The 288,358-nt window shown below is 46.6% G+C and overlaps 1 protein-coding gene across 5 annotated transcripts; it reads left to right on the top strand.

Annotated features, from left to right (window-relative positions):
- The first annotated feature begins 80,577 nt into the window (after positions 1–80,577).
- On the top strand, positions 80,578–216,036 carry LOC147709713 (ribonuclease inhibitor-like). 5 transcript variants are annotated; one of them, XM_086928209.1, is made up of 14 exons: positions 80,578–80,713; positions 100,608–100,685; positions 101,415–101,579; positions 118,078–118,248; positions 125,966–126,136; positions 135,538–135,708; positions 136,822–136,992; positions 138,923–139,093; positions 158,775–158,945; positions 160,177–160,347; positions 165,127–165,297; positions 181,468–181,638; positions 209,507–209,677; positions 213,199–216,036. In XM_086928209.1, exons 3-14 carry the CDS (start codon positions 101,416–101,418, stop codon positions 213,308–213,310), a joined length of 1,986 nt encoding a protein of 661 aa, XP_086784335.1. In that variant the 5' UTR covers positions 80,578–80,713; positions 100,608–100,685; position 101,415; the 3' UTR covers positions 213,311–216,036. The 5 variants fall into 5 exon arrangements, with proteins under 5 accessions (XP_086784335.1, XP_086784338.1, XP_086784339.1 ...); XM_086928212.1 differs by lacking the exon at positions 118,078–118,248; XM_086928213.1 differs by lacking the exons at positions 209,507–209,677; positions 213,199–216,036 and adding an exon at positions 206,128–206,376.
- Positions 216,037–288,358: the final 72,322 nt, after the last annotated feature.

The following is a 288,358-nucleotide window of genomic DNA, read 5'->3' as shown; positions in this document are numbered from 1 at the left end:
AGGGCTGGCGTGCTTTGATGTCCGGATCCTCGCACTTGGAGGTCGGGAGGTCCGGGATGAGGGAGTCCAGACACCCAGCAGGGGGGGTGGAGCCAGTGCCCGGGGGGGCGATGGGCGAGCGGCACTTGGCGGGGGAGAGCCATCGGCACCTCTTTCTCCCATTGACTTGCCAAGTAGCCCGCTCACCTCCTGGGTGGAGGGTGGTGCCGGAATGTCTGAGGCCGGCCAGGCCCAGGGTTGAGGTCGATCAGGGGCCAGGCGGCCTCGTGGTGAAGTGTCCAAGATGGCGGCCCAGGCTGGGCGCGTGGGCCGGCAGTGGATCGGCCCCACGAGGTTAACGTGCTCGAGGGCAGGGGCCCTGAGGGGACAGAAGACGTGCAATGGTGGTGTGTGGTACTTGCGTGACGGTACTCAGGTCTGGTTGGGCCAGGGGAGAGCGGCTCTTCATGTGGCCTGTCCAACATGCGTCCCCCCCAGCTGAAGGCGGGGAGAGTTACCCATCCTCTTGGGGACTCTCCTCGTCGAGGCGGAAAAACCGGGACAGGCCATCCGCGTTGGCGTGATCTGGCCCAGGCCGGTGTTCGACGGTGAAGTCCATACCTTGCAAGGAGATGGACCAGCGTAGCAACTTTGGGTTTTCCCCCCGCATATGCATCAGCCACTGCAGGGGTCGGTGGTCGGTCTGCACCCGAAAGTGGGTGCCAAAAAGGTAGGGCCGGAGCTTCTTGAGGGCCCATACCACCGCGAAGGCTTCCCTCTCTATGGTGCTCCAGCGTTGCTCCCGTGGTAGGAGCCTCCGGCTGATGAAAGCCACCGGTTGATCAAGGCCTTCGGTGTTCATTTGAGACAGGACCGCCCCAATGCCCTGGTCGGAGGCGTCCGTCTGGACGACGAACTCCCGGCTGTAGTCTGGGGCCTGGAGCACAGGAGCGGAACACATGGCGGCCTTCAATTGTTCGAATGCAGTTTGACACTCTGGGGTCCAGTTGACCTTCTTGGGCTGATTCTTTGACGTGAGTTCTGTGAGGGGCCCCACTATGGTACCATAGTCTTTCACGAACCTTCGGTAATAGCCCGTGAGGCCCAGGAAGGCTCGTACCTCGGTTTGGGTGATGGGGGGCTGCCAGTCCTGGATGGCGGCAATTTTCAGCTGTAGAGGGGCCACTAGGCCGCTTCCCACCTGGTGTCCGAGGTAGGTTACAGACCCTTGTCCAATTTGACACTTGCTGGCCTTGATCGTGAGGCCAGCTCGCTGAAGGGCTTGCAGCACTGCTCGGAGGTGGTGGAGGGGCTCGGTCCACTGGTTGCTGTACACAGCGATGTCGTCGAGGTAGGCGGCGCTGAACCCTTCGAGCCCCGCCAGGACCTGATTGACGAGCCGTTGGAAAGTCGCTGGGGCATTTTTCATGCCGAAGGGCAGGACCGTAAAATGGTAGTGCCCATCGGGGGTGGAGAAGGCAGAACGTTCTTGTGCTCGGGGTGTGAGGCCGATCTGCCAATAACCTGCGGTCAGGTCGAAGATGCTGAGGTAGCGGGCAGCTCCCATTCGGTCGACCAGTTCATCTGCCCGGGGGATGGGATGTGCGTCTGTTTTGGTGACTTCATTCAGGCCCCGGTAGTCGACGCAGAACCGGAGTTCTGGTGTGGCTCCGGGGGCGGCTGCTTTGGGGACCAGTACGACCGGGCTGGCCCATGGACTGTCTGAGGGCTCGATGACCCCGAGCGTGAGCATCTTGGCCACTTCCGCCTGGATGCAGGCCCGTACCCGATCAGGTACGCGGTAGGCCCGGTGGCGGACAGGAGGGCTGTCTCCGGTGTCCACATCGTGCACACACCAGGAAGTGACCCCTGGGGTGAGGGAGAACAGACTGGCGAACTGTGACAGGAGGGCTTGGCACTCTTGGCGTTGTTCTCTGGTGAGGGTCTCCGAGAGTCGGACCCCATCCACGGAGCCGTCCTGCTCCTGGGTCCGCAGGAGGTCAGGGAGAGGCTCGGAGTCGTCTTCAACCCCATTGTCTGTGGCCATCAGTAGGCTGAGTTCTGTTCGTGCAAAGTGGGGTTTCAGTCTGTTGGTGTGGAGGACTCGGAGTGGGTTCCGGGAGGACTCCATATCGATCAGGTAGGTGGCAGGACCCTTGCGCTCGATTACCTTGAAGGGCCCCGTCCATTTGTCTTGGAGAGCGCAGGGCTCCGTGGGGGACATTACCCATACCTGTTGTCCCGGTTCGAATTCAATGGATGAGGCGTTCTGGTCATACCATTTTTTCATGTCCTCTTGACTGGCCTCTAGATTGGCTTTTGCTAGGTCTCGGAACCGCCGGGACTGGTTGCGGAGGGTGAGGAGGTACCGGAAGACATCTGGAGGGTTCTTGGCCGGAGGCATCTCCCAGCCTTCCTTGATCAAGCTGAGCGGCCCCCGCACTGGGTGCCCGTATAGCAGTTCAAATGGGCTGAAGCCTAGGGATTTCTGTGGGACCTCTCGGTAGGCGAAGAGGAGGCACGGCAGCAGCACATCCCACTGGCGACGGAGGGGCTCTTCCAATCCCCCGATCATCCCTTTTAGCGTGCGGTTGAACCGCTCAACAAGTCCGTTCCCTTGGGGGTGATAGGGGGTCGTGAATCGATAGGTGACCCCACACTGTTGCCAGAGGGATTTCATGTATTTAGAGATAAAGTTCGTGCCTCTGTCGCTGACGACTTCTCGGGGGAACCCTACACGGGAGAAGATCCCCATCAGGGCCCGGCCGACCACTGGGGCTGTCACGGTCCGGAGAGGAACAGCCTCAGGGTAGCGGGTGGCGTGGTCCACTATCACCAGAATGAAGCGATGGCCTTGTTTTGTACGCGGGTCCAAGGGTCCCACAATGTCTATTCCGACCCTCTCAAATGGGGTCGTGACTACTGGAAAAGGTTGCAAGGGGGCCTTTAGTTTACGGCCGCTCTTCCCACTGGCTTGGCACGTGGGGCAAGATCGGCAATGCTGGTGCACATCGTTTCTCATTTTGGGCCAGAAGAAGTGGGTCACTAGGCGACTGTAGGTCTTATCTTGTCCCAGGTGCCCTGCCAGGGGGACATCGTGGGCCAGGTTTAGCAGAAAGTCTCTAAAGCGGAGGGGCACTACTAGTACTCGGTTGGCCCCCAGCTCGGCGATTCTTTGCTCGCTGTACAACAGATCACTGTCCCAGTAGACCCAATGAGTTCCGGAGGTATCCCCTGCGCTTTGGGCGAGCGCTTGTTGGCGAAGTCCCTCTAGGGAGGGACAGGTCTTCTGTTCCTGGCGAAATTGTTCTCGTGTGGGCCCCCCCTCTTGGGCCCACTGGTCAAGGTTAGCGAGGTCGGAAGGTTGAGCAGGTTCGAGGGGGGTGTCATGGTCGGTGGGCTCGGCTGGGGCGACCGGAGGCGGTGGCGCCGGCCATTCTGGTTCTTCCGGGTGGTGGCTGGCGCGGGCGGCCATGGACCGGGTGGTGACGCACGCCCAGTCCGGGACGCCTAACATCCCTAAGTGTTCTTTTCGCTCCACGGCTGCCCACGGGGAGCTCTCCAGGTCATTTCCGAGGAGGCAGTCCACGGGGGCGTCGTCTCGGACCGTCACCTTCAACATGCCGGAGACCCCTCCCCACTCAAAGGGGACGCAGGCCATCCGACACAGACTTTCCGAGTTGTCGGCTGATCGCACAGGGCAGAGAATGTTCGGTAGATATTGTTCTGGGGTCACCAGGTGACAGCGGACGGCTGTCACACTGGCCCCGGTGTCCCGAAGGGCTTCGGCCCGTCGTCCATTGATGCTCACCCATTGGCTGTACTTCTGGGTGTTAGCGGGTAGGGGGACCCGCGGGACCATGTCTCTTCCCCCTAAGCATGCGAGAGTCATGGCGGCTGGCTCCCACTCCTGATACTCTTGCTCGCCTGTTTCTTGTTCCTCGGAGATCTGTTCTTCCCCTAGTGCCGCGGCGGCCACTTGGCGGGGTTTTGGACTCTGATACTGCGGGCAGCTTGGGTCGTTTGCATAGTGGCCGACTCGTTGGCATCGGTGGCACGTGACATTGGCTCTGTACCCCGGTCGCGCCGGGGTGCTGCCCCGGTTGGCCGGGGGGGTGGTGCTGGTAGCGGGGGCGGCCGGAGTGTTGTCTCTTCCTCGTCCTTGGCCCCCTCCTCCTCCTCTGGGTCGGTGGTGACCATTGTTGTTTCTGCTCTGCTCGTAGGACCCATTCCGGCCCACTCTGGTGATCTCCCACCGGTCAGCTTCGGCTGCGAGCTGCCGGGGATCGGTTAACTTGCTGTCGAGGAGGTGTTGGCGTAGTTCAATGAAGCAATTGTTGGACAGATGCTCCCATACCATCAGATTGAACAGCTGCTCGTAGGTCGTGACGTTGTTTCCTTTGATCCAGCCTTCGAAAGCTCGGCTAAAGTACGTTACATAGTCCACCCAAGTTGTACCCGGGATGCGCGTGCAGTCTCGGAACCTCTGACGGTACATCTCGGGCGTGAGGCCATAGCGGGTGAGGAGGGCCGCTTTCATATGGTCGTAGGAGGTCATCTGGTGGTCGGGGAGCTGTAACAGGGTATCGCGGCCCTCATTGAGGAATCTGCCCCATAGGCCGGCCCCCCAATCGTTTCTATCGATCCGGTGCGCAGTCATAGCGATTTCATAGGCCTTAAACCATTGCTGGATGTCGTCCTCTCGGAAATATTCTCGGACCACATCCTTGGGGATGTGTACCTTTTTCTCCGTGGTCCCTGGGGTGTGTGGTCTCTCGGGCACCCCTAACTCTTTATTCTGCTTGCGCAGGTTGATCTCGGCTAGGTTCCGTTCGTGCTCGTACGCCAGTTTCTTTTCCTCGAGCTCCCTTTGTCTCTGTTTCTCCTCTCTTTCTTCTCGGAGACGTAGGTGCTCTAAGTTGATTTTTTGCTCGGCCAACTTGAGTTCCACGTCCATCTTGAGTCGGGCCATTTCTAGCTCGTGTAGTCTGGTTTTTTCTCTTTCTTGGATCTCGTCTTGCGAGAGACCGGTTCTTTGCCCTTCAGGGGCCGTGTTGGTTTTTTTCGCGGTGCTTTGCTCAGGGGCCTCGGCATCCCCGGTCTCTGCCCATGATTCTAGGGCCTGCTTAAAATCGTCCTTGGTGCTTAGTCCGGTGGTAGCGATACCTAGTTCGATGCAGAACTGCTTTAGTTCACGATGACTGTACTCCTCTAGTTTTTCCATTTGGAACTTCTCAGTTGATCCGCTTTCTTTAGTTGTCATTGTGGTTCGTTGTGGGGTGAGCTACTCTCTGTACGTTATGCGGTGATTCGGATCGCGCCGCTGGCCACCAATGTTAGACGGACCGGGAGGGTCGGCCGAGATTACGGGGAGAGGTCTCCGGGGAGAGCCGTCTCCAACGACTGTACAGACAAGTAACTTCCCCCCCACAGACGGACACCACACAAGACTGAAGGTTAACGAGACTTTATATGCAATTCTTAGGTTACGATGGTATGATACAAGGAGGTCTGGACTCAGGGGTCCCCTCGATTCAAGTCTTTGGCTGAGGAAAGGGGTAGCGGGACAGTCTTAGTTACCAATGAGTACAAAAATAGCTCTCAATCCTCGAGCTCGGCGTTCGATGATCGGGCCGTGGTGGAGCCAAGCAGGTCCCGAGATGGATGAAGGAAAGATGACGGTCCGCGGCGGAGCCTGCAGGTCCCGGTGAAAGATGACGGTTACAACGGTCCGCGGCCACGCCAGCAGGTCCCGACGACGATGAAGACTGTAGGTTACGACGGCTGTGGCAGCGCCAACAGGCAGGATGATGGTGCACAGGACAGAGCTACGGCAGCGCCAGTAGTCCGTCCAGGATGAGTTCCTCTTTACGTCTCTCGACTCCAAGATACAACTGCCTTCCTGCTCTGGAGCTGCCCCAGTTATAGGGCTGGCGTGCTTTGATGTCCGGATCCTCGCACTTGGAGGTCGGGAGGTCCGGGATGAGGGAGTCCAGACACCCAGCAGGGGGGTGGAGCCAGTGCCCGGGGGGGCGATGGGCGAGCGGCACTTGGCGGGGGAGAGCCATCGGCACCTCTTTCTCCCATTGACTTGCCAAGTAGCCCGCTCACCTCCTGGGTGGAGGGTGGTGCCGGAATGTCTGAGGCCGGCCAGGCCCAGGGTTGAGGTCGATCAGGGGCCAGGCGGCCTCGTGGTGAAGTGTCCAAGATGGCGGCCCAGGCTGGGCGCGTGGGCCGGCAGTGGATCGGCCCCACGAGGTTAACGTGCTCGAGGGCAGGGGCCCTGAGGGGACAGAAGACGTGCAATGGTGGTGTGTGGTACTTGCGTGACGGTACTCAGGTCTGGTTGGGCCGGGGGAGAGCGGCTCTTCATGTGGCCTGTCCAACATCTATCTTCTTTGAATAACTGCTGCTCATAAAAGATATGAAAACAACATACAGCAAACCTAGTACAAACTTCTACACAAATAACAAAAACGTCTTTCTTTCCTTTAGTCTTTTCCTCTTGAAACTTCAGAAGAAGTAGGTTTCCAAAAATTGTTCTTGATCTCAAATCGAGTGGCTAGCGTTGGGCGCCTTTCAAATAAAAAGTAAATACTTAGCTTTCGTCATTCCAATGCTGCCTTGTCCTGAATTCCCTTTTCGCCAAAGCTGTGACCTCTGAAGGGACCTCGAGAGTCTTCAAGGGATGCGCGATGTCTTCATGATGAAGGCTGGAAGGCTAAGCGCTTTCTGGAAGGTCGGGTGTGGTTTTTATACCTGAACCACACCCGAACGTCAAGACGCTAACGTGAACTCTGCCGCTTGCTTCCATTCAAGCGTCAGAGAAAAGATAAACAAAAACGCGTCTGTTCCAACTTCTGCCCGAAGCGAGAACACAAGTTTGCGAGTTACCAAACAGGAGTTTACTTTTGGATACGATATTCTTTAAACCCCGCCAAGAGTCACTTTCAAGTAATAAAGCACCCCGCCAAGAGTCACAAAAAATAACAGATCGTAAAACATGATACATTAAGCAATAGTACATGCAAACACTCTAAACCACTTGTATGCTCACTCACACTGTGAGTGTGGTATAAGGTGTTCCATTGGCTTATGTCGCGGATATACACTTTTCTGCCGGCTATCTGCAGACTACGATTTCTTTTGTTCTTCCATGTATCTACCAAGAACTGCATTTCATTCCAGTGGCGGCTGGTGAAGTTTGTTAGTGGTGAGGCTGGATTTGGCCCACGGAGGAGGAGTCGCAGGGGGTATATACGTAAGAGGTTCACAGTGTTTTTTGGAAGTTTAGTCGCCATTTTCTGTGGAAGTCTTGTCTAACAAAAATCGGATACAATTATTTATCAGCCCAATTTTATATAAGAAAAAGCTTTCATAGGCTTTTCGATGAGAATTCTCAAAATATTTTGGAAACTTCCTGCCTGCAAGCCTGACTTACTTCTTTAGCAATATATGCAGCAGTCAAGAAGTTTTGGGGTTGGAATCTCCCTCACAACATGCTTGTAAAATTAGTTCTCGTATCTCCATGCAAATACATGACATACTGATATATTGAAGATAATAGGATATGTAGGTGCTAATAATCAGATTTTTAATGATTTTGCATAAATAGGGTAGAGCTGTCTACTGAGCCAGTGCATGCGAGGGATAAAATGGCTTTCAGTTTGGTCCTACAGAGCCATGGCCTGCCTATTCTACCGAACAATGTATTGGTTGTTTTTCACATTTTCAAACTCAAGATAATTCACAAAGGAAACTTGCAACAACTAAAACACATAGAAACGTACAGAGATAAAATATGTGCATGCAACACATACAGTGTTTTCCCTACCTTTAGTGCATGTCTGTTTCTTGAATCATCTGATCAAAGCCAAGTGCACAGGGGGTTAAAGACACATTTAGTGATATCATTGGCTACATATAGAAGAATTATGCATTTGAAGACAAAAAGAATCATCTTCTAGAAAGTCAACCAAACATTAAGCTGGGTAGGTTTAGAGTTGAAAAAGAAAAAGTAAACATGCATCACCTCAAAGCCATTTGGCCATCAAGTAATGTAGAATACTTAATATATATTTACAATTAAACAACCAAGTGTGGTTAAATGTTTTAAAAATTCATTTTTTGAGAAAGATGACCAAAATCTTTGTGTAGAGAAGATTTAATAGATCAATAAATAGATTTGTACACTTTGCATTACATACTTTGTACATATCTGATAAGGATCTAGGTTAACCAGTACTTTTGAGAGTCTATTTAAATAATGAATTTAAATACGTATTAGTGCGAAGAAGAAAAATGCTGTCACAAAGTTGTATGAGCTTACACATTTATATTATCAAAATGTTACTAACAAAGCAAACACAAGGAGATGATGGACGGAGGTTGAATCCATTATCGTTCTTGAGTTCACTTCGCCACCCCAGTTCAGACACAGCCATATGCAAATCAGTCTTGATCCTGTTTCTCATGGGAACAGTCCAGCCTGAAAGGGGCGCAAGCACAGAGACCTGCGTGAGGCCGTTGTCAGTCGTGATCTTCCTTGAGATGGTTGGAGGTGTTAACTTGACTCTAACCCAGGTGGAGGTATATACAGATGAAACTGCTAAAAGTAAGGTGTTCAGGATGCCCTATCCTTGTAGCTTTTTCCATAATTAATGATGTATTAGTTCCTTTTCCATTGACAGCATGGCCAATGCATTTAGTCAGGCTTGGGTATGTGCCTTTCCTAAAAATGTTGTTATCCTCTTCAGTGCAGAAAAAACATCTTTCTGCTCCAGATGGGTGTTGTAATGACAATTCTCAATAACTTCAGAGTCTCATAAAAAGATTTCAGTGAGTTGTTTTGACATAAACGTTTTTATAAAGCGATGGCACAGCTTGTAGTCTGGTGAAAGTCCTGTCTTCCTTACAGGAAAGAAAGTTCAGTGCACAATCGTGACTTGTTTAGCATTGGATATGCTACCACAGTTTCATTGAGAGCTGCGGTAGGAAAAGAAATTGCCATGTTTATGAAACAGGTCACTATGCAGTAATGTTGCACTGGCGAGGTGCCTTGTAAATGCAAAGCCCTCCCTGGCTTGCTCCATAATAATGTCACACACTTGTTTTACCTCCTGCATCAAGGTACTTATCTACAGTTTGGGTTTTGTAAATTGAGTACCATGTGACAATTTAGAGTCCAAATTGTCAATGGATTTCAGTGCCTTTTTATGCTCATCACAAAGTCTGCAGTGGCTTTTTGCACAAATACAGTATCAATGTCTCCCCTTTGCAACTGATTGTACAAAATATTGACATGGGGCATTATGATGTGGAACAAAAAAATCAAAAAAATCCCAGTCTTCTAGAGTTCTGGGAAAGCCCTTTGCTTCACATACACACTTGGAATCAAATGTACTGTTTTGTGCAGGAATTTAATGCATTCTATAAGGTAATCTGTGTTTGTGAATTATATTGATAGCTTGGATTTTGAAGTCCTAGCGAGTTGCAGACCCTTTCAGTATTCTTCTTGATACTATCTGTTCAAATACTTCAATCCATTTTGGAGAACGGGTAAAAAAAGCAGAAATGCCACCAAACTCTTTAAAGAAGGTTCAGACTCAGGATATTTTTATGCAGCCTGTTCTGTGATTAGATTTATTTAGTGGGTGTGGGAGGGTAGTTTGGATATACAGACGCGGAGGCTGAATATATTTTCCAAAGGATCGTGTTTTATTATCAGGGGGCACGTTCTTAGGTTTTACTACAGGGGTTTGGTCTTCCTCCTCTTCCTGCTCTGCCTTTGTCCTGTGCTGGGGGTTGGGGAGTGCTTGGTCCGCTCCTTCCTCCTCAGCGCTGGTGCTGAGTGGTGCTCGCTTCGGCTTGTCCGTCGTGCTGGTTTCCTCCCGGAGGCTCATAGAGGGAGAAGAAAAATGAATGCCGTCAGTGACACTGTTTATTTGGGAGGGGAATGAGTAACACTACCCGTCACCTGCACCAAAAACCGGTGATGCCTAGTGGTTGCAAGCTGCTCACCATATTTATTGGTGGTTGATAGGCAACCTAAGCTGAATACAGTCAAGGGCGTCTTGCTACACAACAAAGACCAATAGGAGTCAAGGTGGGGTTGGTGAGAAAACAAATGTCAAGGAGGTGCGATTCTTAAAAATTAAAGGAAGGTTTGTGCCTGAAATGCTAGCAGGGGTTCCATTCCCCCATCCTGTGCCCGCTGTCTACCTTCCTCCCTCATATCCACTCCCACCTTCCCTGGACCTACCGTCACTCACCGGCTCCGCCGCAACTCTCCTGAGTTGCCGCCGCACTCCAGCCTCCTCCGGTGGACACCACCACTCTTCACTCCAGCGATCACCGGTCTCTTCCTCTTCGGCACCACTCCAGTCTCCGTCTTCTCTTCCCGCACTCCGCTCCGCAGGCACCTTGTCTCCTCCGCTGGTCAACGATGCTCCTTCCTGGGCTTGGTCCTTTTTCAGTGGTAGCTCCTCCCCTTTCCACCTCCTCGCCTCGCTGTACGGAAACACGAGTTGGTGTGGCTATCCTCCTGGACTTGGCTTCCCTCATTCCGACCCTCTTAGTCCGCTCCCCGCTCAGGAAGGAGTCCGGTCGCTGTCGTTCTCTAACAGCAGATAAGAAATGCACCCAGAGTCCACCCCCTCACAGTGGGCAAATCAGCATACATAGTGTGCATTTAGATAGATTTCTCTTAACCCCACCAGACGCACCATGAATGACACTGGTACCATTATAGCTCTGAGCAATTAACGACTCTTTACCACTCTGCTCTGGAAAAAAAAGGTTATGTTCATTAAGAATAGCTGCTGCAATTGTGTCTGCAGATGAATCTTTAGGATATGAAAAGCAATAAAATCGTTCCACTACCTTGGAATTGCCATCAATGAAGCACAAACCTTGCACTGACTGCATCTTGGTCGAGAAATCGGTTATATCATCGGCCTAGATAGCTAGGTAATCAGTGCCTCTTAATTGCTATACAATAGTTTCTCTTGTTACCTCTAGCATACAGTCAACTCATTCTGGATTGCTGAAGACTTTTATTGTTTGATTATTTCAAATCATTACAATTAGAGAAACTGTATAATGGTTGTATAAAAAGTGAAATAAAAGAGTGAACCATTGATTTAAAAGTAAAAATACTGTGATATTTTAAAGTTTCATTGGGGCATGAATTTGCTAGTTAAGTTTACGTGATTTTCCGCCAACCTGGTTTGTCACTTGAACTGCGCCAATTTGGTCGGTGGTGCAGGAAAGCCCTGTTTTCTGAGTGCCACCAGTTGTGCACTGTCTGAGTAAAAAGTCCAGATGTAGACTTTTTTTATGCATATTTGTTCAGCCTGCTGGCATGGGCTGGATCCTCATTTATGGTATTCATCAAGCATTTGCAGTGATTGATCTAGATGGTGTTGATGTTTTTAACCCACTTGGGTTCACAATATTTCTTGCCATAGCCTAGCCTCCAAACTCTCCACAGTGGTCCGAGAGGCCAAACTCAAGTCTTATTTGGGCTGGGGGCGTGGCCAAGCCGCCGACCAAGATGGCCGTGCTGCATTGAAGCTCCGCCAGCCGTGTAAGCTATGTTGCCTCATCCCACCTAATCCCGGCAGCCGACTTTCCAGTATCGGCGCAGCAATAAGGGCGGAGACACTGCAGTTCACAAATAGCCATCTGCTGATCGGATTGCAGCCCTGGTGACGGCGAAATGGCGCTGGCCGGGCTCGGAGGGGTGCGGCCTGTGTCGGAGGTTTGAACCTTTTTGAGATCTGCAGCGAAGGAGCAGCAACGAGCAGCGGCAGCACCTGGTGAGTGGCAGGGACCCCCATCCTTGATGAGGCAGCCGGGTGCGCGTTTGGGCCATTACCTAGCTTCCCCCATTTTTACTCTGCGTTTAGGTCTGGGCGTGTTGCGGCCTCGCTTGGCCATCCCCAGGGCACTGCGCACTCTCCTGCTCTTCCCTTAGGCCCCGTGGGACAGGGCCCACGGGCGAGCCTGGGAAGCAACCACTCGGTTGAGGCAGGGTGCGAGATCGGCGAGGGGCTTGGGGAGACCTAATTTCCCCTGCGCTTGGATCGCCCCCGATGTGTTCCCGCCGCAACGCAGCCTTCCATAGTGCCTCCGACAGCTGCCTGACCCACAGTTCCGCCCCCTCCTGCTCCGGGGCACCGACCACGGCACATCCACTGGCCCCATTCCCAGGGCATATATCCATCGTCAAGTGCCCGGAAACAATGCTCTGCTGCCGGCGCCCTGACTACCCTATGCCATAGTAACAAAAATGTTTTCCTTTGGAGAGAAGTCTAAGGCTAATATTGCTCACTATATGTCCTGCTAGACACCAAGCTCACACACATTCAAACTAACATTGCTCATGGAGAGAACAGTATAACTACATGCCCAAAACCATCACTTGCAAGTCACCAAAAATTATCTCGGACATAGAGGACAGCACTGCGCAGTCGATTAGGCGGCTGGAGCGGGTGGAGCGCATACTCAAGGAGGTGGCCATCAAAAATGAGGACCTGGAAGCGCGCAGCCAGCGCAGCACCATATACGCATCCTAGGAGTGCCGGAGATTACCGCTACGGGTCGGCTCGACCTCTCTGTTGAAACCCTACTCTCTGAACTGTCTGGGAAGGAGTCCTTTACGCCAGGGTTCATAATAAAACGCGCTCATCGGTCCCTGGGGCCTCAACCCAATCCTGGCTGCCCACCTCGCCCTATCATAGCACGTGTCATTAACTTTAGGGATCGGGACAGGGCGTTGCACCTCGCCAGGGAATGCAGTGACACTATGTGGCAGTGCTGAATACCTGCTTTCTTCCCAGACTTCACCATCATGGTGCAGGAGGCCCGCCGAAAATACAATGGGGTCAAGGCTACCTTGCGAAACTTGGGTTTGAAATACGGAATGCTATATCCCGCCATACTGAGAGTTGACATCGGAGGCCGAGCAAGAATCTTTGCGAACCCTACAGACGTGCAGGACGTTTGCCACTCAACATCAAACAGCCGGCGTCCACTGGAAGTAAGCCCTCTCCCCCGCATAGCGGCTCTGAAGCCGGTATGGAAATATTCTCCGGCTCTGGAATGGGTTGACTCTGCTCAGTGATGCCTTTTCATTACTGCAATGTTGTCCTGGGATGATGTCCATCTTTCTTGATTTATTACCATTAGCTGCTAGGCTGTTGTGACATTGCCACCCCCCATGGTGTACACCTTGGCTTTGTTTTTGTTCTGAATGAGGTTCTGTTTCAGGGCTCCTCCTTTCCAATGTTAAGTTGATTGGTACTTCCTACTCTACTATTTGTTTGGGTATTGCCTCGCCTTTTTTGTAGTGAGGTTGGGTGAGGGGTTCACTATTATGCCATAGCAAGCGGTGTTTATTGTCCACTTTATACACAGTATTATTTCAACATTATTGGTTGATGTTAGCAACGCTCATATGTACCATGTCCCCTAGATGGCACAGCTAGGTAGTATTGATAGCCCCGTAAGAGGCGACAGGTTATTCACTATTTGCTCAGACACAAGGTTGATATTGCTTTTTTGCAAGAGACGCATTTTCCCAAGTCCAATTCCCTCCGCTTTGCCATGGGATGGGGTGCATACTGATACTTTGCTAACTTTAGCAATTACGCCAAGGGCACACAAATTACGCCAAGGGCACACCCATTCTTATCCATGAGAGAATTCCCTTCAGTTGCCACTCCATAGTGAACGGCAACGAAGGTAGATACACAATTGTGAGGGTGACACTAACGGGTTATGGCGTTCCGTTGATTTTTATATTATTATTATTAATAAGAGAAATTTATAAAGCGTCTGGTTACGCATGGATGGCGTGTCCCCGCGCTGTGGCGAGTGGAGTCAGCAGAGTCGTGCCGCAGGGTCTGCTCGGCTTACTGTGTGTAAAGGTGGGTTTTTAACTTCTTCCTGAAGCCAAGTTTAGATGGCTCCAGGCGAAGGTCCAGGGGCAAGGCATTCCAGCTTTTTGCAGCCAGGTATCTAAAAGATCTACCTCCCATGTGTGCCTTTTTTATCCTGGGGACCTTTAGTAGCCCTCCATAGGAGGAACGCAGAGCGCGCGTAGGCGCGTACCGGGTGATCAAACTCTGAAGCGGAGCTGGCGCCTTACCACCCAGGATGCCGTGGCATGTGCAAAGGGCCTTAAACTCGACTCTGCTCCTTACTGGGAGCCAATGAAGGGCTGCCTTGGATGCTGACCTCTTGGGAAATTTCAGAATCAGGCGAGCTGCTGCATTCTGCAGCACCTGGAGGCGGTTAATCGCCTTACTGGTGGCTCCCAGATACAGCAAATTGCCGTAGTCCAGGCGCGCAGTGTCCTGCGGGCTGACGTAGGAAGGAGATCTAATACCTTCCGCAGGCTTTTTAGGGTGCTGAATCAGACCCCCACCACACAGCCTATCTGAGGCCAAAAGACAGGTCCGCGTCAAGCCACACTCCGAGGTTCCTGGCTTCTTGACAGGGTATTGGGACCTCCCCTAAGCATGATGGCCACCATGCCGATGACCAGACAGATGGGCTCCCCCCCACCACGAGCACCTCGGTCTTGCTGCCATTTAACTTAAGACAGTTGGTGGACATCCAGGTAGCCAGTTCCTGCATGCAGGCCCTGAATCTGTCCACCGCAAGACCGGGCGCGAGCGAAAGGGAGATGACCAACTGCGCATCATCGGCATAGGACACGATAGGCGCCACCGGGGAGACATAGAGATTAAATAGGGTTGGGCTCAGGGACGAGCCCTGAGGCATGCCCTGGCCCAAGCCGATCTCCCTAGAATAACAGTCTCCCTGGCGAGCCTGGAAGCCTCTCCCTGTCAGGAAGGACTGGATCCATTCAAGTGCAGCTCCTGATATCCCACCACCATTCAGACACTGTAGCAAGGTGTAGCAAGGTGATATGAGCTACAGTGTCGAAACTGCACTCAGGTCCAGTAGGATGAGAGCCATGGTCTGGCCCTCATCCACCCCCTGACGTAAGGTCTCCACAGCCATCAGAAGTGCTGATTCAGTTGAGTGGCGGGGACGAAAACCAAACTGGGTCTTGTGTATATGCCCCAAACACTGATTTCCCAGAATGTTTTCATGCGTTACACACCCAGCTGTCAAAGCTAGATCCTGATCTAATTCTGATGGGCGGTGACTTCAATCTGCTCCTGGACCCAGTCCTGGATAGTACCGCTACAACACATGATACTAAGCCCCGAGCTAGACGACCTCTCCTAGACCTGTGTATCCAATTCTCTCTCATTGACATCTGGCGCAGACGTAATCCCTCCCATACTGACTACACGCATTACACGGGCCACCATAACACCACGAGCACCTCGGTCTTGCTGCCATTTAACTTAAGACAGTTGGTGGACATCCAGGTAGCCAGTTCCTGCATGCAGGCCCTGAATCTGTCCACCGCAAGACCGGGCGCGAGCGAAAGGGAGATGACCAACTGCGTGTCATCGGCATAGGACACGATAGGCGCCACCGGGGAGACATAGAGATTAAATAGGGTTGGGCTCAGGGACGAGCCCTGAGGCATGCCCTGGCCCAAGCCGATCTCCCTAGAATAACAGTCTCCCTGGCGAACCTGGAAGCCTCTCCCTGTCAGGAAGGACTGGATCCATTCAAGTGCAGCTCCTGATATCCCACCACCATGCAGACACTGTAGCAAGGTGTAGCAAGGTGATATGAGCTACAGTGTTGAAACTGCACTCAGGTCCAGTAGGATGAGAGCCATGGTCTGGCCCTCATCCACCCCCTGACGTAAGGTCTCCACAGCCATCAGAAGTGCTGATTCAGTTGAGTGGCGGGGACGAAAACCAAACTGGGTCTTGTGTATATGCCCCAAACACTGATTTCCCAGAATGTTTTCATGCGTTACACACCCAGCTGTCAAAGCTAGATCCTGATCTAATTCTGATGGGCGGTGACTTCAATCTGCTCCTGGACCCAGTCCTGGATAGTACCGCTACAACACATGATACTAAGCCCCGAGCTAGACGACCTCTCCTAGACCTGTGTATCCAATTCTCTCTCATTGACATCTGGCGCAGACGTAATCCCTCCCATACTGACTACACGCATTACACGGGCCACCATAACACTTGGACTACAATTGATTATTGTCTCATTTCCCCTCCGGTTGGGTCCATTTCCTTGTGACACTCCCGAGGACGTATTCTGATCACTCCCCGGTGCAACTTCTACTTCGGATTTCAGGACCTGACAGATATGGGAGACAATGGAGTTTCCTGGGGTGCGCACTTGGCGACGAGCTATTGCACGCTGAAAAACGTGAGGCCATTGAGGATTATTTTTCTCTTAATGCAGGATCTTTGGACAATTGGGCGGTCCTATGGGAGGGAGTCAAGGCGTACATAAGGAGTGTCTGCATAGATAAGCATTTAGGAGTACTTAAATCTCTTCACTCTACGATAGCACTTCTGAAGGGAGATCTCATAGACTTTGACAAGGCGGTGCTGCAGTCTTCGGACGGAAACACAACTGGGAAGAGACTGGCCTTGCTTACAGAACATAGGGACACTGCGGATCGTGAGATCCTCTTTCTGGGGAAATACCAAACGGCGCGCCGCTACGGAGAAGGAGAACGTCCCAGTTGGTTACTAGCGCAGCTCCTTCGGCACCCATACAGTAAAGCCTACATCACTGTGCTCCGTTCCTCCACTGATGTGTTACTACATAGCACAGCAGAAATACGTGAAGAATCCCTTGCATATTTCACATCTTTATACTCCTCTAAGCCAAGACCCTACAGCGCAGGAAGATTATTTATTGGAGATTGCAATGGTATACCTCGAAAAGGGTATGCAGGATTTCCTGGCCGATCTGATTTCCGAGACTGATGTGCTTGCTTCCCACCGCGGTTCTTCTGCCGCCAGGTTAGACAGCTTTTCCGGTGACTTTTACAAAACCTATAAAGACTTGTTGGTGCCGCGACTAATCGAGGTATACGTGGAAGCTCTCGATTTTCAGACCCTCCTACCTACACTACGTGAAGCAGTTATCATACTTCTACCCAAGCCCAGCAAGGACCCGTCACTCTGCGAGACCTATAGACCCTGGTCACTCCTCAACTTGGATTACAAAATCCTTGCTAAAATTGTTGCCAAAGGCCTCCCTCAATTGATGGAGTATGTTATTTTGCCTGCTTAATCCGGCTTTGCTCCACATGGGTCGAGGTCCCTGAATCTCAGAACGCTGTTCTCGGTCCGCCATAGAATAAATCCTGAGGTCCCTGCCGCTGCAATCCTCTTAGATACTGGAAAGGCCTTTGATACCTTGGAATGGCCCTTTTTTATGTCAATCATGCGCAGCATGGGTATGCCGGTTGGACTCATAGCCACTGTTGCATTACTATACAACCGCCCCACTGCGAGACAGCGCCTCAATGGCACGCTCTCTCGTCCCTTCCCATTATCCCGTGGCACAAGGCAGGGGTGCCCCTTGTCACCTTTATTATTTATCCTTGCAAGGGACCCCCTGATTCCGCCATTTCCAAGAGAGGCATCTGCAGAGAGGCCAAAAATTCAATACCGGCCCGCTCCTAGTCTCGCTTTATGCAGACAATATCATACTATGCGTAGGGAACCCTGGATGAATCTAGAGCCGCTCATTGGAGAAATCCTTTGGTTTGGACTACACTCTGGCCTAGGCATTAACTGGCGTAAGTCAGTTACTTTTCCGCTAACTTCTAGCACATATAAATGGGAATGTGAGTCCCCTCTTGAGTGGAGTTAACACTCGGTTAAGTACCTTGGTATAAACGTCCACCTGGACACTGAACAAATTATTCGGCTTAACTATGGACAGGCAGTGGTAAATCTTGAGATCCAGGTGGAGCGTTGGCTGCGGTTGCCCTTGTCCCTCGCTGGCAGAGTAGTCATCATTAAAATGGTAGTCTTACCTACATTTTTATATCTTTTTAACAACATTCCCATTCCCCTCCCAAATAGTTTTTTTTCCAAGATTCGTACACATCTCTTGCATTTGGTCTGGGGGGAATACAGCCACGGGTCCGCTGGCAGGTACTCACACTACTAAATGAGAGAGGGGTGCACGGAGTGGCGAACTTCCAACTGTACTTCCTATTGGCACAGTGCAGCTTCACCTTCGCGTGGTACCATCCTGACACCAGGATCCCTTTATTTCGCCTGGAAGCAGATTTTGTTCTTCCTGAACAGTTGTCCACGGTCCTACCGAAGGGCATCCCCAGAGACTCTCACAACATCCAGACTGTCTCCACTACCAGCTAGGCATGGAGCAAACATACACGTCTCATGGATGTTCCGATACTATACTCCTCGGCACACCCTGTTCCCATTGCTCGCTGGCTTCCCATAACTGGTGAGAAACAGGTACAGCGTTCTTTAACCAAATTTGACATCACAAAACTAGGTGTCCTGTATCGCGCTGGACATATTTTTCCCCCACATACGACAGGCGCTTCAACAATGCTACGTTCATGGCCTTCTTTGTGTTGAGTCGGATCAGTTCCGCTCTCCGTGCTGCAATCCCTTGGTTCCCCATTGAGCCAGACTCGTTCCCCCCCTCTTACACCCATCATTAAGAAAGAAAGTGGGGTACGCCTTATCTCTAAACTTTACAAGATATGCTCTGGGATGCTCCCCGTTTGCGATTATAAGGTTCAGAAAGACTGGGAGGAAGATTTGGGCCGCCCCTTAACTGACGAACAATGGGCCAAATGTTGCACTGTCACAGAAGACATTTCACTGAACAGTAGGCATAAATTATTGTATTTTAAATTCCTTCGTAGACTATACATCACACCTGCAAAGACACGCAGGATAGCCCCCACTAGGCCTCATACCTGCCGCAAATGTGTGCCCCACATGCAGAATTTGCACACCTCACCTGGACCTGCCCTGTTATCCAATCGTACTGGGAAAAGACACATCAAATTTTGGGGGACATGACGGCACTGTCCCTGCTTCCCATTCCCAAGGTGGCTCTAATGGGATATGTGGTGAACTTCCCCAAAAAAGTTAGGAAACTCGCTGCCCTCAGTCTATTGCTGGCCAAATGAGAATTAGCGATGCACTGGGGCTGCAGGACAGCTCCCTCAGTGCAGAGCTGGTTGAATAGTGTAGCATATTGCAACGTCAACTGCGAGGTGTATTCTAATACCCTGCCTAGCTCTTCTCTCCCCAAAGACATCTGGGGTCCCTATAGGACAAACGTGGAGTCTATGCACCAGACCTCTGACACCTTAGTGGAACAGGGCATCTGTTCTGACCGATTTTTTCGGCCCTCCTTTGAGGGAAGATGACTGGAGGTGACTCCAGTCTATTATCATTCTAGTGCAAGGATTAGAACCATATACAGGGCTTATTCACAAGGCATAGTAATATATTTCCGTACCCTTTTCCTTAGATCAGGGCTTATAAACTTATGTTAGGGGATAGATTCATTACTATTAGTGATTATCCGTCCTTTTGCAAGAGTGTTAGTATACCTTCTATGGAGTTATGCTTATTTCGGGCCTTGTAGGCCTCAAACGGGAGAGACTCCATCTTTCTTTCTGCCCCGGCAGCTTGAGATGCTTTTAGGTCAAATGTAATGTTTTAGTTACGAGGTGTTGTTCGCTTGGAGAGAACCGGCTCAGGCTGGCCCTTATCGAAAGACTGCATTTTTCTCCACTCCGAAGACACAACATCAGGCCGGCCGGCTGGGAACGTGTCCTTGGTACGGGGAGGTACAAGAATTTGGTGGGCTGCAGGTTACTGGCCGTAATTTTCCATGAAGGAACAAGCTTCCATATCAGTGAAAGCATGAGGCAGTGAATCAGTCAGTCTGTAGGCGGCAGCTAGCCGTTAGCATCAATGCCATTAATTATTTCCAGGCAGACAGTCGCCATTTTGAAGTCCGAGAAAGACCAAGAAGCTGATACTCTCTTAGACAGATTGAAGTTATTTTAGTTGGAGCAGCTGGAGAGCTTTGACCTATAAGATCAGAGCATTCCGAGTAAAGCAGTTAGTCAAGAGAACGAATACCAGAGTGGCTGAAACTGAGTTATGAGATCGAAGCTGAGAAGTGAAGATGGTCCGTGATTGAGAGGAGAGAGGAGTAGCGCAGAACAGTCAGAGAGAGAAAGCAGCTAATGAAAGGAAGGTTCCAGTGACTTGGAGGGAAGCAGAGAAGACAGAGCATAGCGGTGCAGACGTGTACCCGTGACTGCAGAAGTGTGACTTTAAGACGAGCCAAGGCACAGACGAGAAGGGAACCTAGATGACTGCTGAATCCAGACTTGACATTAATCAGGTGACGTCGGTCTTTTTCTTATAGTGTGCACATTCTAACCTTTCACTTTCCTTTGCAGGATATATGTTATAGTATAGTATTGTGTTATTATGATTATTGTAATAAGGTACCCCAGTTCTTAGTGAACCAGCATGTGCCTTGTATTCTTGTTCAATCAGGGTAACCTGTTCTTCTAGTCAGACATTGTTTCATGAACGGATGTAATTCCCGGTCAGGTAAGGAGTGACTGAGCAATGAGGGAGAGAGGGGCCCCTGAGGTGGAGAATAGGTTGTACATCATCTAATTCGGCAAACCGTTGTGTGATCTATAATATTGTAGTATTATATTCCTAGTAGCCAATGAGAGATTCCTTCTAATGGTATTCATAGGAAAGTGATCGTCGTTGGTAAGCGGCGTTAATGAGAACACCAGGCGGGAAACTGGTGCCGATACCCGCAGGATTGCGGCTTGGGATGTAAGTAGGAGAACACCAGGGAGGAGACTGGTGTCTATACCCGCAGGATTGCGGCTTGGGATGTAGGTAAGAGAACACCAGGGAGGAGACTGGTGTCTATACCCGCAGGATTGCGGCTTGTTATACCCACAGGATCGTGGCTTGGGTGGGCACTGACTGTGATCAGTGTGTAATGGTAGCTAATCAGAACTGCCCTAGGGTAGACTAGTCTGGGCCTAAGCTGCCGCAAGACTAACTGGTGTGAGTGTGATATTGTAGAAAACCTATGCATGTATATTGCTAATTTCCCCATCCTTAGGTATAAGGCATAGATACCTGGTGTGAATAAGTCTTGAGGAGGGAGGTGATTACGTTCCGGCTGGGTTGGTGATGCTCAGAGGAGCTGATTCTATCTGGTCTGAGAATCCGGCCGTTACATCTGGCGTCACAAACTGTTTACGAAGCCTGTGTGCGCTGTATTGTTTTTATCTTGTTGGTTTGGGCTCGGCTCGTACGTAGTTTCTTTTGTATATTATTTATAAATTGTTCTATATATCTTTTTGGTGTGTCAAAATGTTTTCGCGAAAATCGAAGTTTACTTTTATATTACCTGTTGAAATTCCCGGCTGGGAATCGACGCCTTACGAGGTCTTGGCCCGTGAGTCGGCCGATTCTACTGGTTTGAGTGAGAATTGGACTTCTTGTTTGGAGCTGGCGGAGCCGGCTGATGTGATTTCTTGCTTACAGAAGGCACCAGTAGTGAAGGGTGAGGAGCTTCCTGTTTTAGGACGCAGAGGTTGGATTATTTTGACTGCGTACAGGATTGTACATGAGAAATTTGTGAAATTACAGCAACGATTTGTGGATATGGAGGAAAAGTTTGTTGAAGTGCAAAATGCGCATACTCTTTTGCGATGTCAAAATAAATTGCTTGCCGACAAACTTGAAACTTATCAGACCATTGCCGAAAGGGCTGCTGTTCGCATTGCGAAATACAAATATAGGCATCGTCGCGGTCGTGTTTGTAAACGGAAAGTGCGTCTGGTCATGGCGAAAGCCGGACTGGATTGGAACCCCGACGACTGGGATGGTAATATCTGGGACTCGAATTATTCTGGTTCCTCGGCTGAGGAGTCTGACAGGCGCGAGTCTTCTCGCTCCGGACGTGACTGTAAATCTACTTCTTGTGACAAACATGATGGTTCTGGCGACGGTGGTCGCTCTTCCCGTTCTCATGACATTTCTCCTCCTGATTGTTCTTCTAAATCTATGGATCGGGCTTCTTCGGATGCTCGTCCGGAGGTTTCTGCGCATCCGTTTTTTCGCCGTAAACTACAACAAGCTCCTGGTAATCCGAATGGTGTTGCTTTAGATAGTTTGGAAGACTTTACTCAACAGGAAGTTAGTGACATTTTGCAACTATTTCGACAACGGCCTGGTGAGGCTTTGCTTACGTGGATGGTGCACCTTTATGAATTGGGCGCTGCAGGTATCATGTTAGATGCAGGAGATGCCTTGAAATTTTGCTCTTTGAGTTCCGATTCTACTGTACAAGATCATTTTCGAAATTTTAATGGTGCTGGCCAGATTAGTCTACTCCATTTAGCGACTGATGGCTGTAACCATAAATATCCTACTGAATCTGACTGGCCTGTGAATGACAAGCCGTGGTATACTTTGCGCGATGCGGCGCAGCGATTGAAAGAGGAGGTGATGAAAACTGCGATTTTTCTCAGTACTGCTGACAGGTTGTTGGATGGTTTATTGACATCTTCTGTGCGGAATCGCATTATCCGTTCTTCCCCTGTTGCTTATAAGCAGGTTATGATGACTTTGTTAATCAATCAAACTGGCAATGCTTTATCTATGGTGCTTGAATCTGTCCGTCAGCTTGGTGAATTGGGTGACTGGTTTAAACCTGAGAGACAATCTCGACCGGAGGGTCGTACTGCTGGAGATTATAAATTCTCTAGACGTGATATGTTTCTTGCGCAGGCTCTGCAATGTCAGACCTTAGATACATTTTACAAGGCTGCTTCTGTGGGTGGCACAACCAGTGCTGCAGGCCCACTAGCAGCATTTGGTTTTACACGCCCTGGGGACACTTAGTGCACTAGACTAGGGTCTGACAAGTAAACCAAATAGCCAAACATGGAAGCACTGATTAATACATCAATTTACAATAGGGAGCACTTGCATTGTGGCATTAACTTGCAGTGGCACAGTGCCCAAAGCATCTAACACCAGCAAAAATACATGAGGCAACAGCAAAAAATGGAAGGGAGACCCACCCCAATGGTGCCAGGTCTAACAGCAATTAATTTAAATATTGTATTACACACAGTATAAAATAGACTGCACGCAGCATAAGATAAGATAGTTTGTCGCCTGGAGGAGGCCAGTGACATGATTGTTTGCAACACTCATGTGATTCACATTAATTAACACACTTGCACAAAACACTGTTGCTGCATAATGTGTGTGTAATGTAAAGTCATCTGGTGAAAACACAGAGATTCGTCGGGACGTTAATGGTTAACCGTCACAAATGTAATTCGAAAATTAATTACAATAGAGTAAGCAAACAATGCAATAGAATGTGGAAAGATGCTACCTGAGTATCAAGCCCTGGGGATTTATGGGTGATAGGTGGTAAAGCATGTTCTACCACAGTGATGTGGTCCAAGAACGGTCAATGTTTCGAAATAAAGAAATGTGCAGGGCAAATAAATAGATACAAGACAAAGACGACATGAAGCACGTTCAGTGTGATTGTCAGCTGCTAAAATACAAGTGAAATACATCTAGATTAAAGGAAGTAGATGTACATAGGTGAGTCTTGAGCAAACCAGGTAGCCTGTATTATGCTAAATTTACATGAGATGCTGTTGGGTGTGTCTATTTAAATATATTGCCAAAATAATACCACACATTTTGACTAAATTAAAGAAGACAATAACAATCAAACTGAAAATGAAGGGTTGTAAGGCCAGGGAATCGAACCCTGGATGTACATGAGATAATCATGGAGATTATGGGATGGGCTGTATTGTGCTATACTACTGTGACCCCCTGTTAGATGTGCCCATTAAAATATATTACCAACATAAGTTGAAATAATTTGAGTAAGCTACCTCTGAATTATACATTAGAGAAGAAAATTGTGCAATCTACAGGACTTATATGAGGGTACTGCCAAAGAGATTCAACCCTTGATGTGCATGGACAAATCACATATGATACACAGTAAGAAGCGTTCTACTGTACATTGATATTTTGAGTAGTTCCAACGTCAGTTGGTAAAGAGCAGCCTCAAAGCGCATGTAGGAGAGTAGGGTCTGCAATCCTATGATCACCCAGATTTTTTGCTTTTGTTTCACTGGTTTACGACTTTCTCTGGCTGTGGGCCTGCTAATCAGACCCACAGCCTGGCTGTTCTCTTTCTAAATTACGATATGTACCCTAGGTGCATTTACCAATTGGTACTGGGCCTCCTTATCAGACCCCGTAACGCAGGGCATAGGTGTACCCAGGGCCGCCAGGGGCTGCAGCATGTATTATGCCACCCCTGGCTGGCCTCTTAAATTTGACACAACTGGCTGCACGACAGCTGGGGCGAAGACGTGTAACCACCCTTCGCTTTAGGTATAGTAGCCCTATATCTAACCATACAATGGACACCCGAGTCCCTATCAGTCACTCCTATGGCAGGCCTTATCAATCCTGAAGGCAGAGTGCGTGGGCTCGTGTGAGCTAGGTTCAGGCCCGAGCCGAGCCCGGCTGCAGCTTGCGGAATCAAGCCCCAATAGCTGTTCCATGATAACGCGTACCATATCGGTAACTCCGGTATCGCGTTATCAAAACATGTCGAGTAAGGTGTCATACGAATCGGGGTGCTGCCCTCTCACCAATTCTGGCGATGAGGTTAGTATCCCACCCTTCTAGTGGGACACGACATGTACGTAACTGTGAACCCCGGTTAAAGTTAACTGAAGCCTCAGCTCCACAAAATGGATGCTGCCACCACAGACACAAGTCTGACCTCCTGCTGCTGGGAGTCCTTCCAGCGAGGAGCACTTGGACAAAGGGTTTCCTGTCGAGGGCGCTGTTCGCACCGTCCCAGACAGGGTTTGTGTATTCTGGGTAGGTAGGGCTTTGGCGAGAAGGTGACTGCGGAGTGGCACCCCGGTGCTCACTACGCATCTGCCGGTTAGAACCAGTTCCAGGGGCGACAGCCCTGGCCTGGGGAAAGCCCGGCAGGGGAGAGGGGCGTAACTACCCCCCTTCCTGGCCCCACCCTTAGGGCAGGACCTAGTCATGTACCCACCCCTTTCTTTAGGATAAAGACCGGAGCGGGGACCCTTCCAAATTAGATCATCTTTGAATCAAGAACTACTTTCTACGAAAGGACACTCAAGACTCTTCTCAAGATTTCTCCCTTGTGGCTAAGGAGTAGTCACCCTGCATCAGCGGGCACCAACTAAGAACTCTGCGGTTTGCTGCAAGTCCTTCCTCAAGGATCCGACGGCCCAGCTCGACGAGAACCGGCTTCCCTGGCACCTCTGACCTCTACCCACGTCATCAGCTCAGCTGTGATCTGTGGGTGCGACGAGACCTCGAGGGACCGGCCATCATCAGAACCTGCACGCTCTTAAAAACCAGCACGACCATCGAGGTAACTCTCTGGTGAGTGCTCTGGGGTCCGAGAAGCCCCGACCCTGAGCCGCTCTAGCACCGAAGTGCAGTCTCCCAGCATCTCCACGATCTGCGTGGGGCCCTTCTGCTCGCTGCTCAGCACGTTGTCTGGTCACTCGCCGCTGGCTTGTGCCCTTCTGTGACGACATCCGAGAATCATCACTGCTGGTCTGGTTGCTCCAGACTGGCCCTTGCTTCCATCTTTCCGAGAAGCACCCCGGACCCTCCTGGTCCACTCAAGACGCCATCTTAGGCCCACCCCGTGGCCCTGAGATCTGCCAAGGCTTGTTGCCCCATCCTGGGCCCAGCGACGCCGACAGCATCATCCTTCGTGGGACAGCTCGCACCTCCACCGTGGTCGCCGACAACGCCTCCTGGTCCGTGAGACTGCAGAACCTAGCGTCGCCCACTCACCTAGTCGAGGTGACGGCCAACCGGTGCCTTCCTGGTACCCTCTGACTACTGGCTAGTAGTACGAACTTGGTCCCCTCTGCTTTCAGGTTTCATCAATCTTCGATCCAGGCTTGGATCTCTACGAACTATTCAGCACTGGTCGCCGGCCAGCAACTTCTTTCTTCCGGCTCCTGGCTCGTCAGCGAAGACCCCGACGCCTGTAAGACTTGTGCAGCCGCAGCCCTCGTGGCTAGGTAACTCGGCATTTCGGTGCCTGCATAGCCTCCTTACTCTAGGGTCCCGAGTCCCTCGCTTCCGACTTGCCTTATCGGGTCCGCCCGAGACCTTAACCTTTCCGTGTCCTCGGACACTTGTTTTAATTGTGCACTTGAAGTATTTGCTAAAGAGATTTGGTTTGTGCTTAGTACCCTGTCCTCATAAAGAGTACAGGGCTGTTGTGATTCTTAATAAATATCCTGTTTATTTTCATAACACTTGTGTGGTGTCCTTTCACTGGGTGTTCAAGGGGTACATGTGTGGTAAACAGCTGGCTTAACACGCCCTCCCGAGTCTTTAGCCTTAGACTGCTCGTATCCACGCTACTAGGATAGCTGGTCTATAGGTTGACTTACAACCAAACACCATAAGGGTCGTTGGAACGATACATAGCGGTCGCTAGAATAGCGAACGTTGCATATCGGGCCAACTTCTCACATTGGTGAGCAGCGGTTGGGATTTGAGCTTGCTGTTGTTTTACCACACGTATCCTAAGAATATCTTGTTGAAAGATCGCACAAGTACTGTTAATACATATAACTAAAAGCTTAGAATACTCTGAGTTCTACTGAACCAGCTGTTGTAGCTCCTCAAGGCTTAGCACACCTTGGCTACAACTCTTAGCAAGGGAACAGTAGGTAAACACATAGTGTAGGTAGGTGCATCACTTACACCACACTAGAAACAGTATGTCGGACAAAGGAGGAAACTCTGGGTCTCCCCTTATGTCAGTTGACCCTCCACAGGTCATCCCTTCAGGATATACTGTGCTGAGCTTCAAGGAGTTGAGACGGTTGTGTCACTCCAGGAAGATTCAGCAGGGGTCTAACCCCACAACATCCTTTCTGATTGGTCTCTTGGAGACTTATGATGCCAGAAGAGCTGAGAAACTTCGTAGCTCTTCTAATCCAGAAGGAGACATGCCTCCCCTCGAGGGAACCCGAGACGATCCTGACCTCATTCACCTCGCAACCGAGAACGAGGATGTGGAGGAGGATGAGGATGAGGATCTCTCCGGGGATGAGGCAGATAAGGGACAGGTAGAAGTCGTCAGACTTAGCAGGTCCAACTTAAGCAAACATGATAGCGGTACTGGGAGACCCCTGGGGCCACTATCAGGTCAGCTTAACATTGGGAACGGACGAGCCAGATCTCTGTCAAGAGGCTCTGGCAGATCCCTTCAAACCAATGGCTCTCACAACTCGTCTCAGAGAGGGATGACGTCCCCCCAGAGGAGAGTGTACGAAGCTAAGGAAAGGGCAGCTAATCTAAGGATTGAAAGGGAAGAACTTGCCCTGGCCAAGGAGAGGCTTGCCTTTGCAAGAGAGCAACAGTTAAGTGGGGTAGTCCCCACTGGTGGCAGCAATGTACCTAGTAATAGGGAAAAGAGTTTCGATACGAAACACCTCGGTAAGATAGTGCCCCCCTTTAAACAAGGGGACGACATCCACAAATGGATTACTGCTTTGGAGAGGGCCTGCACTGTGCAGGGCGTTCCCCAGAGTCAGTGGGCAGCTATCTTGTGGCTCTCCTTTGAAGGAAAAGGAAGAGACAAGCTCCTCACCACAAGGGTAGAGGATGCTAACAATTACCAAATCTTGAAAAATACACTCGTTGAAGGGTTCGGCCTAACCACTGAGCAGTACAGGGTGCTGTTCAGGGATACCCAGAAAACGCAGTCTCAAGATTGGTCTGATTTTGTCGATTGTGCCACTAAGGCTTTTGAGGGCTGGTTGCTGGGCAGTAAGGTTACTGATTACGAAGGATTGTATAATTTGATGATGAGAGAGCAAATTTTAAACAATTGTCAGAACCAGTTGTTGCATCAGCATCTTGTCGACTCGGATCTGACCTCTCCCCAAGAATTGGGAAAGAAGGCAGACAGATGGGTTTGAACAAGAGTTAAACAGAACCAGGGCCAGAATCAAGGTGGTCAGAAGAAAGCAGACCAGAAGGGTAAAGATTCTAAAGGGGAACAAAATGACCAGAAGTCTTCGACAGGTCCCCCAACAACCCAAAGAGGGTGGGGGTCAGGCTCCCCAAAAGAAGAAAGAAGGCCAATCCAAAAGGTGGTGCCAGTACTGTAAAAGTAAATCTCACTGGTTTAGTGAGTGCACCAAGAAAGCAGGAGGGCAGACTCCTGCCACTGCAGCCCCTAAGGCACCTGTGCCCCCTAGTACAGTCAGCAGTGGTAGTGCGCCTCCCAAGGGTTTAGTAGGGTTAACCCTGGGTTCTGAGGGGCGTGACAACTTAGTTGGCACACTCACTCAGGCTGTCCTTGTCAGTACAGGGGACGTGGACGTGTCCCCTGACATAAGCCACAATTCTTTGGACAAATACCGACAGACGCCTTTCATAAATGGAAAGATGGCTCAGGCCTATAGGGACACTTGTGCCAGCGTCACCATGGTGACGCCTAACTTTGTGGACCCTGGACAGATCATGCCAGGTACAGAATTCCTGGTGACCAATGCAAGCAATGTCACTACCAATCACAGTATGGCAATTGTAGCTTTCTCCTGAGGAGGGGTAACTGGCCAAAAGAAGGTTGTAGTTAGTCCAGACCTCCCAGTGGATTGTTTGTTGGGCAATGATTTGGAGTCGTCACAATGGTCAGAAGTGGAGCACCGGACTCACATGGAAATGTTAGGTTTGCCAGCACATGTGTTCGCTGTGACTAGGTCACAGGTCAGGAAGTGCCCCACTGAACAGGTGCTGGATCCTGGAACAACGGACCAGACACCTCCCAAGAAAAAGAGCAGTAGGGTTAAGGCTGCGCCTTCCCCCTTGCCCCAGGTCGAGGATCAAGTCTCAGAGGAGGCTGACCTACAGGAATTGCGGGAAACTGAGCCTAGGGAATTCGAACTTGATCAAGTTGAATTCTTGGGTTCAGGGGGACCCTCAAGGGAAGACCTGGGGAAGGACCAGTTAGACTGCCCTTCTCTTGAACCCCTCAGACAGCAGGCTGCTGCTGAGGCTGCTGGGAACGCCACAGGTACCCACAAGGTATACTGGGAAGATGGACTCCTGTACACTGAGTCAAGAGACCCCAAGCCTGGCATGACCAGGAGGCTGGTTGTACCCTTGTCTCAGCGTGGTTTCCTACTTACCTTGGCCCACGAGATTCCCTTAGCAGGTCACTTGGGCCAGACGAAAACGTGGGACAGGCTTGTCTCACACTTTCACTGGCCACACATGAACGAAGATACCAAGTAGTTTTGCCGCTCCTGTGTCACTTGCCAAGCCAGTGGTAAGTCAGGTGGCACGACAAAGGCCCCCCTTATACCACTGCCTGTGGTGGGGGTACCCTTTGAACGGGTGGGGATCGACATCGTCGGTCCCATGGAACCACCTACAGCATCAGGGCACAAGTTTATACTGGTGGTAGTGGATCATGCCACCAGGTATCCTGAAGCTATTCCCCTTAGGACCACTACAGCACCTGTTGTGGCAAGAGCCCTAGTTGGAGTGTTCTCCAGAGTGGGCTTCCCTAAGGAGGTCGTCTCCGACAGAGGTGCAAACTTTATGTCGAGCTACTTAACTGCTATGTGGAAGGAATGTGGTGTCAACTACAAGTTCACTACACCCTATCATCCACAATGCAATGGGCTTGTTGAGAGATTCAATAGGACCCTAAAAGGGATGATTCATGGACTACCGGAAAAGCTTCGGCGTAGATGGGACGTCCTGATCCCCTGCCTCTTGTTCGCCTACAGAGAAGTCCCACAGAAGGGGGTTGGCTACAGCCCTTTTGAACTTTTGTACGGGCATCCTGTAAGAGGACCCCTGTGTTTGGTGAAGGAAGGATGGGAGAGACCTCTCAAAAAGCCTGCAACCAACATAGTGGACTATGTGCTTGGCCTCCGCTCGCGGATGGCTGAATACATGGAAAAGGCATCTGAAAACCTTAAGGCCAGCCAAGAACTCCAAAAAGCTTGGCATGACCAAAAGGCTGTCTTGACTGTTTACCAGCCCGGACAGAAGGTGTGGGTGTTGGAGCCAGTGGCCCCAGCAGCACTCAAGGACAAGTGGTCCGGGCCCTACACCATCCTGGAGAAAAAGGGAGAGGTCACCTACCTGGTCGACCTGGGAACTCCCCGGAGCCCCCACAGGGTGCTCCATGTCAACAGGCTAAAAGCATATGTCGACAGGAAGGACATGAGTTTGCTCATGGCCCTAGATGAGGGACAGGAGGAGGAGAGTGACCCTCTCCCCGACCTGCTCACTCAGAATCCTGACGATGGATCGGTAGATGGTGTTGTCTTTTGTGGCAGCCTCTCCGAACATCAACAGAGCGACTGTAAACAGGTTCTTCAGTCGTTCAGACATATGTTTTCTCTAACACCCAGTCAGACCGATTGGTGCACCCATGAGGTTGACACTGGTGACAGCTTGCCCGTCAAGAGTAAAATCTACAGGCAGCCTGATCACGTTAGAGACTGAATCAAGAATGAAGTGCAGAAAATGTTGGAGCTGGGAGTCATTGAACCCTCGGATAGCCCTTGGGCTAGTCCCGTAGTTCTAGTGCCGAAACCTCACACCCAGGGTGGTAAGAGAGAGATGAGGTTTTGCGTAGACTACCGGGGTCTCAATGCAGTCACTAAGACTGACGCCCACCCAATACCAAGGGCAGACGAGCTTATCGATAGATTGGCTTCGGCCAACTACTTAAGTACGTTTGACCTGACCGCTGGGTATTGGCAAATCAGGTTAGCTGAGGACGCCAAGCCTAAAACCGCATTTTCAACCCCTGGTGGGCATTATCAGTTCGTGGTGATGCCCTTTGGTCTGAAAAATGCACCTGCCACCTTCCAACGGTTGGTGAATCAAGTCCTTACTGGGCTGGATGACTTCTGCGCGGCGTATCTTGACGATATCGCTGTCTTTAGCTCCACCTGGGAGGATCACCTGGTCCACCTGCGGAAGACGTTAGAGGCACTGCGAGCAGCAGGTCTCACTATCAAGGCCACCAAGTGCCAGATAGGGCAGACACAGGTTGTATACCTGGGCCACCTTGTAGGTGGAGGCCAGGTTCAGCCACTGGAGAGCAAGATACAGTCAATCAGGGACTGGGCTCCTCCAACCACCCAGACTCAGGTTCGAGCTTTCTTGGGCCTGACTGGTTACTATAGGAAGTTTGTCAGGAACTATGGTTCCATCGTGACACCATTAAACGAACTGACAAGTAAGAAAATGCCAAAAAAGGTTCAGTGGACAGCGAGCTGTCAAAAAGCATTCGATGACCTAAAGCAGGCCATGTGCACGGCGCCTATCCTCAAGAGTCCGGACTACTCCAAACCATTCATTGTCCAAACAGATGCTTCTGAGTTGGATGTGGGAGCTGTTCTTTCTCAACTGAATTTTGATGGTCAAGACCAGCCCATTGCTTTTATAAGCAGAAGGCTGACCCCTAGAGAGAAGAATTGGTCAGCTATTGAGAGGGAGGCCTTTGCTGTGGTTTGGGCCCTGAAGAAGCTGAGGCCATACTTGTTTGGCACTCACTTCAAGATTCAGACCGACCATAAGCCCCTCTTGTGGCTAAATCAGATGAAGGGTGAAAACCCCAAACTGCTTAGGTGGTCCATTTCCCTACAGGGGATGGACTTTACAGTGGAACACAGACCTGGTACTGATCATGGCAATGCCGATGGGCTCTCCAGATATTTCCACTTAGAACAAGAAGACTCACCTGGTCAAGGTTAGCTTAGTGTTCCGACGTTTGGGGGGGGGTCATGTAGGAGAGTAGGGTCTGCAATCCTATGATCACCCAGATTTTTTGCTTTTGTTTCACTGGTTTACGACTTTCTCTGGCTGTGGGCCTGCTAATCAGACCCACAGCCTGGCTGTTCTCTTTCTAAATTACGATATGTACCCTAGGTGCATTTACCAATTGGTACTGGGCCACCTTATCAGACCCCGTAACGCAGGGCATAGGTGTACCCAGGGCCGCCAGGGGCTGCAGCATGTATTATGCCACCCCTGGCTGGCCTCTTAAATTTGACACAACTGGCTGCACGACAGCTGGGGCGAAGACGTGTAACCACCCTTCGCTTTAGGTATAGTAGCCCTATATCTAACCATACAATGGACACCCGAGTCCCTATCAGTCACTCCTATGGCAGGCCTTATCAATCCTGAAGGCAGAGTGCGTGGGCTCGTGTGAGCTAGGTTCAGGCCCGAGCCGAGCCCGGCTGCAGCTTGCGGAATCAAGCCCCAATAGCTGTTCCATGATAACGCGTACCATATCGGTAACTCCGGTATCGCGTTATCAAAACATGTCGAGTAAGGTGTCATACGAATCGGGGTGCTGCCCTCTCACCAATTCTGGCGATGAGGTTAGTATCCCACCCTTCTAGAGGGACACGACATGTACGTAACTGTGAACCCCGGTTAAAGTTAACTGAAGCCTCAGCTCCACAAAATGGATGCTGCCACCACAGACACAAGTCTGACCTCCTGCTGCTGGGAGTCCTTCCAGCGAGGAGCACTTGGACAAAGGGTTTCCTGTCGAGGGCGCTGTTCGCACCGTCCCAGACAGGGTTTGTGTATTCTGGGTAGGTAGGGCTTTGGCGAGAAGGTGACTGCGGAGTGGCACCCCGGTGCTCACTACGCATCTGCCGGTTAGAACCAGTTCCAGGGGCGACAGCCCTGGCCTGGGGAAAGCCCGGCAGGGGAGAGGGGCGTAACTACCCCCCTTCCTGGCCCCACCCTTAGGGCAGGACCTAGTCATGTACCCACCCCTTTCTTTAGGATAAAGACCGGAGCGGGTACCCTTCCAAATTAGATCATATTTGAATCAAGAACTACTTTCTACGAAAGGACACTCAAGACTCTTCTCAAGATTTCTCCCTTGTGGCTAAGGAGTAGTCACCCTGCATCAGCGGGCACCAACTAAGAACTCTGCGGTTTGCTGCAAGTCCTTCCTCAAGGATCCGACGGCCCAGCTCGACGAGAACCGGCTTCCCTGGCACCTCTGACCTCTACCCACGTCATCAGCTCAGCTGTGATCTGTGGGTGCGACGAGACCTCGAGGGACCGGCCATCATCAGAACCTGCACGCTCTTAAAAACCAGCACGACCATCGAGGTAACTCTCTGGTGAGTGCTCTGGGGTCCGAGAAGCCCCGACCCTGAGCCGCTCTAGCACCGAAGTGCAGTATCCCAGCATCTCCACGATCTGCGTGGGGCCCTTCTGCTCGCTGCTCAGCACGTTGTCTGGTCACTCGCCGCTGGCTTGTGCCCTTCTGTGACGACATCCGAGAATCATCACTGCTGGTCTGGTTGCTCCAGACTGGCCCTTGCTTCCATCTTTCCGAGAAGCACCCCGGACCCTCCTGGTCCACTCAAGACGCCATCTTAGGCCCACCCCGTGGCCCTGAGATCTGCCAAGGCTTGTTGCCCCATCCTGGGCCCAGCGACGCCGACAGCATCATCCTTCGTGGGACAGCTCGCACCTCCACCGTGGTCGCCGACAACGCCTCCTGGTCCGTGAGACTGCAGAGCCTAGCGTCGCCCACTCACCTAGTCGAGGTGACGGCCAACCGGTGCCTTCCTGGTACCCTCTGACTACTGGCTAGTAGTACGAACTTGGTCCCCTCTGCTTTCAGGTTTCATCAATCTTCGATCCAGGCTTGGATCTCTACGAACTATTCAGCACTGGTCGCCGGCCAGCAACTTCTTTCTTCCGGCTCCTGGCTCGTCAGCGAAGACCCCGACGCCTGTAAGACTTGTGCAGCCGCAGCCCTCGTGGCTAGGTAACTCGGCATTTCGGTGCCTGCATAGCCTCCTTACTCTAGGGTCCCGAGTCCCTCGCTTCCGACTTGCCTTATCGGGTCCGCCCGAGACCTTAACCTTTCCGTGTCCTCGGACACTTGTTTTAATTGTGCACTTGAAGTATTTGCTAAAGAGATTTGGTTTGTGCTTAGTACCCTGTCCTCATAAAGAGTACAGGGCTGTTGTGATTCTTAATAAATATCCTGTTTATTTTCATAACACTTGTGTGGTGTCCTTTCACTGGGTGTTCAAGGGGTACATGTGTGGTAAACAGCTGGCTTAACACGCCCTCCCGAGTCTTTAGCCTTAGACTGCTCGTATCCACGCTACTAGGATAGCTGGTCTATAGGTTGACTTACAACCAAACACCATAAGGGTCGTTGGAACGATACATAGCGGTCGCTAGAATAGCGAACGTTGCATATCGGACCAACTTCTCACAGCGCATAGCTGCCAAGCTTTCAGATTGCTATGTGTGATATTTTCATAATTTTATTGTAATTATGAGTCAGGCGCTGCAGACATTTGCACCAGTTTTATTCTTCTTAGAGTTTCTCATTGCTCAAATGGGTGTAATTATTGATATATATATATATATATATATATATATATATATATATATATATATATATATATATATATATATATATATATATATATGTATATATATATATATATATATATATATATATATATATATATATATATATATATATATATATATGTTTCCCTCATCTTTCCTAATTGCTTGAATTTTGCTCGTAAAAAAATGTCACTCTTAATCATTGAAATGTCACTCATAATTACAATTTAATTATTTGAAACCTTGGCAGCTATGCTCATAGTCATTGAAATGTCAAGCATAATTACACTGAAGTTATGAGAACATGTCACACATCTGAAACCTTGGCAGCTACGCTGCCACTCTGCCACTCACTAAATATTCCCTCTGAAAACGTTTAGCTCTTACCTCACTCAGCCTCCAGCAGCACTCTACAGTGGTGGCGGCCAGAGCCAGGGTCTCTATGGCAGGGGTTGGTTCACGTCTTCTGCTGCAGCAGCCAAAAAATCGCCCAGCACTGCTACTGCAAGGGAAGAGAGGTGGGGACGGAGGACACAAAAGAACCTGGGAGGGCAATGCACAGCAAGACACACTCCTGACAGGGAGGGGACCTCATGGAAGAGGACGCGATGCAGGAAGAAAAGAGAACGTGCAATAACATGGACAGGCTTGTGTCAGAGAGCAGCGGGAGGTAATGAAGGAGTAGAGGCAGGCAAATTGGAAGAGGGACTGTGGATGCACATACTTAGGGGGGCGACCAACAGGCGAGAGAGGAAGAGAATGAGGAGGGCCAGTGTGAGGGAGAGAGGCCAGGGAGTGATGAAGAGTATGAGGAGGGTATGAGGGAGAGAGGCCAGGGAGTGATGAAGAGTATGAGGTGGGTGTGAGTGAGAGAGGCCAGGGAGTGATGAAGAGTATGAGGAGGGTGTGAGTGAGAGAGGCCAGGGAGTGATGTCGAGAATAAGGAGGGCCGGTGTGAGGGAGAGAGGCCAGGGAGTGATGAAGAGTATGAGGAGGGTATGAGGGAGAGAGGCCAGGGAGTGATGAAGAGTATGAGGAGGGTATGAGGGAGAGAGGCCAGGGAGTGATGAAGAGTATGAGGAGGGTATGAGGGAGAGAGGCCAGGGAGTGATGAAGAGTATGAGGAGGGTATGAGGGAGAGAGGCCAGGGAGTGATGAAGAGTATGAGGAGGGTATGAGGGAGAGAGGCCAGGGAGTGATGAAGAGTATGAGGAGGGTGTGAGTGAGAGAGGCCAGGGAGTGATGAAGAGTATGAGGAGGGTATGAGGGAGAGAGGCCAGGGAGTGATGAAGAGTATGAGGAGGGTGTGAGTGAGAGAGGCCAGGGAGTGATGTCGAGAATAAGGAGGGCCGGTGTGAGGGAGAGAGGCCAGGGAGTGATGAAGAGTATGAGGAGGGTGTGAGGGAGAGAGGCCAGGGAGTGATGTCGAGAATAAGGAGGGCCGGTGTGAGGGAGAGAGGCCAGGGAGTGATGAAGAGTATGAGGAGGGTATGAGGGAGAGAGGCCAGGGAGTGATGAAGAGTATGAGGAGGGTATGAGGGAGAGAGGCCAGGGAGTGATGAAGAGTATGAGGAGGGTATGAGGGAGAGAGGCCAGGGAGTGATGAAGAGTATGAGGAGGGTGTGAGTGAGAGAGGCCAGGGAGTGATGAAGAGTATGAGGAGGGTATGAGGGAGAGAGGCCAGGGAGTGATGAAGAGTATGAGGAGGGTATGAGGGAGAGAGGCCAGGGAGTGATGAAGAGTATGAGGAGGGTGTGAGTGAGAGAGGCCAGGGAGTGATGTCGAGAATAAGGAGGACAGGTGTGAGGGAGAGAGGCCAGGGAGTGATGAAGAGTATGAGGAGGGTGTGAGGGAGAGAGGCCAGGGAGTGATGTCGAGAATAAGGAGGGCCGGTGTGAGGGAGAGAGGCCAGGGAGTGATGAAGAGTATGAGGAGGGTATGAGGGAGAGAGGCCAGGGAGCGATGAAGAGTATGAGGAGGGTATGAGGGAGAGAGGCCAGGGAGTGATGAAGAGTATGAGGAGGGTATGAGGGAGAGAGGCCAGGGAGTGATGAAGAGTATGAGGAGGGTGTGAGTGAGAGAGGCCAGGGAGTGATGAAGAGTATGAGGAGGGTATGAGGGAGAGAGGCCAGGGAGTGATGAAGAGTATGAGGAGGGTATGAGGGAGAGAGGCCAGGGAGTGATGAAGAGTATGAGGAGGGTATGAGGGAGAGAGGCCAGGGAGTGATGAAGAGTATGAGGAGGGTGTGAGTGAGAGAGGCCAGGGAGTGATGTCGAGAATAAGGAGGGCCGGTGTGAGGGAGAGAGGCCAGGGAGTGATGAAGAGTATGAGGAGGGTGTGAGTGAGAGAGGCCAGGGAGTGATGTCAAGAATAAGGAGGGCAGGTGTGAGGGAGAGAGGCCAGGGAGTGATGAAGAGTATGAGGAGGGTGTGAGGGAGAGAGGCCAGGGAGTGATGTCAAGAATAAGGAGGGCAGGTGTGAGGGAGAGAGGCCAGGGAGTGATGAAGAGTATGAGGAGGGTGTGAGGGAGAGAGGCCATGGAGTGATGAAGAGGATGAGGAGGGTCAGTATCAGGGAGAGAAGCCAGGGAGTGATGAAGAGTATGAGGAGTGTGAGAGGGAGAGAGGCCAGGGAGTGATGAAGAGGATGAGGAGGGTCAGTATCAGGGAGAGAAGCCAGGGGGTGATGAAGAGAATGAGGAGTGTGAGAGGGAGAGAGGCCAGGGAGTGATGAAGAGGATGAGGAGGGTCAGTATCAGGGAGAGAAGCCAGGGAGTGATGAAGAGTATGAGGAGGGTGTGAGAGGGAGAGGCCAGGGAGTGATGTCAAGAATAAGGAGGGCAGGTGTGAGGGAGAGAGGCCAGGGAGTGATGAAGAGTATGAGGAGGGTGTGAGGGAGAGAGGCCATGGAGTGATGAAGAGAATGAGGAGGGTCAGTATCAGGGAGAGAAGCCAGGGGGTGATGAAGAGTATGAGGAGGGTATGAGGGAGAGAGGCCAGGGAGTGATGAAGAGTATGAGGAGGGTGTGAGAGGGAGAGGCCAGGGAGTGATGTCAAGAATAAGGAGGGCAGGTGTGAGGGAGAGAGGCCAGGGAGTGATGAAGAGTATGAGGAGGGTGTGAGGGAGAGAGGCCATGGAGTGATGAAGAGAATGAGGAGGGTCAGTATCAGGGAGAGAAGCCAGGGGGTGATGAAGAGAATGAGGAGCGTGAGAGGGAGAGAGGCCAGGGAGTGATTAAAAGAATGAGGAGTTTGTGAGGAAGAGAGGCCAGGGAGTAAGGAAGAGGATGATGAGTGGCAGCGGTGAGCATGACATGTTTACAAAGGAAAAACAATTTAGTGCCATGAGGCGACTCATTTCTTGGTTGTGAGCACTAAAGCTTTTCTAACAAAACACAAGGTAGCATATGACACTGTAAGCGTGCCTCCTGCCGCAGCAGCCACCGTGCGCGCTCCCGCGGCAATACTCCATGGGAGTAAACTTCTGAAAAAAGGTGGGACATGAACTCACAATTAGCCATTTCCAAGTGTCGATTTTTTAATGACGCACAGAAAAGCCAATCAAAAGCGTGGGAGGTGTCAGACCCCACAAAGCACTTACAACAGCGCTGTTTAGGCTCGACCTAAAATAATAATGAGACTGCTCTTTGGTATTTGCCTAAAGTCTGTCCTGAGCTTGAAGTTAGCAGCTTCCATTGACAGGATTATTTATTCAGATGGATTGTTTGCATTAAAAGGTGAAACGACTGTCAGAGATGAAGACCAAACAGATTCCCCACGCTGCAGAGGTTTTCAGGGGATTAAACTGTGTACCTTTTTGTCTGATGAAAAGAAACTGAGTTAATCTGCCCAAAAGATGCCTTAGGCTGAATTCTGGGACAAAATGTGCAACTCCATGAGCCAATAAAGCAAATGAAAGACAGTATTTTCAACAGCCGTGGTCCGTGCAGGTAACAGCGGTGGGGCAGTGAGGCCGCGTCAGGGGGGATTTTGAGGGACGACGACGAGGGGAAATTAGGAATTTTTTTAATTTTCCCTCTGCATCGTCCCTCGAAATCCCCCCCAACACACCCCCACCTCTGTTACCTGCACGGACCGTGGCTGATTTACAAGTGCGATTTTTGTTGTTGAAAGCAGTGGGGCACAGTTTACCTCCACAATTTCACTCTTGTTCCACTCTCTTGAAGGCATGTTCATGTTAAACTATTTGCACGGTCCTCTTCTGTTGAAGGTGAAAATAAAGAAACAGTATAACAACTAAAAGCGGGATCTGTCCTCCCAGGAGCAGAGCGCAAAGAAGGAAGGCTCGGGGCTGGCAGGGACGGCGTTAAGAAGGCAGTGAGTGTTTACCAGTGCGGGCAGTGTTAATTAAGGCATCCCCCATGACGACAGTCAAGAAAGGGTCAGCGAGAAAAGGCAGGAGGCCGAACAGGGCGCGCGGGAAACACCCGAGTACATGTGAAAGGAAAAACTGAGAAGAAAGCGGCAGACAATAATGATGAAAGCGGGCGCCATGCTAAACTATAAAGCGCTGCACCTGATATGTGCATGGTGGCCCATGAAGCAGGCGCCATGATGATAGATAAAAAAAAAGAAACATGAAACCGGGTACCACACTTGGCACCACAATGATAAAATATCCTTAGCACAATTCAAAATAAGTAGTCCCTAAACGAAAGAGCTAAACGTTTGGTCGTATATCTTTATTTCGGCAAATTTTGCCACAAAAGATCTGGACACAATTATAAAAACAATCTACAAAGTACCGAGATGAGTAGTAATTCCAATTCAGCACAGACAAATCGCCATTAACTACATAATTCAGATTAATCATTATAAAATCCATTATAACACATGAAAAAATTGTTTGCAGAGTGCATGTGCGGAAATTTAAAATTTGACATTATTTACTAAAACCCTACGTTTGTACCATATTGCTGCCAAAAATTTTGCTAGAGCAAAAACAATCGGACTGGATAGATCTGTTTTTAAAATTCTATAAGTTTGCATACAATGAGTGAAACCCAAATTTCTGCACAACAGCAGAAGCCAGTACCTTCTTGACTTTTTATAGGCAGGACAAAAAAACATAATATGCAAGTCATTTTCCAGATCACATTTGCAACCAGGGCAGCTTTTTATGGACGGATGGCACCATTTACTAGTAAAATCTCTGATTGGTAAGGTGCCATATCTCCATTGTAGGTACAACTTTCTAGTTAAAATAGGAAAGATATCATCCAGGATACACTCAAAACAATAAAAATGTGTGTTCATTAAAAAAGAGTCGGTTAGGGTTCCACTTTGCACATTGTGTATAAAAGCGCTTAATTTGCTATCATAATAAAGTTTTACTAAGTGCTTTCGTGAGACCCTACTACAGGCTCCCTTCGGGTCAGTCCACAATTGCAAGAGCCCAAGCTTTTCCAATTCCTTTTTTATGTAACTAAGCCAAGGAATTTTCCCCGCATATGGTAGGCTTAAGATTTCTAAGAGTTCCTGTCTATAAATGTGGAGCTCAGGCGTAATCCAGAGCCTTCTACAGAATGTTAGTGGTTTGAGTCCCAAGACCTTGTCTATTGGTCTGAGACCCATATCGAGCCTCAGTGGCAATAAGGGAGTACTAGAGGGCAGGGTTAGTACTTGTCTAAGAAATTTATTTTCTGTAATAATAATCTCCGGTCTACACCCATGGCCCCATAATTCGGCGCCGTGAGTGACTGCCCCCCTTGCCTGTGTTTTGTAAATCTCAATGAGTGGACCAATAGGTTTTATTGTAGAAGTGTTGGAAAGCTTAAAGATACCCCCTATTGATTGCGCCAGTTTGAGTTGAGATTTGATTTGATGGGGGGCTCAGGTCATGCTTTCATTTATAGTCACCCCCAAATAATCAAAAATCTGGACCGTTTCCAGCCTGATGGTACCTATGCTCGGGTTTGGGCGCGTCGTTAGAGGGGAATTAAAAATCATGAACTTTGTTTTAAGAGCATTCATTTCTAACCCCCTCGCCACACAAACAGCCTCAAACCCATCCAACACATGTTGGATCCCCATTGGAGATTTCGACAGCAGCAGGGTGTCATCTGCGAACATAATCGCAGGCAGCAGGCTGCCGGCGAGCTTGGAGGCATCAGTGTTTGATGTCCCATTTAAATGGGCAATTAACCCGTTGATATAGAGGCAAAACAGGGTAGGTGCTAAGACGCATCCCTGTCTTACCCCCTGCCAACGGGGAATTTGGAGGACAACAAACCATTCCTCCTGCACCTTACACATGCGAAGTTCTCCTCATGAAGCCATATTAAGATGTTCAAGAGGTGGGGTGGGATACACCTCTCACTGAGAACAGACCAAAGCTTGCCTCCTGGGACCAAATCGAAGGCCGCGCGTAAGTAGACGGGGTGGGAGCATTCGTTAGAGGGGGGTGGGAGCGTTCGTTAGACGGGGATGGGAGCATTCGTTAGATGGGGTGGGAGCATTCTTTAGACGGGGTGGGAGCATTCGTTAGATGGGGTGGGAGCATTCTTTAGACGGGGTGGGAGCATTCTTTAGACGGGGTGGGAGCATTCGTTAGATGGGGTGGGAGCATTCGTTAGATGGGGTGGGAGCATTCATTAGACGAGGTGGGAGCATTCATTAGACGGGCCGAGCTGGCATTTTTTTACCTCACCTCGACATATGTATATGCTGTCCCCAGCCTCCAATTTTAACTTCCTGCTGCCTGCAATAAATGATTCTGCTTTCTGGAGCAACTCAGGCCACTTATCCATCTAAGCAAAGCAATTTAGTTATGTCCTCAGTCTCGGGCTTACTGACTTTATAATTGTTGTTACAACGTAGAACTTGTCAAAACACGAAACCCTAAATCGAAAGTCCAATAAAAAAATAGCTGCTGTCTTTCAAAACCCTTCAAACAACACGAAGGATATTCTTAATTAACAATGAATCAGTTTCAAGTGAACAAAACAGGAATCCATGAATTAACTGGCCCAATTGCAACTTACCAAATGGGACTGGCCCCATTGCCTTTTTTTTTACCTCACCCATTGAACTGGAGGGAAGCTGCCTTCGAGCCAGGTGAGGCAACGCCGACTCCTTTAGAGACACACGAGCGACACATACCCAGCGGCATGAGTGCAGCTGTCAGTAAATCATGTGTCTGAACAGCAAACAGTGTAGCTAAAATGGTGTCCAGCATTTACTCTTGCGTGGGAAGAAGACACCTCAAGTTGAGTCTGCATATTGTGTCTTAAAAATCTGATGAGAAACTGTTCAGACTCAATTTCTTGACCGCGTCTGCAGAGTCTAACGCATCCTGTGACGAGTTGGGAAAGGGTGGAGGTGACAATGCTCGCCACTCCCTGATTGATGTGGAGGCTTAGCACTGCTGGGCTTGAGTCTGAAACACCCAAGGCTAACTTTACCTCATGTCATCAGGGGGTGGAGACAGGTCCTTGATGCTAGGTGTTGGAACTGGGGTCACCAATTCCACCACAGTAGCTTGGCACGAGGCAAGAAGGCACCCGAAGGCAAGGTGTAAAGCAGAAGTGCAGCACACTCACACTGAGGCAGGGAGGCACACACAATAAAAGGACACCACACCAGATAGTTGTTTAAAACAAGACTCTTTTATCTAGACTTCTTTCTGTGCAGGTAAGTAGCTTTTCCTATCTACTAGGCATTAATTCAGGTACTCAACAGTTGTCATTCATCAGGCAAATGGGGGCAACATCTTCAAAGACTACTTCAAGGTAACCACATTTCCCCTAATCAGATTAATTAAATGCAACATCCCATAGGTTGGGGTTCAACCTTAACACATCTCCAGTGCAAGGGGCTCAGTGAGTTACTTCAACATATGCATCCATGGCACATCAGCATTATTTACAGCCTTTAGCTAAATGAGGGCTCTCTAGAAGGGTCAGTTTCCGAAAAAGTGGTTAACCTAGGCAGAACACAACAAGGTATGGGCAGCATTAAAAGTTCCTGGGCAGGGACACTCTCAAAAGGACTTTCTCCTATAAAGGGGTCTCTTTAAGCACAACACTTTGCTCCAAAGCAGTCTTGGGCCCAGTTTAGAAGGCCCCAGGGTCCACAAGGTCTTTGTAGAGCTAATTAGGGCCAACAGGGCCCAACGGCAATCTCAGGCAGGAGGGGGGGCAGTCACGGGGCTGCCTCTCCAGTCTCCCGAGGCTCCTCCGCAGCCCCGCTGTCCCGGTATACCTCCGCCCTCCCCCAGGGGTTTTTACCTCTGGTTACGGCCTCTTTCGCAATGTGGGAGCCCGGGCAGGCTAAGCTGGCTCCCCGCAGCTCCTCAATGGTTTCCTGTGGCTCGTGGCAGGTCCGGGGCCGTTTGGGGGCTCTCCCTCTCCTGGGAGCCCCCTAGCCGATGGTGAACACTGGTCCCGGACCTTCCCTTGCCTTCTCGGGCCCGGGAACCAATCAGGAGAGGGGATTGCAGAGGCACGCCCGCAGCCGCCAATAGCAGCGCGGCTTGCAGAGGCGTGGCAGCCTTGCCCAATGGCTGCGCAGCGTTGGCGGGGGCGTGGCCTAGGACGCGGGCAATGCCCCTGTCACGTGCCGGTGGTGACGGCTTCAGAGATCCAGCGCGGCCTGCAAGAATACTGCAATGCCCCCCCCCCCCCCCCCTGGCTTCGGGGCCCGCAGCGGTGAGGGTGCAAGTGGCAGCAACTGCGTTCACGAGGCGCCGGGCCGTGGTGGTGATGACGGGCCCCAGGCGCAATCCAGAGCAGCCCCCAGCAGCGGCGCAGACCAGTCCGGGACTGCGGCAGTGATCGACGCAAGGCAGAGTCTCTTCACGCCACAGCGCCTCCCAGGTCACAGCGCTCAGTCCCAGCGCCCAGTTACAGGTACCGGGCAGCGGCAGTGATGTACAAACAGCGCTTTTCACAGTATCATGATGTCCCAGCCTGCTCCTGACTACTAGTGTGTGTCTAAAAGGCCACTCCACAGTAGCAGGGGCCTGTGGCAGCCATGTTGTTGGGAGACAGCACCTGCACCTCAGCACTGTTTGGCAGTGGGAAGGCGCCCAGAGACCTAGGTCCAACAAAAAAATGTTGGAAAAAACAAGGCGAAAGGGCAAAAAAAACGGGGGAGGACCACCCTAGGGCTGACAGGTCTAACATGCGTCCCCCCAGCCGAAAGTGGGGAGAGCTACCCAACCTCTAGGGAGTTCTCATCACTAAGGCGGAAAAACCGAGAGAGACCGTCAGCGTTGGCGTGGTCTACTCCGGGCCGATGTTCCACCCGAAAGTCCATACCCTGGAGGAAGATGGACCACCTTAGCAATTTGGTGTTTTCGCCTCTCATTTGCATGAGCCAGCGAAGGGGTCGGTGGTCGGTCTGAATGAGGAAGTGAGAGCCAAAGAGGTATGGCCTCAAATTCTTCAGGGCCTAAACCACGGCAAAGGCTTCACTCTCTATCATACTCCACCGTTGTTCCCTAGGGAGTAGCCTACGGGAGATAAAGGCCACAGGCTGGTCTTGGCCTTCTTTGTTTAGCTGATAGAGCACAGCTCCTATGCCATGCTCAGAGGCGTCTCTCTGCACAATAAATTCCTTGGTGAAATCTGGAGGTACAAGCACCAGAGCGTTGCACATTGCGTGCACATTGTGTGCTTCAGGGTGTCAAATGCCTCTTGACAGGCAGCCGTCCAGATGACTTTTGTGGCTGCTTCTTGGACGTCAATTCAGTCAGGGGGGCTACGATGGTTCCATACCCCTTGACAAACCGGCGGTAATAACCAGTGAGGCTGAGGAAAGCTCAACCTCTGTTTGGGTTTTGGGGGGGTTCAATTTTGCCTGGAGGGGCAGCACCTTACCCCCGCCACCAAGTGTCCCAGGTAGACGACAGATCCCTGTCCAATCTGGCACTTGCTAGCGGTGATGGTTAGGCCAGCCCGCTGTAGAGCCTGTAACACCTCCTGGAGATGCTTCAGATGGTCCTCCCAGCTGCTGCTGAAGACAGCTATGTTATCCAGGTAGGCACCTGAGAAGGCCTCTAGGCTAGAAAGTACCTGGTTAACCAACCGCTGGAAAGTGGCCGGAGCATTCTTGAGCCTGAAGGGCATCACCTGGAATTGAAAGTGGCCCTCAGGGGTGAAGAACGCAGTCTTCTCCTTTGCTCCGTCCGCCATGGCAATCTGCCAGTATCCTGACATCAGGTCGATGGTACTTAGATACCGAGCTGCTCCCAGTCGGTCAATCAGCTTATCCGCCCGAGGGATCGGGTGAGCATCCGTCTTGGTCACGGAGTTCAGACCACGGTAGTCCACACAGGACCAAAGCTCTGGTGTGGTGCCCGGTGGAGCTGCTTTCGGCACCAACACCACCGTGCTAGCCCAAGGGCTGCTGGGAGGCTCAATCACCCCCAGCTCCAACATCTTGGCCACCTCACTCTGGATGCTGGTCTTAATCTTGTCGGACAGCCGGTAAGACTTGGTTTTCATGGATGGGATGTCCCCTGTGTCCACGTCATGGGTACAGTGATTCCAGGAGTGAGGGAGAACAACGAGGCGTACTGCTCCAATACCTGGCCGCAGTCCCTCTGTTGTTCAGGGGTCAAGGATGGTGAGAGGACCACTCCCTCCACCGATCCATCCTTCTCTTGGGCCCCCAGAAGGTCTGGAAGAGGCTCGCTCTCTTCCTCTTCGCTCCCATCTGTCACCATAAGGAGAGCAATCTCAGTTCGCTCATGGTGCGGTTTCAGGCAGTTGATGTGGAACACCCTATGAGGCTGTCGGGGGGTCTTTAGGTCGACAACGTAAGTCGCCTGGCCTAGTTTCTCCACGATCTTGTATGGTCCAGTCCACCGGTCCTGGAGGGCGCTAAGCTCTCCGGGCTCCATGACCCACACCTTCTGTCCAGCATCCAACACCACCGTCCGAGCGTTGCCGTCGTACCACTCCTTCATGACGTCTTGACTAGCCTCCAGGTTGTCTGAGGCTTTCTTCCACAGCTTGGCCATCTGGCTGCGGAATGCCAGCATGTAGCTGACCACGTCACGGGAAAGCTTCTTCAAAGTCTTCTCCCACCCCTCCTACACCAGGCTGAGGGGCCCCCTAATGGGGTGGCCATAGAGCAGCTCAAAGGGGCTGAACCCGACTTCCTTCTGCTGCACCTCTCGGTACGAAAATAGCAGACAGGGTAAGAGGACATCCCACTTCCGGCTAAATTCCGCTGGCAGGCTCCGGATCATCCCCTTCAGGGTCTTATTGAAGTGCTCTATGAGCCCGTTAGTCTGGGACTGGTAAGGAGTGGAGAACTGGTAGGTCACTCCGCACTCTTTCCACATGGCCTGCATGTAGGCCGACAGGAAGTTCGTGCCCCTATCAGACACCACCACCTTGGGGAATCCCACACCGGTCAAGTCAAAGAAACTTTATTTCGGTTTTTGTTCACAACCATAAATGTACATATACAGTAATGCTAGCAATTCATAATAATTTTTGTTAAAAACACATATTATAATAAAGTGCAAAGGTGCTAGGATATAATTTCATAATTACAAGAAAACCAGGAGATTGAAAAAAAATTCATTGCATAAGGCCCGTTACAGATCCATACATTTTCTATAATTAACAGTTAATTTTAAAAATTCAGTAACTTGGAGAATACTATCATTGTGCAAAAGTTGTAAATACATCAGGGCCGGTCTGATCTGAGTAAAATTAAGATTTCTTAAAAGACTCACCAGATAGCGCTTACGGGGGTATTCATAAAAACTACATAAAAATATAAAATGCAGCATATCCTGCGGAGACTTTCCGTCGCAGCCGCAGGGAGCTGCAGTCTTGTTAAAATGAGCAGTTCTTGGCCTAATAATCAGATGATGAAAAAGATTCAGCTTGAACCTAGTTAATAAAAAATTTTCATGAGAGGTCAGGGAACCCAATAAATACGGCTCAGTAGTTATAGACGTTTTCAACATAACATATTTTCTGACTCTCTGCTTCTGGAGCTCTATGCCTTCCCGCAGGGTCTTCCTATCCATTAGGAAGGCCCGTTTTGTTACCTCCAGGTCCCCCTTGACAATATGACTGGGATTTACAAACAAATCAGGACGTCCCAGTCTAGAGAAACTGGATTTCAGATATTTTATCCATGGGATAGCCAGTGCCTTGTCCTGAGACAAACAGTCCATCACAATCAGGTGTGTCAATGGGATGTCAGGATTCAGCCAAAGTTTTATCCAACAGGTCAGTGGGCGTAGGGAGAAGATATCACTTATATATTGTGTCCCCAGTTCTTCATGAACTGCAAGATTGGACGTACCTGAGGGGACACACAGGAGACGCTTCATAAAAGAATTTTCAGCAATTTGTAGCTGCTCACCACCAACATACCCTCATATTTCGCTACCATATGTAGCCGTGGCCACTGATTTGGCATTGTAGAGTTGCAGCATAGCACCAGTAGGTTTTTTCCCCAATTTCGAGGCAAAATTAAAAATAGAGGTGTTCACCCTGACCAGTTCACCTTTCTCTTTTAGTAGATGCGGGCCCCAGTTTAACTTAGTATCAAAAAGGACCCCAAGGTAGGAGAACGTTTTTGATATCGGGATTACTGCTTTGTCTATTTTAAATAGAACATTTCTTCTGGGTTATTGACCTACTTGCATGACAAATGATTTAGAGTTATTAATCATTAGATTTCCATCTGTCATGAGGGACTTAAAAGCATTTAAAAGAGCTTGAAGGCCCCTTCCAGTCCTCGATATTAATACTGCATCATCTGCATATAAAAGAACTGGAAAGCCCGCTGACCGACTCTGGGGCAGTCAGCCAGCACCTCCTGTAAAAAGCTATCCAGATCATTAATAAAAAAATTAAAAAGGAAAGGAGCCAGGATGCATCCTTGGTGGACTCCCTTTTTGATATCAAAATTGTTTGTCACGCTCAGATCTTGAGAGTATCTAACATTGGCTCTGGTATTGCTGTTGAGATCTATAAGAAAATCAACAATACCACTGTCCATCCCCTTCGCCCTCATAGGTTGCCACAGCTTCCGCCTGTTCACACAGTCGAAAGCTGAGGACAAGTCCATGAAGGCGAGGTGGATGGTGCCCCTCTGAGCCACTGTGCACTTACTTAAAATTAAGAACAGGTTGAGGCATTGAGTTATTGTTGAACGACCACTGCAGAATCCATACTGGGAGATGGACATGATGTTATTTTCCACCACCCAACCTACGGCCCAAAATCTAGGGCTACTCTTTAGAGTTATGGGGTCCAGTATCTCATTCCAGGCCTCTTCCCTTAAGGATTCCTTCAGTTTGGCTATAATTGATTTATATTCTTTCTGGCAAAGTTGTACAGTCGCCTTTTCTCTTGGTTTAGCTACTAAAGCCAGCCTAAGATTACTTGCTGCTTTAGTGCAGTCATGATTGAACCACTTTGGGCCCACATTGGCTTGATTTTTAGCTGGTGCCGACAACAGTTTCGAGACCTTATCTGAGAGTGACTGAAACGCCCCGAGCACCTTTCTAGGCTGTTTGCCTTCTTGGGTACAGATGGTAATTTCATCTTCACATATGACTTTAATGTCTTTATACAGCAGATCTGGCGTAATCTTGGACCATCTCAGTCTGCGTCTCCCATCAGTTATGCTCAGTCTTCCCTGACTGGGGTTCCGCCCTTCCTTAGCTATCCAGGGTCCCAACAAACGTACAGTGAGAGGGTTATGGTCGCTAAATTCACTCTCTTCAATAATAAAAGAATCCACAAAAGACTGCATAGATAATGAGATTAGCACATAGTCAATGAAAGTTCCCCTCCCATGACCCTTAAAAGTAGGTGTCTCAAATCTTTTAGCGGGATCCATCAAGGCCATGGTTGGTGTCACATCCAGACCATTCAATAAGTCATTGAAAAGCTCCCCCTCAATTGAATGCTCTAGGTGTAAACCATTAGACCGTGCACAATTTAGATCTAGGATACATTTGAATAAGGGGTCACCACAAGGATGAACATTAAAGTCACCCATGATCATAAGATTATGCAGGCTCTGTTTCATTGACAAACTAATGAATACATTTAAAGCAGATAAGTGACTAAAATCTGAGCATGAGTTGACAGAATTATAAAAATTTACCGGACCAGCTAGACAGTTTTCTCAATTTAAAATTAAACCAAGAATACCAGGGTTAGCAGTTGGTACTCTACGTACTTTACAAGTCAGTGCAACAGCGATATATGCAACCAGCCCCCCCTTAGGTCTTTCCCTGTTGGTTGCAATGGCTGGAACATAATATGCCTTATACCCTTCTAAAAAGTGATTACATTCAATAGACCAGCTCTCCTGTAAACAAATTATGAGATACTATTTAATGTAAGTATTCCAATTACAATTCTGCATCTTGGCACTTAAGCCGGCAATGTTCCAAGAGATTACATTGTTAGAGCTCCTCTTGCCCAAGGTAGATTCTGTGATTCCTTGGTCAATCAAACACTCCCTTCCCTGTTCTCCCGGGCCCTCAAGTCAGTCACAGGCTTCTAGGCCTTATAAAAGTTCAAATCTGTTTTCGGGTTAGGACACCAAACCCGTTCCTACAGTGGTTGCCAGGATTGTTAAATTGTAACCCGGGTGGCGGATAGCTGGTGTGGGGTCTTACCCTTAAATTATCTCTTATGCGCCAATTACCTCCCTGGATAGGTCGTGTCAAGCTCTCCTAGAAACGGGCCTATAGAAAAAGCCTGGAGGGAGTAATTCAATTGCGGTACCAGTCATCCGCTGGTGACATTGTCCATCGAGTAGTAATTGGCCAGCAGTGGAGGGATTATCAAAATGAACAATGATACAGTCCCCACTCCCATTTTTGTTTGTACTACCAATTCAGCTGACCCTACGTATCATTAATATGTTATTTGCGACATTCATCCTCCCTAGGGTGTTTTGATTAAGTCAGTAGGTTGTTTTGTTCCATAGTTGCACGTAGCTCTCTGACTCCCCATATGGTAGAGCAGGAGCATTCCCGAATATGATCACATAAGGAGTGACCTCTGGGGGTAAATCAATGACTATGGGACGGCGAATGTCACTGACTCTTTCGTTCAGTGTCGGCTAGAGGTCGGGTAAGGGCGTATCCCTCCCGGTACTTGACTGTTGTGAGGTAGAAACGGTCGCATCAGCAGGACCTGGAGGGCTTAAGTTATTAATTGCTGGGGCAGTCGGATTGGTACTACTACTGGGTGTCTTGGATTTCCTGCTAGTGGAAGAGGGGTGATTTGCTATATTAGTAGTGGGGGCTGTAACCGCTGTTTGCTTTCCATTCCCCATGGCAGTTTCCAGGAGCAGAAGCCTGGCTTCTATCCCAGTGAGCTTCAGCATGATTGGTGCCAACAGCGTTTGCATAATACCTTCTAGTTTCTCCCAGAACTCTCCCCCAGCCAAGTTACAAATCTGTGGTGTTCCGTCGCATTGTGCATTTCGGGTGACACCACTGTCGGCTTTTCCCCAGGTGACATGAATATCTGCTACCGTTATAACCTCACTACCTGTGGCTACACAGCTCAGTTTGGGCACCCTGGTATTTTTTAGGGAAGTGGGTTTTTTCGAACAGTTCAAGACTGGCTTTTCTGTTTTACCCCTGGCCCTTAGTCTAGATTTTACCAGGCTCAGGGCCTGTTCAGGTGTCCCATTAATCAGGCTGTCATGTATTGAGGAAGTGTCACTATCTGGCTGCATCACCGTTAGTTGGCCAGGTGGGGGAGTTGTTAGTGACTCATTACTCAATAGAACAGGGGAGGCTGTTGCTCTTCCAAATAGCGGATCCATAAAAAGCCTACGTTCCGTCAAGGAGATTTCTTTGTTAACACCTGACTCGACTCCAGTCAAGTAGGCATCTATGGTCCCAATCATCCCGGTTGTACCTGTGTCTTTCTCTTTGCGTGGTGCCATATTGGACTCCTCAACCAGAGGAGCAGATAATTTACCGTTTAAATGGGCTTAAACCACACGAGAAAATAAATGTAGAACCAAATACAATAGTATTTACACCGTCTGAATTAAGACCAACCAACTATAGATTAATTATAGTTCCTGTTATCCTCTATAATACGATGTTGTTTCCATAAATTCTTTGTGCCTTTAGAAACCTAACCGGTGGGAAAAACACTCAATGTCAATGTAAGTCAGGTTTTAGCACTAATAGGAAAAACATCCAATCGATCCCACTTAGCAAAGTGTCACTCAAGCAAGTTGCAGATATGTCTACCTACAGCGTTTCTTACAGTCAATTTTAGGGGGGTGGCCCAGCCCAGCCTCTTCTGGCCCCAGATGGTCACAGATGGTCCCCCCCCCTTGTCCTGGGCTTCTCCCGGCGTGCTCCCGCGCGACAAGGTTCCAGGCATGCTTTTATGCACCTTCTGGCATGTGGTGGTGAGGTGAGCTGCGGAAGATGGGAGACATAGTCCAGCAGAGCAGAGCAACGCCCAGGACAGGCAGGCACAAGCAGACCCCCACAGCGCCTCAGCGGAGCAAAGCCTGGCCGGCGATGGAAAGAGTGGAGGTAAGCCCCCGCAGCGTTTCCAGCGGAGCGGAGCCCAGCCACAAACACGCGACCCCAGAGTTAGCTGCCACAAGGTCCTCAGTCCCAGGCGTGCCTTTATGCGCCTCCTGGCGCGTGGTGATGAGGGGAGCTGGGGAAGATGGGAGACGTAGTCCAGCAAAGCAGAGCAACGCACAGACCAGGCAGGCACAAGCAGACCCCCACAGCGCCTCAGCGGAGCAAAGCCCGGCCTGCGATGAAGAGAGTGGCGGTATGCCCCGCACCTTTTCCCGCGGAGCAGAGCCCGGCCACAAACACGCGACCCCAGAGTTAGCTGCCAATCAGGAGTCCTGAATATACTTCACATCAAAGCTCTAATAATTGACACCACTCCACAGCTCTCACCTCCTGAGTGAAATTTTATGCAGCCACCAGTTGTCAGCAGACTCCCCCGTTGTATTCACTTTTCAGGCTGTTACAGAATTCACTTTAAATTTTAAACTTAGTGAACTTCTCATGTAGCATTTTTCCATAGCTCTCACAGCCCAGCCTTCAGTTTAAACTGCACTTCTCTTGTTAGTCTGCCTGCAAGCAGAAACACTGACTTTGCAGCTGTCCACAAACTGAAAAAGAGGCGGAGAAAACCTCGCTTCTCGTCGTGAAATTAAAAAGCAGAGCCAGAGCTGACCTCCGCGCCGCACACCATCACCACCTCTGCAGTCAGAGTCACACCAAAATAGCTGCGGAAGTGCACATGGGTAGAAATCCCCATTAAGGCCCGCGCCACCACAGGTGCAGTGATGGTCCTCAGAGGGATGGCCTCTGGGTACCGGGTGGCGTGGTCCACCAACACCAAGATGAACCGGTGTTAGAAGAAGTCGGCAGGTCCATTGGCCCGACAATATCAATGCCAACCCGCTCAAAAGGGGTACCGACAACCGGGAGCAGTTACAAAATGACCTTCAACTTAGTCCCAGTCTTGCCACTCGCTTGACAAGTCTTACAGGTCTTGCAAAAGGTGTCAGAGGCAACTTGCATTCTGGGCCAGTAAAAATGTGGGCGCAACCGTGCAAATGTTTTCTCCTGACCCAGGTGTCCAGCTAGAGGTATCTCGTGTGGCAATTCTAGCAGGAAGGCTCGGTAGCATTGGGGGACCATTAAGGCCCTTGATGATCCATGCACCGGAGTCTTAGGCTCACTGTAGAGGAGGCCATCCTCCCAGTAAATGTTGTAATAGCCAGTCTCTTGGTTGGTCGCTTGGGCTTCAGCCTGCCGCCGCATGCCTTCAAGCATGGGGCACTCTATCTGCGCCCAACAGAATTCCTCCTAGGTAGGCCCTCCCTCCACCTGCCACTCTGCAGGGGTCGGCAAGTCCACAACGGGAACAACATCCACCTCCGCGGACTCCGGGGTTACCTCCGCGGGCTCCCCATCCATCTCACGGGGCGTGTCTTCCACAACATAATTGGGCTGGGCCATTGTTCCAGGCTCCAACCCGGGATGAGTTCCTTGCCGGGCAGCCATGGACCTCGCGACCACGCAAGTCCATCCTAGTAACCCCAGCATTTCTGTGTGGGCTTGGAACTCCACCTCCTTCCAGGCGGTATACTCCAGATAGTTTCCGAGCAGACACTCAACAGGCAAGACTGGACTTACAGCAACACTCAACTGAACCGAGACCCCTCCACACTCAAAGGGGACCTGAGCCACAGTGTAGTGACCCACACGCCCGTCAGCCAAAACGGCCGGATGTAGTACGTTTGGGATCACTTGCTCCGGGGACACCAGCCGTCTCAATACTATCGTCATGCTGGCACCCATGTTCCTCAGAGCCTCCACCTCCTGCCCATTAACCGGCACCATCTGCCGGTACTTGGCAGTGTTCGAGGGTAACTGTGTCTCTGGGACCATCTCTCTATCCCTGAGTGAGACCAGAGTCAAGCCTGTCCACTCACCCCCCTCATCTAGGGACAACTCCTCCCCCAGCGCTACACTAGCCACCCCGGGGCTCTTACCTCCTGTGGGGGCTGGGGATCTCTTATGATACTGGGGATCCCCCTTGTAGTGTCCAACCTCCCCACACTCGTAGCACAGGACAGTTCTGAGCTGCTGACTCTTGTCAGGGTAAGTGGGTTTCTGGAATCCAGATTGGGGTGGTGAACCTACCCCTTTCCCATGCAGTCTATTTTGTGGGCCTCTATAGAACTCCTTCCTTTTATCTCCCCCTCTGTCCTCTGGGGAAAACCATGTCCACCATCCAGGGCGTCTCCCCCGGGTCCCTTGTGGGACACCCGAGTGCTAACCCAGGTATCCGCCTCCTCTGCAAGTTACTGAGGGTCGTCAACTTGTGGTCCACCAGGTGTTGGCACAGCTCCGGAAAACATTTATCTAGAAGGTGCTCCCTTAAAAACAAATTATAGCCCTTCATAGTCGCTCACTTCGCTGCCATGCACCCGACCATCTAAGGCCTTCTGGGCATAGTCAAAGAAATCCACCCAGTTTTGTGTATGAAGCTTATGGCTGTTGCGGAACCTCTGGCGATACTTCTCTGGGGTGAGGCCAAACTTCCTAAGCAGAGCCTCCTTCATGACAGGGTAGTTGGTTCGATCCGCTTTCTCTAAAGTCAGGAGTGTGTCCCTTACCACTGGAGGTATGTACTGATACAGGCCACCCCCCAGTAACTCTCGGGCACCCCATGGGCTACCAAGGACACCTCAGACGCCGCCAACCACTTGTCAATGTCATTCCCAACACTGAAACTGGCTATCACCTCCTTTGGTAGATAGAACTTAGGCTCTGGTGCCACCATTCATATTGCCTTGCACCCCTATCGTCATTGTTCACAGCTCCAATTCTTTAAGGCTAAGCTCGTGCGCAAGCTTCCTCTCCTGCATGGCTAGCCTCTTTCCTCTCTCTCCTCAATTCTAGCAAGCTCCAATCTCAATTGCCTCTCCTCCCTCCTGTACTCATACTTGATGCACTCCTCCTTGACACCATACTGCCTACCCCGGAACATCTTCCTGATAACACATTCTCACTAATGTCAATGTGCAGTAGGTGTAACTCTCCTGGAGCGCCGGCCTCCCCTTGTGAACCCAGCTTCTCCTGCCCCTCATCCACTCTCCCCTACAGGTGAGCCATTACCCATGCCCTCAAGGCTTTCCGAAGCTCCTCTCTCTTGGCGGCTCGCCCGACGGACACCCTCATCCCCTGACAGAAGTCCCTCAGCTGTGCCACCGTATACACTTCTAGGTTGGCCAACTCAAACTCCATCCTGACAGGTGGGGACCCAGACAATTTGAGGGAAAGAAACACTAGGACGTAGGTAACAGGTCTAAAACAGGAATCTGTGCAATCAATTAGACAGTGGAGGTCAATATGTTAGGCTTGCATACAACAGGTGTCAATTGCGGCGCACACTGAATCACTGGAGGGTGCTGCACAACCACAGGTCCTTATCCCACCGCTGCCATCAATGTTAAAACTGGGGTCACCAATTTCACCAGTAGCTTGGTGCGAGGCAGGAAGGCACCCGAAGGCAAGGTGTAAAGCAGAAGTGCAGCACACACTCACACTGAGGCAGGGAGGCACACACAATAAAAGGACACCACACCAGATAGTTGGTTAAAACAAGACTCTTATATAGACTTCTTTCTGTGCAGGTAAGTAGATTTTCCTATCTACTAGGCAATAATTCAGGTACTCAACAGTTGTCATTCATCAGGCAAATGGGGGCAACATTCTCAAAGACTACTTCAAGGCAACCACATTTCCCCTAAGCAGATTAATTAAATGCAACATCTCATAGGTTGAGGTTCAACCTTAACACATCTCCAGTGCAAGGGTCTCAGTGAGTTACTTCAACATATGCATCCATGGCACAACAGCATTATGTACAGCATTTCCCTAAATGAGGGCTCTCTAGAAGGGTCAGTTCCTGCAAAAGGGGTTAACCTAGGCAGAACACAACAAGGTATGAGCAGCATTAACAGTTCCTGGGCAGGGCCGCTCTCAAAAGGAATTTATCCTATAAAGGGGTGTCTTTAAGCACAACACTTTGCTCCAAAACAGTCTTGGGCCCACTTTGAAGGCCCCAGGGTCCACAAGGTCTTTGTAGAGCTAATTAGGGCCAACAGGGCCCAACGGCAGTCTCAGGCAGGGGGGGCGGAGGGGGAGGGCGGTTACGGGGCTGCTTCTCTAGTCTCCCAAGGCTCCTCTGCAGCCCCGTTTTCCCGGTATACCTCCGCCCTCCCCCGGGGGGTTTTACCTCTGGTTACTGCCTCTTTTGCAATGCGGGAGCCCGCGCAGGCTAAGCGGGCTCCACGCAGCTCCTCGATGGTTTCCTGTGGCTCCTGGCAGGTCTGGAGCCGATCGGGGGCTCTCCCTTTCCTATGAGCCCCATCGCCGATGGTGAACACTGGTCCCGGACCTTCCTATGCCTTCTAGGGCCCGGGAACCAATCAGGAGAGGGGATTGCAGAGGCGTGCCCACAGCCGCCAATAGCAGCGCGGCTTGCCCAATGGCTGCGCGGCGTTGGTAGGGTCGTGGTCTAGGACGCGGGCAATGCCTCTGTCACGTGACAGTGTTGACGGCTTCAGAGGCCCAGCGCGGCCTGCATGAATCCTGCGGTGGCCCTGCCCTGGCTTTGGAGGCTGCTGCGCTGAGGGTGCAAGCAGCAGCAACTTTGCTCACGAGGCGCAGGGACGTGGTGGTGATGACGGGCCCCGGGTGCAATCCAGAGCAGCACCCAGTAGCGGCGCAGACCAGTCCGGGACTGCGGCGGTGATCGACGCAAGGCAGCGCCCCTTCACGCTACAGCGCCTCCCAGGTCATGGCGCTCAGTCCCAGCGCCCAGTTACAGGTACCGGGCGGCGGCGGTGATGGGCAAACCGCGCTTTTCAGGGCAGAGCGCTTTTCACAGGGGCAGGTCTGTTTCCACCATCAAGCGCCCAGTAGGCACAGCGCTAGGGTCCGGAAGCAGTCTCTGGCAGTCCAGCGCTTGGGGGAAGCACAGCTCAGGGGGGGGCAGTCTGTCAGCAATTCAGCACTGTGGGGACATATCACAGGGGGGTTACAGCACCAGCAGCACAGTTCTGTCAGGGGAGCGCTTAGATGGTGCAGCGCTGTTACCTGGTTGATCCCCCAGCAGTCCTCCCAGCAGGCGGTCCCCTTCTTCTTAACAGCGCTTGAAGGATGAATGGCAGGTCTCAGTGTAGGTTCTCAGGTAAGGAGGGGGGTTGAGTTGGTGGGCTCAGAGACAGGATGCTTCCCTCTAGCACACTGGAGGTGGTTCTCTGGGCTCCCCCTCACTGGGCTAGATCAGTAGGCTGGCAGAGCCTCTCATCTAACTTGGAAAAGTAGTGCCTAGGCCCAGTCAGACCCAGTAGTGTAGGTTCCTCCTCTAGGCCCAACCGCCTAAACTCCTGTTTAGGTTCTCCGAGGTCCAGTGGTGCTCCAACTGACAGGCAGGTTTTCCTCCTTGACTCTTATACCCCTAGGTCAGGTGACCCTCCACTAAAAGTGGCAAAGCGTAACCCTTCCCATGGCTAGAAGGTTCCAGGAGCTTCTATATTCTAGGCTATGGACTAAAAAGGCGGGATGGCAGTTATACTGTATCATGATGTCCCAGTCTGCTCCTGACAACTAGTGCATGTCTAAAAGGCCACTCCACAGTAGCAGGTGCCTGTGGCAGCCATGTTGTTGGGAGAGAGCACCTGCACCTTAGCACTGTTTGGCAGTGGTAAGGTGCCCAGAGACCTAGGTCCAACAAAAAGATGGTGGAAAAAACAAGGCGAAAGGGCAAATAAAACGAGGTAAGACCAGCCTAGGGATGACAGGTCTAACATGCGCCCCCCCCAGCCGAAAGTGGGGAGAATTACCCAACCTCTAGGGAGTTCTCATCACTAAGGCGGAAAAACCAAGAGAGACTGTCAGCATTTGCGTGGTCTACTCTGGGCCGATGTTACACCCGAAAGTCCATACCTTGGAGGGAGATGGACCACCTTAGCAATTTGGGGTTTTCGCCTCTCATTTGCATGAGCCAGCGAAGGGGTCGGTGGTCGGTCTGAATGAGGAAGTGAGAGCCAAAGAGGTATGGCCTCAAGTTCTTCAGGGCCCAAACCACGGCGAAGGCTTCATGCTCTATCGTACTCCACCGTTGTTCCCTGGAAAGTAGCCTTCGGGAGATAAAGGCCTCAGGCTGGTCTTGGCCTTCTTCGTTTAGCTGATAGAGCACAGCTTCTATGCCATGCTTCGAGGCGTCTGTCTGCACGATAAATTCCTTTGTGCAATCTGGAGTTGCAAGCACCGGAGCGGTGCACATCGCGTGCTTCAGGGTGTCAAATGCCTCTTGACAGGCAGCCATCCAGATGATTTTACGTGGCTGCTTCTTGGATGTCAATTCAGTCAGGGGGCTACAATGAATCCATACCCCTTGACAAACTGGCGGTAATAACCAGTGAGGCAGAGAAAAGCTCAGGCCTCTGTTTGGGTTTTGGTGGGGTTCAATTTTTGCCTGGAGGGGCTGAACCTTACCCTCTCCCACCAGGTGTCCCAGGTAGATGACAGATCCCTGTCCAATCTGGCACTTGCTAGCCTTGATGGTTAGGCCAGTCCACTGTAGAGCCTGTAACACCTCCCTGAGATGCTTCAGATGGTCCTCCCAGCTGCTGCTGAAGACAGCTATTTCGTCCAGGTAATGAATAATGATGAAGAAAATATGAATCCAAAGACAGTGATTGGCGCCACTAATGGTTCTACACAATTTCGCCCTTTAGATCCTTCGAAATCGCATCCACACCGGACCATTTAATTTTGTGATCCCCGAATGGTGAACGCCTGGTTAACGCAGTTATTTGGTGAGTCTCCTTTCTGCCAATTGCACTTTAGCCTGACCGTGCCACCAGTAAGCATTTATGTAGTCACTCCCGCATTGCCCACATCTAATGGTCCCCCTGATTACACCCGATAGATTCTTCATAATCGTCAGTCCGCCGGACCACGAACAGCCTTTGATCCCTGAATGGTGAACGCGCTTTCAGCGCAACTAATTGGTAAGTCAATGTCCCTCTAATCCTGCCTGATTATGCCCCCAGTAACCATCTAGGCCTGCATTACACACTGTCTCGACGGGTTACCGCATGACCCGGTGTCTGCACTCCGGTCCAGACAGATCGGGTTTTCAGGTCTTTACTATGCCTCATTGTGGCAATTATCTACAATCTTTTAATGATCTTTGAGATTTCCATGTTGGAATTCCTGGCCATATCTACCCCTGCAGGGCTGGTTTACGGCTCCAATGGCTCTTTATATACTGAACCGTCCATGTACTTTTATATGATCTCCTCATTAACAAACTGTACCCCAATTGTATGATTAAGTCTCTATTAACAAACATGGTACTAATCCCTTGATATCGCTCAATTTCTTAATTATGTTGATCACAAATCTTGCTTTTCGACCCTCTACCAACCCGTCATGGGATCAGTGTGCTATTTTGTGTCGAAACACTAAGGGACATCCCTTCCATGTCTAATTCAAATATTTACATATTAAATAGGTTGCCTGACCCGCTTTCCTGTCCTGATGAAGACCCCACTGCAAGGATAGCACTAGTACCTGCGTATTTATGAGGGTCGAAACGTCGACAACCGCCTGTTTTTGAACGTCAACTTCACGCCCTAATGTTTCATTAATTGAACAATGTGGAGTATGCTCTGTTTTGACATTTCAATTGAACTTATGGTCTTGTGTTTTGTACATAATATGTAACTTTGCCAACCAAATGGTCTCTATTGGTTGATTGTACTGTCACTTAAATATTATCTTTCTCCTCCATCACTATATTCTCACACGATCACGCAACCCCCCACTTCCCCTCCCTCTTTGGGGCACTGTTCAACCACTTATTTATTGTTCTAATATTCAGTATATTCAATATACGTTCCCATTGTGAATAAAACAGTGTGGATGGATTCACTGTCTTTGTGATTCATATTTTCTTCAGTGACTATAGTTGGGTAAACCCCCTATTAATATACCATTTCGTCCAGGTAGGCAGCTGAGAAGCCCTCTAGGCCAGAAAGCACGTGGTTAACCAACCGCTGGAAAGTGGTCGGAGCATTCTTGAGCCCAAAGGGCATGACCCGGAATTAAAAGTGGCCCTCGGGGGTGAAGAATGCAGTCTTCTCCTTTGCTCCGTCCGCCATGGCAATCTGCCAGTATCCTGACGTCAGGTTGATGGTACTTAGATACCGAGCTGCTCCCAGTCGGTCAATCAGCTCATCCGCCCGAGTGATCTGGTGAGCATCCGTCTTGGACACGGAGTTCATACCATGGTAGTCCACACAGAACCGAAGCTCGGGTGTGGTGCCCGGTGGGGCCGCTTTCGGCACCAACACCACTGGACTAGCCCAAGGGCTGCTGGAAGGCTCAATCACCTCCAGCTCCAACATCTTGGCCACCTCACTATGTGTGCTGGTCTTAATCTTGTCAGACAGCCGGTAAGATTTGTTTTTCATGGATGGGCTGTCTCCTGTGTCCATGTCATGGGTACACAGATGCGTGATTCCAGGAGTGAGGGAGAACAACGAGGCGTACTGCTCCAATACCTGGCTGCAGTCCCTCTGTTGTTCAGGGGTCAAGAATGAGGAGAGGACCACTCCCTCCGCCAATCCATCCTTCTTCTGGGCTCTCAGAAGGTCTGGAAGAGGCTCGCTCTCTTCCTCTTCGCTCCCATCTGTCACCATAAGGAGAGCAAGCTCAGATCGCTCATGGTGCGGTTTCAGGCGATTGATGTAAAACACCCTATGGGACTATAACATAGCTGCCCCAAATGCAATACAAGCACTACGACTGTCACTTCGCGCCAAAGACCCAAACGAGGACATCATTCTAATAAATATCTACCTGCACTCCAGGGAGAAAAAGAAGGGAGCACAGCAACTGAAGGAAGAACTCATGAAACCAGTGAAAATTGAGTCTACAAATAATTTAATCATCACAGGGGACTTTAACCTAAATATGCTCAACCACACGGACACGGATACTAATTACGACGAGGATCCATTTGCCTGGGAATTCAATCACCAAGACCGCACTTCTGGAAGCAGAAGCACAAAAACCACAAGACCCTGTTGGCCAAATTAGAGGAGTTAGGCCTCAGGGCACTCAACGGAAGATTCTCAGGAGACCGACCATATTCTGCAACATTTCACAGCACTCAGGCAAGCTCCACGATTGACTTTACTTTTGTCTCTCGCAGTCTTTTCTACAGAGTCAAAGACTTCCGTATCGGCTCAATGGATTACAGCGACCACCTGCCCCAGGAAACAACGATGAACATCTCGGCAACACCAAACCCACCTAGATGCGACAACTTAATAATGGACTTCACATAAAACAAAAGAAGGGTAAAATGTAAAGTCTCCAACCCACAAAACCTACTAGAGCTAGCGAAACGCTCTCTTACTGAAGCGCAATCTATGACACAAAATCCTATAATAAGTTGGGAAGCGTTCACAAAATAAATGAGAGACTCAGCCGAAAGAATAGAGCACGTAACACGATCTAGGAAAAACTGCAACACGACACAGAGGAGACACCACAACTTCTGTAATAACAGCAGGCTAAAAACATTGAAGACGCTGATTAGCCAGACCCTACGAAGAGTAAAAATAGATCCCTCTTCCTACCAAGTTCTCAGACAACTAAAAGGCGAACATAGGAAATTAATATGGCAGCTAAAAAAGGTCGCCGAAGAGGCATTTTGGGCAAAACTCCTATACTACGCCAAAACAAACCACAGCGCACAGTTCTGGCAAAAGATCAATGGCATGAACAATGATCAAAACAAAGGGATTGAATCACACGTGACAGAAGAGGACTGGATAACCCACTTTAGCACTCACTTCAGTGCCCCCAACGAAACACGGAAAGAAACAGGCAAAGCTAATGCAAAGATCAAGGAATACCCGTCCCCACATCAAGAACTTTCGACCGCGAATGAAGCAGCACTAATTACGACCGCACAAATAATCAACAGGATCACAAAAGGGAGAATAGATGGAGCACCTGGTCCAAACAGAATACCTCCAATAATATTCAAACAGGAGCCAAAATACTGGGCGACCACTCTTAAACCTATTTTTGAAAAAAGTTGCCAAACTTTGACAATCCCACAGTCATGGAGGGGGGCAATAATATCACCAATATACAAAAAAGGCGATAAAAAAGACCCAAGAAGCTATCGGCTAATAGCCCTACTAGACAACGAGGCAAAGTACTTTGCGGGCCTCCTACTTCAGGAACTGACACTGAGGGCAGAAGAAACTTCAGTAATCCCGTTTAATCAAACTGGCTTCAGAAAAAATATGGGGACATCCACCAACATCCTAGCCGAGTCACTACTGATCGACTCAGTGCTAGAGGGAAATTATCCCTTGTATATGGGTTTCATAGTCTATAGCGCCGCATTCGACCGTGTAAATAGAAAACTGCTGTGGCAAAAACTGAAGAGAATGAAAATTCCAGCAGCCCTATTGAATCAACTTATCCTCCTGCATACCGACACGTGGGTCCAGGTCAAATTAGGTTCTGGAGATTCCCTAACCAGGAAAATTCCGACCAGCACAGGAGTAAAACAAGGGTACATGTTAGCACCAACTTTATTCAATCCTTTTTATGGCCGAACTATCAACTACATTAAACGACAATAACTCACATGCTCCAAAACTAGGGGGCACACAGCTGTCCAACCTATTTTACGCCGATGACCTGGTGCTAATCAGTCGGACTCAGATCGGCCTACAGCGGCTTCTCGACATCACCGCGGACTACTCCAAAGCAAACAAACTGAGCATCAATTACAGCAAAACAAAAGTTATGCGTCTCAATTATCGCAAGAAGAATCCATCATTCAGTTGGTACTTGGACACAAACAAACTGGAAATCACAAATAAATACTGTTACTTGGGAGTGATTATTGACGATAGGGGCAGCTTCAAACCACAAGCGGAGGAAATAAAGAGGAGAGGCCTAAAGATAGCAGTATCTCTAAGGAACCTTAAAAATAAGATCACCGGCCCAAACTTCATCCCACTCCTCCAAGTGATCCAGGCAAAACTGATTCCATCTATCACTTACGGAAGTGAAGCAATGAGAGGCAGGGACATTGGAACCCTGAACCCTGAACGGAGTAGTCACAAGAGCAATGCGGATATTATTCGGTCTTCCGAAATACACTTCTCTGGCGCAGATCCGACTTGAACTTGGCTTGGTTAAGGAAGAGCTTGCTCGCAAGGGAACATACCTCAAGACCTGGTACAAAATGAAGTTCCAAAAATACTTCATCACTTCTCAGGGGTCTTACCAATAAGTAGTCCATTCAAAAACAGCAAAGAAATCAACAGAGAATCTGAAATATGAAAAGACATCTTTCTTACAATTAATTGTGAGGCTACGTCGCCCAGTCACACCTAAAGCAACTGAATGAGGTAGTCTGCCTTTATGGACTCCGCACAGTCCTTTTATACCATTTTTTATGCCCTAGGCAAACATTCCTTATTTTACAGTGTATCCTACAAATATTTTTACTACAAAGAAAAAGCAGAGTCATGATGACAGCCCACATTTCAGTTTGTCCAGTTCATGATAGATTACCCAGCCAGGACCAGAACTTCCATCAGATATCGATGAACCCCTAATAAAAACGGGAACCTCCTCCTTGTAAAACTAGCCATAAAGAAGAAACAGAGACATGTGTGTGTATGATAAAGCGTGGTTTGTATGCGGTGAATGGTTTATGACATGTTGTGCCTTGATGCTAATCTCGCTCGGCCAGTGGGTTGGGGGCTGCCCGAACAGGTTTGGCTGGAGGCAGTGGAGGCAGCTCGCCCAGGTCAGAGAGGAGTCAGTAAAGGTGGACGTGTCCTTTCAGCTCAAATTCAGCCTTGGTCAATTGACTATGTAAGGGCAAACCACAAGAAGGATGCCGCTCACAAAATGGAATCCGAGGGTTCGATACAGAAAGTACTGTTTTAAGGTGATTGCATTGCTCGATCATGACGCAAATGCACAGGTGAAATGTAGTAATCATTACCGGTCTGCCGATACCAAATTCGTCGTGATATGATGATATTTTCTGACACGAGTGTTGGGCTTTGGTACCACATTATAGCAGGGTCCATAATTTTCAGAACCACAAAAATAAGCAGAGTAGCGGCAAATACTCTTAATGCACTCCTCTGGAAAGATCTACAAAATAAAAACGTCAGTCCAGCAAGACTCTTTAAGGAGGACGCCATCTACCAACTGGGGGCAAGGCAGCTATGGGAACTGCAAGGGAATCTGGCAGGTTTTAAAAGAACTGTAAACAAAATCGTTAAGAAAGAATCCCTTCTTCAAGACAAAGCTTCATTAGCTAAGCGAGCACATGGCTGGCTTACCGTACAAACTTATAACAAACTTACTCCACAGGCGTATTTGTCAACCAGTTTTTCCAAAACAACAAAAGAATAATTTCTAAAACTACGACTGGGAGTACTACCATGAGCGGACCACTTGGCTCCGTGGCTGCGTCCCCCAAAATCAGCCATATTCCGTCTGTGCGGCACGCAGGAGGAAAACATTACACACCTCATTACCATCTGCAAAGAGCTGCTGCAAGTCCGGCTGAACTTACTGAGACCCCTATTTATAAAAAATGGAAACAGGACCTGCAGAGAAGCAACACTGGCCTGCTTTATAGGTGATGACGTGCAAATGGCATGCCGATTGGTAAAATATCTCGGAGTGGTAGAATCCAGGCTCAAAACATCGAAAGAACAAGCACATACCTACACCACTCCCTTAACACTGTTAGCCTCCAATCATCAGGATGGCCTAGAGACTTAAACTAATCCGGAACACTGAAGCACCACCGCAATGAGGTACGATTACTTAGGGAGAGGGCCACCCCGTCCCCTACAGGAAAAAAATAGGGGAAAGGAGCAGATAGAACGTATCGTCCGTTGGGAATAAGATCTAGGATAGACAAACAAAATCCTCTTTGAAGAAACACACTAAATGTATCTAGTGGTGGACGGACACTCCTTCAATTACTTTTATATTTGATTTTTTTTACTAATTGTTTTTAACTGTCTTTTATAATCTGCTTTCTTTTATTGCCGATGGCTATTTGTAATGGTTTTTATTAACTGCACAATAAAGCACTACTACTACTACTACTACTACTACTACTACTATGGGGCTGTCGGGGGTCTTTAGGTCGACAACGTAAGTGGTCTGGCCTAGTTTCTCCACGATCTCGTATGGTCCAGTCCACCGGTCCTGGAGGGCACTAGGCTCTCCGGGCTCCATGACCCACACCTTCTGTCCAGCATCCAACTCCACTGTCCGAGCGTTGCGGTCGTACCACACCTTCATGACGTCTTGACTAGCCTCCAGATTGTCTGAGGCTTCCTTCCACAGCTTTCCCATCTGGCTGCAGAATGCCAGCATGTAGCTGGCCACGTCACAGGGAAGCTTCTTCGAAGTCTTCTCCCACCCCTCCTTCACAAGGTTGAGGGGCCCCCTAATGGGGTGGCCATAGAGCAGCTCAAAGGGGCTGAACCCGACTTCCTTCTGCTGCACCTCTCGGTAAGAAAATAGCAGACAGGGTAAGAGGACGTCCCACTTCCGGCTCAAGTCTGCTGGCAGGCTCCGGATCATCCCCTTCAGGGTCTCATTGAAGCGCTCTACGAGCCTGTTAGTCTGGGGGTGGTAAGGAGTGGAGAACTGCTAGGTCACTCCACACTCCTTCTACATGGCCGATATGAAGTTCGTGCCACTATCCGACACCACGACCTTGGGGAATCCCACACGGGTAAAAATCCGCATTAAGGCCCGCGCCACCACAGGTACAGTGATGGTCCTTAGAGGGATGGCCTCTGGGTACCGGGTGGGATGGTCCACCAACACCAGGATGAACCGGTGTCCCGAAGAAGTCGGCGGGTCCATTGGCCCGACAATATCAATGCAAACCCGCTCAAAAGGGGTACCGACAACCGGGAGCGGTTCCAAAGGAACCTTCCACTTAGTCCCAGTCTTGCCACTCGCTTGACAAGTCTTACAGGTCTTGCAAAAAGTGTCATAGGCAACTCGCATTCTGGGCCAGTAAAAATGTGGGAGCAACCGTGCAAATGTTTTCTCATGACCCAGGTGTCCAGCTAGTGGTATCTCGTGTGGCAATTCTAGCAGGAAGGCTCGGTAGCATTGGGGAACCACTAAGGCCCTTGATGATCCATGCACCGGTGCCTTAGGCTCACTGTAGAGGAGGCCATCCTCCCAGTAAATGTTGTAATTGCCAGTCTCTTGGTTGGTCGCTTGGGCTTAGGCATGCCGCTGCATGCCTTCAAGCGTGGGGCACTCTCTGTGTGCCTGACAGAATTCCTCCTAGGTAGGCCCTCCTTCCACCTGCCACTCTGCAGGGGTCAGCAAGTCCCCCCACGGAAACAACATCCACCTCCGCGGACTCCGGGGTTACCTCCGTGGGCTCCCCATCCATCTCACGGGGAATGTCCTCCACAACATCATTGGGCTGGGCCATTGTTCCAGGCTCCAACCCGGGTTGAGTTCCTTGCCGGGCAGCCATCGACCTCGTGACCAAACAAGTCCATCCTGGTAACCCCAGCATTTCTGTGTGGGCTTGGAACTCCACCTCCTTCCAGGCGGTATACTCCAGATCGTTTCCGAGCAGACACTCAACTGGCAAGACTGGACTTACAGCAACACTCAACTGGCCCGAGACCCCTCCCCACTCAAAGGGAACCTTAGCCACAGGGTAGTGACCCACACTGCAGTCAGCCAACACAGCCGGATGAAGTACGTTTGGGATCACTTGCTCCGGGGACACCAGCTGTCTCAGTACTATCGTCATGCTGGCACCCGTGTCCCTCAGAGCCTCGACCTCCTGCCCGGTAACCCGCACCCTCTGCCGGTACTTGGCAGTATTCAAGGGTAACTGTGTCTCTTGGACCATCTCTCTATCTCCGAGTGAGACCAGAGTGAAGCCTGTCCACTCACCCCCCTCATCTAGGGACAACTCCTCCCCCGGCGCTATACTAGCCATGCCGGGGCTCTTACCTCCTGTGGGGGCTGGGGACCTCTTACGATACTGGGGATCCCTCTTGTAGTGTCCTGCCTCCCCACACTCGTAGCACTGGACAGTTCTGGGTTGCTGACTCTTGTCAAGGTAGGTGGGTTTCTGGAATCCAGATTGGGGTGGTGAACCTACCCTTTTCCCAGGCAGTCTATTTAGTGGACCTCTAAAGAACTCCTTCCGTTTATCTCTCCCCTTTCGGTGCGTCTCCCCCTGGTCCCTTGTGGGACACCCGAGTGCTAACCCAGGTATCCGCCTCCTCCGGAAGTTCCCAAGGGTCGGTCACCTTGCGGTCCACCAGGTGTTGGAGCAGCTCCGGAAAACATTTATCCAGAAGGTGCTCCCTTAAAAACAAATTGTATAGCCCTTCATAGTCGCTCACTTCGCTGCCACGTTCCCAACCATCTAAGGCCTTCCGGGCATAGTCAAAGAATTCCACCCAGTTTTGTGTATGAAGATTATGGCTGTTGCTGAACCTCTGGTGATACTTCTCTGGGGTGAGGCCAAACTTCCTAAGCAGAGCCTCCTTCATGACAGGGTAGTTGGTTCGGTCCGCTTTCTCTTAAGTCAGGAGTGTGTCCCTTACCACTGGAGGTATGTACCGATACAGGCCACCCCCCAGTAACTCTCGGGCACCCCATGGGCTACCAAGGACACCTCATACGCCGTCAACAACTTGTCAATGTCATCCCCCACACTGAAACTGGCTATCACCTCCTTTGGTAGATAGAACTTAGGCTCTCTTGGCCACCATTCATATTGCCTTGCGCCTCTATTGGCATTGATCGCAGCTCCAATTCTTTTAGGCTAAGCTCTTGCGCAAGCTTCCTCTCCTCCATGGATAGCCTCTTTTCCTCTCTCTCCTTCTCCATTCTAGCAAGCTCCAATCTCAATTGGCTCTCCTCCCTCCTGTCCTCATACACCTCTGGCGATGCACTCCTCCTTGACACCATACTGCCTACCCCGGAACGTCTTCCTGGCAACACATTCTCACTAAAGTCAATGTCCAGTAGGTGTAACTCTCCTGGAGCGCCAGCCTCCCCTTTTTGCCCAGCTCCTCCTGCCCCTCATCCACTCTCCCCTCTGGGTGAGCCATTACCCATGCCCTCAAGGCTTTCCGAAGCTCCTCTCTCTTGGCGCCTCGCCAGACGGACACCCCCACCCCCTGACAGAAGTCCCTCAGCTGTGCCACCGTATACACTTCTAGGTTGGCCAGTTCAAACTCCAGCCTGACAGGTGGGGACCCAAACAATTTAAGGGAAAGAGACACTAGGACGTAGGTAACAGGTCTAAAACAGGAGTCTGCGCAATCAATTAGACAGTGGAGGTCAATTTGTTTGGCTTGCATACAACAGGTGTCCAATTGTGGCGCCCACTGAATCACTGGAGGGTGCTGCGCAACCACAGCAGGTCCTTATCCCACCGCTGCCACCAATGTTAGAACTGGGGTCACCAATTCCACCACGGTAGCTTGGCGCGAGGCAGGAAGGCACCCGAAGGCAAGGTGTAAAGCAGAAGTGCAGCACACACTCACACTGAGGCAGGGAGTCACACACAAAAGAAGGACACCGCACCAGATAGTTGGTTAAAACAAGAGTCTATTATCTGGACTTCTTTCTGTGCATGTAAGTAACGTTTCCTATCTACTATGCATTAATTCAGGTACTCGACAGTTGTCATTCATCAGGCAAATGGGGGCAACATCATCAAAGACTACTTCAAGGCAACCACATTTCCCCATAGCAGATTATTTAAATGCAACATCTCATAGGTTGGGGTTCAACCTTAACACATCTCCAGTGGAAGGGGCTCAGTGAGTTACTTCAACATATGCATCCATGGCACAACAGCATTATTAACAGCATTTCCCTAAATGAGGGCTCTCTAGAAGGGTCAGTTCCTGAAAAAGGGGTTAACCTAGGCCGAACACAACAAGGTATGAGCAGCATTAACAGTTCCCGGGCAGGGCCTTTCTCAAAAGGACTTTCTCCTATAAAGGGGTGTCTTTAAGCACAACACTTTGCTCCACAGCAGTCTTGTAGTAGCAAGCCTCACCCATGCCTACCAATCCAAGGGATTCACCCTTTTCTGCTCAGAGTCCTTAGACCAATAAAAAGAAGTTGGCACAAAAACTGGAATAGAAAAGACAGAGTTTATTAAACCTCATGAGGTGGAACTATCAATCAATCAATCATGATATTTGTATAGCGTGCTACTCACCCGGAAGGGTCTCAAATCGCTGGGGGAGAGGGGTCCGTTACTGCTCGAAGAGCCAGGTCTTGAGTTGCTTACTGAAGGAGAGATGGTCCTGGGTTAGCCGAAGGTGGATGGGGAGGGAGTTCCATGTCTTGGCTGCCATGTAGGAGAAGGATCTTCCTCTGGCGGTGGCTCTGGGGATGCGTGGAACGGAGGCGAGGGTGAGGCTGGTCGATCGTAGCTGGCGGGTGGGCGTGTAGAAGGTCAGGCGGTTGTTGAGGTACTTGGGGCCCAGGTCGTGGAGGGCCTTGTGTGTGTGGGTGAGGAGTCTGAACGTGATCCTCTTGCTGACAGGGAGCCAGTGCAGGTCTCTCAGGTGGCCGGATATGTGGCTGTGTAGGGGGATGTCCAGGATGAGTCGTGCGGAGGCGTTCTGGATGCGTTGGAGTCTTTTCTGAAGTTTGGCTGTGGTCTCGGCGTAGAGGGTGTTTCAGTAGTCCAGACGGCTGGTGACGAGTGCCTGGGTGACCGTCTTCCTGGTTTCGGTGGGGATCCATCGGAAGATCTTTTGGAGCATGCGCAGGGTGTTGAAGCACTATGATGAGACGGCTTTGACTTGTCTGGTCATCGAGAGGGAGGAGTCCAGGATGAAGCCCAGGTTGCGTGCGTGGTCCGTTGGCTTGGGAGTGGTGCCCAGGGCGGGGGGCCACCAGGAGTCGTCCCAGGCGGAGGGCGATGATCCCAGGATGAGGACTTCCGTCTTGTCTGAGTTCAGTTTCAGTCGGCTGTTCTTCATCCACTCAGCGACTTCTTTCATCCCTTCGTGTAAGCTGGTTCTGGCGGCGGCAGGGTCGTTGGTGAGGGAGAGGATCAGCTGGGTGTCGTCGGCGTAGGAGATGATGTTGAGGTTGTGTTGGCGTGCCATGGCTGCGAGGGGGCTCATGTAGACGTTGAAGAGGATGGGGCTGAGTGATGATCCCTCTGGTACGCCACAGATGACTTCACTCACAACTGAACTGAACTACATTCACACAACACCCTTTGGTAGTGTATGAGGTAGCACACTGACTGGAAGGAGCTTGGTCCTTTTATACCCATACAGGGGCTCAAAAGAAGGCGGTACAAGGTACAGAATGCTAGTTTCAAATACATATAAGGTCATGCAGAGAATGGGCTAGCAACAAGTGGGAAGGGCTGACAGTAAGCTAATTCTGGTGGACACATCTTGACAGTTACAAGTTGGAGACAGCTGTAAGCTGAACTGGGCATGTGCAAAGCAGAAAAGGATAAATATATCTTGTCTCTAGGCAGATTTCAAGAGCAGTTAACAGGAAGGTAGGACAGAGCACATGGCAAACAAATTTGCTGACAGAAATACAAAATGGATTCCGTAAAACGGACAAGATACTCTCTAAATACAAGATGTCTTCTGCTAATGCTTAACCTAATCATTGCTAAATTACAATAGACGTGGGCCCTGTTTAGAAGGCCCCAGGGTCCACAAGGCCTTTGCAGAGCTAATTAGGGCCAAAAGGGCCCACCGGCAGCCTCAGGCAGGGGGGGGCGCGGTCATGGGGCTGCCTCTAAGGTCTCCCGAGGCTCCTCCGCAGCCCCGCTGTTCCGGTATACCTCCGCCCTCCCCCGTGGGTTTTTACCTTTGGATACCGCCTCTTTCGCAATGCTGGAGCCCGCGCAGGCTAAGCGGGCTCCTTGATGGTTTCCTGTGGCTCCTGGCAGGTCTGAGGCCGATCGGGGGCTCTGCCTCTCCTGGGAGCCCCCTCGCCGATGGTGAACGCTGGTCCCGGGCCTTCCCTTGCCTTCTCGGGCCCGGGAACCAATCAGGAGAAGGGCTGCGCGGCATGACGGGGCCTGGCCTAGGATGCAGCCGACGCCCCCGTCACGTGACGATGGTGATGGCTTCAGAGGCCCAGCGCGGCCTGCAAGAATACCGCGGCGGCCCTCCCCTGGCTTCTGGGTCGCAGCGGTGAGGGTGCAAGCTGCAGCAACTTCGCTCATGAGGCGCCGGGCCGTGGCGGTGATGACGGGCCCCAGGCGCAATACAGACCAGCGCCCAGCAGCAGCGCAGACCAGTCCGGGACTGCGGTGGTGATCGACGCGAGGAAGCGCCCCTTCCCACCATAGCGCCTCCCAGGTCACGGTGCTCAGTCCCAGCGCCCAGTTACAGGTACCCGCGGCGGCGGTGATGGGCAAACAGCGCTTTCCAGGGCACATCGCTTTTCAGAGGGGCAGGTCAGTTTCCACCATCAAGCGCCCAGTAGGCACAGCGCTAGGGCCCGGAAGCAGTCTCTGGCAGTCCAGCGCTTGGGGGTAGCACAGCACAGGGGGTGCAGTCTGTCAGCAGTTCAGCGCTGTGGGGGCACAGCGCGGGGGGGTTACAGCGCCACCAGCACAGTTCTGTCAGGGGAGCGCTTAGATGGTGCAGCGCTGTTACCTGGTTGATCCCCCAGCAGTCCTCCCAGCAGGCGGTCCCCTTCTTCTTAACAGCGCTTGAAGGATGAATGGCAGGTCTCAGTGTAGGTTCTCAGGTACAGAGGGGGGGGTTGAGTTGGTGGGCTCAGAGACAGGATGGTTCCCTCTAGCACACTGGAGATGGTTCCCTGGGTTCCCCCTTGCTGGGCTGGATCAGTAGGCTGGCAGAGTCCCTCATCTATCTTGGAAAAGCAGTGCCTAGGCCCAGTCAGTCCCAGTAGTGTAGGTTCCTCCCCTAGGCCCACTGCCTAAACTCCTGCAGAGGTTCCCCCAGGTCCAGTGGTGCCCCAACTGACAGACAGGTTTCCCTCCTAGGTAGGTGACCCTCCTCTAAAAGTGGCAAAGCATAACCCCTCCCATGGCTAGAAGGTTCCAGGAGCTTCTACATTCTAGTCTATGGAATAAAAAGGCGGGATGGCAGTGATACTGTATCATGATGTCCCAGTCTGCTCCTGACTACTAGAGCGTGTCTAAAAGGCCACTGCGCAGTAGCAGGGGCCTGTGGCAGCCATGTTGTTGGGAGAGAGCACCTGCACCTCAGCACTGTTTGGCAGTGGTAAGGCGCCCTGAGACCTAGGTCCAACAAAAAGATGATAAAAAAACAAGGTGAAAGGGCAAAAAAACGGGGTAAGATCACCCAAGGGCTGACAGGTCTAACACTAGATCTTCGTGGATCTGATGACCTCACAGGCTTCAGGGCTGAGAGATTGTCAGCCCGGCAAATACTCCAGACTTTGGACGCGTCCTGGAGAGCAAGATAAGGGAGAGCCGTGTGATACACCTGCATTGCCACTGCAACAACAATATATTTGTGAGTGGTAGACAGTGTTGTACAGCAGCCCCCAGTTCCCAAGCAATTGTGTATACAGGGCGGAGGCCAATGCCTTCGCACAGACACCGCTGCTGTTTCATTCACTAGATTTGTTTCAAGGTTGTTTTTCTTTCCACAGCCTTCTTTCAAATATATTTCCCAATTTGATTAAGAATATGAAATGTGAGCCATACATAAATATTGTAAAGCACACGGTTACCCAGAGAGCTCCTGGCGCAGGCTCCCATGACATGTCCGGGGTACGGATGAGAAAAAAAAGGGGGCCTAAAAGATTGGCTGCTCTTTCCTGAAACTGTGCACGTTGGGGGCAGAGCATATTAAGCTTGTTCCAACCCATGACCGTACAAATGATAAAGCTTCTTTCACCCCAGTCAGATCTCTTAAATATGAGGACAACCAGGGTTTTGGAACGCATGGAACAAAGTATTCTATTGGGTAAATTCCAGATAAACTTTTATCTAAGGCGGGAAGGACCAGTCGTGTGTAGTGCCTTGAAGGCAGTGCGCAGAGCCTTGAATTTGATCCAATCCCTGACAAGGAGGCAATTATGTTTTTGCATTACCGTTCTGACTGGACTAAATTTAGGATGACCGGACAGAAGTCTAGCAGGGGCTTTTTGAAGCACTTGCAACTTATTGAGCTGTTGCTGCTGCATGTTAAGAACTAGTCCATTACAGTAATCCAGCATTGACAACACAAGAGAGGTCACAACAGTTTTGTTAGATTTAAATAGATTAAAACGCTGAATATTTTTAATCATCCTCAAAATGAAAACGGTGGAGGCCATGACTGATTGATAAGTGGTAGAAGAACAAGTTACTTACCCACAGTAGATTAATTCCATCATAGCCTTTCCAAACCCCACAAGGCAAAGAGTGTAGAGCAGCTGTTCTTAACTTGTGACTTCTGTGGACCCCTACTGAGTCAATACTGGAGACCAGAGTCCCCACTCTAAGCAGCACCAAATATTTGGAACCTCACAACAATACACAACAAGGCAGAAATAAGTACCTAACAAACAAATACAAACAATATGGCATATTTTATTTAATTCATAACGTAAATATTAAATAAATGTAATGGAAGGTTGGAGTTTTTCAAATTTTGGTTTCATTTCTAAAAGATGAAGCAATATGCTGGACTTTAGTGTTTCACTTTGCCTTTTTTGCTCCCAGTGCATGCTCCCTTCTTGTTTTTAAATGACAAAAGGGATGGGTCTTTGTAAATCAGAAATGGGGCAGGACCACAAGTAAACAAGGAACATGTATGCCCCTTCTGCAAAATGTAAAGTTATCACCATACAAAAAACGCATTCGAATATTTTGTTATATGGCATGTCAAAAATCACAGTATTATTTTGTAAGTATTCACATTTCATCAGCTCAGGGAGTACATATAAACAAAGTATAAGACAGCGTACGCATTTGTATATTCTTCGTTAAAAGCAGACAGTAGAGGAAGGCTCCAACAACGATTATGAAGTGAGTAAAGAGTTGTCGGTAAATACACAATTTTCCTTTGTACGATGCAAGAATCGTTTTTATCTGTCAATTCCTATTTGGTCTGCTGAATATTAAATGCAGAAGTCCAATTTTTGAGAATGCAAAAGTGGGAATATAGTGTCGATATTTTCATCAGAAAATCTCTATTTCCAACTACAAATATTCAGTGTCAAGGGTCTGGACAATATGTAATGATTCCGGATTATATCTGTATTTTTCTGTTTGGTTGAGAGGCCACAATAATCAGGTGTCTAGGTAATTTTGGGATCCATTTTACCTGGCAGAAATGTTGACACATTCCGTCCCTGGTCGATTCCAGAGTCTCTTCGGGACCAGGACCTGGTGCGATGACTCTCAAGAAGAAAGGAAGGGGGGAATGTAAGTTAAGAAAGAGTCCTGTAGGAGATTCTGAATAGGGGGCGCCAAACGTCAACACTGGATTCTGTTTGCTGTATGTGCACTGGTTCCACCAATCAAGCTTAGAGTGCATCTTATCACATTTACGGAGTATTTAAAAATGATCAATTTTACATTTTTTATTTGTATATATGTAATTATTCTGTTAATATTATTACATTTTCTAAAAATATATGGATCCCTAGGCAGGCATCTGAACCCATAGGGGTTCACAGCCTTCATCTTGAGAACAATATTCTAAACAGTTGCAGTCAGCCAAAGCGGTCCAGAAACCTAAGGTTAAGAAATACTGATGTAGAAGAAAGAGAAAAAAAAAGAAAACAATTATGAAGTGTTAGCCCATCTAAAATACCATTATGGAGGGTAACTGGTAGAAATTGGGTTCTGGTTCACTGGGGGTGAGGCCTGGTCAAGCAGCAACCACAATCCTAGTCAGGGTAAGGCACAGGCAAACCTCTGACTAGGATTGCGGTTGCTGCTTTACCAGGACTCACCCCAGTCAACGGGTAACCCAATTTCTAACAGTAGTGATCAGCAGCGAGGATCAGGACTTGTGTTTATACAGAGTGCATACAGTGATTCAGTGTACACTACCTTCCTATATCCAAGACCAATTTGAGTTTTAAATTCTCCCTAATTGAACTTTTCGCTTTTTCTATATTTATTCTTACTCTATCTGACTGATTGTGTCTGTGGCCCCATCTGCAAATATGGAGTTTAGGCTTGCTAACTTTGGTTTAGATCAAGAAATTTTGCCTGGAGAGGGATACTCTGCAAGTGGGGTACCAAGAAGATCGAGCTCCAAAAGGCTTTGAGGGCATGGCCAGAGGCCCACCACTTGCCAGTCACAACAGATGACCAGGAGGAAGAGGAGAATGAGGAATGATCAAAGTAGGACCCGCAGGAGGGTCTTGGGCTGCAGTCGGTTGAAGGGGGTAACCTACTCGCAAGATTGAAACTCCCCCCCCCCGTACAGGGAGCAGTCTCTCTTCTCACAGCATGTCCCCAGGGGAGCTGGCGCAAAGGAAGGCGAAGAGAAAGTTAAACTACAAGTGGCCCAGTTCAAAACGAAAGAGAGGAACCTGGTCATGGAACAGAGGAAACTGGCTATGGAGGAGAAAATGACCTTGGAGCTGGACATCAAGGTCAGATACGCAGACTCCAGCAGACGTATAGGAACAGCAAAGCTGGGTGGATTGCATGGATTCCATTTACAAGGCACTGGATGATTGGGTGAAGGGCAGTAAATTAAAAGATTATCCGGGGCTGTAAAATGTGAATGCAAAGGAGCACATGTTCACACTTTCTTTTGCAGATCTGTTCCAACACTTGGTTGATAGTAAGCTCACTGACCCCCAGGAGCTTGCTAAGGAGTCGAACCGCTGGGTCAGCGCCAGGGTCCACCAGAAGGTATCGGGCAGGGGTTCATCACAAGGGTGGCAGGGTCCCCATCAGAAGAAGGAGATAGAAGACAAGCATAAAAACAAGGAGTTCTCTAAAGGGCTCCAAACTACTTTCTCGGGTCTGGACTCCAATCCCCCAACTGAGAAAAAGAAGAGATGGTTACGTGACAGTAAGTCTTCTGGGAAGGTACTCCCCAAGGCTCTGAATGCCAACAGGAAGGGCACTTCAGAGAGGATGCCAAGAGTCCCTTGTGGGCATAGCCACCCACCAGTGGGCAGTCCCTGGGGCTGGCTAGTGTAGTGCGTGGGGAGGAGATTGTCCCAGATAATGTGAGGGACAGTGTAGAGGTTACCCTAGTGTCCCTGGGTGACAGAGAACTCACATGCCTAGAGGAAGTACAGGCAGTGGGTAATCATAAATGGGCACAGGGTGGATGCTCTGAGAGACACTGGAGTCAGCATGCCAACCATAAGATGTTATCTGCTGACCTCAGACCAGGTAGTACCTAATACATTCCACCAAGTTGTTGCACTTGACAACCATGAGAGTCATTATCCAGTGGCTGTGTTTCCCTGTGAGTGGGGTGGAGCTCAGGTACCCTGAGGGTAACTGAGAGTAGCCGTGCCTGTGGATTTTCATCTTGGCAATGAACTGGAGGCCACCAGCCTGAAGGAGGTAGAGCTCAGGTACCACTTGGAGACGTTAGAGTTGCCTGACTTGGTGTGCCTGACCACAGGTCCACGGCTGCCCGAGATGAAAGTTAGGAGGACCTGGAGCCTGGAAGATTGGCTCAAGTGCCTGCCATAAAGAGAGAGGGCAAGGAGCACAGGAAACAATTTCCTGAAACTCCCATGGTCCGGGGGGAGGATGACCCTGAGAGGGACAACCAGAGCCTACAGGGTAGAATGTTGTCACACTGGGAAACTAGCCAGAGCTGTCCAACTGGCACTAGGAAGTGGGACCCACCAGGGGGCTCTGCTGGCTTACTGGTAGCATTTAATTTAGAGACCCTGGTATATTGTATATGACTCTACAAGGGACTTGAAAGTAAATTAAAGATGGCCATCAGGTGTAAGCCAATCAGATTAGGGGAGGGAACACATGCTCTTTAGCACTGGTTAGTAGTGGTAAAGTGAACAGAAACCGAAGGCCACCGAAAATGAAGTCAGCAAAAACAAGGGTACTGAAGGTAAAGAGTCAGGGGAAAACCATGCCAAGGATACGTGATCTAATACTTGACCCCCCAACTGAAAAAAGGGAGAACTACCCAATCTTTACGAGTTCTCTTCACTAAGGTGTAAGAACCTGGAGATACCAGAAGCATTGAAGTGTTCTCTGTTCCAGGACAGTATTTCACCATAAAGTCCATTCCCTGTAGAGAGATGGACCCCTTTAAAAGTTTGGGATTTTCACCCCTAGTCTTCATTAACCATCTGAGGGATCTGTGGCCTGTCTGAACACGGAAGTGGGAACTATTCTCTTACTGATTATGGCTATAGTTTGATCCAAGCCACCTTCATTTAGCTGAGAGCATAGCCCCTAAGCCATGCTCTCAGGTGTCTGTCTGCACAATTAATTTCTGGGAGAAGTCAGGGGCCGTGAGCATGGGTGCTGTGCTCATGACCTCCTTCAGGGAATCAAACGCTTTCTTGCACTCCTGTCCAGATCACCTGACGTGGCTGCTTCTTGGAAGTCAGCTCTGTCAAGGGTGCAGCATAGGTGTCATACTCCTTGACAAATATCCTATATTAGCCAGTGAGGTATAAGAAGGCTCTTACCTATGTCTGGGTCTTGGATTCATCCTAAAGCTAGAATGGTTTCATTCTTGGCTGGAGAAGCTGAACCTTGCCTCCTCCTAATTGGTGACCCAAGTAGACCACTGAACCCTGCCCTATCTGCCACTTACTGGCCTTGATAGTCAGTCTTACCATCTGCAGAGCCTGAAGCACTTCTCTGAGGTGGTACAGGTGGTGCCTCCAGCCTGAAATGAAGACTTCAATGGCATCAAGATAGGCAGCACCTACGTTTTTTGACCCAGCCAGGACGTGGCTGGACAACCTCTGGAAGGTAGCAGGGGGGTTCTTCAACCTGAAGAGCATTACTCAAAACTGGAGGTCCCCTTTTGGTGTGGACAATGCAGACCTCCCTTTGGCTCCCTCGTTCAAGGCAATCTGCTAATACCCAGACGTTAAATCAATAATTCTGAGGAACGTGGCAGCTCCTAGCCGATCTATGACCGGTTTCAGGGTAACACCCCTCATGAGATGCAGAGTCAAGACTGATTTGCCTATAGCTGGGTCTGAACTGAGTTGGTGAAGTGAGCTGAAGAAGGAAGATGGATTTAATCCAGATCTGTGACTGGGGTTGAATGTCTGAAAAGTTTCAGTGCTTCATCCATCATCTCCATGTGTTTGCCTTGTTCGCCCTAAGTTGGCAGGGTAGCCCTGACGTCGGTCCCTTGCTCACTATTCCACTGGATTCAAGCTACCCTGACTGATGAGGGGTGTTACCCTGAAACCGGTCCCAGAAGGCTTGTTTCCGGTCCAGGGAAGACCTGGCTTGGCAGTTCTGCTGGACTGTTCCCATGAAGCACAGGGTCAAGACTGATTTGCATATAGCTGTGTCTGAACTGAGTTAGCGAAGTGAGCTAAAGAACGGTGATGGAGTCAACCCAGATCTGTGAGTGGGGGTAAGTGTCTGAAAAGTTTCAGAGCTCCGTCCATCATCGCCTTGTGTTTGCTTTGTATGCTTAAGTTGGCAGGGTATGGCCAGACATGGGTCCCTTGCTCACTATGCCACTGGATTCAAGCTAGCCTGGCTGACGAGTGGTGTTACCCTGAATCAATCAATCAATCAATCAATAACATTTATAGAGCGCCCTACTCACCCGTGAGGGTCTCAAGGCGCTGGAGGGGGGGGGTGCTGCTACTGCTCGAAAAGCCAGGTCTTGAGGTGTTTCCTGAAGGTGAGTTGGTCCTGGGTCATTCATAGGTGTGCGGGGAGGGAATTCCATGTTTTGGCTGCCTGGTAGGAGAATGATCTTCCTCCGGCGGTGGTTCTGCGAATCCGTGGGACGGTGGCGAGGGCGAGGCTGGCGGATCGGAGCTGGCGGGTGGGAGTGTCGAACAAAAGGCGGTTGTTGAGGTATTCAGGGCCCATGCCGTGGAGTCCTTTGTGTGCGTGGGTGAGGAGCCTGAATGTGATCCTCTTGTTGACGGGGAGCCAGTGCAGGTTTCTCAGGTGGGCGGATATGTGGCTATGGCAAGGGATGTCGAGGATTAGTCGAGCGGAGGCGTTTTGTATGCGTTGTAGTCGTTTCTGAAGTTTGGCAGTGGTCCCTGCGTATAGGGCGTTTCCGTAGTCCAGTCGGCTGGTGACGAGGGCCTGGGTGACCGGCTTTCTGGTTTTGGTGGGGATCCATCGGAAGATCTTTCGGAGCATGCGCAGGGTGTTGAAGCATGATGACGAGACGGCGTTGACTTATTTAGTCATCGTGAGGGAGGAGTCCAGGATGAATCCCAGGTTGTGTGAGTGGTCCGATGGTGTCGGCGTGGAGCCCAGTGCTGAGGGCCACCATGGGACGTCCCAGATGGATGGAGATTGTCCGAGGAAGAGGACCTCTGTCTTCTCTGAGTTCAGCTTCAGGCGGCTGAGCTTCAACCATTCTTCGACGTCTTTCATTCCCTTCTGTAGGTTGGTTTTGGCAGTGGCTGGGTCTTTGGTGAGGGAGAGTATCAGTTGGGTGTCGTCGGCGTAGGATATGATGTTGATGCTGTGTTTGCGTGTGATGGCGGCAAGGGGGCTCATGTAGATGTTGAAGAGGGTTGGGCTGAGCGAGGAGCCTTGGGGTACGCCGCAGATGATCTTGGTGGCTTCTGAGCGGAAGGGAGGGAGACGGACTCTCTGGGTTCTGTCGGAGAGGAACAAGGTGATCCAGTCCAGGGCCTTTCCTTGGATCCCAAAGGCGGGGTATTAGGGTGCGATGGCATACGGTATCGAAGGCTGCTGAGAGGTCCAGGAGGATGAGGGCGGTTGTTTCTCAGTTGTTCATCAGGATCCTGTTGTTGTCGGTGGCTGCGATGAGGGCAGTCTCGGTGCTGTGGTTGGCTCGAAATCCAGACTGGGATGAAACAGGTCCTAGGATGCTTGTTTCTGGTTCAGGGAAGACCTGGCTTGGCAGTTCGGGCTGGACTGTTCCCATGAGGCACTTGATTGAATATAGCTGGTTCTGAACCAAGGTGGTGAATTGAGTTGAAGAACGAAGATGGATTCAACGCAGATCTGTGACTGGAAGTGAGTGTCTGAAATGTTTCAGTGCTCCACCCATCATCTCCTTGTGTTTGCTTTATACGCCCTAAGTTGGCAGGGTATGCCCAGACGTGGGTCCCTTGCTCACTATGCCACTGGATTCAAGCTAGCCTAAATGATGAGTGGTGTTACCTTGACACCGGTCCCATAAAGGACTGAAAGCGTGAAACTTGCTCATCGGTTTTTGAGGGTTAAATGTGGTGAGCTCCAAAATGTGGAACATTTGGCTTTCCACAGTGCCTACCTTCAGGCAGTGGAACAGGAGCCATGACTTCAGGGTAAATATGCAGAATATTTCTTGTTGCAAGAGGACCCAGAGGAAGGGGCCTGAACCCTTGGCCCTTGCAACACTATACCAAAGCTGCGAGGCCCAGAGCAGTGCCCACTCCCCTATATCTCTGTTGGAGTGTCTACAGATTCCCATGGTAAGGCTATATACACCAACACCAAGATTTAGGTGAGATGTTTCGTAATTTTTCAGCAAAAAAATGCATAATTTTAGATTTGTGTTGTTAAAAACCTCCAGGGTAGTTTACTGGGGTATCCATTCTCGCCCTAGTATAACCTCTCATCACCACTCATACAAAAATACGTGTGTGGCTAAATCCATTTACAAGTAGAAAAGCACGTTTTCTGAATTAGAAACGGTTTCCATTAGTAAATAAGATCAATTGATTGTGTTTTTAGCTTTTAAAATCCATGATCTGCTTGACTAAGAGTGCATGAAAAAGTATCTGTATTTAGTTTTCAAAGGGTAATGCTGCCTCTGTTTACTGACATTGTCAGCCATGAATCACCTAGTCAGATAATCCGTAAGTGATGTATTTCTTGCATGTGCTATTTTAAGTATATAGCAAAAGGAGGGAGGAAATATAGGTTTTCACTAATAGTCCTTTGTTTTGTTTTTACCAGACTTGACATGGAACTACAGGTCATGCCGTTAAAATACTGAGCAGGTGGTAACCCTATTGTTTCCTTTTAACATATAAACCTACATCAAACACAAATTATTTCAACCATTTTATAGTGCTGGGCAAACAGTTGGTAAGTGTTTATTAAAGCAAATACCATACTAATGAATAATGCAGATTTTTTTCTACACGAACCATAGCTAGCTCCTCTAGATTCTTAAAACAGAAACACATAAAGGAATTTCAATGAGCAATGCGTGCCGCTTCTCCCAGTCCCTGCGGTACGCAAACAGTGCCCCTGGGGTAACCTCTATCACCGGTACCCCGAGGGTTCTGACACGGGTACCTCGAGGGTTCTGCCGAGAGCTGATTTCCGGGCGCTGCCCTAGACCAGGAAGTGGTGATGCTGAAGCATTAAAGTTCCAAGTTCCCGTGTGTGCAGCACGGAGGCCGCACAGAGAGCACACGGGCAGGGGGCACGGACCACAGCGTGTCTGTAGATGTGCACGTGGAAGGGGAGGCTGCAAGGAGGGGGCAAAACAAGGTACATCCTCAGTCACTGCCGAAATCTGTTCTGCAAACAGCAATAACCTCCATTTAATGACGCAATTCAAAGTGATCCAGTACACCTTTGCTTCGTAGCTGCTAAGATGCCGATGTTTGTGCACAACTAGCGGCTGCCGTCCAGGTTTTGATTTGCTTTCTGGGACCTGTAGTCCTTGTTTTGTAATTGTCTAAACAAAAGAGCGAGTCCAGAGTGGAGAGAGAGCACTGGGCTGGAGGCAGAGAGGTGTGCCTGCTCCTGGGCTGGAGCAGAGATGTGTGCCTGCTCCTGGGCTGGAGCAGAGGTGTGCCTGCACCTGGGCTGGAGAAGAGATGTGTGCCTGCTCCTGGGCTGGAGCAGAGGTGTGCCTGCACCTGGGCTGGAGAAGAGATGTGTGCCTGCTCCTGGGCTGGAGCAGAGGTGTGCCTGCTCCTGGGCTGGAGCAGAGATGTAGGCCTGCTCCTGGGCTGGAGCAGAGAGGTGTGCCTGCTCCTGGGCTGGAGCAGAGGTGTGCCTGCACCTGGGCTGGAGCAGAGGTGTGCCTGCACCTGGGCTGGAGCAGAGAGGTGTGCCTGCTCCTGGGCTGGAGCAGAGGTGTGCCTGCACCTGGGCTGGAGAAGAGATGTGTGCCTGCTCCTGGGCTGGAGCAGAGGTGTGCCTGCACCTGGGCTGGAGAAGAGATGTGTGCCTGCTCCTGGGCTGGAGCAGAGAGGTGTGCCTGCTCCTGGGCTGGAGCAGAGGTGTGCCTGCTCCTGGGCTGGAGCAGAGAGGTGTGGCTGGAGCAGTGCGGTGTGCCTGCTCCTGGAGCAGAGAGGTGTGCCTGCTCCTGGGCTGGAGCAGAGAGGTGTGCCTGCTCCTGGGCTGGAGCAGAGAGGTGTGCCTGCTCCTGGGCTGGAGCAGAGAGGTGTGCCTGCTCCTGGGCTGGAGCAGAGGTGTGCCTGCACCTGGGCTGGAGCAGAGAGGTGTGCCTGCTCCTGGGCTGGAGCAGAGGTGTGCCTGCACCTGGGCTGGAGAAGAGATGTGTGCCTGCTCCTGGGCTGGAGCAGAGGTGTGCCTGCACCTGGGCTGGAGAAGAGATGTGTGCCTGCTCCTGGGCTGGAGCAGAGAGGTGTGCCTGCTCCTGGGCTGGAGCAGAGGTGTGCCTGCTCCTGGGCTGGAGCAGAGAGGTGTGGCTGGAGCAGTGCGGTGTGCCTGCTCCTGGAGCAGAGAGGTGTGCCTGCTCCTGGGCTGGAGCAGAGAGGTGTGCCTGCTCCTGGGCTGGAGCAGAGAGGTGTGCCTGCTCCTGGGCTGGAGCAGAGAGGTGTGCCTGCACCTGGGCTGGAGCAGAGGTGTGCCTGCACCTCGCTGGGCTGGAGCAGAGAGGTGTGCCTGCACCTCGGAGGGCTGGAGCAGAGAGGTGTGCCTGCTCCTGGACTGGAGCAGAGGTGTGCCTGCACCTGGGCTGGAGCAGAGAGGTGTGCCTGCACCTGGGCTGGAGCAGAGAGGTGTGCCTGCACCTGGGCTGGAGCAGAGGTGTGCCTGCACCTGGGCTGGAGCAGAGAGTTGTGCCTGCTCCTGAGCTGGAGCAGAGATGTGTGCCTGCACCTGGGCTGGAGCAGAGAGGTGTGCCTGCTCCTGGGCTGGAGCAGTGCCTGCACCTGGGCTGGAGCAGAGAGGTGTGCCTGCTCCTGGGCTGGAGCAGAGAGGTGTGCCTGCTCCTGGGCTGGAGCAGAGAGGTGTGCCTGCTCCTGGGCTGGAGCAGAGAGGTGTGCCTGCTCCTGGGCTGGAGCAGAGAGGTGTGCCTGCACCTGGGCTGGAGCAGAGGTGTGCCTGCTCCTGGGCTGGAGCAGAGGTGTGCCTGCTCCTGGGCTGGAGCAGAGGTGTGCCTGCACCTCGCTGGGCTGGAGCAGAGGTGTGCCTGCACCTCGCTGGGCTGGAGCAGAGGTGTGCCTGCTCCTGGGCTGGAGCAGAGAGGTGTGCCTGCTCCTGGGCTGGAGCAGAGAGGTGTGCCTGCTCCTGGGCTGGAGCAGAGAGGTGTGCCTGCTCCTGGGCTGGAGCAGAGAGGTGTGCCTGCTCCTGGGCTGGAGCAGAGAGGTGTGCCTGCTCCTGGGCTGGAGCAGAGAGGTGTGCCTGCTCCTGGGCTGGAGCAGAGAGGTGTGCCTGCTCCTGGGCTGGAGCAGAGGTGTGCCTGCACCTGGGCTGGAGCAAAGAGGTGTGCCTGCTCCTGGGTTGGAGCAGAGAGGTGTGCCTGCTCCTGGGCTGGAGCAGAGGTGTGCCTGCTTCTGGGCTGGAGCAGAGAGGTGTGCCTGCTCCTGGGCTGGAGCAGAGAGGTGTGCCTGCTCCTGGGCTGGAGCAGAGAGGTGTGCCTGCTCCTGGGCTGGAGCAGAGAGGTGTGCCTGCTCCTGGGCTGGAGCAGAGAGGTGTGCCCGCACCTGGACTGGAGCAGAGGTGTGCCTGCACCTGGGCTGGAGCAGAGAGGTGTGCCTGCTCCTGGGCTGGAGCAGAGATGTGTGCCTGCTCCTGGGCTGGAGCAGAGATGTGTGCCTGCTCCTGGGCTGGAGCAGAGTGGTGTGCCTGCTCCTGGGCTGGAGCAGAGAGGTGTGCCTGCTCCTGGGCTGGAGCAGAGAGGTGTGCCTGCTCCTGGGCTGGAGCAGAGAGGTGTGCCTGCTCCTGGGCTGGAGCAGAGAGGTGTGCCTGTGTAGAAAAAGGTAGGGCTAGGACCTTTCTCAAGATTTGCCCGGCGCTAACCGCCCTTGTACCATTCGAGTTTACCAAGCAATGAGGCAGGCGCCGAAGACCAGAAGGCAGGAAACAGAAGTTTATTCCGACGGAGCAGAACACATCAGATCAGACAACAAGGTATCATGTCGAGGTGCTCTAACAGCCTCTCGGAGGCCTGGCCTCTTATACACTGGTCTATGGCATGTGACCTTCTTTTAATACAATCAGATCTTTGTGAGGCAAGAGAAGACATCCCCGTAATCCTAGTGTCAATCCCACCCCCATATACCTTCACAATAGAGGTTCTCAACCTGCTGATAAGAGGAGGGGACCATCACGCAGCTGAGTGTTCCGTCGAGTCTTAGGATGTGTGCGCCTGATCATATCACAGGGGGTGGGGAGGCCTGGATCAATAGAGGGCCCTTTGAAGGAGAGCGACCTCATACAATAAAGGGCAGTAAATGATATCTCCCGGCTTAGGCAATGGCCTCGGACCTGTGTGGACAGTCGGACACGGGGTGAGGGGCTATCAATGGAGTGGTATTCATGCCGCGTGGACAATCCAGCGCAGGAGGGAGGTTTGTCAACAGAGGGGCATTCATGGGAGGAGAGGAGGTGTTGGTCAGGCGCTAGCGTGACTCCCAAGGACAGGGTCATGCAGAAGGGTCCTGCTCGTAAGGAGGAGGAGGGAGGGGGAGCCAGGGTGCGCGGAGGATGCTTGCTGGGTCAGAGGGACGTGCTGGCGATCGATCGTGGACAGGGAGACCATGATACCTAAAATGGCTGCCATGCACGTAATACATAGGTGACCTAGAATAGCTGCCGTGCATGTAGTACATAGGTGACAAGCTGGCGCAGATGATGTTCAGATCGCAAATCAAAATTCCACAGTCCTCCCTTTTAACATATCTCGCCAACTTGTCAGTTTGAATTTATCCCCATAAGGCCACGTATTTCTACTTCATAGAGGGGACTCATGTGCTCGTTTCGGAAGTCCAAAGTCTTTGGGCACATACAGTTAGAAACAAGGCCGCACAAAGGTGGCAGACATTGGATACCTAAACAACACCCACATAAGATCACAACAGGTATCAACACAAAGGAAAACAACTTCCAACCCCAATTCTTCAAAGTGTCCTAAAACCAGTTCCCAAGCGACCATCCTTCTTGTTCTTGGTGAACCTCTGAGGAAAGTCTGTGGAGGTGTTCAATGGCTTTGTAGACTGAAGGCGAGTTGTCAGGCACGTATGTGCAGCAGCTGGATCCGATGATGCAGCATGCTCCTCCTCGGTCGGCTAGGACCACGTCTAGGACAAGCCTATTTTGGAGGGTCACGAGACGGACCGCCTGAAGTTCCGCAGTGTTGTTGGCGAGGATACCGGCAGTGATGTTGATCGTTGTTTCTACTGCCTGGGTCAGGTGCCGGATAGCACGGCTGTTTGCCATTGGGCCCCACAGAGGAACAAGTCCCTTTGCTGCATCTAGGAACTGTGCTCCGGTGGAGTCGGCTTGTCCAAGGTCGTCTGCACGCCTCTGCCGGTGATGGTTGGCAGGGGCTACATATGTGGGTGGGAGAACGAAGGCAATGTAACAGGTACCCTTCCAACCTCTCGGGAGCCAGGTGTAAGCTTTGGTGCCACACACAAAGTACATGTTTGGAGAAGCAACAAAGGAAGGGGGGTCAGCTGTGTCCAATGTTCTGGTGATTCGGCAGGCGCTGTGACCCACCGGTTGCGTTCCCTGGCCTTCTAGGCACACAAGGCCGGTGACATTAATAACAGACAGAGCCACAGTCAGTGTGGCGGTAGTTTGTTTTTGCAGATGAGAGAAGGTGGTTCTGGCTGGATTGTGGAGCACCTGTACTTCGACTCGTTCTTTGGCTGGAATGTCTTTGATGAAGGTGGCGCCTGCGAGCGCAGGGCACAAAGCAGCAGGAGTCTTTCCGGTTCTGTTCAGCCAGAACCCAGAGTAGAAGTGTGACACTGTCCGGCCAGAGGTGGCGTTATCCTTGTGGCTCTCTTGCATGAGGATCAGCCAGGCGAGGCAAGAGCCGTGAACTGAGAAGGGTGAAGGGATGAAGGGAATAGAGTGTCCGGTGGCATGCGGGAGCAACCCGCAGATCCAACAGTTCGTAGCATTGGCAGCAATGTTGTGTTGGTGCAACAGTTGCACAAAGGAATTGTTCCAGAATTCCCTGCGCCTTTCTCGGAGCTGAGGCGACAGAGAGATTAGGTGATGCTCTTTCAGGGGGGTCGGCTGCACAGTAGGTAGCAATGCCTCATGAGCCGGTGTGCTTTCCTCCAGAATCCAGAAGGAGGTCATGAGGAGGAGGCAGAAGAGGAAGACAATGAAGAGTGCGATTGTCTTTGATTTGTGCAAGTTGTCAGTCTTTGGATTTCTATACTGGGTATTTCCTGTTGCTTCCATCATCTTCTTATCTGGCGCTTCCATCATCTTCTTATCTGGCGCTTCCATCACCTTCAAGGGAGCTCGGTAGCGGGCAGAACCACAGACTTCGTTTAGCTTCTCTCCCGGCAACCTTTGATTGTGTTTAGGTCACCGTTCTGAGATTTAACTTAGTCCGTGGCCTACTTAGCCGAAACTCCCCCCTTTCGACGCAGGAAATACCCTTCTCTGGACGGCACAGTGGGATCGGAGAATTTTGCAAGTTCGAGTGCCCCAGTATCGGGATAACAGTCCAATATCGGTCGGTCTTTGCTCAGGAGCTCTTCTTGGGTGCTGACGTTTTCTGTCGTGGCCAGGTTTGCAGAGACTTTTCGGCAATGATGCGCGTGCAGCCAGTGCCTCTTCCCCTCCACTCGGAGTGCCGTTCGGGTGGTGATCAGCACTTGCCAGGGGCCCGTCCACCGAGGTTCCAGACTCTTGGTTCGCTGGAAATTTCGTATCAGCACGAAATCTCCCGGTTGGATGTCATGGCCGGGGCCCCTGGAGGCATCGGGGATAGCCTGCTGCACCTGTTGATGGATGACAGACAACGTTTTAGTTAACTTGCACAAATAATCAGATAGTAGGACGTCCGGGACGTCATGAATGGAGGTCGGTTTGGGAGCAGTCCAGAGATTCATCGGACGCCCAAACACGACCTCGTAGGGGGTCAAATGGTGCTTGGTGGGAGTGGAGCGCATCGATAACAAGGCCAGTGGGAGGGCATCTGGCCAGTTAAGTCCAGTGGTGGCCACTATTTTTGCCAGTTTCAGCTTCAGGGTGGCATTATGGCGTTCCACTAGACCAGCGGATTGGGGGTGGAAGACCGCATGAAATCGTTGCTTCACCCCCAACCCTTTTAGGATTAATTGGATAACCTCAGCTATGAAATGGGGGCCATTGTCGCTCCATAAAATCCGACAAAGGCCATAGCGAGGGAAGAATTCCTTCAGTAGTACTTTGGCAGTAGTCATGGCAGTGTTGTCACGGGTTGGATAGGCTTCCACCCATTTGCTGAAGGCACACACAATGACTAGTACATACTTCAGGTTTTGGCATCTCTCTAGTTGGATGTAATCCATCTGAAGGACCTCAAAGGGGTGATTGGGGGTCCCGAACCCTCCCCGGGGTACTACAGTCCCTTTCCCGGGGTTGTGTTGCAGACAGATGAGGCACTGCTGAACTAGGCGTCTGGCTGAGTCGGGGATTTTGTCGTTATGCCAGACTTTGGAAATGAGTTCGATCATGGGTGCAGATCCTATGTGTGCGGGGGAGTGAGCCATTGTCAGTGTGGGAATCAGATATGAGTCGGGCAGCAACCATTTGTTTGCATCTTTTGTTCGCCAGCAACCCTCTTCGTCCTTCAAACCCACCCTTGCCCATTTAGTCAATTCATGAGGGGTGCTGGCCGACTGTATGTCTCTGATCATTTCCCTTGTGTCACTCCATTTTTCTGCTTGCGACCTAGTCACATATATGCGTGTCACTGTCCTATTTTCAGCTGTGGTTCGTGCAGTGATGTCGGCTAATGCATTCCCTTGTCCGACTAAGTCTGTCACTCTTTTGTGTGCCTGACATTTGATCACCGCTAATCGTTTGGGGAGGAGAACTGCCTCAATCAGAGCGGACACTAAATCTCCGTGGAGGATTGGGGTACCGTGGGACGTCAGGAATCCCCTCTCCCTCCACAGGAGCCCAAAATGGTGGACCACTCCGAAGGCATACTGGCTGTCCGTATATACGTTTGCGGTGGTCCCTGCGGCTATGATGCATGCTCGGGTGAGGGCTATCAGCTCTGCTGCCTGGGCAGATCGTTGTGTGATGCAGGCTGTCTCAACTACTGTTTGGGCTGTCGTTACTGCATAGGCAGCTGAAGTGGTGCCATCTGGGAGTTTGATGCATGAGCCGTCTACCCATAGCTCTCCATCGGAGTCAGGAAAAGCAGTGTCTCGGAGGTCAACCCTACTCCTAGTCTGTTCGTCTGTGAGGGTCACACAATCGTGTATGGGAGGAACGTCGGGGTCGTTTTCAGGCAGGGGTAACAATGTGGCAGGATTCAAAGTCGTGCATCTCTTAAGTGTGATGTGGGGCGCAAGCAGAGTCAACTCGTACCCTGTCAGTCGTGCGCTAGTCAGGTGTTGGGTCTTTGTTTGGTTCAAAAGGGTGTCTACTGCATGGGGCACTAATACAGTGAGGGAGTTGGAAAGTACAATTCCCTCGCTCTGACGGATGGAGACAGCAGCGGCAGCTACCGCTCGGAGGCAGGCAGGTAAGGCTCTGGCTACAGGATCAAGAGTGGCGGAGAAGTAGGCACAAGGGCGCTGCTTAGGGCCAATTGATTGAGTCAGGACAGACAATGCGCATCCCTCCCTTTCGTGGGTGAAGAGGGAGAAGGGTTTGGAGTAATCCGGCGTTCCGAGGACGGGTGCTGAGCAGAGTGCATCCCGTAATTCCTTAAAGGAGGCTTGACACTCAGTGGTCCAAGGAAGCGGGGAGGGGACATCTTTGGTCAGCAGGGCAAGTAATGGTTTCACAATGAGGCTGTAATTAGGCAACCACTGTCTGCAAAAAGAGGTTAGGCCAACCAAAGAGCGGACCTGCTTTTGCGTTTTTGGGATGGGGGTGTCTAGGATAGTTTGGATTCGGTCAGGGGTAAGTTTCCTCCCTTCCTTGGACAGAAGATGGCCTAGGTAAGTTACTTGTGGCTGGCAGAACTGTAGTTTCTTTTTGGAGACTTTATGTCCATTTTCTGCAAGGAAGTGTAGGAGTTGGACGGTGGCTGTCGTTGCAAGCGGGGTGGTGTCGGCCGCCAAAAGGATATCATCGACATATTGGATCAACACCACTCCCTCTGGTAGCTGGAAGGCATCCAGCTGTCTTTTGAGAGCCTGGCTGTAAATGCTGGGACTTTCAGTGTACCCCTGGGGAGCTCTACAAAATCGGTACGAGCGAGATTTTAAAGTGAAGCCGAAAAGATAACGGCTGTCTGGATGGATGGGGATAGAGAAAAATGCGTTTTTAAGGTCGACAACAGAGAAGGTGGTGGCAGTGGACGGGATGAGGGTCAGAATGGTGGTGATATCAGAGACCACAGGATATTGGGGTACAACCACTTTGTTAATCTCTCGTAAGTCGATGATGAAGCGGTACGCTTTCTCATCTCCTTCACCTTGTTTCTTAACAATAGGTAGGATTGGGCTGTTGCAGACGTTGCTAACCACTTCTTCAACCACTCCTGCATCTACCAGAGACTGAATGATCGCTACCAGTGCCTTCTCACCCTCTGGGGATATCCGATATTGCGGGAGTTTCGGGAGCATAGCGTCCTGTCGTACAGTTATGTGAATAGGGTCAATCATCATTCGCCCCACATCAGAGTCATTTTTGGCCCACAAGTACGGAGGCAGGGTGTCAAGCAGGGACAGGTCAGCGTTAGTTATGCAGCACATGTGTCGTGGGGGACGGGATCTGGGCATGTCTGGGTTGTCGTACAGAATGACTCGTATTCCATCTGGGGAACACCTAATGGTAGCTCGAAAATGTTTCAGTAAGTCAATGCCCATAATGGCGTCAGGGGAGTTGGAGGAGAGTAGAAATGTCGCGTCAGCAGTGTTGCTTTCTAGGTCAAAGGTAATAGGTACGGACAGGGGGTTAGTGGAGGGCGTCCCATCGAAACCTATCGACGTTATGTGTGAGCCAGACAAGGGTGCCCTTGGAATCAGTCGTTTTGATAACACACTACGTGTCGCCCCAGTGTCTACCAAGAATGGAGACTCTGTACCCAAGACCTTAGCGGTGACATAAGGACCTTGCTGGTCAACACAGAGCTCGACTGGATCCCTCCCTTGCCCCTGGCAGTCCTATGCAAAATCGGGGGCATTTTCACCTTCGGATAGCTGATATTGATTCTGTCGGGGACGGTCAAATGTATTCAGTCTTCCTGATCTGTCATTGTTAGTGTCGTTGGAGTTCCCTCGTCCCTGTACTCTATTCCTCGGACCACCTGCCACATCCCTGGAATCCCTATTTCTATTCATCTCTAGCAAAACCGGACACTGGGTTTTCCAATGGCCGAACCCTTTGCAGAAGGCGCATTGGTCATTGCTAATATCTCTCCGTCCAGTGTGAGATGTCGGGGTGTGATCCTTAGGAGGTAGATCTCTGGGGGCGTTTGATTGGTAGTTCCCCCTTTGATGTTCCCGTCCTAGCGCTATACCCTGTATCTGGGCTATCATTACCCTTTCCTTCAAATCTTTCTTCTTTTTCTCGGACGCCCTATCATTCTCATTCTTTTGGTGCTCGTAATACTGAGCCATCTGAAGGATAGCTGCGGGTTTGGAGGCCCCCCAACTACTCTCACTTGTCTGTAGTTTTTGGGAGACTTCTTGAGTTAGTCCTTTTACATAATTTTGCACAAACAGGTGCTGTCCGGTTGCGGTGGTCATGTCCTGGCCACTGTAGTCGGAGAACACTGTCTCAAATCGGGAGAAGTATTCTGACACATCTTCCTGGGGTTTCTGTCGACAGGCCGTGACTATCGACCAGTCTACTTTTCTTTCCGGGACCAGTGTTTTTAATTTCTGAACTATTTTATCTGGGAGTTCCAGTATTTCCTTCACTGGTTTACTCCCTGGCTCTCGCTGTCTGTCTAGTTTACCGAGTTGGTCCCAGGTATGTCCAAACAGATCCGTGTGGTCAGCCTTCCGGATTTGCTTCCACACGTCAGCTGGCAGACATAGCCCAAAGAACAAGTCAATATCTGCTATAGTCATTATTGTCGAACCCAAGGCTGTACCCAATTCGGTATAAAATGCTGTCGGGTTCTTTCTTAAGTCGGGCAGGGTTTGCTTGAAGGTTAGGATATCTTGTCGGTCCCATGGTTGGTAAACCCAATTGTACACAACCCTTCCTTTTGCATTTTCATTATTAATATCATCGCTCGTTCCCTGGCCCCGTGGCGGGATCCAGTAAGGAGCCGCTTCTCTAATAGGCATCATAGTATTGGCTACTTCTGCCGAGGTTGTTTCAGGGACCGTAACCTTGGCTTCTGGTTTCTGTTCTGTGAGGTGGCGGAAGACCTCAAGCATTTGCATGAAGAGCTCCGTCGCCTCACGTTCAGTCCCATCTCCAACATCAATTTTCCTATACAGCGTTGTTAATTTAGCGGGACCCTTGCTCTGATACCTATCTTCATACGCGTTCAGGGTGTGGTAGCTGAATCGCAAAATAAAATGCCGTCTGTGGCTTTCGGCATGTGAATTATATATGTTCATTGTGTACTCTTCCCTCTCCCTTCGTTCTACCAAGGTCTTTGCTATTTTGTCGATCCCGTCCCGCTCATCTTTGCTTAATCTATTTAATCTGGCCGATGATTGTTTGCTAGACTCGGGGTCGTCTGATGAGGTTGTTAATGTGGCTGGTGCAAAGGCCGTGAGGGCTGGTGCACTAGCGCTGAGATCGCTTTCGCTCACACTCGGAGCGTGGAAGCTTTGTCGGCAGGGGGCATATGGAGGGGGCATGTAGATGGTTGGGGGACCTAGTAGTAGCTCGTCGTTCGCTCGTTGTTTGGAGGGCAATTCAGGGTAGAGCGCAGAGGGGGTCCTAACAGGACATTGGCCTGTCGACCCTGATTCTTGGTTTTGCATAGTTTCCTTTCTTTCTTTTATTTCTTCTTCTAGTTGCTTTGCGGCTAGGTGGGCTGCCTTTCGTAATTCTTTCCCTATTTTTGCTTCTTCTCTTTTCTTTCGTTGTTCCGTTTCTTTGCGCCACATGCCGATACTGTCGAGCATAGTGGGCGTGGTCTTATTCTTCTGGAGCGCTATTTCTAATGTTTTTATTTTATTTTCGTCAAAGGAACCTATCAGTGGCCACTGACTTTCAAGGTTCTTTTTCGTATATTTATGCCATAGTTTAGTGTAAGCTATAGCGACTAGTCCATACTTAGTGAACATGTCCTTATTAGGGGTGCCCTCCAGTGGAGCTGGATGGTTCATCTCTAATAAGCGGTCCGGGCTAAACAGGCTACCAACCAGTGGGGAGAAGACAGGCATGACGGATTACAACGGGGACAAAAGTCTGCACTACCTATCTTATCACGGCGGAAAAAGACTAGACAGAATATTTCTATTCTACGTTGTTTGGAGGCCGTGAATACCTCAAAAGAACCAATACCGAATAATCGGCCAATCAAACAATCCAGTGGGGAGAATAAGTGGGCACGAAAAATTATCGTTACCCACTCTTTCTCTACCTGCAAAGAGAGGCCTTGTTCTTCCCTGTTTGCAGACAAAGAATCTCCAGACAATAATCCACGAACGATAGTTCGGGAAACAGTGGGGGAGGAAGATAGGTACGACGGATTTCAATGGGGACAAAAGTCTGCGTTACCTATCCTTCACTGCTTGCAAAGAGAGAGCCTGTTTGTTTTTCCCCGTTTGCAGACAGTGAATCTCCAGAGGGTTTCAACAAAGCGTAATACTAGTATTATCCAAACAAAAACAATTTCCTCAATTCGTCGTGTTTACACGACCTTACCCGGACCGCATGGACGGTTTCCTGTCCTCTGGATCCAGCGCCCGATCGTCCTCTCTCCTTCGTGTTGTTCGCGGCACTCCTGATGGTTCCCAGTCAGGACCGTAGATCACTCGAGAGAGGTCTGTTCAGAACTAGTGAAGGTCGGATGATCGGCTGTCAGACGAGGGTCTATCGGACACGAGCTCTTCCCGATCGTTGCAGTCGTTCACTCTGTCATCGGGACCTCTCCCACTGGATCCACGTGTCGCTGATGGGCCCCACGTTGGGCGCCAATTTGTAGAAAAAGGTAGGGCTAGGACCTTTCTCAAGATTTGCCCGGCGCTAACCGCCCTTGTACCATTCGAGTTTACCAAGCAATGAGGCAGGCGCCGAAGACCAGAAGGCAGGAAACAGAAGTTTATTCCGACGGAGCAGAACACATCAGATCAGACAACAAGGTATCATGTCGAGGTGCTCTAACAGCCTCTCGGAGGCCTGGCCTCTTATACACTGGTCTATGGCATGTGACCTTCTTTTAATACAATCAGATCTTTGTGAGGCAAGAGAAGACATCCCCGTAATCCTAGTGTCAATCCCACCCCCATATACCTTCACAATAGAGGTTCTCAACCTGCTGATAAGAGGAGGGGACCATCACGCAGCTGAGTGTTCCGTCGAGTCTTAGGATGTGTGCGCCTGATCATATCACAGGGGGTGGGGAGGCCTGGATCAATAGAGGGCCCTTTGAAGGAGAGCGACCTCATACAATAAAGGGCAGTAAATGATATCTCCCGGCTTAGGCAATGGCCTCGGACCTGTGTGGACAGTCGGACACGGGGTGAGGGGCTATCAATGGAGTGGTATTCATGCCGCGTGGACAATCCAGCGCAGGAGGGAGGTTTGTCAACAGAGGGGCATTCATGGGAGGAGAGGAGGTGTTGGTCAGGCGCTAGCGTGACTCCCAAGGACAGGGTCATGCAGAAGGGTCCTGCTCGTAAGGAGGAGGAGGGAGGGGGAGCCAGGGTGCGCGGAGGATGCTTGCTGGGTCAGAGGGACGTGCTGGCGATCGATCGTGGACAGGGAGACCATGATACCTAAAATGGCTGCCATGCACGTAATACATAGGTGACCTAGAATAGCTGCCGTGCATGTAGTACATAGGTGACAAGCTGGCGCAGATGATGTTCAGATCGCAAATCAAAATTCCACACCTGCACCTCGCTGGGCTGGAGCAAAGAGGTGTGCCTGCACCTCGCTGGGCTGGAGCAGAGATGTGTGCCTGCTCCTGGGCTGGAGCAGAGATGTGTGCCTGCACCTGGGCTGGAGCAGAGAGCTGTGCCTGCTCTTGGGCTGGAGCAGAGGTGTGCCTGCTCCTGGGCTGGAGCAGAGAGGTATGCCTGCTCCTGGGCTGGAGCCGAGAGGTGTGCCTGCTCCTGGGTTGGAGCAGAGAGGTGTGCCTGCTCCTGGGCTGGAGCAGAGGTGTGCCTGCTCCTGGGCTGGAGCAGAGAGGTGTGCCTGCTCCTGGGCTGGAGCAGAGAGGTGTGCCTGCTCCTGGGCTGGAGCAGAGGTGTGCCTGCTCCTGGGCTGGAGCAGAGAGGGGTGCCTGCTCCTGGGGTGGAGTAGAGAGGTGTGTCTGCCCCTGGGCTGGAGCAGAGAGGTGTGCCTGCACCTCGGAGGGCGGGAGCAGAGGTGTGCCTGCACCTCGGAGGGCGGGAGCAGAGGTGTGCCTGCACCTTGGAGGCTTGGCAGGGTGGGACCCTGGGCTCGCATTGCTGTGCTGAAAGAGTTTCTTCTGTAATGGTGGGCGAAGTTATGGGGCGGTAAATCAGGAAGGGATGCCTGCAAATGATCTACAATTAATGCCTTTGTAACTGAAAGTTTGTTAAGGTGGTCATTTGCAGTGCTGTCTTTTGTGTAATGACCTAAACGTGCCCATCAAATCTGTAAGTAAAATGAAATATAAGAATGCCATTACTGGAAAAGTTTTGTACATGTGCTGCATTTCTAATTAGCATAAACATCCCAGCACCCAATGTGGCTTCTAAGCGCGTGTGGCCTCATCCTAGTTCCATCAGCCCCTCTCCACCTTCCTGGACCATACTCTCCGCGTCTGCATTGTCCGTTGACCGCTCCTGTTGAACGTCACCAGCACTTTTCACCCCTCGATGCAAACATTATTCTCCTTCCACAGTACATACATGCCAATAGACCCAATCCAAGCTGAAAGCTCCCAGTTTTTAAGCAAAATGGCTTTATTTCATCTGCATCCCACCGAAAAATGTCTCTGATGCAATATAAGGCTATGGGGAAAATACTTTTGTTATGTGATTTTATGTTGTGTTGATTTGTATAGCACACTCACCTGTGAGGGGATCCAGGTGCTTGAGCAGGTGTATAGGTTAGTGGCCCACACAGAGTTATTGGAAGAGCCAGGTCATCAGCTGCTTGCAAGACTCAAGATGTGCGGAGGAGGCTCTGATAAGGTAAAGGAGGCAGTTCCATGTTTCTGAAGCGATGTATGAGAACACGCAGCCTCTTCAAGTTTTGTGAATGGGGGGATGTGTGAGAGTGAGGCTGAGCGTAGGTATCTGGCAGGCTGGTGAAGGTGTATGCAATTGTTAAAGTATGCTGGACCAGTGTTGTGCAAGGTTTTGTATGTGTGCGTGAGAAGTTTGAATTGGCTGTGTTTGTGACTGGGGAGCCAGTGGAGCTCTCTGCGGTGGGATGAGAGGTGGGTGCGGTGTGGGAGATATAGCACGAGTCTTGCAGCAGCGTTCTAGATGGTCTGCAGTCTTTCTAAGAGCTGCTTGGGGATTCTGACATAGAGTGTGTTGCCATAGTCGAACCTGCTTTTGACAAGTGCTGTCTTGATGGTACGTCTTGTGTTCTGTGGCAGCAACTTGAAGATTTTGGGTAGCATACATAGTGTGTGGAAGTAGGCAGTGCTCACTGTGTGTATTTGTGATGTCATGTTCCAGGATGATTCCTATATTCTTGGATTGGCCATTGGGTGTTCATGTTGGTCCTAGCTCATTCAGCCAGAAGGAGGCAGGGGGGGATTTGTTTCTGAAGACCAGAACTTCCATCTTGTCGGAGTTGAGCTAGAAGCATTTGTTACTCATTCTGCTTCATTGGTCCTGCTGTGAAGCTGGCTATTGTGGTGGTTGTCTTGTTGGATAGGGTGAAGATGTGTTGTGTGTAGTTGGTGTAGGAGAGGAAGTCTACTGATGACGGTTAATAAACCAGCAGCACGTGTCTAGAGATCAGCACTATCTGCGCCAACCTTGGCGAAATACTGGAAAATATCGGAGCGAGCTACAAGAGACTGCATTTCCCAGAATGCCAGGGGCGAACCTTACCTGAGAGGTCAGCGGTGTGCTCCCACATCCTATTGTCTATTTAAAGTACTCCCGTAAATTATTGAGCTGACGAGCTCGTGGATGAAGCACCTGCGCGCCAGTGAGAGGTACCAGACCTGATATAATGTTTGGCAGCCTACTCAGCAAACCCCAAAATACAAGACTGTATTCTCTACTGATGACGGTTAATAAACCAGAAACACATGTCTAGAGATCAGCACTATCTGCTCCAACCTTGGCGAAATACTCAAAAATATCGGGGCGAGCTACAAAAGACTGTATTTCCCAGAATGCCAGGGGCGAACATTGCCTGAGAGGTCAGCTGTGTGCTGCCACATCCTGTTGTCTATTTAAAGTACTACTGTGAGTCATTGAGCTGACGAGCTCGTGGATGAAGCACCTGCGTGCCAGTGAAAGGTACAAGACCTGATATAATGTTTGGCAGCCTACTCAGGAAACCCCAAAATACAAGACTGTACGCTCTACTGATGACGGTTAATAAACCAGAAACACGTGTCTAGAGATCAGCACTATCTGCGCCAACCTTGGCGAAATACTAAAAAATATCGGGGCGAGCTACAAGAGACTGCATTTCCCAGAATGCCAGGGGCAAACCTTGCCTGAGAGGTCAGCGGTGTGCTTCCACATCCTGTTGTCCCTTCAGATGATGTTGGCAAGATGCGTCATATAGACATTGAACAATGTAGCTGTGTGATGATCCCTGGGGAACTCCACAAATCAGGTTCTTGGTCTCTGATGTAAGAGATGGCAGTCTGATTCTATGGGTTCTTCCAGTGAGGAAGGAGCACGTCCAGTTGAGTGCGGATCCTTGGATGCCTCCCTCGGAGAGTCTTATGATGAGTGTGATGTGGAAGAAAGTGATGAATGCTGCAGAGAGGTCGAGCACTCTTTCTCACCTTCCTATCAAAATGAGAAACTGAAAATCTCTAGAGCAAATACGATTTCCAGAAATGTCCTGCTCCTGGAACCCCCACCTTCAGTTGAGAACAATACACAAACCAGTCTTTCCTTGGTAGCGCCATTAGAATCTGGAACTCTCTGTCTCCCTCACTCCATCATACCCCCTGCCATGTAACCACCAAAAAGGACCTCAAGCTCCTCCTATTTGACAGTCATTTTGGTTAATTCACAATTGACCAGACTTGAGTACTTTCTCTACTGTACCCTGATCCGCCCTCATTCAACTGTGTATGTCCTCTGCCCAATTGTTGTAACTGTCTCTTGTGATAACTCCTGTACACATCCACTGATGTAAACATCCGAGTTTAATGACTATTAAAGTAACCCGCAGTAACCCAGTATTCTGTGTGTTGTAAAGTGCTCTCATGCCTTCAGGCCATGTCCATGCTATATAAAACTGCAATCATAAATAAATAATATTCAACTTACCCACGTGTGTTTCATCCTGGAGTTGTCTAGTGTCGGTACCAATAGGATTGGGACCTTCCCTTCCAAATAAGGGAACTTTAAAAGACATTCTACCCTTGACCGAAGAGGTGGCTCTGAAAGGTAACTCCTTGCAGCTGCCACCTTATTCTGCTGCTACAGGCCAAAGTTTCAAATCCTGGCATGGCCGACTCCGTCTTTCATCCTGCTGATGTCATCAAATTAAATATCACTGAACTGCATATAAATAACACTAGTTGTTTAAGGCACTGTGACATAGTATACCTGTGGTAGTCATATATGCAAGTTAATAATATTGTAATTTCTGCTAGCTGGTGTGTCCCCAGTTCATGCCAGGGACACTGACGGGGCTAGCACTCCTTGCAGTTGTGATGGTCTGTGCTCAGATAACGTTCTCACAGACACAAGCACTGGGAACCTTGCCCAGCAAGGCTGCTTTTTCACTTGCAAGAGGAACGCCCTCACCTGAAACCCAAACACAGCCCCTGTGAGAGGTGAGGGAGTTACTCCCGGCCAGGTCAGGTTCCCAGGCAGGTAAGGCTCCCAGGCAGGTAAGGTTCCCATGCAGGTAAGGATTGCTTGTAGGTAAGACTCTCAGGCAGACAAGGTCACCAGGCAGGTATCTTTCCCAGGCAGGTACGTTTCCCAGGCATGTAAGGCTCCCAGGCAGGAAAGGTTCCGATGCAGGTAAGGATTGCTTGCAGGTAAGACTCTCAGGCAGACAAGGTCCCCAGGCTGGTACGGCTCTCAGGCAGGTACGGCTCTCAGGCAGGTACGGTCCTCAGGCATGGTAGTTCTCACGTGGTAGTATGTGAGGTCTCATGTGGTAGTCGAGAAGGTCTCATGTGATGGAATAGAAGGTCTCATGTGGTAGTATGGAAGGTCTTGTGGTAGTATGGAAGGTCTCATGTGGTAGTATGGAAGGTCTTGTGGTAGTATGGAAGGTCTCATGTGGTAGTATGGAAGGTCTTGTGGTAGAATGGAAGGTCTCATGTGGTAGTATGGAAGATCTCAAGTGGTAGAATGGCAGTTCTTGTGGTAGAATGGCAGTTCTTGTGGTAGAATGGCAGTTCTTGTGGTAGAATGGCAGGGCTCGTGGTAGAATGGAAGGTCTCAAGTGGTAGAATGGAAGGTCTCAAGTGGTAGAATGGAAGGTCTTGTGGTAGTATGGAAGGCCTCAAGTGGTATAACGGAAGGTCTCATGGTAGTATGGAAGGTCTCATGGTAGTATGGAAGGTCTCAAGTGGTAGTATGGAAAGTCTCAAGTGGTAGAATGGAAGGCCTCGTGATAGTATGGAAGGTCTCAAGTGGTAGAATGGACGGTCTTGTGGTAGTATGGAAGGTCTCAACTGGTAGAATGGAAGGTCGTGTGGTAGTATGGAAGGTCTCAAATGGTAGAACGGAAGGTCTTGTGGTAGTTTGGAAGATCTTTTGTGGTAGTATGGAAGGTCTTGTGGTAGTATGGAAGGCCTCAATATCTGTCTGTCCTGCTACTGAGAACACTAAGCAATGTAGCACTAGTTGCACACAGGTTCGCCAAGGGGTACAAACAGGTACACAGGTTCTTCTAGCAGCAGATCTGGTAATGCTGACACAGTGGTGTAACAATGTGTAGCAGTGTCTAAGGTATGTGACCCCTTACTGGAGATAGTTGTTACATTTTGCGTAAAAAACATGATTCCTTCTCGACCGCTCGTAGCGGAGGCATTGTCTCTGGTACTGCAGATAACCAGGGTGTGATTGCCTCCTTGCAGATTGATGTTCCTTTCAATGTCCCACAAGTCATACAAGAAACAGAGAACACACATTATTACTAGTATATGTCCACACAACTATACTGGTGTTAGTTTTAAATATATCAATTAATCATAGGGGGAAGGATCACTTGTCCTGCACAACCAGGGTATGTAGGAGGTATGTGGGGTGTCTCAGGTAAAAAACCCTCATGCACGTGATGGGAAGATCGTGGTAGCGGTATATGTTGATTCTCCGCTCTTCATTCATGTGTGTGCATAATCATCGGGTCAGTATGGTTATGCAGCCTCCACCTGGAGGTTCTTACCCATGGCTAAAACAGTAGTGATCAAGTGATGTGGACAGTGCTCAAATTCGTTAAAATACCCGGACAGCCAGATGCTTCGCTTTATTGGGTCTGGATTCGGGTAGCCCGTCAAAGGGTATTGAAAATCGTGCGTTCGCGAATGTATTAGGGATTCTCACGCACTCAAAGTTAGTGATTAAAAATGGCTGACATGTTTCAGCCCAAATTGCCTAGATAGGCCTTCTGGGCTTTCTTCAGGACCGAGTGAAAGGTGAAAACGTGGATGTTTATAACAAAAAAATGCCTTATTATAAACAGTGTAAGAAACTCTGGTTAGCGGGCGAAGTGTCAGCACAAGCAGCGCACGAGGTTCAGAGCCACAGTAAGGCATCCTTACCTCCTGCCATAACCCGAGGGAGTGTGACAATTTCACACTTGAGGTACACTGTGACCTCCCGTATTGCAAAGAAACAGGTTACATTATTCCTTTTCTTAAACTGTTTATAATAAGGACAAGTGATCCTTCCCTCATGATTAATTGAGATTAAAGTAAAGGAAACTGAATGGATCAGAACTTCCTTCTCCCTCATATGATTGATTGAGTTTTAAATATATAACATAATTCCCGTTCTAGAGTATGGTTTTTGACCTGGATTAGTTCACTGGTGACACTCACACTCCTACACCTGGTTTCTTCAGAGTTGACCTCCAGTGGCACTCTCACACCTGGTTATCTCCAGAGTTGACCTCCAGTGGCACTCTCACACTCCTACACCTGGTATCCCCAGAGTTGACCTCCAGTGGCACTCTCACACCTGGTTATCTCCAGAGTTGACCTCCAGTGGCACTCTCACACTCCTACGCCTGGTATTTTCAGAGTTGACCTCCAGTGGCACTCTCACACCTGGTTATCTCCAGAGTTGACCTCCAGTGGCACTCTCAGACTCCTACACCTGGTATCTCCAGAGTTGACTCCCAGTGGCACTCCCACACCAGGTTATCTCCAGAGTTGACTTCCAGTGGCACTCTCACACTCCCACACCTGGTATCTCTAGAGTTGACCTCTAGTGGCACTCTCATACCTGGTTATCTCCAGAGTTGACCTTCTATGTATTAGTTACTCTCTTAGTGTATATATCTTGGTCTCAGTGTTTCCTCACACTGATTGCAACTTTAGGTACTGCTTTAGGGTGTTTTCCAAACTGATATATTTGTATGTTGTGAACATCCATGTGTCCAAAGATTTGGTTTCTGGGTATCATAGGGAATCCTTTAAATGACTGGGATAAATTCCAAACCAAGGCAGTTGCAAAAAGTAGGGATCAATCCAGCTCTGTCAAAAGACATAGTTATGTATGGTTGAGATGTGCAGCAGTTTACTGCTCACCTTCTTTATGTTCCTTTCCAGGGTTTTCTGTGACTGAGGTTCTAATGCTGGAATTTGGGGTATGATGCTGTGCTGAGCACTGGTCCATAAGTGTTGAAGGTAAGTTCCATGACCAGAGGACAACCAAAGTGGTGTTTGCACAAGGCTCAGTCTCTAATGCAACTTCCACAAGAGGTGGAGGTTTGGTGGGAAATTCAAAAGAAGAAGTTCTGATGAGGCTGGCATTGTCCATGGCTTCTGAGGGATACCAGAGATGGGTTTTCAGTCTTGGGAGGGAATTTTGTGGCAGTGTTGTGAACCTTGGTGGCCTCAGGTGCCACTGGATGGGTGTTCTGTGGCCAATGAAGAATAGATGTTGCAGGCTTGAAGTGCTTGCTGAGTTGCTAGGAATGCTGAGTGCAGGTGGAGGAGCATTCTTAACTGGTCCTCTACAAGACACTCTGAAGCATGATGGTGAGAGCCGGAGAGCAGCATGAAGCACAGACCCTGACAAAAATATTACCTGTCATGAAGCTTTTGAAATTTGAGTTGTTACTCCTTGAACTAAATTATAGTAGGTCTTTTTTTACTCTGGGTCTCACTGCATGAGATAGACATTATTTTTCATGATTTTGTAGCTAATGTCTAGTGTGATCATGATTATAAAACCTTTCTTCAGGAATGTTTATCCCTAGCCAAACCCTTAAGGGAAAGGTTGCATGAATAGTTAAATGAAGCAGGGTATGTGCAACCAACATGATTTCATTAAAAATACTCCAAAACAAAGGTCTACCTAGATGATGATATCATGACCCATTTCAACTTTTGTTTGTTCTCATTCTTCTGCAGGATGGACAGCGACATTGAGTCCTGCTGCGCTGATCTAGAATCATTCCTCTGTGTAAACCAATCACTCACTGAGCTGGACCTGAGTGGGAATACATTTGGCAGATCTGGAATGAGGCTACTGTGTGAAGGATTGAAAGATCCACGCTGCAACATTCAGAAGCTGGAGTGAGTAACATCCGCCTCTCCCTATGGCAGTGCATCAGTGTTTTTCATTTACTGAGCTATGTTTAATGTGCACTCCACTAACTAAATTAGCTCTATATATTTCCATATCTCGGGGTCATTACGTGGTTGTTCATATTATATTTTGGAGGCTGGTTTTGAGGACAAGAAGGCTCTTAGACCTTGCAGGTGTTTGAAGTGGGTTTCAAAGAGTTAGCTCTGCCTCATTAAAACTATAATCATAGTTCATTATTCTCGGGCAGACCTATCCATTCATCGTCTTTGCTATCCTGACTGATTCTTACTTCTCTCATACTTAAAAACTCTTCTATTCAATTAACACTGTAAATCTGTTATCAACAATCTCCATTACTGTGTCTGACAATCAGCACTCCATTTACATTTTTCACCACTCCCGCATCTCACTCACAACTTCTGTGTCTAACTTTTGACAATAGTTTTATCTGTCAAAGGAGTTGTGGTCTTTGGAGGAGCAGTGCAAAGGGGGAGATGCATATGGTGGATGGAGTTAGGAACTATGTTAGAAGCTGTGGTTTATTAGAGATTGTTAGAAATTGTTTTTCTGGTTGACTAGGGTGTGAGCACTGGTCAAGTAGCAAACACAATCCTAGTCAGGGTAAAGCACAAGCAAACTCCAAATTAACCTATACGCAATCCCCTGGTAGCTTGGCACAGAGCAGTCAGGCTTAACTTAGAGGCACCTGGACACCTAGCCTGCCACTTGCCTGTGGCCTCCAGTTCCTGTTTGTTCCAGATTAATGCAGTGACACCGCTGCTGCCCGGGATTTTCCACTTGTTGTTCTTCCCACCAACAGAAGCCCCGCCCACCCAAGGACCTACTTAATGCAGGGTGCCCAACCTCACCTGGCCCATGACCCCTGGCCCTCCCACTCTCTAGAAGACACACCGTAGCTGAGCTCTACACTCTCAACCCCAGACAACGCAACAAACACTGCTACAGCACCGTCCCATGCTTCACAGTAGGACCTTTTTCCTGCATCCACTGTTACAGCACAAACACCAGCCCACCGACCAGCCCTAGCCCAAATACACCACAGACACTACCTGAAAAAAACACCAGCCCACATGCTCCCTTCTCAACACACGCTCACTATGCAAGCATTCTACCGAATTATGGGACCTCATTGCCACCCTTGCACCCAACATGATCTTCATCACCGAGACCTGGCTCAAGCCCTTATCCACCCCAGACATTGTCACAGCAATCTCGATGCATATAAAGTCACTCCCAAGGACCATACCTACAAGCCTAGAGGAACCACCATCTTTCACTAAAAGACCATACTGTGCACCACCACCCCCATGGAACATCTCTACTTCAAGCTCTTCACGGTTGACAAGACAACATCCTTGCATACCGACCCCTAGGCCTGCACTCCAGCTTCGGCAACTCCATCGCAAACTTAATTGTGCCCCTAGCCACAGACTCCAAGGACTACATCTTCCTCTGCAACCTAAATTACCATATCAACCCCAGCGACAAAAGCAGCACACACCTCCTCGACATTATGAGAAGCCTTGTATTAACCCAAATCATCCATGACCCTTCACAAAACGCTGGACCAGAAGTGGAACAAAATAATAGAGACGGGCTGGAGGGATGCCTTTCAACACCTCCAACCCCGCTGCTGCCAACAACCTCAAGTAGGGAGCGAAGAACATCAACACCTGAATTACCATCTGCGGCAACAGCATCTTCCTCATCAAGAGCAACATCCAGGGAAAATCCTCCAAAAAGGTCAGCTGGAACACCCACGAACTCAGAACAGCAAAACGAGGCAGCATACCTCTGGATAGGAGATGGCACGCCAGCAAGGACATCTTCAACCTCTATCACTGCCTGGTAGAGGTGGTAATTACTTCACTACTGCAACCAACGCAAACCACAGACTAACTTCATGGAACATTCTCTCCACCCAGGACACTACCTCCATCATGAAATCCATCCACTCAGGAGCTTCCACAGACCTATGCTCACACCACATCTTTAACCTCAGGAACCAGAGGATCAGCCAATAAATCACCTTCCTGTTCAACACCTCTTATCAATAAACAACAAGGCCCACCTCTAGAAAATATTCTGTGAGCCAGAGTATATCAGGCATACACAGTATTTGTTAAAATACCCCTCACACACCAAAAGGGCCCTTGGTGTCATGCTTCATCATCGACTAGCGACTACGCTGGAGCACTTAGAAAATGTAAGTGCTATGTGAAATGTATTGAGTGAGAGTAAGTAGGGTCAGGAGTGATATAGAAAAGTGAGATTTAAAAGAGTACCTGGCCTTATGAGAGCAAAAAAATTCTTTATTAGTCATAGGCTGGTACCGTTAAAAATGGTGTGGCGGAGACAATCTAGCTTAACAATGGGCTAGTTCTCCTGGTGTTGTCAACATGTTTCGAGGCTGACTGCCTCTTTGTCAGGACGGGGTCAGATCCCTCTGTCACTCACTAAGGTTGGCAACAATGTGTGCTATGTATATATATACAGGTGAATGGAAAATAGATTACAATACAACTGCAAAATGGCATTCAGTATTGAACCATTATAGCCCTGTCAGTATTTCTGAGTCATGGGCTGGAATAAATAGGAGTCAGTGCCCCATGAGCCGGACTGTAAGAGGGGTACATGGAACTTCCATTAGTTCAAGAGCAGTCCTCGCATCCTCCCTCATCCGCGGCTTCTGTGGTGTGAGAAACCGACTGCACACAAGACGGAAGTTCTGATCTTCGGCAACAGCAGCAACACATGGAAGGACTCCTGATGGCCATCAGACCTAGGACCTGCACCCTTCAACCATGCCAGAGACCTCGGAATCTTCATTCACAACAAGCTCACCATGAAATCACAGATCAACGATGACTCCTCCGACTACTTTTTCACTCACGCATGCTACTAAAATCTTCAAGTGGCTACACCTACACACGAGATGCACCTTGGCAGAGGGTCTGATCACCAGCTGACTGGTCTACAACAACGCATTCTACGTAGCAATCACTGCACACCACCTATAGAGACTTTAGACCATACAGAATGCTGCAGCCACACTCATCTGCAGCCTGCCCCGATGAACACACATCACACCCCACCTCAGGCAAAACCACTGGCGTCTTGCACAGAAGAGATGACAGTTCAAGCTGGTGACGAACGCAAGGCTCTACACAACCAAAGACCCCCCTTCATTAACCACCAGCTGAACTTCTATCAACTATCGAGAAGTCTATGCTCCACCTCCCTCGCCCATACTCCCATTACCTACCAAAGCAAAAGTGAAGGACACTCCTTCTTCCACATCACTGCAAAGACCTGCAGCAGCCTCCCCACACAACTCTGGGCCATTTGGCTGGCTCCTCATCCTACCTTTTGATGGCCGTCATGTGTTGGATAGTGGTAAATGAATGCGTAAGTAAGGAGTCATACAACTTTTCCAGTTTTAACCTTTATGCGGAAGAGGGGTGGTGAGAAAGGAAAGGAAGTCAGGTGATAGACTGTCAAAGAGTACTGTTACAGGCTTGCAATAAATGGAGTAGCACTTGAAGCATAAAGGTTGAAGCAGGGGAAGTTGTGTGACTCCTGCATTCCTTCACTGCAGTCTGACGCAAAAGGCCACAAAAGGTAGGTTGCAGAACCAGCGGCTCTTAGCCAACAATAATAATGCTCTTGCAGGGCAAATAGTCCCCAGCTAATCAGATGAATTTGTTTACCCCCTTCCAGACTGCAGCCACTCAGCAGCTGAGATTATTACTCTAAGTTGAAACACATCTCACTAGAGAAAAGACTGAAAACTGACACCATAATACCTACATTGTGACACCCCACCACTTGACGACTGGTATCTAAATTCCTTGTTTTTTAAGGCTCCTTTACTCTATTACTTGTCTTTGAATATTGAGGTTTTTCCTTAGTTATGTGACATATAGTTTTCACTTTTATCTTACACATCTGTTCCTAAAACCTTGACGGAAGACCTTCACATTTAATTGTTAGGCCCACAGAAGGTTGAAACGCGTTTGCCTAATTCAGTGTGGTTGAAGGCGCACCGATACGAAGGTCTAGGGAAGCCAGTGAATTGGAATTATGGCAATTGAAGCCACTTAAGGCAACAACCCAGAGTTGAACATTATGCCCCAACTCCATAGGGTCTTTTTTGGATGTTTGACAAACATAAGGAGGACAAGTGTATATCTCCTATGCTGATGAAATTCATGTTGGACACTTACCTTTGTTACATGGATACATCTTAATATATAATGTTAGTTTAGTGATTTAAGCGTTGTGTTTGATCCATTTCTTTGATTATGTTAAGTTTTCATGTGTGTGGACCACAACCATTTTGTGATCCATAACGTTTGTTGTGTATTTGATGTATGTCTAAAGAAAAAGTTTAAGTACTATCCTTCATGTATGATTCTGCATAATATTTGCCTCCACTTCGCTTATTTTGTTGTGTTTCAAATAAATGTTTTTAGTACATTTGTAGATGTTCAGGTGTGTGATAGTCTCAAAATTACTTCTTGAAAAATATAAATAGCATTGTTGATAAGCGTAGGCTTAGAGTAATTACACAGCCATTACAATGATCAAAGATTCTATGATGTAGGTTTTTTTCACTGTATAGTGTATGGACCACTCCCCCTATTTCCTTAACAGGTTCACTTCCAGTTGTGTGACATAACTTTCTAAAAGTGGCATTTTTGGAATTGTAATGTAAAATCTGACTTCATTATTAGATAGGATTTTAAATTAGGATTCCAGTGGCTCCAAACATGAACCAGCTATCTTTAACCATTTGGAAATTAAACTCAAATGTTATCTTATAAGAGAGATAGGCCTTGCAGTAGTGAAGCACAAATTTAAGAAGTCTTCACTACCAGGAAATGTAAAACTTAAAAGTACATGTCCACATTTTTAAATACACACACCCTGCCCTTGGGCTGCTTGGGGCCTACATTAGAGGTGACTTATATGTATAAAAACTGCAGTTTTGGGCTTGGCAAAAAACGTATTTGCCAGTGTGACATGGCAGTTTAAATGTACACATATAGGCCCTGTAATGGTAGGCCTGAGACATGTTTAAATGGCTACTTAAGTGGGTGGCACAACCAGTCCCATAACCCCGCTAGTAGCTTTTAATTTACAGGCCCTGGACACACATAGTGCATTTTACTTGTAACTTATAAGTAAATTAAGTATGTCAATTATGTGGATGCCAATCAAACCATGTTTTAGTGAGTGAGCACAAGCACTTCAGCACTGATTAGCAGTAGTAAGGTATACAGAGTCCTAAGGTCAACAAAAACGGATCCAGCAAAAAAAAGATTAGGAAGAAGGCAAAAGGTTTGTGTATGACCCTGCAGGAAGGGACAGTTACATCAGAGATGTATGGTCTATATGGATAGCCGCTTGTTAGATCTGGGGGTCTCTAGTTGGCACAGGTGGGTACTTGTGACAAATAAAGAGCCTTGCCTCTAGTCAGGGTAAGGAGGTAAACTCCTGAAATAACCCCTGCTCACCCCCTTGGTAGCTTGACTCGAGCAGACAGGCGTATCTCAGAGGCAGTGTGTAAAGCATTTGTGAACACATACAGTAATCAAGTGACAACACTACAAGATGGGCAGCACACAGGTTTTATATCGAAAATCAGTATTCTTTATATAGACTTATCACGAGACCATAAACGACAAAAATCCACAATGCTGTACTTAAAATGCTAGAATTAGCTTACTTCTCTTTAGATCTTAAAATGCGACATTTTGAGTCAATGTACCTTAAGATGCGTAGTGCAATACAACAAAAGTGTTTCAAGGACGGTGATGCGTTGAAAATCTGGTGCAAAGAAACAAAGATGGTGCTTTCATCTTGATGCAACACTCTTCTCGGTGATGCGGTGGCGTCTGCTGCGACGTCGATCCTCTTCTCCGGCGATGCGAGATGCTTCTCACGATGCGAGCCGTGACAGGCCCTGCGACACGCTTCCCAGTTTGAGTTTAAAATATCTCTTAAGCGCGCGTACACCAGGCGGTTTCATGGCGCTGTAGAGTACTGAAACCCTGAGGGGCAGGAAACCAGGAACACAGGAAAGGGGGTTTATGGGGAGAAAGCTTGTGTAAAGAGAAAGGTTTTTAGTGCCTTACGGAAGAGTGTATACTGGGGGCAGGATCTCAGGTGGGCCGGAAGGGAGTTCCAGAATGCAGGGGCGAGTGTGGAGAATTTGGAGCCTCCCCATTTTTTGCGTTTGAAACGAGGGACCACAAGCAAATGTTGGGTAGAGGAACGTAGGTCCCTGGGAGGAATATAAGGTTGAATTTCAGAAGTGATAAAAGCCGGGGCTGAGCCGGACCGAGCGTTAAAGATGATGCAGCCCAGCTTAAACTGGGCTCGTTCTCGAATGGTAAGCCAGTTAGGGACTTGAGGAGGGGAGTGATGTGGTGTGATTTGGGCAAGTTGAATACCAAACGGGCCGCCTGGTTCTGGACCAGCTGAAGACGTTGCACGCTGTACGCGGGCATGCCGCAATAAAGGGCATTGCCGTAATCCAGACGGGAGATAACCATTGCCAGGACTATAAGTTTGAGGGCAGGGAAAGAGAAAAACCGAGAGACTTTGCGGATAGTACGGAGAGAGAGAAAGGACGAGGACACAACAGAGCTGACTTGGGAGTGAAGGGAGAGTTGGTGATCCAGTTTGAACCCGAGGGTTTTAACAGAGGAGGATGGAGTTGGAGGGGGACCTAAAGAGGGGGGCCAGAAGAAGGAAGACCAGGGACTGGAGCAACCACCTGTCAACACCAACTCCGTTTTGTCGGGGTTTAACTTCAGGTGGTTGTGATTCATCCAGTCCCGGATGAAAGTCATGACAAACTGAAAATTAGAAATGGACTCTGGGGAAGAGGATAAGGAAAAAATAAGCTGGAGGTCATCCGCGTAGTTGTAAACGGAGACCTCCAGCTGTTGGAGGCCGAAGATGAGGGGAGCAATATACAAATTAAATAACAGAGGGGAAAGGGATGAGCCCCGGGGAACCCCACATTTAACCGGCCGGAAGTCCGCTGAAAAATCACCCAAGCGTACTGCTTGGGTGCGGTTGCTCAGGAAGGAGGACAGCCAGACCAAGGCCGATCCTCCGATTCCCGCCGCTCTGACACGGGAAAGTAAGATGGAGTGATCAACCGTGTCGAAAGCGGCGGAGAGATCGAGGAGGACCAAGGCCTGGGGATGGTTAGTGTCCATACCCTCTCTGAGGTTGTCAAGGACCGATAATACTACGGACTCCGTGGAGTGTGCGGGGCGGAACCCAGCCTGCCGGGGGGCTAATACCCTATTCTCCTCCACGAAGGTGCTGAGCGTTCTGGTTACATGGCGCTCCAGTACCTTCGCCAAAAAGGGCAAGAGTGAAATGGGGCGATAGTTGATGAGTACTGAGGGGTCAGCGCCAGGTTTTTTGAGGATGGGCAGGATGACGGCTGATTTAAGAGGTGGGATGACGATGCCCTGTGATAGTGAGCTATTAAGAAGGGTGAGGGGGGGCAAAGCACAGGCAGAGTAGATCTGTTTCAGGATGTATGCTGGGCAAGGGTCTAAAGGGGAACCGGACTTAACCAACGGCAGAAGAGAATGGAAGGATTCTTCTGTAAGGAGGGGGATGGAATCAAGGCAAGCTGTGTTTGGGGGACATTGGGGGTTGACAAAGGAGGGGGAAGGAGGGGGGATATTTGCTTTAATAGTGGAGATTTTATCAAGGAAAAAATTATTGAGGGAATCACAAAGGTGCTGGGAGGGGGAGGGTTTGAGGGTGGCCCAATCAGAGTATGCGAGTTCGTGCACAATAGTGAAGATTTCTCTGGACTGATTTTCGGCGGCTAGAATTTTAGAAGAAAAGTAGGCATTCTTAGTCGCCAAGATAGATTTTTTTGTACAAGGCCGAGAGGGTGATGTACTGGTCTCTGAGGATCGGACAATAGTCTCGCCTCCAGGAGCGTTCCGCCCGGCGGAGGTTGAGTTTTTGAGCCTTCAGTTCCTCGTTAAACCAACGATTTGCGTCGTTGGTGCGTCTGGATGATACCCGCCTTAAGGGGGCGCCTAAGTCGCAGCCTGAACGAAGCCATGAGTTGATGGAATCAGCTTGTTCGAGGGACGGCAGCCCGTGAACATCCGGGCTGGAAGCAGAAAGTGTGGCAGACAGGGAGGCCACATCCACATGGTTCCAGGAACGCGCCCAGATGTTTTTAGGGAGGGAGGACTTAAGGGCTGGACTGAGAGATAGAGAAAAAGAGATGAGAAAATGATCGGACCAAGTGCAAGGGGAGATAGACAAAGAAGTTACCGGGCAATTGAGGGACCAGATCTGATCTAGGATGTGGCCCTGACTATGGGTTGGGGAGTGAATGGCTGGGGCAAAATTAAGAAAACGGAGAGACTCCGAGAATTCTTTTGATGTTGAGCACTCGGCCGGATCTGAGGGCCAAAAGTTGAAGTCTCCTAATACCAAAATGGAGGAATTATTTACTACTAGGGTGGACACCAAGTCTTGGAAGCTCGGCAGGAAGAGTTGAGGAGATGAGGGAGGGCGGTACATAAGCACACAAGTGAGCGGAGTACTAAAAGAAAGTGAGCGAGCCACTAAAAAATCTGATGAGCCAATGGAGGAGAAAACTAGAGGTTGAAAAACGATTTCTCTGCGGGCAATCAGGGCGACGCCACCACCCGGTTTGCCAGGGGGGCGGTCGGCTCGAAGAGCATAGTATGGAGCAGGAAGCATGGCTAATAAGGAGGGAAGGGAGCTGTCACAAAACCAAGTCTCCGTAAGAAATAGGAGGTCGGGTTTGTGCAGGTCCAATAAAGTGAAGAGTTTGTGGTGGTGCTTGACTGCTGACCTGGTATTAAGGTTGAAAGCAGATAAAGTGGTAGGGGGAGGACGGACTGGTGGAACAGGACAGGGACAGATGGTAAGTGAAGAAAATAAGGGGGGGAAGTGGGGGGAAGTGGATAGAGGGGTCAATCCCCGTCTATTGATTTGTGCTATCGCAATATCATCCAGAGGCCACGGGCCTTGGAGATTGACTAGCTGCGCGGGGGAGTATTGTATAGAGTGGGCAGAGTGGCTGGCCCCTAGCCCCGTTCGGACGCGGACGGGGGCAGACGGGGTTACCTTTGGTGCGCCTTCGGCGCGCAAACTTCGTGCCCACTGCGCGTCCGAAAGTGGCACATAATTTAGGGATAGATGGAGTGGGGCCGGGGGGCATGGCCTCCGAGAAGGGGGCGTGGCCTGCGGCCTGGGCAGAATGCTGGCGAGGAGTGTCTGTCTCCGGTATCAGACAGCGCTAAATCCGCTGTAGAAACCGGAATGGTGGCAGAGGGTAAGTTGTTAAAAACACATAATAAGAAGTGACAATCAAATTTAAAAAAACGAAGTGACTCCCGGCTTCCTCCTCAGGAGTTTGGTACAATACAAATGGCGGCGCTAGCGATGAGCATCCCTATGTAGTCTTTGGCGGAGGGTGTGGCCTCCGAGAAGGGGGCGTGGCCTGCTGGCGAGGAGTGTCTGTCTCCGGTATCAGGCAGCAGTAAATCCGCTGTAGAAACCGGAATGGTGGCAGAGGGTATGTTGTTAAAAACACATAATAAGAAGTGACAATCAAATTTTAAAAAACGAAGTGACTCCCGGCTTCCGCCGCAGGAGTTTGGTACAATACAAATGGCGGCGCTAGCGATCAGCGTCCCTATGTAGTCTTTGATGGGGGGCGTGGCCTCCGAGAAGGGGGCGTGGCCTGCGGCCTCAGCGGAATGCTGGCGAGGAGTGTCTGTCTCCGGTATCAGGCAGCGCTAAATCCGCTGTAGAAACCGGAATGGTAACCCAGTGATGCGACGGCGTCTGCTGCGACGTCGATCCTCTCCCCTGGCGATGGGAGTTGCTTCCACACCGATGCGCGATGCGACAGGCCCTGCAACACTCTTTCCGGTGATGCGGCGACGTCTGCTGCAACGTCGATCCTCTTCTTCGGCGATGAGCCGCGACATGCCCTGTGACAAGCTTCCCGGAGATGCGGCGCCGTCTGATAAGACGTCGATCTTCTTCTCCGGCGATGAGCCGCGACAAGCCCTCAACATGCTTCCCAGTGATACGACTGCGTCTGCTGTGACGTCCATCCTCTCCCCTGGCGATGCGAGGCGCTTCGGTGGCCCTGCGATGACTCACGATTCTTCTGCAACACGCTTCCCTGTGATGCAGCAGCGTCTGCTGCGACGTCGATCTTTTTCTCCGGCGAAGCGAGGCGCTTCGTGTTGTGAAGCGGCAGTTCTGCGACACGCTTCCGCTATTGAGTCGCGCTTCCAGCCCCTTGCGACACGCAGTTTCTCAGAAAGTCCAGCACAAGTGCAGGCACTTCCAAAGAACTCTTGGGAGCTGGTGGGTGAAGTCTGATGTACCTTGCAGGAGGCAAGCTCTTTTCTCAAGCCCTTGGAGATCCTTACCAGTTTAAATAAAGTACACAAAGTTCCTTTCTTTGGCAGTCAGGCAACCATTGCAGGCCAATCCCCCAAGCAGCAATGCAGCTTAGGGATAGTCTCTCTTCAGTCTCTCTGGTTCCACTCCTCAGCAAAGGTTTCTTCTTGTTGTCCAAAGTGATCTAATTCTCTAGGGTCTGGGTCCCCTCTTTTATACACAGTTTCTCTTTGTTCTCTGAAGGCAGAGAGGCCTTTGCCTAGTCCAAACCAGTTCTGGTCAGTCCTGGATCCCTTTGTTTACTTGTCTCCTTCTTTCCCTTTCACAGTGCAGGGCAGAGACATCAGACACACCACGGGAGGTGGAGCCAGCATTGTGGAGGGAAGGCACAGCCCTATTCAAGTCCCAGGTGCTACTCCTCCCACCATCTGCATGTAGATCTCTCTATTCAGCCCTGTGCTGACTCACCCTGTCTCCTGGAATCCTCCATCCCCTGTCACTCACACTCCAGACAAGGAATACACAACCTAGCAGAGGCAGGCTTGGATAGTTAGACAAGAAAATACCTACTTTCTAAAAGTGGTATTTTCAAACACAGAATGTTAAAACCAACGTCACTAAAATATGTATTTTATCATTTTGAGTTTCGGCATGCTAAATGTAGGAAAGTAGGATCTGCTTACTATGGTTACCCCCACTTTTTGCTGGTGTTTCACTGTTTCTCGTCTTTAATCTGGCTGGGGCCCTGCTAACCAGGACCCCAGCCTAGCTGCTTTCTCACTAAATTGATTGCATGTACAATAGGTACACTCCAGATTGGTTACTGGGTTACCCTTGTGAGTCCCTAGTATATGGTACCTTAGGTACCAAGGGCATAGGTACCCCAGAGGCCTACCAGGGGCTAAAACATGTATTATGCCATCCCTGGGAAACCTTCCAAAATGGCACCACAGGTCTGCTACTGCAGCCTGGGTAAGGTAGGGCAGGCACCCCTTACTGAGATATAGGCTACCTATGTCTACCTTAAATGTCAGACACATATAAACCTATAAGTGACTCCTATGGCAGGCCTTAACAATCCTGAAGGCAGAGTGCTTGGCTTTGTGTGAGAGGGTGCCCAAGCATGAGCTGAGCCCCTCTGCAACTTTCGGAATCACTTCTCTGTAGCTGTTCTGTGATACAGCCATACCATATACTCTTAAGTTCATTATAACCTCACGGTAAATGCTATCTTTGGTATGGCTGCATCAAAACATGTTGTGTTTGGTATCAAACACTTTGGAATCCCACCCCCCGCCAGTCCTGACTGCGGGGATAGAATTACACCCTTCTAGAGGGAGAAGATATCTACCCACTTACTTAAACGGTAATAGTTTTAAAGAGCCCTGGCATCACAAAATGGATGCCACAGCCACGGACACGGGAGGCCTGGAGAATAGGTTTCCTGTCACAGGGAGGTGTAACCTCCCTGTGTATTGGAGCTGGGTGGGTGCATTCATAGAATGCTTTTTCAGACAGTGCTGGGGGCACACTTGGTGTCCCTGTGCATACCCCAGTTCAAACCGGTTGCAGGGGCACTCAGCCTCTGCTCTGCCGCAAAACTGGACAAAGGGAAAGGGGTGTAACCACCCCCACCCTGGGTCCTCCCATAGGTCGGACCCTAGAGTAAGTCCAACCCCTAAACTTAGTATAAGTATAGGAACCCAGTCCATAGGACTTTAGATTACCCTGGACGAAACTCTGCAAAATATATATCCTGGAACTGCAACATTCTATTTTTGACTAGAAGACAGAAGAATCTCCCTTGGTGTCAAGGAGTGACTCCCCTGTTCATACAGGCACCAGCGAAGCATCTTGCCGGTCTGCATTTCCAAGGCTCCCGCAGGAACCCGAAGGTTTTGCGACACAGGACACAGACTTCCAGACATCTCCGAGGCCGACACTAGATCCCAGCAAAGTTAAGACCTGTAGCCATCACAAGAGACTTGGGACCGGAACTCCCGGACACCGTGCACATTTGCTAGTGCACCTACTTCCCGAGCTTTTCCCGAAGCCCTGAGCACCATCTGCACCGAAGATTGTGGGCCTACACTCCACGAGTGTTCTGCGGGCCCGCTTCTAGCATTTCTGCTCTAGACCCCTTCGTGATCCCTGATCCGTTGACTGGTAGGTCCCCACGAAGGTAACTCTTGTGTTTCTTGGGCTTTCCTGGTTGCTCCAGACGTGCCAGGCTCCCCTTCAAAGGGTGAGTCCCTCAGACCTTGCTGGTCTGCACCGAAGCCAGTCTTTGATTTTTGCATGGGTTGCTGATGCCAAGGCTTGTTGGGTCCAATAAGGATACCGACGCTGCAGCACTCGACATCCTTCATGGGACAGCTCGAATCCAGCCCCTGGTTGTCGTCGACGCCTCCTGGTTTTCGTGGCTGAAGAGTCCAGCTTCACCTTCTTCACCTGAAATCACCCGACATTGGTTGGCATTGTCTCCTTGCCTTCCTGGTCACTGGCTTGTGACCCATACTCTGTCCCCTCTGCTTTCAGGTTCTTCAGATCTTCGATCCACCCTTGGATCCATCCGGACACTTTCCACTTGGTTGCCTGCAGCACTTCTTCGCAGCTCGCCATAGGAAACGACGACGAAACCCGACACCAAAAGACACCTATGCACCCGGCTTCCCTGGGTGAGGTAACAAGAGTACTCCGGGGCTCCCGTGTGTCTTGATTCTCGAACTGTCTAGTTCTCAAGGCCACTCCTAAGTGTCCTTAATCTGTAATTTTCCTACCGCGACTTTCCCCATAGAAGTAAATGGTGATTCACAGCTGTGTTTAGACACTGCACCTGTCCCCCGTGGGTCCCCTGTGTCACTACCTTGGGTGGTTCCTGTTGGCACCAGCGGTTCTAAAGGCTCTAGACCTTGTATCTATGTCAGTCGTGGTCCTTCTAGCACTTTCTTAGTATGTGGTTTGTGACGCCCCTTGGGCTAATCATATATTGTGCTAATATACTGTGTGTTGAATAAGTTTACTTGTGTACTTTTGCCACTAGCTTCATAAAGAGACTAGGGGGATGTGTTTAGAATAAATACATATATTTTCTATATATACGTGGTGTGGTTCTCCTTTCATTTGGTCATTACAAGAGATTATAGACTGGTAAAAGAAGCTGCTTCCTTCAAGACTTAGCCTTAAGGCTGCTCTCCACAGCTACCACTAGGATAGCTTTCTAAAAGGTTGTCTTTAACCTACCATCAATAAGGGGTCGTTTGGACTGGTGCAAGGTGCCCACTAGAATGGTGGACAGCATAGGCCAGGCCAACTTCTCACACTAAACCTTAATTTCTACCTAGTTCCCTGAATCAGTTAGGATTATAAAATGTAATAATGTAAGTGCCCATTCTGGCCTATGGGGAATAGGTAGCCTTGCAATAGTGAAAAACGAAAATGGCTGTAATTTACTATAAAGACATGCCACACACATCAGGGCTTGTCCTACCTTATACTTACAATGAACCCACCAGCAGCATTTGAATTTACAAGCCCTGGGCACACTCAGTGCACTGTACTAGAGTCTGACCAGTAAACCAAATCGGCCAATCATGGAGTCACTAATCCATACAACAATTTACCATAGGGAGGGCATATGCACTTTAGCACTGATCAGCAGTGGTAAAGTGCCCAGAGTCATAAAACAGCCAATAACAGGTCAGAAAGGATGATTGAGAATTTGGCAAACAGGAAAATATATTATTCGAGGAGAACTGATCTATTGGTGGAGACGCTTTCGATAGGCTATGTTTTGGGTATGGTATCTATGGAGGTAGATGTGATTACAGAAAAAAGTTTGTCCTTATAGAGTAGGTGTTTAATGAAAAAGATGGTCTGTCGACAAAGTGGTGAGGTCTCTTTGAAAGGATATGGTCTGTTGAGGGACCTGGGGCGTATGACAAACAATGTGCTTGAGTCTAAGTGTCTTTAGTATATAAGGCATGTGGTCTATATAATGAGTTGTCTTAGATATATCATGGTCTGTGGGAAGAAGTGCTGTCTACGAGAGCATGTGTTGTCCTTCGGTGGATGTGTGGTCTGTAGGTATGGTGGGAAGAATCATGTTCAGTATAGGGAAAGAGGTATTGCTTATAATGAGGCAGCCATGAGTTGAATAAAGAGGCAGCGATGGGTTGAATAAAGTGCTTCCTGTGGTATGAAAAAGATGTCTAATTGGCAATGGTTTGGATTGGTCATTTGAATGTACCTTGTGGATGGAGGGTTGGCTGATGGAAAGTACAGTGCGCGTACTGTACTGTACTCGATCTGTGGGATGAGATTTTCGCTGTGAGAGGAGGATTAATCTAGGAAACAATGTGTGCAATTCAAGGAAGCCCCATCTCTAGGAATATCTGTGGTCTATAGGAGAAATTATGCCCTGGAATGATCTGTGGTCTGAAGGAGAAGGTGGTGTTTATTGAAGGTGGAGTGGTGTTTATTGAAGGTGGTGTTTATTGAAGGTGGAGTGGTCACAGATAGGGTTTGTGGTCTATAGAAGCAGAAGTGGCAGATGGATGGAATTGTCTATCTTCTACCAATGTAAATAGGGTCATGGTGAGGCGGGCTTTTCTGTGGTGGGCCAGCTGATTAAACCAAATCACACTAAGCTCATGGGTGCACCCTGTAGCAGCCGCCCTTTTCTGTGTTGTATTAATGCACTAGCTGGAAGCTCTTGCAGCGAGATGGTGGTTGTGTTTGGCACCCCAGACATGAAATGTCAAAATGGTGTGTGCATAGTGCAATGTGCAGCGAATCTTCATGTTCAGATACATTTGAAGGACACTGGCTCGGAATTTCCCTCTTTCTCCCCCATTCTAACACCGGTCTCCTAGAGTAATGAAAGTTAGGATCATGTGACTCAGTTGCAGAAGCTTCTGTTTTCTGTTGTAACTGTGCACACTAGCCTGCATGAGGGAGCTCTGGTCTTGGGGGAAACCCTTCCCAGATTTGCCTTTGACCTCAGACAGAGCCCTGAACGTTTCTTTGACACAGTGGAGAGAACATGATCTGTAAAAGGAGCCAAAGCCGAGCCCAGGGGGCTCTGTCCATGCCAGACACCTCAGTGCATGTGTAGGTATGATCTAAGGTCCCAGCTAGCGCTTTGAGACCCTTGGGTGATATGTGCGCTTTATAAAGTCTTGTAACATACCATGCATATGTGAGCTGTAAGGGACGGTTCACTCTGTGAATGGAGGGGGCTTCTAGAGGTGGAAGAGTCTGCGCGAGGAGGTGTCATCTGTGGCAGGTTAAGTCTTTGGGTGGGCACAGATCGTTGTCTGATCTGTCAGGGTGTAAGTGAACTATTGGAGGAGACGGGGACCATCGAAAGAGGTGTCAGTGGGGATAGATGGTTGCAATGAATACATTTCATCTGCCACCTTCCCCCAGCCATACAAGAAGGATGGACTGCTCCCTCTTAGTGCTGCGAAGCCCTTTGTGCTCTTTTATGTGCCTCTCTCTTTTGCATGATGGGCGGCTGTCTTGTCACAAGTTGTTAATCAATATCCCTCTCTATGCTGCTTTATTCTCCCACCTCCAAAGGGTAAATGAGTGCACTCTCCTTCTGCATGTACATTGCTGATCCTTCATGTTCTTCAGTCTCTTTGGTATCCCTTTCCCTATTTGGTTCTCTCTCTTCCTCCCCCCCTCTCTCCCTTCTTTCACCTTTTCTATCTCTTCCACCATTTGGCTTCATTCTTTTTCTGTGTTTTTCTTCCTCATTCTATCTCTTCCCTTCTTTTTACTTCATTTGCTCACTTTATTCTATTTCGCTCTCTCTCCCTCTGATTTCTCTGAATCCTTCTTTATCTCTTTTGCTATCAGTTCTCTTGACTCCCCACACTTCCTCTTTTCTTTCTGTTTTTTTGTTCTTTCTGTTCCCTAGCTCTCGTCTTCAGTAACTTGTCTCTGATCTTCCTCTTAGGCACACTGATGTTTCTCTCTCATTCACTCTTTATCTCATGCTCTCTCTTGCAGGATGGACGGCTGCCACCTCACAGATGTCTGCTGTGAATCCCTGTCTGCTGCTCTCCAGATGAGCCCATCCCTCACAGACCTGGACCTGAGAGTCAATACCCTTGGAGATTCAGGAGTGCTTCACTTGTGCCAGGGCTTGAAACACCCAGACTGCAAAATCAAAAAACTAAAGTAAGGGGGAGACGAGCGGTGCGTCTAGTTTTGGTTCTTCATCAGCTCACTGCATGATTGCCAGCAAGAATCCAGACCCTGACTGCAAAGCCACCTCTGTACAGGAAATCTGCATCATTCACTTCATGAAAGGCAAAAGTCTTCACAACATATAAAACGCATTTGTTTTTTTAAACACATTCACAAAACATTTAGCTTGGAAAAAAAACATTCACAGATTCTAAGGTCCAGAAAGTCCTTATGTTTGAAAATACAGAAGCATGGTTTTCAGGAATACCTGATTAAATGACAGACTTAAGACATTGTAATGGGTCTGACTTATATTTTGCATTTACCAAAACTAATTAGATTTGCTAAATCTTTTATCCACATTTTCCGGTGTTAAGCAAATTCCAAGTAGGAGGCTTTGTCCTTTTTCACACCACTTTTAGTTTCTTAAAAGCAAATTTAGTGTCTTATTACTAGCTGCAGTAATAACAGCTTATTCATGATTTCTCACATATGTCCCCTAGAACAAGGGTACACGTTTCCTCATATGTGTACTTCAAATGTGGCTTCAACCACATCGAATAATGTAGCCTTAAATTGTCAAAGGTCTAAACTCTGCTAAATCAGTTCACAACTGTGACTTTATTACTCAGTGTGTTCTCCATTCCTCGAGTCTCTCTTTGCAGAGTTATGGACTCCTGCTGTCCTTGCCCAAAGCTACCCTAGTTTGCTTCACAGTTCCTGTTGTTTCTGGTGCATCCTATGGCATCCTAGGGTCAGGGCAAGGCACCTGCATACCTGTCCCAGGTGCTGGCTCTGTGTCCACCCATCAGGGCTGACACAGGCTCCAGTGGATACAAAGCCCAGCCCTCCTCCCTGCAGGAGTCCCTACATCAGGGACAAAGACACTGACCCGGGCTCTGATGCTGCTGCTAGTGACCTACATCCAAACAAGCAGCGCTACTGAGGAGCTGGGGGCATGAACCCCTCAGCGCCATCAGGAATAAGGTCATTCACAGTCTGGTGACATCAAGGCCGGGTGAAGACGGTTGACTCCTGGTGTATCAGCCGCTGAAGTCAGGGAGATCCCACATTCCGAAACACCATCTCAAAGTCTTCACGCAATCAATATTGAGCTCCCAAGGAAGGTCCAGGTCTTGTCTCTGGGACCCTCTCAGACCAGAGTGTGGTGGTGTGTCTGCTTATTCGAAGGGCACAGCTTCATCCTCCCACCGGGATGAAGAAACCAAACATCGTCAATCATGTGAGAAAAAGTGTCCTGCAGCCTGTACCTGCCAGAATCGAACCCTACTGCCATCATAGCTCCCTGACAGCACACAAGAGTCCACATTTGGCACCGCGGTGGCCAATCCTGCAGCCTGTATCTGTGGGAAGTGCACACTACTGCCATCATAGCTCTCTGACAGCGCACAAGAGTCCACACTTGGCACCGCAGTGGCCAATCCTGCAGCCTGTATCTGTGGGAAGTGCACACTACTGCCATCATAGCTCCCTGGCAGCACACAAGAGTCCACACTTGGCACCGAGGTGGTCAATCCCGCAGCCTGTACCTTTGGGAATCGAACCCTACTGCCATCATAGCTCCCTGACAGCACACAAGAGTCCACACTTGGCACCAAGGTGGCCAATCCTGCAGCCTGTACCTGCCAGAAACGAACCCTACTGCCATCATAGCTCCCTGACAGCACACACGAGTCTACACTTGGTACCGAGGTGGCCAATCCCGCAGCCTGTACCTGCCGGAAACGAACCCTACTGCCATCATAGTTCCCTGACAGCGCACATGAGTCTTCACTTGACACCGAGGTAGTAGAGCAGAAGGCACTGATGTCTCTGGAATGCATCAACACCACAGCCAGGAACTGGAGCACCGATCCATCAGGTGCCACCAGGCATGGCTGAAGACTTTAGACCTCATGCCATTGGTCGAGATAAAGCACACTGACTTCTGCTTGGAGGGAGCAGTCTGCAGTACAAGAAACAGAATGCTTGTGGCCAAATCAATGTTTGATGTTACAGTTGTTTTAGTGTTTCAGGGACAGGGCTCCCTTAACTCCAAGTCTTGGCAGTCACCTCTTTTTCCTCTGTTATCGATGCGTAGTCCAAGGGATGTGAGCTCATGGGCAGAACAGGTACATCCTCTGGATTTGAACAGAGGCCAAGAAGTCCCAGAGACCTCACAAATGTTTGCTCTTCAGACCTTTTACATGAGGGAGTGCGTTTCTTGCCGGCTGACCTCCAAGAAAAGGAGGCAGCAGGGATCCCCTTGGGGCAAACAAATGTGTTCCAGTAAACCAGCATCCTCTCATTTTACAGCAACTGGTATGTTCTATCTTTCGGGCTTCCTTTATCGCCAAAGATCCCCTGTGTATTTTCTTTTTGGTTGAGAAAATTCAAGAGACATGGAAGGACACTGCTGTCAGTACCTCGTTCAGAGGGCCACGGGTCAAGCAGGAGCTACTGGGCCTAACCATGTGGGTTGAGGTCTTTTACTCCCAATGTCCTGTGACCAAGCCTACCATGGATCAAAATCAACAGGGCCAAGAAAAGAGCGCCTACAACACTTTACTCTCATCGGTAACATGGACTGGCAATCCAAAGCTTCTCAGGGGGTAGGTAAGTGGTACCCAAAAGTTTTTTGCCCCATAGCTCCCTTGACCTATTGGCCATTGGCAGTGACTCCCTATTATATTACATACTAGCAGCCCGCCCCAGCGTTGCCTGGGGTAGAAGTGGGCTGGGGGCTGCATTTTAGGTTTGCGTGCTCTCCCGCCCAGCCCCCGCACGCCACGACATTGTCTGTGTCCCGGACAATGTTGTGGCGGGCGGGGGCGGGAGAGCACGCAAACCTGAAATGCTGGCTTCCCTCACCCCCGCCTGCCCTGACATTCCCCAGCAGCCCGTGCCCCGCCCGTCCGCCCCGACCCTGGCTGCCCCGGATTGTTACCTTGCCTCAGCTGCTCACACCGCCGGTCCATATTCCTCCGCTCCGCCGCTCTGCCACTCACCACCTGTCCGCCGCCGATCCTCCCCGCGCCATATCCGCCTCTCCGCTCCGCCGCTGGCCTCACTTCACCGCTCCTCCCCTGCGCGCCATGTCCGCCGCTCCTGGGACGCTGCTCCTCCCCTGCTCCTGACGTGACGATGCACAGTCGCGGCCGGCGCTACTTTGGGTGAACTACTTTTTGTAAAAATGTAACTTTTTATATAACGTTTATTTAAAAAAAAATTTAAAGCCTATGACCATCTACACACCCTGCCGATTTCAACGGTGTATCGGGTGTGTAGATTGGCGCTGTGGTTCACGAGTTTACCTTGCCTAAAGGTGTAAGTTCTCTCTTTATAATAGTAGTATAGATTTTTGGCCGGTGGGGGGATGTAAGCCTGGCCTCAGGAGTTCCTCCAATTTTTCTCTCTGAAAATAATTGTGATGAATGAATAAATAAAAATATAAGTAGAGCGCACTGCTGCCGGGGCGTCCTGGCGCTTTGGAAACTGAACAGGGCACAACACGATCACAAATTATTGTTGAGTAAAAAGCCAGGTTTTAATTTCCATCCGGAACATCCTTCTGTTTCCTTTCTCAAAAGAGTAGGAGCTGAATTCCATAATTTAGAAGCAAGAAAGGAGAAAGGTTTTCCTCCCCATCTTACTTTCATTATCTTGGGAAGCTTGATCAACCCAAGCGTGGCTGATCTTAACTCAAGTGCGGGTATGTACCGGGGAAACAAGGACTTCACATCCTCTGCCACACCACCAACTAGAGCTTTGTGAACCAGACAGAGTGATTTGAACTCAATGCGTCTTGAAGATAGTTTGATCATAGATTGTTTAATAAAAAAGAGTAAGCACTGCTAAGCAGGCGGTAGCATTACATGCACCGCTTGGAGCCAGAGTGTGCAGCATAAATTGGCCAACTTGAAGGAAAAATAGAGGGAAAAATCTGCAAAACAATAGACCTCAGCAGGTCCTAAGAACTGTAGCTAGACCACGACAGACAGATTTTCTGAGGTGAAAAAAAACAGATCCCCACCGATGTGCAGAAAAAAGGCAACCAGCAGCGTGCGCGAGGAATGGGCTGCGCAATGAAAAATGTAAAGATGCTTACACAGCACCAGTGGGCAATGCTCTCTATTTAATCTCCAACCAGCAGGTAGCCCACATGTTGAGAATGGGAACAACCGAGGACATTACGAATTGCGCAGTCCTTGACGAATATCCCAAATTAGGGCTTTATTATTTGCTTGTATGTTTTTAGTTTTTTTTTTGTTTTTACTTTTATTCATGTAAGTGTGAAAGGCACAGTTCTCAATTCTTTACATGCATCAATATAACAGATACAACCCATACAGTATGCATTCTTTGTCACCTTCCTTGTATATTACAAGAATGTTCGCACCTGATCAAGTGCATAAACAGCCTTACGAAATTCAGTGTCATTTGCATTTGATTATTCCAATTCTTGAGTTGCAAGAGGCATGCTTGTGTGTTGTGCAATTTATTGAGATCCAGGAACAGAGGAATGAAGATTATTTGGCACCATCAGCATATACTTCTTTCATAAAGTGCCTCTCTTCCAGGCGCCCCTGGCTACCTTTGATGGCGCAGCCGGGTTCTGCGGCGCACAGTTTGGGAACCACAGGGCTAGTGAGACACAGGGGGTGAACACTGGCTCCAAACTCAAAATATACTCAATGAATATTTGTCTTGTCAAGTACTTTCTATGTGCAATGACCCTATAGGTGCAGCCGTTGTCTCCTCACGCCTTGCAAAAGGGATCCGCTCGGCAGGATCCCCCACTGGACCGTGCTCCCTCAGCTGTCCCATTCCACACAAGGCTCACTGGGCTTGGTAAGCTGGCAGCCACGGTTGCTCCAGGCTCCAGGGGGTGGTAGTATTGGATGACCCAGTGTGATGTCCTCCCACCCAGGTGGGAGACTGGCATCTCCTAGCCTCCAGCCCTGGTCACAGGCAGAAGTTTTGCAGAACTTCCCCACCTCATACAGCCCATCTGGCTGCTTGACAGTTGACAATTTGGGGGCCTCAGGCTCCCCTTCTTATAGTCCCGTTCTGACATCGTTTTATTTAGGTTCTGCGTCTTTGAAGTTTGTTGGGGATCGGCTTCCTTTCGAAATGCCTTATACTCTGCTCTGCTCTTCCTCTGGAGAGTAGTCTGTCACTGCAGGAGTGACTCAGAGCTGAAAACCTCACTGCACAGGCCATGGTAGTGACTAGAGGTTCACACTTAAATGTCAGCCGCAGTGATATGTGTATCGAAAGGTTACCCCACAAGCTCAGCCCTACTCTCAATCAATCAATCAATCAAAGCATTTATATAGCGCACTACTCACCCAGAGGGTCTCAAGGCGCTGGGGGAGGGGGGTCCGCTACTGCTCGAACAGCCAGGTCTTGAGTTGCTTCCTGAAGGCGAGGTGGTCCTGGGTCAGGCGGAGGTGGGTCGGGAGGGAGTTCCATGTCTTGGCGGCGAGGTAGGAGAAGGACCGTCCCCCTGTGGTGGCTCTTCGGATGCGGGGGACGGCGGCGAGGGTGTGGCCGGTCGATCGTAGCTGGCGTTTGGGAGCATAGAAGTTGAGGCGGCTGTTGAGGTATCCTGGGCCTTGGTTGTGTAGGGCTTTGTGTGCGTGGGTGAGGAGTCGGAAGGTGATTCTCTTGTTGACCGGGAGCCAGTGCAGGTCTCTCAGGTGTCCGGAGATGTGGCTGCGGCGGGGGATGTCCAGGATGAGTCGTGCAGAGGTGTTCTGGATCCGCTGGAGTCTCTTCTGGAGTTTGGCGGTGGTTCCGGCGTAGAAGGAGTTGCCGTAGTCCAGCCGGCTGGTGACGAGGGCCTGGGTGACCGTCTTCCTGGTCTCGGTGGGGATCCACCGGAAGATCTTACGTAGCATGCGCAGGATGTTGAAGCACGACGAAGAGACGGCGTTGACTTGTCTGGTCATGGAGAGGGAGGAGTCCAGGATGAAGCCCAGGTTGTGTGCGTTGTCTGTTGGTTTGGGAGCGGTGCCCAGGGCCGGGGGCCACCAGGAGTTGTCCCAGGCGGAGGGTGAGGATCCCAGGATGAGGACTTCCGTCTTGTCCGAGTTCAGTTTCAGGCGGCTGTTCTTCATCCATTCGGCTACCTCTTTCATCCCTTCGTGAAGGTTGGCTCTGGCGGTGGCGGGGTCGTTGGTGAGGGAGAGGATCAGCTGGGTGTCGTCGGCGTAGGAGATGATGTTGAGGTTGTGCTGGCGTGCGATATTTGCGAGGGGGCTCATGTAGACGTTGAAGAGGGTTGGGCTGAGCGAGGAGCCTTGAGGAACACCGCAGATGACTTCGGTAGCTTCAGATCTGAACGGGGGGAGGCGGACTCTCTGTGTCCTTCCGGCGATGATTCTGTTAGCAGGCCCTCTTTTCTGCAATGTGGCCCATTACCAGTGACCTCTCTCAGAATACACCGCACCCTTTGAATTGTGCTGGACAGACTGGCTCTTCTTCCTGCGGTGTGTTTCCCACCCAGCTCGCAGGAATGCAGCATGTTTGTAGGGATTCCTCTACCTCCTCCTGTTCCTCCAGTCAGCCCGGGTCCCTCTGAATGGAACCCAGAGTCCTCCATGTATTGTACTGTTCACAGGCACACATACACTCTTCACATGCAGACAACACACAGGCACTGCACTACATACTGACCTGATGTAAGCTAGGCTTGAGTGAGGCACACAGCTGTTGACCTTTACATGAGGGAGCGTGTAGGCCTCACTCCAGTGACGGGTTAAAAGGCCTGTTGACTTCTGATCACTACATGGTATGTTACCACCACAACACTTGTGCTACTTCACTACTGGGAAAGGCAGTAGCCTTTCACCTTTGTGATGGTAGCACTTTGGGCACCCCTCCCAGTTCAAAAAGACCACCATCCATTAGACAGACTTATGTCATGCCACACACGCATGATCCGTGTTGACCAATGACAACAAAAATCAGCACCAGGGATCCAAACTCTCCACACTTGAGGACATTCAGGGCAGGGGTGCACATCCAGCACCATACGAGGGACTTTTCCATCGCACCAACTGCCCTTTCAGAGTGTTCATTGCAAGTGTCTTTTTGGATGTTTGAAGCCTTTGCTTGGCCCTTAAAAGAGAAATGAACACAGTCCTAAGGCTTAAATCCTCATTGTCTCTTTTATTGGCCACCCCTGAAGAAGACCAAAGCCTGTAAGTACCACCTGAGGGTCACTAGCTTTCCGCTGCCCTCCGCAGAGACCAGCCATGTTGCCTCTAAGTACCCTTCTTGCAAGACGTCACCCTTGAGGTGCTGCCTCCGTGGCTCACCAAGAGATCAAGAGTCTGTGGGTTGCTCCTTCCATGGATCATGAGACGCTCCCATGGCCAGTCTGAGTTTGTGCTCTATAGAGGGAGGCCAGGGAGAGCAGCTCCAGCCACCATGTCTTCCAGTGCCCCTTCCCTTTCAGAAGTCTCAGCATGTGGTGAGAGCCTTTCCTGTGGCACAAACCCTCGAGGAGGCAGATGCCAGCTGTGCCAGCTTGGGATTGGGCACCCCAGGATGCAGCAGCATGGAATTATTTTTCACCTTTTCTCATAGTTTTCCTTTAGGTATTAAATCATGTGCAAACAAGCCCCGACCCCTGCGTTAAAACATGAACCAGTGATGCTCTTACCCCATTCTTCCTTTCATGAGTGTTTGTTTGTTACAGGATCAAAAGCTGCTGCTTCACAGACTCCAGCTGTGCAGACCTCGCCTCTGTCCTCACTGTGAGCTCCTCCCTGACAGAGCTGAACATGGGAGGAAATGATGTGGGGGATTCTGGGCTGCGGCTGTTGTGTGAAGGGCTCCAGCACCCCGACTGCAGACTGCAGTCACTCTGGTGAGTTACCATAACCCTGTCACTTATGTATACAGAATAAATACACAATACATTGTTGATTTGCACCAAATATCATATCATCACAGAATACAGTGGAGAAGTGTGGCTCACTGGTTAGAGGAGGCAGAGGTCAGCACGGGACCAGGGTTCAATTCCCCGCCTCAGCGGATCTTGGGCTCAAAAATTCCACGGACTCGACAATTCTCGCTCCGGTGCCTACTCGATTCAAGGGTTCACACTCTGCGACTCTGGGCAATAGCTTGCTTAATCTCCACAACGGCCCCTCGCGGTGGGATGCCTGGCTTTCACCTTGTGGATACCCTGCTGGGGTTATCTTACAGGGGAATACCAGGACGGGTTCCCTAAGCAAGCGCTTAGATACCGGGTCGGTGATTTGCGCTATATAAATACATGTACATTTTACATTTACATGTACATAGCTAATACACAGTAATTGCACAGTCAATATGTTGCTTTAGAGATGTCATTTCACACATTTGTAAGGAGACTGCGGATGAAATCTGAAATAGGTCTTTTCCCATTCCCAAGAAAAGTGATCCAGTGACATTGGTGGAATGCATGTTATACCCTGATAACAGGGAAGTAAACCATGCATACGCAACTCTTCCCTCCCCAGTGTTGTCCAGCCAATTCTTGCTCCCTAAAATGCAGTTTAGAAAGTATATCTGAGGGTGAGATCCGTTCTAAAGCAGAGAGGGCATGTCTCTTACAAAGGTATGCAGCAATAGACCAAATGTGACGGGTAAATTGTACATAAAACTGCAATCGTTTGGCAGAGTAGGGAACTCATTCTTACAAGAGTTCTGCTCACACATAGACACTTTACAGCAGTCACTCCTCTTGCAGGTAGGTGAATGCACGGTTTCATAACCCCCACTGGGTCAATGCCAATAAACCAGTACCAGGGGGGCTTCACCTGCTAGCGGATGCAAAGGGGCATCCTGGTATTTTTGATTGTCACACTGCGATCGTCCAGTGCCGAGTCCACTGATGGCATCAGAGCGGATCAGTGCACTTTGTTATGTCACCATGTTCGAGGGAACCCCAACATGAACAGCCTGTGGGAACTGTAATAAGTCCATGTAGTCGAGCTGTATTACTAAGCTGAAAGTTTTATTGATACAGTTCTTAGATGTAGATAGGTATCAAGTACAGAGCAGTACAGAACCAAATATAGAATAGGTCTTCAGTACAGAGCCTCCCCAGGAGCAGCCTTCTTGCTGCTCAACCCATACTCCCAACTGACACTCCACACACAGGCATTCCAACATTCCATTACCACACCACACATACCAACATTCCACTGAACATCCACACTGGCTGAGCAGCAAGACAGATAAGCAGGAAAGATATATTGCACTGAAACCCAGATACAACACACCTTCCCCCTTTAGGGAACGGGAACAAATGAATAATACGAGTAGTAGCATATCAATAGCAAAATTAAAACTTGCGATAAATCCGTAAAAGAATGCAATGAATTAATTAACAAAGATTGACATGACACATGACACACCTCTTCCCCCTTTATGAAGCAAATAAAGACTGGTCATAAGGAAATGCAAAACGTCAAACAATGGTTTCAATAAACCTAAATCTTGCAATAAAGGTTGTAGAAAAAACAAAATGTAGTGAGGAATACACAGAGAAGAGAATGTGAGAAAAGGGAATCTCCCACCATATGCTCAGTAATACTAAAACAACTAACAGAAGAATACAGGAACTTGACATCCAAGTTACCAGCAAGACACACCAGTTGGCCAGACTACCATGGAGATGATAAGCATAGTACGTCAACCATTGAAAAAGAATAGCGCAAGAACAAGAAGGTACTCCCAACAAGTGACACCAAGAAGGAAATTCTTACTCACACAGAAAAAGAAGAGAGACATCTACACTCCAGGAGTGTAGGCTGGAATAAATAAATCCAACATGACAGTAAGCAGATGTGAAATCACGCACACGTACCATGTGAAAAAGTGAAAAACACACTGTCAGAAAATCATAGCAGTAGATCCCACGAAAGGGGATTTTTAAATCAAGTGCTGTGAAGTAAAGTAAAATGCAGGGAAACGTAGGCGATGAGTCTACGCACAAGTGGGAGGCCACATACCTAATAGACTGTCACAACCATACCTTAATTTATAACAATTCCCATACTGAAACTTGTGAACAAAATACAGTAGATTAAATAACATATGGGAACAATGTAGGTGACAAATCCATGGGCAATAATTCGAACAAAGGTGGAAGGTCACATGGCCAGTAGGCTATTACAACGCATACCTCAATTAATGAAAATTCCCTTACTGAAACTTGTAAACAAAGCAGTGTAAACAACATTATAATGCAGTTAAGCTAAGTGACGTACAGTAATATTGTAGGTGACGTGTCCACTCATAAGTGGAAGGTCACAGGTTATCAAAAGCATACCTCAATTAATGAAAAATCCCTTACTGAAACTTATTGGTAGAAACAAATCCAACCCCCAAAACAGTAGTACATTTCCTTTTAGCAAGATAAAATAAGAATTTGAACTGTAGGAAACAAGCTTGTTATAAAGCACACAAGGAAGTGTAAATCTCCCATGCTTCTTAAAACTGCGCCCAGCTGTCAAGCACATGTACTTTAAAACAGTTTGTAAGCTGCAACACTGAATGCCTGTAAGAGAAACAGTACAACACATCCATGCCAAAGGAAGGCTGATCCCACAAATGCAGACTGCTTGCTCCCACGTCGGAAAGCAGACTGTGGGCAGATAACAACTTGCTCCCACATCGGAAAGTGAAAACTCCTGTTTCCTCTTCAACAAAAATAAATGTGCACAAGTTTTTGATTTTTTTAGATTAGGTCGCACATGCATGACTCACCACTCAGTGCCTGTGGAAAAAACAGCGCCTCACTCAGCAGCATGCCGACACCATATACCAGAGTGAACACCAGTTCTTCGTGATGCCATAAATTCACCAAAATCCCGGTCTTACATACACGCAGTGCACCTACGCCGCACATGCTACAAACGGTGGTTGGCAAAATGAGAACAGAACACCAATAACTGAAATGAACCATTGTCAATCCTAAGATGGCCGCACGTTGGTCACGTCATGCCGGGTTGTTCCTGGCGCGCAGATGCTCCCAAACGTTGTGTGTCAGCCAAAAGCCTTGTAGAAGAACATGCGTCACAACAGATCCGACTAAGCATCTCTGGACAGCAGGGGAGCAGGACAGGTAGGACTGCAAGCGCTTAAACTATTTTTGAAAAATTCTTGACACACTCCGAGAGCGTGCTCTAAGCGTAGCTCGTGCTCTGTTTAAAGAGAAAAACAGTGGTTTAACTGCCCTACTGTGGACAAGTCTCAAGTGCTTTTAACAAATAATGGACCACAAGTGCCTCGCCTAGGTCAGAACATAGCAGCAGAGCTTGCGTTCTCCACCTGTCCGCGCCGCAAATGAGCTGTCACAAGGCGTCTTGCAGCAAGTCCACTCATCTCTGGCAATGAAGATGACTTTGATAAACCCAGTGTGTCCCCATATATTTCCCCGCTCCGAGACCACACTGAGACAGCCACAAAACAGAGTTGATAAATAAAGCGCTTTTGTGCATCACCAGTTTTCTATGGTAGCAAGATATATAGTGTCCTAGAATTCATATCAAAGATGCCACGTCAATATCAATATAGTCAAGCTGGACACAGTAGCATGAGTTAGCAGGAGAGGAACACCTCTTCAAGACAGCAGAGCAGGGAGAACTGGGACTGGCACACTTGGGTTAGGGTGACCGATGATAAGGTCACTGATGGGGCTCAGAGTTTCCAATAATTTTAAAAAGCGCTGCTTGTAGTTTCAAGTAAAGTCCTTTTACCTGCGTCATAGACTGCTGACTAATTCAGTTTCTTGAGATTCAGTAACTACTTCCTCAGTAGACTAGCAGGTGGCAAGATAGTTCCTTTCCAGATCGTCGCCAAATGTAATACGTCCATGTAGTCGAGGTGTAGTATAAAGATGAATGGTTTATTGATACACTTCTTAGGTGTAGATAGGTATCAAGTATAGAGCAGTGCAGAACCAAATATAGAATAGGTCTTCAGTACAGAGCCTCACCAGGAGCAGCCTTCTTGCTGCTCAACCCATACTCCCAACTGACACTCCACACACAGGCATTCCAACATTCCATTACCACACCACACATACCAACATTCCACTGAACATCCACACTGGCTGAGCAGCAAGACAGATCAGCAGGAAAGATGTACTGCACTGAAACCCAGATACAACAGGAGCCTCCATGCCAAAGGGACATATGGTGTTTGCAGCCACAGTGCATCATGCAGGCCCTTCTTGGGGTAACTGAAAGAATATGCACATGGTTGTTCACGTTGAGGCAGCTGAATCAGTCCGTTTCAAACCAGGGAGCTGACATACTTAGGGTTCCTGACAAGGTCATGGCAAACTGGTCCTTTCTGTCGCCTCATTTCTTCAGCGGCTCTGGTTAGTAGCCTTATTTTAACATACCTTTTATATTTTGTTTGCATTCGATTGTGCAACTTGTGCATTATTCACAACTTATTATTTAACACCTTCCCAATCCATGATGGAGGTTCACAGTTCACCACCAGTACCCTTTTACATTCAATGACGCAATGTTTGTTTAGCTGTTACTCTGGCCTGCTCTAATCAGTGAGGTGTTCAGTACATTTAGTGAGTACTGACTAAGCACCGTTTTAAATCGCTGCCTTCCAATTGCCACTCGACAATCTACATGGGCATTTATTTTATTTAAATGTGGGAACATCTCAATACTTATTTAGTTGGGAATCCTGCTCAAAAGGACCTTTATTCTTCCATTGAAATGCACTGCTGTCTCTGATAGGCTGCAGGTGTATTCCATGGGAGAGATATATCCTACACGTGTAACTGTGGCATTCTGAGGACCTACGCCACAACCCCTCTTTATAGAGCTTCAAACAGGACCTCACATTTTTACTCATCAACAAGTACTTCAACAACAAACACTAGTCGATTTATGTCTCCCAAAGACCACGCCCTCTTTGAATTGTTTTTCCGTCTAGAGAGGCCTTCTAATCTTACTGACTATTCAGACGCTAAATTGTCCCCTAACCCCTCTACCTTTACCCAAATGTTTGATTGCTCTATACTACTGTATTCCTATTGTGGACTTTGTTACTTGTTTATCTAGATTTAACCCTGTTGACTTTCGTCATGTACTTCTTGTACACTTCCTCTCAAAATATGTAAAGTGTTCTGATATCCTTTAGTCTAGCCAGCGCTATATAAAACTCTATAAATAAATAAATTCCTAAAGCATCTCAGTCACCATATGGCTGTTTACGATGCAAATTGAATTTGGATATGTATTTGTATATTGAATCTGTGTGCACCTAACACTAAATACTTGAAACATTGTAATAAACTGGGTTATTGATTGAGGGGAGCGAGTACCCCACTGAAGCAACAACCACAGTCCTTATCTGTGTGAACCGCACAAGTGTGGTAGTTTGGCACAAAATAAAAGTCCCTCTTAACGTAGAGGCACTATGCAGCACACAAACAGTAATAAACTAACAACACAACAAAAGAAAAATTTAGAAAAATAGGGTACATTTTAATAAATAAAACTTCACCAAACCTATTTAAATACAATTAGTAGAACCGGAGTTATGAATATTTAAGATTTCTAGTCAAACCTAGTGCCTAAAGGATCAATAAAGCAACCACAAGAATCTGGTAGCATGAGACCAGGACAAACTCAAAAGTTAAGGCCGACCACAAAAGATGGTGGCCCGGATCCACAAAATGGATGGGGTCCTGTCTTCGCTGAGCTTGGGGCTTAGAACATTTCTTGAAGAAAGTTCAGGAGAAGGTAGAGTTAAGCTTAGTCCTGCTTTGTCTCTCTGTCTAGGGGGAATACACAAGAACCAACAGCAGAGTCACTTGACTCGGGACTCTAGCAGAAAGTACAATGGTTACCACTGGAAAAAAATTTAAACCTTTTAAAAGTGGTGTTTTCAGTATTGTGACTTAAAATCCAAGCTTTATCATTAAAGAGGATTTTAAATTACACAATTAATGTGAGTCAAAACATTACATTTCTACCTGCTCCCAACAAAATGTTAGCACATGTTAAATGTATTAAGGCAACCCAATGAAAGTTTATGGGAGAGGTAGACCTTACAATAGTGAAAAACGATTTTAGGAGTTTTTCACTACCAAGACATAAAACTTAAGAACACAGTCCTACTTCTAAAATACAATGCAATTCTTTTACATAACATTAGCCATAGTGGCTGCTTTATTTTTTTAGCTTTCATTGGATACGTTTGTGCGCATCTCATGAAATTATTATTTCTCACTTTTATGTTGAGGATCAATTTTATATCCATTTTCAAGGGTATGAAGGTCTGTGCAGACCAAACCCAAGAGCCCAGCACTTTCAAGAGGTCCCTTGAGGGATGCTTGTTTTTTCCAGTTGATAGTGCAGTGCATCTGACACATTTTGACCCATCTTCGGAACAGTGAGGACTAATCAAATGAGCGAAAGAATCCCTGACCAATTTGATGCTGTAGAGCACGGGTACTCAAAGTACGGCCCGCGGGCCGGTGGCGGCCCGGCAAGCCTTCCGTGGCGGCCCGCGGACCTTGAGTCATCATGCCCGTGTTTTAAATTTTTTTTTTTAAGAGTGTCTGCAGCAGCGCGAGTGACTCTGCTGCTCTGTGGGGGCCGGACGATCCTAGCGATAGCGAGAGTAAAGCTGCAGGGGCCTAAGAGGTGAAATACATCAAGGCCTCATTAACATGAAAATGGTCTTTTAAAGACCTGTTAAGTGCTCGGGTGCGGCTGTGAATGTGTGTGCGCCCCGGCAGACACACAGGCAGGGTGAGATGAGAGGGAGGGGGACTTATAAACACATGCACACCTCAAAAGAAAAGCGCATTCTTTAGCTGGAAAATCACCTACTTAATCGGCACTTCTCGCTCACTCAGTCTATTGCCCCACATTCAGGGTCTACCACGGAATGCAAAACCACCCGAGAGAAAATTACGATTTACATTTTTGCTCAAAAATAATCAGCGCTAACAAATGCTACTGCAGCTTTGAGTAACCTTCTTAATCTGTAATCGGTTTTAAACCCAAACAAGGTAATTTAGCACTTTCCCTATCCTGGATGCCTGTAAGAATTCGAATACTCTTTCATAGTCAGCAACGCATTTATAGAACAGGTCAGGTTTTAGTAAGAGGGATTGCACAGCGTTTATTTGGTTAAAGTAGTGTGTGTACTATTGATTCAGCGCCAACTATTAATTCTATATTTGACCCTATGGCTTCCGGAAATTATGTGCTACATTTGTTAAAAAAAATATTATGTTTTTGTAGGTGTTATCTAATCACAACCCTGTTTGCTCTGTTTGCGGCTGTGAGTGTGTGTGTGTGCCCCGGCTGACACACAGGCAGGGTGAGATGAGAGTGAGAGGGAGAGAAAGGGCGGGAGAGGGAGTGAGAGGGAGGGAAAGGGAGGGAGAGGGAGGGAAAGGGAGAGAGACATAGAGAGAGGGAGGGAAAGGGAGGGAGACGGAGAGGGAGTGAGAGGGAGGGAAAGGGAGGGAGACGGATGGAGAGAAAGGGAGGGAAAGTGAGAGGGAGAGAAAGGGAGGGAAAGTGAGAGGGAGAGAAAGGGAGTGAGACGGAGAGGGAGTGGGAGGGAGAGGGAGGGAGACGGAGAGGGATGGAAAGGGAGTGAGACAGAGAGGGAGTGAGACAGAGGGAGAGAGGGAGTGAGAGTGAGAGAGAGAGAGTGGGAGGGAGTGAGAGAAAGAGAGTGAGATGAAGTGAGACAAGGAGAGAGGGAGGGAGAGAGAGAGAGCTAGAGCGAGAGAGGGAGACCAAGAGAGAGATGTGTGTATGCCGGGTCTGGTAGCTCAGTGGACAAAGGCATCCGCTGCAGGGACCTGTGATCAACCTCATGGTCAGTTTTTTTATTGCTCTAGCCCCGCCCCTCCCCCACTGATCCCGCCCCCACCGGTGCGGCCCTCGGACACAAACCAAACTGTAAATTTGGCCACCGAGAGAAAGTTTGTGAGTACCCATGCTGTAGAGCATACTGTATTTGTTTATCTTTCTGAATGTCTTAGAAAAGACTGATTATTATACGAGTTGGAACATCCTGTGTATTTCTATACTTTTACTTTTTAAATTAGTTTTCCTATTTTCAGTGTGTATTTTTAAAAATTATGTCACAATTTATTTTTTTGATGGTGTCACCCACTGTTTCTCCACAACGGAATGTTACTGAGCTTTACAATGAACTGGAGGAATGCATTCCTCAGAAACAATAGTAGGTATTTCAAGAAATGCATGACTGCTCTGTATAGGCGGAAGAAATGAGTTTCCTGGGCAACCGGAGGGTCGATGTTGCGTTTTGTGCCACAGATATCAGGTTATAGATAGACGTGAGAGATGTTGGGGAGGAGAGCGCTTGAGAGGACTTGAAATTTCGTGATTTACTTGTGTAAGACTTTCTGTACTCTCTTTAACCACCAGAGAGGTTCCAAAGGCAGGTTACATAGTTAGGGTGATTTAGATGGTTGGCTTTTTTAAGTGAGGCATTCACGGGTGAGTTTCATTTTGATGTGGAGCCATTGTAATTAACTGAGAACATTAGAGATGTGGTTGAATTTTCTGGAGGAACACTGAAGTTTTAGCTGAGTTAACAAATATATTTTTTTTAATGGAGTTCCAATGGAAATTTGCAGATGTGTAGATTCTGTTTAAGTGAAATGACCAACTAAGTGGGGTAAGCGTTAATCACAATGAAGTCCCTGATGAAGCAGTGAGGGAGCACAAGCCATGCCTTCAGCAATAAGAGTTGGGTAAAAACAAATGTTGTCTCTGTGTATCTGGGAAAGGATAAGGAATTCCAGTTCTGAAGGTCTAAGCTGCAGAAAATGATCCGACATCCAGGATTTAAGCTTGACATGGATGATGTTGGATGTTGGTTGATGTTTCGGGTATCTTGATATAAAGCTGTACCTTTGTTTTGAAGATAGATGCACTCATCATTTTTAACATAAGCCCTGCAGTTGTAGAATTAAAAGTGGAGAGAACCTTAATGGACCGCAAAAACACCACACTTGGCTTCAGAGGGTTGTTGGAGAAGGATTCAACATTTAACGCACTCGTCTCTCAAAGGATGAGTTTTGGAAAGTGGGGAGGTATTTTTGTCCCTTTGTAGTGAAGGATGGAATTGTCAGAATTCAGTTTACTTCCATCTTGGGAGTGATTATTTACTATATTCTTAGCAGAGAGCGAAGTAACATTGTCCACACTGGTTGACTGTTCCCTTCATGTGTGTTGTTTTCTGCAGGATGAGACATTGCTTGTTGACAAGTGTGGGCTGTGCAGATCTTTCTTCTGCTCTCCGTACTATTCCGTCTCTCACTATGCTTGTGCTGAGTAACAATGAGCTGGGAGATGCTGGAGTGAGGCAGCTGTGTGAAGGATTGAGACATCCAGGCTGCCGAGTACAGAAGTTGTGGTGAGTAGCAGCTGTTCTTACTGAGCACCTTTTTCATGCTCTCAGTAATCTTCAGTCACATGTCGCTGCCAATTATCAGCTGTTTGTATACACTGCCCCTGCCACACTGGCTCTCTCACCCGCTTTGCTCACCTTTCACTATTTTTGTCCCAGGTCATATGCCTTTTCAGTTTCATAGTGTGACCTATGGCTTGACCTGCTCCATTGCCATTTCGCTTCCTTTCTAGGCAAGCACAGAACTAGTAACTGATCATGTTAGTGGACACTGCATTGTTGCCACATTTGGAATGCAAAACTGTTTATCATATTTACCTCCTTCAAGTCACATCTCTGGGCGTCTCTATCTGTAACCATCTGCTATAAGGCTCACTATAGTATCCTTGTCCTGCATTTTTGCACTGTGCTTTACGATAGTAGGTCACACCATGCACCCTGGTAACTTGGTGTATTGCTTTGCCCTCCCAAATAATAGAAAATACCACCCTCCCACATGGAGGCTCAAACAGGACGAAGCAATAAAATCAAAACACCACCAGGAAAGGGATTCCACTCTTATAAAATGAAACACATCAAAAGACTGTTCTATGTGTAAGGCATGGGGTTTTCTTTGTGCAACACTTTCTAACAAAAAGGCTTTCCTAGATGTCAAATGAACAACATTCAAATATGTATGTATGTATATATATATATATATATATATATATATATATATATATATATATATATATATTGAACAGCAAACGTCCCTTTTCCAGGAGGAGAAACTTTTCAGCTGGTGCTGGCGACGAGCCAAGGACTAGACTCGTATTTTATTTAGAAGCAAAAATAAATACGCCGCACTCTTCTCGGGTGGAGTTCAAAGCAATTTATTCCAGCTCAAAAAAACTTCCTTTACCAATGCGTTTCGAACAAAACTTCCTGATCGCGGTAGTTACAAGTCCGTCTTTAGTTTCTGTTATTTATACCCTCATCACCACACAGACAATTAGGAGGCATGTGGGAGAGGTAGTTTTTCTCGGCTTGGTTAAAGCTGTTACCGGATTCCCACTAAAAGCGTGAAGCCAAATTAGATGTTATTACTGGCAAATATATTTTGTTTTTTTATCCTCGCAGGATCGAGTATTGTTCTCTCACAAGTTCATGCTGTGCAGATCTTGCCTCTGTTTTAAGTGCAAACACGTGGCTCACAGAGCTGGACCTGGGCGGAAATGAATTGGGTGATGATGGTGTAATACAGCTGTGTCAAGGACTGAACAATCCACACTGCAGGATACAGACTTTGGAGTAAGAAAGATTGTTTTCTTTATTTTATTTATTTTAACTAACATTTATTTTCAATCAGGTACTCCCTTCTCATTGATTGCTTCACTGTTAGCTGCACAATCCTCAGCATTATTAAGCTTATTATTGTCATGCATGTAGGAAATTGGGTTCCTGGTTGAGTGAGTGAAACCCTGCTCAAGCAGCAACCACAATTCTTGTCAGCGTGAAGCTCATGCAGACCCCAAATGAATCTGCTCTTAACCCACTGGTACCTTGGCACAAAAGCAGTCCGTCTTCACTTAGAGACAATGTGTAAAGTAATTTATGCCGCACTTCAAACAGTAATAAAGTGAAAACACAACATAAGGAAAATCCTACAACAATTTAGAAAAATAGAGACCAAAGCGACGGAAACCCAATCAGTAGAACCAGTGATATGCCATTTAAAAGAGTTCAGTTAAGTATATCACCAAAAAGCACAAAGCACCATTCAAGGTTATCTGGCCATGGAGCGTGATTTTGCGCGGGATGAATACAGGTTTAAGTTAGTCCAGCTGAATTACCTTCTACAGTCTGGTGCAAAGAGTTCTGTGCGCAGTGGAGGGGGCCACATAGTGTAAGGAGTGCTTCGCGGATGGTGTCGTCTTAGTGAGAAGAGCTGGCCAGGTGTCACAGACAATTTTCGATGTAGTGCAAAGTTCCTGTAAGGCGTCACTGATGGTCATTGCTGGAGATTTGCCGATGCTGTAGCGCGAAGTGTGGATCTCTTGTTGCCGGCTATTGCTAGCTGTCGGTATGGCACGAAGAGTCAGGTTCAACAAAGTTTGGCAGTTGGCATGGGAGGCAAGATCTTGGAGTGAACAGGCCCGTTCGCAGTAGGCAAGAGCCCAAATCTTCAGCTGATGCCACACCAAGGGACCAGGACCTGAGGGGCAGCACTTGGGTATTAGGAACTAACTCCGGCCGAGGCCAGTGGGGCTCAGGCAGGTGCAGTTGCAGGCTCTCGCAGCTTGGCAGAGGCAGGGAGGCCTCTGGAGCTTTATATGTTCCTGAAGCTCAGAACAGGAGGAATCACATCAGCCTGGGATGAAGGGAACAGGTCCAGTATTCATTCTCAGCAAGCATGGCAGCAAGGCAACTAAGTAGCAGGGTAGAGGAGTAGCTGCCTTTCTAGCAGCAGAGCAGCACAGCAGTTCTTCTTCTATAGTATCCATAGGTCCAGAGGTGTACAGAAGAGTTGGGTCTGCGGGTCCTGTGTTTATAGCTTTTGCCAGCTTTAAAGTAGAAGAAAGTTCTGGAGATTTACACCCCCAGAGTAGTCTGACATGTCCTGCCTCCCTGTCCTGGCCCCAGCTTGTCTGGGGGTACAAAAGACTTGAGTCAAACCCTTTGTGAATGCGCTCAGGCAGAGGCTTTGTGATGTGCAATTGTGGTATCTGATCGCAGAATGGGCCATCTCTGACTTGATCGGAGAGGAGCTATCTCTTCTTTGTCTCACTGTCTGGGAGCACTCCACAAAGACCAACTGCCAGCTACACCGACCCATGTGACCCAGGATACCGGTTGCAGGCACCAATTGTTTGGGACAAGAAAATGCCAATTTGCTTGTCAGTGCTTGTGTGATATCTTTAAGAGGATTTGTGTCCTTTGTTCTACTGAAAGGACTATTCTGATGTGTTTTGATACTACGTATGTGTTTGGTTTGTAGGAAAAGCCTTCATATAATGTTCTCTGATATTATCTGCCTGTACCATCGTGTCCTGCATGGAAAGTGGTTGTGTGATGTGATCTTAGATGACTTGCACCTCCGTCCTGCAGGATAAGCCATTGTTTAATGTGTTTCACTACTATCTCTGTGTCCTGCACAAAAGGCCACTGTGTGTTGTAGACTTGCATGGGTGGTGCAGTGTTTGATCTATTTTCTTTCTCTCTCCCTCTCTATGTCCTGCAGCCTGACTGAATGCTCCCTCACAGGTTTATGTTTCAAAGAGCTGGAGTCTGTTTTCAGGACAAATGAAAGTCTGACAGAGCTGTTTCTTGCACAAAATAACCTAAGGGAATCCTTCATGCAACCACTGTTTGAAGGTTTGAAATGTAAAGGATGTAAAATGCAGGTGCTGTGGTAAGTAGTTATCTGTAACCTCTGTCTTTAAGCATTTTAAATTCTGTGACTTGAGCCTTTCCCTTTGTGATTGTTGAAAACCCCTCAACTTCTAGTACAGCTTTCAGCGTTCTACTGATGCGGATTATATGTTGCTTAACTCCTTTACAGCTCTTCTTGTCACTCCTATCATGTACCTTCTGATTTTGAGTCACATTGTTGGATATTTAACCTTTACTGTTTATGCATCATATCTCACCCCCTTTTCCAGATCTCCAATTACTAATGTAACTCGAATCTCATCAATTTAAACACATACAGCATATTCTGACACTCCCTAAACTCCTCCTTGTGTTCTTATTCCATGTTTTCCACACGCGCACGCGCCATTGACTGTAAGGAAGTTTGTATTCACTATTCTAATGCATGCACATTGATACTGGTAATACACTTTTAAGCCATGATACGCGAAGCAAATAGAACTAAACCTCTTTTTTTAAACTCAGAAAAATACCTAAACCCACTCCAGGGACCAGTCCTCAAAGCACGCTGGACCTCACAGAGGTGGTATTTGTCAGGTTCTGTCAGAGTTTAATAATACATTGAGGATTCCCCTGGTTGTCACAGTGTTGGTTTAAAACAAATGTCCACACACACGCGCACACAAACAGATACGCACACGCAGAGACACACACACACACACACCTCTATCCCCAACAGTCTTCCTCTAAGTCAAAATAACCTACACACAAGTTGTTTCACGTAAACATACATGCACATATTGCAAAACATTTTTATGCACTGAATCCCATGGGTTGGAAATTCCTTATTCCTAGAATGGGCTGACTGCATCTGGGAGACCTACAGAAGAGGGCACCTGAAGGAATGTCTCAAATAGCTGATGTCCTGTGTACAGCAGAAAAAAAACATGCTACACTGACAGACTTGGTGGCTTATGTGAGACAACTTCCAAGAGAGGTGTTGTATTTTGGGCTGAGGAGGAAAAATCACTGCAGAAGGAAACTTTCTCTCTGTATCAGCTTTACTTATGAAGACCCTAAAACCTGGGCCTAGGTTTGCTACCAAATCAGTGTTTGGTACTGAAGCAAATAAAAAGTCTGAGGCCACTGCTATTAATGAATACATTCTACCAATAAACTGCTTGGCATTTGCTCAATCAGGCTTTTATACACGCAGCACCCGATGGATGCAGCCTTGAAAGCCGGATCTCCTTGGCTCCGAACACAACCTTGCTGAGGCTGACACTGGATCCTGCTTGCAGTGTCTCCTGTTGCTCCTGAAGTCCAGACTCGGCAGCCGCTGCAGGCCTGTTTATATCCACTGTGTACTGGTGGTAACAAGCAGTCCTGGACAGTGACAACCCGAAGGGCAGCCTGAAATTAGATGAAAGAATAAAAGTACATTAAGCTCTCGCCAGCGGTGAGATTCCACTGAAGGTCCTCCACTACTCTCTGCACCAACACATTCGCGGAAACTGACCCCTCGCTTTCATTTTGTCGTGACGAGGAGCAGTGGATGGTCCGTCATCTTTCCCTTGATTCAGAATCTATCTCTGTGCTGTGCTGGCTCTGGTTGTGTTAGGCAGCTCCACTTCTAACCACACTACTTAGGCTTGAGATAGACTGGATTTCTCCTCTGACTGAGTGACATAGCGGACACTGTCACTGACAGGTTTATTCCAGATACCAAGGAACAAAATAATGGGTGGCCCTCAGCAAAATACAGACATCTAAAACATACTAATGCTCCTGACAACAACAGGGTTGCATCATCATATGTGCCAACATCCAAAAACGACAAGAGGCAAATTAAGCAGGAAAACCCTAAAATAAGGCAGTTTTTTCTATAAAATCGAGTGTCCCCCGTAAACCAGGAGACCACGATGAACCCTAATAGCGCACCGGAGCCCAAAGATCTAGAACCAAGAAGTACCCAGGACAGAAGTACCAGATTTAGAGGGGCGAGTAGGACCAGGACCACCAGGGTTAGGAGATGCAGGACCACCAGGGTTAGGAGATGTAGGACCAGGACCACCAGGGTTAGAAGATGCAGGACCACCAGGGTTAGGAGATGCAGGACCAGGACCACCAGGGTTCGGAGATGCCGGACCACCAGAGTTAGGAGATGTAGGACCAGGACCACCAGGGTTCGGAGATGCAGGACCACCAGGGTTAGGAGATGCAGGACCACCAGGGTTAGGAGATGCAGGACCAGGACCACCAGGGTTAGGAGATGTAGGACCACCAGGGTTAGGAGATGCAGGACCACCAGGGTTAGGAGATGCAGGACCAGGACCACCAGGGTTAGGAGATGTAGGACCACCAGGGTTAGGAGATGTAGGACCACCAGGGTTAGGAGATGCAGGACCACCAGGGTTAGGAGATGTAGGACCACCAGGGATAGGAGATGCAGGACCAGGACCACCAGGGTTAGGAGATGTAGGACCAGGACCACCAGGGTTAGAAGATGCAGGACCACCAGGGTTAGGAGATGCAGGACCAGGACCACCAGGGTTCGGAGATGCAGGACCACCAGGGTTAGGAGATGTAGGACCAGGACCACCAGGGTTCGGAGATGCAGGACCACCAAGGTTAGGAGATGTAGGACCAGGACCACCAGGGTTAGGAGATGCAGGACCACCAGGGTTAGGAGATGCAGGACCAGGACCACCAGGGTTAGGAGATGTAGGACCACCAGGGTTAGGAGATGCAGGACCACCAGGGTTAGGAGATGCAGGACAAGGACCACCAGGGTTAGGAGATGTAGGACCACCAGGGTTAGGAGATGCAGGACCACCATTGTAGGAGATGTAGGACCACCAGGGTTAGGAGATGCAGGACCAGGACCACCAGGGTTAGGAGATGTAGGACCAGGACCACCAGGGTTAGGAGATGCAGGACCACCAGGGTTTGGAGATGCAGGACCAGGACCACCAGGGTTAGGAGATGTAGGACCACCAGGGTTAGGAGATGCAGGACCACCAGGGTTAGGAGATGCAGGACCACCACTGTTAGGAGATGTAGGACCACCAGGGTTAGGAGATGTAGGACCAGGACCACCAGGGTTAGGAGATGCAGGACCACCAGGGTTAGGAGATGCAGGACCAGGACCACCAGGGTTAGGAGATGTAGGACCACCAGGGTTAGGAGATGCAGGACCACCAGGGTTAGGAGATGCAGGACAAGGACCACCAGGGTTAGGAGATGTAGGACCACCAGGGTTAGGAGATGCAGGACCACCATTGTTAGGAGATGTAGGACCACCAGGGTTAGGAGATGCAGGACCAGGACCACCAGGGTTAGGAGATGTAGGACCAGGACCACCAGGGTTAGGAGATGCAGGACCACCAGGGTTTGGAGATGCAGGACCAGGACCACCAGGGTTAGGAGATGCAGGACCACCAGGGTTAGGAGATGCAGGACCACCACTGTTAGGAGATGTAGGACCACCAGGGTTAGGAGATGTAGGACCACCAGGGTTAGGAGATGCAGGACCACCAGGGTTAGGAGATGCAGGACCAGGACCACCAGGGTTAGGAGATGCAGGACCACCAGAGTTAGGAGATGCAGGACCAGGTACACAATGGTTAGGAGATGCAGGACCACCAGGGTTAGGAGATGCAGGACCACCACTGTTAGGAGATGAAGGACCACCAGAGTTAGGAGATGTAGGACCAGGACCACCAGAGTTAGGAGATGCAGGACCACCAGAGTTAGGAGATGTAGGACCAGGACCACCAGAGTTAGGAGATGCAGGACCACCAGAGTTAGGAGATGCAGGACCAGGACCACCAGGGTTAGGAGATGCAGGACCACCAGGGTTTGGAGATGCAGGACCAGGACCACCAGGGTTAGGAGATGCAGGACAAGGACCACCAGGGTTAGGAGATGCAGGACCACCACTGTTAGGAGATGAAGGACCACCAGAGTTAGGAGATGTAGGACCAGGACCACCAGAGTTAGGAGATGCAGGACCACCAGAGTTAGGAGATGTAGGACCAGGACCACCAGAGTTAGGAGATGCAGGACCACCAGAGTTAGGAGATGCAGGACCAGGACCACCAGGGTTAGGAGATGCAGGACCACCAGGGTTTGGAGATGCAGGACCAGGACCACCAGGGTTAGGAGATGCAGGACAAGGACCACCAGGGTTAGGAGATGCAGTACCAGGACCACCAGGGTTAAGAGATGCAGGACCAGGGTTCCACGAAGACCAGTAATGGGTGGGCCCGAGTTAGGTAACCACCATTTTCAGAGATAAATTCAAGCTATTTGTTTAGGTTTATAGAATCTGGGAGGGTCAGAAATGTGCACTGTACTACAATGTTGTGTAAAATCTGTTGTTTTTGAACTAGAAATTCTGCTTCTGTTTTTCTTTAATCATCACATTGGAAGTGTTTAAACATATCTACATACAGTGGTGATTTCATCACATAAGAGCTATTTTAAGTTGTAAATGTCAAAGTGAAAAATATTTTTTTTTCCAGAGTTTCTCAAAGTTTTTACTAGACTAAGGATAATAGTAGCTAAACTGGTGGATTACAAGCCAGGGTGAAATTCACCTAGAGCTAGGTGGACCAAGAGATGAAGAATCAAAATCACAATGGACAAGGTCACAGAAGACTAGACCTAGTTGGTCCAGGAGGCCCGGCACCTGGCACTCCAAAACCCAGTGGACCAGCCGGACAAGGGCATGAAGGCCAATGGAACCAGGGCTATTTAACCCAGGAAAATCACAACTAGAAGTAGCAAAAGTAAGAGTGGTAAGAGGTCCAGAATCAATAGGTCCAGTTGAACCGGTGCCATGAGATCCAAAACGAGGAGGATGAGGTATAGGCGCACCGGTCCAGGAGGAACATACCCATAAGAAAAAGTAGCAACATTAGAAGCATCAAACCAATGAGGAAAAGTAGGACCAGGAAGTGAAGGACAAGTAGGACCAGCAGCAATAGGATCCGTACAAGAGGACCTGGTAGGCCATTACTAAGGGCCTTAGGAACAATTTCTGTTTCCATTACAATATACATCATGATGATAATACTGAGAGAGTTGCTAAACGTTTGGTACAGATTGAGCCTTGTGCATTGGTTTTTTTATCGGTTTCTGAAATGGAAAAGAAGACCAGGATAATCAGTACCAAGGGTACACTGACTATGGGTATCAGAAAATAACATATTAATTACCAGGAGGACCAAGCCTGGACTAAGAATACAAGGGCCATGATACTGAAGACCAAAGCTAACATGATGTTACTAGAAGGACCAGGCTCAAGATGACGAGAACAGCAAAGGCCCTAATGGCCAGTAGAGCCAAGGGGAGCTCAGCCAAAATGACCAGGATGATGAGAACCATGGGGACCAATACCCGAGAGGACGAGAGGCAGGACCAACTTGAACCACCGTCAGGGGTACCAGATGTAGAAGGACCAAGAAGACAGGTAAGACCAGAACCAGGAGGACCAACATCAAGGGGACAGGAATGCGTGGCCAAGGACCAAGAGAAGGATTGGACCAATTCCAATGAGGATTACATTTGAGGCAGCACAAGAAGTCTAGGAAATGGGGAATTCCTAGCATATGCCAGTGCTGCTGCAATAACCCAGGAAATATGGCCTAAGGTTCCGGCTGCTCTGTCCACTTACCATCTGTTCTATGGGTTGTTGGAGCTGGGAGGAGCCTGACACTTAGTCTTGCATCTATATTGAGCCATGATAACTGATAGACCTAGAACCCCGTTCCTGGCCAAGGCCCCTGGGAGGACAACCTGGGAGTGCCCCTGGAAGATACACAATGGACTAGGTCCTGTTCTACGGTGTGCTGCAATGCACGATTTAAGTTGGTCCATTTTAATTTCTTGCACCAAATCTATATCACTCTGGTGCTGCTCCATTGGATTGACCCCAGTAGGCCTAGAAATTGTCACTGGTGTCAGGCACAAGTGGCGTTGTTCCTGCCCCTTGCCTGGTGCTGCCCTTTGGTCAGCTCCTTTAGGGTATCTCTTGTGAGGCGGGTGGCCACAGTTATTGGTTTTGAGATAGAACTGAACCCGATTGTTTGCCTGTTGGGAGCAAGTAAAAAGTTTAAAGGCAGAAAGATGGAATTTAAGTTTTTGCACTTGCTGCTGTTGCTGGCATTGCGGAGAGTCACAATTACTTGTATGGAGCAGGGTGGGCCAAGTGTGGACGGTTGGGAGAGGAATGTGTGTGAGTGGGCAGTAGCAGAGAAAGTACACCTTCGGAAATGTAGACATAATGATAAAGTGAAGATGACCTGTAGGTTCATTGGACGGAGGGTGGGGGGAGGGTACAAGACGTGTCTTCTGAGGATGAGTTGAGGGCTCCTCCTGATAGCGGTGCTGTGACGCGTGCGGTTCCATGAGCAGAGGGTATTGTGATGTAATGTGCATGATTTCTTCTTTTTGTGGGATTTGATCTAGGGTAACCTATTACCACATGTCAAATGTTGGGAGATGACTGTGTGTCATGTATCTTTTTTACTTGTGTTGCTGTTTTGTGGAGCAGTAAACAATAAAAGATGTAATTTAAATGCGCAAACATGAAAATATAGAATATAATGAACTTGGAAATAAACTCTCAAAGTGACTCCACATATAAACCTATTCCACTTTGGGCAAATAAATGTACAACTTTGTAATCCAGCACTTTGAAACCTGAGTAAATACGAATTTGAGTAAAAATGAAACTAGTTTACCAATAAAAGCGCAAAACGAAGACCAAATTAATTCTGTTGGTAAACTGATGAACTCTCCCTTTGTCTCCGCGTAATTGACTTAAAATAATGCTCCACTCCCATCACCTTGCTTTATCCCCTATATTTTTTCCTCAGAGATTCAAAACTTTAGTCATGAGTGAATCTCCTCCCCAATAATAGAAGGGGAACAATCATACCAAAAAGGTTGCTCTTACATAAATTTAACAGTTAATAGAATGGTTAATGTTTGGTGTCTTGCTGGAGGAGACGGTCTGGGAGGAGAGTACCAACTGAGTGTTGCCAGCATAGGATATTCTTGATTCCATGGGTGCAGATGATTCTGGCGGGTGGGGGTCACGTAGGCGTTGAATGGAGCAGGGCTGAGTGAGGATTCTTGCAGAACTCCGTAAATGAGTTTCATGGCCTCTGAGCTGAAGGGGGCTAGGCTGACCGACTGGGTGCGGCCTGTCAAGAAGGAGCGAATCCAGAAAAGTGTGCTTCCATGAATGTCGTCTTCATGCTGTTTTTTGGATAAGGATGGGGTGTGAGACCGTGTAGGCAGGCTGCAGAAAGATGAAGGACACGGTGTCACCTCTGTCTATAATCATCGAGATGTACTTTGTGGCAGCGATGAACGTGGCCTCTGTAAGGCAGTTGGGCCTGGATTCAGAATAAGTTGAGTCGAAGAGGTGGTTGACTTTGGGGTGGGTGGCTAGGTATTTGTTTATCATCTTAGCCACCTACTCAGAGGCCTGAATACACACCACAGTACTCTCCTTAAGAAACCTCAGTTGACCTAAAGACGCTGCACCATCAGTGCTAAATAAATCTTCACCTTAGTGAAGGACATCACCACTTTAGCAGCAAGCTCCATCGGCATAACCCCCTCTCAAAACATCTGCACCCAGCTGTGCCTGATCTTCAACATCAAGATCACCTGCATCTACAAGAGCTTCCAGCCCCAACTGGATCCTTTCACTCTTGCAGCCCCCCTTACCCATCTCAGCCAACACCCAGAGAATCAACATGACCACCTGGCCTACCATTACCACTCAAGAAACCGCACAGACAATGCAGTCAATACACTCCAGAACACCCTTGAGCCCCTGCCCTTGGCACGTCTTCATCAAAGGGCTGTGGGCCCATCACTGCAGCCCTCACTCTGATCCAGATGATCAGGATGTCAATTAACAAAGATCACATTATTCTCACCTCAGAGCAAATTTGATATTAAAGGCCACAAACTCAAATAATCCAATTGAACTGAAAAAAAAGCAAATTAAATGCCCATCTTATAAGTGAGGGACTTTCCTTGGGTGGGTCACTTTTATCTCTAGCTCCTAAAAATACTTTTAATTGTTGATAAGATTAGTATGGAGTCTATGGGCTCAAGCAAGTGTGTTCAAAGTGAAAGTGGAAAAAAGGCTGGTCTCCAGCACATCTGAAGCGCTTTTTAAAACATATGATGCTGAGAATAAGCATTGTTTCAGATGAGGAGTAATGTACTCCATTAAAGCATTACAAAAAATGTACAGACAATATAGTATATAAAACTCCTGAATACTATTTAAAGGTTCAGCTTGAACACAGAATAAGGCGCTGTTTTCTTCTTCTGCGAATAGGAACTGTCCCTTTAAAAGTTTACTCTTCGAAAAGGAATTCCCTTGAACAATCTTCAGGTAACTGCGACTTGTGTAACGGTGGAGTACAAGACCATCGCCAGGTAGTTTAAATTTGCCAAAATTCGACTTTGGTAGAAGCTCGCCAAGGTTTTATGAAACCTATCCGCTTTAGATATAATGCCATTTTAACTCAAGATTTAATTAAGTTGTGCAAGTCTCACTCAAATGAATGAGTTTGCTATATCTTGTTTAAGTTCTTAAAGAGTTTTTTAAAGTTGTTTTAAAAAATGTATAAACCTAATAACCCTTAATCATGTATCTTTATTCGTCAATTTTAATTTACTATGTCTATACCGTGTCTTAAAGAAACTTCTGAAGTATAAATACAACTCTTTAATATTATATATTTGCATTTGTTGACATCAGATGAGGTCTGAATCAAATAACATTTTAATTTTATTTGATTTGTATGCATTGTACATAAGGATATTTAACTAAAAGCAACATCATTAATGAAAAAGGAAGACCATGTTGTGGATAAGGTTACAATTGACCTCTCTAAGGGAATTCAGGTGATTTCAATATGATTTAAAAAAAAGAAAAATATATGAGGCCCTAGAGGCACTTCTCAAATCTGATAGTGTGCCTTTTTTCTAACTTTCAAAATTGTGATAACACTTTGATAGCATCGAAAGCCTTTCATATCTTGGCAAACAAATTGCCTGATCTGTTTTACTGGATGCAGCTGCCTGGATCTTCCAGCTGTTCAAACATTCCACTTTGGTAATCACATCTGTCCCGTAGATTATATATATGTAATTGTTTGGCACTTTAAGATTTTTGGTGAATGTAAATTGGTTGACTGGGAAGGGAATGGTTACAGGGCACCACAGTCCATGTTAGAATGGGGGAAGAATTTGATATTTGAAATAGTTATACCCCTACAAATGTAATACTGTAGAAGACTGCTGCTAAAAGTGATCCCTGTAGCCTTCAGCCACTTCAATAATATCAACCGGCACAATCAGTTCACCAAGATTGTAAACTAAATGAGACTGAGCTGGTCTTGTATAAGTAAACAGTGAATAATGTAGTTGCATGTTTAAAGGTTACGTTCTATTAGAAATCAGGCAATTTGTGCACAGAAAATCGAATATATTGTCTTAAAACCGGTATGATGCATCTTTTCAAAAACTGAAAAGCTCAGTTAGGAAGGCAAACATACTTTAAACAGGCTTAAAAGAAAATACCTATACGAAACAATATTACTACTTTTTGTACAACTTGTTAATATTTTTTTAATGCGTTCTTTCTAAGTCAATGGGAAAAATAACGGTGGTTTAAAAAGGGGATCAGAAACAAGTTTGGAAACATATATAATATCTAAACATCTAATCCCAATTCACTGAGTTGTACATTGACTGAGGAAAAGTGGATTACACATTTTAATGATGCTTATGGAATCCCCAAAATCAATGGCAGCCTTCTTGGCAGGGAGAAGCTGCGGTGCCCATTTCACTGATCATTGATCCAAGGAGGCCTATTGACCACATTTTATCTGGCACTAGGGGCTCGGGGGAGGGCTCATCTCTGTCTCCTGCGGCCCCAGGATACATCCAGATACTTTGTGCTACTTCCGGTCTCTCGCGGATCACCGACCCAGCAGATATTAGCATTTCGGGCAGCTGCAAGGTTTATGAAGCCCCTCAAGTATTTCTTTGTATGCAGTGTGGGCTGTGTTGGTCTTGGTTTTCTTTTTATTTCTTGTTCCTGGGTCTAGGGCCCTAGCGCCGGGCCACTCGATATCCCGCCATCCTGGCAGACTCACAGGGGACTATGCATCAGCTAGATCCATTGAGCCACGTAGTCGCCATGCCTTCCTCACCCGCCCAGTACTTGCTCCCTTTTACCGAATAGGGAAACCTCTTCTACCTGGTCTCCCACTCTGAACATAGATAACATTGAAGGGATTGCAGCAACACTCCTGGTGCCTGGAAGGGGGCAGATGTGGCTCTACAGGGGCACTCAGGGCTGGGAGGGGGCCACCTGAGGCTGATTGCCTTTGGTAGCAGTTGCCCCCACATATGAAAAGTATTTTTATTTTACAAAATAGCATGGTAGTGCTCATGTTCCATCTAAGACCCTAACACTCCTCAATGGTGGTAGTTATAAAACAAATTATCGTAGTTATGGTTTCTTGCGCACAGTGGTGTTGTGGGGGCCTCCTAAAGCTCACAATTGGGCTGACCTCAAATTGTACTTCCTACACGGCTGGGTTCTCATTTTCTGGACGGTGTCTTCCTGCAGGTAACATCTACTTTCACAGTGAGTTGACATCATCCCTCAAGGCTGATCCACCTTCTCCTGTGGGTTTGAGAAACGAGTCCCTTCCACAGCAGCTCCCGAAGCACCAGACAGCAAGGTGATTGATTCCAACCATCCCTTTTCTCCAACAGACAGTTCCTCCTCTCCTTCGGCCAGAGAGCAGCTCTCCCCATTGAGTCTTGCCGTGGTGGTCCTCATCTGGACGTAGCCTGCAGTCACAAATCCTCACCCATTTCTTGAAGTAATTTCCACTCAGGCTGTTTGTGAGTCTTGTCACTTGTCCATGATAACACTCACATATTGACCATTATTTCCACTCAGGATTTATCTGAGTTATACAGAAATAATGTATATTCTCCTTGGTTTCAGGCAAGTCCTGACATTTTATGTGTTTCTCCCAGACTGGTCAAGCCAAGTCTTTGTCTTCTAGTGTCATCTGGATTGAGGGGTGGGATTGGGAATTCTTTGCCAGGGAAACACAAAACAAAAGTACAAAAGAGGGAGAGGCATCCACACCCAGCTACCTCTCTCTGCTGGGGTCACACTTCTGGAGAAAGAATGAAGCAGGAGACGGTAGGGTCCATCCCTACATTTGAAAGGAGCAGTTGTCTCTCACTTTCCTTTCACTGAGGTCAGGTGTCCCTCAGAGGACTTCATGAATGTTCCTGCAATTTATATCCCGGCCTGTCAGCCTCTCTCCATCCTCCATATTGTGTTACTGCACGCACACAGGGGATCTGAAGTAGATTCCTGTCCCTACACAGTAAAGCACTGGAGATACTCACCATGCTCATGATAATCCACACATACAGCATCTACAGTGCACACTCACTGGTCATACATGTCCCCTGCAACCTTTTGTGAGCCACTTACCCTAGCAGTCCACTAGTAGATTACCTTTTATTAAAAAGTGGGCACTGCAAATTTCCGCTAATAATCATATTTAGGGAGAGACGCCATTAGAAAGGCTCACCACATTGAAGAGGCCCAAACACCAAAGGTCAAAAGGTTTTCACAGGTTAGAACCCATTTTCCTGAAAATGTAGAAACAAGTAATATTGCTGATTCTATTGATAACGCTGAAAGATCAAGATAAAGTAAGCACCACAAGACATGCACTGAAAAGCTCTCAGCTTTGACATAGGGAATCATGTATGCAAAGTATTAAATGAATGTTCTGGCAGTGCCAAGGCTCTGAGGTCACTTAAGTCCTGCTTTCAGATTGTTCAACAAGACTACCATCAAATGCTGTCCTCTCCCAACCTGCTTTTTAATTCCATGTGCTGCAGCTGATTCTCTACTGAATAATTGGGATTCCATTAAAATATACTTCTGCAGTGTGGAGACCACCAGTGCCATCAAGTAACTGGGAGCTTTGTGAAGGACCCGCCAGATGTTTCAAGAACAACGCTCGCACTCCAAGAGTTCTTTATTTTCCTTTTCCTTTTCTATTATTCCTCTCAAAATCTGTGAAAATCCTAAAGAAGAATGTAGTCCCTGCCCCTGCCCTTCACCAACTCAGGATGGAGATAGCAACAGAGCTTCAGGAGGGGCGGCCGTTTCTCTGGCTTAAGAGTTGATAAAGATGTGCCGAGTCTGCCTGCAACAGAGCCGCAGAGGCTTTGCACTGAAGCGTTCCTGTGTTTTGATCGCGCTTTACTCTACTGTTCAAGCTGTTGCTGTGAACAGGCCACCTTGAGGCTCCTTTGCCTCTTGGTTCTTGAAATGGTGCCATCATTGGATGAGATTGTACAGGTAGCATAGGTTCAGAATATTGCCCAGTGCGCCCTTACAGATGGAAGTGGTGTTTTGTGCATAGAATGTTGTTTCTTAAAAACAGCATTTCCAGGGGTTAGAACCATGGAAGAACTATCTTCTTCAGAGAAGTGTGCCCTTTCTTTCAAGACACAAAGGCGCAAACCTGCTAAGAACAGTGCACGCAGTGCCGGCTCTTCTGTTTCACTGTGCTTGTGGAGCATGGTTTCAACATTATGCATATTCTGTGGCTAATTCAAGGAATAGACTAGGTACAGGAATAGTGGGGAATCCACAAGAATGAAACTTCGAGCGAGATAATAAACAGAGTAAAACATCAGTGCATGGTCATGTAGCGAGAACATAGAAGTAAAATATGAATAAGACTACAAAGCTAATATAACCCTGGGAAGGGAAAACCTCTACGTAGAATAAATACATTTTAAAATTTTTAGATTTTAAAAGAAACAAAAAGAGGAGAAAGGGAGAAAGAAAAGGGGAGAGAAGCAAGGGGGTGGGGAAAACATCAGAAGTTAAAACAATTATGCAGAATATTGAGACAGAATTAAACACTATAAATTTAAAAAGGCAAAATAAATTGGTAGGATAGATACAAGTAAAATCAAGAAGCCAACCTGGAAAGAAAAGAGGTTAGTGGTGACCACAGCAAGGCACTTTTGATCAACAGAGGTATTGAGGTGGCATGGGCACGATCAAGGCTGTGATGGTGACAAAGCATGTTCCACCAAGCTTGATAAGAAATTTTAGAGGTATCCTTCCAATTAGTAGTGATGATCTGGAATGAAATAGCTAAAAACAGATCAATAAATTTACCCACATTGCTCTGGGCATCCCATATAGGCGAAGAGCTACCCAAAAAAACATGTACACTATCAAAAGAAACATTGGTAGATAATATTTCATTCAATTTCAACCATATACGAGACCAGGAAAAATGTAACCTGAGGGCAATGGAAGAACATATGAAGAACGTCACTGTTCTCGTTGGAACAAGAGCAACCTTTTTTGGAGTCCAACAATTTGAATTTGTGTAAGTCAGTGGAAGTTAGAAAAAGTCTATTATAAAAGTAATATAAAGTCTGCGTTGTGCTAGCTGAGCGTGAGGAAGTATGGATATTTGTCCAGATGGAATGCCATGTTTGAAATGAAAAATCCTGGGCCAAGTCCTTCTCCCACAAAAGTTCGAAATTGGATTTGATTCTAGCATCCACAAGACGGGCCAATATCTTGTATATAACAGCCGCGTTGAATTGGGTTGAAAAATCAAGTGGGGGGAAGGAGGCCTGATCAGGTGTATCAGAGGAACGACCCTGGGAGAAAGAAGAGTCAGAGACGCCCTAAGCAAGGGGTAATGAAGGGCATGTGTGGAGGAGATACCATAATACTTTTGGAGATCCGAAAAGTCCATAAAGGACCCATCTTTCAAGAAATGGTCAAGTGTAATGATGCCTTTAGTGATCCATTCCAGAATAGAGCTCTGTTTCTTAAATGTTTATTATACCAAACTGGGGTGCGCCAAAGTTGATCTGCAAAGGAGATGTGAGTTCTAAGCAGAGAGGTTGCAAGTGCTTTGGAATGAGTAAAGGTAGGTGAGGAGAAACACTTCGGGGTTGGGATAAGCCGGTAGCTGTGACAAAAGAGAAAGGTGTGTATTGACCTTGCTCTAACGAGCTCCAGGCCGTTATAGGTGTATGTGTGGATTCAGATAAAAAGGGCCATATTTGTTTCAGGGTGAACACATAGTGGTAACATCTGAGGGTTGGGAAAATTGACTCCACCTAACCCTTTGGGTTATTTGAGACGAGAAAGTGAAATCATCGCCTTACTGTTGTTCCAAAGAAATTTGGTCAAGGAGTGATTGATGGCACTAAAAAAGGAAAGTAGGAGGGAGACCGGGAGCATAGAAAGATAAAAATTAATAATTGGAAGAAGCATCATTTTAATTGTAGCTAGTCTACCCCACCAGGAGAAGAAAAGTGGAGACCATCTCTCAGTTTTTAAGTATCTCAGCAAGATTAATTTTTCCATTCATAACCAGTGTCATGAAACATATGGGAAAATCAGTGCTTATTTATTTTTTGGATAATTAATTTTATTGACATTTTCAATACTGAGAACAAAAAGGGCAGCCATGAAATACACAGTACAGCAAAACTCATCACCTTCAGACAATAGGAGGCACAAGCCAAGGAAATCGTCCATAAGCACAATGTGTCCTGTAGAGGGAAAACAAACATTCGTAGGAAGGAGAAGCTGACACAGACTTCAAAACAGTAGATTAAACCACTTGCCCCATATCTTCTCAAACTTTTCAGGGCACCCCCTGGCCTCAAAGAGGGGTTCCTCCTGGGCCGCACACGAGTCCACCCCTCTGCGCCATTTATGAACAGTGGAAGGCCTAGCTTGGGACCAAGCAACGGCAATATCCCGCTTGGCAACCGCCACCGCTGTACCCAAGAAGCGTTTGTGGGCTCGAGAGCCATCCAATCCATCAAAGACTCTTAGGAGGAGACGCAGGGGGTCGAGGGGGACCTGCCGACGCAGTGTGTGTGTAAGTTCAGATTCTACACCCGCCCAGAAGGAGGTAAGACTGGGACATTGCCTGACCATGTGATAGAAATTGGCCCGGACATGGCCACATCGGGTACAGTCCGGTAGGGGACGCAAACCCGCCCTATGTAGGCGTATCAGAGTCAGATATGCTGTGTGGAGGTACTAGAGTGGGATAAGGCGCAATTTGGAGGAGGTAGTTAGAGTTTTGGGTGCCATGAGGGCATCTCATCAATCTGTTTCCTCTAGGGAAACCCAGCCATCCCTCCCAACGTGTTTGCAGCACATCTAAGGTGGCCGGGCTGTTCTTCACCAGATCTATGACACTCCCCCTTTCCCCAAGTCGCCCATCATGACCTGCGCCTCAAGCGGGTTGAATTCAGGAAGTGAGGTACCGGGGGAAACCTGTGCAAGGAGGGCCTGACAGAATTGCAAATATTTGTAAAACTGTGTCGGGTAGAGCGAGTGACGTTGTTGCAGATCTGAGAAGGCTCGGATGTGGTCCACAACCCAGACGACCCCGAGAAGTGTCTTTCCAATCCGGTCCCACTGGCGAAACTCATAGAGGGTCGATACCTCCGGCAGCCAGGTCCTGTGCCACAGGGGGGTATGTTGGGTGAGTTTCTTATCCCAGTATGTGTAGCGCATGGCCGAGTGCCATGCCATTAAGACCGCTCTGGTGATGGGTGGAATAGTCTGTGGGATAGGGGAGCCGAATTGGTAGGCCTGCAACTGAGTGAATTCCATAGTCCCAACCTCGAACAGACCAGCCCCCAGCAAACCAATTGTGAATGACAATAAGCCAGGTAGCAAGGCAGTAGTGGTGGAGGTTGGTCTTTCCCATACCTCCATCCAAAGGAGGTATCCGACAGCGGGTCAGGGCCATACGTGGTCTGCCATTCCCCCACAGGAACTTTGTAATCACCCCATTGAACTCACGAAACCAACTACCTGGAAGATGAAAAGTAATGTTCTGTAGAATGTATAAAAAACGGGGAAGGATCATCATTTTAAAAAGTGCTCCTCTACCGAGGGGGTTAAGCGGGAAGGACTGCCAACGTTTGAGATCAGATTTGGCTTTTATAACCAGGGAGTAAGATTGAGAGTCCATTCCAGTTCAGGGAGCAGGGTTATCCAAATCTTGAAATATTTAAACGACTGCCTCCGCAGAGGGATTGTGGACTGCCAATCAAAGCAGGATCGTGAGGGGTGTAGGGGGACCAAGGTGCATTTTACAGGTTGAGTCGCAGGCCTGAGACATCTTCGAAGGACCGGAGCACCTCCAGGCAGCACAGGCCGGAATTTTCCAGATCCATCAAGAAAAGCAGGACATCATCAGCATACAAGGCAATTTTGTCGGTCTGCTGGGAACGCCAAGACCACCCTTGAATCTCGGGATCAGTGCGTATGAGGCATGCCAATGGCTCCATCGCCAGTGGTAAAAGGGGACAGCCCTGGCGGGTGCCTCTTCGGATGGGAAACGCCTCAGAAAGGACGCCATTAATCAGGACCCTTGCCTGAGGGTTTGAGTACAAGACCTGAATGAAGCTCCAAAAGCGGGGGCCGAAGCCCATCTTGTTTAGCACATCCCTTAAATAGGACCAGTCTACGGTATCGAAGGCCTTCTCAAAGACTATTAGGAGCAAGGCTGAGTACGGGGTGAGTCGATGGAAGCAGTGCTCATTTAAAGGCATGACTTTGGATTTGTCGATATTCAATCTATAGGCGGAAAACATAGAATAATCTTGTAACAAGGAGAAGAATGTCAGCAAGGAAGTAGATCGTTTGGAAATATATAACAGACTGTTGTCTGCATGTGCAGTAAATTTGATGTCAGTATTTTTGAATTGGAGACCTGTATAGTGTGGCGAGCGTCTGTTTCTCTAAGAAGGGTTCCAAAGTGAGAATAATTAAGAGTGGGGAAAGAGGGCATCCCGGCCTAGTCTTCTTAAGGAGTGGAAAATATTTAGATTGACAGTCATTAACCCAAATGGAGGTAGAGGGGCAGAGTATAACAACTGGATGTATTTAATAATAGGAGGGCTGAAGCCGTGCCATTTCAATGCACCAAAAATAAAATCCTAATTTACCTTATCAAATGCTTTCTCAGCATCTAGTGTAATGGCAGCGACTGGTAAATCAAGTTTTGAAGCCAAGTGGATAATATTGAGGAAGGTTCTGAAATTATCTGTGATAGATCATCCTTTGATGAACCCTGATTGGTATATATTGAGGAGGTCTGGAATTACTTTATTAATGCGGAGGGCAAGTAATTTAGTAAATATTTTACAATCTGTATTAATCAGGGAAAGGGGCATGTAGTTTTTACAAAGAGAGGGGTCTTTATCTTTTTTAGGGATCAGACATAGCATTGCCTGGGTGAAAGATCCTCGTGATTTGCCAGTGGTAAGAAAGTGATTTATCAATGAGAATAACGGGGGAACCAGGAGTTGTTTAAAATGAAGGAAAAATGAACTTTAAAACCGTCAAGGCCAGGTGTTTTGTCTTTGGGCAAAGGTTGACGGAATTAGAGATTTCTTCTTCCGAAATGGGAACATCCAAAGATGTGAGAGCAAAGCGATTCTCAGGAGATTTGGAAAAAGGAATCAATTTGATCGGGAGAAGGGGTGGACTCTGGGGTGTAGAGGGAAGTATAGTATTCAGTGAAGTAATCGAGAATCTTAGCGTCTGTAATATGCCGAACTCCAGAGTTATCTGTATTGGCCACAATTTGGGGGTTTTGTTTCTTGATTTTGAGATAGTTGGCTGGAGATCTACCTGCCCTGTTCCGACCACCATACATTTTAGCATTAAAAATTAGGAGATTATTACAAGCGGACTCCCAAGATTGTTAATTGTATAGCATAGATTTGACAATGTGTCGGGCAATTGGTGGTGAAGTATTTATGTTCTAGAGCTTTAATTTGCTTTAGGATGGATGTCCATGAGTGCTTTATTCTTTTTCCGGGACATATAGTCAATTATGTAGCCCCTGGCCGTAGCTTTGAAGGCCTCCCAAATAAAATGGTATTGAGAAGCAGAGGAGAGATTATTGTTAAAGAATTTCCATATAAAATGCATGAATTGTTCAACAAATTGAGAGTCCAGAAGAAGGGAAATGTTGAAACGCCATTGACTGGATGTGGGGGCAGGTGAAGGATAATCCATATCTAAAATGACGGGGGTGTAATCCAAGATGAAAATGGAGCCAATTTCTGCATTACTCATGAATTGAAGAGCTGGTTGTGTGAGAAAAATGTAATCTATACGGGAGTGGGATCTGTGAACAGAGGAGAAAAAAGAACATTCTAAGACGTCAGGTTGAGAGGTTCTCCATGTATCTACCAGTCCTCTAGGGGTGAAAACCTTATGACAAGTCTTCTGCATCTTGTTAGGGATATATTTAGTTTGAGATTTCCGGTCTAGGAAGGGATCCATAAGCTGGTTACAATCGCCACCCACAATCAAATTATCTGCTGCGTGGGAGGAAAGAAAATTAGAAAAATCATTCCAGAAAGATAAGTCAATGCCACTAGGTCCATAAACATTACAAAAAGAGAGTTGAGTGTTGTTAACTTTAGTACTCAAAAATACCCATCTACCATTAGTATCTTTAAATTAATTTTGTAAAAGAACATTTAGTGACTTATGAAGCAAAATAACGACACCATTCTTGTTATTCACTGCTGGGAGCAGAAAACATCTCCAACCCATTGTTTGCTCAGCAAGGCAGATCTTGTAACATCAGGTGTGTAATAACGCAACATGACCTTTCAGTTTAGTAAGGTGAGACAAATCTCTCTGTTTTTTGACAGGGTTGCGAATACCCTTAACATTCCATTAAACTATACGGAGGCCATTCATTGGTAAAACTTTCCACAGGTAGCTGTTACAAACACTTAGAGGTTAGATTTACCACCCAATTCTAAATCTGGCACAACGATTATTAAACATTTATAAAGGCCCATGTCAACGCTGTGCACTGGGGACCTACTTACAGATCGAAAAATGTACTTCATGTGTTTAACAAATTGACTTATGAACATAGAAAAATATTCATAGGTCCAGATTACGAGTCAGGAGGTTTGAAATTAACGTGTGCTTTTATGCAATAATTTCACTCTGCCTGATTACTACTGATTAGGGTTCGCTGCACCTTTTTTTACCGTGTTCGGAACACCTGACCAAAGTTTTCTGACCAGGAAATCCATACAGAAAAATTGCATGTGGCCAAGTTCGATTCTACAATCTTTCCTAGGTGGAGAAAGCATACAGGAATAGAAAACAATGGTCCCTTCCCTCCCATACTCTACCTTTTCCCCCTCCCCCAGCGTCCTCTACACGCAGTGGCCCCTGCATACATTTACCACCTGTTTTGGGCAGGTGGTAAATGTGTGGGGTAAAAAGAGTGTGGCCTAGGGCGTTCCATGTGGCTTAATGACGGGAAAAATCATTCCCATACAGCAGTTCCTCGTTTCATGAGGTAATACAAATAATTGCCCGGTACTGGAGACATTTTACCTGGTAGAATAAGTAACATTGCATGTAGTTTTACCACAGACCCTGTACTGCATCTCGGAATCAGAACCTTAATATCCATTCCTCATTCAGGAAGGAATAGCAAAGTGTGAGTCTTTTTGTTGACCAAGAGGAAGACATCAACGGAAAGTGTGTCATAGTTTTATTTTTCTTCCTTCAGGATAGACAGCTGCACCCTCTCAGATTCATGCTGTGGGCTTCTCACTGGAGTTCTCAATGAAAGTTTGTCTCTCACACATCTATACCTGGGCAACAACGCACTTGGAGATTTGGGTGTCAAGCAGCTATGTCAAGGATTGAAACATCCCAATTGCAATATACAAACGCTGTGGTGAGTAGCTGAGCCTTCCCCACTGTGTACGCACACGTCTTCCAACTGTTGCAGTGATAATCTAACATTAAGTCCAGTTCCTAAACGCATCACCCTTTTTTGTCAGCGGTCAGTTATCTTGAGCGTCAGCCCAATGGTATCCCAGTCCCTAAAGAAGCTAGTCAGTACAGAGCGTCCTTACTTATAGCCTGACAGTTCTTCTGGCTTCATGGTCTCATCCAAGAAACAGAACAGCACCAGGACAGTTATGTTGAATAGGTATATATAATATAGATGTTAAATGTGCATTAAGTAGAAATGGAGTCCCCTCTCTACCATGAATCATTTCTGCTGTATGCAATATAAAACTCATGTTTGAACGTCCGCTCGCGTCAGTCGTACTAGTTCACTTTTAGTTCTTAATTTTAAAATATCTATCAAGCATTTTCTATATGAATCAAAATTAAGGCAAAAACATAGCATCGCAGATAAACATAGAGTCTTGACAGCCCCTGCTACCTCCTGGAGTTGTGATGACTAAACACATAGGTACATAAATATTTAAACAAACTAATGGTGGTTATTAGAATAGAAATCGACAAGTAATGGAGGGTTTCGTGATACGTCATTATATCTATCACTGTATTGTTTTCAGTCCCATTTGGGATGCATTTTGACATCTATTATCATGTCAAGGCTGTATCAGAGAAGTCCATTTATTCAGTCACCGGCTTAGTTTTGATTCTTCTATTTCTAGTTCACATACAACACAGACTACCTTCAGAGGTCTCCATCAGGAGCGAATAATCCTCATTTGTGACACCCACAATTTGTCAATCTTCTTTATGAGGCGGAGGGATGACATTTCTCGAAAGAAGATGGTTGGGGCATGTTTTTGTGATCTTATTTGTATTAACACAGTTAGTGTCAATCACATACACCTCCCATCTTTTTGTATAAGTGTCACTGCTGGAAATACATTTCTTACTTTGAGCCTAGGTTCTCTAGTTATCACCCCCTGGCCATTCATTTTGTCTTTGAGGATCCTTTGCAGTGAGACATAAACCACTGTGCTGCAGTGGTTTCCACTGCACGTTTGTGGATCTTGACAACGCAATGTCCACTAGTTAGCCCGGCTCTATCTGTGTTATCCACTCATATATAAATTCAGTGACATATGGATGTCAAACTTAAAGTGTGATGCCATTCATATCGCAGGTCTGCTACATTTCTGTGCTTCTGCCTTCTGTAGGATGGGAACGTGCTCTCTCACAGGGCCCTGCGGGGCAGACCTCTCATCTGCCATCAGCGCCAGCCGGTGTCTCACAGAGCTGGACCTGAGCTGCAACACACTCGGAGACCCTGGACTGATACACTTGTGTGAAGGACTGAAACACCCTGGATGCAAACTATGGAAACTTTGGTGAGCGGTTAATCTTTGCTGCTTGTTTATTTACAGTTCTCTTTATTTGCACTTCAGGTTGATAAGCAATCATCAGCAACATACACCGATCACCACATGTGCGGTCACATTGCGCAATACTGGAAATACATATGTGGTTTCAGTGCTGACATTTCAACTTATGGTTGAAAAATAACACAAAAGAAGTAAGGAAACAAACTAAAATCCCAACCATGTCCGCCTCCCTACACAAGCTAGAGGCTATACAAACCATAGCACATCAACCTGCTGTGACGCCCAAACCCTGTTGTGGGTCCTTGACAAAACTTATACTGAACCCAAAAACTTTCCATTTAGTCAAACACCCTAGGAGCTCTCAGTTTAGGGAGCACAAACCTTCCAATATATGCTATCACTGGGCATGCTCACTATATATGTTGTGTCTGGAGGGAAGTTCAACCCTTCATTGTTTTCAGTGCTGATTCTTTATGCTGCACCAGCAGCCTATTTTTGTAAATATCACTCCATAGGGCTTCCCTTCTCCCCATGTGGAGCTGTTCATTCCATGCCCTTCCCCATTAGCTATATGCTTCCATGGTTGCACATTCAGAGGGAAATTTAGAAACCTCTAGAGGGCAGAAACCCATCTTATAGTGCCTGTGTATGAGGTTAACAGCTTCTTCTCCGGAGTCAATGGCCACTTTTCTGCCTCTGTAATCCCTAGGTGAATAACCCATTGGCAAATATATTGATATTAGACCCATTCATTCCGATAGTTGGTAGGTGCCTCTGCAGTCAACAAAAGATCTAACCGGCCCATTTACAGACATGTCAGAATCCATCCAATGATTTCCTTTCCTCAAGCCCCGAAAGGCTGAGTTCCCTTATCAAGTGTGGGTGTCAAGAGAGGTGGGACAGACCTGATGTGGTGTGTCACATGTCCAACAGTGTGCTGGTAATGTGGCTACAAGTAACTTGCTGATGCCTTGGTCTGTGCAGTTGCTGTATTAGATCCCTAAGTGACCGCCCAGCTACAGTTCAGTCCCCGTAGACCCACTGTCAGTCTGCCATCTTGACCATTCTTCCACTATGGGGAGGTGGGCCATCCTGTTGTATCTGTGTACAATAGGTGTGGTGAGGTTTTGTGAAGTAAATATTTCCTATGGCTAAGAAATATTCTTAGCAGCAAATCAAAACGGAGAGAGAGGACTAGGTAAGCCAGTCCGGATCCCCAAGTTAATATGTATTTTATCAAAAAAGGACTAGCTTTGTTGTGTTTTAGGGAGACTCAGTACGTATGATGGCAAACCATTTGGTTTGGTTGTTAAGCCCTCACCCACCGACCTAGTCGGTGGCATGCTTCATCATCGGGCCCACCACAGTGACACCGAATGTGTCCCGGGTGTGCTTCGACTCCAGATTACTGAGGAGCTGGTATACTTCTCTGAGTGTGCTGTGAGGGGGTGTGTAAGAAAGTGATTTAAAAGCTATGCACTAGGTCCCAATTCCCGAGGGTATATAGAAAACTTTAATATCTGGGCCCACGCTAGCGAATAAAAAGGCAAACGGACGCAGTTCACCCCGTTTTTAACCGCTTTGTAATCACAAATGCCATTCAACTCTCATGGCCACGTTCCAAACCCGCCGGTAGAGGTCGTTCACACACCTTAACTTGCCGGCAACATGTTGTGTTACAAGTATAATATACTCATTGACTCTACCTTGTACGTCTGTCTTCGTCCCCCTTTTTGTTTTGTGTACAGTAAAGCGGAGGGAATCCCCCTCCACACACGTATAGCACCTTAGTGTGTGCGACACTTTTTAAACTCATTTCACTTAATATAATTTATAGTCTCACCCACACACTCATTGGTCCTGAGGAAAGCCAGTTGTAAATATAAAAGGCCTGGCTGAAACATGTCGACCACATAGGACGTGGGAGTTCATAATTCGCTCCACTGCGTCCGTTTGCCTTTTTATTCGCTAGCGTGGGCCCAGATATTAAAGTTTTCTATACACCCTCGGGAACTGGGACCTACTGCATAGGTTTTAAATCACTTTCTTACACACCCCCTCACAGCACACTCAGAGAAGTATACCAGCTCCTCAGTAATCTGGAGTCGAAGCACACCCGGGACACATTCGGTGTCACTGTGGTGGGCCCGATGATGAAGCATGCCACCGACTATGTCGGTGGGTGAGGGCTTAACAACCAAACCAAATGGTTTGCCATCATACGTACTGAGTCTCCCTAAAACACAACAAAGCTAGTCCTTTTTGATAAAATACATAAGAAATATTCTTCTCATTAATGGATGTTTCATGCTTCCCGCATATAATTTTCTGCATTTACTTTCTAGAATTTAGACACAATATTTGGAGCTGCTCCATGTACCTGTTTCATATTCAGTCATATCAATCCAATTTTTTACATACTTTACAATTTTTACATGTTTCAAATCCTCTGTGTGTATGTTGATCTAGCTAGGTAGACTTATTTCTGTCCTGAAAATGACTGTGTACCAGATGGTACTACAGGGAAACTAGCTTCCTGTTTTTTACCGTTGGATATAATCCTGGAATATGCCCCCCAAGACTATATCTGTTTTGAGAATTTTATAATTCCTGTTGGGCTGAGTGCACTACTGGTTGTTGGGGTGCCGGACTGCATACCTTCAGACTGGTTTGTAAATTTTTGAGAGGTAATATATTAATATATACATGGTGAGCTGGGTTTCTGTATGAAGTGGTCCAACTGTTAAAGGTTTCTGCTGGAAAGTGGAAGTTTTCAAGTGAGATCTGTTGTAGGGTCCTCGCAAAATATACAAATTTTTCCTAGCTCACCAATGGAGTTGATTCATACATGCTGTTGGAAAATGGCCTTTCTGAAGGGTCACCCCAAACCTTTGGCCTTCCTCTTTTCTGAACTTCTATTTGTTGGCTTTATTACTCTAGGCACCTTACCCGTGCTAAAGCCCATGTGCTCTCTCCTTTAAATATGGTATAATTGGTTTACACCCATTTGGTCAAGTTGATTTGCTTGTAATTCCTTTTAAAGTGGTATACCATATACACAGGGCCTGTACTTAAAATGCTACTACTGGGCCTGCAGCACTAATTGTGTCACTCACATAAGTAGCTTTTCAAACCTGTCTCAGGCCTGCCACTGCAGTGCCTGTGTGTGCAGGTTACTCCCACTTGGCATTTAAAACCTTCTTGCAAGCCTTAAACCCCCCCCCCTTTTATTACATGTAAGTCACCCGTATGGTAGGCCTGAGCTAGCCCTAAAGGCAGGGTGCTAAGTACGTAAAAGTTAGGACATGTAACTTTATGTTTTACATGTCCTGGTTGTGATAAACCGCCTTTTACATTTTTCACTACTGTGAGGCCTGCTTCTCTCATAGGTTTGCATTGAGAATTCCTTAATACACATTTAAGCTGTAATCCCTGATCAGAGAGGAGTAGCTTTTTCATGTTTCATATGAGTGGAATGGTAGTGATAATCCGAATTCCTGGTAAAGTTGGATTTCACATTATTGTTTTAGAAATGCCTCTTTTAGAAAGAGGACATTTCTCGGTGCTTACTGCTCTGTGTGCCTGACAGCCTGCTCCAATACGCATCTGGGCTGGCCGACACCTTCATTTGTCCATTCCCTCTAGATAGCCCCAACACTCAACTGAATCTGCATTCATAATGCATAATGATGGGTCATCCCGGGCGGGTCGGCGGAGAGGAGGTAACACTTCACGTGAATAGATAGTGTCCTGTCCCCACACAGAGAGCTGATGTTCCCCCATCGCTAGGCCAGCAGACAGGAGTAGTCTAAAAGGGGGAACCTGTGCACTTCAGAAAATTCTTTGGAAGTCATCTCCACATCAAAGGCACTTCTAAGTAGACACTTCATTGGACCTGTAACCAGACACTGTTGGCTCTACATCTGCCCTTGCCAGAAGGACTGCTGTGCTGCCAGGTGGGACTGCCACTTTGCTACCTGCTCTGCTGTGTTGGCCTGCTGCTTCCTGAGCTGCAGGAGGATGTGCCACTTTGCAAACTGCCTTGCTGTGCTGGCCTGTTTCCTTTCTGCTGTGCTGAATTACAAGTGTTCTCCAAGAGCCTGCTGGCTTGGCCCCTGTTCAGGAGGTCTCAGGATCATTAATGACCTTACCCCCTTCCACTGCTGAGGGACTCAGTAACTGGTGAGTCCAGAGTGTTCTGTTTAGCACTGTGATTTCTGTGGACATTTAATGTGATAACCTGAAATGTATGCATTGCATTTTTGTCGTTTTAGTCTTGTTTTGTTTATAATACAATACCCCATTTTTATAAACCTGTGTAGAGTCTTTATGTGGTGTATTCTTTGTGTTACCGTGTGTGTGTGTGTGGTGCACAAAATCTTTGCACATTGCCTCTTTAGAAAAGCCTTAGTGCTTTGCGCCAAGCCACCAGAGGGTGCGCACAGGTTATCGTAGTTGTGTATCTAGCTTACCATGACTAGAGTGGTGGGTTCTACCTGGCCTGGGTGTATACCTTAGCTAACAAATAACCCCATTTCTATTACATGCCTAGTCCTGACCTAGAGATTAGAAGTACCTATCTACGAAGCTACAAGTCACATGGAAATAGACAGAGGTTAGCAGTCGTAATGTAAGAACAACACCTGATGTAGACTTTAATGATAGTCGCAGCAGGTAAGGCAGTAGGCACCTTATGTGCGTCTGACTGTATATCCCTCCCACCATTCTTATACATATATACCAGCTGTTTGTGATATGAATATATTTTATGGCTATTTTCTGTAGGGTGAAGCACTGCTCCCTCACTAGCATATGCTGCGCAGAGCTCTCCAGTGTCCTGGCAATTAATCAGTCCCTCACAGAGCTGGGACTGAGTGGAAATGAACTGGGAGATTCTGGGGTGAGTCAACTCTGCAAAGGACTGAAGGACCCAGGCTGCCGAATACAAACATTGTTGTAAGTTGCAAGTGTCTTTTTATCTATATACATATGTATGTTGTGCAGCCCTCTTCCCTAATGCTTAGCCTCATACACATATGCCAGTAGTGTCATATTTTGTTCACTGATTCAGTTTACTGTAATAGCCCCCATTGTGCACTCTACTCTTCCCTCATCTGTCTGCTCGCTAAAGGTTACCCAGTGTGCACAGTACGGTCCGCCATCCTTGATCATTGATGTTCATAGATATAGATAATCAAGGTCACACACTGTGACAATAAATCGTTAGATCTGCACCCAACAAGAGTCCTTGCCAATGTTGGAATCTGTTGTAGTTTCTCCTTTAATAATGTACAAGGATAAACCTCTTATTCACACTATTTGGTGTGCATTCATCTTTACATTAGAATCACTGCTGCTGTGTGCACTGATCGTCCTTCCATTCTCCATGCTTTGAGCACAGAACCTGATAAATATACCTTATAACCACTCATCTTGGCTATTACAAGTATTCTCACTGTTACCTTTTTGGGTGTTGGTTTGTGCATATTGAAAGTGTTTCTGGGAGTAATACATAAGCAGCCAATTATGCGCATATGGGAGGAAATATTAACACTTTCAAGAAGGAAGATGGAGCAATGCCCAACACTGGGTGTGAAACTAAGAAACCTTGTGTCCATTACACTCTCATTAATGTGATAAGGCAGGTATCCACCATCTCCTTATATGTTAAATTGGGTGTTCGTTAATGACTGCTAATGTGCTACTTTTTCATCGAAAGCCCTGTGTGGTGTACCAAATTCGCACAGTTTACTTCCTTAGCGGCTCATACAGTGGTATAGAATTGCACATTAAATAAAGAAAGCGATTTGAAGAGCAGCTTAAGAATTGTTTGCTATATTATAAATCTATACAGGCAGTATACACCCTTCAATGGGATCAATATGTTTCGGCACCCTTCTTGGCCACAGCCCTGCGCTTCCTACAGGACCTGTGCACACAAGTACTTATATGATTTCTTACATGAATCACTCTAGATGGCAAAATATTTCATTTAATGCCTGGAATTGCAGAAAACGTCTGGTTCTTGCATTGTTGGGACCAGAACCATCCAGAATACATGTACACGCCACCTCTAGCTCATTAAGATCTCGAAAGATCTCGAACCTCCCAGATATAGTTCCTCTATCACTCATCCCAGGTGTTGCTCAATTTGTTAAGCGAAGGGTTAAGACTTCTACACTCGAAATTATATAGTGTGAGTATTTCTCAGTCAATACGATAGGTGCACACATCAGTGACTCTTGTTAAGGATGCTAACAAAAACAAGCATTTGCAATGCAGTAGGTCTCACATTTACGAGAGTTTGAGCTATTGGCATTGTAAATGACAATGCCTTTTGTTTATGTGTTGTTTTAAAACAGAGAAATATATGGCATTGTCATTTACAATGCCAATAGCTTAAACTCTCGCCAATGCAAGACCTATTGCATTGCAAATCCCTGCGCTATACATTTTGAAAAAAAAAGCATTAGGAGAGAACGTGACTTTCCTGAAACAGCAGGCAGGACAAAGCTATTTAAGAAAATAGTGCTTGGAGGCTGTAATTAAAACCTACAGAGTAACAACACACGTAACAGGGGGTGTTGCCATAGGAGGTTACAAAATGATGCAAGGCGGTATTACGGAGGGACTACTAAGCCTATCGACCAATAAACAGCCACAGTTTAGAGTGGACAATGAAGCACGCCATCCACTGAAAAATATGGGCGTAGAGTAGGCAGAGTTTCAAGTCCCTTCCTGAATACAGCAAGTCTTGCAGAGCAGCACATGCGCTGCCCAGGCCTGACCTAATAACTGTACTTCTCTTAAAAATATGGCATGGATACAGCCCTCCATTATGGACTTTGCGCTCGAGCTTCCTCTTTTCACTCCCTACAGAATGCACTACCTCGCATGTCCTTCACTTCACAATCTCTCAAACATGTCCAGCCCACATACTCGCCTGTAATCCCTGCATTTTCCTGTCAATATTTTGACATCTATGTACCTCCTTCACACACGTTTGCACAGGAAAACACTGCAACCGGAATACCCAACCTTTGGTCTGTTCAGCAGAGAGGCCAATGATTGGACGGCCCTGTATTCTGAACATATTTTTGACCCACTGACGGGCACAGTGAGAAAGATACTGACACCACCTTCAGCCTCACTCCAAAGCAATCGTGGCCTTTTATAAACACCTGAGAGCGACCCAGCTCAAAGTACGCACTAAACAAGAGTAATATGCAACACTAAAATTACAAAGACACATAATCCTGGAAATGGTTTACTTAACCTTGCCTTCCTAATAGTGTTAAACATGTGAAATATATCCGGAAAGGTCATCGCTAACATGGGTTACTTTAATGTTTTCTTACATTCATTTTTCAGAAATGTGTCAGTGTAATTTTCTGTAAGGCTAAGGATATGAACATAGGCCCTGATAGGGAGCCGTTTCGATGTCCGTTATAAATTTCTACAGGGTCGGAAAAGACCCAGTCCTCTTAAAGCCCTGGGGGAATAATGAAATCAGCGACCCCAAACCACAAGGGCACTTTCTGTCCTCGAAGCGGACTCCCCGCTTAACTTGGCACCACGCCATTGCCTGGTTCATGATACTGACGGGCCGCTACTGCCCAGAAAGAGTGGCTGACTTGTGGACACAGGAAGGGCCTTTACAAGACTTGAAATAAAGCACCAGGTCTCAAACCTGACTGTGGCACCGCTGTTCCTGGCTTCTGCTGCCGAGTAGTGGGGCGGGGTCCGAGGGTGTCATGTATGTCGGGGACGCAGCAGTGCTAGAGAGCACAGAGCTCGTCCGTTACAAAGAAAGTGAAAGCGCTGTAGTATGAAATCAATCTTTGTAAAGTTGTGTTTGAGGCATGTGAGCTGTAGATCACATGCTTATGCATAGATCGCCGTCTATTGTTGACCCCGGATGTTTGCACTTTGTTTTTCTTCAAATAAGTCTTCCTAGTCACAAGGTGGGTGACTCCTCCTATCGGTGATAGTGCACATGGTCATCGACTCCATCTTCAGATTTTTTTTTCGTCATCAGGTATGGATGTTATTCGCTGCGCTCTGGTTCGACGCCGATCCTTCAGTTTTTATCGGTGCGTAGAACACTCACCCTCGACGGTTTTGTTTCCGGTAGCGTTCTCCATTCTTTGCGTATCGTGTTTATTAATAAAAACCCTATTTCAACCGGAGAGCTTGTGGTAGGCCGTCGGGCATAGCCCCCGGTTCGACTCGTAGTTGATGGAACTAACTCCCTTTAAATTCTGTTCACGGTGGCATGCGAAATGGCCGTACACCGACTCACACGAAGTGTGCAACCTGTGTTTGTCACTTGAACACAGTTAACAGGCATGTGACCCATGCCGAGCTTTCTGCTCCAAAAAGACTCTTTGTGACAGTCGGGCTCCGCGACGTTACATGCAGAGCCAACACACAGGCCTCATTCCGGACCTCTTCAGACCTAAATCTGATGAAGAAGCTGGCAACGCTAGCGAAGCTGAGGAGGAACAAGAACAGATCTTCCTGTCCGATAATAGCTCTGTCCAGGATGAAGACATCCTGCATGGACAACATACTGTAGGTACAGTTCCTACAACGCCCGACTCCCAAGTCACCCCAAAAAGAAGGCTCAGGACCAACCCGCGCCCTTGGAACCTGGTCGGTACCTAGCCCACGATTCTGACGCCCGCCTTCTGGCTTGGCACCAAAGCCCTCTAAAAAGCCTTCCGGCATCGATAAACCCACGCCAAGTCGGCTTCCGAACCAAAGCCTTCGGGGTTGAAGACAAAGTCCGGCTCCGACCATCACCACTCGGCATAGAAAACCACCTCGGAACCAAAAATACAGACCGAGAAGCCGTCTGCACCAAAATCTCTGGTGCCGAAACAAGTTGATCAAACAAACGGACCAGAAACAGAAAATATTGGTCATACATCCAAAAACTGGACATATTACCACTAAGGTGACACTAATGAGAGGAGCTCATTCCGAATAGGAATATCATATTCAATTGAAGAAGAGAAATATTGGAACAAACCCTTCCTCTCCTCTTCCTCTTACATCACCACCTTCACCTCTACCTGTGCCAACTTCACCACATACTTCCGACATTCAGGGTGATGGGTTAGATAATAATGATGATGTTAAGCCAGGACCTACAGATGAGTGGGATGACTACAACACTGACTCGCCCACATACAACGATCCTGACCTATATCCTACCAGGCCCTCTACACCAGACGACAGTGCAGGATAAATTGAATTGCTGGCAATTACCATGGGGTCCAGCTCCTTGAAGAGGAATTCCACTTCGAAACATTAAACAGCATGCAAAAACAACACATATGTTGCCCATGCTGAAGGAAATTATCAGGCATGTAGACAAGGTACTTAATGATCCGGTCAGGGCACGTATCCTTACCCTTAAGGTGGATAAAAAATACAAGCCTGCACCATCTGATCTAGTCATAAGAGAACATTTACCCTTAGAAATGTTAGTAGTTTCCAATGCACGCAAAAGGGCAAACTCCCAAACTAATGGAGACGCTCCACCCCCAGATAAGGAGTCAAACTTACTTGAGGCTTCATGGAGCAGGATAGCCTCCCAGGCAGCTAACTTCTGGCGCATATCTAATACACAAGCGTTGCTAGCCAGATATGACCATGCGCATTGGGATGAAATGAAACAAATCATCAAATTTTTACCCCAAGAACATAAATCGAAAGCTCACGACCTGGTACATGAGGGACAATTAATTTCCAACAATCAAATCAGTTGCTCCCTAGATGCAGCTGACACTGCTGCAGGAGCAGTAAACACCAGTGTCATTTTAAGAAGACACGCCTGGCTATGCATATCTTGGTTGAAACCTGAGGTTCAGACCTCCATATTGCATACACTGTTTGATAAAGAACACCTTTTTGGGCCGGTGGTAGATTCTTCACTTGAGAAGATGAAAAAAGATATTGAAGTGGCGAAATCTATGGGAGCTTTTCAGTCTACACAAGGCCATGGTTCCTTGCGGCGCTCTTTCTATCGGGCAGGGTCCAAACATTTTCCTCTGAAACTGCATCCACCTGTAAGGACAATATTCGACCCTCAGGATCTAAAACTTACTTCAGAGGGGGTTATAGAGGAAACAACAGCAAAGGCAGGAGTAGAGGTTCCAACACACAGACCTTTCCCTCCAATACAAAGCATTGACTTGACAATATTTCTCCCAACCACTTAACACCTGTCAGGGGACGACTGTCACAAATCCTACCAAAGTGGCAATCCATAACAACAGACAAATGGATACGACAATTATCCACTCTGGTTACTGCCTTGAGCTCTTCAACACTTCTCCAAACATTCCCCCAAAGTCACACAAACTTTCAGTGGATCACCTACACCTCCTCAAACAAGAGGTACAGTCTCTACTCCTAAAAGGAGCTATAGAGCCCTTACCACCACAATATCAAGGGTCGGGCGTGTATTCCTTTTACTTCCTAATTCCCAAAAAGGACAGCTCTCTCAGACCAATATTAGATCTCAGAGAGCTACATTTTTACATATGGTCAGACCATTTCCACATGGTAACACTTCAACTGGTACTACCTCTTTTGCAAAAGGGCGACTTTCTGTCTACTCTAGACTTAAAAGATGCCTACTTTCACATTCCAATCCACCCGGCTCACTGCAAATTTCCCAGGTTTACAGTAGCAGGTCAACATTAGCCAATCACTCTCTTCCCGCTCGAGTCTTTATGTCGCTGTTGGGAATGATGGCGTTTTGCCTCATAATCGTTCCCCATGCTAGGTTTCAAAGGCGTCCACTTCAAGAATGCTTACCCAGTCAGTAGAACCAGTCACACGGTCCATTAATGGATCTAGTGTTGTTAAGCGGCCGTACTCATTGCTCTATGCAGTGGTGGAACACACAAAATTTGTCAAAAGGAAGGCCCTTCATAGACCCAGTTTCACAGACAGTATCAACAGCGGACTCGCCCCTAACTGGCTGGGGAGCTCGTCTTCAACAACACACAGTGCAGGGTCTCTGGAGCCACCAGCAAAGGTTGCTGCACATCAATCACTTAGAGCTGAAGGCAATCTTTCTAGTTTTCAAAGCTTTTCAAGATCACATGACTGCCAAGTTGTCTTTGTGCGAACCGACAACATGACAGCTATGTATTACACACAAAAACAAGGGGGGACACACTCTCTCCATCCGTCCCACTTATTCCAATACTTATAAACATCATTTGTAGATGGGTTGCACACCTTATTTGTATCCTGTTATCCATTCTCATCATTTAATCTCAGAAAGCGTGCTCAATGGTATCGTGCCCAGCCCCAGTGGCACGTGGTATATGACATCGCAAATATGGGACATAGGGTCGTTCCCCAAAACCATGGCACATTAGCTGCTGCTTGTGCAGTAATTATCATTCATCGTTTACCATTTTAAACCATTTCACTCCATATTCTCACATTTTCATCCTTTTTGTTGATCAACAGTTTTTAGTCCGCATGCAAGGAAATGCCAATTTCCTGTGTTTCTCATATTTCTGATGGGCCATCCGAACCTCTTCTTTCAAAAATACGTGCTGAAGCAGATTTCATCCAAAAAGCAGTTTATTAACAAGCCAATGCATTTCGGGCCTCGTTGGGTCCTTCGTCAGGGGTAACTGGAAAATCAATGAAACAGGTATTGTAATACACTGCGCCACTGTACATATCAATTTTACATGTTCATTGGTTGTTTTCTCATTCAATTTAATAATAAAACAGTGCATTAATGCGCGGTTCTGTAGCTGGACATATTAACTATTCCTATCATAATTAGCTTACTCCTGGTCAGATTTGATCAATTTGCAAATACGTTCACCAAATCACCTCTTAACCCTTAACTATACGAGTGCTGTGCTCTCCCCTTGCTTTTCGTAATTTAGGCCCATATACTAAATTCCGTACAACCCTCCTAGTGTGACGCTCATCCCTCGACTTTCGATTATTCAAAATGATTCCAAACAGGCTTCCCACCCTCCATCCTTCCTTATTACATCGTGCGTATGACTTTATTTAAACGCTCGGCAGTGTTGCCTAAACTTCACATCTTCCTACTGAGAGTATTTCAGAACGCCGTGATGCATAATTCTAACAAAGTTAAACCGAACATGTGCTCTCAACCTGTCAATCTCAGTGTCATCCCGATTACTCCTCACGTACCTGCTAGCTAATAAATGTGCGTCTCTCTCCGTCTCCAAAGAAAAATGTCACTCGATATACCTCCCACACCTGTTCTTAAACACAACAACCGTCCCTCCTCACATATTCTCCCTCCCATTCACACCACGTGATCACCATCGGAAGTGCTTTAATTGCTCCAAGTTTACTATCATATTACAATTCCCAGAATACATGCTAATGATAAAAAATCGTCACCATAATTAAAATCTCGATATACATGTTGTTTTAAAACAAGCGCCAAGTTTCAGTACTTCAACGTGTAATGCACAATTTCAAACATCGTCCCAATATAGACGATACGATCCCAGATTACTGCCGGCTCTCCTTAAAAATAAACTTGCTGCATGAAATCAGATGTTCCACCTTGCATTTGGTGCGTAGCCTCCTCAGCGTTAATCCGTTCTATTCCATTCTCTGTGGGTGCTAACCCGATAGGGCCAGTACTTATAAACATCATTTGTAGATGGGTTGCACATCTTATTTGTATCCTGTTATCAATTCTCATCATTTAATCTCATAAAGCGTGCTCAATGGTATCGTGCCCAGCCCCAGACATCTGGAGGTGGGCAATTCACCACAATATCTATCTCCTAGCAGGACACCTTCCAGGAGTCAACAATCAGATTGCGGACCTCCTCAGCAGGCAGAGGTATCAAATATACGAATGGGAACTTCACTCTCAAGTTCTCCACCCATACTTCTAACTTGGGGAATCCCCCACATAGATCTGTTTGCAACACCCCAAAATGCCAAATCTTCGCCTCCAGGTATCCACACCCGTTATCCAAAGGCAATGCTTTATGGATGAACTGGTCAGGGATATTTGCCTACGCTTGTCTGCCTCTTCCACTCATTCCATTAGTGGTTCGGAAATACAGGCAAACATCTCTCACACTAATCCTAGTAACTCCAACATGGGCACGTCAACCCTGTGTCACAACCCTGTTCGAACTCTCTCTGGTACCGCATAAAATATTACATTTAACTCCCAGTTTTCTCACATAGAGCCATGGAGAAATCAAACAACAGATCCCGAACAATTGAACCTCACGATCTGGCTCCTGAAGTCATAGAGTTTGGTTATCTGAACCTTCCACTTGACTGTATGAACATTATTAAGGAGGCCAGAAGGTCCTGACGAGTTCAGAAGCGGTCGCTCCCTTCGCCCTGCTCCTGTGCGGTATCGTTACCATTGTGCTTCTTGATCTGCATTGTGTTTTTGATCTGCCTAACTACCGTCTAACTTCTCTGCATAGCGCTGCAGCGCGAGTGCCATTGCGACATTATTGGAACATTTTAAAAAGCTTCTGGGGGACTGTTGACACGGCGCTCTAAGATCTCTGCATTGGAACGCCTCGGGAGCATTGTGTTTACGGCGCTTTAACTTGTAACCCTGATTTCAATAGTGCGATTCTGCAGCAAGCGTAGTCAATTACCTGAGCCCCAGCCTACCTCCAGTTTAGTTTTTCCCTACGCTGCCGCCATTTTCATTCTGTTGTTGTTGGTGCCTCAGAGCCCGGCCCACACAGCCCGCCCCGCCTCCCTGCTGACCCTCCCTCGCCCCTCCCCCTCCTCCATCCATATATGACAGATGCATTCTCGCGCAGCGTCCACGTGCAGCGGTCACGCCCCATGCACGCCGAAGGTGCTCCAAAGGTAAGCCCGTCTGCGACCGTCCGCGCCTCGACCGTGCCCAGCGCCTGTCCCCCTGGTCCCCGCCACTCCCAATCCTCTAGAACCACTTATGATGCCGCTACTGTCCTCGCCCTCAACCCCGGACGCACACCACAATGCTGCGAAGCTACCCCAGGAAATACCCACGGCCCATTCGCCTGCCTCTCCTGCCAGTTCAATTGCTTCAGGACCCTCACCAAACCCACTTCCTCCACACACATCTCCAAACCCAACCGCCTGAAATGCATCCTACTGAACACCCGCTCGGTCTTCAGACATGCTACAGAACTCTGGGACCTAATCGACACTGCGTCACCTGACATCGCCTTCCTTACTGAAACATGGATGAACGCATCTTCTGCTCCCGACATCGCCATAGCCATACCGAACACTTACAAAATTATTCGAAAAGACCGCACCAATCAAACTGGAGGAGGCATCGCCATCGTCCACAGAAACACCATCAAAATTACAACCAGCTCTGACGACAATCTTGCAACAGCCGAACACCTCCACTTCCAGATCCACACCGACCCTGGGACCACCCTTAGAGGCACCCTCATTTACAGGCCTCCAGGCACCCATTCTCAATTCAGCGACGACATCACAGACTTCGTCAGCCCGCACGCCCTCGCCTCTGAGAACTACATTCTTCTAGGAAACCTCAACTACCACCTTGAAAACATACTCGACAGCAACACCACCACCCTTCTGGACAACATGGCCAATCTCGGACTCAAACAACTTGTTGACACCCCCACTCACACAGCCGGACACACGCTCGACCCTATCTTCACCTCCAGCAAGCACATCTCCTTCGATCGCACTACAGCTCTCCACTGGACGGATCACAGCTGTGTTCACTTCAGCTATATAACCACCCTGACCCACAACCGTCCACAACCTATTCCCCGGAGAAACTGGAACAAAATCACCACCGACCAACTCCTCACATCACTCAACCATAACCCTCCCACCCTCTCAATGGACCCAGACCAAGCGGCCACCAACCTCAGGCAATGGATTACCCACAGTGCGGACGAATTAGCACCCCTGAAAAAGCACCAGCTGAAATCAGCTAGCAAAAAGGCGCCCTGGTTCAATGATGAACTTAAAAAATCCAAGAAGCTATGCCGCACCATGGAGAAGAATTGGAGAAAAAACCCAACCTCAGACAACATGGCCTCCCTCAAGACAGCCACCCGCAAACACCACCAACTGATTCGATCCGCCAAGAAATCAGCATTCAAGGACCGTCTCAACAACAATTCTCATAACAGCAAGGAACTCTTCAATATCGTCAAAGAATTCACTAACCCCACCGCAGCATCCAATGACATCACTCCCTCCCAAGACCTCTGCGACGCGCTATCCTCCTTCTTCTACAACAAAATTGCCGACATCCACAACAGCTTCAAGAATACTCCCAGTGACCAACCCGCCCCACCCCCTTCAGATTCCACTCCTCCAACTAACAACCTCAGTGCCTGGAACCCAATAACCACTGAAGACACCATTCGCCTCATGAACTCAATCCACTCTGGCTCGCCTTCTGACCCCTGTCCCCACCACATCTTCAACAAAGCTGACTCCATCATCGCACCCCAACTCTGCGATGTCATCAACTGCTCTTTTAACTCTGCCACCTTCCCAGAAATCTGGAAACACGCCGAACTCAGCGCCCTTCTGAAAAAACCCACAGCAGACCCCTCAGAACTGAAAAACTACCGACCCATATCCCTCCTCCCTTTCCCGGCCAAAGTCATCGAGAAAGCCGTCAACAGCCAGCTCGCCGCCTTTCTTGAATCCAACAACTCCCTTGATCCATCTCAATCCGGATTTCGAGCCAAACACAGCACCGAAACCGCCCTCATTGCAGCGACTGACGACATCCGAGCACTCCTGGACAACGGAGAAACAGTGGCCCTCATCCTACTCGACCTCTCCGCCGCGTTCGACACAGTCTGCGACAGCACCCTTATACAACGCCTCAGCAACATTGGCATACAAGGAAAAGCCTTGAACTGGATCATCTCGTTCCTAGCTGGAAGAACTCAGAGAGTCCGACTTCCCCCATTCTACTCAAAGGCCACCGAAGTCATCTGTGGCGTACCTCAAGGATGCTCACTCAGTCCCACCCTCTTCAACATCTACATGAGTCCTCTCGCCTCTATCGCGCGTCAACACAACCTCAACATCATCTCTTACGCCGACGACACCCAGCTAATCCTTTCCCTCACCAAAGACCCCAACACCGCCAAAACCAATCTTCAAGAAGGCATGAAAGAAGTAGCCGAATGGATGAAACAGAGCCGCCTAAAACTCAACTCAGACAAAACGGAGGTGCTCATCCGAGGATCCTCCCCCTCAGCTTGGGACGACTCTTGGTGGCCTTCCTCTCTGGGCACAGCTCCCACACCCACAGACCATGCACGTAACCTTGGCTTCATTCTAGACTCCTCTCTCTCAATGTCCAGACAAGTCAACGCCGTCTCATCCTCCTGCTTCAATGTCCTTCGCATTCTCAAAAAGATCTTCCGCTGGATCCCCCTCAAGACAAGAAAGACTGTCACCCATGCACTGATCACGAGTCGTCTGGATTATGGCAACACACTTTACGCCGGAATTACAACAAAATTACAGAAAAAACTCCAGCGCATCCAAAACGCGTCAGCGAGACTCATATTAGACATCCCGCGCCAAGATCACATCACCGGACACCTAAAAGACCTCCACTGGCTTCCCGTCAACAAAAGAATTACTTTCCGCCTTCTCACCCACGCACACAAGGCCCTTCATAATCTAGGACCAGAATGCCTCAACACTCGACTGTCCTTCTACAAACCCACCGGCCAACTAAGATCATCCAATCAAGCCCTCGCCGCAGTCCTGCGCATCCGAAAATCCACCATGGGTGGCAGATCCTTCTCATTCCTGGCTGCCAAGACCTGGAACTCACTCCCCACCCACCTCCGCCTTACTCAGAACCACACCTCCTTCAGAAAAGAACTGAAAACATGGCTATTCGACAAATATTGAACCCCTCCCTCTAGCGCCTTGAGACCCTCTGGGTGAGTAGTGCGCTATATAAATGCCCGAACTTGAACTTGAACTACCACAACAGCCGGCTACGCAGCCAAATGGAAGTGATTTGTTATCTATTGCAATAACAATAACAATAACATCAACCCTCTTGATGCTTCTATATAAAACATTATCTGCTACCTGTTACATTTGCAGCAGTCATCTTTGGCCTATACATCCATCAGACTGCATCTAGCTGCAATTGCAGCCTATCTTCAAAATAGGCAACATTTATCACTCTTAGAGTGCCTGTAATCAAAGCATTTATGGAAGGACTGAAAGGAGTTATACCACCAAAACTCCCATCTGCCTCTGTGTGGAATCTTAATATAATCCTCACAAGGGTAATGGGCCCACCATTTGAAACCATCCATAAATGTGAACTACAATTCCTCACTTGGAAAATAGCTATCCTCATTGCAATCACCTCATTAAGGAGAGTGGGTGAACTAGAAACACCAACCATAGAATAACAATTTTTCCAGCTACACAAAGATAAACTAGCTCTTCATACCAATCCTAAATTCCTACCTAAGGTAGGATCTGCATTCCACATAAATCAATCTGTTGAATTACCTGTTTTCTTCCCTAAACATAACTCAGTTGCAGAACGAGCTCTACACACCTTAGATGTTAGAAGAGCACGAAATCTTTGCGTAAGACCAAACAACTTTTTGTCGCTTTTGCACCATCTCACAAGGGCAATCCTATATCAAATCAAGTATTGCTAGGTGGATTGCTAAATGTATTCAAATTTGCTATGCAAAAGCCAAAATGACTCTAACGGTACCCCTAGAGCACATTCCACTCGTAAGCTAGGAGCTACTATGGGATCCTTAGGGAACATCCCTATTACTGACATCTGCAAAGCTGCAACATGGTCCACACCACACACATTCACCAAACACTATTGTTTAGATGTGTTAGCCAGACAACAAGTTAATGTGGGCCAAGCAGTACTTAAAACACTATTTCAGACAGCTCCATCAGTTACAGGATAGCCACCACTTAGGGGGGACTGCTGTATAGTCTATGCATGGCATGTGATCTACAGCTCACATGCCTAAAACGGAAATTGCTACTTACCCAGTATGCATCTGTTCTTGGCATGCAGAGCTGTAGAATCTCATACGCCCACCCACCTCCCTGTGTACTTGTAGCTGCTGTAGTTCTCTTGTTACTATTCTTACGTACACATGGACATCGCTATTCTTTACTAATACTCCATTTTCTCACCCTCTGCGGGAAAACCATCTGAAGCTGGAGTCGATGACCATGGGCACTATCACCAAAAGTAGGGAGTCCCCTTCCTCGTGACTAGGAAGATTTCTTCGAAGAAAAACAAAGTGCAAACATCCGAACCCAACACTAGATGGAGATCTATGCATAAGCATGAGATTTTACAGCTCTACATGCCAATACCATATGCATTCTGGGTAAGTAGCATTTTCCTTTTGGCAAGCTGCACACTGGAAAACAAAAGTGCGGCCACCAATATACATATTTAGCGTGCTGTACATGCTATTGTGAAAGTGGCATGGCCAACAATAAAAAGCATTTGCAATGCAATAGGTCTCCAATTTACGCAACACCTATTGCATTGCAAATGGTTGGCATCTTGGCATCACAGACAACGGGCAGGGGGGATAGAAGGCACGGACAACGGGAATGGGGAGGAGAGGAGAAGGCACAGAAAACGGGAGGGAGGACCTGTAAAAGAAGGCACAGACAAAGGAAGGGAGGGTGGAGGGGGGAAGAAGGCACGATAACGAGCTCCAGTTTCACAAGGTAACAACCAAGTAAAGGGGCCAGTATCCCTGGGAGGATACAAATGACGACATAGCTGTCATAAGGAGGGACTAACAAGTCTCATATTGAATCAGAAGGCCGCATTTACCAAGAACAAACACACAAACCAATGAAAGATAAGGGTGGGGGAGTGGGCAGAGCTTCTCTCCATACTGAACTGCTCCAACTCTTCACAGAGCAGCCCTTGCTCGCTGGCTCGCGCTCTACCTAATGAGACCATCAAATGGGTGATATGAAGATGGAGGAGAAACCCTAAACTGCAGGGACGCAGGTGAGAAATAATATAAACTATGCATTAAAACCTCCTTCTGAGGACAAGGGAGGTAATACTTTTCAGGTGTATCCAGATAAGCCTGCTTCTTGGTTTTAAAAAATTCTCTTTTTGCATAAGTGCGCTCTTCGTTAATTATGTCACTTTGTTGTATCTCTCGCTATCATCCAAACGAGTTTTAAACTTCTTTATAGTATTAAACACAAATTTAAATCAAGAATACATCAAATTTGATTTATAGTCCAAGTCCATTTCTATCTTCCCATTAGCAAACACACTGTGTGCTTCAGTGTGGACCGATTGTAGAAGGAGGATGTTTAACACAGGGTGGAAGTCTATTCCCCAGAAGGAGATGTTATACATAGATTTCATTGAGCCCCCCTAAGTAAGGCGGATATGCCCAGACACAGGTCTCTGGTAACTGTGCCGCGGACTCACTTTGCACCCCCTAAGGAGGGCCAGCAAGCGGAAGCCAGTGTGGGATGGAGCGGACATGGCCTGGCTGTTCCTGGTGTTCTATGTGTCAAACCGTATGGCCAGGCCTGATTTGAGTTAGATCTATCCCCCTACTTAGTGACAAATGGAGCAGAAAAAGATGACTTTGGCCCTTTGTAGTCCCTTCTTGATTGTAGTATGATCACAGCCTGTGTTATCATCTGTTCTGACTGAACCCCACAGTAAGTGAGCACACTATGCTGGTAGACTATGATGCTGCAGGGAGTCTCTCCCAAACACCACCAGTGGGAATGATGACCCCCCGCCTGCTGAGCTCAGTCGGGCACCGCGTTCACTCCGCCGTACCTTTTGCCAGTCTCCATTCCGCTTCATGATATCTTTTTATATCATTTAATTGGATCCTGAAATGCCCTGTGGTGCTCACCTCTAGACCCATGCTTTAATGACAGAGGGAGTGTGTCTGCCAAGGTCTTAAGTCTGGGGACCTTTACCAAACTCACAGGGGAATCGTCTCCGAGCGCCCTGGTGCTTACCTCTTACTCTCCAGCTCTCAGGCACTCTCAGGGTAAGTCAAAGCTCCCTCAGCATTCCACAGTCACATCCACAGACCAGCGTGACATCACGGGCAACGGCTGCTCTGCAGAGGTCGCATTCACCTGTGACGTCATAGGCACCGGCTGCATGGCTGAAGTCACATTCACCTGTGATGTCATAGCTGAGGTCACTTTAACCTGTGACTTCATAGACACCAGCTGCATGGTGGAGGTCACATAAGCACTGGCTGCATGGCGGAGGTCTTATTCACCTTATTCACCTGTGACATCATAGACACCAACTGCATGGCGGAGGTCTTATTCACGTGCAACATCATAGGCAAGGCTGCTTAGCTGGGGTCACATGAGCAGCGCGACATCACAGGGACCTACTGCCCAGCTGGAATCACACGTCCAGTGCAGTGTGTGTGTGTGTGTGTGTGCTTCGATTTATATAGCGCGCTTTAACCCAGGGGCCTCAAGGCGCTTGCTTAGGGAACCCGTCCTGGAATTACCCTGTGAGATACCCCGGCCGGGTATCCACAAGGTGAAAGCCAGGCATCCCGCCGCGAGGGGCCGTTGTGGAGATTAAGCAAGCTATTGCCCAGAGTCGCAGAGTGTGACCCCGTGAGTCGAGTAGGCACCGGAGCGAGAATTGTCGACTCCGTGGAATTTTGAGCCCGAGACCCGCCGAGGCGGGGAATCGAACCTTGGTCCACGGCCGATCTCAGCTTCCGGGTCTGCCGCCTCTAACCACTGAGCCACGCTTCTCCACATAGTCCCAGTACTAGAACGTTAACTGCTGAAATAAATGCCACGTTCACTCTCAGATACATCATGAGTGGCTCCAAGTCAAATATAGCTTCCAGTGACTTAAATCAAAACAGAGATGCTGACCCAAAAGAGAAACTCTGATTATGTACCAACAGGGATGACAGCACATTGACAAAAGACCCCCCAAATGTATTTAGATGCATAAGCACTGAATGAACATAGTTGCATGTTTTACATGATGCATGATGCAATTTCTAATGATCTGCCACTGTGTGATCTTTGACACATTTTCTCCAGGATGAATGCCTGCTCCCTCACAGATTCCTGCTGTGCAGACCTTGCTGCAGTCCTCAGTAGGAGTCAGGCTCTCACAGCCCTGCATTTGAATTATAACAAACTGGGAGATTCTGGAATCGCACAGCTGTGTGAAGGACTGAAACACCCAAACTGCAAAATACAGACCCTGGGGTGAGTATCTGCTGGTCCTCTTGGCTTTGTGTCAGGGACATGATCTGTAAGGAAGTGGGGACCCTTTGAGAGGCTGAGGAAGAGCAACCGGCCACTGTTGGCTCCTGTCCATGGCTGGTGCTGCTCTATCCGGCCTCTGTTACCAAACTAAACGTGGCTCAGTAACAAATGGGTTTTAAATCAACTGTCCGAATAAACACACGCTCACACACATCACAGGGCAGATGCCAAATTCAACTTTATTGCCACCGTACACTATTTACCACTTCACAGATTGCATGTATTTGGACAGAAAAACAACTACCCTAACAGCTCTGAGGCCTCTTCATTATGATTTTAACCTAAATATTAAGTACATGTAACTCCTTGCATCCTAGTTTGGTTGAAATACCTTTAGTAAAATCAAATAAACATGAAAACTAGCATATTGCTGATAGCCTATTTATCACCTCTGCTGAGGGAGGGAGGAGCATCATGGCCCGATGGAAAAAACAAGGTTAAAATGGTTAGCTTTGGTTACAGTGCCTAAAGGTAGGTTAATAATGTCTCAGAAATTCACTGAAGAAAGCAAAGTGTGGTATTGCTTATGAATGAAACTGAAAACCCACTGACTCCTACAAGAGAGGGCTAGGACCCCAGCCCATGACTGATGCAATGACAAATCCCAATGATCTTACAGAGGCGAGTAGGTACCACACTCCCTCAACAACAGGAAAGAATGAACTATGAATGTACAGGTTGTTATTTAATGACAGTAGGCATTATAGGTATTGTTATTTATTAGTGTTCTCCCTTCTGAGTGTGGTTGACTTCTGTTGTAAGTCCATTCATTAATAGTTTAGTGGAGGGCATGGTTCAATTGAGACATGTGGTCAAGGAAGGGGCGGACTTTATGAGGGCCAAGAAGTGTAAGGTAGAGTTCAAGAGGTTCAAGAAGGTGTGGGACTCGGCGTCTGGCCAACATGCCTTGCATGTAAGCTCAACAAGTGAACAGTTTCAGCACTTTCATTGGAGCGAGAATAAAAGGAGGTCACAATTGCATTCTCTTCCGGATTGTTGAAAGGGGCTGAGTTGAGGTATAATCGAGAAAAGGGTCACTCGTGATTATCAGTAATCTGCTCGCTTCAGACATTTTCATGGGGAAGCACATTTGTCTTTTGAAAGTTCTGCTTAACACCATGCGCGCTAGCGGAATTCCGCTCGCATGCTGGGATTTGCGAAAACGCACTTTACGTGACAAGCTGGGCTCGTCATCAGCGTGCGAGGAGGCTACGCCCTGACGAGCCCAGCTCGTCATCAGCGTGGAAGGGGTTAAGAACAAATCTGTTGAACAGGATTTTAATTAATATTTGTAGGTTGTTTACACCAGTGGAGGAGTGTGACCTTAACTTGGAGTTTCTGCCTCAAGCTAGGAATGAGATGTCCAACTGCTGGTCAATACTGCCTGAGCCGATGAGGAAAAGGATATGGGAGGATGTTTCAGGAACTATTTTAATATACTTGAGCATACAAGGTCATTAGAGGAGTGTAGAGCTGAAGATGAAGAAGGATTTCGAATGGGTCTTCTGGAAAGCATAAGGGGAAAGTTGATAGATGTTGCATAAAAGGTTATGTTGGTATCATCAAAACATAGGAAGATCACAGTTCCGTGAACTTTCCGTTTTTTTTTTCCTAATACTAGGCACATGTACTTATATCCCACTGGATTGTCCAGTCAAATGTAGGACCAGAAATCCCATAGAAAGGATCTACATTCTACTCTTGCTGCAAATTTCTCATATTACGTATTATTACTCAGCAATATCTAAACAGCACCAACAAGCTGTGTAATGACAATCACAATGGACCGCACACCGCTAGCCCCTCCTACGGATCACCCCTAGGGACTCTGGTACATGGAGTTCTTGAGTGGTTCACCCCAGTGGGTGCAAGTAGGTACTTGTTGAACTGATGATCTCTAGACCCGATACATGTCCCGGGTTTTTGGATATCTCCCAAGACATGTATCGGGTTTCGGGATAACTTCCCTCATCATTAGAGAAAATAGTTTGGGGTGGAAGAGAAGGCCGCCAAGCAACCGTCAAAGGCCTCGATGCCCGAACCGGCACGCAGCTGCATCGTCCAGGAGCTCGTCAGCTCAAAGCTCAAGGGAGCCAATTTGTAGAAACAATCGCAATGGACCGCACACCGCTAGCCCCTCCTCCGGATCGCCCCTAGGGACTCTGGTACATAGAGTTCTTGAGTGGTTCACCCCAGTGGGTGCAAGTAGGTACTTGTTGAACTGATGATCTCTAGACCCGATACCTGTCCCAGGTTTTTGGATATCGCCCGAGACATGGCTCGGGTTTCGGGATAACTTCCCTCATCAGTAGAGAAAATAGTTTGGGGTGGAAGAGAAGGCCGCCAAGCAACCGTCAAAGGCTTCGATGCCTGAACCGGCACGCAGGTGCATCGTCCAGGAGCTCGTCAGCTCAAAGCTCAAGGGAGCCAATTTGTAGAAACAATCGCAATGGACCGCACACCGCTAGCCCCTCCTCCGGATCGCCCCTAGTGACTCTAGTACATGGAGTTCTTGAGAGGCCTTTGACGGTTGCTGACACTTGTGAATTTGCTCGGCTTTCACACAAAAGCACATTCGAGGGGTTGATCTACAAAGATGGTTGATTGTTACCTCCGGCCGGGGAGAGGAGAAATGAGTAAGGACGCTGGTTGAGCTGAAACCCTGTGATGATAATTTGCAGTAATCAGCACTGGTAACACACAGGTTAGTTCTCCCTAAACCCTCCTGCACACTCTCACATGCTTGTTTCAGCTTTTTTTTCATTACAATCATGGTTCCCAACATGGTTTCCATGTCTGCCTGTCCGACATGGAAACCATGTCGGAAAGCATGTTTGGGGGTCCACAGCAGGACCCCTTTTGGTGCACGGCCTCCTGTTGGAAGCTGAGGGGGCTTGAGCTCTGCACCTTGTGGCAGGCACTTTGAGTTTCATGCAGCCCTACAAGGGTCCGAGATAGGAGGCAGTGCACAGAGTCCACAGCAAGATTTACCTGAATTCCAAGAGTATCTGCTCTCAAAGATTTTGCGCGCCAGATGGCCAAAGCTGTAAGACTGCTGTTTGGTGTTGTATGCCCCACAGGGGAATCACTGACAGAATATCGAGAGTCCGAATATTGACCTACAGAAATATTGACGCAAAAATATCGAAGTCAAGAATATCGACATATATCTACATTATGGTAAGCATAAAAATACCGGAAAAAAATATGGATGTCAAAAATATCGTTATTAAAATGTAGTTTTTTTTCAAGTTACAAAAATAATGTAAAATAAAGTAAATAATACCTATAATTAAAATAAACATAGTTAAAAATATTTTACAATGTTTAAAACTAATAACTAATATATAATGTAAAAATTAATTAAACATATACATATCATATATAATATACTTAATATGTTTTGATAAATATTTTAATAACATTGTTTAAAAATATCTTATAAATTACAAATACATCTATACACATAGAACAATAATATAAAAAACATTAAATAAATATAACAAATTAAAAAAATTACAATTATTTTTAATCTTTTTTAAATTAATATTATACTACATTAACTAAAATAATACAAACAATATTAGACAGCAGAAGGAATAACATTTATATTCCAACTTCAAACAGTGCAACAGTAGAGAAAGTGTTGGGTAGCGTAGGGGTAAAATTACTATTCCAACGCCAGAGAGTGCAACAGTAGGGAAAGTGTTGGATAGCGTAGAGGTTAAAATTACTATTCCCACTCAGTGAGTGCAACAGTAGGGACAGTGTTGGATAGCGTAGAGGTTAAAATTACTATTCCCACTCCAGTGAGTGCAACAGTAGGGAAAGTGTTGGATAGCGTAGTAGTAAAAATTACTATTCCCACTCCAGTGAGTGCAACAGTAGGGAAAGTGTTGGATAGCGTAGTAGTGAAAATTACTATTCCCACTCCAGTGAGTGCAACAGTAGGGAAAGTGTTGGATAGAGTAGGAGTTAAAAATTACTATTCCCACCCCATTGAGTGCAACAGTAGGGAAAGTGTTGGATAGCGTAGGGGTTAAAATTAATATTCCCACTCCAGTGAGTGCAACAGTAGGGAAAGTGTGGGATAGCGTTAGGGTTAAAATTACAGTGTAGCATAGCGTAGCGGTTAAATTAACATACTTATTAATTAATACATTTTTGTAAAATAAATAACATATTAATAATTAACAAAAAAAATCATAATAAATACCAATAAAATTAAATTAATATTTACTTAAATAACATTAAATTACTTCCCACCCTATTCCCCTTTAAACCGACAACCTGGTACACACGAAAAATAACACATTCAGGGGGTCATTAGGATCGCGGTTTTTCCGCATCCTCGGGGCCGGCGGAAGGCACCACCGGCCCAGAGGATGCGGAAAAACCGCAGCGGACTGACCAAAGACCCACCGCCACATTAGGATGGCTGGTGGGTCCTGGTTTCCGTCCGCAGCTTTTCCGCCGCGGTCGGCTTACAACCGCGGCGGAAAAGCTCTAATATGGTGACGGTGTCTTCCAGACACCGTCCACCATATTAGGATGGGCTGTAAATGATGCTTTTCCGCGGCGGGTTTTCTGCCGTGGAAAAGCATACGGAACTTCACTGCGGGGGCCCGTTGCGGGCCCCCTAGGTGAATGGGGGGTGGGGGGTGCACATGGGGGTTACCTATGGTACCCCCCTGCATTTGCATGCAGACAGCGGCAGGCACCGCGCGGTGCCTGCCTCTTACTGCATGCAAATGCAATGTGTGCATTTTTAACATTGCGGCGGGTGCAGCTTGAAGCTCCACCCGCCGCAATGTTAAAAATAGAGGATGTGACCGCAACCCTTGCGGTCACATCCTAATTGCACAGGAGGGAACTCCGCATGCCATGCGGAGGTTCCCTCCTGCTCTTGCGTCCGTCCGCGATCCTAATGACCCCCATAATGTAATCATCAATTAATAAACATTTATTACTAAATAATAATTAACAATACATTAATTAACAATAGCAATACATAAAAAATAATATATTAATTGTAATTAATATAATTGTAAATGAGTACATTAAAAAACAATTACCAATTAATAATTACTTAACAATAAATTAATAATCAATAACAATAAATAAAACAAATAATTGATTCATTATAATTCAATTACGTCCCACCCTATTCCCTTATCAACCCACATTGCGCTCTGATACTAAAACACAAAATTTACTTTAAAAAAAATTACTAATTTCTAAACAGTTAATACATATATTTAAAAATAATTAAAAAACATTACAAAAAATTTCAAACACATACATATAAAATACATAACACTAATATAAATATCGACATTATTAACAACAATATTTTTGCAAACGATATTACTTACTTCGCTATTACTTACTTCTATATAAAAAAAAACAATATTACTTACCTTAAGGTCGATTTTCTGGTCACTGATATTCTTGACATCGATATTCTGTCCCTACCATATTTAAAACTCGAAATTAGTGAGGGTCGATAATAAAAAAAATCAATATTATGTCTGCATACCCCACAGGGAACAAGGAAGGTGTTTCCTTGTTGCTTTGTGGCATCTGAGGCTGTGTGGTCAGTATCTTTAATTTTAGTTCTATGATCCCAATCCAAAATGGAGTCTCTCTGCTCTAATACAATTGTTCCCCAAAAGAATATGGCAGCGTAATTCTTCCAGTGGCTGTGTTTCCTCTACATAGTGATATATTAGTACAAAGGAGGGGCAGGCAAGCAGGAGAATATGTTGCAACGTTTCCAGTTGCTCCTGAAGGACACTTCCTGATAGAAGTTTACCACTTCTAGTTGGTGAAGTGGTTCTGGAAATACATTGCCTAATTGTTAGGGTCAAGAGCTCCCAGATTAAGGTACATCTGTCATGACCTGCTATTGAAATCAGCCAGGTGTAGGTCACATATACCATTCTTAATCCAAAGGAATCCAGAATAAGACCAGAATGGTTAGATCGATGATGTGACCCAGATGTGCCATAGGATTGGGTTGCCCTTGCGTCACGCTGTCCTTAGATCAGATTTACCAAGCCACGCAAGGCCACCTTGTGTGGCCCTGCATTCCTTGGTAGACCTTCAGTAATGCAAGGCAGCACAAGTGGCTGCCGTGCATTACTCTGCACCAGGAAAGTGTTAAATGGGTGGAGTGTGGGTGTTCCCACGCATCCATCAATGTATTTCGGCGCATTCCCAGGTATACGAAGACAGATAAACCTGGGAACGCATCAACAATCAATGCCTGCTGTATAGAAGCACAACAAGGAGAAATATCTTTATTTTGCCTTGTTTCTTCATCTGGAGCACACTTGGAAAGGGGAAAACGCCTCGAAAAGAATGTTTTGTGCAGGAAGGTGCCATGATGCAAGGGTGCCAGTGTTGGTGTCTGGCTGCACTGAGAATGTGCCATATTTTAGTAAATATGGTGCATTCCTTCTGTCTCCATTTGGTGCAGCACAGCAAGTTGTCCTGCGTCACATATTGATATATATGGGCCTCAAAATTTCATGATAACAATTAGGGGCCCATTAGGATGTCGGGAGGATTAATCCACCCGAGATCCGCATTCGAATTCCCCCCGCCATATTAGTATGGCGGGGGTGACCTCGGTGGACGGTAAGACCGTCCGCCGCTTTCCCGCCCCAGTCGCCTTGCGGCCGGGGCGGAAAAGGATTAATATGGTGGCGGTGTCTATTAGACACCGCCAGCCATATTACAATGGGCTTAGAGAGTTGCCTTTCTGTGGCGGCGATGCCGCCACGGAAAGGCATGCGCTCTTAACTCTGGGGCCCCCCTGCAGGCTCCCAGTGTAAACGAGAGGTGGGGGGTGCACATGGAGGGGGAACCTGTGGTACCCCCCTGCACTTGCATAAACAAAGCGGCAGGCACTACGCAGTGCTTTGTTTATGCAAATGAAAAAGTGCATTTTTAGCACAGTGCTAAAAATACAGGATGCGCCCGCCACAGTGGCGGACGCATCCTAATACGAGACCTCCGCCCTTATGGCTATGATTACCGATGGGATGGACTTAGTCCGCCCGCTATCCTAATGGGGGCCTAAATATGTAATTGCATTCCGTTTAGTTTAATTTATACATATATGTGTCTTAAATATCCTAAAAATCTGACGTAGATCAAGTGTGTCAGGACCACTGTAGGACACCTCTGCTTCAATACTATAACAAAACATTCAAAACCTGCCTTCACTAATGTCAAGCTCAATACAGGTAACAGGGAAAGAAAATTTGTCTTTGATTATACACTGGCATTTTTGGTGGACTCTATAAAGCCAAACAAAGTGAAATCTGTAGTTAAAATATAGCAAAACAATTTGTTGCAAACATTACTCTTTATCGCTGAGAATATTGTGGTCCCCTAATAAACTTTCCCAACAAAACTGAACAACCCATTATGCAGGATATGGAAATCCTATACCAGATTAAACCAGTATGCCCAGCCTTTCATTGCTTAGACTTGCACTATAAGAAGACTTTTCAGATATGTTATTGTACAGGTAAAATTTAGAACTTTCCTGCTAAGAAGGGGGAGAGTCATGGATACCTCAGTACCACAGAAGAACAAATGCCAACAGAAGACACACTGAATTTGTGAGCTTACTGGCATTCATGTTAGATTACAAAGGAACCCTATGCAAGCCAATGCAAAGCTGTGCACTGTAGCTTCTCACTGGGAAAGCAGTATTCATTGTGGTTATAATATGGGCTGTATGGTTGGTGGATTAAGGCCCTCTCGGACTCATCACACTTCTCAGTTTTTCACCTGGATAAACAGGTCCTTCATACCAGTTCTTGGTTCCTTTGAAAAGTACTGTCTGCTTGACTTTTGGGCCAGTCCATCGTTCTTCCATCCTTCTTCCCTCCTCTGCTTCTTATTTAATAAACCACAAACATCATGACAGAATGGAATGGATGCTCAGCTCTCTGTAGGATTTGTTGGAGCAAGAATGGACAAAGAGGTACCAAGAGGATGTTTTTACTTGTGGGTATACTTTTCATAAAGAGCTGCTACCCTATGGCCAAGAAGACCCTCCAGTTGGCATTCTTGCCGACTTCACAAGGGCTATGACTGCTTTTGCTGCTTTCATTCGAGGAGTTCCATCAGATGACAACTGTCAGGCAGCCACTTGGTAAAAGAAATTATCAAAAATTGCCCAATTGTTGGCTGTCCAAAGATTTCAGTATGCCAACCTTGGCAACTGAGCTATTTCAGCGGCTCCTGTGAAGCATTGGAATGCCATCCCTCTTTTTCTTCATTCACAGTAATGTTTGCTGTTTTTTATGATATCATAACTTAGTTCTTTTCATCTGTATACCTGTGGCCGTTTTCACTCTTTGCTGTCAATAACCTTCCTGGTAATTTAGCGCAAAGGTACCTTTGAGTGTTAATGTGCTCCATAAAAAAATCAAAAATACATATTTGCTAAACCTTATTACACGTCCCAGGTGCGAAGTGACATACTTTGCCAAGGCTGTCTTATATGACTTCTTTGACTAGTCCTAAATCTCCATCCCACATCCCAAGGAGATCCTGCTTTGGGGTTCATTTATAAGGTTACGAATCTGCAGGAAGAAGTAACTATCGGAAGAAAAGGTGGCTTATCTTTAGTAACAATGTGTTTGTATTATGTGGTGCTGTAGATAAGATCATTTTCACATTCCTGCCATCTAGTCTTGGGCATGGGTGGTGCAAGTTATTTTTCTATGGAGTATAGAGTCTGGTTGCAAGGTGATTCATGAACCCAACCTGCTCCAGAGTAAAGACGTCACGCTAGGTTGTAATCTTCCACTGTTGGGACCTTTGCACTACAGAACATAATTGTCCCACTCAAGACACTAGTATCGCCTCAACAGAGTTATTATTACACCACTATGACGATGGTAATTGGCCCGACTGGAGGGTGTTTTGAGGCCAGGTTATTTAAGAATAACTAGTGGAGTGTGGGTTATAGAGAACATGCCTTTCCATTTCTGCCCTAATGGTAACAGCAGTTTCCTATGGCCAGACTAGTATATGGGCTGTAACCTCAGTCTATCACAGGACCACAAGCATTCAAACAGTTCAGCTCCCGAGCTTTAAATATGAAGAAAACCATATGATACTGGAGGATTACAGGATGTAACATCAGAGCTCTCCTGAGGTATTGAAAAAGAACATAGTCTGACTAGTCTGACTGAGAGGGGAGACCTATCTTGGGAGATCAAGGTGATCAGAGACCAAAAAACTTTTCTGTAGAATACTCCACATTTGATGCACTCGTCTCCAGGGTTCCTTGCGAAGCCCATGTCCACGACATAGACTTTACCTCAGCTATAGCTACCCTCTGTAAATCTTCCATCCGGAGTTCAACCTCAACCACAGTCTCATTTTTAGGTGAGCATTTGCCTCAAGAGTGCAGGGCTCCCAGCACTAGCCACCACTGTAAGTAAGTAAGTAAGGTTTATTGTACAGTTAATAAAAACTCACAATGTAAAACATAAAAATGTAAAAATAAATCATGGTTACAGTTAAAATATAAAACAAGCAAGTAGGCTTGCTCATTAAGATCATAAAAGTCACAATATGTTTTGATAAAGGCCATAGAGATTAAGGGAACAAAGTACTCAGAGGGACTTAGCACAGCTTTGGCTTGGCTAGTGCTTTAGGTGAACCATGTGACTGTTTCATGAGTCTTCTGGCCACTATATCAAATAATTTTGTTAGTCTGCAGTTTAACTGAGTCTCTTAGGGATTAAAACACAGCATCACAGTGTGCCTGCAACTTGTTATGCCCTTCTTGTTCCGAAGGGCCCGAAGTAGAGATCGCCTTATGTCCATAAGGTTTGAACAGATGCAAATTATGTGAATGAGGTCCTCTTTTCCTGATGAGCAGTCGGCAGCAGTTTGCTGAGCTTTCCCTTTTCCAAGGTGCCAAGTGCGGTAGTATGGGTATGATACCAAGGCACATGTTTAAGAACTTATTTTTTGTTGTCTGCATGAGGCCCATTTTTAGGTATTCTTGTGGCTTCAGAGCGTTGTAGTCTTTCAACACGGCCCATCCATGGGCCCTCTTAGCCAGGGTGTTTTTATCCTCTATAGATGAAATCGTCTTTGTTACTTTCGTTACCACTTTTTTAAAGGTTTTGAGGTCTGTTAATGACTCCCAGAGGTTTGTTTGTCCCAAGATCTCCAGTGAATCTTGTAAATAATTCCTTGCGGTGAGTTGTCTCTAGTGGATAGTTCAGTCCAAAGTTGGGCGTTTAAGGATCCATGGTCTGCATCTCTGATTTTCCGCCAACTTTTAATATATGCGCCTCTTCTCTCCACCGTTTGTTTCTGTAGCCCGAATTTGAGGCGGATTTTAGCGGGCGATGTGTAGGTGGGTAGATAAAATATTGCCCTATATGCACGACTAATGGTGTTGTTTAGTGTTGTGGCGTCTTTTCCTTGCATGGGTTCACTGCCATACGTGAGCATGGGTTGCAAACGCGCTCTTATCACCTGCAGAAGGGGGTCCAATGACCGGTCTGGGAGAGCTTTCTTTAGGGGCTTTATCGACAAGTAGAATGTCGTGCCCTTCCGACGAATGGCCTCTAGTTGGTGCCTGATTGAGCCACTACTGTCTATAGGATGGCCTAGGTATTTATAAGTGGGTACCTGTTCTAGCCTCTGTCCATCCAGAAACCAAGCGAGTTTCCTTTTTTTTGTTGTAATTCATTGCCATAACTTTTGTTTTATTTAAGTTGATATTTAGTGAGTTGTTTATGGAAAATATGTTGGTTGTATCCAAAAGATGTTGGAGACCGATAGGGGACCAGCTGATGAGGACCAAGTCGTCCGCGTATAAGAGGTTTGAGAGTGTGGTGTCGCCTAGCCGTGGGGCATGGGATTTGGTTTTCTCCAGTTCACCGGCGAGATCTGCGAGAAAAAGGTTAAACATCATAGGGGCTAGGACATAGCCTTGTTTCAAGCCTTTGGTGGTGCTGATTTGCCTTGAAATGTGTGTACCGGAGCCCAGTTTGATCCTAACCCAGGTGTTGGTATGTAGCATGATCAGCTGTTGTAGGAGTGGGCCTGGAATCCCCCATCTTTCCAGCTTCTGCCAAAGTTTGCTCCGGTCTACATGGTCGAAAGCGGCGCTATAATCAATAAAGCATAGAAATAATGAGCTCTTGGTGGATTTTACCGCATCTGTCAGAAGGATTAGCGCCATGATGTTGGTCGTTGTACCCTGGCCTCTGCAAAATCCGGTTTGGGTAGCTGGGATGATGTGCTTTTTGTTTGCCCAGGATGTTAAATCTTCCAGGATGAGGCCCGCATAATACTTTGCCTCTGTATCGACTAAGGCTATTAGTCGATAGCTGCTTGGGTTGTTCCTTTCACACTTTTTATAAATCGGGCTTATTATGGAGCCTCTCCAGGTTATTGGGCATGTTACTGTTTCCGTTATTTCCTGGAAGACTGGTGTCATGATGTTACTCCAAAGGTCAGCGTCTTGTTTATATATTATTGACGGGATCCCATTAGGGCCCGGGGCACCCTCGAGTTTGCCTTTTAAGATTTGTATTCTGATCCTAGCTGCTATTTCTGAGCGTATGTTTTCCTCTCTATTTATGATTGGTGCGAGTCTTGTTGTTGCTTCCTCGTCCAGTGTTGCAATGTAGTGCAGGGGTAGTTTCCCTATGTGGACATTGGTCAGTTCATTGTTGATTATGCCAGTTTTGTCGGAGCTCTGCTGCAGACCAGATTCCCGGGCTTTGCCTCTGGGCGAGCACCCCGCTAGGTTTTCGGTGTTGAAGTGAGCTGATAAGTAGTTTGCCCAGTCTGATTCGGAGATGTTGGAGGGTGTGAATTAATTTCTGGAGCTGTTCTTCTGTTTTGAATCGTGTACAATTTTTACCCAGAGGTTGTCGTTCAGCTGCCTTTTCCTTTCCCAGGTCTTCTTCTTTAGCTGTGCTTTTAGAGTGCGCAGCACCTTTTTGCGGAACTTCGTTGTTTGGATCTTTGCGGAGCTGTCTCACAGTCTGGTTTATTTCCCATTTTAAGGTTTTTATCTCTGGTGTTATTACTTTTCCGACTATGTTCCGTGGTGTGCTCCCTTTTTCAGTTTTTAGCTTTGTGGCATGTTTTGCCCCGAGTTCCATTATGAATTCACCCCAAGTGTTAGACCTGTCTGCATCTGGGGATACTCTAACCAACATTATTTATTTTTTTGTCCCCCTTAGCCTCCCAGAGTTTCTGTTTTTATTTTTTATATATGTCCACCAGGATTTTTCAGTGCTGTCAGGGGGCTAGGTGTTCCTTGGTGATGACGCCATTTTTCCCTCATAACCTGTGAGGCCTAGTTAAGCCCCTTGAAAATCTAGGGACACCCAGAAACCTAAAATGGTGTCCACCAACTGCCATAACGGACACTACTGGAGAACAGGCCCATAGGCTAACATGAGGAATTTTCTAGAAGCATCCAGTGACTTCTGCAGGTCTCAGGCCACCCTATAAAAGGCCAGTGACCAGCAGCCATTTTGTAGTAGTCTCCGGAGTGACCGGTGAGGAGAGAGGCAACTTGCGAAGGAGGATTGCGCACCAGAGGTGACCAGATCGACCTGTGGGCCGGCGGTCGCGTTATTGGGAAGTGCCCCCTTTCAATCTGACCAAACCCCACTGTCACGTCATCCATAAAGCGTGGCCAGAGACTTTATGACCAGATTGTGAACCGGGTCGTGTTGTGAGAAGATCCTTATTAACTGCAGCCAAGCGACCCCTGTGAGTGACCTGCGCTACTGCCCTGAAGGCTGCGGGTAACTCAGGGCTCTGCCGATTGCCTGAGGAGTAAGGATCAACCCTGTCACAACCTACGCGACAGCCTCGCAGCTTGTGGTGACCAGCGGTGAAATCAGCAGGAGTTCCTACCTGTGGAGAGCGCTAGCTGTCTGCCTGTTTCAAGCGCGAAGGGAAGTGCCCAGCTGTTCTGTGTGACGGCGGAGGGAGGCGGCGCTGGAGGAGAGGCGGAGTCCGGAAGCCGAAGGAAGCCAGCGGCGTCACAGGAGGCGCGCCTGAAGGCCAACCCGCCGGTCGGAAGAGGCGGAGCCCAGGAGGGGAAGCGCCGGGCGCCTCGACAGCGGAGAAGCGAGAGCGCCGTTCACCTCATCGGCGGAGCATCGAGAGCCCCAACAGACTCGCCGGTGAGACCGCGGCGAACCGGGCGGCCCACGCTCTTCAGGCCCCGCCTACGGAGCACTCCTCCACAACGCCGGAGGCTAGAGCTTGATCGAGCCACTTCAGCCGGTGTCCCCGTAAAAGAAGTAAGCAGGGTGATGCGAAGGGAGCGGGAGGCGGCAGCACCGGGTGTCTAAAGACACTAAAGCGGCGGAACTAAGAACGAGGGAATTAACTGAGAAACCGCCAGAAAACAAAATACGAGGAATTGGGCTATTGATCCGCCCAGACCACTTGAAACTATCTCCCAACTAGATCAGAGGAGGTGAGAGAGCGGTGTGCAGGGAAAAACAGGGCTCACGAGTAAAAACCCTTACAGCCTGTTATTCATTGGGGAGGCAGATCCTCCACCAGTAAGGTGTAGCCTGTGAATTGTCCAGGGGGGAGCCTTGTTAATTCTACTTTGTCTTCTTTTAGCCACATAACTGGTGGTTTATGCTGAGAAGATCCACACCTGTGGTAGAGGTCTGTTGAGCTGAGCTGAAGGCTAAGAGCTGAGGGGTAATGTACCTGCCTGGGTGCTGTTAAATAGCATATTGAATCTGTAGAGTGCAATTTCCTTTTTGTAACTACTCAGCGGAGAAGTATATTGTAACATTGACAGCAGCTTATCTCAAATGTGATGTACCGTTGATTCTTATGTACTGACTGGGAAAAGTATTGGATGTGATTTGAGATCTATGAGAACTGTGTAAATTATTTGTGTACTGCTTTTATTTAAAACAAGAACAAGAAAGAATATTATTTTTATAAAAGGTACTGGTATTTTCCTAAGATTGGTGTTGTGTCTTTTATTTTAGTGGTTAATCACTGGGTTACTGTGAGTGGGTTTTGTAAGCACTTAACCAACGCCTTGAGTTTAGCTGTGTCCACTACTGTGCCAGGCTACCCTATGTAGTCTAGGATACCCTAGGTCTAACATAATTGGTGTTTCAGCGGTGGGATTACGGATTTGTGCTTACACTCACTTAGTAGTAACGCAGTGCCTACCACGGGACCACACCTGGAGTTTTCTCCCTGCGGCCCTCCTAATCTAAATTTTGCTTTTTCTAAATTAACTACTGGTGGTGGGTGGAGGTTGACCCCAGGTCACTTTTCTAATTTCTCCTGTGCAAAAGTTTATACTCTAAGTAGAAATGGAGGTAAATGTGGAAGAGCTGGAAAACTGTACCGTGACCCAACTAAAGGAATGGTGTCAGCAGCAGGGGGTGTTTTTTAAGAAAGGCGCCAGGAAAGTTGAGCTGCTGACCAGTATCCGGGCATGGGTGGAGGCTCATTCCGGGGATGAAGTAGATCCTGAGGGGAGTGACAGGGACACTGTCTTGGAGACCGCAACACTGTACCAGGCGGGAGGGGGGAACCTTTTAACAGGTCCTAGGACACCTTCCAGAGTGGGTAGTAGTGTCTCGGAGAGGGGTTTGACCGACGCCGAGTTAGAGGACAGGAGGGAGGAGAGGAGGATGAGAATAGAACTAGCCAGGATGGACATGGAAAGGGAGGACAAGAGGTTGGCACATGAGCGGACCATCAAAGAGATGGATCTACAAGCCCTGAACCTAAGAACCCCCAAATCTGAGAATGGTGGCAGCGATACCCAGACCAACATCAGAGAACCCAGACCTTACTTACCGAAAGATGTTATGGCATGCTATGTACCCAGTGATGATATTGCAAAATGGCTAGCCGCCTACGAGGTCTCACTGAGGGCCCATGGGATCTTGGAGGCCCACTGGGATGGTGGGTTATATAAATACATGCCCCCTACTGGCAGGGATACCTTGTTGGCCCTAGATCAAAGTGAACAGACCTACTACCCTGCTATGAAGTCGGCGCTGTTAAGAAAGTTTGGGTTGACCCCTGAGAAGTATAGGCAAAAGTTCCGGGGCAGCCACAAACTAGGCACACAGAACTGGGTAGACTTTTTGGATTACGCCAGGAAGGCCCTGGAGGGTTGGGTGAGAGGCAGCGAGGTAGGGGACTATGAGGGTTTATATGACCTCATACTCAAGGAACACCTACTCGAGAAATGTCTTCCCGAACTACGACAGCATCTGGTGAACAGCAAGCTGACCAGCCCCAGGAAGCTTGCTGAGGAGGCGGACATCTGAGTTAGTACCCGGGTGTCGACTAAGGGGACTGGAGGGGATTCCCAGAAGCATGGACAGGGCGCCCCCCAGAAGAAAGAGGGAGGGGATAATAAGAGGGAGTTCTCAAAAGGTCCACAAAATACTTCGCAAGGAAGGGGCAGAGGATTCATCCCTAAGAGTAACCCCCCTCGCAACCCTAATCCTGGCCAAAGCCAGCAGCCAAGGGTTGTTCATTGTTTTGAGTGTGGTGGTGTGGGACACTATAAAGGAGATGTGAGATGCCCAAAAAGACCACCCCCTCCCACTGGAGGAAAAGCCCCGGGAATAACTAGTGTAGTGCTCGGGGAGGAGATGCCTTTGGGTTACGGAGGGGAGCGGGTGGGTGTCACTTTAGTGTCCCTGGGAGATAAGGAGATGGTTCCAAAGACCCAACTGCCCTCTAATACTACTAAGTATGAGCAGTGGGTCACCATCAACGGCCGTAGAGGGGAGGCTCTGAGAGACACAGGAGCCAGTATGACTATGGTAAGGAGTCAGCTGGTGTCTCCAGAGCAGGTCATCCCAGATGTACTCCATCCCGCCGTAATGGCTGACGGCAGATTGGGCCACTACCCTGTGGCCGAGGTTCCCTTTGAGTGGGGAGGGGTTGCAGGTCCACTTCGAGTTGCCGTAAGCCCTGCCGTGCCTGTTGACTGCCTGTTAGGGAATGATATGGAGCACAATGCTTGGAGGAGGGTGGAGTACCAGACTCACTCTGAAATGCTGGGACCCCCTGACTGGACTTGTGTCAGCACAAGGTCCGCGACTGCCCGAAGGGGGAGTTCACTTACGCTGGAGCCTGGAACAATGGCCCAGCCGGCTGCCAGAGAGGAGAAGGACAGGAGGCCGGAGGACCCTGCCTCGACATCTCCACCTCGTGAGACGGACGGGCCACCTGCGGAGGTGGATCTGGAGTCCACAGGGGAGAATGTTGCTTCCCTGGAGAACCTACCCATCCCTACTGAATGGCATGTGGAGGGAGGTCCTTCCCGGGAAGAGTTCTGTAAAGCTCAGAAGGAGTGTCCTACTCTCGAGGGGCTGCGGCAACAGGCCAAAGCCCAGGCAGCAGGGAACATTGTAGGGAGCTACCAGATTTACTGGGAGGATGGACTCCTCTACAGTGAGCCCAAGGCACCTGGACATGGTTCATCCAGGGCCTTGGTGGTCCCTCAATGCTTTAGAGCCTTCCTTCTGGAACTGGCTCATGAGATACCATTGGCAGGACACATAGGACAGGACAAGACCTTTGCCCGGCTTGTCCCCCACTTCTACTGGCCTTGAATGAAAGTGGCGTCTGATACATATTGTCGGACGTGTGTGTCTTGCCAAGCCAGTGGGAAAACAGGGGTGAAGCTAAAAGCTCCCCTGGAACCACTACCTGTCGTTAGCACCCCCTTCGAGAGGGTGGGCATCGACATTGTAGGGCCATTGGATCCACCAACTTCAGCTGGTCACCGGTTCATCCTGGTTTTGGAGGATCATGCCACACGGTACCCAGAGGCCATACCTCTGAGGACCATCACTGCACCTACAGTGGCAAGGGCCCTGATGGGGATCTTCACCCGAGTGGGTTTCCCCAAGGAGGTTGTGTCCGACAGGGGGACTAACTTCCTGTCAGCATACATGCGGGCTATGTGGAAGGAGTGCGGCGTTACCTATCGGTTTACCACTCCTTATCACCCACAAACCAATGGTCTTGTGGAAAGGTTTAACAAAACCTTGAAAGGTATGATAAGGAGTCTACCTGAGAGCCTGCGGAGGAAATGGGACGTCCTCCTACCCTGTCTCTTGTTTTCCTACAGGGAAGTGCCACAGAAGGGAGTGGGCTTCAGCCCCTTCGAACTTTTGTACGGGCACCCTGTACGGGGACCTCTCAGCCTGGTGAAAGACGGATGGGAACAGACTCCCAGGAAGCTTCCCCAGGACGTGGTGAGCTACATGCTGGCCTTCCGGAGCCAAATGGCTAAGTTGTGGAAGCAAGCTTCAGACAACTTGGAGGCCAGCCAAGCAGTTATGAAGGAGTGGTATGACCACAACGCTCACCCAGTGGAACTGGAGCCTGGACAAAAAGTGTGGGTAATGGAACCTGGAGAGCTAAATGCCCTCCAGGACCGTTGGACAGGCCCCTTTGAGGTTTTGGAGAAAAAGGGTAAGTCCACCTACTTGGTGGATCTTAAGACCCCGAGGCAGCCCCACAGGGTGCTGCATGCCAATCGCCTCAAGCCACATCATGAGAGGCCCGAGGTTGTCTTAATGATGGTGACCGATGGAGCAGAGGAAGAGGAAAGCGAACCTCTCCCTGATCTTCTCTCGTCCCAAGAAAAGGATGGGTCGGTGGAGGGAGTGATTCTCTCGCCATCCCTGACTCCTGAACAGCAGAGTGATTGCCGCCAGATCCTGGAGCAATTTTCTTCTCTGTTCTCCCTTGTCCCGGGTAGGACCCACCTGTGTACCCATGACGTGGACACAGGAGACAGCCCACCTGTGAAGTCTAAAATCTACCGGCTGTCGGACAAGGTGAAGGCCAGCATCAAAAGTGAAGTCGCCAAGATGCTGGAGCTAGGAGTGATTGAACCTTCTGGTAGCCCTTGGTCTAGCCCGGTGGTTTTGGTACCAAAAGCTGCCCCACCAGGCACCACACCCGAATTGAGATTCTGTGTGGACTACCAAGGCTTAAATTCAGTAACCAAGACTGATGCACATCCCATCCCACGGGCGGATGAGCTTATCGACCGGCTGGGAGCTGCCCAATACTTAAGTACCTTTGACCTAACTTCAGGGTACTGGCAGATTTCCCTTACCGAGGGGGCGAAGGAAAGGTCAGCCTTCTCTACACCTCAGGGACACTACCAATTTCGTGTGATGCCCTTTGGGCTCAAGAACGCCCCTGCCACTTTTCAGCGGCTGGTGAACAGGGTCCTTTCTGGTATGGAAGCATTTTCTGCTGCTTACCTGGACGACATTGCTGTCTTCAGTAGCAGCTGGGAGGACCATTTGCAGCACCTGCAAGCTGTTCTTCATGCCCTGCAACAGGCTGGCTTGACAATCCAGGCCAGCAAGTGTCAGATCGGACAGGGGTCGGTGGTGTACCTAGGCCACTTGGTGGGCAGAGGGACGGTGCAGCCCCTCCAGGCAAAGATTGAGGCTATCATAGCCTGGGAGCCCCCCAAGACTCAAACTGAGGTCCGAGCCTTCCTGGGCCTCACTGGATACTACTGTCGCTTCGTGAAGGGGTATGGCACCATCGTGGCCCCCCTCACTGAACTTACTTCCAAGAAACAACCCCGACGGGTAGTCTGGACGGAGGCTTGCCAGCGAGCCTTCATGACCTTGAAGCAAGCATTGTGTTCCGCTCCAATTCTCAAGGCCCCTGATTTTGCTAGAGAATTCATTGTCCAAACAGATGCGTCAGAACATGGCATTGGGGCAGTGTTATCACAGCTAAATGATGAGGGCTTGGATCAACCTGTGGTCTTCCTGTCTAGGAGACTACTCCCCAGGGAGAGGAGGTGGAGTACAATTGAGCGAGAAGCCTTTGCGGTGGTTTGGGCACTGAAGAAGCTGCAGCCATACTTGTTTGGCTCGCACTTCCTGGTTCAGACTGACCACCGCCCCCTTCGTTGGCTAATGCAAATGAAGGGGGAGAAACCCAAGTTGCTAAGGTGGTCCATCTCCCTACAGGGAATGGACTTTAGGGTGGAACACCGGCCTGGATCGGACCATGCCAATGCAGACGGTCTATCCAGGTATTTCCGCCTTAGTGATGAGAACTCCCAAGGGATTGGGTAGCTCTCCCCACTTTCAGCTGGGGGGGACGCGTGTTAGACCTGTCTGCATCTGGGGATACTCTAACCAACATTATTTATTTTTTTGTCCCCCTTAGCCTCCCAGAGTTTCTGTTTTTATTTTTTATATATGTCCACTAGGATTTTTCAGTGCTGTCAGGGGGCTAGGTGTTCCTTGGTGATGACGCCATTTTTCCCTCATAACCTGTGAGGCCTAGTTAAGCCCCTTGAAAATCTAGGGACACCCAGAAACCTAAAATGGTGTCCACCAACTGCCATAACGGACACTACTGGAGAACAGGCCCATAGGCTAACATGAGGAATTTTCTAGAAGCATCCAGTGACTTCTGCAGGTCTCAGGCCACCCTATAAAAGGCCAGTGACCAGCAGCCATTTTGTAGTAGTCTCAGGAGTGACCGGTGAGGAGAGAGGCAACTTGCGAAGGAGGATTGCGCACCAGAGGTGACCAGATCGACCTGTGGGCCGGCGGTCGCGTTATTGGGAAGTGCCCCCTTTCAATCTGACCAAACCCCACTGTCACGTCATCCATAAAGCGTGGCCAGAGACTTTATGACCAGATTGTGAACCGGGTCGTGTTGTGAGAAGACCCTTATTAACTGCAGCCAAGCGACCCCTGTGAGTGACCTGCGCTACTGCCCTGAAGGCTGTGGGTAACTCAGGGCTCTGCCGATTGCCTGAGGAGTAAGGATCAACCCTGTCACAACCTACGCGACAGCCTCGCAGCTTGTGGTGACCAGCGGTGAAATCAGCAGGAGTTCCTACCTGTGGAGAGCGCTAGCTGTCTGCCTGTTTCAAGCGCGAAGGGAAGTGCCCAGCTGTTCTGTGTGACGGCGGAGGGACGCGGCGCTGGAGGAGAGGCGGAGTCCGGAAGCCGAAGGAAGCCAGCGGCGTCTCAGGAGGCGCGCCTGAAGGCCAACCCGCCGGTCGGAAGAGGCGGAGCCCAGGAGGGGAAGCGCCGGGCGCCTCGACAGCGGAGAAGCGAGAGCGCCGTTCACCTCATCGGCGGAGCATCGAGAGCCCCAACAGACTCGCCGGTGAGACCGCGGCGAACCGGGCGGCCCACGCTCTTCAGGCCCCGCCTACGGAGCACTCCTTCACAACGCCGGAGGCTAGAGCTTGATCGAGCCACTTCAGCCGGTGTCCCCGTAAAAGAAGTAAGCAGGGTGATGCGAAGGGAGCGGGAGGCGGCAGCACCGGGTGTCTAATGACACTAAAGCGGCGGAACTAAGAACGAGGGAATTAACTGAGAAACCGCCAGAAAACAAAATACGAGGAATTGGGCTATTGATCCGCCCAGACCACTTGAAACTATCTCCCAACTAGATCAGAGGAGGTGAGAGAGCGGTGTGCAGGGAAAAACAGGGCTCACGAGTAAAAACCCTTACAGCCTGTTATTCATTGGGGAGGCAGATCCTCCACCAGTAAGGTGTAGCCTGTGAATTGTCCAGGGGGGAGCCTTGTTAATTCTACTTTGTCTTCTTTTAGCCACATAACTGGTGGTTTATGCTGAGAAGATCCACACCTGTGGTAGAGGTCTGTTGAGCTGAGCTGAAGGCTAAGAGCTGAGGGGTAATGTACCTGCCTGGGTGCTGTTAAATAGCATATTGAATCTGTAGAGTGCAATTTCCTTTTTGTAACTACTCAGCGGAGAAGTATATTGTAACATTGACAGCAGCTTATCTCAAATGTGATGTACCGTTGATTCTTATGTACTGACTGGGAAAAGTATTGGATGTGATTTGAGATCTATGAGAACTGTGTAAATTATTTGTGTACTGCTTTTATTTAAAACAAGAACAAGAAAGAATATTATTTTTATAAAAGGTACTGGTATTTTCCTAAGATTGGTGTTGTGTCTTTTATTTTAGTGGTTAATCACTGGGTTACTGTGAGTGGGTTTTGTAAGCACTTAACCAACACCTTGAGTTTAGCTGTGTCCACTACTGTGCCAGGCTACCCTATGTAGTCTAGGATACCCTAGGTCTAACACCAAGCATCTAGTGGTTTTTTTGTCTGAGCTAGATATCTGGTGCATGATTATTTTTGCACTGGTTGATAATTCCTCAGCATCGTCAATCTTACACCTTATTCGCCTGTAGTTAGAGGTGTACTCTGTACCGATGTATATTCTTTCCGCTGCTTTGTTCCTGCAGGACAAGCATAGTTTCACTTCTAGCAGCAGATGGTCACTTTGGCCACTATCTCCTACCTTGAACGAGCTGATTATCTCAAACAGTGGTAGGGTCGCGAGAATAAAGTCGAGGTGAGAGGAAGTGATTGAAGACAAATATGTTGGAGCTGGTGGTGTATCCTCTGTGAATCGACCATTGAGTACTCTCAAGTTTAGCTGCTCAAGATCTATCAATAGCTGATTTTAGCATTTTGTATATTTGTTTGGTGAGGGAATGGAATGGTTTGGAATTTCCCACGCGAGGTCCATTACCTTTGTCACCACTGAAAGGGCCTCAACAGTCAAAATCCATCACTGTCTCCATGATAGCTTGGCCTGGACAATTGTTTTCAGCTCAGTAGAAACCTGTGAAGAAGCTGGCCTGTCTTCAACAATTAGGCACTCCTTGTCGCTGAGATCCCAAGACATCCACCTCAAACATGAGGCTGATGCCAAAGTCTGCTTTGAAGCAAACCTCAACAGCAGTTTTTACATCTAGTGAGCCTGTACCATCTCAAGAACAGAAGCAGCCTCATGTCCGAAAAAAGAGGATTTACTTCAAATCCCTCCCAAAACAAATACTTGCACATCACCCACGGCATGCGCCAGGGTAAAAAAAGAGAAGCTCGCGTTTGAAGAGGCTGTAACTGAGGAACTCGGAGTTTTTTCCATACCAAAAAAACAAATGCCTAGGGATCACAGTCCACGACCACCACTTCAATCACAAACACACGTCCCTGAGCCATATGAAGAGCCCATCCCTAAAGGCAATGTTGATGACCCATGGCACGACTATGGCATGGACTTACAAGAGGACCTCTAGCCAATAAAACTATCCCAAGCAGTTGACACCACAGCATAGCAACGGGTCATCCAATTACATGAGGTAGAGGAGCAAGATGACTTTCTGGTAGTTGAAAATGGAGTGTGTGATAGAGACATCTAGCCGCAGATTCCTTATCTTAGGATCCTTTTTCCGGCAGTACCTCTGCACGTTGGTAGAGGGCATCAAGCAACTCTACAGCGATGTCGTCCCCCAAATGTGAGGTCAAAAGAGTTCATATAAGCCCTCCCCCAATGCGCTGACATCAATTCCTTCTTTTTCACTCCAACAATGTAGAAACGCACTGCAGTTCATTGGCTGTTTTTCTGCCTACTTTATGTTTTTTTTGTTGACGGAGCAGTATCCCTTTTTTTCTCCTATCTTCAATGTCCTCGAGGTTCAATCCTTGGGAGCCCTGTGGACGATAGATGTCTACCACAGACCCTCACTCGGTTGGCATGTGGTGCCTGGGTGATAACCATGACTTCGAAGACTGCGAGTCATAACTAGCTCTGACTGAAAGCACACCGGAAACTTTGCATGAAGCTGCTTGCGGCGCAGATGTCACAGTCATCAAAGTCTTTTCGTCGTCCTCAATCCCCAAAATGCGCTGTAGACTGACTTCTCATCAGTGCTAGGAGCTGTTGCCACAGGCGTCATTCTCCATCGACGTCCTGAGTTAAGTCCCGGCATCATGGGTCGAAGTCACGGCACCGCCCACCTTCATCGCCCACCGCTGATCCTAGCTCTTCTGTTGAAGTATCGGAGCATTGGTCCGCCCCGCATCTCCCCACATATTCTAGGGCCGGGGCATCGTTGACCCTGATGAGACAATATTCTCAAACTCGTCATTCTATTCCTGGACCGTCGCCTACCTCTGCAGCGCTCTCTGGCCCCATGGACGTGTATGAAGTCATGCTTGTGACCCTGTCGCCGGGTTCTCCCTCAGCTTCAGGCCCGCCTCCTGTGTCTGACACAATAGTGAAGTTGGTGCAAAGCACCGTCACACCTCCCACCTTTGGCTCTTGTTTCTGGTCCTCTCATTCTGATGCTGGCGTCGGACTCTTGTCTGCCGGCCCCCATAGTGGTGCCGTCGATTCTCATTCCGATGTCAAGGCATCACCTTCTCGCTGTCGACTGGCTTTGGTTACAGCATTGGATGTAGCGCCTATGGAGCTGACTATCTCAGACTCCCTTCCTCTGGTTTTTCCTTTGAGAACCATGGTTGGGGAAGTACTACAGACGGTGTGTTGTGTCCCACTCCCATTTCAGAGATGGCTCCACCCTTCTCCTTATTTTTTTATCGCCTGCTGTCTAAGTTGTTTTGCCTCCGCATGTTTAGCGCCGGGTGACCATTTTGGTTAGCTGCACGCTTTCTAAGTGCATAAATAAATATAAATAACATAAACAAATAACACAAATAAGACATTATGAAAGCCACCTTAGATTGATCCTTGGCAAATATGACTGGTCTGCACAAAAAATGCAATGAACATTGTGTTAAAAATATTTGCGCCTTCAGAGGATCCAACCAAATCTCTCTAGAGGGGCCAAGGGAATATTGGGCGAAACTGCATGGATTACTTGAGTGGAGATGTCAGAAGGAGAAAGACTGCTTGGCAAACCTGGTGTGTGCTTAAAACTCGAACTTGTGGCTACTAACTCATCCAACTTCTGTCTAGTTTGAATTGCTACTTGACTTGACCTTCTAACCTCCTCTTTTAAGGTCTTATTATCTTCTAAGGCACAATTTATTTGCTTCTGCATACCCTCTAAAATGGAAGTTGGTTTTTGGGTGGAGTAAGTGATGTTAGCAGTTACCACGAAGAAAGGAGAGGTTAGAGCGGTTGGGAAGTTAAATGGAACATGAGCAGGTATGGAATGCGGGATGGGGGACACTGCAAAGCATTATTAATGGGTAACATTTGGGTAAAATGTATTTTGTTTACAGAGGGGTAAAATATAGGCACAAGGGATCAAGTTAACATGGTAACTTTGGGTGGTTGAGGATTTATGCGGCAACGCAGTTTAAATGGCAGGCATAAGTTCGTGGATTGGTGTGGGGGAGGTTACTGCGTGCTGTAAAATACTTGACAAGGGGGTAGCGCACTGAATGCATTTAGATAACGGTGCTTGTTTATTTTATTTTTACAGTATAATTTGTTTGCACAGAGTGGGGTTATTTTAGCATGCATGTTCGACAAAACCGTGAAGTGCTTGGTCATAGAAGACTAATGGTGGTTTAATTTCATTTTATTTAAACAGTGACCCCTGACGAATGGCTAAACAAATGGGCCCGAAATGCATTGGGATTTGTTACATCTTGAACTGTCTTGTGAATTGCGATGCCCACGTGGGACAGTAAGAGGCTTGGATGAGCACAAGTGCTCCATTTGAAAAAATTGGGTTTCTGAACAGCCTTGTTGTGAATAGCAAAGCAAAAAACAAAGTGATAAACAAGTTTAAAAAAGATTGATGAAAGTTGAATAAATAAGATGTTTGAACGCAAAGAAATGTTTTGAAGCATCTTTTTCAAGCTGTGCGATTGGATTGGCAGTACAGTTGTGCTGCCATATTTGTTGAAACATCCACTTTTAGCCACTGCTGAAAAGGCAAAACTGCCCAAGCTTTGCCTCCAGGTACCCTGAACCACAGTCTATGGACACTGTATTATGAACTGTAATGCAATGTATTTGTACACTCCTGCCTCACTAGGAACAAACAGCCTCTCCAGGCTTCCAATCAAGACATTATGTGTTTTACTGTATTTGCAGAAATCAGGCCGAGAGTACACCTTTGTTAGACTCGATATGGCAGCTGTAGAAGCCCAAATGCAGTGTAGACACTGCCTCTCCTTATATAAAGTTCCAGTTCAAGGGGGGTCTAAAAAGATTTATCCCAAGAACATTACCAGCCCCTCCATGGAACCTTAATGTAGTTTGTACTCAACTCATGAGGCCTCCTTTTGAGCCGTTACATTTTTGTCACTACAGTTTCTCTTGTTGAAAGTAGCCTTCCTCATTACATTCACTTCTTTGCATAGATGTTGTGAATTATATGCCGTAACTGCAGCGGAACCTAATATTCAAGTGCACAAAACTCTGGTTGATCTAAGGCACGCCTGCTTTGTGCCTACGGTCATCTCTCTGTTCTATGTAACCAAAATACTGGCTTACTGAGATTCTTTCCACAAACGCAGTCCCTTGCTGGAAGTGTATTACACATATTAGATGTCAAAAGTGTTTGTGTGCATTACACTGATTGTACAACATCCATTTTCAAAACAAAGCAACTGTGCTTTCGCCAAGCTCAACTTCAAAAAGCAAATGTCTATGTCCGGTTTTGCACAATGGATGTTTAAATGTTTAATTTGTATATGGTCCCTCTGATTCAGTCCCTTAAAGTGTTCAAGGCCATCACATTTAATTACGCAGATGACCTTCAACTCATCTTCGCAATCGATAACTCCCCTGAATCCATCCGGGAGTTTCAGAGCACCATGCTGCACATCTGTCAATGGATGGATTCTAACCATTTGGAACTAAACCCCGGCAAGACCGAAATATTCCTCAATGGCAAAAGTCAATCACTCTGGGGCCCACACTATTGGCCTCCAGAACTTGGCTCTCCTCCCACTCCCTCCACCTCGGTCAAAAGTCTGGGGGTGTCCATTGATAAGGACTTGTCACTGAAAACCCAAGTAGGCACAGTGGTGTCCTCCTGTTTCTTCCAGCTCCGTAGGATCAGGAAGATCAGTCGGATGCTAACCCAGCCGGCCCGGATCCAGGTGGTGATAGCCTCAGTACTATCACACCTGGACTATGCCAATTCCATCTACTTAGGCCTTCCCCTTTCTCTCAGTAAGCGACTTCAGTTGGTCCAAAATCAAGCCGCCAGACTGATCCATCGACTGCCGCGCTGGCAGGCAGCAAGGCCCCTGTTAAAACAACTTCACTGGCTCCCTATCTCCCAACGAGTAACATTCAAAACGGCCTGCATCATTTTCAAGTCCCTTCACGCTCGTAGTCCCCAATTCATCAACAATCTCTTGCCCAGATACACTCCCTCTCGCAACCTCCGATCTGCCAATCTCCATCTTCCGGTCACTCCCTCTTTTAAGCTCCAACGCCAGGGAGGACGCAGGTTCGCGACTCTCGCTTGCAGACTCTGGAACTCTCTCCCCTTGGAAATTCGCTCCTGTACTAATCTCCTAGTGTTCAGGAGACAGCTTAAAACCTGGCTATTCACTCAGGCCCATGCATAATCTTCTGACCGCCGAGCATCTGCTAGTCAGCGCCATGAAACCTCTGGGTGTACGTGCGCTATATAAAAAATTGTTAACATAACATAACAATGCATTCAAGTGTGTCACCCCAGATCTAACGTCCATTAAATACGCCTATGCTCACAAAAAAAGGAACCACTAGAGGTTTTCCAGGAAATATTCTGCTTGCAAACCTCTATAGAGCGGCAACATGGTCTGCACCACACACCTTCACAAACCATTATTTAATAGGCATTCACGCCACCAAGAAGCACAAGTTGGGCAATTTTCCATAAGACCTTATTTCAAACATCTTTTTTTTCATCCTCATCTGCTCACACGCCACCAGTTTAAGGAGGAGGGCACTGTTTTTTTTATTGTATGCCGGGCACGTTATTGATGGTAGCCAATGCTGTCATTGAAAAAAGTTACCTGTAGCAGTCGGCTTGCATCCTGTAGATTCACATGTGCTTCTCCACCTCCCCAGATCCGAGTGCATGCTTAGAATTTTTTATGTAATATACACATATTAATATATTTTCCTCTCTGCACCAGTACACATAAGGTAGCCTGCTTAATTTTACTCCAAATACTTTGATTTACTCTTAGGGAGTTAAAAAATCCAATCTATGTTAGTGTTTCTGCCCTGGTGCATTGTGGGTTTCAGAATGGTATCACAAGTCCCCTTGAAACTGAAATCTGTATTTCGATTTCGAAGAAAAACAAATTCCAAAGAGTGTGTCCAGCACTAGATGGTGTGAGTGTGCAAACATGAATCTGCTGCACTCAAGGACGCAAACAGACTGTTACAGGTAAGTACAATCTTTCACATAGTGCATACTGTACCTTCCTGCAGATGCCTTACCACCACCCCTCCTCTTCTAACATATTAGGGCCTCTCTTAATAAGATCCTGAGGTATGCAAATGTATTTTTCTTTCTTAAGTCCTCCCCACACCCCTCAGTTGGGTGCAGGAAATGCATCAGTATTGATGACAGCGCCCCAGGAGCCCCCTTCTGTCTCAGGTGAGGTCCCTGCTGAGTGGACATTCTGCCTCCTAGAAACAGTAGAGAACAACTGGGGGGAAACTTTCTGGATCTGGTGTAGCGTGGTGGAAACTCAAAGGCGAGGCATCTCCAGCAGGATACAGAATCCATCAGAAACATTGTTCCCAAAGGTGAGTAACCTTATCTTCGAGGAACTATAGCTTGGCTTTTAAAAGTATAAATAAAACACCAAGTATCCAAAGCCTTGAAGTAGAAAGCTAGCACTTTCTGAAGGTGACCCTCTTGACATATCTCAACTTGACAGCTATGGCTTTGCATTGTATTTCTTAGGAGAGACCAATGGGCTGATATTTGTGTTTCCTTGTCTCCCTAGTATAGTGAATTGTTCACTCACCAGAGTGTGCTGCAGTTCTCTCGCGACTGCTCTTTGCAGAAATCAAACGCTCACACTCCTAGACCTGAATGATAATGAACTTGGGAGTTCAGGGCTGAAGCAGTTGTTGGATGGTCTGAAAAGTCCAGGATGCAGAATGCAGACCCTGCGGTGAGTAGCTGCTGCCTCTGGGTGTATGGGATTAGAATGCAAGGATAATCATCAGCACATGGCACAAGTGAGGGAGTCTAATGTCTTTTCACAGACCTTCTGCCAAAATGTGCATACTATGTTCTCAGCAGCACTTGATATTTCTATGTGCTAATGGCCTCCTGTTAAGCTCTTCAGTCTGTGTCTGATACACAGCTGTCAGTTTGGGCACATGCATTGGTTGTAGGTTATGCCACTGTAAGACCTGGCACAGGTGCACAGACATGTTTCAGACACACAAAAACATGTAAGTGCAAGAGGTGTATAACTAAATGTATGTTAGTGACTCATTAAACACTCTATTTTCTACTTTAATGCACACAGAAAATCAGAGGCGTTGAACTATTTTAGGATAATTTTGTTTTCATTGTTTGTATCATGTTTTGTAAATGTAAATGGGAGACCTCTATCCCCCCTGCATCTCCCCTACCTCCTCCATTCAGTAGAGATGCCTAATAATCATGAGCACGGCCGGCTCTAGGGCAGTGCGACCGGTGCCGCCGCACCAAGTGCTGGCTTCCTAGGGGCGCCCTGTTTACAAGTGTAGTATGTTTTTCAAGCACCTAATGCCAAGGTAAGTGGTGTGATTAATGATCTTCCTGGAGAGAGATCAGTGTTTTGTATTGTTTATGTTTTGACTTATGTGAAGGTAGTGCAGAGGGTGAATAGGCCTGCTGCAAAGAACATGCACCAAGTAGATTACAGAGTGCATATAATGCAAGCAGATCAGCAGGTTACTGCTTTTAAAAGAAACATCCTTTTGTTACTTGCAGTTTATAACTTAAAGTCCTAAAATTCAACAGTGAGCTATTAACTTTCTTCATAGAACTGCATGCACACTGCAAAGTGTACATTAGAACATTGATTAATGATGCATAAAGGGTTAATTTGGCTAGAAATCGATTCTTATCAGTCAAAAAAAACTTTATTTGGTTTGTTACAACCATAAAAGTACATTTTACCTCTTAAACTGATAAAAGAAGAACAACGTAACACGGCTGTATCACAACACATATTACACCTCAAAATACATATAATTTAACTTTCTTTTTAAAATCAGAGTATTATGACATTTAAATTATTAAAATCACTTAATTCATTTCTATACATCACCTCCTTCAACATGCATCACGTACTACTATTATCCCTTAATTGTTCCACCTTATATGGTGTTAAGGAGGAGCTTTTTTTAGTTTTTACTCTGTGCACATGAGGAACGCCTTGACTTTGTTCATATATTTCCCCAAAGCACAGGCTATATCTAAATTCCCCATTTCCACCAAAAGGTTAACGGCTTGCATCCTGTTCGTAATCTTATACTTTTTTAAAAATCGGACATAAAAATTCCTTCCGTATGTCTAAAAAGCTCAAACAATCTAGTAAAATGTGTAAAATATCGCAGGTGGTGCCTGATGTGCAAGTGCATTTACCATTACATCCTATCATTAGATTTCGAACCCCGTTGTTCGCATAACTTGGGTTTATACCAATTCGCATTTTTAAAACTTCCCACCTTAAGCTATAATCTCCCAGGCCGATGACATGTGGGCTACCAAGGTCTTTTGTAAAAGGTACTCCCGATCATAGGTACGAGACATATCGGCCCCTTGAAGCCTTAATTCTTTCTTACCAATAGTTATAAGGTCTTGCGGCGAACATACCTTCAGGTCAAGCACCCCATATGCATTACTTATTGAAGCTCTGGTCTCTTTTGCCCAGGGTAGCTCGCTAGTGGCTATTTCCTCTTTGGCCCATTGGGAGATTTTAAGAAACTCCCCTGCTCCCAATCGCTGCCAGAAACGTACAAGGGCCATACAAGCAGTTATAGCCCAGGAGGTGATTCCCAGCTCAAGTCTTGCTGCCTGCACCATAGATGATTTAGGCAACAGGAATACGTTTTTTAATATATTTCCCTCCTCCCTGTCCCAGGAGGTCTTGCCACTTAGGTAGAGGACCTCGGCTCCATACAAAAATTGTGGGGGAACCATTGCTTGGTAGGCTTTTAAGACCGGCCTATCTGACATTTCACCGTAAGTATTATTAAATCTTTTTAAGGCTTTCACAGACGCCAATGCCCTCAGTTTTACTGCTTGCAGGTGTGTATACCATTTCAAGGAACCGAAAACCACATTATCATTAAGGAAAACTCCCAACTATGCTGTTTCTTTTTCGACTCCGAGTCTGTGCCTCCCCACACCAAGCACTCTTAAACTACATGACCTACCAGTATGGATGACATGTGATTCCTACACTTTTAGTCCTTTGGCTTCTGTAACATTTCCTATGCACTGATTTACACACATATGATTGATTGTCTTTGTGTAATGTGTGTGTGATGCAAAGTGCTCTGACACCCTACACTGGTATGAGTGGCGCTATATAACTAATTCAATGCATCAGAGAGAGTGTGGTTATGGAGACTTGGTCACTGTTAAAGGGCGCTAGTGAGAGCATCCATGGTGGAGGTGGTCCTTGGGGGGGGGGGGGGCGCCAACAAACATTGTCACACAGTGCGACACCAGCACTAATGCTGGCCATGTGCTTTGCCAAACACTTCATTCAAAATTCTGACTTGAATTTACAGTTTGCAAACTCTAATAGGGGGAAGAACGTGATCTTCTAATAAATGTCTATACTTTATTATTTACTTCAGGTGTGTTAAGTCAGCACATGCCCTTAACAAGACATGTGCCTGTAAAAATCTGTTTCAGATAATGCCAACATACTCCCTCCAATGAGCCAGTCCCTGATGCATGAAGGACCTCCTTAGACACCTCTGCCATAGTATCTCCAGTGTGAGATGGAAGCGCCCCCCGAGCCTTATTAGGCGCTAGGGACCCATCCTCAAGAGCCAATACTAAAATGAAAGTGGGTGGGGGCAGCGCGTCCACGCACCCCAAGCCTTTTCTGGCCCCAAGACCCCATCCCCTGGGGCTCATATCATTAAAGGTGGATACCCTGGTGCCCACCCGGGCCACCCACCATTCAATGGTTGGGGGACTGCGAGGGGAACCCGAAGGCCCCGTGGCCCCATCTGACTCCCCACATGCTACGGGAGTGGGATTATTTCTGCCCGGAGAGAGCACCTACTAATACTGCTCCAGTCGGGAGCAATATTTGGTCTGTTTCCTTACCTGCATAAGTGCTCACAGGGAAACAGACGAAAGTCTGCTCCCAGATGACGGGGGAATTTTCAAAGCTTTCGCCGGCTGGGAGCAGAGTTTGTATTTGCTCCTTTGTGGCGGGAGTTTTTAAAATGCTCCCACCAAACGGGAGAAAAACACAGGTTTCACTGTCCGCGCCAGTGCAGGCAAGGAAAACGATGTGTCCCAGGGGCGGGCTCGCTGAGACACAGTATGTGAGCCAGCCCAGGAGGATGGTGCCCCTGGGGCCATTAAAGGCTCAGGGAGGGGGGCCGCCCGAAAATATGGCAGAAGTGGGGCATTGCTTTATGTAGTAATGTTTTCTTTTGTCTCTTGCAGATTGGCAGAGTGCTTTCACCAAAGTTTGGACAATGATGATGTGTCCGTAGTGCAAACTACAAGTCTGAGTGATGATGCACCCCTTGAGTGGAATCAGAGAACTCCAGTTTAAACAAGGAATCTTTTACTGTTTGCCTTCTAACAGCTCATGAAGTGAAGTGAAGTGAATTCTCATCTGATGGAATCAAGTTCACAATCGATTCTTCAACCAAATAAACGTGTGTGATAGCACAGATTTCAAATGTTGAGAGACCTAATGGCCACCTTCGAACTTTCTTTACTGCCTGAACTAAGGATGTAGAATCTGACATTGATTACTGCTCAACCATAACCTACTGCCTTTAGCAAAGTGCCAAACAAGTCAAGGATCACAACTCATGCAGGAAAACTGAATTACAGCTGTTTACCTCCCAAACATTCAGCTGTTAAATTTAATGGGCAAGAATCTGCTTTAAAAAGTGGAATTTTTACTAGACTCAAGTGTGTTACACCAATTCCTTGAGTAGTTTCCAATTCCTAAGGATACCAAAGGAGCCTATTTAGAATTTGGGGTATTCCTGGATATAGGAATTACCAATGAACGCAGTATTGGTAATAATGGGTGCAGGAATACAGATGCAGTATTCATGTCCCAGTTATACTGAGGGTCTAAGACTGCTGTCTCGTCCCTAATTCCACTATTCTTTAGCATTTGTAGATTTACAAACCCCTGTGCCATCCTTCATCTGTAATTTAGTACAACAACTAAGCACATAAATTCCTAAGAGTCAGTACTACCAACTTAACAGGTAAATTCTGAAACTACTGACGGAGTCTAAAGAAAAGGTCTAACAATGGGTAGTTGCTTGGGCATGTTGCATATTATTTAGGATGTCATTTGTCTGGGAAGAATACATTTTGTGTCTGAAATATGTCCTTCATGACGTACAAGAAAATGGAGAATTTCATCTGTAAAGTGGCAAAACAAGTCCTAAACTCTTCTTCTGCCTCAGCGTCCACTCCCTCATCTCTGTTATTCTCTATATATATCAAACCAAACCATTAAGCCAGGCTTCTCCAACGAGTAGCTCTTGCACTACTGGTACCTCTCCAGGTACTTGTGAGTAGCTCGCCTGTGTGCAGCCTAGTGAACTAAATTAGAACCTTGTGCTTGGTTGAATTAATACATGTGTACCAAAGTTGAAAAGCGTGTATTTGAGACAAAAATATGTATATTTTTAGAACTCATAAGCTGATGAATGGAGAAAATGGTTGAATTTCCAAAATATATTTAAAGCTGATATTTGAATGAGAAAAATCAAATTGCGTTGGGGAGACTTTTTATGAATATTATTAACTTGGCGGCACAGGCATTACACCTATGGCTGTTATGTATTATCGGTGTAGAGGCATTCCACATTGACAAAGCATTTTCACATTACTGCTAGCAACCATTCCTGATGCACTGATTTGATCGCTGCTGGTAACCTTGCATTCAATGGCCACTAATGTATGTTACCTGATGTGGCCTATCACTTCTCAAATAATATTAGTAGCATGGAGAGTTTTCATAGACCATAAGTGGCTCTTATTATAGAAAAGGTTGGAGACGCCTGCCTTAAGCTTAAACCATTGGTCTGAACTGATTTAAGCTTTAAAACCCTCTCAAGTTCCATTCCTTAAAAATGAAATATCTAATATGCTTTTATTTATGGATTAATGGGTGAATCTCTTAGTAAGCACGCTGTGTCTGTACCTCAATAACGACTGTCAGATCAGCATTTAAGTGATTGGCATTGGTAGGATTGATAATAATTTCGGTTTCTGAAAAGCTTTGCATTTTTATTTTGGTTTCAGCATACATGGCAATCATGGGTGGTGCAGAGAACCCCAGGGAAAGGTACAATGGGCCTCATGTACAAAATTGTGAAATGTTTTTACTGTAATCTGTAAAAAATAACTTGCAAAATATGATTTGGTTCGCTATGTTGTATGTACAGAGGTAACATGGACTGCAATACCAAATTCTTATTATTTGCTTTTGGTAATTACTAACTCACAATTTCTGAGTGACGTACACATTTCATGGTGTGAGACAGGTGTAGAGTGGGAAGAGTGAGTAGAGAAGCAGGGATCATTGTAAGGTGTGTTCCTGCATTCACTTGCATCCACTTCGAAAAAGGCAACACAGGAATCTTATGAGTATGATTCAAGAAAAAGGAAGAGAAGATTTTTCAGTAATGAATTTAAAATCTTGGTAGCGGAATGGAATGTGCGGCGGAGAGAACTAGACTCTTTGGAAATTGTCTTTTGTGAGGCAGAATTTGTGACCTTATTATGCAGTGAGGGACAGTAAAAGGACCATCAGAGAGATCCCAAAAAGTTGATATGAGTTGTGGTCAAGGACAAGGGAAAGGATGGCAGCCGGAAGGTCTGACACAAAGCACAGGAGGGTGTAGCAGCACAGAACCCATAGCAATGGCAGAAATGATAGCCACTGCATTTCAGCCAAAGGCAATCACTAGTGTTGGTAGCATTGATGCTCCAGCTCCAGTGGCCATCACAACAAATAAGGCAGAGATTATTTATAATATATGTTTAATATTTTAAGAATGCATAGTAAAGCATGTTTTTAAAAAGGCACAACCTTGCATACAAACATTACAAAAATGCAATAATCTTGTATTAAATGTTTACCAATATCAATTTATAACTGTTTATAAACAATGCATTAGGGGACCTGTAGTCATGTTATAGCTGCATATATATTTTAAACTCAAAAGACATAATGGATTATGTTTCGGAACACAGCTTAAATTTCATTACCTTTACAACTTCCATAAATTTAAAATTATTGTTGCATTGCTCTTATATTCACTATTATTTATTTATATATGATGGAGATGTCTAGCCGCAGATTCCTCACCTTAGAATATTCCCCAGGCATCAGATTGGATCTGGAAAATCTTGAACAGTACCTCTGCACGCCAGTAGGTAGCGTATAGTATTTATCGTTTTTAAACCACCTGCTCTCCCCCTCCCACTTCTTTGCCTTCTGTGACCGTTGTTTTCCTGCCACTATCCCCTGTGGCCACGCCCCCTCGCCGCCCCGCTCCCGCCTCCCAGCTGCTCCTCCCTCCCTCCACACCTCATAAGGAGGATGCTGCCTGACGGTAGGGGTGACCTCTGACCCTGCTCAAGGGCGGGGTCGCTCCCCTGGTGCCGAACTGCACCATCTGTGCGCGTTCTCCCCGCTGCTGCCACTCCAAGTGTGGGTTCGATCCTCCTGTGCCCAGTATCACCGTTCAGACAGTGTTTGGTTTGTGTTTTTCACCCTCTTGACTGCTGTATTTTGTTGTATTTGGTATTCTCTCTGCTATAGTATTTATTGTTTTTAGCCCACCTGCTTCCCCCCACACCCCTTCTTTGCCTTCTGTGACCGTTGTTTTCCCGCCGCTGTCCCCCACGGCCATGACCGCACGCCGCCCCGCTCCCGCCTCCCAGTTGCTCCTTCAATGGTGGCCGCTTCCCAGACGCGCAGCCAAAGGCAAGCCCGTCTGCGCCCGTCCACGCCTGGACCGCACCCAGGGCCAGAACCCCTGGACCCCAGACACGCCACATCGCCAGAATCCGATACGACGCCAACACCCTCCACGCTCTCAACACCGGCCGAGACCAACGCTGCTTCCAGGCAGCCCCGAAACGCACCCTTCTCCTGCCACACCTGCAACTTCATATGCGAATGAACCACCAAAACGTCAAATGGACCCAACCACCTCCTCTGCATACTCCTCAACACCCGCTCCGCACGAAAACACGCAGTCGAGCTCTGGAACCTGCTCGACATTAGCGCCCCAGTCGTTGCCTTCCTGACCGAGACCTGGTGGAACGACTCCTCGGCACCTGACATCGCTATAGCCATCCCGGACGGCTACAAGATCTCCCGCAGAGACCGCACCAACGGGATGGGAGGAGGAATAGCCATCATCCACAAGTCCACCCCCCAGCTCCACACCCTCGCAGACGACTCCCTCAACTCCGCCGAACACCTTCACTTCCGATTCCACACCGACCCCAACACTACCCTCAGAGGAACACTCATCTACAGACCCCCTGGACTCCGGGCCCTCGTCAGCGACTCCGTCGCCGACCTCGCCAGCACCCACGCACTCACCTCCATGGAATACATCCTCTTCGGGGACCTGAACTTCCACGTCGAGAACATCAACAACGCCAACTCCTCCGCCCTGATCGACAACCTCGGCCTCTGACAACTCGTCACCGAACCCACCCACGCTGCCGGCCACACTCTTGATCCCGTCTTCTCCACAACACCCACATTGCCTTCAACCACACCATCGAACTCCACTGGACTGACCGCTGATGCATCCACTTCACCTTCAAGAAACCAACCATGCACCACCGCACCCAAGAACTGCCTCGCCCCTTTTTTTCCTCTTTTTTTTCCCCCTTTTTTCTGTCTTGTTTTCTTCTTATTTTTCTTTTTTCCTTTATTTCTTCTTTTCTCTTTGAAGTACCACGTTCTGATATTTTTGTAATGTTGCGATAAATGCCTATACTCTTCTAATATTGGAAACCCGTATATGTATATAACTCCCCCCCCCCCTTTTTCCATTTTCTGATATTGATTTGGTATTCTGATATGTTAGGGTCATGTCACCTCTAAATTACCTATGGAAAGTAGTTGCATTATAGTGACAATGTATCAATGCTGTGTTTGATTATGTAAGTTAATGTATGATCTTGTGTTTTCTTCGTGTTCCTTTTATAATAATTGCTACAAATATGTTTTGTTTATAAATGTATCACTTATATTTTATGTTTATATGTTTGACTTTCAGCCCTGAGGAAGCTCCCCGCATGGGAGTGAAACTCGTTTGCTGATCTCTTTTTTGTGATTTTATCAATTAATTTTTCTACAAATTTGAATAAATAAAGAAGAAATATTTTTATAAACAGTCATCATTTGTTTTGGACTTTGTTCATGTGCGCACCCACTAAACCTAAATTAACTGCCTCGCGCTACTGGAGCAAAGTTACCAAAGACCAGCTGACCTCCACCCTCATTCAGAACCGGCCTACCAACCCCACCGACACAGACGCCGCCGCTCGAAATTTCAGACAGTGGATTGACGACTGCGCCAATACCCTCGCCCCGATCAAGAAACCCTCCATCAACCACCCCAGCAAGAAAGCTGCCTGGTTCACCGAAGAACTCCAGATCTCCAAACGAACATACCGGAAGCTGGATAAGAAATGGCTCCACGACCACACACCAGACAGCCGCCATCTGCAGACATCACCACCTCATCAGAACAGCCAAGAGATAGTCCTTCAAAACCAGACTGGATAACAACGCACACGACAGCAAAGAACTTTTCAACATAGTAAAGGAACTCTCCAATCCCAGCGCCAACACCAACAACATCCCGTCCTGGCAGGATCTGTGCGACTCACTGGCCACCTTCTTCCATCGCAAGATCGCCGACATCCACGACAGCTTCAACTCATCATCCGCCCCGACCACAACGGACCACACTCCGAACACCACCTGCACCAACCAGCTGACCTCCTTGTCCCACGTCAACGACGAAGAGACATGCAAGGCCATGAACACCATCCAATCAGGATCCCCATCAGACCCTTGCCCACACCACGTTTTCAACAAAGCTGATGCAACCATCGTACCCCAACTGCGAAAGATCATCAACATCTCCTTCGACACAGCGACATTCCCGGAAAGCTGGAAACACGCTGAAATTAACGCCCTCCTCAAGAAGCCCAAGGGGGACCCCAAAGACCTCAAGAACTTCCGGCCTATCTCCCTGCTCCCTTTCCCGGCGAAGGTCATCGAGAAAATCACCAATGTACAGCTGACCTGCCACCTCGAGGGTAACAGCATCCTAGACCCATCCTAGTCCAGATTCAGACGCAACCACAGCACCGAGACTGCCCTTATCGCCACCATAGACGACATCAGGCGCCAGTTAGACAACGGCGAAACTTCAGCTATCATCCTCCTGGATCTGTCAGCCGCTTTCGACACGGTCTGCCACTGCACACTAAGAACACGCCTCCAAGTAGCTAGAATCCAGAAGAAGGCCCCGAACTGGACCACGTCCTTCCTCTCCGGCAGAACCCAGAGAGTCCATCTCCCGCCCTTCCAATCCGAAGCCACAGACATCATCTGCGGCGTACCCCAGGGCTCAACCCTCAGCCTGACCCTGTTCAATGCCTACATGGCCCCTCTCGCAGAAGTGGCCCTCCAACATGACCTGAACATCATCTCCTATGCCGACGACACCCAGCTCATCTTCTCCCTCACCAAGGACCCGCACACCACCAAAACCAACCTCCACGAGGGAATGAAGGCCGTCTCAGAGTGGATGAGGAGCAGCCATCTGAAACTGAACTCGGACAAGCCGGAGGTCCTCATCCTAGGCCCCACCCCCTCTGCTTGGGACCACTCCTGGTGGCCGACCTCACTGGGAGCAGCCCCCACACCCACGAACCACACACACAACCTAGGATTCATCCTCGGCTCTTCCCTCTCCATGTCGAAGCAGGTCAACGCCATCTCCTCGTCCTGCTTCAACACCCTCCGCATGCTTCGTTGGATCTACAAGTGGATCCCAACCGAAACAAGAAGAACAGTGACCCAAGCCCTCGTCAGCAGCAGGCTCGACTACGGCCAAACACCTGCAACGACTACAACACATCCAAAACGCTTCAACCCGACTGATCCTCAACGTCTCACGCCTCAGCCACATCTCCCCCCACCTTAGAGACCTGCACTGGCTCCCCGTCAACAAGAGGATCACCTTCAAACTCCTCACCCACGCACACAAAGCACTCGACAACACCGGACCAGCCTACCTGAATGACAGACTCAACTTCGACACCCCTGCCCGCCAGCTCCGTTCCGCCAGCCTCGCCCTTGCCGCTGTCCCTCGCATCCCACGAACAACCTCCGGCGGAAGATCCTTCTTCTTCCTCGCCAAGACCTGAAACACCCTCCCCACCCATCTATGGCCAACCCAGGACCTGCTCACCTTCAGAAGGCTCCTCAAGACCTGGCTCTTCAAGCAGTAGCAGCACCCTACCCCCCCCCCATCAGCGCCTTGAGACCATTTCGGGTAAGTAGCATGCTTTACAAATTCACTGATGGATTGATTGATTAATCATGTGGGGCCTGTCACATGCAGGTGTCTGTGACAGACTCCCATCTGGTTTGCCTATCGTAGCTGGAACCAAACCATGACTCCAGGCACTGTTCCAACTGCCACACTGTGAACCCAAAGGCATTCATGAGCAGGAGACTAAGCTACTGGCGGCCTGACATCAGAAGCCTTTGCACTGCTTGAAGTCCCGTTTGCGTGCCACCCGCTTTCGGAGTTGTTCCCGCCGGCCATCACCGCGGTTGAAGTCCTCATTGGTTAAGTCCTACAAACATAAAAAATGCAATAAGTAGAATTGCTCTTAAACTTTGCAGGCCCAAGTCATCAGACGAGGCACAGTAATGATGCCACATATCAATGTCCCATTCCCGCACTGGGCTTAGGCCTGCTTTGTGCCACCCTGAAATTCCAAAATATACAAGAAAGTACCTAGATTCCCAATTATTATTTTTCAGAAAACCACACTATATTCTTTTAGTGGTTAGGTTATTTTATTCAACCTCTCATTTTTTAGTTTAATATTTTCTCTGAATCGGAAATCCCTTCTGTTCTCATAAGCGCATACAGTTTATACAATGAAAACACTTTAAATACACATATATACAAAGACTTTAAGACAAAATCAATTAGACATCATTTCAGGCACCAGAGTAGCACCCACCCACCTCAAGACATTGTGGCCAGGCACCTCCTATTTAAGCGGCCTGACCCTTGTGGAGTTCCTTCGGACCCCATGGGTCTCGGTGGTGCCCTGACTAGATTTTCACAGGTGGACTTGCCCTCAGTGCTAGTCTCGACCTCTGGATCCATCCTTGGATCTTGACCGAATCTGGCTGCTAATCAATGACTTTTGCCGGAGTTTGGTCTGATGGTGTAGCTCCCAGTGCAACAGACCCCTTTTGGCAGCGCCAACCAAATATTCATCCCTGATTCCAGTGAGGAGCCAGACTGGCATGGCTTGACATCAACTGAGGCGCCGACCTGATAGAAACGGCCGACCAGGTTGGAAACAGGGTCCCATTCTTCTCACAGGCCCTGTGGGGAGTTTGACTGGGGCAGATCTAAGGGTCCTTACGGCTACCCTGATCCCCAGGAAGAACCATTGGCCCAATTGGATGATGACACCTTGTATGAGGAGCCAGGACACCTTATCAGACACTGGCCTGGTCTCTCCTTCTATTGTGGCTATGGAGGAAGGGATGACATTTGCGATGGTGGTGAGGAGGGCTGCTGAAGTCCTCAACCTCAAGCTACCCTTTGTGGAAGCCAAGACCAGTGGCTTTTGATAAAGGTGCTTTAGCCGTGGGTATCCCACAGCCCTTTTGCCCAATTGTACGTTGCCATCGTCCCACTCCTGGTGACCCAGCTTTACTCACTCATCACCCCACCACTGAGAGTCTGATGGTGAAAGCCTCAACCTCCAAAATGACCTGGGCGCGTTACTCCACCCTTCACTTGATCAAGAATCCAAGAGCCCGCATACCCTCAGGAAGAGGATTTCTGTTCGAATTGGCTTGTATTCTAGATATATTGCTCCAAAGAACACCGGGTAGACAATGAGCTCTTTGTAGGGTTCACTGGAATGAACAAGGAGAACGAAGTGCAGAAACAGGCCATCTCCAGATAGACTGTCCTCTGCCTCAAGATCTACTATGCATTAGTCAAGAAGCAATATCCTAAGTGTTTCTGGGTGTATTCCACCTTAACCAAAGCTGCGTCTACTTCATTAGATTGTGGAGTTCCTGTCCTGTACATCTGTCAGGCTACTACATCCTTGCACAAGTTTATCAAAAACTACTGCCTGGACTGTCAGGTCTGTTGTGATGGTCACTTTGCGCTTTTGGTCCACCTAGACATTTGGCCTGAGCCAGTTCACAGGCCCGCCTTTACTGAGGTATTGCTTTGGTATTTATTCCAAGGTAAGGAATCTGTGGCTAGAAGTCTCTATTAGACTATGTAGCCACAGATTTCTTACTGAGCCTCCCATCTTCTCCATTCTGTGAACTGGACTTTTCCGCTTGAAAAAGGTCCTTGTTGGCCCATGGAATCTGCACACTTGTGAAAAACCTTTTGATGTGGCTCCGTGCCTCTGGGGTGGAATTAGTCAAGAAAGAACCTGATGTCAATATGTTGGGTCAGCACCTACATAGGCCCCATGCACATCAAATCCAGTGCAGACAACGTCTATGACACTGACGCAGAGCTGTGGGACACCACCTACCAGTGTGCAGAGGTACTGCTCATGATTTTCCTGGTCCAGTTTGACACCTGGGGATTTCTTTAAGGTAAGGAATATGTAGCTAGATAGTATCTTCCTGATAAGACATTACTGAAGGGGAATAACTTGTTCTTTAAGTTTATACAGCACTTAGAGCATTCTGGTACTGGCTGGAGCTTTGACTAGAAGAGTGTTACCTCTTTGGAAAAGCCAATTCGTACACAGTTTTTTGAGAAAATAGAAGTCAAAGGTTTGACTAATGTAAATCGTCTGGTGAATCCTGTTTTTGTAAGCCAGCTAAGAATATACTAAGGGCCTGACACTGGTCTTGCTCTAATGGAATGGAGCTCCAAGGCTAGGTGAGGTTGGTTGAGCGTAGAGCTCGAGTCAGCATATGGAAGTTCAGTTTTTTGTTATGGTAGACAGGGTCAGCATTGTTTGAAGTATTGTGTAAAAAGCATAAGATTTTGAACAATGCATGCCTTTGCAGCAGTGTAAATTCCTAAGGTGGCAGCAGATGGGAGAGAGTAGGCATGAAGATTCAAGATGAGTCGAGCAATAGTTCTGGGTCACCTGGAGTCACTGCAAAAATTCAGACATGTCAAAGTATAAGGCATTACCATAGTCCAAGCGGGAGGTAAAAAGTAATGGGACAATAGGTTTACAGGTGGATTGAAGCAGCCAGGACAATCTTTATGTAGCATACCCAAGATGGAAAAGAGCTGGTTGAATGATTGGTCAAGGACACTTCGAGGCACTTTACAGATTTAACTGATGCAGATAAAGGGTCAGTTCTTTAGGCCACCACTAAGGTGACCAGGCAAATGATACTATTCTGAGCAGGAGAACTGCTACCTTATCTCAATTAAATTTAAGACACTTGGCTGTCGGGGGTGTGGCTTGGATGGCTGAGCTCATAGCTGTCTGAACCCGGCGCTCTATGACACGAGGGAAGAACTACATCCCATTCTGGAGCCAATCGCGACCGAAGAAGTAATTATTACAGATATAATAATCATTTGGTGCTGCATAAGTTGTTGTGCTCACTGGCAACGGGAGACCTCTACATCACCACCTAACCGATCCGGATCCTGACGAGGTGTGATGAAGCAATCAATACAAAATGGTGAGGCAGGAACCCTTACCGCGCGGATAGAGACACTGCATTTCCTGTGGAACAATTTATATCGGTCCTCTAGGTAAGCGGTATCGACCACCATAAAGTAAGAACATCTGTCTTTTAGCCTTAAAATCAGTATAATGTGCCGCAACGTTGACTTTGTCATGGGCTGCCAGCCTTTTAAATGATGAGCATTGCCGAACACCTCGCGCCTGTGATTTCAAATGCGATGATGCATGTATGTCTTAACGGTGTCTGCCAATGCTAGTTTTTTCAATTCTCTGCTGATTATGCTTTGAAGCAGAGCCTGGTAGTGTCCTGAGTTTGTCTGTGTCGTCCTGGTGCAGAGCTTGACTTCTATCCATTTGCCTCACCTTCAAATGGCGGTACCTCCGACCTTTGCATGCAAATCAAATGTGCCTGATCCTCCACGTTGAGCTGCTGCTACAGGCTTTTGGTACACACACACTAGTGCTCCCTAAGATCAGCTTAATACTGTTGGGCTTAGGAGCTATTACTCTCCTTTGTCTGATCAGACGGTAAGCCTTCCTTGATACTACCTGGACTGGTGGACTTGTGCAATCTTCTGGAACTGTACCTGTCTGTTTGAGCACAAATTACACTACTCTACTCCCCCAATAATATCTCAAGTGAACTGTGGCACCGACCTCGGTGTTTATGTAGCTTTACACACTCACAATATCTAGTGGCTTTAAACTACATCTTGTATCAACAAGCTACATAGAAGACTCCAATTGGTACTCACAACCGGATATACATCAGCAGACTTTATCAGCAGTCATCAGCACATATCAGCAGACAAGCAACAGTCAGTAATCAGAGCTACGTATCTGGGCCCAAGAGCAACCCTTAGCAGTTGCCCAATTAAACTCCAAGAACATTAAATTATCGATCGCCATTGCAATTTCATCTCAAGAACCTCCAAATATATGCTACTTACGTGCCCTTCTCAGACCTGAGATGGCGGAGAAAGAACATAGGGCGCAATACAAAAAATCTAAAGCTGAATCTTCACTATCAGATTCACTGATCAAGGCTAAAACAGACATTAACAGCACAATGGAAATGATCCTCAAAAAGTTAGCCGATGATCATGATTTAGCAAAGTCGACGAAACAAAACAAAGACACCATGCAACTGAAGCTAACCGCCATACGTGCAGGCATGAGCATGATTAACTCTAAAATCACTGCAGCAGGACAGAGAATAAGTGACATTGAAGACACCGCCTTACAGTCCAACAAAGAAATTCAGTCTCTTTTAGATATCACCAGCAATCTTAAAAGACAAGCCTCCGAGTTGGAAGACTGCAACAGGAGAGGCAATGTCAGAATTTTGGGCATTCCAGAGGGCTCAGAGGATTCATGTGTAGTGTTTCTAGATACCCCAGATTACTGGTATAACATTTGATCAAAGTCTAGAATTGGACCGCACACATAGAGTACCAACATTTAACTCCTCTACAAGGAAAATGTCCCGGTCTATTATTTGTAAACTTCTATGTTAATAACACACAGAAGCCATCCTTACCTTTGCCCCCCAAAAAATTGAAAGATCTCCTGGAAATGCCACAAAATAACTTTCACGCCGGACTATTCAAAAACCACTGTGGATACGAGGACATTATTTCTTCTATTAAGAGATAACCTAAGAGACATAAACGTCCAATTTTCCTTGGCAGGTCCGACGCAATTTAGAATTTTTGAAAATGGACGGCCAAATTTCTTCAAAAACCTAATAGATTTGGCAAAACACCTAGAGGCTACTGCAACTCAAGACATGACTCTATCTACATCAGCCTCGAATAAACAGAAGTCTTAATATCCTTTTATTGGACGAGTTCCACATACAATGTGTGACAAAAGTTAGGATTCATTAGATTTTACTAGTGGTGATAGATAATAGTTTTTGATCATTATCTCCTAAGGCATATGGTTAATTGTGCAGTCTCTAATGATCACATGGGGTAGACGATTTACTTCACTGGGAACAGTTTCCTAGTCGTATTTTCTGTTCTCGACTTATTACATTATTGTTTGTGAACTCATCTTAAGTTAGGGATTCCCATGTAAACTGGGTCACATACTGCTTATGTATCACAGCAGCTCTTTCAGGTTAGTTTACCTTGGTCTAATGATGTTCCAACTATTCGCCTCAAATGGCTGATTTTCAGAAATGCAATCAGACCGTTAGACTTTAAGGATCCTTATTCTTCTTGTCTGAATTTAGGCGTGGTATGTTCTTATATTAATTTGCCTATTTATATACACTATACACTATACAGATACAGTTATAGGTTATGACTAGCCACAATACAGCATGTGTTAAAAGGAATGACTATTAACTTGTTTTACTCTAGATTAATATAACAATGGTATATCCCTCGAAGATGTTAGACTGACGGTTCTGTCGTCGTACCTCCAATATTCAAATTCTTCAGGTAGGGGTTGGTGGGCTCAGTGGGGGAAGGGGGTTTATGGGTACGATTAGTTTTAGTTATTCTTGTTCTTGATTTTTTTCGTTTCTTTATTTCTCTTTTTTTATTCTACCATCTAGAGTCCATATGTATGACCTACCTTGCATATACTAGCAACGTCATTGTCTTGATTACAACAAACATGTGGCACCTTTGTGTGTCGAGAGTTCATACAGTGTTAAGTGATCTAGAGCGTTGGCTACTTATCATCAATAGTTACTTATATTATATGAAATCTATCAACATGATCTTTTGTGACCTACCCAATGTCTCAGAATAAGAACTATAACATTACGGAGGACCTTAATGTGGTTTGTCTAAATGTGAAAGGACTAAACCACCCAATTAAGCACAGGAAAATATTTGATTATCTGGCTAAAACAAAAGGAGATATTATTCTCTTACCATAGACTAAACTCTCTGAAGAAGATGCTGCCTTTATAAAACATAACTGGATTTTACACGTCGCATACTCACTGGCAGATCACAAAAAGAGGCGTTATTACTCTGTTAGCTAGGAAGGCTAATATCTCCATCATGATGATGAGGGAAGAATAGTAGTTAATCATCTGAAAAAAAGTGAAGACCTTATACATGTGTTACATCTATACAGCCCTAATACAGACGAGCCCAATTTCTGGGAAAGTATCTAAAAAATAATAGAAAATCTTCCCCAAGAAGATCTTATCATAGTCGGTGGCAATTTTAATATTCCATTGGATCCTATTATTGACCGCCAATGCACCTGAAAATACCACATTACTAAGTCTCATGGAATAGTCCAGAAACTATGCTCTAAGTTTAACCTTAAAGATTCCTGGCGCTTTCAGCATCCAGTTGCTAGAGATTACACTTTTTATTTGCCTCACACAACTCCTATACTAAGATAGATTATATACTTATATCTATCCCATTCACTCGCCTAATTGATCAAACAGACATCTCAGATCAGATCATTCATGTATTAGTACTAAATTAGCTCGTAGCCACACTACACCTTTGCCCAAAAGATGGCGTTTGAACAACGATGTCATCTCAGATCCTGCTGACAAAGAAGATTGAAGAAGCTATCACGGAATACCTTAACTATAACAACCTCCCGGAGACAGATATAAATACCCTATGGGACGCATTAAAGGCAGCCGTTAGAGGAGTCCTCATTGGAATTAAAACGTGAATTAATAAAAAGCTTAACTCTGAGCTAATTCATTTAGAACGTGAGATTTAACTCCTGGAGATCTCCCACGCCAATTTGTTAGACAACAATTATATTCTTAATCAACTTAATCAAAAGAAATATGAATATAATAAATTCTTAAGTAAACGCGCCTTAGTATGGATTAATAAACTTAAGGCTTTTAAACTCTGCGAAGCTAACAAAGCTGTTAAATTATTGGCCTCCTATCTTAAACATAAACAGAGACAGAACACTATTTCCTCCATCAAATATGCTACCAATAAAATGCAGACTAAGCAGAAGGACATTTTAAATAACTTTAAATCCTTCTACGAAGACTTATATAAGAATAATCAAAACTTTTATCAGGAAGAGTGTGCCAACTATTTGAATACACTGTATCTCCCTCAACTGACTGAAGTAGATAACCTAGCTCTAGGGAACCCTATAAGTGAATTAGAAGTGACAAACTTTGAAAGACAATAAGGCCCCTGGTCCTTACGGCTTCTCAGCCACATTTTATAAGACTTTTGCGGAATCAATACAACCGACCATCCTAAAACTGTTTAACACTAAAGCTCTAAAAGGATGCACAACTCACTCAATGAAAGAAGCCAATATCATAGTTCTCCTCAAAGAAGGGAAGGACCTACTATTACCTAAATATTATTGGCCAATATCCCTCATCAATGTGGACTGTAAGATCTATGCAAAAAAGCTAGCTACAAGACTCAATGTAGTCCTTTCACATCTGATAAGTAATTCACAGGATGTTTTTCATAAAAATTGCATGTAAAACGACAACACTTGCCTGCTATGCCATGTATTAGAAAATGCAACGTTAAAACTGGACCAGTCTATAGCAATCACTCTCGACGCAGAGAAGGCGTTCGACAGAGTTTCATGGTCATTATTAAAACAATGCATGCAGTGATTTGATTTGGGGAAATCCTTCAATAATATGGTCAGGGCACTTTACTCGACTCCCACTGCGCGTATTGCTCACTTTCAGAATCTTTTATTCTCCAACAGAGCACACAGCAAGGTTGTCCACTCTCTCCAATCACTCTCCCTTCTTGCTCTTGAGTCCTTAATACAGGACATCAAACAAAACCCAGATATAAAAGGAATAAGGTTCAATGACATTAACGTTAAATTAGCCGTCTGTGCGGATGATATCCTTATAGTGACGGAAGACCCGGGTCTCTAAATTAATGCCCTCATGCTGACAATAGGGAAATACTCTCTACACTTGGGATACAAACTAAATAGGGACAGATCAAAGGTAAAGCCCCTAATTTTCCATTGTACCAGGGAGATTTTAGGTAATTCAGGTCTTGCGTGGCAACCAGGTCATATAAAATATTAGGCATAGAATTTGGTAGCAATATTTTAGACACTTTACTCCATAATGAAAGTACCACACTGGAAAAATAAGGAAATTACTAGATACATGTTCTCCAAAGTTTATTACTTGGTGGGGAAGAATTGAAACAATAAAGATGATGATCACATCCCTAATTAATTACTTAATCACCATGCTCTCTCTTATATTAACTGAAGACTTCCACCATAAACTAGATGTCCTGTTATCCAAATTCATATGGCAAGGCTTGTATCAGACTTAAAAAACTATGATAGGACAAATCATTAGATGGAGTCAATTTAGCTGACTTTAAAACATATAAAACAGCTTTTCTGGCGAAACAGGGCTCTTATTGGATTTTGCCACCCATCAATTACACTCCAGTTTGGCTAGAGTTAGAAAAATCCATTCCTAATAATCTTGATCCTTTTGCCCTGCTTACCTCTAATCATACAAATTTAGTTAGATCAAAATCTATTCTTAAAAACACAAAGGCAACATTATTAAAACTGGATACGCAAATAGACTTCAGCATTAAACGCTCTAAATTAGAATCCATATGGGAATATCGCAACATTTTATATAAAGGCAAAACGATACATTATGATACCTGGATCGATAAAGGGATCTTCTTCCCCCAGCAACTAGAAAACTCACCTTACCCGTTTACCGTTATAAAAACCCAAGCTAAATATAATTTGGACAACATAGAATTTTACAATTTTCTTAATAGTTAGGGCTGTGCCAGTAAAAAACAATTTACATGATTCAACTCCATCCTTACCAAACTTTGTAATGAAAATTAATAAGCTAGCTCACCATGTTTCCATGATTTACAAACTACTCCGTCCTAAAAACTCATTGCTTAATAAAAAGCTTATAGCCTTTTAGGAATCACACTCCTCTAACCCTGTACCTGATAGTGATTATAGCGTTAAATTTTGTATGCATTGTGTCTGTTCACTTTTCTTTAGCTCCAAGACGCCTTGGCAGTAGTGCGCTCTACAAATATTTTCATTCATTCATTCATTCATTCATTCATTCATTCCTAGGCTGGAAAGGAGCATCCCATTTACCTGGTAGATGTAAGTGGAGAGAAAGTGATGTCGTTTTTGGAGGTTTGGAAAGGCATAATACCATTTTTTACGACGGGTTGGGGTGGTGAAGGGCTTTGAATGTAAGATCATCCTCACACCAAATGCCGTTTCATTTGTACACAAGGCTCGTAATATTCCTTTGAGCATTATGAGCAAGTTAGGGACATTTAGACGAGTTATGCCTGTAAGGGGTGATTGGGCCTTTAATTGGACGATGGCTCCACAGCGGACAAGACTGATGCTATAGCTACTACTTTTCTTGACTAATACACCCAACTGTATACAACCCGCTGCTAAACTGCTACAGAAGCAATTGCAGACTACCTGGCGGAAGAAGCCATGGTGTGGGTAGACACAGGACAACAGCTATTCCTTGTTTCCCCTATTTCCTTTGATGAGATTATACAGACAGTCACCAATGTAAGCATTACCCGAGCCCCAGGCATTGGCAGCTTTACTGGAGCTTTCTGCAAAGCTTACAAAACAGTGCTGGGCCCACACTTACTTGAGGTCTCTGCAGAATCACTGACGCATGGGAGTCTCCACCATCAATGCAAGAGACTCTAATAACCTTGTTGCTGACGCCGGTTAAGCCACCGGAGAGGTGCACCTCTTATAGACATTCTCATTGTTTAATTATAAAAATAAAACATTGGCTAAGATTCTTGCAACTCAATTGTCTCTACAAATTGGTCAAATAGTGTCCACAATACAATTGGTGTTCATCCCAAATCGTTCCACGTCAATAAACTTGCGGACAATCTTTGCTGTCCTTGATCAGTTAAACCCAGAGCTCCCTGCTGTGGCTGTCCTACTTGACACCATAAAAGCATTTGATTCACTTGAATGGCCCTTCCTGTGTGCTACACTGAGTAAGCTAGGAGTCCCTAATGGTTTCCCAGGATTGGTCCGCCTTCTCTGTGCTTCCCCATTGACATGTTTGAAAATCAACGGCACCCTGACTGACCAATTCATATTATCCTGTGGCACCTGGCATAGATGCCCCTTATACCCCCTTCTCTTTACAAATGATATGGACCCCCTAGTAAGACAATTACAGGAACATCACTCAATGAGGGGCCTCCAACAATTCCACCGCTACCCCCTATTGCCTCTTTATATGCTGATAACGTAATGCTATTTGTCGGGAACCCACAGACCAATCTTCCACCCTTGCTCTGCAACGTATTTTGTTTCGGAGTACTCTCTGGTCTTGGGATTATTTGGCGCAAATCTGAAATCTTCCCTCTAACAGGCGCCACAACCACCTGTCCCCCTCAAATTTCCTTTAGACCTGCCCAATATCTTGGCATCTACCTTCACCGTCAGAGTGTTGAGGTCATACCCTTGCACTATGGCCCCCAAATCGAAAAACTAGAGTCCTTGGTAGAGTAATGCATTAAAATTCCATTATCCATTGCGGGCAGAATAGCAATCATAAAGATGGAGATACTACCCAGTCTTCTATACTTATTTCTTCTCATAGTACTAACCACAGCCTTTTTTGATATACTGTGTAGCACGCTAACACTCTTGGTATGGGCTGGTAAGCATCCCAGAATCAAATAGCAGACTTTGACTTTACCATATGAGTGTAGAGGATTCGGTGTCCCTGATTTTTATCTCTAATATTTAGTAGCGCACTTCTTGTACCATTGGTATCATTATGATGTACAACTGCAATTCCTAAGGCCAGAATAATCACGATCTACCCATCACCAAGTGCTACAATCCTACCACAAGGCCTGGCCAGAAAAGCTAAGGAAATACAAACACCTCCAACCACTTATTGGTCCTGGACCAAACTCCAATGTATCTGGGTTATGATCATTTATACTCTCCACACATCCCTCTTGTGGACAATCCTTGGATGCCTATAACCACAGAAGCCCTCACTAAGCCCTCTCTTGTCCGTCTGTCGGCTACTTCAGCTTTGGGACCTCTTTGCAAATAATGTTATGCTCTGTCACATCCCTAACAAATGCATGCAATGTGTTGTACGTAGACAGGTTCATACTACATAGACTATACATAGGCTGTCTGGTTTTAGGTTTAAACCTGTAATAACTGTTAAAACCCCACCAGAAGGAAAATAGCTCTCACCAGTGTTAACATATAAACACTGAAAAGAAACCTGCACAACCACAAACTAAATGCCTTTCAAAGAAAGGAAAAGGAAAGTGAAGGTGTCATTTTTATTTCTTCCTGAAGGGGCAAAAACAATGTCACTTTGTTATATAAGGTAGCAGTAAGAAAGACTGGGTTAACATTATTCTGCTTGAGTTTTGTTGTTTAGGGATGTCACTAAAATATTGTTTCTTCTTCCTTTTTTCAGTTTTGTAGTCTTTGGTCTAAAGATACAGGGGTTAGAAGCATGTTTTAGGTGTTGTTTATTTATTTTATAAACTGTAGAGAATCAGGAAATATCAAAAGCATAATTGATTTTTTGGCTATGTTTGAGTCTTTCACTGATGGGAAAAATATAGGTTTCATAAAAATCTTTCCCAATATGTACCATCACATTTACCCACAGAGACTGGGTAAAACCCCTTGATACATAAGCCACCTTTTCTAGTGAGTTAGTATTGATAGTAGGTGAATTGCCAAACACCCCAGGCTTTAAACATTCAATGCAATGTATAGTGACTGGTATATGTGAAAAGAGCGCAGTCACAAAGCATCTAGGATACTGGTGAAAACATGACACCAGACTTTTGCAAAACATGGAACACAAAGCCACTTGGAATGCTGCTGCAAATTGTTCTTACCAAGCTCAACAATTTTGAGATTTAAGTGATTTTGTTTGTATTTGCCTTGATTTAGCTACGAACATGAACAAGTTGTGTAATGACCTTTCGAAATCGATACCTCAGCTGAGTGCTTCCCTTTAAGAGATCCTTGCCACTTGTTAGATGGTATGCTGAAAGCATCTTTACAATCGTCAGAGTTAATGAAGAAAGCTATTGACTTTTGAGGCCATTTTGATGCACTGTTTTGGTATGCACAGAAACTAACAGACAAATATTTCTAATTTTGTGCTTTGTGTGGCATCATCAAAAGTGTCATCCCAACTGTGTTACTTAGCTGGCGTTTTTCAATCCTAGAGGCCGTGAATGCTATATTATTCATGTGGCAACTGTTTACAGAACTTTTGCTGAGTGATGATACCCAAGGCACCAAATGTGAGGATCTTTGGTCACATATTGATAGTGATTTGAAAAAAAGTACACTCTACTGCATTCTTAGATTTTTACAGGAAAACATGACTGCTGTAGTGGACATAATAAAAACTAGAGTTTGAGAACACCCTTGTCTACGAAGTGTTGAGCATAATTGGTGTAGATGGGAAACAGCTCTTTGAGAGTAGGCTGGGTGACAGTTTTAGTGATTTTGGCACTGCAACATATTCCATATTAGAGTGCTTGCTACTTGATGAGCAAAGAAATGTGTAGGAGCAATTCAGGAACTTTTATTTTACAATTTATGAGAAATAGCACTTCTCCAACCATGGCATTTGAGGTCAAAGAAGCCTCACTGTGGTGCTCTGCACAAGTAATAGTTATGCTTCAATAAATCTGAGTATATATGCGCCCAGTTCAACGCACAGAACCTGTCGCAGAGAATCACAATCTTCAGGTGCACCAGTATTGGCATGGAAAGCAATATCAGTGGCCGGAGTTAGAAATTGTATACTGGCTATTTTGGCATTGTCGGTCTCAAGTGCCAATGTTGAGAGGGTCTTTTCACAGTTAGAAGTTTACATGGGAAGGAAAGAGTGAGCGTCCTTAACCAAAGACTCACTGAAGAAGTATTGTATGGTGTACTAGAATAAGCTTGATTTGTAGAAATATATGTGGACCCCATCTACACTGTCTATATACCATGCACTATCAGTGCAGAAAGCAAGCAATAATAAAAACAAACATTTCCATAAACACTGGAAAAACACTGTTCCTGTTGTTTTTAATGGTACGAAAATGTGTAACCACTGATAACCCCCGTTTTTTAAGGTATTGAAATCACTTGAAAACACTGTAAAAAACCCCACCAGAATTTAGCAAAAATAGAAACTGAAAACAGGAAAGCATAACTGTACAAAACAGTACACATCACAAATCCAACTGTCCCGACGGAACCTCCCGACTTTCCATTGCTATCACTAGTCATGCCTCATGGACGGTTCCCATTTGGTCTTTTGACTATACTCTCACTGAAACCTGTACCGGAGAGAGGGGTGCTAGGGACATGGGAGGTTGATCTGGGTAATCCCAATCTGACAAGACCAGGAGCTGTTGCTGTGAGCATACTAAACTGGCCTTAAACAATCTACAACACAAACTCCTGCACTTCAAATACCTTCATCGTGCCTAAGCCACAACTCATCTATTAGCTAAATTTGATCCTACTCAGTCACACAGCTGCACCAGATGTCCCATGGACCACGAAGTCTTCTCACACCTTACGTGGAACTGTGCACCAATATTAACTTTTTGTTTGGAGTCAAGTGTTCTATGTCTTATTGCAGATGATCAAAGTGGAGTTAGTCCCATCCCGCATATGGTGTTATTGGGATACGTTAAGCCACTCACTGTTGTGGTTCGGCGATATGCTGCTATTGCACTCCTATTAGAGAAGTGTTGGGGTTCTTTGGTGTACCACATCAGTTTCAACAATGCATGGCTGGATTTGGGATTTAATCAGCTGCGACACCATGAGTGACATTTACACCTCAAGGCAACCTCCTACTTCAAGGCATAAAGATATATGGCATCCGCTGTGTCATTATTTGCTACTCCATACACCTGAGGAGGGGTTGCTGGCCTGCACCCCGGACACACTCTAGTCCAGGGTGAGTGCAGATATAGCATAAACCATCCGGTCAGGCTAACACCAAAAAGACCCATAAGAAGACAAAAGGAAACAATAAAAGGAAAATACATCGAAAAAAAGAAATACCAATGCAATAAAAGGAAAATAAGAACAAAAGGAAATAACACCAAATGAAGGTGAAAATAAAGGACGTAAAAGAAAGTGTTGCACAAAAGTGATCACAAGGAAACAGAAATAACGCACGGAAAAGTCCTGCACAGGACCTGCACGTCAAGAAAATGACTGAGCCCGCAAGTGACAAGACCAGTGCACAAGCCATATGTGGCAGACCACTACCTACCATGAGCAGACAATTTAAAAAGGAGCGAGGTAGACCGGCGAGACCACAGAGACCACAGACGGCAACAAGCAGGTATGCCAGGCACATGGAAACGATTCAGAAAAGGGGGTGGTGATGGACAGAGTATCTGAATTAAACAGAACACTCATACCCAGTCAACAGATCAGGGCTTGATCCATCACCATTTTTTAGCTCACTGCACCATCCCAGCTCAGAACCTGGCTACATGCAAATTAGTCTGTCCCTGGCCCAGTGTATCATGGGAACAGGGCAGACCAAAATACCAAGCCAATTCTTATACTGGGAAGGAAACAAGCTTCCGGGGACCGGTTTCTGGCATTACAGCCGTCTTCGGCCCGGCTTGCTTGAATCCTGATGGTGCAATGAGCAAGGGACTCACATCTGAGTATACCCTTCCACGCTTATGGTGGACAAAACGATTCAGAAAAGGGGGTGGTGATGGACAGAGTATCTGAATTAAACAGAACACTGTAGCTTGTCTCCTTTCTGGTGAAGAATTGGCTTGGTAGTTTAGTCTGCCCTGTTCCTATGATGCACTGGGCCAGGGACAGACTGATTTGCATATAGCCAGGTTCTGAGCTGGGATGGTGCAGTGAGATAAATAACGGTGATGGATCAAGCCCTGATCTTTGGACTGGGTAAGAGTGGTCTGCTTAATTCAGACACTCTGTTTATCGCCACCCCCTTTTCTGAATCGTTTTTGGCCACTATAGGTGTGGCAGGGTATACTCAGACATGAGTCCCTTTCTCACTGCACCATCAGGATTCAAGCAAGCCGGGCCGAAGACGGCTGAAATGCCAGAAACCGGTCCCCGGTAGCTTGTCTCCTTTCTGGTGAAGAATTGGCTTGGTAGTTTAGTCTGCCCTGTTCCTATGATGCACTGGGCCAGGGACAGACTGATTTGCATATAGCCAGGTTCTGAGCTGGGATGGTGCAGTGAGATAAATAACGGTGATGGATCAAGCCCTGATCTTTGGACTGGGTAAGAGTGGTCTGCTTAATTCAGACACTCTGTTCATCGCCACCCCCTTTTCTGAATCGTTTTTTGCCACTATAGGTGTGGCAGGGTATACTCAGACATGAGTCCCTTTCTCACTGCACCATCAGGATTCAAGCAAGCCGGGCCGAAGACGGCTGAAATGCCAGTAACCTGTCCCCGGTAGCTTGTCTCCTTTCTGGTGAAGAATTGGCTTGGTAGTTTAGTCTGCCCTGTTCCTATGATGCACTGGGCCAGGGACAGACTGATTTGCATATAGCCAGGTTCTGAGCTGGGATGGTGCAGTGAGATAAATAACGGTGATGGATCAAGCCCTGATCTTTGGACTGGGTAAGAGTGGTCTGCTTAATTCAGACACTCTGTTCATCGCCACCCCCTTTTCTGAATCGTTTTTGGCCACTATAGGTGTGGCAGGGTATACTCAGACATGAGTCCCTTTCTCACTGCACCATCAGGATTCAAGCAAGCCGGGCCGAAGACGGCTGAAATGCCAGAAACCGGTCCCCGGTAGCTTGTCTCCTTTCTGGTGAAGAATTGGCTTGGTAGTTTAGTCTGCCCTGTTCCTATGATGCACTGGGCCAGGGACAGACTGATTTGCATATAGCCAGGTTCTGAGCTGGGATGGTGCAGTGAGATAAATAACGGTGATGGATCAAGCCCTGATCTTTGGACTGGGTAAGAGTGGTCTGCTTAATTCAGACACTCTGTTTATCGCCACCCCCTTTTCTGAATCGTTTTTGGCCACTATAGGTGTGGCAGGGTATACTCAGACATGAGTCCCTTTCTCACTGCACCATCAGGATTCAAGCAAGCCGGGCCGAAGACGGCTGAAATGCCAGAAACCGGTCCCCGGTAGCTTGTCTCCTTTCTGGTGAAGAATTGGCTTGGTAGTTTAGTCTGCCCTGTTCCTATGATGCACTGGGCCAGGGACAGACTGATTTGCATATAGCCAGGTTCTGAGCTGGGATGGTGCAGTGAGATAAATAACGGTGATGGATCAAGCCCTGATCTTTGGACTGGGTAAGAGTGGTCTGCTTAATTCAGACACTCTGTTCATCGCCACCCCCTTTTCTGAATCGTTTTTTGCCACTATAGGTGTGGCAGGGTATACTCAGACATGAGTCCCTTTCTCACTGCACCATCAGGATTCAAGCAAGCCGGGCCGAAGACGGCTGAAATGCCAGTAACCTGTCCCCGGTAGCTTGTCTCCTTTCTGGTGAAGAATTGGCTTGGTAGTTTAGTCTGCCCTGTTCCTATGATGCACTGGGCCAGGGACAGACTGATTTGCATATAGCCAGGTTCTGAGCTGGGATGGTGCAGTGAGATAAATAACGGTGATGGATCAAGCCCTGATCTTTGGACTGGGTAAGAGTGGTCTGCTTAATTCAGACACTCTGTTCATCGCCACCCCCTTTTCTGAATCGTTTTTGGCCACTATAGGTGTGGCAGGGTATACTCAGACATGAGTCCCTTTCTCACTGCACCATCAGGATTCAAGCAAGCCGGGCCGAAGACGGCTGAAATGCCAGAAACCGGTCCCCGGTAGCTTGTCTCCTTTCTGGTGAAGAATTGGCTTGGTAGTTTAGTCTGCCCTGTTCCTATGATGCACTGGGCCAGGGACAGACTGATTTGCATATAGCCAGGTTCTGAGCTGGGATGGTGCAGTGAGATAAATAACGGTGATGGATCAAGCCCTGATCTTTGGACTGGGTAAGAGTGGTCTGCTTAATTCAGACACTCTGTTCATCGCCACCCCCTTTTCTGAATCGTTTTTGGCCACTATAGGTGTGGCAGGGTATACTCAGACATGAGTCCCTTTCTCACTGCACCATCAGGATTCAAGCAAGCCGGGCCGAAGACGGCTGAAATGCCAGAAACCGGTCCCCGGTAGCTTGTCTCCTTTCTGGTGAAGAATTGGCTTGGTAGTTTAGTCTGCCCTGTTCCTATGATGCACTGGGCCAGGGACAGACTGATTTGCATATAGCCAGGTTCTGAGCTGGGATGGTGCAGTGAGATAAATAACGGTGATGGATCAAGCCCTGATCTTTGGACTGGGTAAGAGTGGTCTGCTTAATTCAGACACTCTGTTCATCGCCACCCCCTTTTCTGAATCGTTTTTGGCCACTATAGGTGTGGCAGGGTATACTCAGACATGAGTCCCTTTCTCACTGCACCATCAGGATTCATGCAAGCCGGGCCGAAGACGGCTGAAATGCCAGTAACCGGTCCCCGGTAGCTTGTCTCCTTTCTGGTGAAGAATTGGCTTGGTAGTTTAGTCTGCCCTGTTCCTATGATGCACTGGGCCAGGGACAGACTGATTTGCATATAGCCAGGTTCTGAGCTGGGATGGTGCAGTGAGATAAATAACGGTGATGGATCAAGCCCTGATCTTTGGACTGGGTAAGAGTGGTCTGCTTAATTCAGACACTCTGTCCATCGCCACCCCCTTTTCTGAATCGTTTTTGGCCACTATAGGTGTGGCAGGGTATACTCAGACATGAGTCCCTTTCTCACTGCACCATCAGGATTCAAGCAAGCCGGGCCGAAGACGGCTGAAATGCCAGAAACCGGTCCCCGGTAGCTTGTCTCCTTTCTGGTGAAGAATTGGCTTGGTAGTTTAGTCTGCCCTGTTCCTATGATGCACTGGGCCAGGGACAGACTGATTTGCATATAGCCAGGTTCTGAGCTGGGATGGTGCAGTGAGATAAATAACGGTGATGGATCAAGCCCTGATCTTTGGACTGGGTAAGAGTGGTCTGCTTAATTCAGACACTCTGTTCATCGCCACCCCCTTTTCTGAATCGTTTTTGGCCACTATAGGTGTGGCAGGGTATACTCAGACATGAGTCCCTTTCTCACTGCACCATCAGGATTCAAGCAAGCCGGGCCGAAGATGGCTGAAATGCCAGGAACCGGTCCCCGGTAGCTTGTCTCCTTTCTGGTGAAGAATTGGCTTGGTAGTTTAGTCTGCCCTGTTCCTATGATGCACTGGGCCAGGGACAGACTGATTTGCATATAGCCAGGTTCTGAGCTGGGATGGTGCAGTGAGATAAATAACGGTGATGGATCAAGCCCTGATCTTTGGACTGGGTAAGAGTGGTCTGCTTAATTCAGACACTCTGTTCATCGCCACCCCCTTTTCTGAATCGTTTTTGGCCACTATAGGTGTGGCAGGGTATACTCAGACATGAGTCCCTTTCTCACTGCACCATCAGGATTCAAGCAAGCCGGGCCGAAGACGGCTGAAATGCCAGAAACCGGTCCCCGGTAGCTTGTCTCCTTTCTGCTGAAGAATTGGCTTCGTAGTTTACTCTGCCCTGTTCCTATGATGCCCTGGGCCAGGGACAGACTGATTTGCATATAGCCAGGTTCTGAGCTGGGATGGTGCAGTGAGATAAATAACGGTGATGGATCAAGCCCTGATCTTTGGACTGGGTAAGAGTGGTCTGCTTAATTCAGACACTCTGTTCATCGCCACCCCCTTTTCTGAATCGTTTTTGGCCACTATAGGTGTGGCAGGGTATACTCAGACATGAGTCCCTTTCTCACTGCACCATCAGGATTCAAGCAAGCCGGGCCGAAGACGGTTGAAATGCCAGAAACCGGTCCCCGGTAGCTTGTCTCCTTTCTGGTGAAGAATTGGCTTGGTAGTTTAGTCTGCCCTGTTCCTATGATGCACTGGGCCAGGGACAGACTGATTTGCATATAGCCAGGTTCTGAGCTGGGATGGTGCAGTGAGATAAATAACGGTGATGGATCAAGCCCTGATCTTTGGACTGGGTAAGAGTGGTCTGCTTAATTCAGACACTCTGTTCATCGCCACCCCCTTTTCTGAATCGTTTTTGGCCACTATAGGTGTGGCAGGGTATACTCAGACATGAGTCCCTTTCTCACTGCACCATCAGAATTCAAGCAAGCCGGGCCGAAGACGGCTGAAATGCCAGAAACCGGTCCCCGGTAGCTTGTCTCCTTTCTGGTGAAGAATTGGCTTGGTAGTTTAGTCTGCCCTGTTCCTATGATGCACTGGGCCAGGGACAGACTGATTTGCATATAGCCAGGTTCTGAGCTGGGATGGTGCAGTGAGATAAATAACGGTGATGGATCAAGCCCTGATCTTTGGACTGGGTAAGAGTGGTCTGCTTAATTCAGACACTCTGTTCATCGCCACCCCCTTTTCTGAATCGTTTTTGGCCACTATAGGTGTGGCAGGGTATACTCAGACATGAGTCCCTTTCTCACTGCACCATCAGGATTCAAGCAAGCCGGGCCGAAGACGGCTGAAATGCCAGAAACCGGTCCCCGGTAGCTCGTCTCCTTTCTGGTGAAGAATTGGCTTGGTAGTTTAGTCTGCCCTGTTCCTATGATGCACTGGGCCAGGGACAGACTGATTTGCATATAGCCAGGTTCTGAGCTGGGATGGTGCAGTGAGATAAATAACGGTGATGGATCAAGCCCTGATCTTTGGACTGGGTAAGAGTGGTCTGCTTAATTCAGACACTCTGTTCATCGCCACCCCCTTTTCTGAATCGTTTTTGGCCACTATAGGTGTGGCAGGGTATACTCAGACATGAGTCCCTTTCTCACTGCACCATCAGGATTCAAGCAAGCCGGGCCGAAGACGGCTGAAATGCCAGAAACCGGTCCCCGGTAGCTTGTCTCCTTTCTGGTGAAGAATTGGCTTGGTAGTTTAGTCTGCCCTGTTCCTATGATGCACTGGGCCAGGGACAGACTGATTTGCATATAGCCAGGTTCTGAGCTGGGATGGTGCAGTGAGATAAATAACGGTGATGGATCAAGCCCTGATCTTTGGACTGGGTAAGAGTGGTCTGCTTAATTCAGACACTCTGTTCATCGCCACCCCCTTTTCTGAATCGTTTTTGGCCACTATAGGTGTGGCAGGGTATACTCAGACATGAGTCCCTTTCTCACTGCACCATCAGGATTCAAGCAAGCCGGACCGAAGACGGCTGAAATGCCAGAAACCGGTCCCCGGTAGCTTGTCTCCTTTCTGGTGAAGAATTGGCTTGGTAGTTTAGTCTGCCCTGTTCCTATGATGCACTGGGCCAGGGACAGACTGATTTGCATATAGCCAGGTTCTGAGCTGGGATGGTGCAGTGAGATAAATAACGGTGATGGATCAAGCCCTGATCTTTGGACTGGGTAAGAGTGGTCTGCTTAATTCAGACACTCTGTTCATCGCCACCCCCTTTTCTGAATAGGCACATGGAAACGGCAATCGCAACTCCTCAGATGAATCGGAAGTAACAGTAGCGCCAGAGGTTGTGGAGTGACTGTATTTGATGTCAGATGCACCCACGGAAGACCGAAGGCCAGAGCACATTCATCTCATGGGGAAGCATCAGATCAAGAAAACTGTTGACATTGAAGTAGGGAAACACAATACACGTTTTGTGCTTGATAGTGGGGCCACCTGCAACATAATGTGCATGTCGGAGTATGAGAAGATGAAAGTGAGACTGCCACTATCACTGTCCACTGTTGATATGTTCACCTGTGGCTCGAGGAAGCCAGTAGAAAACATGGGGCAATTAACAGAGACATTAACGTACAAGGACAGGTCATGCAGAGAGGAGATAGGTAGATGTGCTATGGTGAGATATCCCAGCACCATGCCTGCTAAGAAGCCTCACGGCGCAGGTGATGGGTCTCCTAGCGATGTCAGAGAAACTGAACAATTTACACGAACATCCAGGCATACTACACAGCCTATGCAAATTAAAAGGGAAACAAATAACAGTGCACATCAACGAGGCGATGAAACCTATAGCTCAGCGGGGATAGCTGGTGAGTACCAATCAGCAAGCTCTATTGACAGTGCGCACGTGAGGTGCCATCTTGCCCTCTCACTATTTTTCTAAGTTCACATATAGATTGATGTGATCTGTTTCTGATACATTTTTCACAGCTACTCTCCTTTATGTTTGATAGGGATTGTTTTAGCTCAGTGACTGTCATCTGTAAAATATATATTTTTAGAAATTTAGAGGAAATAAAGTGGGAGGTCACTACCTCTGATTGCAAGTGAGGGGTGTATATGGAGAAAGAGTTGTGGAACCCCTACCTCCCCTTATATAATTATCCTCAAAAGAGCTGCCTTTGATGAACAGGTTTTGGTGTATTGATAGTGCATGTGGGCACGGCCAAGAAGCGGAATAATCAAGGCCATAATCAATAACCTACTAACCTGTATCAGCGAGTATTCTTTGAAGACACAACACCATCCAGAGCTTAACACCTGGTTTCTATCCCTGTAGCCTCCCCCAATTGCTATTGAATGTGCCGTTTGGTTCAAAGTCTTGGAATCCCTTGATGAGCACAACTTTGGTCTGACAGAGATTCTACGCAGCTACACATGTTTAAACAGCAGAAATTTGAATTAAAACATTACATTGGGAGGTTGTCAAAGGAACTTAAAGATACAATGGACAATTTTTGCAGTTTGGTATCACTGCTGAGCTCAAACTCACACCAAGAGGACTTAATACACACACACCATTCGAGTTAAGAGTTTGAGCAATATTAGTGAGGACCACTCAGAAGTACATCGAGCTACACAGCCCAGCAAGGTAAATGCATCTAATGCTAATAGCTTACCTGGGAGGTCAACTAATACCAGTCAAATAAGATATAAAAAAGACCTCACCATGAAACCAGGTAATAGGGCCTCATATCAAAAAGGCACTGAGAAGTTCATATAACATACCCTTGAGCCAAATATACTAGCAGATACAATAAATACTCCATCTCGGACCATGGGGCACCAAAAAGAGGTTCATGACATTTTCCTGATTCATGTCCCAAAACTATCACCAGACGCCAAAGAATCGCATGATTCACTAACGAACAAGGCTACTCACTGGAATATGAGGGTGAGAGGGAGTAGATCAGTTATAGGAGAGGGTATATTAATGGCCATGCAAGCATTCAGATCGCAACCATATTGGGTGGGTGTTAGTGAAGCACAGGCTTGTAGAAGTCCTATATGCACTAGACCATAGATTTAGACCTTCCCAGGAACCCATATAAAGGTCAAGGTGAATACCCCCAGTTGTACATCAGTTTTAAAAAAGAGCTGCTCTTTGATCTCTTCAAACAAGTGCTGCATTAGAATCTCATGCAGTTAACCTGTTGGACATTGATTGACTGATGGTAAACCAGAGTGGGGACATGTGAGAAGTTGGCCTGGTATATGATGCTCACTAGTTCTAGTGATCACCTTGTACCATGCCAAGCAACCCTTATGATTATGGTTGTAAGTCAACCTTATAGACAAGCTATCCTAAGGGTAGCATGGACTAAGCAGCCTTAAAGGCTTAACTCAAGAGGGCATGTGAAGCAAGCTGTTTTACCAATCACAATCCTGTAATATCAAATGAAAGGACACCACACAAGTTATATATTATAAAAATATATGTATTTATTACTAGAATAATCCTCTGCACTCTTTATGAGTGCAGAGGCACAAGTGTTTAAACAAAAGCACAGTTAAACATATAAAAGTTGCACAATTTGGATGAGGCCCAGGGGCCACTCAATCAATATATTAAAAAAGTGGTATAAGTATCACTAATCGAACTGTGGTCAGGCCTAGGGCCTGGGGAATCGCTGGGAGCAATCGGTACTAGCAATGCTAAAGTCGGGAAAAGCCCGCGGGATTCGAGTGCAGCGCTGAAAGCCCACACATGCACCAATGCAAAGTCAATGGTGCGTAAAAGTTATCGAGTTACTGTTTTAAGAGTCTTCCGACTGACCTAGCAGGACAAAACTTTAGACCTAGACACTAGAGGTGTATATCAATACATGAGCACCAGCGTTCAAGAGTTACCTCACCCACAGGAAGCGGGTGCACAGGTGCAAAGTCGTGTCGGCTTTCGTCGTGTGGATCTATGGAGCCTGGAGATGATGATGCTGCATGCGGCCAGAAGAGAAGTGTCCGGTGCGATCCAAAGGTGGATGGAAGCTGAAGGGTACCTGAAAGTAGAGGGGACAGAGTCTGGGTTACTCAGCAGTGACCAGGGTGGAACCAGGAAGGAACCAGGCAATGTCAGGCGCAATCAGGTGGTTGTGGAGAAGCTTGTCTCCGCTGCCACGTGGACTCTGGGGCACCGAGGATGTCCAGGAGTGGACCACGAGCTGTCCCACGAAGGCTCTCGCTGTCGGCGGTGTCTGCTTCCGGATTGGAGCAAACAAACCTTGCAAGCGCAACCCACGCAGGATTCGAAGATCGCTTCTTACTCGGACCAGGAAGGTCAGAGCGGGTGCTCCTTTTCAGGGGAGCGAGGGCCAGTCCAGAGCAACCGGACTGGCAGAGCAAATTCAAAGGTTCGTCGGTACTGGAGCCGCTAGCCAACGGGCAAGCGACTGGACCAACGCGTTGAGCAGCAAAATGCAGAAGGGCCCCACGCAGCACTCGGAGAGTGTGGAGGGGGTAGCTTTGGTGCAAAAACTGCTCAGGGCTGGGACTTCTCAGACCCCAATGCACAGCGTCGAGGGAGCCTCGGGAGCTGCACGGTCAGCGCTTCGTGGTTTTTCCAAGATGGCCGACCCCACACTTCAGGTCGCCTCCACGGGTCTCAGATTCGCTCGGACTGTGGATCGGGCTGTAAGAAGGCAGGAACGCTGGGTCTTGTCGATCTCTGTCGCTCGAGTTCTGGTGGGAACTGCAACAAAGCAAAGAGTGAGGTGCTGGATGGTGCCTGTTTGCACAGGGTGGTCACTCCTTGACCACAAGGGAGATTCTTCAGTCTTCTACGTCGAGTAGGATGTTGAAGGGTCCAGAGTTTCATTTAATAAGTTTCAGTCAGGATAATCTGTGTGCACTAGCACTGCTCCCACTCTTATACCAATCTAGTGGGGTGGATTACCTGTAAGGTCCCTCCTATGGGTGGGACCCAGGAAGGGGATGGTTACACCCCTTTCCCTTTGACCAGGGTCGCGCTGGGACTAGGGCTGGAGAGCCCCAGAACCGGTTTGACCGAATTATGCAAGGGGAAGCCTTGTGCTCCCCAGGCAGTGTCTAGTTTCATTCAACCCACCCTGCCCCAATACACTATCTCCTGTCTGGGGAGGTGTAGCACCTCCCTGCGACAGGAAACACTTTGTCCAGGCCTCCTCTGACAAGTTTCGGTCAGCAACAGGAGGTCAGACTCGTGTCGGTGGCAGCAGCATCCATTTTGTGATGGTGAGGCTCTGGTTAGAATTAACCGCGTTTTAGCAAAGTAACAGGTCTTCTCCCTCTAGAAGGGTGGAATGCTACCCCCGTCACCAGGACTGGCGAGGGAGTAGTATTCCAAATCGTATGACACCTTACACGACATGTTTTGATAAAGCCAAACCAAAGTTAGCACATAACCGCAATGGATTATAATGCACTTAAGAGTATATGGTATGGCAATATCCCGGAATAGCTAAGGGAGTTGGTCCCGGCAGCTGCAGACAGGCTCAGCTCATGCTAGAGCACCGTCTCACATAAAACCAAGCACTCTGCCTCCAGGATTGTTAAGGCCTGCCATAGGAGTGACTTATAGGTATATATGTGTCCAGATATAGGTTTAGATAAAGGTATACTATATCTAAGCAAGTGATTACACCACCTTGCCCCAGCTGAGTGATCAGCCAGTTGTGTCAATTTAAGGACCAGCCAGGGGTGGCAAAAGATATTCTGCAGCCCCTGGTAGGCCTTGGATGCACCTATGCCCTGGGCACCTATAGTGCACTGTCTAGGGGCTGACAAGGTGTCCAGTACCAGATTGGTTATGCACCTAGGGTGCATGGAGTCCATTTTACAGAGAGAGCAGATAGCCTGGGCCCTGATTAGCAGGGAACCAGGCCAACTAAGTCAAAAACCAGCTAAACACAAGGCAAAAAATCTGGGGTAACCATAGTCAGGTATCCACCTTCCTACAGGACATACCATCCCATGCACCAGAGTACTTTCTGTCACCAATCATTGCATCGTTAGAGACATGAAATATCCTGGTAAGCCACGGGAACAACACAGGAGATATAACCAATGACCCTGAAAACTTAGAGCAGCAAATAAAGCAAAGGGCCAATGTACCAGTGCAAGAAATATGAGTAAATTTGGGCGAGAATACCAGGTTAAATATACTGTCCTGGAACATTGCTGGGGTCAGTTCCAAGCTTGGGGACCCTAAATGGGGCACATTTATAGATCACTATTGTAGGAAGCTGGATCTTTATGTGATATTCTAATAATTGGTTATATGTGTAAAGAGCCAAGAGCTTCACCCAGAAGTGCACAGGACTTCTATGCAAACCCAAGGTTCTCCATTTGTGGTAGTACGGTGGAGCACCTTAGGCCTAACAAAGAGGAGTGTAAGACATTTGTTATACATACAGTGATTAATAAATGATGCAAGACTCAAAAAGGAGATCCACACCAATTTTAGAAAAATACCCTTCTTTCTAGGTTTATTTTAAGACCAAGATCTACATTCGAAGACTCAAACATGGACAATATTTGGGAGGAAAACAAAAATGCAGTTTTGTAGGTAGGTACATGACTTACAAATCCAGGCCAACACAAAGCAAGGTACAACATGACTGCACCACCAGCGGCACAGGGGCGGCAGGGTGTGGAGGTCAAATTCGGAGTCGGTGCCCAATGTTAACTAATAGAGACCTGGTGTGATTAAAGATGTATAAGCAGTGTCAGGGGTCAATCTCCGGGGTTTAGGCAAGCACTTGAGAAGCCACAGGGCAGCACCAAACATATACCCTCAGAGGCACAAAGGCGGTCGGATGCAGAGGGTCAACACAGCATCAGGTGCCCAATGCAAAGGAATAGAGGAGATTGGTTTCAGAAAAAGGCTGCAGTCTCTGGTTAGGAGGCCGGACAAAGAAAACAAACAGCTGCCCAGATAAGTACTGATGTTTGGGGTCACCGGGACACCATTGAACGCGCTCCACGTGGCCCAGGGACTTCGGGTGCTAGAGTATGCTTATATGTCAGAAAAGGCTTCCTGGAGCAGGTCCTGGTTAGGGGGGTTGTTTTGCAGAGGCTGCAGGCTTCGACTTGGAGTATGGCAGGGGTTAACCCATGATAGACTCTTGCTCAGAAACGTCTGGACAGGTCTGCTGTCCATGGGATTTCTTGATCTTTATTGAAGGCACTAAGTCACTCGCAGGGTTTTGGAGGTCATTGGGCCTGCTGGATGAGTCGCCTTTTGTAGCTGGGAAGAAAGGCAGCAGACAGGCTGGCAGGGCTGGCACAGAGTCAGTCACTGGTCCTTCTTCTTTCTTGGTATTGCAGTTCTTCGATGTCCAGGATTCATAGGTCATCAAGAGTGTCCAATTCAGGGTCTGGGGGTGCCACCTAAATACTTGTTTTAGGGCTGTTACAGATGAGTGACAGGTAAGGAACAATGGATCCCTTACCTGGGGTGTCCACACCCTCTATTATGCTACACTCCTGTGGGAGGGGGGCATAGTCCTAATCCCGATTGGATAAGTCTCACCATTTTCAAGATGGTAGATAATGAAAAATTTGCTTTGCTTCGCCTGCAGCACCTGAAGAGTGGGGCACACCTATTTTCACTTAGTTTTCCCACAGGTTCTCCCACCAAAAGTGGGGGTTTGAACCAAAGGCTGCCATCTGCTGCTAGCAACAGAGGCTAGGGTCGCATTGCAAAGGCAACAAGGTGTTTGCAGCTTCCCTCTCACACACTGTGCCTGCCTGGGAGTGGAGGTGTGACACCGCCACCCAGGGTGGGCTTTGTTTCTGGCCTCAGAGATCAAGGGCTCTAATTCCATGGGTCCAGAAATATGCAGGCTGCCTAAAGCTAGTCAGAGACCACACCAGGGTTGGTTGGTTTTCAGGGTGCACCTCTGAGATGCCTTCTGGGTACATGTTTTTTTTAATTTATTGTATTTTTTTGAGTTTTCAAACCAAAGCAATATAAAAAAAACCAGCATGGTGTTACAATGACGTAAAGAATGTAGCAGTCATGATCAATAGATTACATAAGTTCGGTAATAACATTGACTGGCTCGCCTATACCACACATCGAAACAGGTATAGTGACAACAACTTCAGGCATAGATCCACAGTACAGAACATAATGCTATCTGACAGTCTATGGAGGATGCATGACCAGGAAAGGGACAAGCAGACCCCACCCATGGGCAATGTAGATGTAAAATAGTTAAAATGGAAGTGAAAGCGACAGGCAACTAAAGGCTCACACCACCACTGTTTCGGCCTCCGTGTGTGTCGAAGATCCAAGCTGTCTTTGAGCCCAGGTCAAAAAGGGTTCCCATATGTGATGGGGTCTTGAGGTCGGGGCATAAGTTCCCAAAACGTGCACAGCTGTGTGTGGCCATATGTCACATCATTTATCCAACCCTTGATTGAGGGCACCCTCTTTTTCCCCCAGTGGAGTGCAACCTGTGGCTGGGCAAAGAGCAGTAGGAGAGCATGTAATTTATGCTGTTTAGGCAGAGTGTCTTTAACATACCCAAATATGCCCAGTGCTGGGGACGGAGCATCAGTTCTTCCAATGATTTGATTCACTGCTATAAAAATTTAGGACCAGAATTCGGCTCTCTTTGGGTAGTCACATGCCACATGCAGAAATGAGGCCGGGGTGGATCTACATCGCCAGTAACTTTCGTCGTCTCTGAGCTTCATGCGACATAAACTCACAGGTGTCCTGTAGTATCTGCAGGTATTTGAAGTGGATCAAACGTAATCTATAATTTGGGGAGAGTTCAGACAGATGTCCACAACTAAAATCCCACTGGGCCTCAGTTAGTGGAGTGGGTAGCTCGTTGTTCCAGCATTGGAGGGATTTAGGTGTCACCAATGGGTTTGTGTTTTGCATTAGGGTGTATATGCGTGTGATAAGTTTTTTGGGAGAGGAAGATTTCAACACATTTTCCAGTGCAGGTAGCGATGGAGGAGCTGTAGGGAAGACATCACATAGGGCGCAAGACGCTGTTCGCAGTTTGTGATATAAAAAAAGCTCGGCAAAAGATATCGCCCTATCTGTACCAGCCTCAGGAGGCGGCCTGAACTTGTCTCCAGGATAAAGATCTACAATTGTGTGCAGATTCATGTCATGAGTGAGGGCCTTACTGACCCCATCTCAAATACAGGGCAGCATTGGATTCTGTGCCAACGGGATGGGAGGAGCGTATAACAGCGGAGTGTCAGCTCTTTTTCACAACTCTCCCCGAACCCTCTGCTGAGTCTCAGCCGTATCTATGTCTCCATGTTGGGGCCGTGGGGCCTGGTAAAGTGCAACCTTAATCGGAACAGGGGCAACCGCATCAATCTCAACTGCCATATGGGGCTGGTAGGGCGTCGGATGGACCCAATAATGCAGAAATTGGGCGTATAAATGCATATCTGGCGCCGCCAAGCCCCCTTTTTGCAGTAGGAGAGTCAGTAGGTCCCAGGACAACCCAGCCCAGACAAAGGCAATCAACTGTGATTTTTAGGGTGTTAAAAAAATGTTGTGTGAGAGGAATTGGGATATTGACAAACAAATATTAACACTTCGGTAAAATAACAATTTTGGCTAATGCTATCTTCCCGGCCAATGACAGTGGCATTTTGGACCAAATTTTAACCTTTTCTTCAAACGAGGTAACCGCCTATTAGAAATGGGATCTCTGGTTGGCTGAGGCTTGCGCCAAAGTCAGGCAGAGACCACCACTCTAGTTAGGGCAAGGAAGTTACACTCCAAAGATAACCCCTGCTCACCCCCTTGTTAGCGTGGCACGAGCAGTAAGGCTTATCCCGGAGGCAATGTGTAAAGCATTTGCACACGCACCCACCAGCAACAACATCCCAGGCCCCCCACAAAAGGAACTCCACACAAGGTTATATCAAAAATAGTCTTTGTATTCCCAAAACACTTTAGAATAGGAAACACATAACGTACAGGGTGCCAACAGGCACTGAGCAATATTTACAAGGGATTATGTACACCTGACAGGGCCACATGGACCACTGTCAGAATCATCACAGAGTGAACTTGGTAAAAGGAACTAGATCATAAACATGCAAGTAAAATAGGTCATAGAACGTACAACCAGTAAACACTGGTAATCACTGTATTTTGCAACAGTCTGTGACATGAACTACATCATGCACAGTATCCCACAAGTCTAAATACCTTAGACCCTAACCACCTAAGTAAACATTACACAAGGGGCGTAAATCACACAGGGAAGTATAATCCCCTAACACAACCTAAATAGGTAAAACAACCTCAGAAGCATAAACCATCTCTAGAGGTATCAAACAGGGTGCGCAAAACATACTATACACAATATATTTCCTAGCACCAAAAACATTAGCACATAAATCACATCAGGGCCTGGCGCCCTATAAAAGTATCCATCCCCCTGGCCAACTGGCCATCTAATAAGGGGACTCAAATGCCCTATGTCTAGAGAGTCAGGGCTGCTGCCTAGGCAGCGAAGGTCCAGGGTGTGCCACTGCGCAAAACCTAAACGTTGCAGCTGCCCACTACTTGCTGGGCAGCTGAGAACAATAACATGGGCGGCCTAAACGATGCAGCTTGCATTAAGTACTGCGCAGCTGTGGAAGGCCTGGCACCTAGGTGCCACCTCTGTCCCTCACAGGGACTCTCACTCAAATTGCGCCTAAACGGTGCAGCTGGCCACTACTTGCTGGGCAGCTGTAAAAGGAAACCTGTGGCATGGGCTCTCACTGGCCCTCAGAACAAACTGTGCCAGAGGTTGGAGCCCTCTAGGCTCTGGCAAGAACTATGCCCCAGGGAGCACATGGGCTCCTTAAATAATGAGACCCTTTTTAAGATAGGAACTTGCGCTTGGGCAATAGAGCGTGGGCCCCTCAGGGCCCAGGTACACCAATAACAATGGGGGGAGCCCCTCAGGCTCTAGAAAAAACTGTGACCACTGTTGCTGCCCCTGGGCCACTCGGGCTCTTGTAGAAATAATTGCCCTATTGTTGGAGCGCAATGGCTCTGGGGGAACACGGGACCTCAGGACCCCCATGGGGCCCTTTAAACAAAAGATGGGCATTGGTGGAGAGGCCCACAATGGCTGGTCCGCTCATACAAAAAGGAACTTGTGCCACTCTGGAGCGGTCCGCTAAGCACACAGGCCGCTCTGACTGTCTCTCTCCCCCCCCAGACTCCCTCTTGACTCACTGGCTCTTGACGGGGGGAAAGCTCCTCAGCGCAGATGCGGCGGGGCAGGCATAGGCAGTGTGCCTCGCACCCCCCTCTGCAGGAACAGGTGGCACCTCTTCACCCGGGCCCTCTCCTGGGGCCCGGGGCTTCTGTGGACTCCGGCCACCACCGCGGGGCTCTCCCTCAAGCATGGGAGCCCTAAGTCACAGTTCACGCCGGCCTCTTCCGGCTTGGTGGCAGGTCCTGCTGTCAAAGACTAAAAGTGAACTCTTACCAAGTCTTGCACAGGAGCAGGTAGTTGCCTTTTTCCCAACTCCACCTCCAGGATACTCAGAGTCAGTTATTTAACTTGACCCTCAAGGACCCCCAAGGGGGAAGGGGGAAGGGGGAATTGGATAAAATAACAAACAAGAAGAGACTGCTCTGGATCTATTCTTTCCACTTCTCTTGTCTTTTCTGCTGAATGACGGAAGCCTCGAAGTCCTAGTATTCCAGAGACTAGTGCTACTCTTCTTTCTTTATCAGTGTTTCTTTTACGAACCTTACTCCCAGAGGGTTATTATCTTCTCTAGGAATTGGTCACTCCTAAGTGTAAATCCTTTTGTTAGATGTTCTAATATTCTTTGGTGTATTACTTGTCACTGTTATATTATTTGTCTCGAACTTCTCCCTTTATTCTTTCCAGGTTTACTCCACTTTTTCTGGCGTTCTGAGAAAACTAGACTGGGTAAGTATAAACCATGAATTAATAAACGTTTCTCTGCATTACTCCTTATTCAGTAAGTAATATTGCCTCTCTTAACTTCTCATATCATGGGCTCGTTTTTCATTCATGTACTGAGTTCACTTATCTGTTTTTTATCTCTTCTTCCTCAGGTTCTGTAGATAATCCGCAGGTACTCGTCGAGATGACTCCCAGAAGCGTGAGGTAAGCCTGAGCTCCTATTGCTCCTCTTCGGATGTTGAATCTCGAGCTCAGAGTCAAGAATTGGGTTGGAAGGGAAACTACGGGAGGGGAAAAGGGTACAGGAGGAGTCCGACTATAATTACGGACTAAAGGGATAAATGCGACGCAAGGGAGGGACAAGATAATTGGGCTAAGAATCGGGAGCTCAAACAACACGACAGTCTCTCCTTTTACTTCCGGTGAAGTGCGCATTAGATTTACTGCGCGCACTTCACCTTAATACAGACACCTGTAGAAACGTGCATAAACTAGACCGCTGACTCGTGTTGCGAGTCGGCGGCAATCTTACAGTCCTGATATTGAATTAGAGATTTCCAGCAGCGACCAAATGTTGAATTTCTCCCCTCGGCCTGGTGGATTTTGGTTTTAAGAGCACACACAGCATGAATATGTCCAGTAATAATTTTGGGAGGCACGACACCCGCCCACGTCCCGGACGGGCCTGCCTGACTTCCGGTTTTTCCATGAGGGTCGCGGCGGTGATTCTCGGGGGCAAAATCGAGGGTTAGGCTCCCTCTATAATTTAAAATGAGGAGTGGGGTGGCACCCGCTTTACCACTGGCACGAAAAACGGAGTGGGCACCCGTAATATAAATAATTAAAGAAGCGTGGTGACACCCACAATAAGCCCATAAGGAGGGGGGAATCCCTACGAGGGGGATTCTCTCAGCAAGGGCTGCAGCACCGTGCTGCTCAGCGCCCAGGCTCTCCCTTTCGTAGGGAAATTAAATCCAAGCACGCCCAGTCCCAAAATAAGGCGCAGGAAGGCTGCTGAAGGTCCTGGCAAGGACAAAGAACAGGTCCAAAGGTTTCAGAAAGTCCTCCAGGGATCCAGGGGCAGGGCAGGGCCCAGGGAGGCACGCCTTCCCTGGGCCCCAGCAGCAGCATGCCCCAGGTAGATTCAAGTCAAGAACAAGAACATTTTTCATGGAGTCACAGGCCCTTTTTATACAGCGAAATCCTTTGTCACAAAGGTGCAGGCAAGGGGAGAACCAGATGCTACTGGTTCTGGAGCACTTTGTTTTGTTCAGCCAGGGACATCAGACGCACCACAGGAGGTGGAGCCAGCATTGTGGAGGGAAAGCCCAGCCCTATTCAGGTCCCAGATGCAACTCCTCCCTCTCATCATCATGCAGATCTCCCTATTCACCACCGGGCAGACCCATCCTGACTCCTGAAGCCAGGCACACCAGCCAGCCCCTGTCACTCACATGCCAGACAGTCAATTCACATTCACTGCACACAGAAATGCCAACTTCTAAAAGTGGCACTTCTACACTAGTCACATTAAATCTGCGCACACCATCGCGCAGCATTTAATCTCACGAGCTCGCACATACCAAACTCACCCCTGCACTCCTCTCACATCAGGAACTACCATGGACACACATAACCCCTATGCATTCCTATGGGAGGGCAGGCCAATCTCACCATACACACTCAGAGAGGGCACGCACTTTACACTGGGCCACAGTGCTAAAGTGCGCAGAGACCAGAAATCACTACCATTATGTAAGATTAAAAGGCAAAAAGTTCAGGGGTGAACCTGCCAAAAGGGCCAAGTCCAACACCGCCCTACCAAAATTTTGTTTCCATATCTCCTGCGTATCCCGACTCACCCATACGCCCAAATATTTAACTGCCTCAGCCTCCCATCTCAAAGGAAATTCAGATACCACCTGGGGCGTGCTATCCGTCAGGGGAAACACCACAGACTTTGCCCAGTTAACTGAGATGCCGGCTAGTCCTCCAAATCGGATAAACTCTCTAAGGACCGGATATAGGTTGTCCTCGGGGTCAAGGATGAATAATGTCACATCATCTGCATAAAGCTAAATGAGCCGGCTTCTAGTGCTAAAGCCAATGCCACGGGCTGTGTGGTGTTGCCTAATGCTGGCGGCTAGGTGCTCCATCGCAATGTCGAATAGCAAGGGAGAAAGGGAACACCCCTGCCTGGTACCCCGTGATATCGGGAATGAATCAGAAAGCAAGCCGTTCACCGAAATCCGGGCTGCTGGTAAAGTATACGACAGCCTGATACGGTTAATGAAAAGCGGACTGAACCCCATGCGATTTAGAATGGCAAACAAATAAGGCCACTCAAGCGTATAAAACGCCTTTGTGGTGTCTAGGAAGACAACTGCAGCGTGCACTGATGGATGAGATAATTCAGCACAGAGAAGATGGTTCGCAAATTGTGAGCAGTCTACCTCTCAGGAATGAACCCCGACTGGTCGGATAGCGCAATCATGGGGAACATAGGCTGGAGTCAGCTTTGCAAGAGTTTTAACATCCATGTTTATGAGTGAAAGCGGCCTGTAGGAATCGATCTCCCTTCCTGACTTGCCGGGTTTTAACAGGGTAATAATTATTGCTTCTCTCATTGACTTAGGTAGAACACCGTCCTCCAGAGCTTCCTCATGCACATCTAATAACCGAGGCGCCAATTCCTCCACGTAGGTCTTAAAGAATGAGGTGGTCAGGCCGTCTGGGCCTGGAGCTTTATCGAGTGGCAGGCCTTTTATAACCTGAGCTACTTCCCAAATTGTAAAGGGGAGATCTATATATTGTCTATGGTGTTGATTAAACCAGACCAGGGCAATGGAATCAAGGAAGACCTGCATCCTCTCAGGACATGTTTGTTGGGTAGCAGTGTAGAGGTAAGAGTAGAAGTCAGAAAAAGCATCTAAGATGCCCGTCTGTCCCCTAATGACGTCCCCTTGAGTAGTATGAAGTTTGTGTATAAACACGGCGGACCTAGAGGTATGGATCCTACCAGCCTGTGTGCGGTCCCGGCGATCGCCCTCACCATACCTCCGCGCCTCAGCGTATTTGCCCAGGAACTTGACCTCACGTTGGGCCTCTTCAGCAAATTCCAACAGCCTAGCCTTAAGGAGGGCGGAATTATCTAGCTCATTAGTGGAATCAAATTGTTTTTCGAGATCTTTTATCTGGGCTTCCAGGGAACCAAGTGTGTCTCTAATTGCCTTCAGTACTCCTGCCTGTCTAGCAATGCACTGTCCTCTAATAAAAACATTGAACGCCTCCCATAGTGAAGCCCCAGTGTCTATTGAACCGGTATTATGAGTGAAGTAGTCTTGAATGTCCGAACGTATTTCCTCTTTGAAGGCCTCGTCAAGTACAGCATGTGGCGGAAGGTGCCAAGTAAAGGCACAGGGGTACACCGGGGATTTGCAACCTCAGCAAGCAGGGGGCATGGTCAGATAGAGAGCTTGCTAAATGCAAGACCACCAAGGTCCATGTGGCTATGTCTCATGAAACCAACCAGAAGTCCAACCGAGACCAGGCACTATGATGGCTAGAGATACACGTACCCTCTCTAAGTAGGGGGTGTCGTCCCCGCCCAATATCAATTAGATCACCATCAGACATTATGCTGTGTAAGGCGGCACTCGCATTTGGATGTAGGGGACGAGCAGCGCCATGTCTGTCCAGTTCATCATTTAAAATAGCATTAAAATCTCCACCCCAAAATATCATAGTACAACCCTTAATATTCTCCCTTATCCAAATGTGGTGAAAAGATTCTGGTGAGTCTACCTTGGGGCTGTAAACAACTATTATAGCCAGTGAAATGCCGCTCAGAATGCCACTTATGGGAAGAAACCTCCCCTCATGATCTGTGTAGGTATGTCCCTCTCGCCAGTCCACTCCCCGCCTAATGAACACAGCCACACCTCAGGCATAATTAGAATACACAGAGGAATACACATTACCCCACCTGCTGTGACGAAGCCTCTGCGATGGTGTAACATTGAGATGTGTTTCCTGCGAATCACTGACAGAATTTCGATTACACAAAAATCGACCTACTATAACATCGAGTCTCAAACATCGATATCACTAATATCGACACCCTATACTTAACATGAAAACGACAAAAATATCGAGCAAACTATATCGATGTACAAAAATATCGTCGACACAAATATCGTTAACAGTATTTTCGACTACCATAATATCGACACTCAATACTACATATAGCACACTACAATAATATCGAATACTAAAAAATCAATAACACTATTTTCGTCTATATAAAAATATCGATTGCTAAATAATACTCAATTTTTAATATATAACACCAATAAATCTATTCTCTTAGTAATACACACATTTTAAAAGACTTCACTATTTTTTTTCAAATTATTAAGTAAGATAAACTGTAAAAAATTGTGTTTTCGCACACTAACGATATTTGGATATAAAGTCATTGTAAACATACATTTTTTAGACTTAGTACTCATTGTACATATTCTATATTAATTACAAGAGTTTTTATAACATAAATATATCATTTCAGTTCCTCTAGATAAACAATATAAGAAGATATATCTTAAATGTTTAAGTTAAAAAAAATTCAAACTAACCAATAGTAACTCGTCTTTACATATCTGACCAATCAGATAGCAAACTTAATTACACATAGACTATATAAACCAGTCACAAACAGCCATACAACTTGCAGGGAATATTCTTCGTGACCACATACTGCCAATTTTGGGAGCACCATCTATAGTCTTCTGTGCAAGAAAATTCTTCCTGAAACTACAAGTAAGTAATGATATAGCTCTGTTAATAAATGCTAATCTTTTTTACTATTACTTATAGACCAAGATCTGTAACCTAAATTGTTGTTTCTTTATGTACTTTGCCTTTAAACAGACTCTACAAACAAATAAAGTTATACTTCAAATTCAAGATACTGGACACTTTACATTTAAAAAAGGTATCTACATATTTTTAGTATTTACTTAACGTTATTTGACAATTAGTGTCCTAATTTCTAACTCTCTAATTTGTTTCTTCGGCTGTAACTCTTAATACATATTGTGAAGCCAGAATGTTTTGGGGAAAAAACGTTACAATGCTGTGTGAAAAATTATTTAATCCTGTTCTTAAATATGTTTCTTTTGCTTTAACTCATAATACATGTGTCATCCCAGGTTCTTTTCAGCAAATAAGTAACAATGCTTTATAACAAGTGTGTATTGTTTATGGAACATATAAACGCATTGGTAATTTTCATAAACTTTCTCTCTAAACAGACCTCAAAGCTACAGAAAACAGATACTTCACATCAAAGAACAAACATTCTGCTACTACTCTAATTCTCTAGGTAAGTTCAGAAATAAAACATAACTAGTCCTTATAAACTCAATAGAATATACTCGAACAAAAAATGACTCTTTGTATGCTTCTGTTAATATTATCTTGGAAATTTCTCTTTTAAAATCCAATTAAACTAAAGTATTTTTAGAGACGTTATAAACTACCAAAAATGTAACCAAAAAAAAAATTGTAACTTTTCCTATAACAAACTTAATTTTTTTTCAACAGCCCGTGGCAATAGAACAACAACATCAGACTAAACAAGCACCTACTTTCGATACATAGAACATTACTGCTGGTAAGTAAATTACTATAAGAGTACTTGCTTTATTTAAAATCTTTTATACATTTCACATTTTATTAATATTTATATATTAACTTTTCTAGATACCAGAACTCAAGAATGACTGATGATGCAAGATTTATTACATCTCAGAAAGGCAAATTTTTGTTATGCTATATGGGCTACATTTATACTCAGGAGAAACAAAAAGACCTAAAAGTAAATTGGAAGTGTACGAAATATTACTCCAATAAATGCTATGGCCGTGCTACAACAAGGGAAACTAGTGTTCTTAATACCACTGAACATAATCACCCACCAAACATCTCGGAAATCGAAGTGAGATCCACTCTCGAGAAATTCAAAGAATTAAGTAGCAGATCAGAACTACCTACCGACGTAATTCTGAAAGAATTACTACCTAAAGTTCCCAGAGAAGCAAGAGGTCAGCTACCATCTATTGCTTCCATTAAAAGAACAATAGCAAGGACAAAGAAAGCAAGTAGACCCAATATACCAACTCCTAGAACTTTTGAGGAAGTCATAATTCCGCCTGAGCTTGTAATCACTCATAATGACGAGCCATTTATTTTGTATGATAATCATAGCAAGGACAAAAGAATAATAATGTTTGCAACTAATAACAATATGAAAAAATTAACAGAAAGTGCTACTTGGATGATGGATGGAACTTTTTCTATATGCCCAAAACCTTTCTACCAATTATACACAATTCATGGGCAATATCATAATACCTGTATCCCCTTCATATACTGTTTATTACCGAACAAACAAGCCACAACTTACTCAGAAATTTTGCAAAAAATAAAAGAACAAACTTCTGACTACTTCCCAATGAAAATCATCATAGACTTCGAACAAGCTATGATTAATTCTATTTTGAAAAGTTACCCACACACATCCATTCAAGGATGTTATTTTCATTTCAATCAATGTCTCTGGAGACATTTACAAAAATCTGCCCTTAGTGTTGAGTATGCAACAAATATAACTTTTGCATACCAAATCAAACATCTCATTGCTCTGGCATATGTACCAGTAACTGATGTGGCAGAACATTACAATCTATTAATTGAAAGTCCTTTCTACACCCAAAATGAGCAAAGACTCGCCCCACTTTTAGATTACTTTGAGGACAACTGGGTAGGAAGACTACATAGGTCAGGCCACAGACGCCAGCCTAAATTTTTAATTCCCTGGTGGAATGTGTATCTACCAACGCTGAACCAAGAGGCAAAAACGAACAATGCTGTTGAAGGTTGGCACAATGCCTTCCTCTCTTCTACTGGACGTACAACACCCACATTACACAAGCTACTCACAGCTATACAAAAAGAGCAAAGCTTTCAGGAATTACGTATAGAGCAATCTGTCATACAACTAAAACCAAAAATCTCTAGACAAACTGCTCAAATGTATCTATATCTTCAACAGCAAGTCCAACTATATCCTACAACAAGAGGACTGGAATATTTAAAAATGATAGCCAAAACATTAAACTAATTGCAATAAGTAAATCAATGGATAAACATCAAACAATATCCTGAATATGATAACACACATATTCTAATATAATAAATCTATATTTATTTAGTCAAAATTAATTTTTTACACTATTATAAAAAGACTAAATAAATATATCATTATATGAAATTATTTTTTTTAAATACTGTTTCCATCCAAACAAAATAATAAAAATGAATAACTTACCTTTAAATAGAACATCATAAAGATTAATCCTTTACCGACAATACAATGTGTAAATCTCAAACACTTAATCCAACAAATCATTAAATATTTTTCTATTAACTGTGCTAAAACTATCCATCATCCAAATAAAACGACTATTTAAATGCCATTGAAAATGACGACAGTTATCTTAAACTGTGATAAATATTTCAGAGAACTCAAAATATAAAGGAAGAATGTTATACATCTCCGTTCTAACAACTGAAACACACTTCCTTTCCCAAAAAAAAGAGTAATCGGAAACGGAAATAGCTGTTTCAAAATACGAGACAAAAAAAATCAAAACAATCCCACTGACATAACACTAACGAGTATACCATAATATATAAACATAACACTCCGATTTGTTTTAATTTTAATTAAATGATACCACATACTCATTAACTCCAACTATTTCAAATGGCCCAAAAACTCGTTAACGAAAATACGTATTGAGTCCACTCCATTATATTATACTTTATTTACCAACCCCAAAATAACAAAGGAGTACCTTTCATTTTTAATTACAATACTTTAAAAAGATAAAAGTAGAATCGTACGTACTCAAACGTGAACCTGCTTCCAACCGCGACTTTCCCTTTCCCAAAATAACGCAAAAAGACAAAGAGTGGTTACAAAATAAAAGAACCGAATTATATGTAACTGTGAAAAGTACTACTATAAATGTCCATTATTGTTATAAAAATGGTTCGAAATTATGTGTAATGTACAAAAAATTGCATAGTACATTGTGAAATGTACATATTTTTTGCTGTATATTAATTATATTTTACATACTTTTAATATTTATTACATTAAGTATAAAAATGTAGAAATATTTAATGTAATATTTATTAAAATTATTATATAACTAAATGTGTAATATTGTATTTGTTTTCCTGATTTATTTGTTTACAATATGACGAATATGTGAATATTATTATTATTAAAACGTATTTATTAATAATAATAATTATACATAACAATATTGTATTGTTAAAAAAATCATTGATGATGATGTAAATGTTCTAATAAAGATATTTATATTATATTATACATTTAAAAGTGTTCATATATTAATATCATCATCTGTATATCACTATATTTACAGACAATTTGTGATTTATGTTTTTCATTACACATGTTTAATGTTTTATTAAGAAATAATATTTATATTATGTATGTATAATATCATATATTGCATTATGTTAACTAACCACTTTTTCTCTACAAATTAAAAGTACTTTTCAAGAAAACTACTCAAAAATGTGATTATTAAAAGAACATTGTCCTTCTTTTTTTAAATATTTATACCAAACATAGCTTGATAAAATGTATATGTGATCGTATTTTTCAATTGTTCAATAAAAAAAATTATAGTCAACAAAAATTGTGTAATTATTTTCTATTACCTATTACAAAATCATTTTTATATATTTTTGCAAATGTATTATAACTGTAATGTTCTATCTATTTCTATATACCACATGTAATTAGAGTACATACTTTATACTGAACCTATAACAGTTATTATTCATACACCCATATACATATAATATCAATATTTGAAGGACACAGAATTAATAAATATAATATTCCGACTCCAATCACCATTTACTTTAGGTAATTGCTTGTCAAAAATCTTTCATAATTTACTATTACAACTGCAATCACCATTTAATTAGGGTAAGTGCAGGACACAGAACCTATTTAATTTACTATTCTAACTCCAATCACCAATTAATTTGAGTAAGTGCTGGACATTAATTCAATGTAAATTACTATCGTAAATTAAATGAAAAAAAAGTAATGTAATATAATTTATTTTAATTTCATTTAAATAATTTAATTTAAATTTAATCTTAATTTATTTCTTCCCTGAACCCCTGTACCCCAAAAACTAAAAACTGACCCAGAACACCATAATACCCCTTTACCCAAAAACTAAAAACTGACCCTGAAACCTGAAAATACCCCTTTACCCACAAACTAAAAACTGACCCTGAAACCTAAAAATACCCCTTTACCCACAAACTAAAAACTGACCCTGAAACCTAAAAATACCCCTTTACCCACAAACTAAAAACTGACCCTGAAACCTAAAAATACCCCTTTACCGACAAACTAAAAACTGACCCTGAACCCAAAAAAAAACCCTTTACCCACAAACTAAAAACTGACCCTGAAACCTAAAAATACCCCTTTACCCACAAACTAAAAACTGACCCTGAACTCTAAAAAAACACCTTTACCCATAAACTAAAAACTGACCCTGAAACCTAAAAATACCCCTTTACCCACAAACTAAAAACTGACCCTGTAACCTAAAAATACCCCTTTACCCACAAACTAAAAAGTGACCCTGAACTCTAAAAAAAACCCTTTACCCCAAACTAAAAACTGACCCTGAAACCTAAAAATACCCCTTTACCCACAAACTAAAAACTGACCCTGAACACTAACAAAACCCCTTTACCCACAAACTAAAAACTGACCCTGAACTCTAAAAAAAACCCTTTACCCACAAACTAAAAACTGACCCTGAAACCTAAAAATACCCCTTTACCCACAAACTAAAAACTGACCCTGAACACTAACAAAACCCCTTTACCCACAAACTAAAAACTGACCCTGAAACCTAAAAATCCCCTTTACCCACAAACTAAAAACTGACCCTGAAACCTAAAAATACCCCTTTACCGACAAACTAAAAACTGACCCTGAACCCAAAAAAAAACCCTTTACCCACAAACTAAAAACTGACCCTGAAACCTAAAAATACCCCTTTACCCACAAACTAAAAACTGACCCTGAACTCTAAAAAAACACCTTTACCCATAAACTAAAAACTGACCCTGAAACCTAAAAATACCCCTTTACCCACAAACTAAAAACTGACCCTGTAACCTAAAAATACCCCTTTACCCACAAACTAAAAAGTGACCCTGAACTCTAAAAAAAAACCCTTTACCCCAAACTAAAAACTGACCCTGAAACCTAAAAATACCCCTTTACCCACAAACTAAAAACTGACCCTGAACACTAACAAAACCCCTTTACCCACAAACTAAAAACTGACCCTGAACTCTAAAAAAAAACCCTTTACCCACAAACTAAAAACTGACCCTGAAACCTAAAAATACCCCTTTACCCACAAACTAAAAACTGACCCTGAACACTAACAAAACCCCTTTACCCACAAACTAAAAACTGACCCTGAAACATAAAAATACCCCTTTACCCACAAACTAAAAACTGACCCTGAAACCTAAAAATACCCCTTTACCCACAAACTAAAAACTGACCCTGAAACCTAAAATACCCCTTTACCCACAAACTAAAAACTGACCCTGAACCCTAAAAATTTCCCTTGAAAAACACTACCCACCCTTATTCACTATAAACTCGACATCCCGCTCCTAAAATTATGATACATTTCTTTATTAAATATCTACGAAAATATATATTTATAATACTTTTTACTACATACACAAAATCACAAAAATAAAAAATATAACATAATTGTGTATAAAATTACGCATTTAACAAATATGTATTTAAAATTTCGAAATGTAGAAATAATTTAATAAAATACAAAATTTATTATTGTATGATTACAGTATACTTTTTTTATACACTACCCACCCTTATCCCCTTGAAACTCTACATCCCACTCCTAAAATAATTATACAAATATATGTTAAATATATATAAAAAGTTTATATTTACAATTCTTTTTAGTACATACACAAAATCAAACAAAAAAATGTTGTACTATACTCCATAAATTTCGATATAATTTCGACTTGTTCAAATATTTATTTCAAATTTCTAAATTTAGAAATTTTAATTAAAAAGCGAAATTTTAATTTCTATAATTAAAATATATTTTTTAAAACACTACCCACCTTTATCCCCTATAAACTCTACATCCCGCTCCTAAAATTATTTTACAAATATTTATAAAATGTGAAAAAATATTTAATATTTTCTAAACTATTTAGTACATACACAAAAGAACATTTAAATTTTTATTTATATACTCCCAAAATTTCGATAAAATTTCGAAAAGTTCAAAAATTTATTTCAATAATCGAAATTTAGAAATGTAAATGAAATTTCGAAATTTTAAATTGTATAATTACACTATACTTTTTTAAAACACTACCCACCCTTATCCCCTATAAACTCTACATCCCGCTCCAAAAATTATTATACAATTGTTTCGTAAATATTTAAATATCAATATATATTTTCAAAAATTTGTACTACATACACAAAATCAAACTACAATTAATTTAACAATACTCCATAAATTTATATAAAATTTCGCCTTTTACAAATATTTAAATCAAATTTCGAAAATGTACAATTTTACTTAAAATTCGAAATTTAATATTCCATAATTACACTATACTTTTTTAAAACACTACCCACCCTTATCCCCTATAAACTCTACATCCCGCTCCTACACTTATAACTAAAATTATTGGAATTATATATATAAATTACCTTATATATAGACAACATTTTACTATATCATTACTTAACTTACTTTAAAACATCACTTTTACATATCGATATTTTTGACTATCGATATTTTAAGCTTCGATATTACTGATTTCGAAATTCATGTCTTCGATAATATTGACACACACATAAATCGATATTTTCTACAACGATATTTTGGTTGTCGATATTTCTAACCATCGACTTTTAGGACTCGATAATATGGTACTTCGACATTAACAACTCGATATATAGACTGCCTACCGTTTCCTGCAATAGACAAACATCAATATTGTGCCTGGCTAAATATGCATGCACTAATCTAGCCTTCCTATTGTCATTCAACCCTCTGATGTTCCATGTAAGGAAGTTTACAGTGTTAGCGTGTCATCTCGTGTATTAAGCCCATATATGTGGCAAGAGCGATGGCAACGCGACCCCACCCAGGTGTAGTTCAAACAACCTGACCCATGACTGACAATCATACTGGCTGCGAACAATAGAACATTCACTACCCACCACCCTCCTCCCACTCCAACCCCCCAATCAGGTTGTAGATTACCCTTCCCAAAACCGAAAAATAAAGAGCTACTTTGCAATAAAGGGAAACTTCCCATGAGGGCATGGAAGCACCGGCAACTCCCCTGTTCGCACAGGGTGGCCGGGAGTACTGCAGAGAGGCTGTCAGCATATATGACCAATAGTAAGTTCTATAAGATGTCCGTGGGCTGCGGTGTTACAGGGCACCACATATCAAAACCATATAAAGTTGAAAACAAATTAAGAGAAAAATGAAAATAATAACCCATAAATATGTTAGCCCCTATCCAGCTCCATTAAGACAAAGTTATACAGTTAGCAGATTCTCGGCATACCCGGTCAGTCATTGTCACTGAGATGGTCTTCTGAAGATTACACTGCCATTCGGGTGTCTTTAAGTTTTTTTCCACCGACATGTTTGGCGAACTTTAAGGCGGATTTTGCATCTGTAAAGTAGTGCGCTGTACCGTCGTGTGAAACCATTAGCTTGGCATGGTATAGCAGGGAGTATGGAATCTGTGCCTGCATAACAATGCGCTTGGCGGAAAGAAACTCCCGACATGCTGCCTGGACCGCTGGAGTAAAGTCCGGATAAAAGGAGATATGGTTACCTTTGTGGGATATCTGGCCTTTTTCCCTGGCCAGTCACAGAATAAGACAGCGGTCCTGATAGTTCTACAACTTTCCCAGGATTGGTCTGGGTGTCGCACCAACAGGAGGCTTAGGCCCCAGAGATCTACGTGCCCTCTCCACTACGAATACTGATGACAGATGAGGATCAAAGAGTTTGTGTAAGAGATCCGATACAAAAGTCTCCATCTTAGAAATGGCAGTAGTCTCTGGGATTCCGGTAATGCGAAGGTTAATCCTTCCTGACCTCGCCTCCAAATCATCATTCTTGGCCCTAATGAACCCCAGCAACTTGTTCATATGTGGCAACTGCTCTTTAGTGTCCACCTGGAATTCATGGAACTCCGTTTGCCGATTTTCCAGCACATCTAGTTGAGTCTCATGCGTCGCCACTTGTGTCTTGACAGAATCTAGCTGTGCAGTTAAGGTATCCAATTTGGTGTCGATGCTACGTATGCTGAACCGCATCTCCAGCATAAGGGTTCGCAGATCTTCCCCTTGATCTTCCGCCATCGACTCATGTTAACCATCCTCCTGCGAATCCGAGTCCGGCTCTGTATGTCTTGTGCCGCGTTTGTTTTCAAAAGTTAATTTAGGTTGCTTGGCATCCTGCTTCCCCATGTTTCCGGTGGCTAGGAATGCGCATTAAGCACAATGATGTCCACACCTGTGCCTATCAGGCCCTAGGCCTCACAACTGGTCACCAAGTGAGGAGCACGAGCCAGATATCGGGGACCTCTTGGTCACCAATACAGTCCCAAACCACACACCTCACATTAGGGATCACTCAGGTCGAGGCGTAGTCCGTATCAACAATACTCCGATTTAGGCCAGGCCACACCACATCTCGCAGTGAGTCAGCACGGTAGAGGCAGCGGAAATTTAGGGAACCAAAGCTCGCAAATGCACAGTTGTCAGTGAGCACCAATTCCCAGCAGCACACGGGGCACATCCCGCCACATCAAATGCCCACCGCCGTGTATCAAGTCGTGGTGTCTTTATCGTGTCCGTGTTGGCATCAGCTGGGGCGAGTGCATGGCAAACCACGCAGTAGACCAGCTGATCCTGAACCTCTGCCCAGGTAGCCTGGATCAAGGAGAAGGAGGGAGTTCGATGAAGGGGGCAGCAGGTGTGTAGGGCCTTTACAGGGGTGGTGGGCTCCCCACTGATATCTCTTTGCGCCTCGCCAGACTTCCTTCACAATGGAGTGCTCCCACAGCCAAAGTACCGCATACGTATCGCCAGCCACGGCCTCAGCATGTATTTAAACACTCACCAGGCTAGGCCGTGCCCAATCCGCCAACTCGTGTTCACTGCCGCAAAATAGCGGCCGCAGCCGCAGGATCAACGCATCTTCGGCGTCCTCAGGCACAGCCACACGGTATCTGGGCACACCTCAGTCCTCCACAGCCAACAGGCCCATCTTGTTGCACAGAGCCGCCAGGGCGATGTTTTTAGGCCGCCACCACTCCACAGGGGCAGGGCCCGAGTACCCGCAGCAGCCCGGGCTCGATTTCGCAATCAGCCCAGCCACACCAGGGAGCAAAGATCATGGGTCTCCGGTGGCGTAGCACAACTCGGTCCAGGAATAAGCCCAAGCCTCAGAAGCTCCTGTTTTCGGGTTCGCTGACTCTTCACAGCCCGGGGAGCGCTAGCAGTCACCTCAGCAGCTCTCCGATTGCTGGATAAATCTTACACTGGCATCTGTGTGGGTTTATTTAGAGGAGTTGATTAGTACCAAACATTCCTGCGTTCAGTGAAGTCATCATAGTGCTGGGGATAGCAAGATATCTAGTTTCCAGCCCATGTACTCTCTATGGCTTCCCTGTCACTTACAATATTAGGAATAAACATAAATATTGAAGGGGCATATATCTGCTCATGCAGATTTGCCCACACCTGAGATATAGTGCACCCTACCTTAGGGCTTGTAAGGCCTGCGAGAAGGGTGACTTAGTTATACCTTAGGCAGTGCTGCTTGACATGGCACAAAGGCAATGTTCCATGTAGACTTTGTCGTTTTTCTCTGCACCAAGGCATGCAAGCTGCAGTGGCTTTTGACATGGCCTTTCTGAGGAGTCCCTATGGGACCCTCTTCAATCCCAGTACCTTAGACACCAGGGGTACCATTTACTAGGTACTTACAGGGGGGGTCTGGAGTTGTCAGTATACGTAGGCCTGGTTACAAATTACACATAAAAAAATCACCTTTTCACCATTTCTTTTCTTGATGGAACAGGGTTTTCTGGCTAGTCATACACCCCCAATATGTTCCATTTTAGTATATAAATTAAATCTTGAAAGGCCAGAACCCACAGAACCTCAACAACTGAGAAGGTCTAATAAAGTCCCTGTTGCCAAAGAACAATTGGCTAGAATTCAAAGTGTCCTCTAAGTACAAGGCCTATATGGTCAATCAAAGGATAAAGGGCCTCAGACAGAACCTAGATCATTTATCTCATGAAAGATATCCCTTATGTAGAGGATAAACATAATGAGTTAGTAGCTGATCACACATGCCCAAGGAGGAGGCCTTTTCAAAGAAAAAGGGTTCCATATAATTGGACATTTGATAATACTAGTAGTGAGGAGGAGGAACTAGTTGAACAGCCGTCCACCACTAATAATGCAAGGGTACGCTTTGTCCTCAGCCTAGATAGAGGGAGTGTAGAGTCAATGATCACAGAAGTGTTGGTAATAAAAGTAAGTTTATTTGGAGATAAAGAAGCACTCCCTGGAACACATCTGAAGGCTCCGGACAGTCAGCGGTAACTGACTTAACAGTAACTGTATGACATAGAATGCACAATAACAGACTGTGCTGTGTAGCGAGACAGGTACATTCAAATAATAATAAATGCACGAGATACACTTGAAAAGAAATACATGCGCGAGATACACAAGATACATGCACGAGAATTTACATGTGCATGTATACACAACACACCTTCCTCCCTTATAAAATGAAACAAATGAGGGAGAGGAAAAAAAAAAACGAAACTTAAAATTTTCCTATCATGTAAGCAACAAAATCTGACAACCACTTTCGTTTCCTTGTAGTTCTTTTCTGTAAAGAAACATTATTGCTGTGGATAGATTGGGATTGAGGAAGAGATTGGACACCCATATCATGATTGATGTTACTACTACTGGAACAACAGGGTGTAGCAGCCATGTCATTACAAACTACATTTCCACAGAAATCCTCATCCAAATATTAAAAAAAAGAATGTTTCAAAGTAGATTCCTTACAATAAACATCCTTATCAGCCTTGAGAATAGCAATCCTACTGAGATTCCAAACTTTATTGTCTGATAATCTCACTGAGTTTTTTAAGATCTCAATAACTTCAAAAGGACCCATAAACGAACTTTCACCTTTCTTGACCTTCCAGGGTTTTTTGACCTTAACCATCATACCAATTTCTACTTTTGGATCCATTTTGGAGCCAAATTTCTCATCAAAGTACTTCTTATTGGTACAATGGGTACGAGTAAGATTCTCTTTAACCTTTCCCAAATCCACATTAGAAGAAGTTGACTTCACTAACCATGACGGATTCACCTTAGTTCTAGGAATTCTTCCCCTCATAATTTCCAAAGGAGAATATCCAGTCATGGAATTCATGGTTGTTCTGTACATCAAGACTTTCTTAAAAATTTCAACTTCCCATTTCTTGTCATCATTACCAACAGATTGTATAGCACCCTTCAGAACTCTATTGAACCTCTCTATCACTCCATTCCCACTTGGGTTATATAAAGAAGTAGTGGAATGGGCTATGCCAAGCCTTGAAAAATAATCATTGGCCTTTTTTGAATTGAATTGAACTCCATTATCAGATATGATCCTTACTGGTAGCCCTTCTTCAATGAAAACTTTATCTAGAAAACCCAAAACCGAATCCGTATCTATTTTATGAACAATTTTTATAATGGGCCATTTAGAGAAAATGTCAATAGCCGCAATGATGTACTTAGAATCACAACCAATGGGACCCATAATGTCTATAGCAATGGTCTCCCATGGATTGTTAGGAATAGTATGCACACCCATATTGGGTTTAAGAGTAACTAATAACTTGTCAGAATTCGCGCAAACAACACAGTTCCTAACTAATCGTTCAATAAACACATTCATACCTGGCCACCAAAATAAATGCTTAACTTGTTGTTTAGTTCTGACCATGCCACTATGACCTTCATGGCCTTGTAAAACTATAACCTTCCTCACACCCACAGGTGGAACAATACGTTCACCTCTTTTAATGAAATTTTCACAACATGAAAGCTCTGTTCTCACCTCCCAGAAACTCTTCAACTCTGAATTAAGATACTTCTTATCAGGCCAAACACCAGTGATGTAACTAGCCACATTCTTTAAAACCTCATCATCCTCAAATTTCTCCCTCCATAGAGTCTGATCAATAGAAATGGGACCCTCATTATGAATCATGGCAATCTGGAAATCATCCCACTCATTGTGCAAATCTTCTTGAATGGGTAAAGGCATCCTTGATAAAAAATCAGCAGACACATTTTCCCTACCAGGTACGTATTGTATATCATAAATAAAGTCCTGTAAACGCATGGACATGCGTGCAATGCGGGCTGAAGCTCTCAACATCCCTTCAGTAGTGAGAAGACGTACTAATGGTTTATGATCACTCCTCAGTATACACTCCTTACCCCAAACAAACACTCTGAAATGTTCCAAAGCCCAAATGCATGCTAAAGTCTCCCTTTCTATTGTGGAATATTTTTCCTCAGCAGGAGTAAGAGCCCTGGAAGCATGTGCAATAATGACTTCTTTTCCTTCCTTAGTTTTTTGGGTAAACACAGCCCCCAGCCCCTTTGAGCTAGCATCAGTGGTAATGACATTTTGTAAAGAAGGATCGAAACAAGACAGTGCATTCGCAGAACAAATAGCACTCTTCACATCACAAAATTCCTTCTCACATTCATTTGTCCATTCAAAAGTAACTCTATTCTTAATTAACTGTCTGATATTATATGTTCTACATGAAAAATCAGGTACATACCTGGCATAAAACTCAACTAGTCCTAAAAAGGATCTTACATCATCCTTAGACTGAGGGTGAGGAGCAGACTCAATGGCTTCTAAAAGAGAGGGTTTTGGTTTGATACCTTCTTCACAGAGTTCATGGCCCAAATAATTTACAGAATGAACACCAAATTTACATTTCTCATACTTAATGGTAATGCCATGTACATTGAGTGCGCCTAAAACCTCTTCTAGAGCAGCAATGTGTTTATCCTTGTCATCATTGAACACCAAAATGTCATCTTGAAAACAGATGGCATTTTTGCAATCCTTTAGAATATCCTGCATAACCCTCTGAAAAATTGCTGCTGCAGACCCCAAACCAAAAGGCATCCTGTTGAATCTGAAACACCCAAATGGTGTGATAAATGTGGTTAGGTCCTTACTTTTCTCATTAAGCTCTATCTGGTGGTAAGCAGCAGATAAATCGATGGTTGAAAAAAACTTTGAGCCACCAACAACAGATAACATTTCAGAAATGCGGGGAAGGGGAAACTGATCTACAACAATATTATTGTTGAGATGGCGAAGGTCAATACAGAGTCTTACCTTGCCATTGGCCCGTCTGGCAACCACTATGGGCGAAACCCATTCAGACGATTTAATCCTTTCTATTATGCCACCTTCCACTAAAGCATCTAATTCATTTTTTACTTCTTCTCTAACGGCAAAGGGAATATTTCTAGCTTTGTGTACCTTAGGACAAGCATTTTCTTTTAAACAAATTTCATGTTTAAAATTGGTTAACCTCCCAATGCTTTTTGAAAAAACATTAGGAAACCTATTTAACATCAGAGAAGAAATTCCATTCTGTTCATCAATTAACATTGCAGGGTTGGGACTATTAGGATTCAGTATGATATCAAGTTTGCCCAGGTCAAACCAGCTAAGCACTGAAGGACCTTTCTTTGAAACATACAATTTTGCAATACACTTTCTGTTTTTAAATCTGAAAACTAAAGTTCTGAACCCTAAAATGTCTATCCTTCCACCAGAGTACCCTTCAGGGTTGATATCACTTTTTTTCTAAGTGGCTACCTAGTCTTTGCACAAATAGTTTTTTCCAGACAGATTCACACACAATAGAATAAGGTGATCCAGAATCAGCATACATGTTGATTTTTACGCCTCCAATAACCATATCACATAATGGCTTTTTCTTAATTATAGTATCATTTACATTCAAAATCACGGACTCTTTTACATTTAGAACAAAGGAACAATTGTTAGAGTCATCCGTGAAAGCTTCATCATCACTATTGTCACTTTGCTCAATACATTTCACCTTTTGATTAATTTTACCCCTTCTGCAAGCAGAAGTAAAATGTCCCATTAAACCACAATTTGAGCATTTCTGTTCTAAACCAGGACAAATTTTGTTATTTGCCAAATGCGATTTGCTGTTGCATCTGAAACACTTTAAGTTACCTTTGAAGTCCTCAGAATTCCCTTTGGGGGAAAATGTTTGTTTCTTTTTTGAAGAATCCCTATTCTTATTATCATATTTAGGATTAATCTTTGAAACAATATCTTTACTAACAGAAACTTCTTTGCCTTTAACCTGTTGCGCACTCCTACAAGAAAGTTCTGCTTTTCTTACAATGGATACAATAAAATCTAGATTTTCATCACCATTGATCCATAACCTTTCTTGTATAGTTTCATTACTGGAGTGCATAACAACCTGATCTCTAATAAGGTCTTCTTGTAAATTTCCAAATTTACAATCTAATGCTAGAGTGTTTAGGGAAGACACAAAATTGTCAACAGATTCATCACTTAACTGAAAAAGCTTATACCTAGAGATTCCTATACATACCTTAGGAGAACAATATTTGTCAAAATCATATACAGCCTTATCAAAAACATTCATATCACCACTGGCTTGTGATACAGGTAATTGATTAAAGGCTTTTAATCCTTCAGGTCCCAAGCAATGCAAAAAAATACCTTTCTTTTCTGGAGCTTTCATCTTCCCATTGGCATCTAAAGTTTCAATATAATTTAAGAAATAAGCCTTCCATTCAATCCAAGGCATACAAGGAGAACTCTACCTGCTGACCAATAACTTTGTGGTGGAGAAAGAGTGTAACCTTGTGCACACATAATGAAGAAAATGTGAAAATTAAATTACACTTAGTATTAACGATCTGTATATCTAGCACTCAAATAAATAAATAAATAAATAAATAAATAAATAAATAAATAAATAAATAAAAATACGTTAAATATATGTTCATCAGCACTTGTTGAGTAATTTGAATGAAGGAATATAGTATTTGTGAAGGAAGTAATAAAGTACTTGTAAATGGCTGTAGAAGAAGAATAAACAGTCACACGATTCCTGAAGAAGTAGGACGCTTTTCCGTTTTCACTACTTATTTTGTAATTGAATCAGGAAAAATAAAATGAAGAAGTCACCTCTCCTCTTTCCGTTTCCACTTCGTAGTTAGTGAGCTGTATTTTACCGTTTTCAAACTGTACTTAGTTAACAAACGGAGAAAAAAATGAAGTCACCTCTTTTCTTTTCATTAACAAACAACCGGAGAGTAGCGTCTCAAAGGAAGTACACCAATCGCTTCCGCCCAAAATCATCCACACGTCAGCACAGAGATCATGAAGACGATATTCGCGCACACAGCGCAGGGCAGAGAGCTGAAGAAGAGACGTATTGAAGTATGCAGAAAAGAGTGAGTAAATAGATTCCAAACCTCAATTAGTTGATCTCCGTTTAACTTGTAGGTACCGAAAATTCCATCAGTATTCAAAAACGTTTTCCGATGCTCATGGAAATGAGTTTTAAACGTAAATAAACCAGGAAATGCTTCTAAATTGGTCCGTAAATGCTCCGTCCCTCGTCGCCAAATTGTAGAGTCAATAATCACAGAAGTGTTGGTAATAAAAGTAAGTTTATTTGGAGATAAAGAAGCACTCCCTGGAACACATCTGAAGGCTCCGGACAGTCAGCGGTAACTGACTTAACAGTAACTGTATGACATAGAATGCACAATAACACACTGTGCTGTGTAGCGAGACAGGTACATTCAAATAATAATAAATGCACGAGATACACTTGAAAAGAAATACATGCGCGAGATACACAAGATACATGCACGAGAATTTACACGTGCATGTATACACAACAGGGAGGACTTAGGTATACTATTGAGATCATTTTTAGGCCAAGGACAGCGGGGAAACCGCCTAGCAGGACAGGGAGCCAGGGGCAGGGTTCTCCAAGAACAGCCATGGCATATCTACTCTCCACGGATAACATGCAGCAGGGGGAGTAGATCCCAATAAACAATAAAGTCTAAATGTTATCCCCCACTGAATTACAAGCTCTGAATAAGGGCTTAGTGTGTGTTCCTACCAGCCAATACAATCCTTTGAAGCGTAGGATTGAATTCTTTGAAACAATGGGGAAAATACATCTTCATAAGTTCTTAGAAAATAGAACAGCTGAACCCCCATAATGTTTTTCAACTGACCTCCATAGATCATCATCATTTTACCCCCCCCCCCCATTCATCTATGGGACCAGAAGTTACAGTCTTTGAACAACAAGTCCTGAGGGAAATCACAGATTTAGAACAGTCAGGGAAACATCATTCATTTCAGAGTATGACTAAAGCAGATTGGACAGCTATAAGGCCATTTCAGAACAACAACAAAATAATAATAAAACCCGCAGATAAAGGTAGTTTAGTAGAGGTGTTAAACTCCCAAGAGTATGAGGTAGAGGTGATGAGACTATTAGAAGTTTGAACAAACTATAAATCTCTTATCAGGGACCCTACTCGTGGGCTACAGGGTATTATTAAGGAGATGGTGGCTGATGCTAAAGACAAAAAATGGTTCACTCCGAAAGAAGCAGATTTCTTAATCAATCCAACACTGCGTATTCCAGCATTCTATATGTTGCCTAAGATTCATAAGGCACAACATCCTCCCCCTGGACATTCGATTGTACCATCATTTCTTGCGCCATTGTCTCCATTTTCTATTTTCTTTCTTAGAGAAACTGTTATTGACCAGCCTTCCTATGTACAGGATACTACTGATATCCTAACCACTCTGGAGACTATTCAGTATGATTCAACAACTCAATTTCTGGTAAGGAGTGATAATGAATCTCTCTACATCAGTATTTGCCAAGATGCCACACCAGTGGCAGCAGCGCAGGCACTTGGGAATTGTGAGTGGTTCTATTATAATCTGCCTTCTTTTGTTCTCAAGTGTATTGAGTTGGCACTTACCAGGTTTTTTTTCAGCTAAAGAGATCTGCTGTTTTTACTCTGCATTGCATGAAAGGCCGGCAGCCTTCTGAGACTCTTTAGCTTAGATTTGCTCTGGAGAGAACGATGATGGTTGAGTAGACTTGATACATTGTAGTTGATTCTGGTGGATCATACAAGGGGATAATTACACAAAACTGACCATTACAGTGAAAGTATGTTTTTGTTTGTTTTCTTAATTATTAAACAGAGTGACTTTAGATATTGGTTCTGAGAAATGCCACAAGCTTTCGTAGTCAAGGCAGGCAGAAACATGTTGACCATTAAATGAGGGATAGATCCATATCCCTTTTCACTTAGCTTGATTTTTAGCTCTTTCCATTGGGGGCAACAGAGAAAAGGTTGTTTTGCCCTCCAAGAGATAGTTTTAACACACTCTATTTCCTCTTGTTTTTGCACTCTGCCCCTCCCTCCCGGTGTAAGAAATAATATCTGCAGGATTAGTGACAACCCCTGCTCCTCTCTTGTGAGAGTGTGGTAGCCCACACTGGTACCGTGAGGTCCCAGTGTGAAGAGGGGGCCCAATGATGAAGTACGTCAACCTTGGGTGAGTGAAGTTTCTTATCTTAACACAAGAGCCAAAATAGAAAGCCACAGCGAAGATTTGTTTTTAGAGGGGCTAGTAACCTGAGGAATCCTCTAGTCCACTCCCGGTAGAATGATCATCAGAAATGAGAAACCAATGTACTCACACGTACTTTTCCTTGTGGAAATTGCACAGTTTGCAACTTGACTCAGGAATCAAAAAGTGTTATCCTTATGGATGGAAGAAGTCGCCTCCAGAATAAATTCCTGTGGCATAACAATTTGTACGATATACAATGTGAAACAGCTTAAATAAGCAGTATTAGCTTATAACAGATGAGGGTATGGCAAGGAAAGAAGCACACGTATGCAAATTATATAAGAAAGACTTCTTATATTTCAACTCATGAAAGTGTCCATGTTTCACACACGTAGCAGCAGAGAAACAGGATAGCACCTGGTGACAAGGGGAGTTGCAATTAACATGGTGCTGTACCGTGGAAGAAGTTAGTAATGGTATGGGGCAGTGCGTCTCAGAGCTTACCTACTCGTGTGACACGGACTAGCTCAATCGCAGATTCCCGGTCGTCTGTATGGTAACAGCGGAGTTCCGGGTTTAGTGCGTCATAACGTATTTACGTGATGTATGCGCGCGCATCCTATACGGGAAGGCGGGTGTTGTGTCATCGCGTCATTTACCTAATGTGTGCGCGCGCATTCTGTACGGGAGGCGGGTGTTTAGCGCTGTCAATATCGAAGAGCAATGGTCATGGTGACTGCATGTGTTATGTCCCGCTTATTTAGATATTAACAGTGCACCAATGAAGGTGTGGGGTCCTACTACTGACCAACCTGGACCTCAATAATTAAAAAACAGAGCTAGGTGGCTGATTAGGAAAGTTAGAAACAGAGTAAGAAACTGCACAGCCAATCAGTACGGTGCAGCCAGGGATTAGAATATTACCCAACAACTCAAGTATTTTTTGAAAAAACTTTTTGTATTATTGCATAAGAAACATGGCATCAAATAGACACTTCATCACGACAGTCAGTGCAAAAACGTGAAGAAATATATACAAATATTTAGTATATCACAGTGAAGGCAACATACACTTACAAACATGGTAAGACAACATATAATCAAATTCATATGGTGACACCAACTATTGTCTGTGACATAGATTCAAAAGCACATAGTTGCAAATAGAACACTTTTTTTACAAATTGTTAAAGAAAATAGAGCCAGTCCTATGATAACATGTCTATGGGCCAATGTTGATCAATGTGTTGAATTTTTGAAATATGTGCGGTCTGTTACAGCGAAATGATATACATAGAATGTGTTTTTCCCTCTGATGGGTTGATTATGGTTTGCCATTGTTGTGAATCTGTCATGCTTTTAAACGGGCAATGTATTCCCGGATCATTTTCCAATAGACGAACCATCCAGACATGTTAACATCCCCCCCATTGTCACTGTCGACATTCCCTACACCCTGTGAACTACAATGACCAAGATCCTTTACACCAATTCAACCCGCCAATACTGCCGTGCCTTTAAGTGGCTTTTCACAGGGCGGCGCCCACTCACTAATCTGACCGGACCGGCAGATCACGGACGACTACAGACTCTGACTGTAGAAGGCTCTGAGTAAGTTAGCTGCCGCTTTCCTTTATTGCCATCCTTAACGCGGTAGAGTTAACGTTTCCATTCAAGCATATTTACGGACTGTGTCTGTTTACAGCTGACAGCGAGAGATTGATTCCCGCCCAGACACTTTGTAGCAGACTTGTCTCCTTCGCACAGCGTTCATCGCGTGCAGGTAGGAAGCGTTTCTGCCTCGTTTTTGGAATCTGTGTAAGCGCGAACCCTGTCCGCTGCGGAGTTTAATCTTGTGAACTCTGTACCTTTACTCCCCAGCCGCCTTCTTCGTTATAAACACAAAAATTAAGAGAATGTGAGTCCTTGACTAATACGGCTCGCCCTGGGCGCCACTTGATCCGGCATCTTTGACACCACTTGCAGGTACCATTATATAATTATATATTTACTAAAATCAATCAACCCGTCAACGTGTGATACATCTCTTTGAATCGCACATTTTGATGGTCCTCATTTTTGTGCTTCCAGACCAATTCCAGTGGCTCTTCACCCTTCTCTCCATGCAGTTAATATTCTGGCTGAGAAGGTAATCCTATTTATTCATGGGTAGTTAGTCCGAGTTGTACATTGTTTTAAATATATACTCTATATACAGTAGCTGACACCTTCCCTAAATTACTTTTTAGGTACATCATCATCCAGTCCTCGTCCTGAGGAGAACCTAGAATAAACAAGGTTCGAAACGCGTTGACCCCCAGCCTGTGTCAAGAACTAGGGGTGCAGACAGGGACAAACTCATACCACTATTGTGGACCCTTCTTGCAACTTCTTATAATTAATTACTCACAGGTGTTGCGTGACAGGCAGGCTATTCCATCTTAAGTTCCGCCCTGTTCACAGGTTTTTGTTATCATAGGACTGGCTCTATTTTCTATAACAATTTGTAAAAAAAGTGTTCTATTTGCAACTATGTGCTTTTGAATCTATGTCACAGACAATAGTTGGTGTCACCATATGAATTTGATTATATGTTGTCTTACCATGTTTGTAAGTGTATGTTGCCTTCACTGTGATATACTTTTGTAAATATTTGTATATATTTCTTCACGTTTTTGCACTGACTGTCGTGATGAAGTGTCTATTTGATGCCATGTTTCTTATGCAATAATACAAAAAGTTTTTTCAAAAAATACTTGAGTTGTTGGGTAATATTCTAATCCCTGGCTGCACCGTACTGATTGGCTGTGCAGTTTCTTACTCTGTTTCTAACTTTCCTGATCAGCCACCTAGCTCTGTTTTTTAATTATTTAGATATTAAGACATGTATACAGAATAAATAGTGTTCTGTGACGGTATGCGAGTTTGCAACAATTAATTTAACATCTTTCTGTAAAAACCATGATTTGGTTGATATCTAAATCGGTACTTAGCGCATCTTGGTCAAAACATAATTGAGCTGCAATAAAAAGATACATATGTCTTATTACAACCATAACCACAAACCATAAAGAGTTTAACAAGATTTGCTTTGCTGCAATTTCAACCAGCATACCTTATAGGAATCTCAGGAACACATTATACAGATTGTATTGTTATACTTTTATAGGATCAATGAATCATATTATACATGCATATCAACACAATCCAATAGTTGGTACTGAAATGTACAGATAGAGAAATTACTGCAATCAGTTTGTCAAAGTGGAGACAAATCCTCTCCATTCATCAGCGGAGTTAAGCCCCTCGTTGATGGAATTAACTCTATCAATCCAGTGACACTCGCGTCGTTGTAATATTTGTGCGATGTCACCTCCTCTCTCGGGTACTGTTGCAATGTCTATGACTTGCCATTTCAACTGATCTGCAGAGTGATTTTTCTCTTGAAAGTGGCATACCAATGGAGCTGTCAGAACTGCCCTTCGTATGCGACTTCGATGCTGTCCTAATCTCGCCTTAACTGGTTGTTGCGTCTGTCCAATATAGGGCAGACCACAAGGGCACCAAATGCAGTACACGACATTGCGTTTATTGCAATTGGAGAAAAACTTAAGTGTGTGTTCAAAGTTCCCAAATTTGAAAATATTCGTCTTTTCTGTTAATGGACAGATCACACAGTTACCACAGGGATGGTGGCCAAGAATCGGTGGAAGATTCCAAAGTGTTTCTAATGTGCCCCCTGTCTTAGTGATCCTTTCATTGGAAGATCTAACTAGGTGATCCTTCAAGTTTTTTCCTCTTTTGTATGCAAACAAAGGCACCTCAATTAAGGGATCAATGCTTTGTATAATGTCCCAATTTTTTATAATATTCTTCCGGATCTTGTTGGTATGAGTTCCGAAAGTGGTCACACATACTATTTTCTCCATTTTGGCTTTCGGTCTGGTGATCAAAAGTTCTTTGCGGGGGCAATACCAGGCACGTTTGAGTGATTGTTTCACTATTTTATTGGGGTATCCTCTTTTTAGTAATTTATTTTTCAATATTCTTGCTTCTTTCAGATAGTCATTTCTATGGGCACAGTTACGACGAATCCTTAGGAATTGTCCAAAGGGCAATCCATCTCTCAATGCCCTAGGATGTTGGCTTCTGTATGATAGTAAAGTATTTTTTTCGGTAGGTTTTCTATGAAGAGATGTATATAGTTTGTTCTCATCATGTTGGATATTTAAATCAAGGAATGGGATGGTATCTTTCTGTATGGTAGATGTGAAGGTCAAATGTGTTTGAATCGTATTCAGATATATAACAAAACTCTCAAACTCCTCTTCATTCCCCCTCCAAATGAAAAAAATGTCGTCTATATATCTATACCAGCAATTAATGCTGGCATAGAAAGGGTTCCTATCACATAGTACAAAATCATTTTCCACCTTATTCATGTAAATGTTTGCCAAATTTGGAGCAAAAACTCCACACTGCACTTTTTGTACATATAACTTTTTGTATATGTGTTCTGTTGTAAATATGGACACTTTCATGAGTTGAAATATAAGAAGTCTTTCTTATATGATTTGCATACGTGTGCTTCTTTCCTTGCCATACCCTCATCTGTCATAAGCTAATACTGCTTATTTAAGCTGTTTCACATTGTATATCGTACAAATTGTTATGCCACAGGAACCATTGTTCTTTGGATAAACACATTGCCCTGGTTGCGTTGTGAGTAGGGTCCCCTTGTTTCCCCTTTTTCGCATTTTCCAGAATAAATTCAGCAATTGTAACACCAATAAAGTAACCTATCGGTTGACCTGTAGCTGTGGTCTCCAATATATTGGGTAAACATTAAGAAAAATCAAGGTTAGGGTCCAGGAACACATCAGCATGCTTAAATCCAGCAAATTGACTACATGCCTTCTTCGTCATTTCCAGGATCCGGGGCATAACTGTTGGGAGTTGCAGGTGGACAGTCTTGAAGAGAGTGACAGCCACATTGCATTCCATTGAGAACATACTGATTAGCAAGGAAGCCCCTTGTATTTCTTCTAAGAAGACTGACCAAGGGGGCATGAACGATTTAATTGAATGACATAAGATGGTGAGATACAGTTGTAAGGCTGTACCTCTCTATGCCTTCAATTAAACAGCGGATTTAGTAGACTGTTGTTTTTTGTAGGACATACAGCATGAGATAGCACATGAAATAATTAATGCACTGCATGGGCACAATATGGCTCCAATTCTCATCTATTGATATGACTATAACACCAGTGTTTGGGGTTGGTATTATAATTCAGTATGACCTTTTTATAAAAGGTCAGGGAAATTGTCAATTTGCGTGCATTATCAATGATATAATGATATTAATTGAGGATCTTTGAATAATTGCAATGCATTGAATTTTCGCATACACCCACACCGCTTTAAGATGACACCCAGAGACAGGAGAAAGAACAACTGTTTTAGGTGGGCTGGTGACATCATGATCAGTTTCTGGCACGCCAGCAGCGTAGGGTTTATCGGTGGAGATAGCTGCCGAAATTAACGGTTGCCGAAAAGACGTGGATGCCGGGACCGGCGGTGAGTCTTACATGCAAGCAACGAGACCGGTGGTTGGGTTACCGAGTTAGTTATTGTAACTTTAACAAATGCAGGCATGCTGGTATGTGATCTGTTTTGACTGCAAGACGGAAGTGCATGTTAATTCTCGCTTGATCTTTCTAAGACCCACAACCTCTTTAAGGCTCCCGTTCGCCATTCTGAATTATGAATCGGTGCCGGAATGGTTTCTGACCGACTCGAGTTTGGGGAGTCCGATTGATTGATTACGATGGTTCTAAACTCCTTTCGGTTGGATTCCCATTGACTTCAATGGTAACATGTGTTCAGACTGACAACACAGGCTCCCATTGAAAAAAAGGGGTGGTTTTGGAAAGCCTTGCACCCTATGGCGGGCACCCCATGGTGCCTGTCACACTGTGCATGGTTGGAAAGAGAGGTCCCATGAGTAGCTTCTGGGTGAAGGGAGGCCTGCTAGGGGCCCGAAAGTCAGTTTCCGACAGCCAATCCGTGTCGGACAGACCGAGTTGGAACGTTTGTCGGAATCCAACATCAGAATCAATCGGTCGGAAACGCAACCCGTAGAGCTCTACAATTCAGCTTTGACCGACTCGGACTCCTCAAATGCCGGTCGGAAACTATTTGTAATGCCTGACCGACTACCTTGTATCGTAATCGGTTGGTCGGAAATGTTTCTGAGTCATTCGGAAACATGGCTTTCGACACGGGTTTGGTCAAACTGAATCCCATTTGGAGCCTTTCCGAACAACATCCTAATGGGGCCCTAAGTATTGTAAAGCGTACCCTGTATGGGTTGAACATAATGATATACATATCTATGTCACTTGCCTTATCTTTCTTTTCTATCTCCTGTTTTAATAAAAAAATCCACAAGTCCGGTGCATCTTTGAAGTGGAATGGGGTCTTTGTGCCCTGATGAAATTGCCACAAAGTCATTGGCAATTAAACAATTCGGCCGTTCAAGTTAAAATTGTCTAAACATGACATTTGTTTTTTTAAATGAATCCAGACACTCTATAAAAATTAAAGACAGGTGAAATGTGTTTCCGTAACTCATTTTCAGTCCTGTAGGAGAGCACAAGTAGCCTCTTTTGTATAATGGGTGATCTCTGGTTCTTAGTGTTTGGTTTGATATCACTTTATTTTGATACACTTTTCCTTTAAACTACACATAATTGGGAGCTTAGTTACATTTCTGTTTCTGTCAGGAAAGAGCCTATTATGACACAGTGAGCTAACTGGTGAGTACCTACCAGCAGCTCCCACGGTATTGCTTACGTGAGGCACTTCCTTGACTCACCTCCCTTTTTTACACTGTTGTATTTCTATCTAGCACCCTAATACGATATTCCAGATTCATGCCCTTACGTGGTTATAACAAATAGTTTCCTTATAAAGTCATAAGAATTGTATCCATATTTAGTAATAGCCCATGCAGTACAAGACACGGCAAGGCTACTCCCTTAGACTCCTAGAAAGCACAACGCGTTCTTTAAACAAACCAAGCCTCCAGCAGCCCGGGAATACCCACTGCTTTTGTTTTGATTTGCACAAGAACTCCTGGAGTCCAGAAAGAACTGTTAGTTCTTACTGACGTCTTATGTCCAACCTTACGTCAAACGCGGCACCTTTCAGGTATAAATATACCAACGTTGCCTTAAGCAAACACGGTGGTGTGGAGCATAGCGGCTATCTACTTATCCGAAGCCCAGCTGATGCGAGAGCCGAAGGAAGTCGCCCCTCCCCTTTGATGCGCTGGAGAAGCTGCCTTTTCTCATGCCGAGAAATCCAGCTCCGGTGTTCCCAAGTCACCCTCGCGGGTTGCTGGGAGATCGAGTCCTGAGAAGCGAGATACAAGACCTCCTTCCATCTATAACCAAGGTACGGAGCTGAATAAAACCTTAGAGAGAATTCTTGATTTCTATACTTGGCAGAAAAACCTAACTTAACTTAAAACTGCAACTTTCTTACTCCTTCCCACATATTAGGCTTAGGTCAGGTACACCGGGGTAGACGTATCTTAGAAGCACCAGTTGAGTTTGTTAGTCAATGTTTTTATGTATGTATATATTTTATCCATTTTGAAGTATCATATGGCTAAGAAACCATATCAATGCTTTTACAGTACTATTTCATAATACTACTTTTATAGTACGGACTTTACTTTATGATAAGTATTGCAATTCATTTCTCTTGCATGAGAAAGAAGACTGCTCAATAAAATAACACCTTTTATTGAAAACGCCTGTCTCTCTATTTCTCTGCACTCTGTTGGAACTAAGCATGCGCGATTGACTGAGTGAAATAGCTGCCTATTGTTTTCACACGACTCTAGAGATACACTGTTTATTCTGAGGGAGCAAAGTTGTCATGTTTATGCGGTTGTCAGAAACTAATCCCTTCTTGTTTAAATCAGGACGGTTAACCCTTTCCTGAACATTCAAGAACGTTTCTAGTGACCTCTGAGCTAGCTGGCAAAACTAATTAAGTCTAACATAGTCAGTAGAGACCTAGATGACCTCAGTCCTCCGTCTACACTGTTGTTTATGTTATTCCAATGCTCAGAGCCTATTGGGAATATAAGAACTACACTACAACACCTGCTTAGTTGTTGAGGTTCTGTGGGTTCTGGCCTGTCGTGATTGGTTTTATTTACTAAAATGACACAAATGGAGGATGTCTGAATAGACAGCAATCCCTGTCCCACGACGAGAAAAAAATGGTGCGACTTTCCATTACAAGTTGAATTTCATATGTGCAATTTGTAACCAGGCCTTTGTATACTGACAACATTGATTGGAGGGCGTCCTGGTTTATGGTCTCTCTTTTGCTCCTCCTTTGAAATATGGGTCTGGAGTTGTGTCAATCATGGTACAGTTTCAGGGAAAGACCACTGGTACTGGGAATAGCACCGTACTCTACAGTCAAAGCTGCATCAAAAGCCAGACAAAAAGTGGGGGATACAGCAACAGAAACCCACGTTCCTACAACTATTATATCATATTACTCCAAGAGACATGGGCTATATAATCCATCTTCAGAACTGGGTATATCTCGTTTACATGTAATGCTGTTCCTTCGTCCGTGGGGAGGACGTCTGGGGGGGCTATTGGGTTGGCCGAGGATGGATTTATTTCCCCAAGTTAAGACATAATCCTCCAAGAACAGAGATTTGCTTGGCATAATTATTTAAACAGGCACCTCGCTGAGGGCCAGGCAAACCTACATTATGAATATCTATTTACGTTCTGTTTCTCAAATTATTCAGTCAAGGACCATAGACCAGCTTTTGGCCCTAACTGAGCAGTTACATCATAGTGATCTCAAAATTATTGCAGGGGACTGCAATATGCAAATCCCTTTAGACCTTGACACTCTGGCCAGGAGAGGGTCGTCAAGTGATTATTGCGTGTTACCTATGTACCCTCTGCTTCCGAAAATAGCAAGTCCAAGGTCTCCTTACAAGTCACTGATCTAAAACTCGCCCCAATGATCAACCTTTAAGAGAGCACAGTACACAAGTAACAATGATTACATCTTCTTGGACATGATTGTGCAAGGTTTCGTACGTAAAGAGACTTGCTTGGCACAGTCCTCTCGAATAACATTTAATGTATTAACCAACATGTTTTGTATTATTAAGAAATTGCACCACACGCCATTTCTAGTATCTAGGGGAAGCTTACCTATGTGCTTTTACTAACAGTAACACAAATGTACTAAAATGGCCGCCAGAACGCGGGAACTGTACTGCGCATGCGTCTACGACACTCACGCAGTGTGACCTTTTTTAATGCTTGGTTGGAAATTCAGCAGCTGTGCACTAGTATTAAAGATGGCTGCTTCATGTGATTAACGATTAACACATCTGCAGCTGCTTTAACTAAACTATGTTTGTTTCACCTAATGATTAACGCTGAAGTTAAAATAAAGTAATGGGAATAGTGTAGAGATAAGTTGTATACAGTGCCTTCATTTATTCTTTGTTCTAAAACTGTTTCTCTTCTACTTTGCTATTAGCTCTTATTTTGGGCCTTATGTAACTTACTGCTTCCATTTTGAAATTTCCTGCGACTGCGCAGAAGAGATCAAGAGTCCACAAGTCATGGCATTGACACACTCCCAAGGACAGTCTTGCCTGCGAAATCCCTGGGAGCCTGACCTCACAACCTCACAGGATGAAGCTGAACTGTACAGAAATTATTACAAAGGTAATACTATTGAAACATTCATTGTTGGGTGGAATAAAAGTGCATGGGAAAATAAAGTTATGGGAGGGAACTTTAAATTTAAATATTTAAAAGAAATGATCTCATACTGACCTGGTGTGATGACCTCTCTTCTTCTTTAGCCAATCAAAATTGGGGATACACACATTGGCAACATTGGGGGGTGGTACACTGCCCTGGAAAATGGTATAACTAAGGTGGGCTTAGCTAGTTAGATTGTCCGACTTGTCCGAATAGCTGACCTGTCACTGATCCAATGTGCTTAACAGGCGATCGAGAGCAGAGGTGCTGGCGGAGCACTCTGTCAGAAGAATCGAAAACGCAGTGGGGGTTAGGGAGAGGAATCCATCACCCAAATCGGGGCCTTGAGGAGGAAATTCGATAGCCCAATCGGGGTTTGAGAGGAATCGGGGTCTGACTGTTAGCCGCAGAAAGGGGTGTAATGCTGGCGTTGCACTTAGCTGAGGCTACTCGTCCTGACCTGCATCCCTCCTATCCTGATCCATATTGGTCCACACCTATCCCGGTTCTGGTCTACACCTGTCCTTTCCAGGTGGTATCTGAACTATCGGGAATCCTGTTTCTTTGTCCTAGCCCATGGCCAGGGTTGGTCTTCACACTATTCTAGGTAAATATACATTTGTGTGGGTATGTCAAAGCACTGTTTTCCTTTTCTACCCTTAGCACAGAGGCGATAGAGGACTGGATGTACCCGTGGCTGCGTGTCCCAATACAATTCTAAAGATTAAACTAACGCCACTACATATCCCGTTACCATTATCCAGAGTGGAATGGGAGTGAAATAAAGGAAAGTAAACCACGGGAAGGAGGAAATCCCTGACTTTTGAAGGGGCTCCAGTGGACTAGGTAGTACAAGGAACACCTGCTAGTCCTATGATCCAGAAGGCCTTAACCAGCGCCAAAATTCTATATAACGTTTCATCGAGAAGCAAGGCTAAGCCTAACTCCTTAAGATTTTACTCCTCAAAGAGAAGATCAAGCATAATATCCAACACTACGTGGATACGACTCTCATATAAACATATGAGCCTTACTAGATAAGGAAGGATACCATATTTTAAACCCCTAGCCATCTTGAATTTTCCTGAAGAAGGTGTACCAATATCCAAGGGCTATACACCGAAACGCGTCGACGCATTTCTTGTTCTATAGAATTCAAGCCCAGGAAATTCCTAATATCAGACGTACTGTCATATAGGATATATATGAATATGTAAACAGGGCTTTTTGAATCTTATGATCAGTAACAGACATATATACTCTGCTTACATTAGGGGTTACAATTACTGTCTCTGTTTTGGTTTATAGGAAAACATCTCTTGTCTTAGGTTAATATATTGTTTCCACTTATGTTTGAATATGTTGACACTTTGGCATTTGTAAAAAATTGTTTCTTTCCCTGCCTCATCTGTATATGTTTATGAATATTTTTTAATGTTGCTTTTTATTGTGTGCACAAATTGATTTTATCTATGAATTGTATTGTGTAATGAATTTTTTCTATATGTATGTTTTTAATAAAAGTCTGTGAACGGTATAAAATAGTTTTTGACCAGTCACTTAGAACAGGGAGTGTGAGTGAATGTAAGAGTTTTCCAGGGATAATCTTTAGACTTTTCAGTTCCTTTTCTACCCTTCCTATGTCTCAATGCTTAAAGACAGTCGCATAAAATCTTTGGATATCTTTACTCAGATTATTATCTTCTTAATTGAAAAGGCACTTAATGAAAGTATATGGACTTTGACATTTAAGAATTTACATAGATAAAGTATTTAAACCTTTTTCGAGTATGTGGTTATTTTATATAGGAAATGCTATTATAACTACCTATTTCCTTGCTAACTCCCTTGATTCCTTAGGATTCTAGGTACCGATGACAAGGATTTGTAAGTCAAGGCGTACAGGTTAATGTCCTAAGAGTAAAGTGAATAAATATCCTGGTATAGCAAGAGGGTTCCACCTGTTTCAAAAGTGTGTTTTGTTTATGGGCCCAGGTGAGTATGGTAATTTGAGACAGGTGAACCCCGTGCTCTATCAGACAGAATATTATGCCCCTCTTTGGTTGATATCAGGGTAGTACCTTGACCTTATAGTGACCATGATGCACTGAGTAATGTACTCTCCAAGGGTTTTTAGTCAGGGAAAAGAAAGGGCGCTCTGCTGTAAGTGGACGCAGTAGGTTTAGAACCTTCAGGGTTGTGGTGTGGTGCAAGTGGGCGAGGGGATAAGCCCTATAATCCCCCAAATTGTGTGATGGAAGAAACCAACACACTGCACAAATGCAACAAAATACCCATGCACACAACAATCAAGTATAAAACGGTGTGTCAGTGTCCAGGCTGGATTGCTTAAGAAAAGATTAAAACAACAAATCATTCACGAAACACACGCAGAATCTCCTGTTTTCTTCCCTCAGGCTTTGTTTCAAATGTACATGTATCTACACTGACACACCGTATTATACTCGATTGTTGTGTGCATGGGTATTTTGTTGCATTCATGATGCACTGAGTGCCCTCTTTTAGGGAAGTGGAACTCCCTATAAGAACTCCATAAGCCCAATACAGATTTGTAATAATAGAAAGAATCTCAAATGGACGGCGATATCATATAACTACAAAATACAAACCCAAATATAATCTGTTGTGGACAAGCCGGCCCCTTTAGAGTGAGTTCATAAGACTAAGACAAATGTTGCTAATATCCACTGTGATCTAATGGTTTCTTTAAAAAAAAAATCACTAAGGAGGGGCGAACGTGAAATTATAGAACAAATCTTCCGGGGTGGCCCATGAGAGAATGTAGGTATGTAAAAACAAGACTCATTGAAGTAATAAAAAAAAGGAGAACACATGTCATTAGGGCCCACATGCATCAAGCGTTTTTGCATTCGCAAACGGCGCGAATCACAAAAATCGGCCGTTTGCGAATGCAAAAACCTTTTTTGGGATGCATCATTTTTTTTCATTTATCGCAATTTAAGAAATCGCAATTTTTTGCGATTTCTCAATTTGCGATAGCATTTAAGAAATCGCAAATTTTGTGATTTCTTAAATGCTATGCGTGATTTTATTTAATTTGCGAATTCGCAATTAGGAAGGGAAAAATTACCATGAAGTAAACCTTCATGGTCCTTTGGACCCCCCCTGCACCCTTGAAATTGCATTCTCATTTTGTGATTCCTTAATTGCGAATTCGCAAAATGAGAATGCCTTCCCATTGATTCCTATGGGCCTCTAGGCCCATAGGAATCAATGTAAAGCGATTCCTTATTTGCGATTCGCAATTAAGGAATCGCAAATAAGGAAAATTAAGAAATCGCAAAAACGTTTGCGAATTTTTTATGCATAGGAATTTGCAATTCCTAAATTGCAATTCCTTAATTTTCGCAATTTAGGAATCGCAAATTCCTACAATGATGGACGCTCGAGGCTCACTTGAGCGACTTGACGGGATTTATACTACTTGCTCGAAGTAATTCGCGCACCTCGCGCATTTTAATGCAATTTTATTGATTGTGTTCTTAATTAATTTTTTGTTGTGCAGGTACCTCTGTAGTCGCGCGCTGGGCATTATCT

This window comes from Lissotriton vulgaris, chromosome 6, assembly GCF_964263255.1.
Source record: "Lissotriton vulgaris chromosome 6, aLisVul1.2, whole genome shotgun sequence".
In the NCBI taxonomy this organism is placed as follows: domain Eukaryota; kingdom Metazoa; phylum Chordata; class Amphibia; order Caudata; family Salamandridae; genus Lissotriton; species Lissotriton vulgaris.
Note: the sequence above shows the minus strand (reverse complement) of the source record. Positions and strands in the feature narration are given on the sequence as shown.

Excerpts from the sequence above, each read along its gene's own strand:
- LOC147709713 (XM_086928208.1), top strand. The coding sequence starts at position 80,670 with ATGTGCACGTGGAAGGGGAGGCTGCAAGGAGGGGGCAAAACAAG. Across the intron at positions 101,580-118,077 it reads TGCAACATTCAGAAGCTGGA|GATGGACGGCTGCCACCTCA; the intron begins GTGAGTAACATC and ends TCTCTCTTGCAG. Across the intron at positions 165,298-181,467 it reads TGCCGAATACAAACATTGTT|GATGAATGCCTGCTCCCTCA; the intron begins GTAAGTTGCAAG and ends CATTTTCTCCAG.